This window comes from Scyliorhinus torazame, chromosome 8, assembly GCF_047496885.1.
Source record: "Scyliorhinus torazame isolate Kashiwa2021f chromosome 8, sScyTor2.1, whole genome shotgun sequence".
Classification (NCBI taxonomy): Eukaryota; Metazoa; Chordata; class Chondrichthyes; order Carcharhiniformes; family Scyliorhinidae; genus Scyliorhinus; species Scyliorhinus torazame.
In genome coordinates this window covers 50,647,583-50,935,940 of record NC_092714.1, presented here as the reverse complement: position 1 = coordinate 50,935,940, position 288,358 = coordinate 50,647,583, and the positions used below count along the sequence as shown (strand labels likewise).

General features: G+C 46.7%; 3 protein-coding genes across 6 annotated transcripts; 2 read left to right on the top strand and 1 right to left on the bottom strand.

Moving 5' to 3' along the window:
• Window positions 1-61,635: 61,635 nt before the first annotated feature.
• cep97 (centrosomal protein 97) lies at window positions 61,636-180,233 on the bottom strand. 4 transcript variants are annotated; one of them, XM_072513590.1, is made up of 12 exons: window positions 180,154-180,181; window positions 179,214-179,283; window positions 171,428-171,570; window positions 159,836-159,994; window positions 153,800-153,901; window positions 148,306-148,419; window positions 147,930-148,096; window positions 132,118-132,282; window positions 112,471-112,604; window positions 95,455-96,238; window positions 82,276-82,351; window positions 61,636-66,455 (listed from the first exon to the last, which is right to left on the bottom strand). In XM_072513590.1, the coding sequence occupies exons 3-12, from the start codon at window positions 171,545-171,547 to the stop codon at window positions 65,766-65,768; spliced, it is 2,511 nt and encodes an 836-aa protein (XP_072369691.1). In that variant the 5' UTR covers window positions 171,548-171,570; window positions 179,214-179,283; window positions 180,154-180,181; the 3' UTR covers window positions 61,636-65,765. The 4 variants fall into 4 exon arrangements, with proteins under 4 accessions (XP_072369691.1, XP_072369690.1, XP_072369692.1 ...); XM_072513589.1 differs by lacking the exon at window positions 179,214-179,283 and having other exon boundaries at window positions 180,154-180,233; XM_072513591.1 differs by lacking the exons at window positions 159,836-159,994; window positions 179,214-179,283 and having other exon boundaries at window positions 180,154-180,233.
• A 155-nt stretch (window positions 180,234-180,388) lies between these two features.
• rpl24 (ribosomal protein L24) lies at window positions 180,389-187,662 on the top strand. The gene is made up of 6 exons (XM_072513594.1): window positions 180,389-180,471; window positions 180,600-180,675; window positions 182,730-182,840; window positions 184,273-184,409; window positions 184,667-184,730; window positions 187,538-187,662. The coding sequence occupies exons 1-6, from the start codon at window positions 180,467-180,469 to the stop codon at window positions 187,616-187,618; spliced, it is 474 nt and encodes a 157-aa protein (XP_072369695.1). The 5' UTR covers window positions 180,389-180,466; the 3' UTR covers window positions 187,619-187,662.
• A 12,132-nt stretch (window positions 187,663-199,794) lies between these two features.
• On the top strand, window positions 199,795-246,303 carry zbtb11 (zinc finger and BTB domain containing 11). Its single transcript, XM_072513588.1, has 11 exons — window positions 199,795-200,308; window positions 207,792-208,030; window positions 209,573-209,804; window positions 211,870-212,783; window positions 215,685-215,861; window positions 217,296-217,502; window positions 219,266-219,410; window positions 222,113-222,230; window positions 224,171-224,329; window positions 239,371-239,546; window positions 244,210-246,303. Exons 1-11 carry the CDS (start codon window positions 199,999-200,001, stop codon window positions 244,896-244,898), a joined length of 3,366 nt encoding a protein of 1,121 aa, XP_072369689.1. The 5' UTR covers window positions 199,795-199,998; the 3' UTR covers window positions 244,899-246,303.
• Window positions 246,304-288,358: the final 42,055 nt, after the last annotated feature.

Genomic DNA, 288,358 nt, shown 5'->3' with positions numbered 1-288,358 from the left:
TGGCCAAGACCTTGGCATCTACATTGAGGAGGGAGATTGGTCTGTAGGACCCGCATTGTAGCGGATCCTTTTCCTTCTTTAAAAGAAGCGATATCGTTGCTTCTGACATAGTCGGGGGCAGTTGTCCCCTTTCCTTTGCCTCGTTGAAGGTCCTCGTCAGTAGCGGGGCGAGCAAGTCCAAATATTTTCTGTAAAATTCAACTGGGAATCCGTCCGGTCCCGGGGCCTTTCCCGTCTGCATGTTCCTAATTCCTTTCACCACTTCTTCTACCGTGATCTGTGCTCCCAATCCCATCCTTTCCTGCTCTTCCACCTTGGGAATTTCCAGCCGATCCAAAAACTCCTTCATTCTCTCCCTCCCATCCGGGGGTTGAGCTTCATACAATTTTTTATAAAATGTCTTGAACACTTCATTCACTCTCTCCGCTCCCCGCTCCGTCTCTCCATCTTCGTCTCTCACCCCCCCTATTTCCCTCGCTGCTCCCCTTTTCCTCAATTGGTGTGCCAGCAATCTGCTCGCCTTCTCTCCATATTCATACTGTACACCCTGCGCCTTCCTCCATTGTGCCTCTGCAGTGCCTGTGGTCAGCAAGTCAAATTCCACATGCAGCCTTTGCCTTTCCCTATACAGTCCCTCCTCCGGTGCTTCCGCATACTGTCTGTCCACCCTCAAAAGTTCTTGCAACAACCGCTCCCGTTCCTTACTCTCCTGCTTCCCTTTATGTGTCCTTATTGATATCAGCTCCCCCCTAACCACCGCCTTCAACGCCTCCCAGACCACTCCCACCTGAACCTCCCCATTGTCATTGAGTTCCAAGTACTTTTCAATGCATCCCCTCACCCTTAAGCACACCCCCTCATCCGCCATTAGTCCCATATCCATTCTCCAGGGTGGACGCCCTCTTGTTTCCTCCCCTATCTCCAAGTCTACCCAGTGTGGGGCATGATCCGAAATGGCTATAGCCGTATATTCCGTTCCCCTCACCCTCGGGATCAATGCCCTACCCAACACAAAAAAGTCTATGCGTGAATAGACTTTATGGACATAGGAGAAAAACGAGAACTCCTTACTCCTAGGTCTACTGAATCTCCACGGGTCCACCCCTCCCATCTGCTCCATAAAATCCTTAAGCACCTTGGCTGCTGCCGGCCTCCTACCAGTCCTGGACTTCGACCTATCCAGCCTTGGTTCCAACACCGTGTTAAAGTCTCCCCCCATTATCAGCTTTCCGGTCTCTAGGTCTGGGATGCGTCCTAGCATTCGCCTCATAAAATTGGCATCGTCCCAATTCGGGGCATACACGTTTACCAACACCACCATCTCTCCCTGTAATTTGCCACTCACCATCACGTATCTGCCCCCGTTATCCGCCACTATAGTCTTTGCCTCGAACATTACCCGCTTCCCCACTAATATAGCCACCCCCCTGTTTTTCGCATCCAGCCCCGAATGGAACACCTGCCCTACCCATCCTTTGCGCAACCTAACCTGATCTATCAGTTTCAGGTGCGTTTCCTGTAACATGACCACATCTGCTTTAAGTTTCTTAAGGTGTGCGAGTACTCGTGCCCTCTTTATCGGCCCGTTAAGCCCCCTCACGTTCCACGTGATCTGCCGAGTTGGGGGGCTTCCCACCCCCCCCCCCTTGCCGGTTAGCTATCATCTTTTTCCAGCTTCTCGCCCAGTTCCCACGCGGCTGTATTTCTCCCAGACGGTGCCCCCCCCGCCCATCCTTTCCCGCACCCACTCCCCCCTTTCCCCAGCAGCAGCAACCCAGTAATTCCCCCCTCCCCCCCCCCCCGCTAGACCCCCCGCTAGCGTAATTACTCCCCCCATGTTGCTCCCAGAAGTCAGCAAACTCTGGCTGACCTCGGCTTCCCCCCGTGATCACGGCTCGCCCCGTGCGGTGCCCCCTCCTTCCTGCTTCTCTATTCCCGCCATAATTATCATAGCGCGGGAACCAAGCCCGCGCCTCTCCCTCGGCCCCGCCTCCCATGGCCAACGCCCCATCTCCTCTCCCTCCCCACCTCCCCCCATCACCACCTGTGGGAGAAAGAAAAGTTACCATACCGCAGGATTAATCATACAATCCCTCTTCGCCCCCCCCCCCCCCCCCACTCGTCCCACCACTTTGTCCAAACGTTCATTTTCGTAGTCCAATCATTCCAATTTTTCTTCTACAATAAAAGTCCACGCTTCATCCGCCGTCTCAAAGTAGTGGTGCCTCCCTTGATATGTGACCCACAGTCTTGCCGGTTGCAGCATTCCAAACTTTATCTTTTTTTTGTGAAGTACCGCTTTGGCCCGATTAAAGCTCGCCCTCCTTCTCGCCACCTCCGCACTCCAATCTTGATAGACGCGGATCACCGCGTTCTCCCATTTACTACACCGAGTTTTCTTCGCCCATCTAAGGACCATTTCTCTATCCTTAAAACGGAGAAATCTCACCACTATGGCTCTGGGAGCTTCTCCTGCTCTCGGTCCTCGCACCATAACTCGGTATGCTCCCTCCACCTCCAACGGACCCGTCGGGGCCTCCACTCCCATTAACGAGTGCAGCATCGTGCTCACATATGCCCCGACGTCCGCCCCCTCCACACCTTCAGGAAGGCCAAGAATCCTCAAGTTGTTCCTCCTTGCGTTATTTTCCAGTGCCTCCAACCTCTCCACAGATCGTTTCTGGTGTGCCTCCTGTATCTCCGACTTCACCACCAGGCCCTGTATGTCGTTTTCATTCTCTGCTGCTTTCGCCTTCACGACCCGAAGCTCCTGCTCCTGGGTCTTTTGTTCCTCTTTCAGCCCTTCAATCGCCTGTAATATCGGGGCCAACAACTCTTTCTTCATTTCCTTTTTTATCTCCTCCACGCAGCGTTTCAAAAACTCTTGTTGTTCAGGGCCCCATATGAAACTGCCACCTTCCGACGCCATCTTGGTTTCTGCTTGCCTTCCTTGCCGTTGTTCCAAAGGATCCGCTGCAATCCGGCCACTTTCCTCTCCTTTTTCCATCCGTGTCCAGGGGGAACACCCTTCTGGTTTACCGCACGGTGTTTTCAGCCGTTAAAATTGCCGTTGGGGCTCCTATCAAGAGCCCAAAAGTCCGTTTCACAGGGAGCTGCCGAAACGTGCGACTCAGCTGGTCATCGCCGCACCCGGAAGTCTTTTATTCACTTTCAAAGAGAGATAGCTTTTAGTAGGCTATAAGTGACAATGTAATAGGTTCCAGACAACCAGGTATCTGGATTGTTTAATTTTCCTTCCCTTCATGCTTGAATGCATCCCAAGTACTCTGCTTTGAACCTAACCACAATGTTTATAAACATTTAGCTATTATTGACAGTTTCTGGCAACATCAAAAGCAGTTAAGTGCATTCGCTGAGAAAAAGAGGAGATGAAAGCACTTAACTCCTAAATGTTCTATGATGGGTGGCAGGGTAGCCTGGTGGTTAGCACTGTTGCTTCACAGCACTAGGGACCCGGGTTTGATTCCCGGCTTGGGTCACATTTTCCCGTGTTTGCGTGGGTTTCGCTGCCACAACGCAAAGATATGCAGGGTAGGTGGATTGGCCACACTAAATTGCCCCTTAATTGGAAAAAATGAATTGGGTACTCTAAATATATTTAAAAAAAGGAAAGGTTGGCCATGCTTAAAGTTAATGAGGCACCAGAACTGGTCAGATGAAAAGGTGTTAGAAAGGTTGGCCGAGGGCAGCACGGTGGTGCAATAGTTAGCACTGCTGCCTCACGGCGCCAAGGTCCCAGGTTCGATCCCGGTTCTGGGTCATGTGGGGAGTTTGCACATTTTCCCGTGTTTGCGTGGGTTTCGCTGCCACAACCCAAAGATGTGCAGGGTAGGTGGATTGGCCACACTAAATTGCCCCTTAATTGGAAAAAATGAATTGGGTACTCTAAATATATTTTAAAAAAGGAAAGGTTGGCCATGCTTAAAGTTAATGAGGCACCAAAACTGGTCAGATGAAAATTCCTGAGGGTCATAAGGGTGGAAATTGCAGAAGCAGTACGATCTTCCAATCCTCCTTAGATACGCATGGGCCGAAATTCTCAGTCCGTTCACGGCAGTGGGATTCTCCGGACCTGCCGTAGTGATTGGGTGATTTGGCTGAGCGTCACATTCTCCGCCCTCTCTTGCAGCGGCAGTGAGGCAGACTCGCAACGGAGAAGCCCAGCCATGTTGTGCCAGAGGACTGATGTAATGCAAATGTTAACATCTTTGTTCATAAAAAGTTGTAAAGATAAGCCCAGCAACAACAGTCAATTTAATTAACCTTGGTGGTGGGAAAGCTTTTAGCAATGATAATCTGTGCAAAATAGTGGATTCATAAAGAAAGTCGGCACAGAGATAAGGGCAAAATGAGTGTAACTAACTTGATTGTGGATCGCCCGAAGGCGGATCCTGATGGGTTGGAGAGCAACCTCTCCACCCTGTGCCCTGGCGTGGTGGGGGGACCTGTTGGAATTCTTGACTCTTGAGAAGGTTAAGTTTGAACTGAGGGGAAGGATAGAAGGGTTATCCAATTCATGGGCATTATTCATTATGCACTTTCAAGAACTGGATAACATCGAACATTAGTTGGGGTGGGTGGGTGGGAGGGTTGAGGGGGCGATGGGTGTTAATGGTGGCCATGGGTGATTCCTGATTCCTTTTTGTCATTTGTTTATGTGAACATGCGGGCTAATGTTTGGGGTTTGGTGGGAGGATGGGATCGTTGTTATTGATATGGGGACTCCTAGGATTCTCTGGGAAGCTAGGGAGTAGATTGCTGAGCCTTTGGCTTTGATCTTTAAGTCATCTTTGTCTACAGGAATAGTGCCAGAAGACTGGAGGAAAGCAAATGTTGTCCCCTTGTTCAAGAAGGGGAGTAGAGACAACCTCGGTAACTATAGACCAGTGAGCCTTACTTCTGTTGTGGGCAAAATCTTGGAAAGGTTTATAAGAGATAGGATGTATAATCATCTGGAAAGGAATAATTTGATTAGAGATAGTCAACACGGTTTTGTGAAGGGTAGGTCGTGCCTCACAAACCTTATTGAGTTCTTTGAGAAGGTGACCAAACAGGTGGATGAGGGTAAAGCAGTTGATGTGGTGTATATGGATTTCAGTAAAGCATTTGATAAGGTTCCCCACTGTAGGCTACTGCAGAAAATACGGAGGCATGGGATTCAGGGTGATTTAGCAGTTTGGATCAGAAATTGGCTAGCTGGAAGAAGACAAAGGGTGGTGGTTGATGGGAAATGTTCAGACTGGAGTCCAGTTACTAGTGGTGTACCACAAGGATCTGTTTTGGGGCCACTGCTGTTTGTCATTTTTATAAATGACCTGGAGGTGGGCGTAGAAGGATGGGTGAGTAAATTTGCAGATAATACTAAAGTCGGTGGAGTTGTGGACAGTGCGGAAGGATGTTACAAGTTACAGAGGGACATAGATAAGCTGCAGCGCTGGGCTGAGAGGTGGAAAATGGAGTTTAATGCAGAAAAGTGTGAGGTGATTCATTTTGGAAGGAATAACAGGAAGACAGAGTACTGGGCTAATGGTAAGATTCTTGGCAGTGTGGATGAGCAGAGAGATCTCGGTGTCCATGTACATAAATCCCTGAAAGTTGCCACCCAAGTTGAGAGGGTTGTTAAGAAGGCGTACAGTGTGTTAGCTTTTATTGGTAGAGGGATTGAGTTTCGGAGCCATGAGGTCATGTTGCAGCTGTACAAAACTCTGGTGCGGTCGCATTTGGAGTATTGCGTGCAATTCTGGTCGCCGCATTATTGGAAGGATGTGAAAGCATTGGAAAGGGTGCAGAGAAGATTTACCAGAATGTTGCCTGGTATGGAGGGAAGATCTTATGAGGAAAGGCTGAGGGACTTGAGGCTGTTTTCGTTAGAGAGAAGAAGGTTAAGAGGTGACTTAATTGAGGCATACAAGATGATCAGAGGATTGGATAGGGTGGACAGTGAGAGCCTTTTTCCTCGGATGATGATGTCTAGCACGAGGGGACATAGCTTTAAATTGAGGGGAGATAGGTATAGGACAGATGTCAGAGGTAGGTTCTTTACTCAAAGAGTAGTTAGGGCCTGGAATGCCCTGCCTGCAACAGTAGTGGACTTGCCAACACTAAGGGCATTCAAATGGTCACTGGATAGACATATGGACAATAAGGGAATAGTGTAGATGGGCTTTAGAGTGGTTTCACAGGTCGGCACAACATCGAGGGCCGAAGGGCCTGTACTGCGCTGTAATTTTCTATGTTCTATGATTATTGTTTATTGTTGGTGGGTGTAAATTTGGGAGAAAATGTGAAAAAGGAGGAGATTTAAAAATATTTTTTTTTAAACTAACTTGATTGTGTTTTCATTGAGGTAGCCAAAAGCATTTATAAGGGTAATGTAATTTCCGTAATGTACATCAACTACCAAAAGACATTTGATAATAAGCCAGATCATAGATTTGTCTGCAAAGTTGACAGTCATGGGCTAAACAGAACAGTGGCAGTATGGATAACAAGTTGGCGAAGGGACAGGAAACAGATTGTAGAAGTGAACAGATAAAACAATAAGGAATAGGAACAGGAGGAGGCTTTTCAGTCCCTTGAGCCTGTTCCACCATTCAATAGGATCATAGCTGATCTGACTTTCCTCACAGCCACTTCCCTGCCCCTTCCCCACGGCGCTTGATTCCCTTGCTGGCCCATCATGTCCATGCCAGAGTTTAGAAGGCTACCAATAAACGTACAGGATCCTTGGCTTTATTAATATAGGAGTAGAATACAAAAGGAAAATAAAAAGATATGTGTCATGATATTCAAACACACATCACAACACACACATCATGATAGACAGACCAACAGACCAATTAGCACACATAACACGACAGCCAATCACAGACAAGAGCAGACACAGTATAAGACAAGAAACACGACACCTGCGGGCCAGTCCATCTGGAGACAGGAGAAGGCCAGGACCTCATTAACAAGACACTCACACTGTCACCACGTGCTGAGTACCAAGACAGATGTGTAAATAGCTAGTTGGAATAAAACTGCGTTGTACCAATCGCAACCGTGTTGGTTCGTCTGTACCTCAGAGCACCCAACACCACATTGTACCAGTGAGTAAATCGATACTTACCGGCAAATCTGCCATCCTGAGCCATGGACACCCACAACAAACCGCAGCCGTTGCAAGTCGCTGGGAACCTGGGCACCAATTGGAAGTTCTTCAAGCAGCGATTCGAACTGTTCATGCGAGCCAACGAAAAACAGGGCGCCTCGGGCGAAACAAAGATTGCGATGCTCCTCACTACCGCAGGTCAGCACGCCATCGATGTATACAACTCCTTGGTGTTCGCGGAAGGCGAGAACAAATCCAAATATGACACGGTCCTCCTCAAGCTCGACCAGCACTTCAACGTTGAAGTCAATGAAAGCTTTGAGAGGTATATCTTTCAGCAGCGCCTACAAGGTAAGGATGAGCTCTTTCAGCCCTTCCTGACGCACCTCCGCATACTCGCGCAGTCCTGCGGTTACGGCACCACCTCAGAGTCCATGATCCGGGACCAGATCGCTTTTGGCGTTGCCTCCAGTGGCCTACGCCAGCAGCTTCTAAAAATTAAAGGCCTGACCTTAGCATCTGCAGTGGAAGCCTGTGTCCTGCATGAAAATGCGACCAGCCACTATGCCCAATTTCAGGCGACCGAATCGGCACGGAGGGGGTCCCAAGCGATCGAATCGGCAAGCCAGGCCGCCCACGAGGCCGAACACATCCAGGCAATCGAGTTTCTCCCGGCCCGCGGCCCGGACGAGGGCGGCCGTTTCGCGCGCTTTTTGAGGCCTACAGCGTTTGTGCGCGCCAAAACCAACGGCAACACTGAGGGACCTGCTGCGCAGGCGCGCCCGACGCAAGACTGAACTGCGCATGCGCAGTGGCGTAACAAACGCCGTGACGTCATGACGTGCGGCAACTGTGGAGCTGCACATTTAAAAGGGCAATGTCCTGCAAAAACCCGACAATGCCTACGCTGTGGCAAGATGGGCCACTACGCTGCCTATTGTCGAGCGGCTCAACCTGTGGATCTTCCACATCTCCGACAACCTCGCAGACACGTGCAGACCATCCAGCCTCCACATCACGACATCCAAACCGACAACACAGATGACCAAGACGCCTTCCGGGTTGCGGTCATTGATGTGAACCGGGTCAACACCATCAATCCGGCCGATGAATGGAGTGCCACCCTGACGGTCAACCGATCGCCGATCACTTTCCGCCTGGACACTGGTGCCTCCGCCAACCTCATAGCATGGTCAGCATTCTATGCCATGAAGGTCAGACCACCAATCCAGCCATCCCGGTGCAAGATAGTCGACTACAACGGGAACGTTATCCCGGCCATGGGATCCTGCCAGCTCCAGGTGACACACAAAACACACACGGCCACACTCTCGTTCGAGATAGTTGGCTCAACGAAGGACTCCCTGCTGGGCGCACAGGCATGTAAGGCTCTCCACCTTGTGCAACAAATTCTTTCTCTCTCTCCAGTCGGCACGTCTGACTTCCCGGATGCTGAGTTCAACGCACAGCTCCAATCGCTCCTTGCCCACAACCAGGAGGCATTCAAAGGCATGGGAACACTGCCATACACATACCGAATTCGCCTCAAACCGGACGCCATCCCGGTCGTTCACACACCTCGCAGGGTTCCTGCGCCACTTAAAGACCGCCTCAAGCTGCAGCTGCAGGATCTCCAGGACCAAGGGGTCCTATCCAGGGTCACGGAGCCCACGCCATGGGTCAGCTCCATGGTGTGTGTCAAGAAGCCCTCTGGCGAGCTCCGCATCTGTATAGACCCCAAAGACCTCAATAATAACATCATGCGGGAACATTATCCCATACCCAAACGGGAGGAGATCACCAGTGAAATGGCCCAAGCGAAGATATTCACAAAACTGGATGCTTCTAAAGGATTTTGGCAGATCCAACTGGACCCGTCCAGCCGAAAGCTATGTACCTTCAACACCCCTTTCGGCAGATTCTGCTACAACCGGATGCCATTTGGCATCATCTCGGCATCCGAGGTCTTCCACAGAATCATGGAGCAGATGATGGAAGGCATCGAAGGGGTGCGCGTATATGTGGACGGTGTCATCATCTGGTCCACCACACCGCAGGAGCACATATGTCGCTCCAATGCGTTTTTGCCGGCATACGGGAAAACGGCCTGCGCCTCAACCGAGCCAAGTGCGCCTTTGGCCAGACCGAATTGAAGTTCCTGGGGGACCACATCTCCCGGTCAGGGGTCCGTCCGGATGCAGACAAGGTGAGTGCCATCACAGCCATGCCGCAGCCGGCCGACAAGAAGGCTGTCCTACGATTCCTTGGCGTGGTCAACTTCCTAGGGAACTTCATTCCCAACCTTGCCTCCCACACAACAACTCTGCGCCACTTCGTCAAAAAATCTACAGAGTTCCAGTGGCAACACACACACACCAGCTGGAATGGGAGGAGCTCAAACGCAAACTCACCACGGCACCAGTGTTGGCGTTCTTCGACACGTCTCGTCCCACCAAAATCTCAACTGATGCCAGCCAATCCGGCATTGGAGCAGTGCTCCTGCAGAGGGATGACACGTCGTCATGGGCCCCGGTTGCCTATGCATCGCGGGCCATGACCCCCACAGAGCAGCGCTACGCGCAAATCGAAAAAGAATGCCTGGGCTTGCTAACCGGTTTAGACAAGTTCCACAATTATGTGTATGGTCTTCCACGGTTCACAGTCGAAACTGACCACCGCCCCCTGGTCAGCATAATAAACAAGGACCTGAACGAGATGACCCCTCGCCTCCAGCGCATCCTACTTAAACTCAGGAGGTATGACTTCCAACTGGTCTACACTCCAGGGAAGGACCTCATCGTGGCGGATGCCCTATCCAGAGCAGTGAGCACGCCGCCAGATGCGGAGGGGTTCGTATGTCAGGTCGAGGCACAGGTGGCCTTGACAACGGCAAATCTGCCGGCTGACGACTCCAGTCTGGCCCGCATCCGCCGAGAGACAGCGGCCGACCCCCTTTTACAGCGAGTGATGCGCCACATGACGGGAGGATGGCTCAAAGGGCAGTGCCCGCTGTTCTAGAATGTACGAGATGACCTAGCCATCATTGATGGGATCCTTCTGAAGCTGGACAGGATTGTGATTCCGCACAGCATGCGCCAGCTGGTTCTCGATCAAATACACGAAGGCCACTTGGGGGTCGAGAAGTGCAGACGGAGGGCCCGAGAGGCGGTATACTGGCCGGGCATCAGTGACGATATTGCCAACATGGTGATCAACTGTACAACCTGCCAAAGGTTTCAGCCGGCGCAACCTCCTGAAACGCTTCTGCCCCATGAGCTGGTGACGTCCCCCTGGGCGAAGGTGGGTGTCGACCTATTTCACGCGCTTGGCATGGACTATGTTATCATCATGGACTACTTCTCCAATTACCCAGAAGTCATATGCCTGCACGATCTGACGTCGTCTGCTGTCATCAGGGCCTGCAAAGACACCTTCGCTCGCCACGGCATTCCGATGACTGTCATGTCGGACAATGGGCCCTGTTTTGCCAGCCATGAATGGTCGGACTTTGCAGCCTCGTATGGCTTCACACATGTGACGTCCAGCCCTCTGCATCCCCAGTCCAATGGAAAGGCGGAGAAGGGCGTTCACATCGTCAAGCGGCTCCTCTGCAAGGCTGCTGCTGCCGGATCGGACTTTCACCTCGCACTGCTGGCCTATCGCTCGGCCCCACTAGCCACGGGTCTCTCGCCAGCACAGCTGCTGATGGGTCGCGCCCTCAGAACCACTGTGCCTTCCATCCTGGCACCAACAATAGACCATGCTCCGGTACTGCATAGGATGCAACTGCAGCGCGGTCGCCAGAAGAGATCGTACGACACAAGGGCAACTGATCTTCCCTCCCTGGCCCCTGGAGACAACGTCCGCATTCATCTACCAGACGGTGGCTGGTCAGCACCTGCCGAAGTTCTCCGACGCGTGGCTCCCTGCTCGTTCCTGGTACGCATGCCGGATGGATCCGTGCGTAGGCGCAATCGGCGAGCCCTTCGCCTACTTCCACGCTCGCAACGGAACCGTACACAGACGCCGTGTCCTCCACTGGTTCCTGATAGCGACTTCGTGGAGCTGCCATATACCATGCCCCTCCTGTCGCCGCCCGTGGCCAGGCTCGCACCTCAGCCGGTGGTTCTCGACCCACCCTTGAGGCGGTCAACCCGAAATCGTCGCCCACCTACTAGACTGGACTTATGAGACTGTTCACACATCAAGTTTTAGCAACTACTGTATTGTAACATGTCACTGTTTTATCGTTCCAGGTCTTGTTTGATCAGACCATATTTCAACGTTCTTCTTCTTTTGTTATGGTGCAACCTCGTTAGCATGTCACACCTGACATCGCCCTTGTATATAGTAAAGCCCCATGTACATGCTGTAAATATCACGCACACACACCTTTAGCTGCACTCAGGACACATTCATATTTATAACCACGTAGGCACATAATCTTGTAAAAAAAGGGGGGATGTCATGATATTCAAACACACATCACAACACACACATCATGATAAACAGACCAACAGACCAATTAGCACACATAACACGACAGCCAATCACAGACAAGAGCAGACACAGTATAAGACAAGAAACACGACACCTGCTGGCCAGTCCATCTGGAAACAGGACAAGGCCAGGACCTCATTAACAAGACACTCACACAGTCACCACGTGCTGAGTACCAAGACAGATGTGTAAATAACTAGTTGGAATAAAACTGCATTGTACCAATCGCAACCGTGTTGGTTCATCTGTGCCTCAGAGCACCCAACACCACAATATGCAAAGGCATTATAAATCTCTAGTTATGCCTCAGCTGGAGATTACATTCAGTTTTGGACACTGAACTTTATTCAGGATACCAAAGCGGAAGAGAAACTGCTGAGGAGATTTACTGAAATGGTATCAGGAGTGAGAAACGTGACTTATATTAAGAGACAGGAAGGTGGGGTTGTTCTCCTCCGAGTAGAGATGGCTAAGAGGAGATTTGACAGAGGAATTCCCAATCATGAAGGGTTCAAATAAAGTAAGTAAGAAGAAACTGTTTGCAGTGACAGGGGGAATCAGTAGGCAGAAGGCACAGGCTGAAATAATTGACACCAAACCAGAGGCCCCCAGATGTAGAAATTTGTATTTTGGAAATGGCTAACTTACTAAGTAGCTACTTTGTATTAGATTTCACAGGACAGGATGTCTATGAATTTCCAGATACAAGGAAAAATATGAATAGTTGAATGAGAAGGTCAAAGTTGATTCAGTTGCAAAGTTATTAAGTACTGTAATGACCAAGTATTTTACAGCACAGAAACATATCAAAGGCAGTATTGATGCTCCTCATAAATCTTGATGTGGAGATGCCGGCGTTGGACTGGGGTGAGCACAGTAAGAAGTCTTCTTACTGTGCTCATAAATCTTGGCCCGCCCTTGCCATCGAACCTCATCAACATTCCTTTCTGCCTCTTGGATACGAGCATGGCTGACAAGACCAGCTTGTTTGCCCATTCTTTCTTACCTTTGGGAAGGTGGTGGTGAGCTGCCTTCTTGAACCGCTGTAGTCCATGTGGCGTAGGTAAACCAATAGTGCTGTTAGGGAGGAAGTTCCAGGACTTTGACAGTGAAGGAATGGCGATATAGTTCCAAGTCAGGACTGTGTTCCCAACCATCTGTTGCCCTTGGCCCTTGTTAAAGGTTATGGATTTGGAAGGAGCTTTTGAAGGTTTTGGGCCCAGTATCTAAGGAAGGATGTGCTGGCCTTGGAGTGGGTCTAGAGGAAGTTCTCAAGAATGATCCCAGGAATGAAGGGCTTGTCACACGAGGAGCGGTTGAGGACTCTGGGGCTGTACACGTTGGAGTTTTGAAGGATGAGGGGGGAATGAAACTTACAGAATTCTGAGAGGCCAAGATTGAATGGACATGGAGAGAATGTTTCCACTAGTAGGTGAGACAAGAACCCGAGGGCACAGCCTCAGACTGAAGGGACAATCCTTTAAAACAGAGATGAGGATGAATTTATTCAGCCAGAGGGTGGTGAACCTGTGGAATTCATTGCCGCAGAAGGCTGTGGAGGCCAAGTCACTGAGTGTCATAAAGAGATAGATAGGTTCTTGATTAATAAGGGGATCAGGGGTTATGGGCAGAAGGCAGGATGGGGATGAGAAACATATCAGTCATGATCAAATGGTGGAGCAGACCTGATGGAGCGAATGGCCTAATTCTGTTATTATATCTTATGGGCTTATGGAAAGAGCCTTGGTGAGTTGCTGCAATTTTTCTTGTGGATGGTACACACTGCTGCCACTGTCTGTCAGTGGTGGAAGGTGTTGGTGCCTCTGCTGGCCGCAACTAACAAATGCAGGCAGAATGCTCACTGCATTATAGCTATGTGTTTATTTAAACAGCTACATACGTTTCAAACTCATGTTTTGAGTGAAAATATACTACACCAATGGAGAGAACTTGGCCAGGTTTTCTCTGGAGGTGTGCCTTGTGAACCTTCAAACTCAAATCTGATCGTACGACAGTTGATCCCTGTAGAAATCTCAGTGGTCCCTATTTTATAAGGTTTTGGTTAAACAAAATGTTCAGCTTCTTGACGTCATTCGAACATGTTCTTTGTGTTCCAAAAACAAGGGGTGTTATCAGCGATGCTGTTGTTCTCTGGTTGCATGAAAGTCATTCTGCAAAGAGCTACAGTTTTGTTTGTTTAATGTTAGTCATTGTTCTCTTTTCCCATCATGCCTTATGGCACAATGTTAGCCATTGTCCTCTTTTACCATCAAGCCTTACGGTTAATGTTGGCAATTGTCCTACTCAGCAGCAGCCCCCCCCCCCCCGCTGTTGATCCACTGAATTGAGCGAAGTGGATCGCAAAAAACCTTAGCCAGGCCTCCCCATCAGGCTGACACGAAAGTCCAAGCCGTGTTATAACTAATTATAACTACTTGAAGTAATTACATTAATATATATATATGTATATATTAATTGGTATATAATTTTCCCATCATTCATTCCTGCTTTTGCAAAAACAACTCTATCTCTAATTTATTTTCCCTCTTAACTTTCCAGCGCTTTGATATAATCATAATACAAGTTTGATACAATAAAATAATAAGCATGGCTATTATTACCAAAGGCGATATAATTTGTTTCCATGGGTACAGACGTATATTGTTCCCCAGTTCCAAATATCATCCTGCCAACTAGTTTCTTTAATTTCATTCACATCAGTTTTCATTACACTTACTTCTTGTAACACTTTCTGATATGTCATATGAGCATATTTAAGGCGCTTTTAATATTTCTTAAAGTTTCTGGCAACAGTTGTGTATTTGTCACATATTTTTCCCAATAATCCTAACCTTCAGATTTAATTTCTTCCATTACATCAATTTGCTCTTGTTTTTGTATATGAATACCACCAAACTCAATTTTACCAATTCTTGTTGAAACCTGGGATATTTTAAGTAAAATATGTGTTTCTCAACAGGTTATATTCTGGTACCATACCCAATATCTCCTCAGTCAGCTGGTAACACTCTCCTTTATCCACATGTGCAACCCTTATGATCTTTGCTTCGAGGACCGGAGGGCCTGTACTGTGCTGTAATGTTCTATAAGGGTGTGATTGAGCAGAGCTCTGGCATCCTGAAGATGCAGTTCAGGTTCCTGGACTGCTCTGGAGGGGCCCTCCAGTGTAACGGTAGGAGAATCTCCCACATCGTGGTGTCCTGCTGCGTCATTCGTAGCGACATTCTGGAGGAGGGGATGAACGTCAGGCCTCGTCTGACTAGAAGGATGTTAGGGAGGCCAGGATGGGCAAGGCATGGGGCCCAGGAAGGCACAGAAGGCAGTGCAACATTTGTAACAGGGCCGACACGCAAGGGACAACCTAATCGCCTCCAGGTTCACCGATTAGATGCCCTGGCCAACGGCACGAACATCCCATCCTACCTCCACATCACCTCCCCACCGGCTGACCACCACCTCCCATGACCTCCAGCTCTACACCATGCCCCACTCTCTCCCACTGCAACCCACTCCATGATTCATACCTGCCTCACTACAGGGTGCAGGCCATCGGTTGGCAGTAACAGCAGTCTGGTCCATGGAATGGAGGATGATGATGACCTGCTCTGCGATGAGTTCAGGTGCTCCACATCGTTTGACAACGTCTGATTCCTGCCCATGGTAGCTTATTCCACCGTCCACCTGGGTGATCTCTGCATGCGAGCTGGCCATTCCATCACACGGTCCCACCGAACCCTTGGGGTGGCGGAGGTTGGGGATAGGGTGCGAGGGGTGGGGGCTGGGCGAGAGGGAGGGCAGGGGACGGGGTACCAGGACGATGTGCGGAGTCCGACCTGTGACTTCCTCCATCGCCGCCCATTTTTCCCAACCCCCCCAGCTAGGCCAGTCCAGCCCATCCCTCACACCCTTGTGAAAGAGCATCGAGGCAGGTTGGAACGTTTGTGCACAGGTGTTTATTTTGCAAATAACATGTGAACATTGCTATAAAGGTTTGTGCGCTAGCCCCTAACGCTATCCCCCGGGTTATTCTGTGGGACAGGGGTGTGACAGGAGCAAACTCCTGGGGCTCCTCCAGCCACCTGGCACTAACAGTTCTCGAGGCCTTCTCTCGTCTTGACCAGGGTCTCAATGCTCATGGCCACCTCCCTCTGGGACTGTGCCACATCACTCAGTGAATGTGCCACCGCTCTCTCCGACAGGCACAGGTCAGCCAGTGCCCGAACAATGCCGACGAGCCAGCGCCCGGGCAATGCCGACGACACCCTCAGCCATAATCCATTGTGACTGGGCCAAGCTCTGGAGTGCCGCTGCAATGTCCATGGGCGGAATTCTCCCCCAATGGCGCGATGTCCGCCGACTGGCGCCCAAATCGGCGCCAATCAGACGGGCATCGCGCCGCCCCAAAGGTGCGGAATGCTCCGCATCTTTGGCGGCCTAGCCCCTCAATGTCGGGGCTAGGCCGGCGCCGGAGGGATTTCCGCCCCGCCAGCTGGCGGAAATGGCGTTTGTTGCCCCGCCAGCTGGCGCGGAAATGCGGCGCATACGCGGGAGCGTCAGCGGCCGCTGACAGTTTCCCGACGCATGCGCGGGAGCGTCAGCAGCCGCTGAAAGTTTCCTGCGCATGCGCAGTGGGGAGAGTCTCTTCCGCCTCCACCATGGTGGAGGCCGTGGCGGATGCGGAAGGGAAAGAGTGCCCCCACGGCACAGGCCCGCCCGCGGATCGGTGGGCCCCGATCACGTCCAGGCCATCGTGGGGGCACCCCCCGGGGTCAGATCGCCCCGCGCCCCCCCCAGGACCCCGGAGCACGCCCACGCCGCCTGGTCCCGCCGGTAAATACCAGCATTGATTTACGCCGGCGGGACAGGCAATTTCTGGGCGGGACTTCGGCCCATTTGGGCCGGAAAATTGAGCGGGAGGTCCCGCCAACCGGCGCGGCCCGATTCCCGCCCCCGCCCAATCTCCGGTACCGGAGACTTTGACGGGGGCGGGGGCGGGATTCACGGCGGCCAACGGCCATTCTCCGACCTGGCGGGGAGTCGGAGAATGACGCCTCAGGTGGCTTTGGTACATAGCTGCCTGTGACAGGGCAGCTCTGATCTGTGCCTCGGAAACCACCTGTGCCCCAGGCCTTGCACATCCTGACCCATGGCCAATACATTTGTCCCCAAGGCCTCCACTGTGGATGCCACCCATGCGCTGTTGGCCTGGCTGGCACGCATTGTCAGCACCGCCTCCTGCCCCTGCATACGATTGGAAACCTCCAACTGCACATGCAGGCGCTGGATGGTTGCTGATACCCCTCATATAGTTCCTGGCTCTGTGTCTGCATCTCCTTTATCGATGGGACCGCCCATTCCAGAAGACCTCGACTCGTCTGGATGGTAGCTAGTCTCTGGGGTTGGGCCGCCCTCTGAACATCCGCCCCCTTGGGTTTTCCTGTCTCCAACTGATGTATCACAACACGTGTGTAGTGTGCACCAGATAGTGCCCTGGAGCCTCTTCACTAAAGTGCCCAACTGAGGTGAGTGTCTCTGGGAAGGTGGAGGGTGTTGGAGACAGCTGTGGCGGGAAGTCAGTGTCGCCCCGGACTGGTGCCCTGGGGTGTCTTGGGCTGGCATTTGGGGGTTCTCGACACTGGAATCTTCTTAGTATTGGGGCCAGGGGCGGGAGTCACCAGAAGAGCCCGCATCGTCGCCAGGTGAGTCTGCAACACACAAGACATGACGCATGATTGGATCACGGGCTGGGTGGGTATGGGGGTGGTGAGGGGTAGTGTGGGGGTGGTGTGGAGGTGGTGAGGTGGTGACAAGGGGGTGTCTTTTGGCTGCCTTCTCCTGAGTGTGAGGGAAGACATAAAATGCACAGTGTTAGACAACATAGGGGGTGGGCAGCTGTGGCCTTCATGGCCAGGTGCCCAGGCCATGGCTGTCGGAATTCCGACCCCGGTGAATCGGACATCATTTTTCATTGGAATCGATCGAGTTTCACGTGGTAGTCCATTAATTTCTCCGGGATCGGCACCAATTTAGTTATCGTAGAAATTCACCAATTCAGTCCCGGCGTCAACACTTAGTTTCTGAAATGCAGGATCCCGCCCACAACCGTGCCAAACCGATACCACTCTTGTAGAGTGCAGATTTGCCCTCTTGAAGGCTGCCCACCTACTTGCCAATTCCGCTGCAATGTCCTGATATATGCAGATATTGCTACCTTCCCACCACATGTCCTGGTTATCCATGGCCCACTTTAGGACCCTTTCCCTCGACTGATAGCCATGGAAACAAGTTATCACCGCTCGCGGTGGTTCATTCACCCGTGGCTTTGTCCGGAGTGACCGGTGAACCCGATTCAGCTCAATGGGGGACCCTGATCCTCCTCCCCCATCAACCTCCTAAACATCGACTCAAAATATTCAGTTGACCTCGGACCCTCTACCCCTCAGGTAGCCGCACAATGCTAAGGTTCTGCCGTCTCCACCTATTTTCCAGGTCGTCTACCTTCGCTCTATCTTCCACCCTCTGCAGCTCTGCATCTAGTGAGGCCAACTGTTTGCTGTGTTGTAATAGCGCTTCCTCCGCCCCTTTCACCACCTCACTATGCTGCTGCACTGTCTCCAGCATATTTTCCAGTGCCTTCTTTATCAGCACCAGGGCCTCATCCACCAACTTTCTGAGGGTCTCCATCATTTCCCTCCATCTCTCTAGAATTGCTTGCCAAAATGTTTATCCAATTTGACAGCCATTACCTCTGGCAGCTTGTCTACCGTGATAGGTGTGGCTCCACCCGATGAACTTACCTCCGTCATCTTAGATCCTCCTGAGCTCCGCACCTTGTTCGGCTCCTCTGAAGGATTACTGCTTTCACCTTTCTTAATTATATTCTTTCTTGTGCCTTTACACATCTTATCACCAACGACTCTCAAATGGGACAAGTCTGTCCACAAATTATCCCTGGAAACTGGGTAAAAAGAACCAAAAACCAAAGACTCTAGCGGGAGCTACCTTATGTGTGACCTCCTTTTACATTTTGCCACTGGAAGTCCTCCTGTCAGTTCAATTAATACAAGTTTAATATAGCTATGTGTTTGTTCAAACAGTTACATAAGCTTGATCCCCAGGGTTGAAATCTCAGTAGTTCTGTATTTTATATGGTTTCAGTTAAACAAAACGTTCAGCTTCTAAACATCATTCGAGCCTGTTCTTTATGTTCCAAAAACACGGGGTTCTCTGGTTCCCATGAAAGTCATTCTGCAAAGAACTGCAGTTTTCACTATTTGCTTGTTTAATATTAGTCATTGTCCTCTTTTCCGAGCATTCCTTATGGCACAATGTTAGTCGTTGTCCTCTTTTCCCATCGTGCCTTCCGGTTAATGTTAGCAAATGTCCCACTCAGCAAAGGAGTGAACGGTTAAGGTACGAAGGTGGTTAGATTATGTTTTTATTGGAGATGGTGATTGCATATATTACTTGCCTGAATGTTGTCCAGGTTTTACAGTTTACAGGGCTGGACTTTATTAGTATTTGAGGAGTTACAAACAGTACTGAAAACTGTGTAATCATAGAATTTACAGTGCAGAAGGAGGCCATTCGGCCCATTGAGTCTGCACTAACCCTGGGAAAGAGCACCCTACCTAAGTCCACACTCCATCCTATCCCCATAACCACACCTAACCATCAGTGAGCATTCCCACTTCTAACCTTATGATGGAGAGGGAAGGTCATTAGTGAAGCAGCTAAAAATGGTTGGCCCTGTAGGACCCTGAGGAACCCCTGCAGCAATGCCTGGGGCCAAAATAATTGACCTCTAACAACCAAAACCTCCTTCCTTTGTGCTAGGTATGACTACAACCAGTGGAAAGTTTTCACCTGATTTCCATTAATTTCAATTTCACGAGGGCTCCTTGATGCCTCACTTGATGAAAATGTTGTCTTGATGTCAAAGGCTCTTTTGCTCAGGTTTGAACTATGGATGTTGCAAGGTGGAACCCGAACTGAACATCAGAGAGCAGGTTATTGCTGAGTAAGTGCCATTTGACAGCATTGGCAATTACACCTTCCATCACATGGTTGATGATTGAGAGTCAGCTAATAGGGATAATTGGTTGTATTTGTGGACACGGCATACTGGTGCAATTTCACATGGTTGGATAAGTGCTAACGTTGTAACTTCATGGGAGTACCTTGGCTAGGGGTGCGACTAGTCCTGCAGCACAAGTCTTGAGTACTACAGCTGGGATGTTGTCAGGCCCCATAGTCTTTGCAATATTCAGTGCCTTCAGGCATTTCTTGATATCAAGTGGAATGAACTGAATAGACTCAAATCTGGCATTCGTGGTGGTAGAGACCTCAAGAGAAGGCAGATATTAATGATACATTCAACACTTCTGCTGGTAGCCTTGTTTTTTGCACCCCCATCACTGAAGATAGGGTTGTTTGTGGAGCCTCCTCCTACAGTTTGTTGCTTAATCGTCCCCCATCATTCCGCTCATGTCGCTTCTAATACCTAGCTTAATGCCGGCTCATCCATCGGATTTGATTCTTCTTTGAATTTTCTGTAGTGGCTTGATACAACTGAGTGACTTGCTCAGTAAGTTCAGAGGACATTTAAGGGTCACCACATTGCTGTTGTCTGGAGTCACATATAGGCCAGATCAGGTAAGAATGGCAGATTTCCTTCCCAAAAGGACATTGGTGACCAGGTGGATTTTTTTTTGCAACAATTCAGTTGTTGCATGATCACAATTACTGAGAATAGCCTTTTATCCCTGATTTATTTATTAATTAATTGAATTTACATTCTACCAGATGCCATGGGAGGGTGGAACTCTGGACATTAATCCAGGACATAACCACCATGTTTCCATTCACTTATCCAGCTTCTCCTTCAATCATCTATGCCATTTGCCTCAACTATTAGTTTTGGCAGCATATTCCACATTCTAACCACTCTCTGGGTAAAAAAATCAAGATATTCTGCTGAACTTCCTATTGGGTTTATTAGTGATGAACTTCTATTTATGGTCCTTGGTTCTGTACGCGCCCAAGAGTGGAAATGTCTGCTCAAGTCTACACAATACTTTTCATCATCTTGAAGGCCTCAATCAGGTCATCCCTCAGTCTTCTCTTTTCTAGAGAAAAGAGACCCAGCCTGTGCAATCTTTATCATAGGTATAATTTCTTAATTCTGGTGATGGATTTTCATCTCAGGGGTTGGATAGCAGAAACTAGAACTGATTCCATGTCCTGAACCTAGTCCTGGGAGGAGGCAAACACAAACCTGGAGTTGAAACCGGAGCACCCCCTTAATTAGCATGGTTTCCTGTCCAATTAAAAGTGATAAGTGGGCTCTCGAAGCTGGAGGGCGAATTAGAGGGCATCCATCTTCAGAGGAGTACCCGACAGCTGTACAAGGTCATGAACTGTGAGGTGTTCTCTCAGCCACTTTTTTAAAACTTTAAATTAAAAAATACAAAAACGTAGCTCGTTCACTATTATTGGAAATGGCCGCCTCTACAGGGTGACCTTTGGGTGCACCCTTACCCAGGCAAGCAGACAGGGCCTTCAGACCTGCCTGGAGTGCTGGCACCCAGTCTTCCACTGGGTTACCATCCTGTGGCAGTTGATCTGTGTCACTACTTTCAGTCATTAATGTATCTGTATCCCGATCCTGATTTTTCTTTTATTATTTATGTGTTTGTCGAACATTTATTATTCCTTTTTATGTCCCTTGAGAATTTAATTTCGCATTTCTTCAATGCATTCCCAATTGATCATCAGACTTTATTCCGTAACTCTTCATATTCCCTTTTGATATCCTTTCCTTTGATGTCTACGGTGGATACATTTTCCTTTCATTTAAATTTTATTTAAATTTTCATTAAAAATTACTTCTTTATTCATCCTTGGTGTGTCGTTGCCAACTAGTTTGTTCTTTATTTTAGTGGGATATATCTCTTTAAAACCCGATTAATCATTGTTTTAAATGTTACTCTCAGCTCTTCTATTTTTTCTGTCAGTTAAATTTTGCAGATTATTTTCCCAGATTTCATTCCCATCTCTTCAAAATCAGCTTTTTATCCCAACTTTATTTGACCTCTGTCCTACTTATGTCCTTCTCAATTGTTTTCTTGAACCCTATTGTGTTATGATTGCTATTGCTTAGATGTTCCCCCATCCCCTCATTATATCTTCTAGTTCATTGCCCAGCATTAGATCCAACAGTGCTCGCTGTGTTTTTTTATCCATTCAAGGGATGTGGCCATCACTGTCATTTATTGCCAATCCCTAACTGCCCTTGAGAAGGTGATGGTGATCTGCCTTCTAGAACCACTGCACTCTCTGATATGTAGGTACAGCCACAGTGCTGTTGGGAGGAATTCCAGGATTTTTACCCAGTGAAAGTGAAGGATCGGCGATATATTTTTAAGTCAGTTTGGTGAGTGACTTGGAAGAGAATTTCCAGGTGGTGGTGTTCCTATGCTCTTGTCCTTCAAGATGGCTGTGGTCATGGACTTGGAAGGTGCTGTTTAAAGTAGGGTTTTGCTAAGTGTGGATCATGACCCACAGGTATCAAGAGGCTCACAGAGCGATCGACCTTGGCACTTCCACGGTAGGCCCAATTGTGGGAAAAGCACCCAACGGCCACTACTGGCATTTCTATTGAGAATAGCGGCCGCAGCCACCTTTAGTTAAGAAGGAAATGAGGCTGTGTGTGCAGTCTTCCAGCCAGAAGTAGCAGCAGTGAGCAGATCACACACCTTTCACAGACATTTGATGTCAAGCACTATATGTGCTTTCGCCACAAAATCACGGAGGACAGCTTCTTCCACTTTCTAGCTGCTGGAAGGCAAGGCTGGAAGATGAATCAATTTCTTACAAGTAAGAGATGGCCAAAGGCACAAATAGGCAGTATACCTGCTGGCCAGGGTCTCACACCTGAATCTGCAGGAGAGAGCTGCTTAGGAGAGTCCACAACAGGACAGAGCAGTGTTAGTGTTAACTCTGTACAGAGCTCCAGGGCTTCTGGTGAACAGCCTACAAAGAAGAAACTTTTTAAAAAATGCACAGTGGGCTAAACAGCTGGCTTGTAATGCAGAACAATGCCAGCAGCGCGGGTTCAATTCCCATACTGGCCTCCCCGAACAGGCACCGGAATATGGCGACTAGGGGCTTTTCACAGTAACTTCATTGAAGCCTACTTGTGACAATAAGTGATTATTATTATTATTAATTAAGGCGTAATTTAGCGTGGCCAATCCACCTACCCTGCACATCTTTTGAGTTGTGGGGTAAGACACACACAGACATGGGGAGAATATGCAAACTCCACACAGTCAGTGTCCCAGGGCCGGGATCGAACACAGGTTGTTGGCGCCATGAATAAAGAAGAAACTTAACTGAGGAACAAGGTGTGAAATCCCAAGTTTCTTTACCCGTCAGTCTGGCCTCAATAAAAGTTGAGATGGATTTGCAGTTACAGCATTAGTTATTTTATTTAGCTTGCAAGCTTTCCTCAATTCTCAGGAGCACAAAGCACATCCTGCTTCGTAGACTTCTGGAATCAAGTGAGGCTGTAGAACAAAGGAGTCTGTACTGATACATTCAAATGGCATCAAGTTTCACATACACGATTCCCATAGGTCATCCTATATCCCTCCTGACCTGTGGATATATTCTGATTGGCTCACTTCCAATCCCTTCCTCTGGCCCCTATTACCCAGCATCCTTTTCTCCTCCTTTGGTGGACACACCTCTTCCTTGTTTTGCCATGCGGTCTGAAATCCTTTGTCTGTGAACTCACCAGAATTAGACTGGCCTACCTCTACATTACATTAACTAATATCTCTAAAGTAACTATTTTATATCACATTCGTCAAAGGTAGTATAAAGATGATTTCTTGAGGTATGGTTTTGGCAATTGTGTCAATACAAATAAGGCTGCAAAGCCCAAGAGTGTTATAACTAGGGAAATACTGGCAAATGAGAGAAGTTTCAGATTTATAAAGAGAAATGGTTCGTGAAAAATTTATTTTGAGGTTGAGACCACCGAATCAGTTATAAACTTAGGGCTTATATCAAATGAAAAGCAAATTCTGCTGTTCCTGAAGTATGACAGTGCATTAAAACATGCCAAAACCCATGTGGCTGGCAGCATTCTGGAATAGCAGCTCCCAGGAGTGTCCAGAGCTGTTGCCCTTCACGACGACCTACATGTGCGAGGTTGGATTTTCCTTTCTCACAAAGATGAAAACGGCACAAAGGAACTGGCTGAAGGCTGCACCTGAGATGGGCATTGCCCTCTCCTCTTGTGAACCTGATTGGAGTGAGATTGGGAGGACCAAGCAGGCTCCCCTTTCATATTGCAGGTAAGTGAAGGTGAACTGGGTCGCAAAGGTCGGCAGGCTGGGTCGGAAATATCGGCTGCCATGGGTTGCAAATGTCAGCCAGAGTGGGTCCCGAAAGTTGGCCAGTTGGCAAAAGTGGGTCCCGGGGGAAAAAGTTTGAAAAACACTGGTCTAAGGGATCCTTACACATTGAGTGCTCAAAGACTCGTGGACATTATAAAAACTCTAATCCCTTTATCCCTTTGATGCCTCTTCTTACCACTTTCGGGGCTCGTTTAGCACAGTTGGCTAAATAGCTGGCTTGTAAAGCAGACCAAGTCCAGCAGCACTAGTTCAATTTCCGCTTCAGTCTCCCTGAATAGGCGGCGGAATGTGGCGACTAGGGGCTTTTCACAGTAACTTAATTTGAAGCCTACTTGTGAGAATAAGCGATTAAATAAAAATTAAAAATAATCATGGGTAGTTAAAATTTCTCATGGTTATTATTTCCGAAACGTTACTCATTTTATACATTTATCAACATATTTCTTCCACTACCTCACTTTCACGATTGAGTACAATGCATTATACCGCTATTAGCATAATATATACCTTTTTATCTTTTATACCAATCCATATTGATTCAGTTTCTAACGCTCTTGTTAGTTGTGGCCTAGGCAAATTTACAATGAAACATATTGAGCCTAGGCACGGGGCACCAACCAATGGGGGGGGGGGGGGGGGGGGGGGCACGTCGGCCTGTATCTGTGCATACCAATCAGAGCTGGATAACTCTGCACTTGTTGATAGGCTCGTTGATTTAAAGTAGGAAATTAATGATTTAAGATAGCAAATTTTAAAACTCAACTGGGATAAGTATAGCTGTAAATGAATAATAATTAACACGGAACCTCTTCAGCCGAGTGCAGACTCCATCTAAATGCAAAAGAGTTTGGTGAGTCCAGGTGTTCAATGAGGTTGGGACAAGAGGTTTAAATATTTGTTTCAATATAAACAAACAGGATTAAATTAGGGTGGCAAGCTAGGTTATAGCATACAACTAAATATAATAAATAAAACACAGATATTAACTAGAATAAAAACTATAAATAGATAATTGAGTCATATTTGGAGCTATGAAAACCCAACTAGTTAAATTAAATACAGTGGAGATAACAGAGCAGGTGGCGTGTTGCAGCTGTAGCATGTGGGATTTGGTGACTCCAGTCTGATCCATGGCAACCATGACTGCAACTTGAGGAACCTCAGCTCAGAGTTGATGAGCTGGAGTCTGAGTTTTGGACAATCCAATGCATCAGAGAAGGAGAAAGTTACTTTAAAAAAAACATGTTTATTAAGAAACTTTTCATAATAATCAATACAACCCCAAAACAATCAAACAGAAAAAAGGCAAACCATCACAAACAAACGAAAAAGGAAAACACCACACACCTAATTAACGTAAATACAAACCTAAACCCCTAATAACTGACGGTGGCTAACTCCTTAAAAAAAGGAAATAAATGGTTGCTATCCTACATAGAACCTCTCCACCAAATGCCTGATGGTGAACTTGACCTTCTCAAAATGCAGAAATGACATTAAGTCACCCAGCCAATTAGAGGCACTCGGCAGAGTGAGAGATCTCCACCTAAGCAATATTTGCCTCCAGGCTGTCAATGAGACAACCCACAACCCAAAAATAAGTGCAGGGTTGGTGAATTGGCCACACTAAATTGCCCCTTAATAGGAAAAAAAAGAATTGGGTAGTCTAAAAGTTTTTTTACTGTCACACCACAATTTGAGAAGGTTCCAGAGATAAGCTAGGAAGTTATAGGTCTTTTAGTCAAAATTCAATTGTGGGAAAGAATTGAAAACCCTTCTGCTGGCAGTGTTGGAGGACCTGCCGCCAGGACAAGACACAAGTCCTGCTTCAGCCCATAAAGTCACTTTTTTTATAGTGTTTGAGCTGGGTTATTCAATTCTTCTTTTGGGGACAGTGTGACTGAACATTTGGACAAATACAAGATGATCAGGCAAAATCAACTGGGTTTTTTAAAAGAGTAAGTTATGCCTGATAAGCTTAGTGAACTTTTTAAGAACACAATGAACATGGTACATGGGGACAGTCTGTAGAATCTTATTAATATGGCTTTCCAAAAAGCATCCAATAAGATTCCACATAAGAGAATGTTAACACAAATGAGAGTATATATCAAGTGAGTGGACAACACTACAGATGGAGTTCAGGATTGAAAAGTGTGAGATCACCTATTTTGAAACAATAAACACAATTTCCTAAATGGTGAGAAGCTGGGATCTGTGGCGAAACAGGGCAATTTTGAGATCCATGTACAGAAATCACTAAAAGCTAGTGGACAAGTACAAAAAATAATTTGAAAAGCTCACAGAATGTTGGTCTTTATCTAAAGAGGGTTGGAATATAACGGTTATGCTATAGCTGCGTGGAGACTGGATAGACACCATCTTGAGATCAGTCACCACAACTCAGGAACAAAATTGCCCTTGGAGGAGAAGGCAGTGCAACTTCAACAGAATAATACTGAGGCTAAAAGTGTGAAATTATGAGGACAGGTTGCATGGATTCGTACATAGACGAGTGATATAATTGTGGTGTCTACGGTAATTAAAGGATTTGATCGGTCAATAGAAACTCTTTCCTCTCGTGCATAGTCCAGAAAAAGGGGTCATAAACGTAACCTTAGAGCTAGATTACTCAGGCGTAATGTCAGAAAACACTTCTTCACACAATGGGTAGTGGAAATCTGGAAACCTCCAAAGTGTCAAATTCAAAACTTTCAAGAACTCCAATAGGTCTACTCAATGGCAGATAAAATTAATGGCTTTAGGCAAACAAGTCAACAGGAGGCAGTGGTACTTTGTAACAATGCACTAAAACAAGCAATTGTTGTAACCTCTTAACATCTTGATACTAGTGTATTGAAAACCATCTGTGCCACTTATGTGAAATGTGCAGAACATACGACTAAACCCTTCATACCCCCTTCCTTATCCTGAAAGTGTTCTTTCCCTCATGGCTGAATATCGTCAATTTGACAGGCATTTCATTGTCAAAAACTGTCCCCATCCTTGATTCCGAAACCGGAAACTGCTTCCACATGATGGAAAGCACATACTTCCTCCTTAAAGGGGAATTTGTGTCACAAGACAGGCAATGAAGGACCTCAAAACAAGTCTTCCACTACACATCACCACCCAGCTACTTCAGGACCTCCTGGCAGGAGAAGTAGATGGCTATGTTTACAAAGGGACTGAATTGCGGGTGTTAATTGAAGGGCGTTATCGTACACAGTGGGAAGATGGTCAGATTTTTTTTCAGTAAACTATTTAATTTCTGACAGGATATGTACATAATGATTTACAGAAAAGTGGGGAATGGGTGCATGAAGGAGTAGTGGCATGATTTTAAAATGAGAACTTTAGTAGTTGGGCAGAAGAGCTTGTCCAGGGACAAATGAGCTGCAAATGAACACATTTGCCTTAGGTTTTGGACAGTTGAGTTGCACCCACAGCTATTTTTCAGCTAGAATAATTCAGCAATTCCTTCATGAGGCAAACATAGCAGTGCTTAGACGTTATTGTGGCAGTCATCTGGTCTTTTTTCAGATAGTGAGGGATGGGAGCATTGCATAAGGCAGAAAGAGCATCTTGCCTATTCTCTTCCAATGACTTCCTTGTACCCCCTTACACCTTTTATCCTTACCTCCATTTATGGCTCCCAGTTGAAAACACTCTCCTCTAAGTTACTTACATACATGTTGCCCTTCCCTACAATAACTTCAGCAGCCATCAATTTGCTCAGCTATTCCCCCATTTCAATTTTAATGTCTCTATGCAGCAAACACTTCACTCTTTCCCATTCTGGTAATTGCCCTGGGTGTGGGCTCTTACTTCACTTTCCAGTACACTTTTATGGGAAAAGTGCTTCCTGATTTAACTCCCAAATTTTAATACTATGCTCTCTTGTTCTGGAGTCCCCACTAGGAGAAACAGTTTTTCTGTACTTGTTCCATTCCATTAAATCCATTTAACATTTTTAAAATCTCAATTAGACCACCCCTCAACCTCAATGAAGGTTATACAACATGTCCTCAGAATTTCATTTCTGAAATTCTAGTAACATTCTGGTGAATCTGTACATTACTCCTTCCATTATCCCGTGCCCTAAACTGAATGTCTTGTGCCAGATGAGATCTGGCCAAGACACTGTATAACTGAAACAGGGGTGGGAGTCTCCAGCCGCGTCTGCCCGGCGACTGGAAATTCCTGCCCGACACCAATGGACCTTTACATGGTCCCCGTACTGTCCGTGGCGATCTTGCGGCGGCCAGCCGTTAACCTCCTCACTTCTGTATTCCAACCTCTTGACAGAAAGGCAACATTCCATTAGCGGTTTTGATTATTGTTGTATTCGTGCACTTCTAGTGATTTGTGTACATGGAAGCTAGTATCCCTTTCCTTCTTCACATATGCTAATCTTTCTTTTTTTAAATATATTTTTAGTTTTTCCGATTAAGGGAAATTTAGCATGGCCAATCCACCGACCCTGCGCATCTTTGGGTTGTGGGGGTGAGATCAACGCAAACACTGGGAGAATGTGCAACCTACACACGGACGGTGACCCAGGGCCAGGATTGAACCTGGGTCCTCGGTACTGTGAGGCAGCAGTGCTAACCACTGCGCCACCCCCATTTTCTAATCTTTCACCATTAATAAAATGTGATGATTTCTCTTCCTCAGACCCAAGGTGGATAATCTCCCTGACCCTGAACTCTATTGAAAGGCGTGCCTATATTTAATGAACCCAAAATATGGTATCAAAATATGGATCCTCGGCTGCCTGATTAATATTGCACATGGCCCCCGTCAATGTTTTGCAGAAACCAGAGCCATGAGAGTGCGGGCTGCAGTGACCTTTATTTCAACTGTAAATGCCATACAGCATTTTGGTCCTGGCTGAAAGTCGTTGCAGAGCATGTCACAGAGATGACTAATCGCTTCCTTAGTTAACAGTAGTCACGAGGCGTATAGCTCGCCTGACATTTCCCCAAATGTACGCTTCCTTAGCGTATGACACCAGACAAACTAGTGTCTGTGTTCTTGCGAGCTGACCAGCATCTGTTGTTTCTTTTCCTTACTCTTTCATTCTATGGCCTTGGGTTTTACCAACAGAAAAAAATGATGCTCAAATTCTGAGATAAATTAAAGCCTGGATGGCATCGCTGCCTAGAAGTCCCACTTTACACTGATTTGTTGGGATACTGTGGGTCCCCATACACTTGAAGGAACTGGGTATAGATTTTGGATATTATTTTTGCTCTTATAAATCCATTGGGGAATTATTTTCTTTAAATTTTCCAATTAGGGGGCAATCCACCTACTATGCACATCTGAAATGAAAATGAAATGAAAATCGCTTGTCACAGGTAGGCTTCAAATGAAGTTACTGTGAAAAGCCCCTAGTCGCCACATTCCGGCACCTGTTCGGGGAGGCTGTTACAGGAATTGAACTGTGCTGCTGGCCTGCTTTGGTTTGCTTTAAAAGCCAGCGATTTAGCCCTGTGCTAATTAGCCCCTGATACTGGGGTCGAAAGATGGGACACCAATCTGTCCCTGTACTGAAGAGCTCCTGTGAGCGGAGCTCCTCAGTGCAGGAAATGGCACTAAGTGCAGCCTCGTCGGGGAGTTCCCCGCTAAGGCCCCGAATGAACCAGAGTCTTAGTAGATAATAATAATAATCGCTTGTCACAATGAAGGCTTCAATGAAGTTACTGCGAAAAGCCCCTCGTCGCCACAGCCCGTGCCTGTTCGGGGAGGCCGGTACCAGGAATTGAACCCGCGCTGCTGGCATTGTTCTGCATTGCAAGCCAGCTGTTTAGCCCACGGTGCTAAAGCCGTGGTGTTTCTTGGCACTGAGTATGCCGGGAAACAAGCAGCTAAATGCGCCCGTCCTAGGACTCCAATTGAGTAAGATCGCACCCAATGTGTCAGACAGGGATTTTCAGCTCTCTGAGATAATATTACAAGGCTATAGGGAGACTGAGTTGAGGGAACTCGTGTTTGCCCTGCAGTTGAAGCAATAGTGAATTTAGAGTGTAGGTTTGTGGGTTTCAGGGAGAGATCCAAATTGGGTGAGATGCATCAAGTGAATGCTCAAGAATTTACCGGATGAAAACAATTTGCATGTGTGTCAGTCTCAAGCAAGAGCATTTGCATCAAGAGAGTAGTAACGCTTCACTGGGTTGTGTGTCTATAAAGATATTGTTGGGTAACAGAATATTGAAGAATTCAATCATCTTCTGTTTGCACTGAGGTCTTTCCAACCTTTTTATCTGGAGTAATATAGTTCATTTCTTTTGGTTTAATATTTTCTTAGTGTTAGAAGCTCATCAGCAGACCCCTGTGAATGTGTTCAGTAACTTTCCTCCATGATTCCTAATAAGAACATGAGGGGGCCCGGAGAAATGTCAGTCACCAAAGCAGATATAGGCATCGGGTGAGGAAATGAGACCCCACTGAGGGTTCTCCATGGCACGTGTCAGCCCGCACCACCATACCTCCCTCCCCCGGCCCATAGTCCAATCATATATCCTGTCTTGTGTTTTGCAGGAGTTCCTGGTGACCACAACCACAAGTGGAGAGCAGCGATGATGAGGACACGGACAGCGATGGGAGCCCTGGATCTGTATTCTGTGACACCCCAGAGCTCGAGTCCAGGGAAGACACCAACTTCCCGACACAGCTGTCTCCAACACCCTCCACCATTCCAGAGACACTCACCTTGGTTGGCCACTTTAGGGAAGAGGCTCCAGGGCACTATCTGGTGCGAACCACACACGTGTCGCGGTAGAACAGGTGAAGGTGGGAACCCCTGAGAGGGCGGACGGTTGGAGGGTGGGCCGACTCCAGGGAATAGCTGCCATCCAGATGGGTTTCGAGCTTCTGGATCAATCCCACCGAACAAGAGTCAGGGACTGCATGAGGGGTTGTCGGCAAACATCCAGCGCCTGCAGGAGTCCAATCATGTGCAGGAGCAGGAGGGTGTGCGACCATGCTTGCCACCCAGCCCAACACAATATGGGAGGCATCCATGTGGAGGCCTTGGGGGCAAAGGTTTCAGCCATTGGTTAAGATGTCCAAGGCCTGGGCACTCTGTGCAGGCAGTAGCCGAGGCCCAGGACAAGGCTGTCCTGTCACTGTCAGCCATGTACCAGAGCCACTTGGCCTGTGTTTGGTCGCCCCGGTCCAGTGTGGGGACGTTCCCTAATTAGCCATGGCACCGGTTTCCCGATTTTTAAAAGCACAAGTGAACCTCGCCATCGGTGGAGGCAGTGGATGGCGCAGGGCCCGGAGAATACTGGGTCAGGCCCACTAATGATATGTAAACAGCGTTTACTGTATGTGTGGAGTGGAACGCAGCCGAGTGCAGACTCCATCTAAATGCAAAAGAGTTTGGTGAGTGCAGGTGTTCAATGAGGTTGGGACAAGAGGTTTAAATATTTGTTTAAATATAAACAAACAGGATTAAATTAGGGTGGCAGGCTAGGTTATAGCATATAACTAAATATGATAAATAAAACACAGTTATTAACTAGAATAAACACTATAAATAGATAATTGAGTCATATTTGAAGATATGAAAACCCAACTAGTTAAATTAAATACAGTGGAGATAACAGAGCAGGTGACGTGTTGCAGCTGTAGCATGTGGGATTTGGTGACTCCAGTCTGATCCATGGCAACCATGACTGCAACTTGAGGAACCTCAGCTCAGAGTTGATGAGTTGGAGTCTGAGTTTTGGACAATCCAATGCATCAGAGAAGGAGAAAGTTACTTTAAAAAAAACATGTATATCAAGAAACTTTTCATAATAATCAATACAACCCCAAAACAATCAAACAGAAAAAAGGCAAACCATCACAAACAAACAAAAAAGGAAAACACCACACACCTAATTAACGTAAATACAAACCTAAACCCCTAATAACTGACAGTGGCTAACTCCTTAAAAAAAGGAAATAAATGGTTGCTATCCTACATAGAACCTCTCCACCAAATGCCTGATGGTGAACTTGACCTTCTCAAAATGCAGAAATGACATTAAGTCACCCAGCCAATGAGAGGCACTCGGCAGAGTGAGAGATCTCCACCTAAGCAATATTTGCCTCCAGGCTGTCAATGAGACAACCCACAACCCAAAAATAAGTGCAGGGTTGGTGAATTGGCCACACTAAATTGCCCCTTAATAGGAAAAAAAAGAATTGGGTAGTCTAAAAGTTTTTTTACTGTCACACCACAATTTGAGAAGGTTCCAGAGATAAGCTAGGAAGTTATAGGTCTTTTAGTCAAAATTCAATTGTGGGAAAGAATTGAAAACCCTTCTGCTGGCAGTGTTGGAGGACCTGCCGCCAGGACAAGACACAAGTCCTGCTTCAGCCCATAAAGTCACTTTTTTTATAGTGTTTGAGCTGGGTTATTCAATTCTTCTTTTGGGGACAGTGTGACTGAACATTTGGACAAATACAAGCTGATCAGGCAAAATCAACAGGGTTTTTTAAAAGAGTAAGTTATGCCTGATAAGCTTAGTGAACTTTTTAAGAACGCAATGAACATGGTACATGGGGTCAGTCTGTAGAATCTTATTAATATGGCTTTCCAAAAAGCATCCAATAAGATTCCACATAAGAGAATGTTAACAAAAATGAGAGTATATATCAAGTGAATGGACAACACTGCAGATGGAGTTCAGGATTGAAAAGTGTGAGATCACCTATTTTGAAACAATAAACACAATTTCCTAAATGGTGAGAAGCTGGGATCTGTGGCGAAACAGGGCAATTTTGAGATCCATGTACAGAAATCACTAAAAGCTAGTGGACAAGTACAAAAAATAATTTGAAAAGCTCACAGAATGTTGGTCTTTATCGAAAGAGGGTTGGAATATAACGGTTATGCTATAGCTGCGTGGAGTTCTGGATAGACACCATCTTGAGATCAGTCACCACAACTCAGGAACAAAATTGCCCTTGGAGGAGAAGGCAGTGCAAATTCAACAAAATAATACTGAGGCTAAAAGTGTGAAATTATGAGGACAGGTTGCATGGATTCGTACATAGACGAGTGATATAATTGTGGTGTCTACGGTAATTAAAGGATTTGATCGGTCAATAGAAACTCTTTCCTCTCGTGCATAGTCCAGAAAAAGGGGTCATAAACGTAACCTTAGAGCTAGATTACTCAGGCGTAATGTCAGAAAACACTTCTTCACACAATGGGTAGTGGAAATCTGGAAACCTCCAAAGTGTCAAATTCAAAACTTTCAAGAACTCCAATAGGTCTACTCAATGGCAGATAAAATTAATGGCTTTAGGCAAACAAGTCAACAGGAGGCAGTGGTACTTTGTAACAATGCACTAAAACAAGCAATTGTTGTAACCTCTTAACATCTTGATACTAGTGTATTGAAAACCATCTGTGCCACTTATGTGAAATGTGCAGAACATACGACAAAACCCTTCATACCCCCTTCCTTATCCTGAAAGTGTTCTTTCCCTCATGGCTGAATATCGTCAATTTGACAGGCATTTCATTGTCAAAAACTGTCCCCATCCTTGATTCCGAAACCGGAAACTGCTTCCACATGATGGAATGCACATACTTCCTCCTTAAAGGGGAATTTGTGTCACAAGACAGGCAATGAAGGACCTCAAAACAAGTCTTCCACTACACATCACCACCCAGCTACTTCAGGACCTCCTGGCAGGAGAAGTAGATGGCTATGTTTACAAAGGGACTGAATTGCGGGTGTTAATTGAAGGGCGTTATCGTACACAGTGGGAAGATGGTCAGATTTTTTTTCAGTAAACTATTTAATTTCTGACAGGATATGTACATAATGATTTACAGAAAAGTGGGGAATGGGTGCATGAAGGAGTAGTGGCATGATTTTAAAATGAGAACTTTAGTAGTTGGGCAGAAGAGCTTGTCCAGGGACAAATGAGCTGCAAATGAACACATTTGCCTTAGGTTTTGGACAGTTGAGTTGCACCCACAGCTATTTTTCAGCTAGAATAATTCAGCAATTCCTTCATGAGGCAAACATAGCAGTGCTTAGACGTTATTGTGGCAGTCATCTGGTCTTTTTTCAGATAGTGAGGGATGGGAGCATTGCATAAGGCAGAAAGAGCATCTTGCCTATTCTCTTCCAATGACTTCCTTGTACCACCTTACACCTTTTATCCTTACCTCCATTTATGTCTCCCAGTTGAAAACACTCTCCTCTAAGTTACTTACATACATGTTGCCCTTCCCTACAATAACTTCAGCAGCCATCAATTTGCTCAGCTATTCCCCCATTTCAATTTTAATGTCTCTATGCAGCAAACACTTCACTCTTTCCCATTCTGGTAATTGCCCTGGGTGTGGGCTCTTACTTCACTTTCCAGTACACTTTTATGGGAAAAGTGCTTCCTGATTTAACTCCCAAATTTTAATACTATGCTCTCTTGTTCTGGAGTCCCCCACTAGGAGAAACAGTTTTTCTGTACTTGTTCCATTCCATTAAATCCATTTAACATTTTTAAAATCTCAATTAGACCACCCCTCAACCTCAATGAAGGTTATACAACATGTCCTCAGAATTTCATTTCTGAAATTCTAGTAACATTCTGGTGAATCTGTACATTACTCCTTCCATTATCCCGTGCCCTAAACTGAATGTCTTGTGCCAGATGAGATCTGGCCAAGACACTGTATAACTGAAACAGGGGTGGGAGTCTCCAGCCGCGTCTGCCCGGCGACTGGAAATTCCTGCCCGACACCAATGGACCTTTACATGGTCCCCGTACTGTCCGTGGCGATCTTGCGGCGGCCAGCCGTTAACCTCCTCACTTCTGTATTCCAACCTCTTGACAGAAAGGCAACATTCCATTAGCGGTTTTGATTATTGTTGTATTCGTGCACTTCTAGTGATTTGTGTACATGGAAGCTGGTATCCCTTTCCTTCTTCACATATGCTAATCTTTCTTTTTTTAAATATATTTTTCGTTTTTCCGATTAAGGGAAATTTAGCATGGCCAATCCACCGACCCTGCGCATCTTTGGGTCGTGGGGGTGAGATCAACGCAAACACTGGGAGAATGTGCAACCTCCACACGGACGGTGACCCAGGGCCAGGATTGAACCTGGGTCCTCGGTACCGTGAGGCAGCAGTGCTAACCACTGCGCCACCCCCATTTTCTAATCTTTCACCATTAATAAAATGTGATGATTTCTCTTCCTCAGACCCAAGGTGGATAATCTCCCTGACCCTGAACTCTATTGAAAGGCGTGCCTATATTTAATGAACCCAAAATATGGTATCAAAATATGGATCCTCGGCTGCCTGATTAATATTGCACATGGCCCCCGTCAATGTTTTGCAGAAACCAGAGCCATGAGAGTGCGGGCTGCAGTGACCTTTATTTCAACTGTAAATGCCATACAGCATTTTGGTCCTGGCTGAAAGTCGTTGCAGAGCATGTCACAGAGATGACTAATCGCTTCCTTAGTTAACAGTAGTCATGAGGCGTATAGCTCGCCTGACATTTCCCCAAATGTACGCTTCCTTAGCGTATGACACCAGACAAACTAGTGTCTGTGTTCTTGCGAGCTGACCAGCATCTGTTGTTTCTTTTCCTTACTCTTTCATTCTATGGCCTTGGGTTTTACCAACAGAAAAAAATGATGCTCAAATTCTGAGATAAATTAAAGCCTGGATGGCATCGCTGCCTAGAAGTCCCACTTTACACTGATTTGTTGGGATACTGTGGGTCCCCATACACTTGAAGGAACTGGGTATAGATTTGGGATATTATTTTTGCTCTAATAAATCCATTGGGGAATTATTTTCTTTAAATTTTCCAATTAGGGGGCAATCCACCTACTATGCACATCTGAAATGAAAATGAAATGAAAATCGCTTGTCACAGGTAGGCTTCAAATGAAGTTACTGTGAAAAGCCCCTAGTCGCCACATTCCGGCACCTGTTCGGGGAGGCTGTTACAGGAATTGAACTGTGCTGCTGGCCTGCTTTAAAAGCCAGCGATTTAGCCCTGTGCTAATTAGCCCCTGATACCTGGTCGAAAGATGGGACACCAATCTGTCCCTGTACTGAAGAGCTCCTGTGAGCGGAGCTCCTCAGTGCAGGAAATGGCACTAAGTGCAGCCTCGTCGGGGAGTTCCCCGCTAAGGCCCCGAATGAACCAGAGTCTTAGTAGATAATAATAATAATCGCTTGTCACAATGAAGGCTTCAATGAAGTTACTGCGAAAAGCCCCTCGTCGCCACAGCCCGTGCCTGTTCGGGGAGGCCGGTACCAGGAATTGAACCCGCGCTGCTGGCATTGTTCTGCATTGCAAGCCAGCTGTTTAGCCCACGGTGCTAAACCAGTGGTGTTTCTTGGCACTGCGTATGCCGGGAAACAAGCAGCTAAATGCGCCCGTCCTAGGACTCCAATTGAGTAAGATCGCACCCAATGTGTCAGACAGGGATTTTCAGCTCTCTGAGATAATATTACAAGGCTATTGGGAGACTGAGTTGAGGGAACTCGTGTTTGCCCTGCAGTTGAAGCAATAGTGAATTTAGAGTGTAGGTTTGTGGGTTTCAGGGAGAGATCCAAATTGGGTGAGATGCATCAAGTGAATGCTCAAGAATTTACCGGATGAAAACAATTTGCATGTGTGTCAGTCTCAAGCAAGAGCATTTGCATCAAGAGAGTAGTAACGCTTCACTGGGTTGTGTGTCTATAAAGATATTGTTGGGTAACAGAATATTGAAGAATTCAATCATCTTCTGTTTGCACTGAGGTCTTTCCAACCTTTTTATCTGGAGTAATATAGTTCATTTCTTTTGGTTTAATATTTTCTTAGTGTTAGAAGCTCATCAGCAGACCCCTGTGAATGTGTTCAGTAACTTTCCTCCATGATTCCTAATAAGAACATGAGGGGGCCCGGAGAAATGTCAGTCACCAAAGCAGATATAGGCATCGGGTGAGGAAATGAGACCCCACTGAGGGTTCTCCATGGCACGTGTCAGCCCGCACCACCATACCTCCCTCCCCCGGCCCATAGTCCAATCATATATCCTGTCTTGTGTTTTGCAGGAGTTCCTGGTGACCACAACCACAAGTGGAGAGCAGCGATGATGAGGACACGGACAGCGATGGGAGCCCTGGATCTGTATTCTGTGACACCCCAGAGCTCGAGTCCAGGGAAGACACCAACTTCCCGACACAGCTGTCTCCAACACCCTCCACCAATCCAGAGACACTCACCTTGGTTGGCCACTTTAGGGAAGAGGCTCCAGGGCACTATCTGGTGCGAACCACACACGTGTCGCGGTAGAACAGGTGAAGGTGGGATCCCCTGAGAGGGCGGACGGTTGGAGGGTGGGCCGACTCCAGGGAATAGCTGCCATCCAGATGGGTTTCGAGCTTCTGGATCAATCCCACCGAACAAGAGTCAGGGACTGCATGAGGGGTTGTCGGCAAACATCCAGCGCCTGCAGGAGTCCAATCATGTGCAGGAGCAGGAGGGTGTGCGACCATGCTTGCCACCCAGCCCAACACAATATGGGAGGCATCCATGTGGAGGCCTTGGGGGCAAAGGTTTCAGCCATTGGTTAAGATGTCCAAGGCCTGGGCACTCTGTGCAGGCAGTAGCCGAGGCCCAGGACAAGGCTGTCCTGTCACTGTCAGCCATGTACCAGAGCCACTTGGCCTGTGTTTGGTCGCCCCGGTCCAGTGTGGGGACGTTCCCTAATTAGCCATGGCACCGGTTTCCCGATTTTTAAAAGCACAAGTGAACCTCGCCATCGGTGGAGGCAGTGGATGGCGCAGGGCCCGGAGAATACTGGGTCAGGCCCACTAATGATATGTAAACAGCGTTTACTGTATGTGTGGAGTGGAACGCAGCCGAGTGCAGACTCCATCTAAATGCAAAAGAGTTTGGTGAGTGCAGGTGTTCAATGAGGTTGGGACAAGAGGTTTAAATATTTGTTTAAATATAAACAAACAGGATTAAATTAGGGTGGCAGGCTAGGTTATAGCATATAACTAAATATGATAAATAAAACACAGTTATTAACTAGAATAAACACTATAAATAGATAATTGAGTCATATTTGAAGATATGAAAACCCAACTAGTTAAATTAAATACAGTGGAGATAACAGAGCAGGTGACGTGTTGCAGCTGTAGCATGTGGGATTTGGTGACTCCAGTCTGATCCATGGCAACCATGACTGCAACTTGAGGAACCTCAGCTCAGAGTTGATGAGTTGGAGTCTGAGTTTTGGACAATCCAATGCATCAGAGAAGGAGAAAGTTACTTTAAAAAAAACATGTATATCAAGAAACTTTTCATAATAATCAATACAACCCCAAAACAATCAAACAGAAAAAAGGCAAACCATCACAAACAAACAAAAAAGGAAAACACCACACACCTAATTAACGTAAATACAAACCTAAACCCCTAATAACTGACAGTGGCTAACTCCTTAAAAAAAGGAAATAAATGGTTGCTATCCTACATAGAACCTCTCCACCAAATGCCTGATGGTGAACTTGACCTTCTCAAAATGCAGAAATGACATTAAGTCACCCAGCCAATTAGAGGCACTCGGCAGAGTGAGAGATCTCCACCTAAGCAATATTTGCCTCCAGGCTGTCAATGAGACAACCCACAACCCAAAAATAAGTGCAGGGTTGGTGAATTGGCCACACTAAATTGCCCCTTAATAGGAAAAAAAAAGAATTGGGTAGTCTAAAAGTTTTTTTACTGTCACACCACAATTTGAGAAGGTTCCAGAGATAAGCTAGGAAGTTATAGGTCTTTTAGTCAAAATTCAATTGTGGGAAAGAATTGAAAACCCTTCTGCTGGCAGTGTTGGAGGACCTGCCGCCAGGACAAGACACAAGTCCTGCTTCAGCCCATAAAGTCACTTTTTTTATAGTGTTTGAGCTGGGTTATTCAATTCTTCTTTTGGGGACAGTGTGACTGAACATTTGGACAAATACAAGCTGATCAGGCAAAATCAACAGGGTTTTTTAAAAGAGTAAGTTATGCCTGATAAGCTTAGTGAACTTTTTAAGAACGCAATGAACATGGTACATGGGGACAGTCTGTAGAATCTTATTAATATGGCTTTCCAAAAAGCATCCAATAAGATTCCACATAAGAGAATGTTAACAAAAATGAGAGTATATATCAAGTGAATGGACAACACTGCAGATGGAGTTCAGGATTGAAAAGTGTGAGATCACCTATTTTGAAACAATAATCACAATTTCCTAAATGGTGAGAAGCTGGGATCTGTGGCGAAACAGGGCAATTTTGAGATCCATGTACAGAAATCACTAAAAGCTAGTGGACAAGTACAAAAAATAATTTGAAAAGCTCACAGAATGTTGGTCTTTATCTAAAGAGGGTTGGAATATAACGGCTATGCTATAGCTGCGTGGAGACTGGATAGACACCATCTTGAGATCAGTCACCACAACTCAGGAACAAAATTGCCCTTGGAGGAGAAGGCAGTGCAAATTCAACAGAATAATACTGAGGCTAAAAGTGTGAAATTATGAGGACAGGTTGCATGGATTCGTACATAGACGAGTGATATAATTGTGGTGTCTACGGTAATTAAAGGATTTGATCGGTCAATAGAAACTCTTTCCTCTCGTGCATAGTCCAGAAAAAGGGGTCATAAACGTAACCTTAGAGCTAGATTACTCAGGCGTAATGTCAGAAAACTCTTCTTCACACAATGGGTAGTGGAAATCTGGAAACCTCCAAAGTGTCAAATTCAAAACTTTCAAGAACTCCAATAGGTCTACTCAATGGCAGATAAAATTAATGGCTTTAGGCAAACAAGTCAACAGGAGGCAGTGGTACTTTGTAACAATGCACTAAAACAAGCAATTGTTGTAACCTCTTAACATCTTGATACTAGTGTATTGAAAACCATCTGTGCCACTTATGTGAAATGTGCAGAACATACGACAAAACCCTTCATACCCCCTTCCTTATCCTGAAAGTGTTCTTTCCCTCATGGCTGAATATCGTCAATTTGACAGGCATTTCATTGTCAAAAACTGTCCCCATCCTTGATTCCGAAACCGGAAACTGCTTCCACATGATGGAAAGCACATACTTCCTCCTTAAAGGGGAATTTGTGTCACAAGACAGGCAATGAAGGACCTCAAAACAAGTCTTCCACTACACATCACCACCCAGCTACTTCAGGACCTCCTGGCAGGAGAAGTAGATGGCTATGTTTACAAAGGGACTGAATGGCGGGTGTTAATTGAAGGGCGTTATCGTACACAGTGGGAAGATGGTCAGATTTGTTTTCAGTAAACTATTTAATTTCTGACAGGATATGTACATAATGATTTACAGAAAAGTGGGGAATGGGTGCATGAAGGAGTAGTGGCATGATTTTAAAATGAGAACTTTAGTAGTTGGGCAGAAGAGCTTGTCCAGGGACAAATGAGCTGCAAATGAACACATTTGCCTTAGGTTTTGGACAGTTGAGTTGCACCCACAGCTATTTTTCAGCTAGAATAATTCAGCAATTCCTTCATGAGGCAAACATAGCAGTGCTTAGACGTTATTGTGGCAGTCATCTGGTCTTTTTTCAGATAGTGAGGGATGGGAGCATTGCATAAGGCAGAAAGAGCATCTTGCCTATTCTCTTCCAATGACTTCCTTGTACCCCCTTACACCTTTTATCCTTATCTCCATTTATGTCTCCCAGTTGAAAACACTCTCCTCTAAGTTACTTACGTACATGTTGCCCTTCCCTACAATAACTTCAGCAGCCATCAATTTGCTCAGCTATTCCCCCATTTCAATTTTAATGTCTCTATGCAGCAAACACTTCACTCTTTCCCATTCTGGTAATTGCCCTGGGTGTGGGCTCTTACTTCACTTTCCAGTACACTTTTATGGGAAAAGTGCTTCCTGATTTAACTCCCAAATTTTAATACTATGCTCTCTTGTTCTGGAGTCCCCACTAGGAGAAACAGTTTTTCTGTACTTGTTCCATTCCATTAAATCCATTTAACATTTTTAAAATCTCAATTAGACCACCCCTCAACCTCAATGAAGGTTATACAACATGTCCTCAGAATTTCATTTCTGAAATTCTAGTAACATTCTGGTGAATCTGTACATTACTCCTTCCATTATCCCGTGCCCTAAACTGAATGTCTTGTGCCAGATGAGATCTGGCCAAGACACTGTATAACTGAAACAGGGGTGGGAGTCTCCAGCCGCGTCTGCCCGGCGACTGGAAATTCCTGCCCGACACCAATGGACCTTTACATGGTCCCCGTACTGTCCGTGGCGATCTTGCGGCGGCCAGCCGTTAACCTCCTCACTTCTGTATTCCAACCTCTTGACAGAAAGGCAACATTCCATTAGCGGTTTTGATTATTGTTGTATTCGTGCACTTCTAGTGATTTGTGTACATGGAAGCTGGTATCCCTTTCCTTCTTCACATATGCTAATCTTTCTTTTTTTAAAAGAGCATTTGCATCAAGAGAGTAGTAACGCTTCACTGGATTGTGTGTCTATAAAGATATTGTTGGGTAACAGAATATTGAAGAATTCAATCATCTTCTGTTTGCACTGAGGTCTTTCCAACCTTTTTATCTGGAGTAATATAGTTCATTTTTTTTGGTTTAATATTTTTAGTGTTAGAAGCTCATCAGCAGACCCCTGTGAATGTGTTCAGTAACTTTCCTCCATGATTTCTAAAAAGAACATGAGGGGGCCCGGACAAATGTCAGTCACCGAAGCAGATGTCGGCATCGGGTGAGGAAATGAGACCCCACTGAGGGTTCTCCATGGCACGTGTCACCCCGCACCACCATACCTCCCCTCCCCCGGCCCATGGTCCAATCATATATCCTGTCTTGTGTTTTGCAGGAGTTCCTGGTGACCACAACCACAAGTGGAGAGCAGCGATGACGAGGCCATGGGCAGCGATGGGAGCCCTGGATCTGTATTCTGTGACACCCCAGAGCTCGAGTCCAGGGAAGACACCAACTTCCCGACCCAGCTGTCTCCAACACCCTCCACCATTCCAGAGACACTCACCTTGGTTGGCCACTTTAGGGAAGAGGCTCCAGGGCACTATCTGTTGCGAACCACACACGTGTCGCGGTAGAACATGTGAAGGTGGGAACCCCTGAGAGGGCGGACGGTTGGAGGGTGGGCCGACTCCAGGGAATAGCTGCCATCCAGATGGGTTTCGAGCTTCTGGATCAATCCCATCGAACAAGAGCCAGGGACTGCATGAGGGGTTGTCGGCAAACATCCAGCGCCTGCAGGTGTGAAATCCCAAGTTTCTTTACCCGTCAGTCTGGCCTCAATAAAAGTCGAGATGGATTTGCAGGTACAGCATTAGTTATTTTATTTAGCTTGCAAGCTTTCCTCAATTCTCAGGAGCACAAAGCACATCCTGCTTCGTAGACTTCTGGAATCAAGTGAGGCTATAGAACAAAGGAGTCTGTACTGATACATTCAAATGGCATCAAGTTTCACATACACGATTCCCATAGGTCATCCTATATCCCTCCTGACCTGTTGATATATTCTGATTGGCTCACTTCCAATCCCTTCCTCTGGCCCCTCTTACCCAGCATCCTTTTCTCCTCCTTTGGTGGACACACCTCTTCCTTTGCTTTGCCATGCGGTCTGAAATCCTTTGTCTGTGAACTCACCAGAATTAGACTGGCCTACCTCTACATTACATTAACTAATATCTCTAAAGTAACTATTTTATATCACATTCGTCATTCCCTCCTATTATCATTCCATGATAACCGAACTATCCAATCCATAGCTACGGTTCCTCATCTAAAAAGATCCGTCGCTGCATTTCCAATTCCTGGCTTAGCCCCCCTTCATCTGCTGCACCCTCATAGATTTTAACAGTTAAGATTTTAGGGGTGTTGATCTGTTCCAGTGCACCCCGCATTCTACCCATCACACATTTAAGGATGGCTAGGCCCACAAAGATGCAGCCGATAGCCACCACTAAATACATGGCCATATTTATCAACCAGTCCTTCCAACCTCCAAATCCCCAGTTACCCCAAGAGCCAGGATCCTGCATTCCGTCCAGGTGATCCCGTATGTGATCCATAAATTTAGTGATGTTAGCGGTCAAGTCCTGAACTCCCATAATACACTTGCCCTGTACTATGGCGCATACCCCACCCTCACGGGCCAGAAGATAGTCAAGAGCATACCGGTTCTGCATTGCAAACAACCGTAGCTGAGACAATTCCTTGGTTATTCCCCTGAGGGCTCCCAAGGTTTCATTTCCCAAGATGGTAAGGCCACAAATAAAATAATTCCTATTGCTGACAGCCAAGGAACCCCCCACACCTCCCAGTGTCAAGACGCTCAGAATCCCCCACCCGGCTGAGTGGCCCCGGTTGGGTGCGAGAACCTGAGGTTTATTCCAGTTCTCGCAAAATTCAGCCGAGACTGCTCGTCGTGCTAACTGATTATGCAGCTTCCACGCCGAAGGGCAGGGGACTGTGGTAGGGACTAGAGTCCCAATAGCAATTTGGCGGGGAAATGGGGGTGACAAAACATTGGTCGCTGTGCCATTAAATAAAAAGTAGGATCCTTGTTCCGTGTGCAGGCTAGCATCACAATCAGTATATCGGTTGCATAAGGATCCCCCAGTAGCCCAGTTTATCCAGCTTCGAAACGCCTATTCGGGCCGCCTAGCAATGCGGAAAGCCCTAGTCCCAACAGTGATATGAGAGACATTCGCCCAGCCACAAAGGAGCTGGAGGCCGGCGTTCAATGGAACGCAAGTGGTGTTGTAACAAACGCATTGGCCAGACGCCTGGGTGATATGGCACCTCCTGTCCGTACAGGTGGGGAACAGACATGTTATATTCGTTTCCACCTCTACCAGCAAACAGCCGTATCCTTCACTGCTGAAACAATTCTCGTACGACCGGGAATCCCTATTGGGAGTGAAGTGGCTAGGTATATACGCCCTCCACCGTTGCAGCCTATCATACTGTGAATGGGAATTATCCCGAGGAAGGGGAAGGCAAATAGCCGGTGGTGCTGAACCCGGATCGTAAGGAAGAGTGACTTGCTCGGGCAGTGGCTCAGAATGCTGACAATGAACCACCGTTTGGGGAGTGCCCCAAAGCGGTGAAACAGAAAATAACCTAGACACTGCTGCGGGGTTCGGGTAGCAGACAACCCGTCCGTGGCCATACAAGCGGTGGTAAATCTGGTAGAAGAGGTTCATACTACCCAGGTTTTCCTCAGTTTGGCCTTTAACTAACTTAAGTGTATCTCCCGGTAACCTACGTTCTAGCTGTACTTCCCTTCTCACACGTCCCGTCCTCTCTCTAGTCCCTCTCTCTTTCTCATAGCCTCTTCCTACGCTCTCCTGACGGCCTGATGTTACCTTTATTGCACCAATCTTAACACATCCAAAATCAAATTTACATGTATTCCAAAAACAAGGCAATGTCCATATAATGTTCCCTTCCCATCGCTGGGACCGGTGCAATTGCTTCATGAGTCCTGCATTCTCCTTAACTTTGACGACCTTCCATGAGTCGATACCATGTCCTCGTATATGGGGGCAGCGAAGAACATCACCTTTGCATAGGTGATGTATCCTTGTAGATTGGTTGGGGTTAGAAATGTAGTTAATATTCCCCTTTTCCATGTCCGTCGCCAATAACACTCCAAGCGAAGTGAGGCCAAATATCTCACAGACGGTGCGTAGCCACCCCATCATGCTCCACACCTGTAAAATAGCACTGGAGAAGGGAGGCAGGTTAGTATCCGACCTTTTACAGTAGTGGCGATGGACTCAATTTACAGTGATGAAGGTGGACCCAAGCACTTCGCCCCTCCACTTTAACTGCTGTGGGGGCGGTAAGGAGAACTTGGAAGGGCCCGTCCCATCGCGGCTCCGACCCCTTCCTAGTCCAATTTTTGACCATGACATAACTGCCGGGCTGGACTGAAAGTGAGCTAGGTACTGGGGGCGATGGCTGGTGAGGCACGCGGACCTGGCCATGGAGCTCCTTGAGCACCTGCGTGAGGGCGAGAACATAGGTGGTCATCTCTTCAGTCATATGGTGAAACTGAACCAGTCTGGGAACCTGCAGGCTCCAGGGAGTTCTAAGAGGCCTGCCATAAAGAATCTCGGCAGGAGAGAGCCGGGCTGGTCCCACAGGTGTAACCCGCAGCTGGAAGAGAGCAACGGGGAGCAACTTAAGCCATGTCAGTCCCGTGTCTGCTCTTAATTTAGCCAATTTAGTTTTGAGGGTCTGATTGTGTCTCTCAACCAACCCGGCCGCCTGCGGTCTGTAAGCACAGTGTAACTGCTGGCGTATGCCCAACTGGGAGCAAAACCCCTTGTTAATTTGTCCAATAAAATGAGGCCCATTATCAGAACTTAACTGAGCTGGTATACCGTACCGGGGAATGATTTCCCGCATCAAGACTTTAACCACAGTAGCAGCTTTATTATCGATAGTCGGATACGCCTCGACCCATCTGCTGAACACATCCACAATGACCAAAACATATTTATAACATTGACACCTATCCAACTCAATGTAATCCATTTGGAGCGTCTCAAAGGGACCACTGGGCAACGGGGTTTGCCCCATCCCACAAGGGATACCTTTTCCGGTGTTATATTGCTGACAAATCAAACACCGATTACTGATACTCTGGGCCAACCCCTGCATTTTAGGGTGCCACCAAGTGTCCAGCAACAAATCACTAGTCCCACGAGCCCCACAATGAGTTGCAAAGTGTACACATTCGATGACCCATAAAGCCAGTACATCAAACATACAAGTCTGATGTGCTGGCGTGGTCCATAAAGAGGAAACAGAATCATATGTACAACCTAACCGTTTCCACATTTGTTTATCACTCTCAGGAGCGTCCTCCTTAGACCTTATGACGTCTTGGATGGTTGGCATTGACTTGTCAGAAGCAGACATATTTATAGTAGATCGTTTAGTCTGATTTAACATTTTAGGCACCATCACTTGCTGAATTTGCGCGGCTGTCCGCGCTGCACAATCTGCTCGTTCATTACCAATGTCAACTGGGGTCTTACCATTTGTGTGGGCAGCGCATTTAATAACGGAAATCTGCGCGGGCATAAGGAGGGCCTGCAGTAGGTCATTAACTAAACCCCGGTGGGATATTTCCGTGCCTGCCGGGGTAAGGAATCCCCTATTCTTCCAGAGTTGTCCGAAGTCATGAACTACCCCGAAAGCATATCGGGAGTCAGTGTAAATATTTACCCGACGATCTACCCCAAATATACATGCACGGGTGAGGGCAAAAGGTTCGGCTTGTTGAGCTGAATAAGGGGTCTGGAAAGCTGCCGCTTCTAGAATCAGACCATCCTGTTCTACGATTGCATAACTGGACAATCTCCGGCCAGTGGGGCTTACTAATGCACTGCCATCAACATACATAATCATGTCAGGTTGTTCTAACGGAATATCACTCAGATCGTCCCTTATTGTGGTAGTTTCCTGAATCAAGGCTAAACAGTCGTGACCAGGTGCATCCTCATGGACAGGGGGTCCGCTAAGAAAACAGGCTGGATTGATAGTGGTACAATATTTAAATGTCAGACGTGGATTGTTCAAAAGGTATATCTCATACCTATTCTGATGAGCTGCGGTAAGATGCTGAGTCTGCAGTTGCCCCAATAGTGCGATTACCGAGTCGGAGCTATACACCGTAATATCCTGTTGGAGAGTGATATTGGCAGCAGCCTGCAAACTATTGTATATCGCTGCCAAGATCTGGGTGCAAACAGGGTGGCCCAACGCCACTGGGTCGAGTTTGGAAGAGTAATATGCTACGGGCCGGTGCTTGTCCCCATGTTGCTGGGTGAGTACCGCTGTTGAACATCCTTCCAGAACAGTACAGTATATCTGGAATGGTCGGTCGTACAAGGGCCTCCCGAACGCCGGTGCTTGTAACAAGGCCTGCTTCAGGCAACGGAAGGCCTCAATGCCTCGGTGGTGAGAGTAAAGTTCCCCTCTTCACTAGTGTAAGGCGTCAGCAGCTTTGTATAGACAGCGATGTTTGGTATCCACTGCCGACAATAATTCACCATACCCAGCCAATGACGAACCTCCTTGACTATTGTAGGGGCGGGGAATTGGCATATTGGTTCAATCCTACTGGGTTCGAGACTTCTTTCTGTGGCTGTAAGTAAAACTCCTAAGAACTTAACCTTTCTCTGAGCCACCAAGACCTTTGCTTGTGAGACAACATAACCCAACGAGGATAGGTGGTTCAATAATTGGATCACATCATCCCTATTACTGGGCTCGTCAGGACTTGCCACCAATATGTCATCTACAAACTGCACTAGAGTGGAACCATGCTCCAATGTCAAGGCCTGGAGTTGGGTCTGCAGACATCTGGAGAAGAGTGTAGGTGAGTTGACGAACCCCTGTGGCAGTCGGGCTCAGGTATAATGCTGTCCATTGTAAGTGAAGGCAAACAAATATTGGCTTTCAGTTGCAAGTGGGAGGGCAAAGAAGGCGTGCTGAAGGTCAATTATGGCGAAGACCCGGGCTTGAGCTGGAATTTGAGCCAGTATGTGGGCAGGGTTAGGGACGAGAGCATGTAACGGCTGTACAATGGCATTGATTGAACGTAAATCCTGTACTAATCGGTACTGGTCTGGTTTGGCTGGTTTAGGCACAGTAAGTACGGGGGTGTTACATTCTGATTGGCAAGGGACCAAAATACCCTGTTGCAACAGCTCTTGAATTAATTTGTCTATAGACGGAGCAGCTTGGGATTTCAGGGGGTATTGCCGAATGGAAGGTAGCTTTACATGATCCTTTTTTTTTAAATAATATTTTATTGAAAATTTTTGGTCAACCAACACAGTACATTGTGCATCCTTTACACAACATTGTAACAATACAGATAATAATGACCTTTTTTAAATTTAAACAAAAACAACAACAAATAAATAAATATTAAATAACAAAAAAAAAAAAAAAAAACTAGCCCTAATTGGCAACTGCCTTGTCTCAGGCCACACCCCCCCCCCCCATCCCCCCCCATCCCTCCCCACACACCCCCCCCCCCATCCCCCCCCATCCCTCCCCCCCCCCCCCATCCCTCCCCCCCCCCATCCCTCCCCCCCCCCCAATCCCTCCCCCCCCCCCAATCCCTCCCCCCCCCCCCCCCATCCCTCCCCCCCCCCCCCCCCCATCCCTCCCCCCCCCCCCCATCCCTCCCCCCCCCCATCCCTCCCCCCCCCCCATCCCTCCCCCCCCCCCCCCATCCCTCTCCCCCCCCCCCCCCCCAAGTCCTGGGCCGCTGCTGCTGCCTTCTTTGTTCTCCCCTATCTATCTTTCCGCAAGATATTCGACGAACGGTTGCCACCGCCTAGTAAACCCTTGAGCCGACCCCCTTAGGACGAACTTAATCCACTCTAACTTTATGAACCCCGCCATATCATTTATCCAGGTCTCCACCCCCGGGGGCTTGGCTTCTTTCCACATTAGCAATATTCTGCGCCGGGCTACTAGGGACGCAAAGGCCAAAACATCGGCCTCTTTCGCCTCCTGCACTCCCGGCTCTTGTGCAACCCCAAATATAGCCAACCCCCAGCTTGGTTCGACCCGGACTCCTACTACTTTCGAAAGCACCTTTGTCACCCCCATCCAAAACCCCTGTAGTGCCGGGCATGACCAAAACATATGGGTATGATTCGCTGGGCTTCTCGAGCACCTCGCACACCTATCCTCCACCCCAAAAAATTTACTGAGCCGTGTTCCAGTCATATGTGCCCTGTGTAATACCTTAAACTGAATCAGGCTTAGCCTGGCGCACGAGGACGACGAGTTTACCCTGTTTAGGGCATCTGCCCACATCCCCTCCTCAATCTCCTCCCCTAGCTCTTCTTCCCATTTCCCTTTTAGTTCGTCCATCATAGTCTCCCCTTCGTCTCTCATTTCCCTATATATATCCGACACCTTACCGTCCCCCACCCATTTCTTTGAGATGACTCTGTCCTGCACCTCTTGTGTCGGGAGCTGCGGGAATTCCCTCACCTGCTGCCTCGCAAAAGCCCTCAATTGCATGTACCTGAATGCATTCCCTTGGGGCAACCCATATTTCTCGGTCAGCGCTCCCAGACTCGCAAACTTCCCATCCACAAATAGATCTTTCAATTGCGTTATACCTGCTCTTTGCCACATTCCATATCCCCCATCCATTCCCCCCGGGGCAAACCTATGGTTGTTTCTTATCGGGGACCCCCCCAGTGCTCCGGTCTTTCCCCTATGTCGTCTCCACTGTCCCCAAATCTTCAGTGTAGCTACCACCACCGGACTCGTGGTATAGTTCCTTGGTGAGAACGGCAATGGGGCTGTCACCATAGCCTGCAGGCTGGTCCCCCTACAGGACGCCCTCTCTAATCTCTTCCACGCCGCTCCTTCCTCCTCTCCCATCCACTTACTCACCATTGAAATATTAGCGGCCCAATAATACTCACTTAGGCTCGGTAGTGCCAGCCCCCCCCTATCCCTACTACGCTGTAAGAATCCCTTCCTCACTCTCGGAGTCTTCCCGGCCCAAACAAAACCCATGATACTCTTTTCTATCCTTTTGAAAAAAGCCTTCGTGATCACCACCGGGAGACACTGAAACACAAAAAGGAATCTCGGGAGGACCACCATCTTAACTGCCTGCACCCTCCCTGCCATTGACAATGCTACCATATCCCATCTCTTGAAATCTTCCTCCATCTGTTCCACCAACCGCGTCAAATTTAGCCTGTGCAATGTGCCCCAGTTCTTAGCTATCTGGATCCCCAGATAACGAAAGTCTCTTGTTACCTTCCTCAACGGTAGGTCTTCTATTTCTCTACTCTGCTCCCCTGGATGCACCACAAACAGCTCACTCTTTCCCATGTTCAATTTATACCCTGAAAAATCCCCAAACTCCCCAAGTATCCGCATTATTTCTGGCATCCCCTCCGCTGGATCCGCCACATATAGTAGCAGATCATCCGCATATAAAGATACCCGGTGTTCTTCTCCTCCCCTAAGTATTCCCCTCCATCCCTTGGAACCTCTCAGCGCTATCGCCAGGGGCTCAATCGCCAGTGCAAACAGTAACGGGGACAGAGGACATCCCTGCCTTGTCCCTCTATGGAGCCGAAAATATGCCGATCCCCGTCCATTCGTGACCACACTCGCCACTGGGGCCCTATACAACAGCTGCACCCATCTAACATACCCCTCTCCGAACCCAAATCTCCTCAACACCTCCCACAGATAATCCCACTCCACTCTATCAAATGCTTTCTCGGCATCCATCGCCACTACTATCTCCGTTTCACCCTCTGGTGGGGCCATCATCATTACCCCTAACAACCTCCGTATGTTCGTGTTCAGCTGTCTCCCCTTCACAAACCCAGTTTGGTCCTCATGAACCACCCCCGGGACACATTCCTCTATTCTCATTGCCATTACCTTGGCCAAGACCTTGGCATCTACATTGAGGAGGGAGATTGGTCTGTAGGACCCGCATTGTAGCGGATCCTTTTCCTTCTTTAAAAGAAGCGATATCGTTGCTTCTGACATAGTCGGGGGCAGTTGTCCCCTTTCCTTTGCCTCGTTGAAGGTCCTCGTCAGTAGCGGGGCGAGCAAGTCCAAATATTTTCTGTAAAATTCAACTGGGAATCCGTCCGGTCCCGGGGCCTTTCCCGTCTGCATGTTCCTAATTCCTTTCATCACTTCTTCTACCGTGATCTGTGCTCCCAATCCCATCCTTTCCTGCTCTTCCACCTTGGGAATTTCCAGCCGATCCAAAAACTCCATCATTCTCTCCCTCCCATCCGCGGGTTGAGCTTCATACAATTTTTTATAAAATGTCTTAAACACTTCATTCACTCTCTCCGCTCCCCGCTCCGTCTCTCCATCTTCGTCTCTCACCCCCCCTATTTACCTCGCTGCTCCCCTTTTCCTCAATTGGTGTGCCAGCAATCTGCTCGCCTTCTCTCCATATTCATACTGTACACCCTGCGCCTTCCTCCATTGTGCCTCTGCAGTGCCTGTGGTCGGCAAGTCAAATTCCACATGCAGCCTTTGCCTTTCCCTATACAGTCCCTCCTCCGGTGCTTCCGCATACTGTCTGTCCACCCTCAAAAGTTCTTGCAACAACCGCTCCCATTCCTTACTCTCCTGCTTCCCTTTATGTGTCCTTATTGATATCAGCTCCCCCCTAACCACCGCCTTCAACGCCTCCCAGACCACTCCCACCTGAACCTCCCCATTGTCATTGAGTTCCAAGTACTTTTCAATGCATCCCCTCACCCTTAAGCACACCCCCTCATCCGCCATTAGTCCCATATCCATTCTCCAGGGTGGACGCCCTCTTGTTTCCTCCCCTATCTCCAAGTCTACCCAGTGTGGGGCATGATCCGAAATGGCTATAGCCGTATATTCCGTTCCCCTCACCCTCGGGATCAATGCCCTACCCAACACAAAAAAGTCTATGCGTGAATAGACTTTATGGACATAGGAGAAAAACGAGAACTCCTTACTCCTAGGTCTACTGAATCTCCACGGGTCCACCCCTCCCATCTGCTCCATAAAATCCTTAAGCACCTTGGCTGCTGCCGGCCTCCTACCAGTCCTGGACTTCGACCTATCCAGCCTTGGTTCCAACACCGTGTTAAAGTCTCCCCCCATTATCAGCTTTCCGGTCTCTAGGTCTGGGATGCGTCCTAGCATTCGCCTCATAAAATTGGCATCGTCCCAATTCGGGGCATACACGTTTACCAACACCACCATCTCTCCCTGTAATTTGCCACTCACCATCACGTATCTGCCCCCGTTATCCGCCACTATAGTCTTTGCCTCGAATATTACCCGCTTCCCCACTAATATAGCCACCCCCCTGTTTTTCGCATCCAGCCCCGAATGGAACACCTGCCCTACCCATCCTTTGCGCAACCTAACCTGATCTATCAGTTTCAGGTGCGTTTCCTGTAACATGACCACATCTGCTTTAAGTTTCTTAAGGTGTGCGAGTACTCGTGCCCTCTTTATCGGCCCGTTAAGCCCCCTCACGTTCCACGTGATCAGCCGAGTTGGGGGGCTTCCCACCCCCCCCCCCTTGCCGGTTAGCCATCATCTTTTTCCAGCTTCTCGCCCAGTTCCCACGCGGCTGTATTTCTCCCAGACGGTGCCCCCCTGCCCATCCTTTCCCACACCCACTCCCCCCTTTCCCCAGCAGCAGCAACCCAGTAATTCCCCCCTCCCCCCCCCCCCCCGCTAGCGTAATTACTCCCCCCATGTTGCTCCCAGAAGTCAGCAAACTCTGGCTGACCTCGGCTTCCCCCCGTGATCACGGCTCGCCCCGTGCGGCGCCCCCTCCTTCCTGCTTCTCTATTCCCGCCATAATTATCATAGCGCGGGAACCAAGCCCGCGCCTCTCCCTCGGCCCCGCCTCCCATGGCCAACGCCCCATCTCCTCTCCCTCCCCACCTCCCCCCATCACCACCTGTGGGAGAAAGAAAAGTTACCATACCGCAGGATTAATCATACAATCCCTCTTCGCCCCCCCCCCCCCCCCACTCGTCCCACCACTTTGTCCAAACGTTCATTTTCGTAGTCCAATCATTCCAATTTTTCCTCTACAATAAAAGTCCACGCTTCATCCGCCGTTTCAAAGTAGTGGTGCCTCCCTTGATATGTGACCCACAGTCTTGCCGGTTGCAGCATTCCAAACTTTATCTTTTTTTTGTGAAGTACCGCTTTGGCCCGATTAAAGCTCGCCCTCCTTCTCGCCACCTCCGCACTCCAATCTTGATAGACGCGGATCACCGCGTTCTCCCATTTACTACACCGAGTTTTCTTCGCCCATCTAAGGACCATTTCTCTATCCTTAAAACGGAGAAATCTCACCACTATGGCTCTGGGAGCTTCTCCTGCTCTCGGTCCTCGCACCATAACTCGGTATGCTCCCTCCACCTCCAACGGACCCGTCGGGGCCTCCACTCCCATTAACGAGTGCAGCATCGTGCTCACATATGCCCCGACGTCCGCCCCCTCCACACCTTCAGGAAGGCCAAGAATCCTCAAGTTGTTCCTCCTTGCGTTATTTTCCAGTGCCTCCAACCTCTCCACAGATCGTTTCTGGTGTGCCTCCTGTATCTCCGACTTCACCACCAGGCCCTGTATGTCGTTTTCATTCTCTGCTGCTTTCGCCTTCACGACCCGAAGCTCCTGCTCCTGGGTCTTTTGTTCCTCTTTCAGCCCTTCAATCGCCTGTAATATCGGGGCCAACAACTCTTTCTTCATTTCCTTTTTTATCTCCTCCACGCAGCGTTTCAAAAACTCTTGTTGTTCAGGGCCCCATATGAAACTGCCACCTTCCGACGCCATCTTGGTTTCTGCTTGCCTTCCTTGCCGTTGTTCCAAAGGATCCGCTGCAATCCGGCCACTTTCCTCTCCTTTTTCCATCCGTGTCCAGGGGGAACACCCTTCTGGTTTACCGCACGGTGTTTTCAGCCGTTAAAATTGCCGTTGGGGCTCCTATCAAGAGCCCAAAAGTCCGTTTCACAGGGAGCTGCCGAAACGTGCGACTCAGCTGGTCATCGCCGCACCCGGAAGTCGCTTTACATGATCCTTAATCGTTACCTTAATAGGTGTAACATTTGCCTTTCCCACTTGTGATGGGTATTCCGCCCAGACCGGTGGATTGACATATTCCAAAACATCATGTCCCCAGTGATGCTGCAGTCGAGTGTTAATTGTTTCAGGGACCTCAAAATATTTTATGGCAGTGCAGTCCGGCATGACTTGAAATGCGTACTCTGTTGGATCCGAATGATCCACTGCCCTCCTTACCATTTGCCCCAGATCCCTGGCATGGTACTGGTCGTGGACCTGACGTGTAATATGAGGGCTTACCGAAGCTGACTGTGGCCATAAATGTGGTGATATTGTAACAAAATCGGCTGTACCTTCTTTTCCCGTGACTGTGGCTGTAACCTTGACTGGCCATTCGGTCCCAATTAATGGCCGGTATTCGTCCTCCAACTCCCTGTTTTGTCCAGTTCTGTCATAGGCCAGGGTAACGTGATGCAGTGAATGTTCAATGTCTAACGTCCACCACTGGGGGGTGATAGAAATATAGCACTGTTGTCTCATCCTCCATGATTTAACCGTTACCCCCTCGTCTCCGCACTCTAGCTGTAGCTGGAAGATACACAGTAAATCTCGAGCCAACAAGTTACAGTCCAATCCAGTAGTCACTACAAACTGATGATCTGCAGACTTATTCTCGTAAGTGACTGTCACAGGTTCAGAAATAGGATACTCACACACCTGTCCTTGGAACCCCGACAATTGCTGCGTGTGGTCGGATAGTGGTGGTCGAAGTTCTGATTGCACAGAAGACATGGCTGCTCCAGTGTTGATTACAAATGAGTGATGTTGATCTCCTATCTGCAGAGAGATAATAGGTTCGCTGTCCGATTGGAGAGTCCTTATGACTAAATTAGCTAGTCAATCCTGTGTTGGGAAAGGGTTTGCCTGGGAGAAGTCAGTGTATCTCGTCTGTCCTCCCCTTGGTGGGTACCCCCTCCTTTGGGTCGGATAATCTCCTTCTGCTGCCTGTCTTTTAAAGGGGCATTCCTGTTGCCAGTGATCTGCACGGCCGCAATTAAAACATGCATTGCTCCCTCTATATCTGCCCCGTCCTCTTCTCCCAGTAGACCAATGGCCCCTCAGAGGGGGCGGCGGTTGTAAAGCTGTTGATGCATACGGTGGGCCATAAAAAGGAGCTGAGGGTCCCTTTGGGTGGGTTTGGTATCCTCCCCCTCGCTGATCCACCCACCCAAAGTCACAATATTGGGGCTCCTGCTGGTAAACTACCATTTCTGCCGCTTGTTGAGGTCGCAGATCATCCTTTTTCATTACATACTCAGTCTTAACCTTTGTAACTGAGCCTCCTTCCTCCTTCCAATAAAATCTGACTGCCCTTGCCATCTGGGAAGGGTCATTCTCTGTCCAATTCATGTTATTACATTTCACAGCAGTAGCCACAGAAGGTGGTAGGCAATGCATTAACATAGCACAATATTGAGGGGAATTCTGACCATTTTGATATAGCAAGTCGCCCGACAGCCCACGGTAGATTTCATTAAAACGCTCTAGAAATTCCTCTGGCTCTTCAATCTTCTTAGGTTTTAGGTCTAAGATAACAGAAAGATTTATGGGCTTTTGAAATGTGCTATTCAACGCATTCAGGATCTGTGTCCTTCTATCGTCGTCTAACGCATGGGCTTGCTGAAGTGCGGCGTGGCTAGCATAATTCAAGTGATTAAGATAATTGCGGTACTCTGCTGGGGTTAAAACCTGCTGGACTAGGGCCCAGAGGTCCCTAGAATCAGCTTGATAAATTGAGATGGTAGTTCTCAAGGAATCCACGAAAGCAGCAGGAGATTTTTTTCTATCTGGGATTGTAGCCATAATAGCCATCATCTCACTGGGTGTCCATGGGAAGTAAACGTCTATCGTGGGTTGCGCCCCGGCAGTCACCACGTCCGGGTTTGGTATCTTCCTAATCGGCAACTGTCTCCGAATCTCACCAGGGGGCATTCTAGCTATTTCCTCTGGTTCTTCCAAGACTTCGACGTCTCTCCCTGTCACTAGAGGGAGTTCTTTCTCTTCAAAATCATCTGTTGCAGCTCCCTTTGTTCTCGAACCTTGCGGTTTCTCCTTGGTTTGGAGGGATTTAGGTGGTATGCTTAATTGTTTCTGGTTATGATCAAGCCCTTCTCTCGCTGTCCGAGATCTGGTCCTAGAGCTAACTGGGCTTGCGGAACAGAGCTCCTCTTTCTCTACTGATTGTGAAGATGGTAAATCAGGACCCACACTATCACCCAAAAGGGCTTGAGTTACTGGCATGATTGGAATCTGGGGAGCAGTGACTGGATATAAATTATTATACTCTGGTGGTTCTGGAATTAGTGCAGACAATGTTACAGATGCAGTCGGAACTTTTAGTGACATTTCTAAATTATTGAATTTATCATTTTCTGTCAATTCAAGGCCAGCCATTGAACTACGTAGCTCATCTTTTGTTTGACCCGTGCCTTTCCTGTCTCTACTTGCGCGTTTTTTGAATGCACATTCCTTTTTCAAGATCTGTAATGTTTTTTGGTTACCCTGTTCACTAATTGGAATTCCCACTTTAAGGACATTGTCCTGCCAACTTGATAACATGATCTTATCTCTTTCCTCTTGACAATATTGCCTCCATAATCCAATTAATTCTTTTGCTTTCATACTTTGACTCTTTTTCCAGATGTGTCCCTGGATTTTCTTAATAATCTCTAGGTCTTTGGTGCCCCCTAGTGGCCATTCATCCCCCATTTTACTTCTTAACACTGCTGATATTTTCCTAAAATCCTTTGCTTTATCCGGATACATATCGCATAATATTTGCAGTGGCATGCCTGGATCATTTGTGCTATCCAAGGAATTCCCCATAATCTCAACTAGTCCTCAGAACTGCGTTTTTCACCACTACAGTCCAAGGGTACAATTTTAGCTTAATCAACTATAGATTTAAAACACTCACACATGGAATTGAATCATCTTCAGATTTAAAAACACTTATACTGGACTGAACCTTCACTACTGAAGTCCCATCAGCCCTTAAACACTTATACTGGACTGAACCTTCACTACTGAAGTCTCATCAGCCATAAAAACACTTATACTGGACTGAACCTTCACTACTGAAGTCTCATCAGCCATAAAAACACTTATACTTGGAATTGAATCATCATTTTAGATGTCCCATCAACCCAAAACCTAACCCAAGCCGAATCAACAATATGAAATCCCATCAATTAAATTTCTAATCCCCAGACTGACCTTTGATTTCGTCAAGACGATCTTTCCAGACCAACCGCGAGTGACCAGACTAATCAGACGATAAGAAGAGGGGAAAAATCAATGCGTGGTCATTTTCCAGCTTTTCATTGTGGGCCCTTTTTCCCCATCCTCCTGTTCATAATCAGTCTAATTCTGATTTCGTAGTTGGTCAGAACTGTCTTGAGAAATCCCGGGTTTTCGGCACCAATTGTGAAATCCCAAGTTTCTTTACCCGTCAGTCTGGCCTCAATAAAAGTCGAGATGGATTTGCAGGTACAGCATTAGTTATTTTATTTAGCTTGCAAGCTTTCCTCAATTCTCAGGAGCACAAAGCACATCCTGCTTCGTAGACTTCTGGAATCAAGTGAGGCTGTAGAACAAAGGAGTCTGTACTGATACATTCAAATGGCATCGTTTCACATACACGATTCCCATAGGTCATCCTATATCCCTCCTGACCTGTTGATATATTCTGATTGGCTCACTTCCAATCCCTTCCTCTGGCCCCTATTACCCAGCATCCTTTTCTCCTCCTTTGGTGGACACACCTCTTCCTTTGCATTGCCATGCGGTCTGAAATCCTTTGTCTGTGAACTCACCAGAATTAGACTGGCCTACCTCTACATTACATTAACTAATATCTCTAAAGTAACTATTTTATATCACATTCGTCACAGGAGTCCAATCATGTGCAGGAGCAGGAGGGTGTGCGACCATGCTTGCCACCCAGCCCAACACAATATGGGAGGCATCCATGTGGAGGCCTTGGGGGCAAAGGTTTCAGCCATTGGTTAAGATGTCCAAGGCCTGGGCACTCTGTGCAGGCAGTAGCCGAGGCCCAGGACAAGGCTGTCCTGTCACTGTCAGCCATGTACCAGAGCCACTTGGCCTGTGTCTGGTCGCCCCGGTCCAGTGTGGGGACGTTCCCTAATTAGCCATGGCACCGGTTTCCCGATTTTTAAAAGCACAAGTGAACCTCGCCATCGGTGGAGGCAGTGGATGGCGCAGGGCCCGGAGAATACTGGGTCAGGCCCACTAATGATATGTAAACAGCGTTTACTGTATGTGTGGAGTGGAACGCATTGATGCCACTGTCGAGGCACCGGAGAATCGCGATTTGGCATGAACCCAGTCGATTCTCCACCCAATCGCCTTTCTCGCTTTCGGTCGACCGAAGAGAATCTCGCCCAGGATCTGCCAAGCAAGGTTTCACTCTGGGACCTGACTTGTCCGGTATGAGCATCAACTGAAATTGTGATCAAGTGGGGTCTCTAGCAGAATCAAAAAACCTTGTAGTTAAGTGGAGACTGTGCATCTTTAAATAAATTATGTGAAGATAAATCGCGACTAGGCATAGGCTCAGAACTTGCTGTGAATTATATTACATTTCTTGGGACTCAAAAATAAACACCTGTTCACAAACATTCCAAACTACCGCGGTCCTCCATTCGAGGTGTGCGAGGGATGTGTGCTGGGTGGGGGGAAAGGGGGTGAAACATGTGGGAGGTCAGGCCCCCCAGGACTGTCAGGTGTACCCCCCGGGGCCACCCCCGGAGGCAGCGGAGTACTATTCTGTAACTGTGGTGGATCCATGCGCCATGCGGTGGGCCCTACCCGGTGAGTGATCCATCACAGCTCACCACCCCTATAACCACCACCATCCGGACCCAATCCCCATCCCTGCCTCCCCTGAGTGTCTGTGGGCCCATGTGATGGAATGGCCAGCACGCATGCAGGGATCACCCAGGTGGAATGCAACACTGGGGCGGGAGTCACTCTGTCAAATGATGCGAAGTAGCAGACCTCATCGCACTGCGGATCGTAATCAGCTTCTGTCCATTGGACCAGACCTGTTGATACTGCCAGCCCAGGGCCAACACCCTGTGGTGCAGCTGGTGGGAAGCTCAAAGTGGAGGTGGAAGTGCTGGGGTGGGGGAATGGAGTACAGGGGTGGTTGACATGGTGGGGGGAGGCTGGGATGGGACTGTCGAGCTGGCAATGACCAGGCTTCCTAATCAGCGAATCTGGAGATCAGGTTGTCCCGTGCACGGCGACCCTGGCACACACATCATGAGGCCGTCTGTGCCTACCCGGGCCCCATGCCCTTCACATCCATCCTGGCCCTCTACAACATCCTCCAAATCAGATGAAGCCTGGCATTCTTCCTCCTCCAGCATATCACCCCTCTGCTGCGTGATGTTGTGGAGGACGAAGGCACCGCGATGTGGGAGATCCTCCTGAGGTTATATTGGAGGGCCCCGCCAGAGTGGTCCAGGCACCTGAACTGCATCTTGAGGATGCAGATGCACGCCTGGTCGCTGCGTGGGCGTCGCTATAACAGTTCTCTGCATGGGTGTGGGACCCCTGTATAGGCGTCTTCCACAGCTGATAACCCTGGTTGCCCACGAGCCAACCGCTCACCTGAGGGCGAGCCTCGAAGTTGTCGGGAACCGATGAATGTGCCAGATCGGAAGCACACTGCCTGGATACCGGGCACAGACGTGCACGATGTGCAGCCAGTGGTCACACACCAATTGCTGTGAATTATATTACATTTCTTGGGACTCAAAAATAAACACCTGTTCACAAACATTCCAAACTACCGCGGTCCTCCATTCGAGGTGAGCGAGGGATGTATGCTGGGTGGGGGGAAAGGGGTGAAACATGTGGGAGGTCAGGCCCCCAGGACTGTCGGGTGTACCCCCCGGGGCCGCCCCCGGAGGCAGCGGAGTACCGTTCTGTGACCGTTCATCGAGTGCAAGTTATTCCTATTAATGGAGGGCGCCCCCTCGTGAACGGTGCCCATAGGGAGACATGTGTCCCACCTATCACCCCCTGGACCTCGGGCTTGCAGCGAATCCCGCTGCCCGGGCAATCTGGGCTTGGTGCAGACTGAAGTTGACGTATTATGCCACCCAGTGTAAAGGGCATCCGCGACACTGTGGATGCACCTGTGAACGGACATCTGCGAGATTCAGACAGTCCCCACTTGGCACCTTGAAGAACCCTGTAGCAAAAAGGTTCAAGGCAACTGTCACCTTGATGGGCACTGGCAACGGGTGTCCTATCCCATACCCTATGTTCCAGGTGCATCACCATCGGTGACGCGCTCAGTCTACTTGCTCAGCCATCGGCGACATGCTCAGTCTGGTTGGTCCTCGAATGACAAGCGCTGTGGGTATACAGGAGGCCTGATGCGGCGTTTCCTTCCCACCACCTCCTCGGCCTGTTGGGCGGCTGACTCTCCAGCTTCACCGGCTGGCCCCTGCTTCTTTAGGGCAGGCTCTTGTTCTGCAGGGTCCTCCCCGAGCAGCTCCTGCCCGTGCAGCCTCAGTGCGTCCACAAGGGCCGCCAGGCAGATGCCAACCAATTCTAGTTGGACTCCAAAATCCATTGCCCGCAGGGGGTAAAGGGCAGACAGGTTATCATGGCGAGTACTCCTGTGCCCATCCAGGTCCAACGGGCTACACGGTGGCCCTAGCCTACACTGGCAGCCTCTGCCTCGCATGTCTCCTTTGCCCCCACCCCCCACCCAAATTTAGTAGTGTTAATAAAATTAGTTTAGTTCTTCAAAAAGAGCTTCATGTATCTTTGTAATCACTACGCCTTCCATCCTGGAAATCCCTCACAAAGATCATCACTCTCTGCTCTTCCCCTGCAATGGGGCAGTGCCTTGAATGGATGCACGGAGCGTCAGCACCTGGTAGGCCACTGGTTGCGCCGGACCATGCCCATCCCGTTGATGATTCAGCTGGGGCCTGTGGATCCGAGGGGGTTGGCACTCTGCACATTTACACGCCACAGTGGGCAGTCAGTGGAGTGCACAGCCAGATGGCTGCCTTGCAGGTCGCATCAATGGCGGTCCGTGCCTAGAAACCCCAGACCCAGTGCCCGTATCCTGGTCGCCCCCGCTACTCACGCCGGGCCCGTAGCCAGCAGCACAACCGTCAGGCCACTGTTGTGCCTTTGGAAATTTTTCTTGCCTCCTCTCTCCCTCAGCAGCCCAGCACCTGGTCCCAGTATTGAACAGCGCTCGCCCAAGATCTCCAAGGCGAAAGGGATAGATTCCAATGCCTTGGTTACCTCAGGGAACTACATATTAAATTGACTCCAGCTGTCTCACTCTAATATGCAGATTTGCCAAAAAGTGATCCCGCCCACATTGGGGTGGCTTCACATTGCGATGTCTTGGGAGATTGCGTTAGATCCCGTGAAGCGTGGCAAGCCGGATAAATCCCTGGAGCGGGGTCTCACAACATTTACTGACCACGTTGCTCCACGGCACGCTGCTTTTTGGGCACAGCATGTCCAGTAGATCACGCCTATGGTGTCAGATATGGTGACATATTGCCTCAGCTTTGTACAAACTCAAGTGTCAGTAAATTCCAACACCACTTCAATATCAGATAAAAGGATGCTGAAACACAGTGGCTGGCTATTTAACAGAAAGTTAAAGGCTGTAACTAAATACATTGCTGTTTTCATGTTCAAATGGGCAACAATTCTTAAAATCCTGGCAACACTTTCATCTATTGATTTTAAAGTGGGATTCAGGAGACTACAAAATGGATGGAAATCAATTAAAAGGGAAATTACAAAAGTTCACAAAACCTTTACTCAAAAAGATGCCTGAAAATTTATTTTAATAAGTATTAAAGTATAATACAAAAAAGTACAAAAATGTATTCAAATAAATACAATGTAAACAGTAAACCAGACTCTTCCCCTTCAAATACAGAAATAAAATATTATACTTGAACAAATAAATAGTGGAGCCAATTTTCAGGACAGGTTTTTGGATGAAAAATGTGCTGTCCCTGTCCAAGTTGAGCTGCAACTAAATTTGGTGGGCCAGATGATTATCTTGGCATGATCACACTCTTACATGCATGTTTCCAGATATTGGAATAGAAACAAGAGTAACACTGGGGGCCTAAGCATCAACTGACGCTCTGGTGGCACTCCCACTAGAAAATGGAGAATGCAATGGTTTGGGAGAGATCTGGCACAAGACCACCCATCAGCTTCTGAGTATCTCATTGAAGTGAATATGTTGGTCAGAGGAAGACACAGATTTAAGAGATCTGGGAACAAATACTTGTTCCTGCTTGTACCTATTGAAGGTGCAGACCCTGCTCTGCCTGTTTGCGAATTCCTTGGAACAACAAAGGGGCAGACAGTCAGCAAAAGTCTCTGTCCCATTTTTCATCTTTATGCCAGGATGTTGGTATTTCTTGGGGTCAAAGATCTGGTAAATATGCCCCAGCATCTTTGATATCTCTCCTGAAGCTGCAAATATAGCCACAATTAACTGACCTTCCCAACTGGCACTATGAGGAGACGCAAGTCAGTAACTTCCTGGAGTAAAAGCATTTGTTAAAAAACTTCACCAAACTAGAAAATTATTTAAATTGAAATTCATTAAGAAAGTACATAATTATGATCATAAAGAAAAGGAAATTGCAATACCAGGCACTTTTCTCGAAAGACTTTTCATATCAGCATATCAAACGGAAACAAATTGTGATTTTCAAAGTTAAAACATTATATAAAACCAAAAACTTTAAATCTCTAACGTTCTGATAATTGATAAAGCAGTTTTGGATCAACTGTTGGAAACAACATTGAAATTGCTTACAGTGCTACAAACTCCAATTTTGATAGAGAATAGTTTTTTAGTCTTCACCGACAGTGTGGCATTAGATACCAGGGACAAAGTTCCAACTAGGTACTTCAACTTAATTAACTTTCATCCACAAAATCATTTTGGTTTTGGTCTGAACATTGAGCTCACACCAAAATTAGACCAGGTTATCAGCATGAATAACTAAATTCATCATAACATACAAGTCTGGCAAAGGATCCACTCACTGCAATTTGAAGTTGAATTTCAAAAGAAATCAGGGGAGAAACGAACAATGTGCCATTGTGGATGGCGATAAATTTGATAAAAGCTAATGTTTTGTGTCAACACCAATCATCACAAAACCGTAACTCATTTTTTCTTTCCATCTGATGCAACTTGCATTTGAATTTCAACTTTCAGCATTTGCAATTTTATTTCTACCACATAACAAATGACCTGAGAATTCTTGGGGTGATGGTAGTATTATGCTGCTGATAAAGTCATATATATATATATATATATATGACTTTATGTATATATATGATAGATCTACATGACTCATGCTATAAATCTAATTCTGGGAGCAGTGTATAAAGAAGATTATTTTATAAATTCATAAATTGCTTGTGAATTTTATCAGCTCAAGATTTTGGATTCTTGATCATAGGCTTTGTTATCTGATTTTATTTAAGACAAATGTGATTCCAGTTGACAGTATTGAGAAGGATTCATGTCCCAAAAAAGATTAATATAGCAGTGTCAAATCAGGTTAAATTAGTAAAGTAAATTCATTAAAAAATATATTATCTAACAAAACAAGTGTATTATTGTACAGCTGATAGTCAATAACTTAGAAGGATCAATGGTAATATGATCAATAAAGAAAACCATTCCGAATGATTGCATTTCAAGCACCCACAACAATAAAACAATGTATTGTACATATAAAATATTAAAGGCATTTGTTTAGGTAAAATTTGAAAAAGACAGAAAGCAATCTGGTAGTTAGTTTTTAATTTTACAATGATGAAGAGACAATTGGAATTCATTGATCACATATGTGTGTTCAGTGGGTACTGCGGCACATTTCACTGCAGTATGCACAAATCTGAGGACCGTGTATTTGTTTTGTTTCAGGAATATGCAAATTCGACCCAGATATCAAATCCCTACAGGCAAAAGTAATAACACAATGGAACTTTCATGTGAAAGATTTGAAATTCTTAGTGACATAACACTGTTCATTCCAACTCTTTTCCCATACGGTTATCAATTCTTATATTAGCCCAGAAAATATTTGGGCTCCCAGAGTTTAAATTCACACTTCTGAAGAGATATGCTTCCTTGAACCAACACAAAATAAAAATGAATTTTGCATTGGTTTTATAGAACGTAAGAGTTACCACTACAAATACGTGCACCCAGGTTAGGCCAAAGTTACTGGTCACTTTATACTTAGGATATTATTTCCATTCTTTAAACTGCCATTGGAAAATAAATTTGGTTGAAAAATAAAAAAAATTCTGAGTAAGATTTACATGCATATTTTAGTGCTTAGTTATTTGCCTTAACTTTCAATAAACATTCCTTTACGTCAGGAAGTGTCAAGGATACATGTTTCATGCACTTTATCAATAGCCCTAATAATGCAAACATATATATTTATTTTCTTTAGAGAAAAGGAAACTATAAATCACTCAAATAAAGGATGCAATCTTGCCAGTGTTAGTAATGTTTTCTTCAGTTTTAATCTCTATATCCAAGTTCAATAGCAAATAGACCTATTAGGTCAGATTTGTAGCTTATTCCATGCTACACATCAAAATTTATAGTGAAGCTCAAAAGGAATTGCTCCTAAGCATGTGGCTACACATAACAGGATATAATAGTGATGGGCATAAGCAGGCCATTTTGCTTTTCTTTCTACCATAATTTCACAAAAGTAGTTCTCCAGTAAATTCATTTCCCCCTCCTCTCTGCTGATAGCAGATTCCATTTCACAGGTTCTAGATAACAATAGTCTGCCATGTTTTTTGACAGTGGAAGACATCACAGTGAGTTTGGTTTCATCTTCACCTGCTGCCCACAGACACACAAAGGAAGGATTATGGAATAATGATCAGTAGTAATTTAAATAAAGGAATGCCAAATGTTATTGCAAAGTCCACTACAGCTTTTGTAAGATTAATGGTCATATCTAAGTCTTTCCTGGTCTGCATCTCAAGACCATACTATGTAATGCATCTCGTAAACTTAATTATTGGTTTGAAGGCCCAATACATCTTGCTCTTTCCCAAAGATGGATCTACAAGCTACTCAGCAATACTATAAAATGCACAATCACACACTTTGAGCTGATTTTGGTTTCATATTTAAAACAAAACATCCTACTGGCTACCAAAGCAGATCTCAGATATTGGTTACCTTTTAGAATCCTTGTGACACTCAGAGTGTTTGTCGTAGGGCAAGTTAGAATATTTGTGAAATTATGGTAGTTCACATCTGTCAAAACTACTCGAGTATTATCCTATTTGGTGGAGTTGTGCTCAATCAGTCCGACAAGAGCATCACCTCATTCGCAGAAATAACTAATTGTTGCAATAGTGAGGAATATGTTTTCACCGACAAAAGCTGTGATTAGAGAACAAGATGGCAAACTGATGACATTCAAGATTGCTACTTCAATATGCTTTGCCAGGGTGGGATACAATTTCACACCTATCATACTTCACACGAAAAGTTGATCATCTCAATCATGCCATCCATCATGCTGAGAGGAGGTATGGAGTCACACATGCAGATTGTGAACCAGGATATGGCTCTGAAAGTCCAGAGGGGAAAACCATATTAGACACTAGAGACTGCAAATGATTGCTAGCTGGAACGCTGATGATAAAAATGAAATACAGTAGTAATTGCTAGCATTACATTTAAATCGAATCTTTAAAGAGCTTTTGAAAAGTGTATATTGTCTAATGATAATAATAGCATTTTATTTTTGTGATATTTTTTGCACCATTCAAAACACATTTAGGGTTTAACATTTTGCTTTCACGCAAGTATGCATATTGACAAAAATATTATGAGCTTATTAGCACTGTTCTTAACCCATAACCAATTACAGTTAACTATTTATTTAACAGTGCCTCAGGGACAGCGTCATGTTTTTTTCCTTGCATGTCTATAGAGGCGACAATGTCAGTTTCAATGACACGTTCTTCTGCTTGACAGCGGGCTTCTGGAATCCTGGTACTGCTATCTCCAGACAATTCCACTGAAGCACCAAAGAGGGAAACATCATTGCTGCTGCTGCATTCTGTCCTCTGGCTAAAATTCTCATCATCCTCTGCAGCATCCAACTGCCTTACTGAATTGAGATACTGCAGTATAAGGCTGCTTTCCTGTTCAATGTTGCAGTTTTCTTTATTGCATTGTGTGGGGCTGGAGTCTAGGGCTTCTGGCTCAAGTTTCTTTGTTAGGCACTCGTAGTCTTTGTTCACAATTTCACGGGATACTTCTACAACTGTGCTCGTGCTCCCTGAAGAACTCGGAAGAGAATTCAGGGAAGCTTTGAGACAATTGTGGGTGACGTCTGAAGACTGAAAGCCAGAATCAGGAAATTCTTGCATTGAACATTCCAAGTGAGTATCTTGCCTTGAGGTGGGGCTTAGGTGATTGTTCAAGAGAAATGACTGTGGTGTGTATTCAGATGAATTAATAAACATATGCTGTGGGAGAATGGATTCTTTTGCATCAGAGTGCAATACTACATTTTGCTTCTGGGTCATGCACATCTGCCATTCCTGGAGGCTCTGAACCTGCATCAAAAAGGAAAGAAATAAAAATAAAAAAACTAATTTAAAGACATCGCATCTAAACATCTTATTGAGGTCCATAGGGTGAAATGCATACATATATTTTATGCTCTTAATATTAATTTGTATTCACTTCTCAATGGGTTGAATGTTAACACCAAAGAACGAGTGGGCTGAGTTCAGGCCAGATGTTAACATTTTAAAACCCATCTCTAACCAGTGTGCTGATTCACATAGTGTTACTTTGTGTGTTATACAATTGGACAGGAAGACCAATAGATTATGGATTTGTAAAGACTCACTGCTGTTATATCAGTGTTGCCAGAGTCCACTAGACCGTTAAAAACGGTTGGAGAGGGAATCTCTGGAGATTCTGTGCAATCACTACCATTGTGACTGGAGTGAGAGCGTGTTAACAGACGTGGCCATTGTCGGTGGCAACATATGTCCGAGGACTTCAGATGGATTATGGCAGTTGGTGAATGTGATTCAAGGGTCAAAACAATTGAATGAGAAGTGAGAGATCCTACATTAATATGGCCAGTCGTGACCATAAAGGGCCAAAGAAGTGGCTACAGAGAGACAAATACCTTGTAAAGTAGCCTTTACAGGGACATCTAAAATTGTTAATGTATTAGTTGAACTCTTGTGGCATTGCACATGGGAGTCAACAATCAAGTGTAGTTTTCAGGTGAAATAATGCTTGAGGCTGGAGAATAATTGGATCAGAGCATGTGAATGCAATTCAGACCCCATTTTAAAGTCATTCACTTATTGCTTATTTTTATAATGTTTTTTTGTTTGCTTTAATAATGGAAACTTTCAATGTCAACTTGTCACATAGTAATTACAACCCCCCTTCCTTGTGTAAAAATCTAACAGTAGATGAGCAAAAGACAAATTGGGAAATATAAACTAATTGGCAAATAAAATATTTAATCTTTTACCAGCAGAAAAGAGGATTCAAAATTGACTATCAAGTGAAGGGGATCACGAATGCCAACTTGTCAGGCTCTGAGTTAACACTGTTATGGGCCAGGGTTTAGAGAACCCCAAAGTGTACCATGGAGTTCACCTGACCCACAACTTTTAATAGATTGTGGTATGGGGAGCACACGGCCCACTCTGCAGGTGTGGGACAGCAGAAATGGAAAAGTATTTTTTTTTAAAGCAAAACATTGGGCGGGATTCTCCGAAATGGAGTCAGAGTGTTTGCGCCGTCGTGAACGCCGTCGAGGTTCACGACGGCGTGAAACGACCCCTATCCCGACTGATTCAGGGCCCGATAATGGGCTAGGAGCGGCGCCGCGTCATTTACACGCGGCAGGCCTTGGCGCAAAGGCGGCGCCGCATACATGACGCGGCCGGTGCCGCATAACTGGCGTCACCCGCGCATGCGGGGGTTGGCCGGCGCCAACCCGCGCATGCGTGGTTGCCGTCCTCTCCGAGTCCGCCCCGCAAGAAGATGTCAGACGGATCTTGCGGGGCTGCGGAAGAAAGGAGGTCCTCCTTCAGAGAGGACGGTGGGCACCGATCGCGGGTCAGACCCCATTTGAGGCAGGATCCCCCCCCCCCCCCCCCCAGCGATCCTGCGCTGTTCCCGCCGGCAGCGACCAGGTGTGGACGCCGCCGGGGGGAACCCGCTGTTTTGGGCTTGCCGCTCGGCCCATCTGGGCCTGAGAATAGCAGGGGTGCCGGAGAATCGCCATTTTGGGTGTCTCGGGCGATTCTCCGGCCTGCGCCGCGCGGAACTCGACGGGGCCGTTCTCGCCGCTTGGGAGAATCGCGGGAGGGCTTCGGACCGGCGTCGCGGGAAAATCTGGCGACCCAGGCGATTCTCCCAACCGGCGCGGGAGCGGAGAACCGCGCCCAATGTTTCTTCTATGAACTCAAGTTAACCTTTTTAAAACATAGTGAACATCTTAGCAACCATTAATTCCACACTAATTAATCCTTAATAACTTCCCAAACAACATCCAGAAGACAAAAGAAACACCTTTCAACAGAAGCACATCAGGTTTACATTCACTACTGAGAACATTTATAATTTTGATTTGATTTGATTTATTATTGTCACATGTATTAGTATACAGTGAAAAGTATTGTTTCTTGCATGCTATACAAACAGTGCATACCGTACATAGGGAAGGAAGGAGAGACTGCAGATTATAATGTTACAGTTATAGCAAGGTGTAGAAAAAAGATCAACTTAATACGAGGTAGGTCCATTCAAATGTCTGATGGCAGTAGGGAAGAAGCTGTTCTTGAGTCGGTTGGTACGTGACCTTAAACTATGGTATCTTTTTCCTGACGGAAGAAGGTGGAAGAGAGTATGTCCGGGGTGCGTGGGGTCCTTAATTATGCTGGCTGCCTTTCTGAGACAGTGGGAATTATAGATAGAGTCAATGGATGGGAGGCTGGTTTGCATGATGGACTGGGCTTCATTCACAACCTTTTGTAGTTTCCTGCTGTCTTGGGCAGAACAGGCTCCATACCAAGCTGTGATACAACCAGAAAAAATGCTTTCTATGGTGCATCTGTAGAAGTTGGTGAGGGTCGTAGCTGATATGCCAAATTTCCTTAGTCTTCTGAGAAAGTAGAGTCGTCGGTGGGCTTTCTTAACTATAGTGTCGGCATAGGGGGACCAAGACAGGTGTACAGGTGACCTGTACACCTAAAAACTTGGAAGCTCTCGACCCTTTCTACTTCGTTCCCATTGAGGTAGACAGGGGCATGTCCTCCACTACACTTCCGAATTCACCAAATGATCGAGAGATAGTCTTTGCATGGCAGAGAGAACAGCAGTACACCTGCTTTGTCTGGCTTCAGCTCCAACACTGAAAACAAAACCAAAAAAACAGACACACCCAAGCTTTTCTCAAAGTGAAACTAAAAAGCAGAGCCAGAGCTCAGCTCCACCCACAGTCTGACATCACTGCAGTAACATGAGCAGACAGACATTTCTTAAAGTGACATTCTCATTACACCTCCCCTCCAAGACAAAAAAATAAACCATCAACTTCAAGATGGTTTCATTTTTCACCTTTTCACTATCCTTTAAGAAATGCACACAATAAATATACTTTTTTGTTTTAAAAAACCCACACGCAAACAGGTACAATAATATAGCCCTTTTTTTTTCTTCTTCCTCCAACTGGAATCCTTCTCGATTGACAGTCTCTTTCAACAAGAAGGTCTCTGCACGATCCATCCATTTCTCTACGCCTCGGCATGTCTCTTTAAAGTCAGATACTTTAGTTCAATCTGTTCACAGAGTCCCTTGTAATTCTCCAACACAGGAGCATTGGTTATCACAGCTTTCAGGCAGTCAAATGCCTGTTGAAACTCCGCTGTCCACTGAAATTTGTGACGTTTCTTCAGCAAGTCCATCAGTGGAGCAATCTCGCTACAAAACTTTTGCACAAATGTTCAATCAAATCCACTCATGCCAAGAAATCGCATTATTTCCCTCTGTGATGAAGGTATTGGAAACTCCTCAATAACAGTGGTTTCCCCATCCCTTGTGACTATTCGACCCTGTCCAATTGTATGGCCAAGGAAAGTGACTTGGGCTTTTTCATATTCACTTTTGGCTAGATTTATCAACAAACCCACCTCCTGAAGTCAATTGAATAACTCCATCAGATGTTTTAAATGATCTCTCCATGTCTGGCTGAAAATTACCAGATCGTCGATGTATACCGCACAATTGGGTAATCCTGAAACAACTTTGTTAGTTAACCGTTGAAATGTGGCTGGGGCGTTTTTCATGCCAAATGGCATAACTTTGAATTGGTATATACCACCTGGAGTCACAGAATCTTCGCCCTTTTGGATAAAGCTACCTGCCAGTAACCTTTAACTAAATCCAATTTGGAAATAAAAGCTGATTGTCCCACTTTCTCAATGCAATCCTCCAAACGTGGGATAGGATAAGAGTCAGATCTTGTAACTGCATTAACCTTTCTATAGTCCATGCACAACCGTTAGGTACCGTCTGGTTTTGGTACCATCACTAAGGGTGAGCTCCATTACTGCAACCCACTTCAAATATGCCATTTTTAAACATACTCTCAATCTCTTTGTTAACCTGTGCCAATTTTAACGGGTTAAGCCTATATGGATGTCGTTTGATTGGATCAGCATTTCCCACATTTACATCATGCATAGTCATTTTAGTACATCCCAATTTATCTCTACAAACTTGCCCACGTGATATCAATAACTCTTTTAGGTCAGTCCGTTTTTCCTCTGGAAGGTAACTCAACAATTTATCCCAATTTTTAAAAACCTCCTCATTTTCCAATTTAATTTGAGGTATGTCAAATTCACAGTCACCTGGATTTGGTTCGTCACTTTGAGTTAGAATCATTAAAACCTCCTCCTTTGTCTCTCCTTCCCCTTCAGAGTACCTTTTAAGCATATTCACATGACACACTCGGTGAGTCTTCCTTCTATCTGGTGTTTTTACCACATAATTCACCTCACTTAATTTCCTTTCAATCTGATAAGGTCCACAAAACCTAACTTTTAAAGGTTCGCCTATCACTGGTAACAACACTAAAACTTTATCTCCACGAACTTTGGATTTCTTGTCTGCTACCCATTTCATTACATGTTGTGCAACTTTTAAATGTTGTCTCGCCAATTCACCTGCCCTATTTAATCGTTCCCTAAAATTTGACACTTAATCCAATAATGTAATTTCCGATTGCTCACTCACCAATTTTTTCTTAATCAATTTAAATGGACCTCTTAAGTGATGACCAAAAATTAGTTCAAAAGGACTAAATTTGGGTGACTCATTAGGTGCATCCCTAATTGCAAACATTACAAATGGAATTCCTTTATCCCAATCCTCTGGATAATCTTGACAATAAGCCCTCAATATTAAATGTCTGATGCCACCTTTCTAACACTCCCTGCGATTCTGGATGGTATGCAGTTGATTTAAATTGTTTTATTCCTAAGCTATCCATAACTTCTTTGAATAGCCTTGAGCTAAAATTCCATCCTTAATCCGATAGTATTTCTGTGGGTAGTCCATATCTAGTAAAGAATTTACATAATTCCTCCGCAATCTTTTTAGCTGTAATATTACATACTGGAATGGCGACTGGAAACCTAGTAAACACTCCATTATAGTCAAAAGATATTGATTCCGGATGCGGCGATGACCAGCTGAGTCGCACGTTTCGGCAGCTCCCGGTGAAACAGACTTTTGGGCTCTTGATAGGAGTCCCAACGGCAATTTTGACGGCTAAAAACACTGTGCGGTAAACCAGAAGGGAATCCCCCCTGGATACGGATGAAAAAAGGAGGAGAAAGTGGCCGGATTGCAGTGGATCCTTTAGAACAGCGGCAAGGAAGGCAAGCAAAAACCAAGATGGCGTCAGAAGGTGGCAGTTTAACATGGGGCCCTGAACAACAAGAGTTCTTGAAATGCTGTGTGGAAGAGCTCAAAAAGGAAATGAAGAAAGAGCTGTTGGCCCCGATACTACAGGCGATCGAAGGGCTAAATGAGGAACAAAAGACCCAGGAGCGGGAGCTTCGGGTCGTGAAGGCAAAGGCAGCCGAGAATGAGGATGACATACAGGGCCTGGTGGTGAAGACGGAGACGCATGAGGCACATCAGAAACGATGTGTGGAAAGGTTGGAGGCACTGGAGAACAACGCAAGGAGGAACAACCTGAGGATTCTCGGTCTTCCTGAAGGTGCGGAGGGAGCGGACGTCGGGGCATATGTGAGCACGATGCTGCACTCGTTAATGGGAGCGGAGGCCACGGCGGGTCCGTTGGAGGTGGAGGGAGCATACCGAGTGATGGCGCGAGGACCTAGAGCAGGAGAAATTCCCAGAGCCATAGTGGTGAGATTCCTCCGTTTTAAGGATAGAGAAATGGTCCTTAGATGGGCAAAGAAAACTCGGAGCAGTAAATGGGAGAACGCGGTGATCCGCGTTTATCAAGACTGGAGTGCGGAGGTGGCGAGAAGGAGGGCGAGCTTTAATCGGGCCAAGGCGGTGCTTCATAAAAAGAAGATAAAATTTGGAATGCTGCAACCGGCAAGACTGTGGGTCACATATCGAGGGAGGCACCACTACTTTGAGACGGCGGATGAAGCGTGGACTTTTATTGTGGAAGAAAAACTGGAATGAGCGGGTTATTAAAAAGAACGTTTGAACAAAGTGGTGGGGCGAATGTGGGGGGGCGAAGAGGGGGGTTATAAAGGGGGGAAAGAGGAGTTTTATGTACTAATCCTGTGAGGTGGTAACTTTTCTCTCTTCCACAGGTGGTGATGGGGGGAGGAGGGGAGGTGGAGGAGATGGGGCGTTGGCCATTGGGGGCGGGGCCAAGGGAGAAGCGCGGGCTTGGTTCCCGCGCTATGATAATCATGGCGGGAATAGAGAAGCAGGAAGGAGGGGGCGTCGCACGGTGCGAGCCGAGGTCACGGGGGGAAGCCGAGGTCGGCCAGAGTTTGCTGACTTCTGGGAGCAACATGGGGGGAGTAATTACGCTAGCGGGGGATCTAGCGGGGAGGGTGGAAGAGGGGAATTACTGGGTTGCTGCTGCTGGGGAGAGGGGGGAGCTGGTATGGAAGGGGATGGGCGGGGGGGGGGGGCACCGCCTGGGGGAGATACAGCTGTGTGGGAACCGGGTGAGGAGCTGGAAAAAGGGGATGGCTAATCGACAAGGGGGGGGGGGGGGGGGGGTAGGAAGCCTCCCAACCCGGCTGATCACGTGGAACGTGAGAGGGCTGAACGGGCCGATAAAGAGGGCACGGGTACTCGCACACCTTAAGAAACTTAAGGCAGATGTGGTTATGTTACAGGAAACGCACCTGAAACTGATAGACCAGGTTAGGCTACGCAAAGGATGGGTGGGGCAGGTGTTCCATTCAGGGCTAGATGCGAAAAACAGGGGGGTGGCTATATTAGTGGGGAAGCGGGTAATGTTCGAGGCAAAGACTATAGTGGCGGATAACGGGGGCAGATACGTGATGGTGAGTGGCAAACTACAGGGGGAGACGGTGGTTTTGGTAAACGTATATGCCCCGAACTGGGATGATGCCAATTTTATGAGGCGGATGCTAGGACGCATTCCGGACCTAGAGATGGGAAAGCTGATAATGGGGGGAGATTTTAATACGGTGTTGGAACCAGGGCTGGATAGGTCGAAGTCCAGGACTGGAAGGAGGCCGGCAGCAGCCAAGGTACTTAAAGATTTTATGGAGCAGATGGGAGGTGTAGACCCGTGGAGATTTAGCAGACCTAGGAGTAAGGAGTTCTCGTTTTTCTCCTATGTCCATAAAGTCTACTCGCGAATAGACTTTTTTGTGCTGGGAAGGGCGTTGATCCCGAAGGTGAGGGGAACGGAGTATACGGCTATAGCCATTTCGGATCACGCTCCACACTGGGTAGACTTGGAGATAGGGGAGGAAACAGGAGGGCGCCCACCCTGGAGAATGGACATGGGACTAATGGCAGATGAGGGGGGGGGGGGGGTGTCTAAGGGTGAGGGGGTGCATTGAAAAGTACTTGGAACTCAATGATAATGGGGAGGTCCAGGTGGGAGTGGTCTGGGAGGCGCTGAAGGCGGTGGTTAGAGGGGAGCTGATATCAATAAGGGCACATAAAGGGAAGCAGGAGAGTAAGGAACGGGAGCGGTTGCTGCAAGAACTTTTGAGGGTGGACAGACAATATGCGGAAGCACCGGAGGAGGGACTGTACAGGGAAAGGCAAAGGCTACATGTAGAATTTGACTTGCTGACTACGGGCACTGCAGAGGCACAATGGAGGAAGGCACAGGGTGTACAGTACGAATATGGGGAGAAGGCGAGCAGGTTGCTGGCATACCAATTGAGGAAAAGGGGAGCAGCGAGGGAAATAGGGGGAGTGAGGGATGAGGAAGGAGAGATGGAGCGGGGAGCGGAGAGAGTGAATGGAGTGTTCAAGACATTTTATAAAAAATTATATGAAGCTCAACCCCCGGATGGGAGGGAGAGAATGATGGGCTTCTTGGATCGGCTGGAATTTCCCAAGGTGGAAGAGCAGGAAAGGGTGGGACTGGGAGCACAGATCGAGGTAGAAGAAGTGGTGAAAGGAATTAGGAGCATGCAGGCGGGAAAGGCCCCGGGACCGGATGGATTCCCAGTCGAATTCTACAGAAAATATGTGGACTTGCTCGCCCCGGTATTGACGAGGACCTTTAATGAGGCAAAGGAAAGGGGACAACTGCCCCAGACTATGCCTGAAGCAACGATATCGCTTCTCTTAAAGAAGGAAAAGGACCCGCTACAATGCGGGTCCTATAGACCTATTTCCCTCCTAAATGTAGATGCCAAGATCCTGGCCAAGGTAATGGCAATGAGAATAGAGGAATGTGTCCCGGGGGTGGTCCACGAGGACCAAACTGGGTTTGTGAAGGGGAGACAGCTGAACACGAATATACGGAGGCTGTTAGGGGTAATGATGATGGCCCCACCAGAGGGGGAAACGGAGATAGTAGTGGCGATGGATGCCGAGAAAGCATTTGATAGAGTGGAGTGGGATTATTTGTGGGAGGTGTTGAGGAGATTTGGTTTTGGAGAGGGGTATGTTAGATGGGTGCAGCTGTTGTATAGGGCCCCGATGGCGAGCGTGGTCACGAATGGACGGGGATCTGCATATTTTCGGCTCCATAGAGGGACAAGGCAGGGATGCCCTCTGTCCCCATTATTGTTTGCACTGGCGACTGAGCCCCTGGCAATAGCGTTGAGGGATTCCAAGAAGTGGAGGGGAGTACTTAGAGGAGGAGAAGAACACCGGGTATCTTTGTATGCGGACGATTTGCTACTAAACGTGGCAGACCCGGCGGAGGGGATGCCAGAAATAATGCGGATACTTGGGGAGTTTGGGGATTTTTCAGGGTATCAATTGAACATGGGGAAAAGTGAGTTGTTTGTGGTGCATCCAGGGGAGCAGAGTAGAGAAATAGAAGACCTACCGTTGAGGAAGGTAACAAGGGACTTTCGTTACCTGGGGATCCAGATAGCCAAGAATTGGGGCACATTGCATAGGTTAAATTTAACGCGGTTGGTGGAACAAATGGAGGAGGATTTCAAGAGATGGGATATAGTATCCCTGTCACTGGCAGGAAGGGTGCAGGCGGTTAAGATGGTGGTCCTCCCGAGATTCTTCTTTGTGTTTCAGTGCCTCCCGGTGGTGATCACGAAGGCTTTTTTAAAAAGGATTGAAAAGAGCATCATGGGTTTTGTGTGGGCCGGGAAGACCCCGAGAGTGAGGAAGGGATTCTTACAGCGTAGCAGGGATAGGGGGGGGCTGGCACTACCGAGCCTAAGTGAGTATTATTGGGCCGCTAATATTTCAATGGTGAGTAAGTGGATGGGAGAGGAGGAGGGAGCGGCGTGGAAGAGATTAGAGAGGGCGTCCTGTAGGGGGACTAGCCTACAGGCTATGGTGACAGCCCCATTGCCGTTCTCACCGAGGAACTACACCACAAGCCTGGTGGTGGTGGCTACACTGAAGATTTGGGGACAGTGGCGATGGCATAGGGGAAAGACTGGAGCCTTGGGGGGGTCCCCGAAAAGAAACAACCATAGGTTTGCCCCGGGGGGAATGGATGGGGGATATGGAATGTGGCAAAGAGCAGGAATAACGCAACTGAAAGATCTGTTTGTGGATGGGAAGTTCGCGAGTCTGGGAGCGCTGACCGAGAAATATGGGTTGCCCCAAGGGAATGCATTCAGGTATATGCAACTGAGGGCTTTTGCGAGGCAACAGGTGAGGGAATTCCCGCAGCTCCCGACACAAGAGGTGCAGGACAGAGTGATCTCAAAGACATGGGTGGGGGATGGTAAGGTGTCAGATATATATAGGGAAATGAGGGACGAAGGGGAGACTATGGTAGATGAACTAAAAGGGAAATGGGAAGAAGAGCTGGGGGAGGAGATCGAGGAGGGGCTGTGGGCAGATGCCCTAAGCAGGGTAAACTCGTCGTCCTCGTGTGCCAGGCTAAGCCTGATTCAGTTTAAGGTATTACACAGGGCGCATATGACTGGAGCACGGCTCAGTAAATTTTTTGGGGTGGAGGATAGGTGTGCGAGGTGTTCGAGAAGCCCAGCGAATCATACCCATATGTTTTGGTCATGCCCGGCACTACAGGGGTTTTGGATGGGGGTGACAAAGGTGCTTTCAAAAGTAGTGGGGGTCCGGGTCGAACCAAGCTGGGGGTTGGCTATATTTGGGGTTGCACAAGAGCCGGGAGTGCAGGAGGCGAGAGAGGCCGATGTTTTGGCCTTTGCGTCCCTAGTAGCCCGGCGCAGGATATTGTTAATGTGGAAAGAAGCCAAGCCCCCAGGGGTGGAGACCTGGATAAATGACATGGCAGGGTTTATAAAGCTAGAGCGGATTAAGTTCGTTCTAAGGGGGTCGGCTCAAGGGTTCACCAGGCGGTGGCAACCGTTCGTCAAATACCTCGCAGAAAGATAGATGGAATGGAAAAAAGAAGGCAGCAGCAGCAGCCCAGGATCGGGGGGGGGGGGGGGGGAGGAACCAGAAGGACTCTCAGGGTTGTTAATATATACTGTATAATATGTATAGGTCGTTGCGACAGATAATTATATATTGGACTGTTAAATTATATTTTTGGAGAGTGTTACTTGTGATAAGGGTTAGTTTTCATTTTTGTTATTTATTATTTATTCATTTTTGTTTATAAAATAGGTCATTGTTATTTGTGTTGTTATAATATTGTGTAAAGGATGCACAATGTACTGTGTTGGTTGACCAAAAATTTTCAATAAAATATTTATTAAAAAAAAAAGATATTGATTCCTACTTTTCGTTTTCGGAAGCGGTCCTACGCAATCAATTCGGACCCTTGTAAAAGGTTCCTCAAATGCTGGAATGGGTATTAAGGTCGCTGTGTTTATCACTGCTTGAGGTGTCCCTTGACATGTGTGACATGATTGACAAAATTTAACTACATCTTTATGTAGTCCAGGCCAATAAAAATGTTTTTGGATTTTAGCTTGAGTTTTCCTTATTCCCAAATGACCTCCCACTGGTACATCATGTGCAACTCGCAACACCTCCTTGCTCTACCCTACCGGCAATAATACTTGATGAATGTCTGCCCACTTTTCATCCGCCTGCATAAGTAAAGGTCTCCATTTTCTCATCAAGACATCACTTTTACGGTAATAACACTCTGGTATACATGCAGATTCCTCTTCTCACCATAGTGATGGTACCAATACCAGACGGTACCTAACGGTTGTATGCTTTCTGATACATCCGGTTTATTTCTACATCTTTCTGTTGTAACTCCGCCAATTTTCCTGAACTAAAAATATCCTCCTCATCCTCCACCTGTTCTTGTTCTTTTTCAACCATCTGATCAAAAATAGTTTCTGATAATTGCCCTTCCACTTCATCCTTCACTCTTTGATTTCTCCTCTTGTCTTAACCTGTGACTTTGCAACCTTGTTACTACACAATCCGGAAAAATCTCAGGATATTCGTCCTTCAACACTTCAGTTGTCTGATTTGCCACTGTCTTATCAACCACAGTAGGCATTACTCCCACCTGCGATCCAGCTATATCATTACCCAAGATAAACTGCATTCCTGGACAAGATAGTTTCTCTATTACTCCTACTACCACTTCACCTCTCTTCACTGGACTTTCCAATCTTACCTTATATAATTGACCACTACTCCTCTCACCCTGAATTCCACATAGTACCACCTTTTCTGGCAATTTTCTTCCCAAACTACATAACTCCTCACCTCTTACCATTAAAGATTGACTAGCTCCCGTATCTCTTAAAATTGTGACTTCTTCACCTACACATGAGTAAACTTTACCCACATAAGTAAATTCTTTAAAGAGATCTGGCACCTTATTATCAATAGCCTCTTGATCAGGCTGTACAATCTTTTGCACCTCCTCTGCTTCACTTGGGCTTTCCTTTACCACTTCAACAAACCCCACTGTCTTATCCTGTTTTACCATATCAGCCTTCCCAGTGCTTTTCTTCAACCACCAACACGGTGACTTTACATGGCCTAGTTTATTACAGTGAAAACATTTGAAACTTTTCATTTCTTTTCCACCCTCCTGGATTTCATTTTTAATCTGAGGTACACTCTCCTTATTATCTCCCATCAGATCACCTTTACCTCTACCACTTGAGTATTTCTCATGTCCCCAGTTTCTGTCCCTCACAGGCTGAAACTGATGTTGGAAACCAAGCTTTGATTTATGAACTAATTCATAATCATCTGCCATTTCTGCTGCTACATCAGGAATTGAAATTTTAAACTCCTCCAAAAGTATAATTTCTCTGAGAGCTTCATACGTTTGGTCTATTTTCAAAGCCCTTATCCACCTATCAAAGTTACTCTGTTTGATCCTTTCAAACTCCATGTATGTTTGACCAAATTATTTCCTTAAATTTCTAAACCTTTGTAGGCTTCAGGCACTAGTTCATATGCACCGAAGATGGATTTTTTCACCTCCTCATACGTCCCAGATACCTCCTCCGGTAGTGATGCAAACACTTCACTAGCCCTACCTACCAGCTTTGTTTGAATCAGTAATACCCACATGTCCTGTGGACATTTCATTTGTTTAGCGACCTTCTCAAATGAAATGAAAAAGGCTTCCTTCCATCTCCTTCTCGTCAAACCTTGGACATATTTAAATAGATCCTCACCATGCCTTTGACTATGCTGCTCTTTCTTACTATCCTCATCACTGTCATCCAACTGTACGTTTCCCTTTACGTCCACCAATTTTAACTGACTGTCATGTTTCATGGCCATTTTCTGAAGTTCAAACTCTCTCTCTTTATCTTTTTCCCTGATCTGTATCTCCCTTTCCCTTTCTTTTTGTTCTGCTAGGGCTATTCTTTCTTTTCTCCTTTCTTCGCTCTCCTCTTTTTTACCTCTCTCTCTCGCTCGTATACAAGCTGCTTTAATTCTTTCTCATGTTCCATTTGTTTGATTTGTAACAGAATTTTTGCCATTTCCAATGAGTCAAACTGTATCTCAGGCAACTTTAAATGCTTAGCCACTGCCATAATTACCTCACATCTTGTTGCATTTTGTTAGGTAATGTTAACTGCAATGTTTTTGCCAAATCTAACAGTCTGTTTTTAATCTCTGTCCGTAAGGTACTGCGTGTGACCGTCTCCACCCCCAAAAACGTCAGAGCCACACTCCCTACTTAAACTGGAATACCACACCTGAAAACCAACCACAATATGCTCACCCCTCACTGTCTTTAAGTTCACTAAGCCAATCCAATAGATAGACTTTTACCCCCCTCGAGCCCCCAATTTGTTATGGGCCAGGGTTTGGAGAACCCCAAAGTGTATCATGGAGTTCACCTGACCCACACCTTTTAATAGAGAGTGTGGTATGGGGAGCACACGGCCCACTCTACTGGTGTGGTACAGCAGAAATGGCAAAGTATGTTTTAAAGCTAAACAATGTTTATTCTACGAACTCAAGTTAACCTTTTTAAAATATAGTGAACATCTTAGCAACCATTAATTCAAATACAACCCCCAAGAATACAACACTAAGTAACCTTAATAACTTCTCAAACAACATTCAGAAGACAAAAGAAACACATTTTAACAGAAGCACACCAGGTTTACATTCACTACTGAGAACATTTGTAATTCTGAATTCACCAAATGATCAAGAGATAGTCTTTTCATGGCAGAGAGAACACCTGCTTTGTCTGGCTTCAGCTCCAACACGGAAAACAAAACCAAAAAAACACAGACACACCCAAGCTTTTCTCAAAGTGAAACTAAAAAGCAGAGCCAGAGCTCAGCTCCACCTAAACTCTGACATCACTGTAGTAACATGAGCAGACAGACATTTCTTAAAGTGACATTCTCATGACAACATGCTGAATTGACAGGTGCAGCTTATTGTACAGCTCTCTACACATAAAATTGACTTATTAATGCTGGGTTTAGGTGCTTCGGAGACCAGATCATCAGGGCCCCATTATGCTGAACTGACTGAACAGTAAGGGGCAGAGAGTAATTTTTACAATGCAAAAAAACATTAGCGAGCTGGGTTGGGTGGAAGTGTGAGAGGTGTAGGAGGCAATAAATTATAGAAACACATTGGGCCCTTTGACATCCTCGGACTGGCAATCAGCGTCAGATTCCATGAAATCTTGTCCGTGCCTGTCTCGCTCAGCCTTCCAAAAGGTGAGATCCAAGCAGCGCACCTGACCCTGGTGCCCAGTGTCGCAGTCCAGCAGAGTCGGATTGAAGGATGACACGCCCATCTTTTTTTTACACCACTAGCTTGTATCGGGGTGAGGGAGGAGTCCCCTGGTGAAGTCAGGGTGATGGAGGAGAATTTGGGTGGAGTCCTGAGTAGGAGCCAGACTGGGACTTTACAATGGTTATCTAGGAATTAGAAGAAGGTGTTTTAATTCTTTAAAGTTATTCTGGGTAACTATTTGTGCAGCACAACCAGAACCATCCAAATTTTGAGATTTAAACCACATTTTCAGATGGTTCCGCGTGCAGGACAATTGCCCAAAGGAAGGTTGCACTTCAGGACAATTGCCATGCAAACCCTGACTGTGGAGCTTTCAAGAGGGATTTCCCAGCATATTTTTGAAGTACTCCCTAAATCTGATTTGTGAAGTTCAAAAGTTACATCCCACAATATTTGATTTTAATCAATGATATACTTTCTTATATCAGTATGACTGTTGGCTCAAAAACATAGGCTGTTCCACAGCAAATTGGCAGTGAGATTTTGCAATTGAACGTAGGCTGGAACATTTTTTAAACTGTGAAATGAACATACTATTTGACAATCATTGTTTTTGCAGCTAATATTATGTGGCTTCTATTGAATACTGTCACAGCAACATTTGTAGGTGTAATGGATACTGTGGGTAAACCTTTGGCAGCTTTCTTTTGGGCTTTCCCATCGTCAGAATCTGGCATAGGACTTTTCAATGTAATTTAAAATGGAAAATATGGAAAGGGTGAGTGTCAGTGCAAGAGAGAGCCCAAAGCTCTCTACACATATAAGCCCCTGAGGGGTATAAACTGTAACTACTGAGCCAAACAGTTGGCTGCTAAAGCACAGTTAACGGACACAACCATTTTGGTTCCTCTGCTCTACATGCAACAATAATGATATATTTCTATTGTTGCTTTATGTACCTCCTTGGTGTTCAGAGAAAATAATTACATTTTATTTTAAGATCTCCCAAGCTTCAGTACTGCATAGGTCCTTTCTCAATGAAGCATTAATACTGAATAAGTAATTGTCACCACAGTCCCAGAGGACCATAGGCTGTTCTCCGCTTTGGGAGCTGACTGATGGTGATTTAACCTGAGGGTCACCACACCCTCGGCGAAGGGCAAGGTTGAGAAGGCTGGTACAGGAATTGAACCTGTACTGTTGGCATTGCTCTGCATCACGAACCAGCTGTCCAACCAACTGATTCCTGTACCAGACGGGGTTATACATGAAGGCCCCTCTTCTCAATCTCCCAAAGAAGAGAGCAGCCTATGGTCCTCTGGGAACGTGGTGACATTTCTTTTACTGGATAAGTCAAAATGTTTCCTATTTTGTTGATACTACTTTGATTATTGCTGCTATGAACTCCCTTTCCCATTCTTCACAACTTTGGTGTGATGTACAATATGGCATAGCCTACAATTAGCCTACAATTGCCAATTTTGAAAAACACATACTTGGTAATGGGAATAGACCCACTTACTTCGGCGATAAGCAACTCGTTAGGCCACAAACACAAAGAGAAGTTACCTGATTCCATAAAAACTTTACAGCTTCTTCTTGCACCATCCTTTGAATGCGTTCTTCCTCACATTCTTTCCTCCATCTGAAAAGACCCAAACATAGAACAAAATGAAATGAAGATTAAAATATTTTTTGGAAAGCACCTATTCAAAAGGGAGGGGCTGCATCTCAATAGGACTGGGGCCTGAGGACTTGCGGGAAGGCTCACTGATGGTTGGGGACGATGTAAACTAAATTTTCAGGGGTATGGGCACCAGCATACAGAAGTAGAAGAGAGGAATAAAATGTGTAAGTTAAAATAGTAGGCAGTAAATGAGAAGGGAAAAATTCCATATCAAATCGGAACAGAGCAAGAGGAAATAGTAAGTTTTGGGTTTTCAGGTAGTTTCAGAATAAGTAAAAAAAGTAAAAAAGTCTAAATTAGGGTTACCATGCATGTAAATGTGTGGTAAATAAGATTGGTAAATTACAGGCTCAGTTTGTCATGTGCACAAAATTATATAGTAGCCCTTTTCATCCTCAAGTGAAGGTATCCCTGCAAATATGTAAAGATTTGCAGTTTTAGTCCAAGCAGTAAATTGAAAGGGAACATGGTTGGAGAATCATGTTTTTAACAGAGAAAGTGGGACATCAATGCTGAATATAAAAGTGGGGTTATATGGGCATTTTCGGAATTTTATGGATTATTTTCAACTGCCACACAAATATATTTAAAGCTCAAATGAACCATTGGTTCTACAGTCAGAAATGTAACTTTTCTTGTATCAAGCTTTTGATCTAGGTTTGAATAGTGAAGTGATGGACAGATGCAAGAAACATGCCACTAACTGCTCAGACGACTAGTAAGTAGTTGCACATAAACTCACCAAATACATTGCTCTGGCGATTCTTTTCCCGTGTAACCTGTCTTTGTAGGATTCATTCAGAATTTTACTAGTTACCATCTTATCTAAAAAATCTTTGTGCGTTGTGGGGTGGGGACACATCGAGGGAAAGCAAGTGCAAGCTAGAGGGAGTGTGAGGGTGCGTGCAAGGGCAAGCAGGAAAGCGAGTTTAAGAGAGTACATGCCCAAGCGCGCACCTCAACCCGAGTGTGCCAGCCAGACAGCAAACAAGCACGAGAGAGTGTGCAAGAGAGAGTTTTTCACATTAAAAGTACTTTTCCTCATGTCTCCTTGAGTGATGTTCCCCTTTAAAAAGATCCTGACACATTTTAGAGATACTACCACCTTATTTGGACATTAGACTACTATTCATCTTAATTTTGCTTGACATTTTATTCCTTGGATACAAAACCAGGAATGGAAAATCTGTTTAAATAAACATATTTGATTTTCAATAACAAAACTACTTCTAACCCAGCTGCAGTCGTAAAATGAAAGTGGAAAACCTGCATTAACTTCAAGGCTTGGTTGTCTCAGAATTCTTTTGTTTGAAAACTTGCTAAACCAACAAACTCACATTATCACTCAAATCTCCCTATAGTACAGCAAAATACAAAAGTGCCACAGAACCTAAAGAATGGGATTGCTATAGAACAGTTAAGAGGATAAAAACAGTGGGATTTGTGAAGGGATGACACCCGACATCCAATATTAGATGGCTCCTAAATGTGATAACGATGCTTGCAGAGGGGCGCGAGGTCGAGGTGATGGATGCAGAGAAGGCCTTTGATCAGGTGGAGTGGAGGTACCTGTGGGATGTCCTGGGAAGGTTCGGGTTCGGGCAGTGATTCGTGGATTGGGTCTGGTTGCTATATCAGGCAGCAGTGGAGAATGTAAGGACCTACCGGGTCCGGTCAGAGTATTTTAGTCTGTGCAGGGGGACAAGGCAGGGGTGTTCCCTCTCCCCACTACTGTTTGCGCTGGCCATAGAGCCTTTGGCAATGGCGCTGAGGAAATCGAACATTTGGTGGGGGGATAGTGAGAGGTGGGGTGGAGCATAGGGACTAGCTCTATGCAGACGATTTGCTCCTGTAAATAACAGACCTGTTGGGGGGGATTGCAGAAATTATGGGAATACTGGAGGAATTTGGCCGGTTCTCAGGCTACAAACTAAATGTGAGCAAGAGCGAGGTCTTCATGATTCAGGCAAGGGGGCAGGAAAGGAGACTGAGGGAGATGCCGTTCAAAGTGGTGGGAAGGAATTTTAGGTATCTGGGGATTCAGATGGCAAGGGACTGGGGTCAGCTTCATAAACTAAGTTTGGGCAGGGTGATTGAGCAAATGAAAGGGGACTTCCGCAGGTGGGACGTGCTCCCGCTGTCATTGGCGGGAAGGGTACAGACTGTGAAAATGACAGTCCTCCCGAGATTGCTGTTTGTGTTTCAGTGTCTCCCAATCTTTATCCCCAAGGCATTTCTTAGGAAAATGAACGCAGCAATCTCGGGATTTATATAGGCTGGGAAAGCCCAGAGGGTGAAGAGAGTCCTTCTTGAGCGGGGTCGCAGGGAGGGAGGCTTGGCCCTCCCGAACTTTATTAATTACTACTGGGCAGCTAATAATTTGATGGTTAGGACTTCCGGGTGCGGCGATGACCAGCTGAGTCGCACGTTTCGGCAGCTCCCGGTGGAACGGACATTTGGGCTCTTAATAAGAGCCCCAACGGCAATTTTAACGGCTAAAAGTACTGTGCGGTGAACCAGAAGGGAATCCCCCCTGGATACGGATGAAAAAAGGAGAGGAAGGTGGCCGGATTGCGGTGGATCCTTTAGAGCAGCGGCAAGGAAGGCAAGCAAAAACCAAGATGGCGTCGGAAGGTGGCAGTTTAATATGGGGCCCTGAACAACACGAGTTTTTGAAACGCTGCGTGGAAGAACTCAAAAAGGAAATGAAGAAGGAGCTGTTGGCCCCGATATTGCAGGCGATCGAAGGGCTAAAGGAGGAGAAAAAGACCCAGGAGCGGGAGCTTCGGGTCGTGAAGGCAAAGGCTGCCGAGAATGAGGACGACATACAGGGCCTGGTGGTGAAGACGGAGATGCACGAGGCACACCATAAACGATGTGTGGAAAGGCTGGAGGCGCTGGAGAACAACGCGAGGAGGAACAACCTAAGGATTCTTGGTCTTCCTGAAGGTGCGGAGGGAGCGGACGTCGGGGCATATGTGAGCACGATGCTGCACTCGTTAATGGGAGTGGAGGCCCCGGCGGGTCCGCTGGAGGTGGAGGGAGCATACCGAGTGATGGCGCGAGGACCGAGAGCAGGAGAAATTCCTAGAGCCATAGTGGTGAGATTCCTCCGTTTTAAGGATAGAGAGATGGTCCTTAGATGGGCAAAGAAAACTCGGAGCAGTAAGTGGGAGAACGCGGTGATCCGCGTATACCAAGACTGGAGTGCGGAGGAGGCGAGAAGGAGGGCGAGCTTTAATCGGGCCAAGGCGGTGCTTCACAAAAAGAAGATAAAATTCGGAATGCTGCAACCGGCAAGACTGTGGGTCACATATCAAGGGAGGCACCACTACTTTGAGACGGCGGATGAGGCGTGGACTTTTATCGTGGAAGAAAAATTGGAATGAGCGGGTTATTAAAATAAAGAACGTTTGAAACAAAGTGGTGGGGTGAGTATGGGGGGGCGAAGAGGGGGGGAAAAAGGGGGGGAAAGAGGAGTTTTATGTTATTAATCCTGCGATGTGGTAACTTTTCTCTCTTCCACAGGAGGTGGTGGGGGGAGGAAAGGAGGTGGAGGAGATGGGGCGTTGGCCATTGGGGGCGGGGCCAAGGGGGAAGCACGGGCTCGGTTCCCGCGCTATGATAATTATGGCGGGAATAGAGAAGCAGGAAGGAGGGGGCGTCGCACGGTGCGAGCCGTGGTCACGGGTGGAAGCAGAGGTCAGCCAGAGTTTGCTGACTTCTGGGAGCAACATGGGGGGAGTAATTACGCTAGCGGGGGGTCTAGCGGGGGGGGGTGGGAGGGGGGAATTACTGGGTTGCTGCTGCTGGGGAAAGGGGGGAGTGGGTACAGGAGAGGATGGGCGGGGGGGCACCGCCTGGGGGAGATACAGCTGCGTGGGAACTGGGTGAGAAGCTGGAAAAAGATGATGGCTAACCAGCAAGGGGGGGGGGGGGGGGGGTGGGAAGCCCCCCAACTCGGCTGATCACGTGGAACGTGAGAGGGCTCAACGGGCCGATAAAGAGGGCACGAGTACTCGCACACCTTAAGAAACTTAAAGCAGATGTGGTGATGTTACAGGAAACGCACCTGAAACTGATTGACCAGGTTAGGCTGCGCAAAGGATGGGTGGGGCAGGTGTTCCATTCGGGGCTGGATGCGAAAAACAGGGGGGTGGCCATATTAGTGGGGAAGCGGGTAATGTTCGAGGCAAAGACTATAGTGGCGGATAACGGGGGCAGATACGTGATGGTGAGTGGCAAATTACAGGGAGAGATGGTGGTTTTGGTAAACGTGTATGCCCCGAATTGGGATGATGCCAACTTCATGAGGCGAATGCTAGGACGCATCCCGGACCTAGAGACGGGAAAGCTGATAATGTGGGGAGACTTTAACACGGTGTTGGAACCAAGGCTGGATAGGTCGAAGTCCAGGACTGGTAGGAGGCTGGCAGCAGCCAAGGTGCTTAAGGATTTTATGGTGCAGATGGGAGGTGTGGACCCGTGGAGATTCAGTAGACCTAGGAGTAAGGAGTTCTCGTTTTTCTCCTATGTCCATAAAGTCTATTCGCGCATGGACTTTTTTGTGTTGGGTAGGGCATTGATCCCGAAGGTGAGGGGAACGGAATATACGGCTATAGCCATTTCGGATCATGCCCCACACTGGGTAGACTTGGAGATAGGGGAGGAAACAGGAGGGCGCCCACCCTGGAGAATGGACATGGGACTAATGGCGGATGAGGGGGTGTGCCTAAGGGTGAGGGGATGTATTGAAAAGTACTTGGAACTCAATGACAATGGGGAGGTTCAGGTGGGAGTGGTCTGGGAGGCGTTGAAGGCGGTGGTTAGGGGGGAGTTGATATCAATAAGGGCACATAAAGGGAGGCAGGAGAGTAAGGAACGGGAGCGGTTGCTGCAAGAACTTTTGAGGGTGGACAGACAATATGCGGAAGCACCGGAGGAGGGACTGTACAGGGAAAGGCAAAGGCTGCATGTGGAATTTGACTTGCTGACTACAGGCACTGCAGAGGCACAATGGAGGAAGGCGCAGGGTGTACAGTATGAATATGGGGAGAAGGCGAGCAGATTGCTGGCACACCAATTGAGGAAAAGGGGAGCAGCGAGGGAAATAGGGGGAGTGAGGGATGAGGAAGGAGAGATGGAGCGGGGAGCGGAGAGAGTGAATGAAGTGTTCAAGACATTTTATAAAAAATTGTATGAAGCTCAACCCCCGGATGGGAGGGAGAGAATGATGGATTTTTTGGATCGGTTGGAAATTCCCAAGGTGGAAGAGCAGGAAAGGGTGGGACTGGGAGCACAGATCACGGTAGAAGAAGTGGTGAAAGGAATTAGGAACATGCAGACGGGAAAGGCCCCGGGACCGGACGGATTCCCAGTTGAATTTTACAGAAAATATTTGGACTTGCTCGCCCCGGTACTGACGAGGACCTTTAACGAGGCAAAGGAAAGGGGACAACTGCCCCCGACTATGTCTGAAGCAACGATATCGCTTCTCTTAAAGAAGGAAAAGGATCCGCTACAATGCGGGTCCTACAGACCAATTTCCCTCCTAAATGTGGATGCCAAGGTCCTGGCCAAGGTAATGGCAATGAGAATAGAGGAATGTGTCCCGGGGGTGGTTCACGAGGACCAAACTGAGTTTGTGAAGGGGAGACAGCTGAACACGAATATACGGAGGCTGTTAGGGGTAATGATGATGGCCCCACCAGAGGGGGAAACGGAGATAGTAGTGGCGATGGATGCCGAGAAAGCATTTGATAGAGTGGAATGGGATTATCTGTGGGAGGTGTTGAGGAGATTTGGTTTTGGAGAGGGGTATGTTAGATGGGTGCAGCTGTTGTATAGGGCCCCAGTGGCGAGTGTGGTCACGAATGGACGGGGATCGGCATATTTTCGGCTCCATAGAGGGACAAGGCAGGGATGTCCTCTGTCCCCATTACTGTTTGCACTGGCGATTGAGCCCCTGGCGATAGCGCTGAGAGGTTCCAAGAGATGGAGGGGAATACTTAGGGGAGGAGAAGAACACCGGGTATCTTTATATGCGGATGATCTGTTACTATATGTGGCGGATCCGGCGGAGGGGATGCCAGAAATAATGCGGATACTTGGGGAGTTTGGGGATTTTTCAGGGTATAAATTGAACATGGGGAAGAGTGAGTTGTTTGTGGTGCATCCAGGGGAGCAGAGTAGAGAAATAGAAGATCTACCGTTGAGGAAGGTAACAAGAGACTTTCGTTACCTGGGGATCCAGATAGCTAAGAATTGGGGTACATTGCACAGGCTAAATTTGACGCGGTTGGTGGAACAGATGGAGGAGGATTTCAAGAGATGGGATATGGTAGCACTGTCAATGGCAGGGAGGGTGCAGGCGGTTAAGATGGTGGTCCTCCCGAGATTCCTCTTTGTGTTTCAGTGCCTCCCGGTGGTGATCACGAAGGCTTTTTTTAAAAGGATAGAAAAGAGTATCATGGGTTTTGTTTGGGCCGGGAAGACTCCGAGAGTGAGGAAGGGATTCCTACAGCGTAGTAGGGATAGGGGGGGGCTGGCACTACCGAGCCTAAGTGAGTATTATTGGGCTGCTAATATTTCAATGGTGAGTAAGTGGATGGGAGAGGAGGAGGGAGCGGCGTGGAAGAGATTAGAGAGGGCGTCCTGCAGGGGGACCAGCCTGCAGGCTATGGTGACAGCCCCATTGCCGTTCTCACCGAGGAACTACACCACGAGCCCGGTGGTGGTAGCTACGCTGAAGATTTGGGGACAGTGGAGACGACATAGGGGAAAGACCGGAGCATTGGGGGGGTCCCCGATAAGAAACAACCATAGGTTTGCCCCGGGGGGAATGGATGGGGGATATGGAATGTGGCAAAGAGCAGGAATAAGGCAACTGAAAGATCTATTTGTGGATGGGAAGTTCGCAAGTCTGGGAGCGCTGACCGAGAAATTGGGTTGCCTCAAGGGAATGCATTCAGGTACATGCAATTGAGGGCTTTTGCGAGGCAACAGGTGAGGGAATTCCCGCAGCTCCCGACACAAGAGGTGCAGGACAGAGTCATCTCAAAGAAATGGGTGGGGGATGGTAAGGTGTCGGATATATATAGGGAAATGAGGGACGAAGGGGAGACTATGGTGGACGAACTAAAAGGGAAATGGGAAGAAGAGCTAGGGGAGGAGATCGAGGAGGGGCTGTGGGCAGATGCCCTAAACAGGGTAAACTCGTCGTCCTCGTGCGCCAGGCTAAGCCTGATTCAGTTTAAGGTATTACACAGGGCACATATGACTGGAACACGGCTCAGTAAATTTTTTGGGGTGGAGGATAGGTGTGCGAGGTGCTCGAGAAGCCCAGCGATTCATACCCATATGTTTTCGTCATGCCCGGCACTACAGGGGTTTTGGGTGGGGGTGACAAAGGCGCTTTCAAAAGTAGTAGGAGTCCGGGTCGAACCAAGCTGGGGGTTGGCTATATTTGGGGTTGCACAAGAGCCGGGAGTGCAGGAGGCGAGAGAGGCCGATGTTTTGGCCTTTGCGTCCCTAGTAGCCCGGCGCAGGATATTGCTAATGTGGAAAGAAGCCAAGCCCCCGGGGGTGGAGACCTGGATAAATGATATGGCGGGGTCCATAAAGCTAGAGCGGATTAAGTTCGTCCTAAGGGGGTCGGCTCAAGGGTTCACCAGGCGGTGGCAACCGTTCGTCGAATATCTTGCGGAAAGATAGATGGGGGAAAAAAGAAGGTAGCAGCAGCAGCCTATGACAAGGCAGTTGCCGATTAGGGCTAGTTTTCTTTTTTGTTATTTAATATTTATTTATTTGTTGTTTTTTGTTTATATAAAAAAAAAGGTCATTATTATCTGTATTGTTATAATGTTGTGTAAAGGATGCACAATGTACTGTGTTGGTTGACCAAAAATTTTCAATAAAATATTTATTAAAAAAAAAAAAAGAGACACAGCCGGAGTGAGACATATCCAGGGTGGGAATTTGGAACTTGGTAATTTGGTGCAGTGAGGTAATTCGGTGCAGAGTGGGAGAAGGTGCTTTTTCCCTACTGTTTTGTTCTCTCTCTTTCTTCTGACCTGTAACTTTTAATCTGCAGCGAGAGAACCAGAAAGCATCTGAGACCCTCGGAAGGTAAGTAAGTGATTTTTACTCACTTTTACTACCTTTTCAAATTGTGTGTGTGTGGGGGGGGGGGGGGGGGACTGAAGTGACATCACAGAAAAACTGTGACCTGATTGGCTGGTTGGGAATCTACACTAAATTTAAAAAATTAAGCATTGGTAAACTAATTAAACATAATTACTTAATTATAATTTAGAGGGGTATCTAAGCCAGAGATCAGAGAGTACTGTATTTAGCTTTCACATTTATAGTATAAATCTAGTGCTGGGAAACATATAGTTAACAGTAACTTTTTTAAAAAAACTTTTTAATTTAATTTACTAATTAATTGATGCAATGTCAATTAGAGGGGTACAGCGCTCTGACTGTGAGATGTGGCAGGTCCGGGAGGCTTCCAGCGTCCCGGATGGCTTCATCTGCAGACAGTGCACCCAACTGGAGCTCCTCACAGACCGCATGGTTCGGTTGGAGCAGCAGTTGGATGCACTTAGGAGCATGCAGGTGGCGGAAAGTGTCATAGATAGTAGTTATATAAATGTGGTCACACCCAAGGTGCAGGCAGAGAAATGGGTGACCACCAGAATGGGTAGGCAGTCAGTGCAGGAATCCCGTGGTTGTCCCCCTCTCGAACAGGTATACCCCTTTGGATACTGTCGGGGGGGATAGCCTAGCAGGGGAAAACGGCACCACGGCTGGCTCTGATGTTCAGAAGGGAGGGTCAAAGCGCAGAAGAGCAATAGTCATAGGGGACTCCATAGTCAGCGGCACAGATAGGTGCTTCTGTGGACCTGAAAGAGACTCCAGGATGGTATGTTGCCTCCCTGGTGCCAGGGTCCAGGATGTCTCCGAACGGGCAGCGGGCATCCTGAAGGGGGAGGGCAAACAGGCAGAGGTCGTTGTACATATTGGTACTAACGACATAGGCAGGAAGGGGCATAAGGTCCTGCAGCAGGAGTTCAGGGAGCTAGACAGAAAGTTAAAAGACAGGACCTCTAGGGTTGTAATCTCGGGATTACTCCCTGTGCCACGTGCCAGTGAGGCTAGAAATAGGAAGATAGAGCAGTTAAACATGTGGCTAAACAGCTGGTGTAGGAGGGAGGGTTTCCGTTATCTGGACCACTGGGAGCTCTTCTGGGGCAGGTGTGACTTGTAGAAGAAGGACGGGTTGCATCTAAACTGGAGAGGTATAAATATCCTGGCCGCGAGGTTTGCTAGTGTCACACGGGAGGGTTTAAACTAGTATGGCAGGGGGTGGGCACGGGAGCAATAGGTCAGAAGGTGAGAGCATTGAGGGAGAACTAGGGAATAGGGACAGTATGGCTCTGAGGCAGAGCAGACAGGGAGAAGTTGCTGAACACATCGGGTCTGGTGGCCTGAAGTGCATGTTTTAATGCAAGAAATATTACGGGTAAGGCAGATGAACTTAGAGCTTGGATTAGTACTTGGAACTATGATGTTGTTGCCATTACAGAGACCTGGTTGAGGGAAGGGCAGGATTAGCAGCTAAACGTTCCAGGATTTAGATGTTTCAGGTGGGATAGAGGGGGATGTAAAAGGGGTGGCGGAGTTGCGCTACTGGTTTGGGAGAATATCACAGCTGTACTACGGGAGGACACCTCAGAGGGCAGTGAGGCTATATGGGTAGAGATCAGGAATAAGAAGGGTGCAGTCACAATGTTGGGGGTTTACTACAGGCCTCCCAGCAGCCAGCGGGAGATAGAGGAGCAGTTAGGTAGACAGATTTTGGAAAAGAGTAAAAACAACAGGGTCGTTGTGATGGGAGACTTCAACTTCCCCAATATTGACTGGGACTCACTTAGTGCCAGGGGCTTAGACGGGGCAGAGTTTGTAAGGAGCATCCAAGAGGGCTTCTTAAAACAATATGTAGACAGTCCAACTAGGGAAGGGGTTGTACTGGACCTGGTATTGGGGAATAAGCCCGGCCAAGTGGTAGAAGTTTCAGTAGGGGAGCATTTCGGGAACAGTGACCACAATTCAGTAAGTTTTAAAGTGCTGGTGGACAAGGATAAGAGTGGTCCTAGGGTTAATGTGCTAAATTGGGGGAAGGCTAATTATAACAATATTAGGCGGGAACTGAAGAACCTAGATTGGGGGCGGATGTTTGAGGGTAAATCAACATCTGACATGTGGGAGGCTTTCAAGTGTCAGTTAAAAGGAATTCAGGACCGGCATGTTCCTGTGAGGAAGAAGGATAAATATGGCAATTTTCGGGAACCTTGGATAACGAGAGATATTGTAGGCCTCGTCAAAAAGATAAAGGAGGCATTTGTCAGGGCTAAAAGGCTGGGAACAGACGAAGTCGGTGTGGAATATAAGGAAAGTAGGAAGGAACTTAAGCAAGGAGTCAGGAGGGCTAGAAGGGGTCACGAAAAGTCATTGGCAAATAGGGTTAAGGAAAATCCCAAGGCTTTTTACACGTACATAAAAAGCAAGAGGGTAGCCAGGGAAAGGGTTGGCCCACTGAAGGATAGGCAAGGGAATCTATGTGTGGAGCCAGAGGAAATGGGAGAGGTACGAAATGAATACTTTGCATCAGTATTCACCAAAGTGAAGGAATTGGTGGATGTTGAGTCTGGAGAAGGGTGTGTAGATAGCCTGGGTCACATTGAGATCCAAAAAGATGAGATGTTGGGAGTCTTGAAAAATATTAAGGTAGATAAGTCCCCAGGGCCTGATGGGATCTACTCCAGAATACTGAAGGAGGCTAGAGAGGAAATTGCTGAGGCCTTGACAGAAATCTTTGGATCCTCACTGTCTTCAGGTGATGTCCCGGAGGACTGGAGAATAGGTAATGTTGTTCCTTTGTTTCAGAAGGGTAGCAAGGATAATCCAGGAATTCTTCGAGACAGGATCTACTCCCATTTGGAAGCAAATGGACGTATTAGTGAGAGGTAGCATGGTTTTGTGAAGGGGAGGTCGTGTCTCACTAACTTGGTAGAGTTTTTCAAAGAGGTCACAAAGGTGATTGATGCCGGTAGGGCAGTGGATGTTGTCCATATGGACTTCTGTAAGGCCTTTGACAAGGTCCCTCATGGTAGACCTGTACAAAAGGTGAAGTCACATGGGATCAGGGGTGAGCTGGCAAGGTGGATACAGAACTGGCTAGGTCATAGAAGGCAGAGAGTAGCAATGGAAGGATGCTTTTCTAATTGGAGGGCTGTGACTCGTGGTGTTCCGCAGGGATCAGTGCTGGGATCTTTGCTGTTTGTAGTATATATAAATGAGTCGGAGGAAAATGTAACTGGTCTGATTAGTAAGTTTGCAGACGACACAAAGGTTGGTGGAATTGCGGATAGCGATGAGGACTGTCAGAGGATACAGCAGGATGTAGATTGTTTGGAGGCTTGGGCGGAGAAATGGCAGATGGAGTTTAATCCGGACAAATGTGAGGTAATGCATTTTGGAAGGTCTAATGCAGGTAGGGAATATACAGTGAATGGTAGAACCCTCAAGAGTATTGAAAGTCAGAGAGATTTGGGTGTACAGGTCCACAGGTCACTGAAAGGGGCAACACAGGTGGAGAAGGTAGTCAAGAAGACATACGGCATGCTTGCCTTCATTGGCCGGGGCATTGAGTATAAGAATTGGCAAGTCATGTTGCAGCTGTATAGAACCTTAGTTAGGCCACACTTGGAGTATAGTGTTCAATTCTGGTCGCTACACTACCAGAAGGATGTGGAGGCTTTAGAGAGGGTGCAGAAGAGATTTACCAGAATGTTGCCTGGTATGAAGGGCATTAGCTATGAGGAGCGGTTGAATAAACTCGGTTTGTTCTCACTGGAACGAAGGAGGTTGAGGGGCGACCTGATAGAGGTCTACAAAATTATGAGAGGCTTAGACGTAGTAGCTAGTCAGAGGCTTTTCCCCAGGGTAGAGGGGTCAATTACTAGGGGGCATAGGCTTAAGTGGCGAGGGGCAAGGTTTAGAGTAGATGTACAAGGCAAGTCTTTTTACACAGAGGGTAGGGGTAGCTGGAACTCGCTGGAGGTGGTGGTGGAAGCAGGGACGATAGTGACATTTAAGGGGCATCTTGACAAATACATGAATAGGATGGGAATATCATAGAATAGAATAGAATTTACAGTGCAGAAGGAGGCCATTTGGCCCATCGAGTCTGCACCAGCTCTTGGAAAGAGCACCCTACCCAAGGTCAACACCACCACCCTATCCCCATAACCCAGTAACCTCACCCAACACTAAGGGCAATTTTGGACACTAAGGGCAATTTATCATGGCCAATCCACCTAACCTGCACATCTTTGGACTGTGGGAGGAAACCGGAGCACCCGGAGGAAACCCACGCACACACGGGGAGGACGTGCAGACTCCGCACAGACAGTGACCCAAGCCAGAATCGAACCTGGGACCCTGGAGCTGTGAAGCAATTGTGCTGTCCACAAGGCTACCGAATAGAGGGATACTGACCCAGGAAGTGTAGAAGATTGTAGTTTAGTTGGGCAGCATAGTCGGCATGGGCTTGGAGGGCCGAAGGGCCTGTTCCTGTGCTGTACTTTTCTTTGTTCTTTGTTGATTGAAATTAGGAAATACATCTACATGCAAATAGAGGTAGAAGTTTGGAACTTTCATCTGCAAATGGCAATTTGTGCTAGAGCAATTCCTAGCTTTAAATTTGAATTTGATAGATTTTAATTAAACAAGATATTAAGGGCTAGGGGCAAGGGTGGACTTACGGAATTGCATCACAGATCAGACATGGTCGCTCTGTATAGCTCAAGGGACTAATTGGCCTACTTCTGTTCCTGTGTTCTTTTATTTAGAGACTGGTTGAACAACCAAATATTTTGTTATTAGTCTGGTACTGGACTTTGAATTTTCACTCCCCAATTAGGATGTATTAACTAGAACGCAGTATGAATTCTCAAAAGGATAAGAGAACACTTCCTTTCTCACAAGTATTTCACCTGATTACTTCTTCAGTCAAATATTCTACATGTTCCTGCATCCTACGTAGCCGGATTTCACAACGTATTTCCTTTGCCTTTTGATTCCAGTTCCTGGTGTAGAATCCGCGCCAGTGTGCTTGAATCCGTATGGCTGCTTTATTCATTTCATTCAGAAATTCGGCATCTGGATTAAGTGTCACAGATGTACCATATTTATCTGGTTTTAGGTCTTCTCCCACCATTTTCTGGTTAGTTTCCATTTGTGCCCATTTAGGCAAACTGTTATCCAGCAAACTGTGCTCCTTTGTTAATACAGTTGACCCTGGACTTGTACATGGAGTGAAGCTGACACAAGACTGCACTGGACTTGGTACATGGAACAATTTGCCGCCACTCACTTCTTTACTTTTCTCGCTAGCTTTCCCCCCCCAAGCTTTACATTCTTCGGTTCCTCTTGTAGCCCTCTCAGGTTTTTGGTCATCACTGTCCTCATATTTATCCCCAGTTTCCAAATGCAATGGTGATGTGACATCATCTTCTGGAGCCAGAATATCTCCAGGAAGCCTCAGATCATGGGAAGGTGAGAGAGAGGACATTGCAGTGGTTACAGGCATAAACATAGACTCTGAAGAGAGAAGACTGCAATTCAGTTTGTCTTCATCAGTCTGAACATCCTCCAAGAAGAGCTCACTATGACAATATCCTGCAGTGTGTCCAAGAACTGGTGAGAACGGTTTGGCTGCATGGCACTGGTCTCCATGACCACTCGCTCCAACCCACGAGTTAATTTGAATTACAGGTTCTACAATACAACAAAGAAAAAGGGTTTTTAGCTTTGTAGAATGAAACCACACTATTTTAGTTGTGCCTATGCACAGCAAGGCTGCAAACTCATTCTGTCCCTAAAGGCTGCCTCTAGAACATACTGGTTGTCAATTTACTGCGCACTTAATTGAATCAGCCATATAAATACTTCAGCCTCAAGAGTGTGCTAGAGGGTACAGATTTTGTGGTAAGTAAGTGACCTCCTGATTCCCCAACGCCTGCCCACCGTTTACCTTGCACATGGCAGGAATGCGATTGAATACCACCCACTTACATGAATAAAGAAAAATGGTTACAATATGATACAGAGCATCTCAATTTTATTTCAGTGTACGGACTGGACATTTTATACATAGTTGACTGGATATGTAGTTTCTCAACTTATCTGACCACAATCAAATTCTCTTATTACTTCACTGGGTGGACTGTCAAGGGGTGTTTCATTTATGCCCCAAAACACCCAGTTAAGGAAACACCCTCATTTGGTTTCACACTCACTTACCCAATCAGAGCCAGTGTATTTCCTGCAATGCCTTCTCTTGCTTTACCACTACACTATTAACTCTGGTGTTCCCAAGGAGTTATGCTTGGCCCCTCATATTCATCAGATAAATGGAACTCACAATAGTCCCAGAGGACCATAGGCTGCTGCGAGAGAGTTGACTGGTGGCCATCACACCTCAACGAGGGTCAAGGTTGAGAAGATGGGGCCTTCATGAATAACCTCAGTCAATACGGGAATTGAACACACACAGAACATACAGTGCAGAAGGAGGCCATTCGGCCCATCGAGTCTGCACCGACCCACTTAAGCCCTCACTTCCACCCTATCCCCGTAACCCAATAACCCCTCCCAACCTTTTTGGGCACCTTTTTGAAACCGTGAGATTGGCATCGCTCTGCATCACGAACCAGCCGTCTAGCCAACTGAGTTCATCGACCCCCCTCAGATAAATAATGGCCCTTGAAAAGATCAACCAAAGACATGGGGGTCAGTTTCCATATGTTGACAACACTCAGATCTACCTCTCCATCATCCCTCTCAACCATTCTACTGCCTCTGTATTGTCAGACTGTTTGTCTCGACATCCAATCATGGATGCGCTTTGATTACCTCGAGTTAAATATCAGGAACAGTGAATGAAGCCATCATCTTTGGCCTGTCATAAATTCCGCACCTTGCTATTTATTTTCTATTCTACTCTCCAGCAACTGTCTCTGTTGAACCAGACGGTTCATGATCTGATCAATCCAAAGCTGAGCTTCCATCCTCACATCTTCTCCATCACAAAGACCATCTATTTTCACTCCAGCACCCCCTGCCTCCATCCAGATCAGCCCATCTGCTGCTGAATCCCTTTGGCACCTCCAACCTTGACTATTCCAATGCTCTGCTAGCTCCGACTTCCCATCCTCTACCTTGCAAAACCTTCAGCTACTCCAACAAAAAACTGTTCTCTCAGTATCCTATTCCACTCATGCACAATACATTCTTGCTAATTTATATGGTTCAAATGGGATTGTGCAAAGCAATACAAATTAAGATGAGATCCTAGAGGCATTTATTAAAATAATCACATATGATGATGTAGCTTTGAAGACAATCAAAGCAAGTCTGGGAATTGAACATTCAGGACTTTAATCTTCACATGAACAAGAGCTAGAAAAGGAAAGAAGCAGACCTATTAATTAAAAACATAATTAGAGCTATAGAAACAATAGCTTTTCATTCATGGTGGCACTGCTTATATGGTCTGGGTTGAGGAATGATAGGGTATTATAATTTTATGTAGACAACTGAACAGTAAAAATAAATTAGATATGCAATGTATCGATTAAGAAAACAATCCTGGATGCACTCCAGAAATACCCTCCCATTTTCTTCTTGTAATCTACTTAAAGTCTCCCATTGTCACAGCTGCAATTACTGCAAATCTCTTTAACCTGCCTAGAAACCTCACCCTCAAATTTCTATCACCTCTACATCACATGTTCCCCATTATAATTAGTGTTGGTAGTTCATCAAAATTGTCGTGGGGACCAAAGACAATAGCTTGGTTTTCTCGATGTTTAATTGGAGAAAATTTATTTCACCCTTGTGGATGTCTGATCATTTAGCAATATTGGAAAAGTTGACAGAGGTGATGGTGAGGTAGAGCTGGATGTCATCAGCTTATACGTAGAAACTAACAATACCCGAATTGGCCACGGCAGCGTGTAGATGAGAAATAAGAGAGGTCAAGAATAAATCCTGAATGGGAGTGGGAAGAGAAGTCACCACATCTATGGTTTGTCGGGGTGAGACGCACGCAGGCATGGGGAGAATGTGCAAACTCCACACGGGGAGTGACGCAGGGCCGGGATCAAATCCGAGTCCTTGGCGCAGTGAGGCAACAATATTAATATTTGATATCCAGTCCTACACTTCTTTGAGCCAGGTCTCTGTTTATAGTATTAATGGGCAGCACAGTGGTCAGCACTGTTGTTTCACAGCGCCAGGGTCCCAGGTTCGATTCCCGGCTTGGGTCACTGCCTGTGTGGAGTCTGCACGTTCTCCCATTGTCTGCGTGGGTTTCCTCTGGGTGCTCCGCTTTCTTCCTTTAAGACCCAAAAGACGTGCTAAGTAATTTGGACATTCTGAAATTTCCCTCCCGTATACCCGAACAGGTGCCGGAATGTGACGACTAGGGGCTTTTCACAGTAACTTAATTGCAGTGTTAATGTAAGCCTACTTGTGACAATAAAGATGATTATATCATGATTCCATTTGTTATCCTCTCACTCTGAATTTTCCCTCCGGTTCCCATTCCCATGTCAATTTAGTTTAAACTCTCCCCAACAGCACTCGTAAACCTCCCAGACATTAATCCCAGTCCCGTTAAGGTGCAACCCGTCCTTCATGTACACTTCCCACCAGTCCCAAGACTAGTTCCAATGCCTCAGAAATCTAAAGCCCTCCCTACTTCTCATTTTTTCCAGTCACATGTTGAACTGATACATCTTCCTATTCTTATGATCACGGTCACGTGGCACTGGGAGTAATCCTGAGATTACTGCTCGATGTCTTGCTTTTCAATTTCCTTCTCAACTCCCTAAATTCTGCTTTCAGGAGCTCATCCCTTTCACTACCCGTGCCATTAACCCTAATGTGGACCACAACCTCGGGCTGCTCATCTTCCCCCAAAAGAATGTCCTGCAGCCCCTCTGTAACATCGTTGACCCTCCAGTCCAGAGAGGCAACATACCATCCTGGAGTTATATCTATGGCTGCAGAAACTCCTGTCTGCTCCCCTAACTACGGAATTCCTTGCCACTACAACACATCCACTCTTCCTCTTCCCCTCCTGTGTAGCTGAACCACCCGCGGTGCCATGAACTTGGCTCTTTAGCTACAGTCCTCTAGAACCATTTCACTCACCAGAGCCTGCAGGTAAGGGATTGGCTGGTGACTGGTGTAGCCACCTAAATTGGCCAACTCCCGATTTAAAATGGCGAACGGCAAAGGCTGATGGGAAAGTCAGCCAACACAGACAGAAACCAGCAGGTGCAGATTTGCTGTGTATTTAACTCTGCAAAAGGCCAGACAACATTGATACCAGCAACCATCAGCATAACAATGTAGCAGCCATCTACATACTGATGAGCAATCCCCGGGAACAATAAGTAACATTTGGGACACACAAAGCAAAGCCAGACTCCCCGGCGCCAGCAGGAGCCAACACAAAGGAGGTGAACGGACACCTCAAGACCGCCCATCGATCAGGGAACCGCTCCAGTATTGGAGAAATCGAACCAAGCGATTGGAACAAAGTCCAATCACTTGGGACCAGGTACAGGGTCCGCCTCAAAAGGCGGGAAGCCCCTGGGGACTATAAGAGTTCAGCCCCAAGTTCAAATCGCTCTCTCTCTCTTCGTCCTGCCCGGGTCACCCAGCAACACGAACCAACATTGACCGTGACTGGTGCAGTGACCACTGAAAGAAGTCTTAATTCAACGCTCGCTACGAGATAGGTGCTCCTAGCTACCAATCCGTACCAACTTCGAATCCCGCAGATCCAGAACCCGAACGAAAGGCCATTTGTTTCCCTGACCTGGTGGGCCAGTCCGAAGTTAAGTATAGGCCTGATAGTTATAGAAGTAGCTTAGACGTAGAATTTGTGCATGAGTAGTGATTACGGTGTATAATAAATGTGCTTTGATTTGAATCTTACTAATTGGTGTATTGAGTTATTGATCATTACTTGGACTTGAACCTCGTGGCGGTATCATAAAGATACATGGCGACACGAGAGAAAAGGTAATAAAACAGAGCAATTGAACCAACCGGAAAGTTAGCAACATTATTTGGCGACTCCGCCGGGATCCGATATAGAAGTGACATAAACACTCCGGCAGAACCCAGAATTTGAATTTGAGATCCAATTGGGAACAGAAAACCACAAGCGTTCAAGCAGTTCTGGGTCTCATAATTCGGAAGTGTGTGTATGCATGCGTAACTAACAGGGCGATAAGGTAAAACAACATTTTTTGTTGTGACAAAATTGTCGGGAGTCTGTACTTCGGAAAGTAGCGAAAGCCGTACCCGTATTTACAGCACCGCCTTAATACCCCTGTCCCAAATTTGAAGAGCAGCATTCGGATGGGAAAGATGGCAATGCAGGCAATGCAACGCCTCATGAACCCAGAGGAATTTGCAGTCGCAGCGACCAACAGCAGTAGAGTGGGACAATGTCCCATTTGGGAGGAAGAAATCAGGAAGTACCTCAAAAGGGAAAGGATGGCCCCTTTGGAGCGAATTCTGTGACAACGAGGAATCAGGCCCCCGGAGTATAGGACATACTTGGTGGGAGACCCTGAGCGAGATCGACAAGAAGAGCTTAGGGAAAGCGCGCAAGCCGATGGCAATCGTGTCCTGCTTGGCACAGTTGCGAGGCACAGAGGAGGTCGTTAGGACGCTCCGGAAAGAAGTAGAAGGCATACATCGAATGAGTAAGGTCGATGTAAGCGAGGTAGAAAGAGAGAACTTAGAATTGAGAAGGAAGCAAAAGACGGAGAAGTAGAAGGCATACATCGAATGAGTAAGGTCGATGTAAGCGAGGTAGAAAGAGAGAACTTAGAATTGAGAAGGCAGCAAAAGACGGAGAGGTGGAGGATGCCAAAAGGGCACACCAGTCTTGTCTGGCGCACTTAAGTAGCTTCCAGTCCCAATATGGAAAGGCCTATCAGGACACGCAACGTGCAGTCCTGGAGAAACAGAGAAGCAGGTAGAAGCATTGCAGAGACAGTGTGGTGACCTGAAGGCAGCGTTAAGAGCACTCCATGCTGCCACCACGGAGCAAAGACAAAGCTCACTAGACCACGCAAAATGCCGGAAGCAGATTGCAGAGCTGCAATCTCTGCTTTCAGTTCAAAAAGGATTCCAGGAAACCTTTGGAGCAAAATTAGATGAGGAAGACGGCCCTGATTGGGAAGAATTAAACGAGACAGCGCAGAGATATGTTCAGGGAACATGTGCGCAGGGAAAGCCACAGAAGAGGAAAGCGCCCCAACCCTCCACAGAGCAGATAGTTCAGGCTCCAATGAACCCAGTCCCCACCCACCTCACAGCCACATCGGACAATGCGGAGTTTCTATACTCCACCCCCTTAACAGTGACCCAATTACGGGATGCGTGCGATAAGATCACACCGTTCCTCCCCACCTCAGACCCCCACCATTTCTTTGCCAGAGTAAAGCAGCAGGCGACCATGTACGGCCTGGATGAGCGAGAGCATGTAAAGATCACAGTTTTAAGTTTAGATCCTTCAGCCGAAGCAGCCCTTCCCGACCCACAGAATGTAGGAGGAAGCAGCCTTGCAGAAATGCATACCGCGGTCCAAGACGCGATCGGGTATAACCGGGGAGACCCCGTAGATGGCCTCAACAAATGCAGGCAAAAGAAAGCCGAGCACCCCACAGCGTTTGCTGGACACCTGTGGATCCACTTTGCAGCAGTCTTTGGAGACGTAGACCGTGCCCATTTGTCCCCAGACAAAATGGCCAAATGGACCCGCACCCTTATCTCCCATGCCACAGAAACAGGACAAAAAGTTTGCGCGAATCATGATCCCTCAGAGGAGGCGCATAATGAAAAATGGGTAGTGAAAAGATTGTCCCGCACCTGGGAGCAATCTGTACAAAACAAACCCGCAGTTAAAATTCCCAAAGAAAAGCAGGCCGACGCAGATATACAGGCAGTTACAACACACCAGAACCCCGCATGGGTGAATGAAGGAAAGAACAGCCTCCCACCCAAGTCACAGGAGTGTTACAACTGTGGACAGTTGGGACACTTCGCAAGAGAGTGCAATGCTCCTAGAAAGCCACAGAGAGCCCAGCAAACGGGCACTCTGAGTAAGAAGAAGACAGAGCCCATTCATAGTGTTAGCGCCCGTTCAGATCAGATGGACCTGACCGGAACAGACTGACGGTGTACAGGCTCCCCCAGTTGGGTCTGCGACACCCTTTGGCATAGGTCCGGACAATCGGTAGTTGCAGCGAAAATTCGGGGACAGCCCATCAAATTTCTATGGGACACAGGAGGGTCCCGCACCACAATAAATTCCTCCACCATGTTCCAAAAGGACACGTGGCCCACTACAGCCACTATCACCCTCAGCGGCTTGACAGGCCACTCACAGCAGGGACACATCACAGCCCCTGTACCCATTCAAATCGGCACCATCACCACCAAGCACCCCGTAGTCTTAATCGATCTGCCCCACACAGCAGAACACATTCTGGGAATCGATTTTATGAATTCCGACAACCTATCATTTGATCCAGTCAACCAGTGTGTCTGGAAAATGGCAAAATCGGCAAGACCCCCACAACGCTCAACATAGGAGAATACACGAACAAAATTAGCGCAGTAGGCAAATTTTGGTTCAACCCGCCACGCTTAGCACAGACAAGCAGGTTAGGGCAGTTTTGCAAAAGAACAGGACAGCATTCGCGACCCACAAACACGATTGTGGCTGGATGACTGGCTCCGTACAGATCACAGGACCTGACCCAAGACCCCAAAAACAATATGGATTTCCCCAAGAGGCAGAGGGCGAAATCGCAAGAGTAATCGAAAGCTTATTAGAGCAGGGCGTACTTAGATCAGTAGCCTCCACTAATAATGCCCCGATTTGGCCAGTGAGAAAGCCCGATGGATCATGGCGACTGACCATCGATTACCGGGAACTCAACAAAATCACCCCCGCAGCAGCCCCCACAGTAGCAACAAGTCCCGAGACCATGCTCAAGCAGGGACTCAATTCCCGATTCTTTACGGTTTGGGATGTCAGTAATGGATTCTGGTCCATTCCATTGACAAAGGCATGCCAGTACAAATTTGCCTTCACCTTTAAAAATCAGGAATACACGTGGACATGCTTGCCACAAGGATTCCACAACTCCCCCTCATTTTCCACCGACAGCTGGCAAATGGTTTAAGCCAAATTCTCTCGCCCCGAATGTCTGGTTCAGTATGTAGACGACCTACTACTGCAGACAGACACCAAGGAAGAGCACATCGACCTTCTGTCCGAACTCCTGGAACTCTTACACTCAATTGGTTGTAACGTTAACCCCAAAAAGGCCCAGATTTTGGAAGATAAGGTGATATATTTGGGAACAATTATCACACATGGTAAACGCGAGATCGAGCATAAAAGGATTGACTCGATTGCTAAATTGCCCCTTCCCCAGAACGTTTCAGCCCTCCGGTCGTTTTTAGGACTGGTTGGCTACTGCCGAAACCACATTGGCGGTTTCGCCAGCAAGGCAGCACCCCTCTCAGACCTCCTAAAGAAAGGAGCCCCCTGGGAATGGCTTCCGCAGCATACGGATGCTGTGGATGCGTTGAAGCAATCACTCATAGCAGCCCCCGCACTACAAGTTCCAGACCCGCTTTCCCCTTACGCTAGAGAGGTAGCAAGCACAGACCGCACCCTTTCGGCCGTGCTCCTCCAGGAACGGCACGAACAGTTAAGGCCCGTAGCTTGCGCCTCCAGAATTTTAGATGCTGTGGAGCAGGGATTTTCAGCCTGTGAGAGGCACCTGCTCGCAGTATTTTGGGCAGTTCAGTATTTTTCGTACATTACCGGACTGAACCCCATCACAATCCTCACAGAACACACCCCCACCCAACTTTTACTGGACGGACGACTCAAGGATGGTACAGTCAGTCAAATAAGAGCAGCCAGATGGACCCTTCTTTTGCAGGGACGGGACATCACTGTTAAACGGACAAAGACCCACACTTTTTTAGCCAACAACCTACAGTACCCCGGAACCCCCCATGAATGTGAAATTATCTTTCCACACCACAACACAGGCCCCTTTATTGCGAAAACACCCCCCAGAAAGATAGGTAGTTCAACCCAGAGCCCCCAGCACACAGACACGTGCGAGCCCATAAAGATATATGTGGATGGATCTTCCACAGTATTGGATGGGAAGCGCATAACAGGTTGCGGTACATATGTCGAGGACGCGCAGGGACGGCCCTAGAAGAAATAGCAATAAAACTTCCAGGACACTTAGGCGCGCAGGCAGCAGAGCTTGCGGCCATCGCATATATAGTGGAACACCCAGATTCCTTCCCCAGCCCAGCAGACATATACTCGGACAGCCTCTACGTCTGCAACAGCCTTACGGAATTCCTGCCCCTGTGGAAAGCAAGAGGATTTCTTTCCGCAGACGGAAAACCCCTCCCCTCAGCCCCATTGCTCCATCACATCTTAGAGAGAGCACAGAACAGGACTTTTGGTATAGTCAAAAGTTCGAAGTCACCATCGTTCCTCCCCCCCCTGGAAATGTAAAAGCCGACGCACTGGCCAAAGCAGGTTCCAGGCATGGATATTTTTGGACACCCCCCGAAAGCGCACCAGGGAATACAGTTCAGGTCTCGCAGACTAAGATCGAGGATCTAGTGGAGGCCCAGAAGCAGGACAGCAATCTCAGGGAGATTTTAAAAGGAAACTATCCAGCACCCTACGAGAGATTTAAAAATGCTCTGACCACACATGACGGTGTGGTGTTAAAAGACACCCTTTATGTGGTTCCTGAATAGGACCGGAATCAACTGATTTGTTTATTCCATGACGGTCATGGACATCAGGGAATCGATCCCACTACAGCACATCTCAAGCAGCTTTGTTGGTGGCCGAATTTAAAGGACGATGTAAATCACTAGATCGAGAATTGTCTTATCTGTGCCCAGAATAATCCAGACAGATATGCCAAAAAGGCAGAGCTTAGTCACACCCGACCCGTTAATGGCCCCTGGACTAACCTCCAGATTGATTTTACAGGACCATTGCCCCCTTGCAGGAATGGTTATAAATATGTACTCGTGGCGATAGACACGTTCACAAAATGGGTGGAAGCATCCCCAGCCAGAACTAACACGGCAAAGACCACAGCCAAGATTTTGACCCACCACATCTTTACAAGATGGGGACTCCCCCGCAGCATTGAATCCGACCAAGGTTCCCATTTTACGGGACGTGTCATGCTGAACGTCCTCACGATATTTGGCATCACCCAAAAATTCCGCATATCATACCACCCACAGTCGAGTGGTATTGTGGAGCGCATGAATCGGACCCTAAAATCCACCCTCCGAAAAATGGTCCAGCAAAACAACACCCCCTTGGGACTCAGTCCTCCCTTTTGCGCTGATGTTTTTGCGACATACAGTTTCAACTTCCAAAGGTTACACCCCACACACCCTCATGACCGGACGCCCCACGAAAGGCACAGAATTTTTATTAGGTTTAGACTTGACCAGCCCCGAAGTGACGGCCCTCACACACGAGAAAGCAGGAGAGCAATTAGTGGATAATGTTAAAACGGCTCAGCGAGCAGCCGCAGTGAAATTGGACACAAGGAAAGAAACAGAGCAAGGCTTGTTTTGCCAAGACAGTGCATGCGACTGAGTACAGTGTAGGACAGCAAGTCATGCTCTCCGTATACAACCCCAGCACATTCCTGTCACCAAAGTACTCGGGTCCGTACTCCATTGCAGACAAAGTAAGCCCTTCCGTCTACAAGATAAAGTCACCCAACGGAAAGACTGCGTGGTTCCATATCAACCAGCTGAAGGCATATGGAACACAGTCCAACCACGCACACCACGTCATGCTCGACGCAGCACACCACATCCCGCCCACAGCCAACGTAACCCTACCATCCCCCAACACGTCCAGCCCAGCCACGGACTCAACCTCGACTCCACCCCCGAAATATACACTCCGCCCCGGAACGCCCACAGACTGAAGCAGCAGAGACAACGACTGTGACTCAGATGATAGCCACAGCACGCCTCCCTACTATCCCCATGCAACAGGACCCACACCCAGCGCATCTGACCACGATTCAAATGATCCCTTCATGATCACTTTCCTACACAAACTCCACCACCGACCTACCAATGACGACCCGATTCCGTCCCCACACAACTAGACACCACCTATTGGCACAGAGATAAATTGTTCAGACTCATCCGGAATGACTAGAGCGATCCGAAATCATACCAAGCAGCCCTATCAGCTCTGATACATTCAAGAGTTCGGCATCCGGGAGAAGATGACGACTTTGAGTCTGACTCCCAAAACGAGAACCCCTTTGCGACCCTGTTCGCAAACGATAACTGAGGTATCCAGATGATGTTTTAAAGGAACCATAGCGCCCCTTAGAATTCTCAGTTAAAAAATGTTTGCATAGTAATGGTCAGTGTAGAGGCCATGAAAGAAGTGCTCACCGGGTCAGGGAATGAAAGCAACATAGTTATGTGATCCTTCACGCTTCGTGTTAGGATCACAAGGAGGGTGTATACCCACCTAAATTGGCCAACTCACGATTTAAAATGGCGAACGGCAAAGGCTGATGGGAAAGTCAGCCAACACAGACAGAAACCAGCAGGTGCAGATTTGCTGTGTATTTAACTCTGCAAAAGGCCAGACAACATCGATACCAGCAACCATCAGCATAACAATGTAGCAGCCATCTACAAACTGATGAGCAATCCCCGGGAACAATAAGTAACATTTGGGACACACAAAGCAAAGCCAGACTCCCCGGCGCCAGCAGGAGCCAACACAAAGGAGGTGAACGAACACCCCAAGACCGCCCATCGATCAGGGAACCGCTCCAGTATTGGGGAAATCAAACCACGCGATTGGAACAAAGTCCAATCACTTGGGACCAGGTACAGGGTCCGCCCCGAAAGGCAGGAAGCCCCTGGGGACTATAAGAGGTAAGCCCCAAGTTCAAATCACTCCCTCTCTCTACTCGTCCTGCCCGGGTAACCCAGCAACACGAACCAACATTGACCGTGACCGGCGCAGTGACCACCGAAAGAAGCAAGTCTTAATTCAACGCTCGCTACGAGATAGGCGCTCCTAGCTACCAATCCGTCCCAACTTCGAATCCCGCAGACTCAGAACCCGAACAAAAGGCCATTTGTTCCCCTGACCTGGTGGGCCAGTCCGAAAGTATAGGCCTGTTAGTTATAGAAGTAGTTTAGATGTAGAATTTGTGCATGAGTAGCGATTACTGTGTATAATAAATGTGCTTTGATTTGAATCTTCCTAATCGGTGTATTGCGTTATTGATCATTACTTGGACTTGAACCTCGTGGCGGTATCATAAAAGATACCTGTCGACTCGAGAGCAAAGGTAATAAAACAGAGCAATTGAACCAACCGGAAAGTTAGCAACACTGGTAAGTAGTTTTTCTTTTCTTTTCCCTCAGGTGTTATTGTGTGGGGCGCAGAGATTGCTGAGTGAGTGCTTGCTGAGAAGGGGAGTGAATAACAGGTAAGCTCTTTCTTTCTTTTTCTTTTTTTTTATCTAGAGGGGATGGCAGGGAAGGTAGTGCAATGTTCCTCCTGCAGAATGTTTGAGGTGAGGGACGCCGTCAGTGTACCTGCTGATTTCCTCTGTGGGAAGTGCACCCATCTCCAGCTCCTCAGAAACCGCATTAGGGAACTGGAGCTGGACGAACTTCGGATCATTCGGGAGGCAGAGGTGGTCACAGATAGAAGCTTCAGGGATGTAGTTACTCCGAAGAATAAAGATAGAGGAGTGATGGTGAGAGGGGCTGGGAGGAAGCAGTCAGTACAGTGATCCTCTGTGGTCGTTCCCCTTAGTAACAAGTATACCGCTTTGGATACTGTTGGGGAGGGACGGGGACTTAACAGGGGTAAGCCATGGGATACAGGTCTCTGGCACAGAGTCTGTCCCTGTTGCTCAGAAGGGAAGGGGGGAGAGGAGTAGAGTACTAGTCATTGGAGACTCCATAGTTAGGGGGATAGATAGGAGATTCTGTGGGGACGAGAGAGACTCGCGTTGGTGTGTTGCCTCCCAGATGCCAGGGTGCATGATGTCTCAGATCGTGTTTTCGGGATCCTTAATGGGGAGGGGGAGCAGCCCCAAGTCGTGGTCCGCATAGGTACCAACGACATAGGTAGGAAAAGGGATAGGGATGCAAGGCAGGAATTCAGAAAGCCAGGGTGGAAACTTAGATCAAGGACAAACAGAGTTATTATCTCTGGGTTGTTACCCGTGCCACGTGCTAGCAAGACGAGGAATAGGGAGAGAGAGAGAGGAGTTGAACACATAGCAACAGGGATGGTGCAGGAGGGAGGGTTTCAGATTTCTGGATAATTGCGGCTCATTCTGGGGTCGGTGGGACCTCTACAAATGGGATGGTCTACACCTGGACCAGAGGGGTAACAATATCCTGGAGGGGGGGGGGGGAAGTTTGCTAATGCCCTTCAGGAGGGTTTAAACTAGTTCAGCAGGGGCTTGGGAACCTCAATTGTAGCTCCAGTATACAGGAGGTTGACAGTAGTGAGGTCATAAGTTAAGGTTTCAAAGTTGCAGGAGTGTACCGGCAGGCAGGAAGGTGGTTTAAAGTGTGTCTTCTTCAATGCCAAGAGCATCCAGAATAAGGTGGGTGAACTTGCGGCATGGGTTGGTACCTGGGACTTCAATGTTGTGGCCATTTCGGAGACATGGATAGAGCAGGGACAGGAATGGTTGTTGCAGGTGCCGGGGTTTAGATATTTCAGTAAGCTCAGGGAAAGTGGTAAAAGAGGGGGAGGGGTGGCATTGTTAGTCAAGGACAGTATTGCGGTGGCAGAAAGGACATTTGCTGAGGACTCACCTACTGAGGTAGTATGAGTTGAGGTTAGAAACAGGAAAGGAGAGGTCACCCTGTTAGGGGTTTTCTATAGGCCTCCGAAAAGTTCTAGAGATGTAGAGGAAAGGATTGCATAGATGATTCTGGATAGGAGCGAAAGCAACAGGTTAGTTGTTATGGGGGACTTTAACTTTCCAAATATTGACTGGAAACGCTATAGTTAGAGTACATTAGATGGGTCCGTTTTTGTCCAATGTGTGCAGGAGGGTTTCCTGACACAGTATGTAGATAGGCCAACGAAAGGCGAGGCCATATTGGATTTGGTACTGGGTAATGAACCAGGACAGGTGTTAGATTTGGAAGTAAGTGAGCACTTTGGTGATAGTGACCACAATTTGATTACGTTTACTTTAGTGATGGAAAGGGATAGGTATATACCACAGGGTAAGAGTTATATCTGGGGGAAAGGCAATCATGATGCGATGAGGCAAGACTTGGGATGCATCGGATGGAGATGAAAACTGTAGGGGATGGGCACAATGGAAATGTGGAGCTTGTTCAAGGAACAGCTACTGCCTGTCCTTGATAGGTATGTACCTGTCAGGCAGGGAGGAAGTGGTCGAGCAAGGGAACCGTGGTTTATTAAAGCAGTCAAAACACTTGTCAAGAAGAAGAAGGAGGCTTATGTAACGATGAGACATGAAGGTTCAGTTAGGGCACTCGAGAGTTACAAGTTTGCTAGGAAGGACCTAAAGAGAGAGCTAAGAAGAGCCAGGAGGGGATATGAGAAGTCTTTGGCAAGTAGGATCAAGGATAACCTTAAAGCTTTCTATAGATATGTGAGGAATAAAAGAATGACAAGGGTAAGAGTAGAGCCTACAAGGACAGTAGTGGGAAGTTGTGCGTGGAGTCAGAGGAGATAGGAGAGGTGCTAAATGAATATTTTTTGTCAGTATTCACACAGGAAAAAGACAATGTTGTTGAGGAGAATACTGAATTCAGGCTACTAGACTAGAAGGGCTTGAGGTTCATAAGGAGGAGGTGTTAGCAATTCTGGAAAGTGTGAAAATAGATAAGTCCCTTGAGCCGGATGGGATTTATCCTAGGATTCTCTGGGAAGCTAGGGAGGAGATTGCTGAGCCTTTGGCTTTGATCTTTAAGTCATCTTTGGCTACAGGAATAGTGCCAGAAGACTAGAGGATAGCAAATGTTGTCCCCTTGTTCAAGAAGGAGAGTAGAGACAACCCCGGTAACTATAGACCAGTGAGCCTTACTTCTGTTGTGGGCAAAATCTTGGAAAGGTTTAGATGAGATAGGACGTATAATCATCTGGAAAGGAATAATTTGATTAGAGATAGTCAACACGGTTTTGTGAAGGGTAGGTCGTGCCTCACAAACCTCGAGTTCTTTGAGAAGGTGACCAAACAGGTGGATGAGGGTAAAGCAGATCATGTGGGTGTATATGGATTTCAGTAAAGAGTTTGATAAGGATCCCCACGGTAGGCTACTGCAGAAAATACGGAGGCATGGGATTCAAAGTGATTTAGCAGTTTGTATCAGAAATTGGCTAGCTGGAAGAAGACAAAGGGTGATGGTTGATGGGAAATGTTCAGACTGGAGTCCAGTTATTAGTGGTGTACCACAAGGATTTGTTTTGGGGCCACTGCTGTTTGTCATTTTTATAAATGACCTGGACGAGGGCGTAGAAGAATGGGTGAGTAAATTTGCAGATGACACTAAAGTCGGTGGGGTTGTGGACAGTGCGGAAGGATGTTACAAGTTACAGAGGGACATAGATAAGCTGCAGCGCGGGGCTGAGAGGTGGCAAATGGAGTTTAATGCAGAAAAGTGTGAGGTGATTCATTTTGGAAGGAATAACAGGAAGACAGAGTACTGGGCTAATGGTAAGATTCTTGGCAGTTTGGATGAGCAGAGAGATCTCGGTGTCCATGTACATAGATCCTTGAAAGTTGCCACCCAGGTTGAGACGGTTGTTCAGAAGGCATATGGTGTGTTAGCTTTTATTGGTAGAGGGATTGAGTTTCGGAGCCATGAGGTCATGTTGCAGCTGTACAAAACTCTGGTGCGGCCGCATTTGGAGTATTGCGTGCAATTTTGGTCGCCGCATTATAGGAAGGATGTGGAAGCATTGGAAAGGGTGCAGAGGAGATTTACCAGAATGTTGCCTGGTATGGAGGGAAGATCTTATGAGGAAAGGCTGAAGGACTTGAGGCTGCTTTTGTTAGAGAGAAGAAGGTTAAGAGGTGACTTAATTGAGGCATACAAGATGATCAGAGGATTGGATAGGGTGGACAGTGAGAGCCTTTTTCCTCGGATGGTGATGTCTAGCACGAGGGGACATAACATTAAATTGAGGGGAGATAGATATCGGACAGATATCAGAGGTAGGTTCTTTACTCAGAGAGTAGTAAGTGCCTGGAATGCCCTGTCTGCAACAGTAGTGGACTCGCCAACACTAAGGGCATTCAAATGGTCATTGGATAGACATATGGACGATAAGGGAATAGTGTAGATGGGCTTTAGAGTGGTTTCACAGGTCGGCGCAACATCGAGGGCCGAAGGACCTGCACTGCGCTGTAATGTTCTATGTTCTATGATACCCTGGCAGTCACTATTCCCTCTCTGCTTGTTTACTTCTTAGCTGACCACATCTCTAAAAGTGCTATTCATGACAGATTTGTCTTGCGGATGCACCACAGTGACTACAGCAGCTCTAGACTACCACAACCCAGAGCTCAATTTTTGCACCCAACAGACAGATTGCCACCATATTACATTAAATCCCTCCAAAAGAAAAAAAAAGAATATTTGCATTGAACATTCACAGGTTTAGAAAAAGGCATCAAATGCCACGGACACGTGGGTTATAAAATAATTTAAACACATAAAATCATAAAGATAGCACCTTGGTGCAAATAAAATGGGTCATTCATTCATTCATACTTCAATTGTTTTAGATCATGTTATTTTCAACAATGGTATTTTATAAAGTTCTGGATTCTTCCTACCTTTTAAATTTTTAGTTGGGCAACTTTGAGTTGGGCTGTTACGTTCACTCTGAAATGATAACTCCTGGGTGGGACTTGACAGCGGAATATGGCTGCTGTTCTGTAACTTCTCCATCAGCTCCATTTGGTGAAGCCTAGCAACAAAAGAAAACAAAATTAGCTACCCAAAATCTTGGGATATTGAGCTTTGTAAATTGTTTTCCTTGGAACAAGATGGAGGGAAGATTTCACAGAGGTCCACAGGATTAGGATAGGATTGGATAAGATAGACAAAGAAAGACTGCTCACATTAGTTGATAGTAGAAGGTTTAGGAGACACAGATTTAAATCTTTTGGCAAGAGATGCAGGGGGAATGCAAGGAAGATGCAGGTTAGGTGAATTGACCATGATAAATTGCCCTTAGGTGTCCAAAAAGGTTAGGTGGGGGTCACTGGGTTACAGGGATAGGGTGGAGGCATGTGTTTAAATGGGGTGCTCTTTCCAAGGGCCGGTGCAGACTCGATGGGCCGAATGACCTCCTTCTGCACTGTAAATTCTATGATTCTATGAAAGGCAGTGAGTGGTAATGACCTGGAACTCATTCTGGGGTGGAAGCCGAAATGATCAATGATTTTGAAGGGAAATTGGACAAACACGAAGAAAATAAATCTGTACTATTACAGGGACCAAGGAGTGGAACTGACTGGATTGCTCCATTGAGAGCAGGCATGGACTTGATGGGCCGAATGAGTCATTTATGGCACAAAACAACACCAATGAAAAGCAAGGAATATTTATTCTATTCACAATCCTAAAACTGCATTGATTTCATATTCAGACTTGATAGATTGCATTTGGGAGGACCTGAAAAACTGGTGTCAACTTGTTGCTTGTTGCTCAGAAGGGCAGGGGAGCAGAGCATTAGTCATTGGAGACTCCAGTTAGGCGGATAGATAGGAGATTCTGTGGGAACGAGAGAGACTCGCGGTTGGCGTGTTGCCTCCCAGGTGCCAGGGTCCGCGATGTCTCGGATCGTGTTTTCGGGATCCTTAAGGGGGAGGGGGAGCAGCCCCAAGTCGTGGTCCACATAGGTACCAACGACATAGGTAGGAAAAGGGATAGGGATGCAAGGCAGGAATTCAGAAAGCCAGGGTGGAAACTTAGATCTAGGACAAACAGAGTTATTATCTCTGGGTTATTACCCGTGCCACGTGCTAGCGAGACGAGGAATAGGGAGAGAGAGGAGTTGAACACGTGGCTACAGGGATGGTGCAGGAGGGAGGGTTTCAGATTTCTGGATAATTGGGGCTCATTATCGGATCGGTGGGACTTCTACAACGGGATGGTCTACACCTGGACCAGAGGGATACCAATATCCTGCGGGGGGAAATTTGCTAATGCTCTTCGGGAGGGTTTAAACTAGTTCAGCAGGGGCTTGGGAACCTGAATCGTAGTTCCAGTATACAGGAGGTTGAGAGTAGTGAGGTCATGAGTAAGGTTTCAAAGTTGCAGGAGTGTACCGGCAGGCAGGAAGGTGGTTTAAAGTGTGTCTTCTTCAATGCCATGAGCATCCGGAATAAGGTGGGTGAACTTGCGGCATGGGTTGGTACATGGGACTTCGATGCTGTGGCCATTTCGGAGACATGGCTAGAGCAGGGACAGGAATGGTTGTTGCAGGTGCCGGGGTTTAGATATTTCAGTAAGCTCAGGGAAGGTGGTAAAAGAGGGGGAGGGGTGGCATTGTTGGTCAAGGACAGTATTACGGTGACAGAAAGGACGTTTGATGAGGTCTCGTCGACTGAGGTAGTATGGGCTGAGGTTAGAAACAGGAAAGGAGAGGTCACCCTGTTAGGGGTTTTCTATAGGCCTCCGAAACGTTCCAGAGGTGTAGAGGAAAGGATTGCAAAGATGCTTCTGGATAGGAGCGAAAGCAACAGGGTAGTTGTTATGGGGGACTTTAACTTTCCAAATATTGACTGGAAACGCTCTAGTTCGAGTACTTTAGATGGTTCTGTTTTTGTCCAATGTGTGCAGGAGGGTTTCCTGAAACAGTGTGTAGATAGGCCAATGAGAGGCGAGGCCATTTTGGATTTGGTACTGGGTAATGAACCAGGACAGGTGTTAGATTTGGAGGTAAGTGAGCACTTTGGTGATAGTGACCACAATTCGATTAAGTTTACTTTAGTGATGAAAAGGGATAGGTATATACCGCAGGGTTAGAGTTATATCTGGGGGAAAGGCAATTATGATGCGATGAGGCAAGACTTAGGATGCATCGGATGTAGAGGAAAACTGCAGGGGATGGGCACAATGGAAATGTGGAGCTTGCTCAAGGAACAGCTACTGCGTGTCCTTGATAAGTATGTACCTGTCAGGCAGGGAGGAAGTGGTCGAGCAAGGGAACCGTGGTTTACTAAAGCAGTCAAAACACTTGTCAAGAGGAAGAAGGAGGCTTATGTAATGATGAGACACGAAGGTTCAGTTAGGGCACTCGAGAGTTACATGTTAGCTAGGAAGGACCTAAAGAGAGAGCTAAGAGGAGCCAGGAGGGGACATGAGAAGTCTTTGGCAGGTAGGATCAAGGATAACCCTAAAGCTTTCTATAGATATGTCAGGAATAAAAGAATGACTAGGGTAAGAGTAGGGTAGTCAAGGACAGTAGCGGGAAGTTGGGCGTGGAGTCAGAGGAGATAGGAGAGGTGCTAAATGAATATTTTTCGTCAGTATTCACACAGGAAAAAGATAGTGTTGTCGAGGAGAATACAGAGATTCAGGCTACTAGACTAGAAGGGCTTGAGGTTCATAAGGAGGAGGTGTTAGCAATTCTCGTAAGTGTGAAAATAGATAAGTCCCCTGCGCCGGATGGGATTTATCCTAGGATTCTCTAGGAAGCTAGGGAGGAGATTGCTGAGCCTTTGGCTTTGATCTTTAAGTCATCTTTGGCTACAGGAATAGTGCCAGAAGACTGGAGGATAGCAAATGTTGTCCCCTTGTTCAAGGAGAGTAGAGACAACCCCGGTAACTATAGACCAGTGAGCCTCACTTCTGTTGTGGTCAAAATCTTGGAAAGGTTTATAAGAGATAGGATGTATAATCATCTGGGAAGGAATAATTTGATTAGAGATAGTCAACACGGTTTTGTGAAGGGTAGGCCGTGCCTCAGAAACCTTATTGAGTTCTTTGAGAAGGTGACCAAACAGGTGGAGGAGGGTAAAGCAGTTGATGTGGTGTATATGGATTTCAGTAAAGCGTTTGATAAGGTTCCCCACGGTAGGCTATTGCAGAAAATACAGAGGCATGGGATTCAGGGTGATTTAGCGGTTTGTATCAGAAATTGGCTAGCTGGAAGAAGACAAAGGGTGGTGGTTGATGGGAAATGTTCAGACTGGAGTCGAGTTACTCGTGGTGTACCACAAGGATCTGTTTTGGGGCCACTGCTAGTTGTCATTTTTATAAATGACCTGGAGAAGGGCGTAGAAGGATGGGTGAGTAAATTTGCAGAAGACACTAAAGTCAGTAGAGTTGTGGACAGTGCGGAAGGATGTTACAAGTTACAGAGGGACATAGCAGCGCTGGGCTGAGAGGTGGCAAATGGAGTTTAATGCAGAAAAGTGTGAGGTGATTCATTTTGGAAGGAATAACAGGAAGACAGAGTACTGGGCTAATGGTAAGATTCTTGGCAGTGTGGATGAGCAGAGAGATCTCGGTATCCATGTACATAGATCCCTGAAAGTTGCCACCCAGGTTGAGAGGGTTGTTAAGAAGGCATATGGTGTGTTAGCTTATATTGGTAGAGGGATTGAGTTTCGGAGTCATGAGGTCATGTTGCAGCTGTACAAAACTCTGGTGCGGCTGCATTTGGAGTATTGCGTGCAATTCTGGTCACCGCATTATAGGAAGGATGTGGAAGCATTGGAAAAGGTGCAGAGGAGATTTACCAGAATGTTGCCTGGTACGGAGGGAAGATCTTATGAGGAATGGCTGAGGGACTTGAGGCTGTTTTCGTTAGAGAGAAGAAGGTTAAGAGGTGACTTCATTGAGGCAAACAAGATGATCAGAGGATTGGATAGGGTGGACAGTGAGAGCCTTTTTCCTCGGATGGTGATGTTTAGCACGAGGGGACATAGCTTTAAATTGAGGGGAGATAGCTATAGGACAGATGTCAGAGGTAGGTTCTTTACTCACAGAGTATTAAGGGCATGGAATGCCCGCCTGCAATAGTAGTGGTCTCGCCAACACTAAGGGCATTCAAATGGTCATTGGATAGACATATGGACGATAAGGGAATAGTGTAGATGGGCTTTAGAGTGGTTTCACAGGTCGGCGCAACATCGAGGGCCGAAGGGCCTGTACTGCGCTGTAATGTTCTATGTTCTATGTTCAACAATTTGATACGAATGGACCTCAATATTAAAACCATTTTCCCGACGTCTTAGCTTTCGGGAACTCTCTATCCATGGCATCCAATTGCATAACATTTTGAGGAACATTCTTATTGTAAGGACCATTTAAATTTTAGAGATGTTTACACACCACTGCAGTTACTTACTCTCTCAAGTCTGTAAAATTCTGACCAGCTAATATTAACGTGCTGTAGAACTTTTTCTCGACAGGACTATGCTCGTTACCTCAGTATAAAAGGTCTAAAAAATAGATTAGGGCCACAACATTTTCCAATATTTTACCTCTAGTCACTGGAATAAGCAATAAGCAATGACTGAAATGAAAAGCCACAACTTGATCACACACTTAAGGTGCCCATAAAGCACTTAACACAAGATGGAAACAAATGCAAACTATTGATGGGAAAGAGTTAGCGGAGGTGAATCAAAGGCATTACACAAAAAGGAAGTTTTAAGAATGGTCTCAAAGGGACAGAAAGTTTGCAACACTTTTAAAATAAGTTTCTGAATATGAGGCTAAACTGGAAGATGGTTCTGCCATTCAACGGGGCAAGCAGGTTGGATGTGACAAACAGCAGATTCGCATTTAGGTCTGGAGGAGAATGCACAAGTCGGAGGGATCTATAAATAATTTAATAGCCCAGATTATGCAATCAGTAGCGAAGGAAAAGCAGTGTTTAATAACCATAAATTGCTGTGCGAGAGCTCATTTACATAGTGTTGCTCTCTGCAGCAGACTTGTGGTATATAAGCAGGGTAAGCAACAATGCAGTTCTCCAAACAGATCAATGAATCCTCAAAGACGAGCAGTGTCTAAACTAGGAAGTATGAGTTTGAATATTTAATTCATTGTAAAATCATAAAGCGGGAAATTTAAAGATGGGATTGAGAGATAAAAGACAGAATATGAAAGTAAAGAGAAAATAAATATTGCTTTTCTAAATTTCCAACTCTGAATAATGAAACTTCACACCTTTCAAATAAATTTTTCAATTGCAGAGAAGTTGTTGGGTAGTAAGTAAGATGGCATTAAAAATTTACACGACACATCAGCTTGAACATTTTTGGTGTGTTTAGAGGGTAAGTACCTCAACTTCACAGACTTGCATTGATTTCAATGCTGATTGGTAAGAAAACATGGAGCAAAGCTTCTGGCGAAGCAAAATCAAACTGGATAGCAACTTATGGATTTCTGTATTTAACTGCAGAAGCTGCTGTCCGATTTACTCCCTAATAATAGGAAATACTGATCACCTCACAATTATTCATTGCCATTCATATTCAAATGCTATTGCATAGAGGTTGACATGGTAGGAAAGATAGGAGAGTGGGACTTTGTGCAGAGTGAAATGCAGGCAGTAACATTTTGATACTTGTAATTTAGGTAGACTGGAAATTCGGAGGTTAGTAGGCACAATGATTCACTTCCAGGCTTGGTTGAGCCAATTTAATCTCAGGTAAGCACTTCTGGGGCAGCAAAAAGAAAGCTAAGGATATTGCAGTAATGTAAACACAGTGCTGGAGGCAGATTGGAAATGGAGCTTGAAGTTCAGCAGGAGCTTGAGGGGGTGTGCTGTCAGATTCAGTCTAAGCATGTAGTTGGCTAGGAAGATGGATTCAGGAACTCAGGGGCAGCACGGTAGCCTTGTGGCGGGGCAGCACGGTAGCCTTGTGGATAGCACAGTTGCTTCACAGCTCCGGGGTCCCAGGTTCGATTCCGGCTTGGGTCACTGTCTGTGCGGAGTCTGCACGTCCTCCCAGTGTGTGCGTGGGTTTCCTCCGGGTGCTCCGGTTTCCTCCCACAGTCCAAAGATGTGCAGGTTAGGTGGATTGGCCATGATAAATTGCCCTTAGTGTCCAAAATTGCCCTTAGTGTTGGGTGGGGTTACTGGGTTATGGGGATAGGGTGGAGGTGTTGACTTTGGGTAGGGTGCTCTTTCCAAGAGCCGGTGCAGACTCGATGGGCCGAATGGCCTCCTTCTGCACTGTAAATTCTATGATGATCTAACTCAGTTTAAGGGAAGTACTACCGCCTCAGGCCGCTGAGGACCCGGGTTCGTTCCTGGCCCAGGGTCAAAGTCCATGTGGAGTTTGCACATACTCCCAGTGTGTGTGTGAGTCTCACCCCCACAACCCAAAAGATGTACAGCTAAATTGCCCCTTAATTGTAAAAAGAAAATTAAGTTTGTGTGTTAAGAATTGAATGGAATAACCGTGGTTATGTTCATTTTCAACATGATACGAGATAACCATCACGTTACTAAGAATCGTTGTGGAGAGGTACAGTTGGGTTTCTTCAGCATACATATGGAAACTGATCCAACACCCAAGAATTAAGTTGCGATGGGGGAAGGATGCAAATAAGGAAATGGAGGGAAGCAAAGATAGAAATATGTCAGTGAAGACAGCATAAACAAGCAAGCAAGAGCATTGCAGTTGGACCACAGAGGAAGACGGTTGGCTCCGAGGGTCAGGACAAGATCAAAGGATGCTACTTTGCCAGGTCAATTTGGTCCTATCGGTAGATAGAAGGTTAGGTGATGTTTTGGCACCAGCTGGCTGGTTGACAAATGCGGTCACAAACCTTAGAAAGGAAAGATAATTGACTTCCGGGTGCGGCGATGACCAGCTAAGTCGCACGTTTCGGCAGCTCCCGGTGGAACGGACTTTTGGGCTCTTGATAGGAGCCCCAACGGCAATTTTAACGGCTAAAAACACCGTGCGGTAAACCAGAAGGGAATTCCCCCTGGACACGGGTGGAAAAAGGAGAGGAAAGTGGCCGGATTGCAGCGGATCCTTTGGAACAGCGGCAAGGAAGGCAAGCAAAAACCAAGATGGCGTCGGAAGGCGGCAGTTTCACATGGGGCCCTGAACAACAAGAGTTCTTGAAATGCTGCGTGGAAGAGATAAAAAAGGAAATGAAGAAAGAGCTGTTGGCCCCGATACTACAGGCGATCGAAGGGCTAAAGGAGGAACAAAAGACCCAGGAGCAGGAGCTTCGGGTCGTGAAGGCGAAGGCAGCCGAGAATGAGGACGACATACAGGGCCTGGTGGTGAAGACGGAGATACAGGAGGCACATCAGAAACGATGTGTGGAGAGGTTGGAGGCACTGGAAAACAACGCAAGGAGGAACAACCTGAGGATTCTTGGTCTTCCTGAAGGTGTGGGGGGGGCGGACGTCGGGGCATATGTGAGCACGATGCTGCACTCGTTAATGGGAGCGGAGGCCCCGACGGGTCCGTTGGAGGTGAAGGGAGCATACCGAGTTATGGCGCGAGGACCGAGAGCAGGAGAAACTCCCAGAGCCATAGTGGTGAGATTCCTCCGTTTTAAGGATAGAGAAATGGTCCTTAGATGGGCGAAGAAAACTCGGAGCAGTAAATGGGAGAACGCGGTGATCCGCGTCTATCAAGACTGGAGTGCGGAGGTGGCGAGAAGGAGGGCGAGCTTTAATCGGGCCAAGGCGGTGCTTCATAAAAGGAAGATAAAATTTGGAATGCTGCAACCGGCAAGACTGTGGGTCACATATCAAGGGAGGCACCACTACTTTGAGACGGCGGATGAAGCGTGGACTTTTATTGTAGAAGAAAAACTGGAATGAGTGGATTATTAAAAAGAACGTTTGGACAAAGTGGTGGGGCGAATGTGGGGGGCGAAGAGGGGTTTTATGTTCTAATCCTGCGGTGTGGTAACTTTTCTCTCTCCCACAGGTGGCGATGGGGGGAGGTGGGGAGGGAGAGGAGATGGGGCGTTGGCCATGGGGGGCGGGGCCAAGGGAGAAGCGCGGGCTCGGTTCCCGCGCTATGATAATTATGGCGGGAATAGAGAAGCAGGAAGGAGGGGGCGTCGCACGGTGCGAGCCGTGGTCACGGGGGGAAGCCGAGGTCAGCCAGAGTTTGCTGACTTCTGGGAGCAACATGGGGGGAGTAATTACGATAGCGGGGGGTCTAGCGGGGGGAGTGGGAGGGGGGAATTACTGGGTTGCTGCTGCTGGGGAAAGGGGGGAGCGGGTACGGGAGAGGATGGGCGGGGGGGCACCGCCTGGGGGAGATACAGCTGCGTGGGAACTGGGTGAGAAGCTGGAAAAAGATGATGGCTAATCGGCAAGGGGGGGGGGGTGGGAAGCCCCCCAACTCGGCTGATCACGTGGAACGTGAGAGGGCTGAACGGGCCGATAAAGAGGGCACGGGTACTCGCACACCTTAAGAAACTTAAAGCAGATGTGGTTATGCTACAGGAAACGCACCTGAAACTGATAGACCAGGTTAGGCTGCGCAAAGGATGGGTGGGGCAGGTGTTCCATTCGGGGCTAGATGCGAAAAACAGGGGGGTGGCTATATTAGTGGGGAAGCGGGTAATGTTCGAGGCAAAGACTATAGTGGCGGATAACGGGGGCAGATACGTGATGGTAAGTGGCAAACTACAGGGAGAGACGGTGGTTTTGGTAAACGTGTATGCCCCGAACTGGGATGATGCCAATTTTATGAGGCGGATGCTAGGACGCATTCCGGACCTAGAGACGGGAAAGCTGATAATGGGGGGAGACTTTAATACGGTGTTGGAACCAGGGCTGGATAGGTCGAAGTCCAGGACTGGAAGGAGGCCGGCAGCAGCCAAGGTGCTTAAAGATTTTATGGAGCAGATGGGAGGTGTGGACCCGTGGAGATTCAGTAGACCTAGGAGTAAGGAGTTCTCGTTTTTCTCCTATGTCCATAAAGTCTATTCGCGCATAGACTTTTTTGTGCTGGGTAGGGCATTGATCCCGAAGGTGAGGGGAACGGAGTATACGGCTATAGCCATTTCGGATCACGCCCCACACTGGGTGGACTTGGAGATAGGGGAGGAAACAGGAGGGCGCCCACCCTGGAGAATGGACATGGGACTAATGGCGGATGAGGGGGTGTGTCTAAGGGTGAGGGGATGCATTGAAAAGTACTTGGAACTCAAAGACAATGGGGAGGTCCAGGTGGGAGTGGTCTGGGAGGCGTTGAAGGCGGTGGTTAGGGGGGAGCTGATATCAATAAGGGCACATAAAGGGAAGCAGGAGAGTAAGGAACGGGAGCGGTTGCTGCAAGAACTTTTGAGGGTGGACAGACAATATGCGGAAGCACCGGAGGAGGGATTATACAGGGAAAGGCAAAGGCTGCATGTGGAATTTGACTTGCTGACTACAGGCACTGCAGAGGCACAATGGAGGAAGGCGCAGGGTGTACAGTATGAATATGGGGAGAAGGCGAGCAGATTGCTGGCACACCAATTGAGGAAAAGGGGAGCAGCGAGGGAAATAGGGGGAGTGAGGGACGAGGAAGGAGAGATGGAGCGGGGAGCGGAGAGAGTGAATGAAGTGTTCAAGACATTTTATAAAAAATTATATGAAGCTCAACCCCCGGATGGGAGGGAGAGAATGATGGACTTTTTGGATCGGCTGGAAATTCCCAAGGTGAAAGAGCAGGAAAGGGTGGGACTGGGAGCACAGATCAAGGTAGAGGAAGTGGTGAAAGGAATTAGGAGCATGCAGACGGGAAAGGCCCCGGGGCCGGACGGATTCCCAGTCGAATTCTATAGAAAATATTTGGACTTGCTCGCCCCGGTACTGACGAGGACCTTTAATGAGGCAAAGGAAAGGGGACAACTGCCCCCGACTATGTCTGAAGCAACGATATCGCTTCTCTTAAAGAAGGAAAAGGACCCGCTACAATGCGGGTCCTACAGACCAATTTCCCTCCTAAATGTGGATGCCAAGGTCCTGGCCAAGGTAATGGCAATGAGAATAGTGTCCCGGGGGTGGTTCACGAGGACCAAACTGGGTTTGTGAAGGGGAGACAGCTGAACACGAATATACGGAGGCTGTTAGGGGTAATGATGATGGCCCCACCAGAGGGGGAAACGGAGATAGTAGTGGCGATGGATGCCGAGAAAGCATTTGATAGAGTGGAATGGGATTATTTGTGGGAGGTGTTGAGGAGATTTGGTTTTGGAGAGGGGTACGTTAGATGGGTGCAGCTATTGTATAGGGCCCCAGTGGCGAGTGTGGTCACGAATGGACGGGGATCGGCATATTTTCGGCTCCATGGAGGGACAAGGCAGGGATGCCCTCTGTCCCCATTACTGTTTGCACTGGCGATTGAGCCCCTGGCGATAGCGCTGAGGGGTTCCAAGAAGTGGAGGGGAGTACTTAGGGGGGGAGAAGAACACCGGGTATCTTTGTATGCGGACGATTTGCTACTATATGTGGAGGATCCGGCGGAGGGGATGCCAGAAATAATGCGGATACTTGGGGAGTTTGGGGATTTTTCAGGGTATAAATTGAACATGGGGAAGAGTGAGCTGTTTGTGGTGCATCCAGGGGAGCAGAGTAGAGAAATAGAGGACCTACCGTTGAGGAAGGTAACAAGAGACTTTCGTTACCTGGGGATCCAGATAGCTAAGAATTGGGGCACATTGCACAGGTTAAATTTAACGCGGTTGGTGGAACAGATGGAGGAAGATTTCAAGAGATGGGATATGGTAGCCCTGTCAATGGCAGGGAGGGTGCAGGCGGTTAAGATGGTGGTCCTCCCGAGATTCCTCTTTGTGTTTCAGTGCCTCCCGGTGGTGATCACGAAGGCTTTTTTTTTTTTTTAAAAGGATTGAAAAGATCATGGGTTTTGTCTGGGCCGGGAAGACTCCGAGAGTGAGGAAGGGATTCTTACAGCGTAGTAGGGATAGGGGGGGGCTGGCACTACCGAGCCTAAGTGAGTACTATTGGGCCGCTAATATTTCAATGGTGAGTAAGTGGATGGGAGGAGGAGGAGGGAGCGGCGTGGAAGAGATTAGAGAGGGCGTCCTGTAGGGGGACTAGCCTACAGGCTATGGTGACAGCCCCATTGCCGTTCTCACCGAGGAACTACACCACAAGCCCGGTGGTGGTAGCTACACTGAAGATTTGGGGACAGTGGAGACGGCATAGGGGAAAGACTGGAGCCTTGGGGGGGTCCCCGATAAGAAACAACCATAGGTTTGCCCCGGGGGGAATGGATGGGGGATATGGAATGTGGCAAAGAGCAGGAATAACGCAACTGAAAGATCTATTTGTGGATGGGAAGTTCGCGAGTCTGGGAGCACTGACCGAGAAATATGGGTTGCCCCAAGGGAATGCATTCAGGTATATGCAACTAAGGGCTTTTGCGAGGCAACAGGTGAGGGGATTTCCGCAGCTCCCGACACAAGAGGTGCAGGACAGAGTGATCTCAAAGACATGGGTGGGGGATGGTAAAGTGTCAGATATATATAGGGAAATGAGGGACGAAGGGGAGACTATGGTAGATGAACTAAAAGGGAAATGGGAAGAAGAGCTGGGGGAGGAGATCGAGGAGGGGCTGTGGGCGGATGCCCTAAGTAGGGTAAACTCGTCGTCCTCGTGTGCCAGGCTAAGCCTGATCCAGTTTAAGGTATTACACAGGGCGCATATGACTGGAGCGCGGCTCAGTAAATTTTTTGGGGTGGAGGATAGGTGTGCGAGGTGCTCGAGAAGCCCAGCGAATCATACCCATATGTTTTGGGCATGCCCGGCACTACGGGGGTTTTGGATGGGGGTGACAAAGGTGCTTTCAAAAGTAGTGGGGGTCCGGGTCGAACCAAGCTGGGGGTTGGCTATATTTGGGGTTACACAAGAGCCGGGAGTGCAGGAGGCGAGAGAGGCCGATGTTTTGGCCTTTGCGTCCCTAGTAGCCCGGCGCAGGATATTGCTAATGTGGAAAGAAGCCAAGCCCCCGGGGGTGGAGACCTGGATAAATGACATGGCGGGGTTTATAAAGCTAGAGCGGATTAAGTTCGTCCTAAGGGGGTCGGCTCAAGGGTTCACCAGGCGGTGGCAACCGTTCGTCGAGTACCTTGCGGATAGATAGATGGGGTGAAAAAGAAGGCAGCAGCAGCAGCCCAGGATTTTGGGGGGGGGGGGTGTAACTTGTGACAAGGCAGTTGCCAATTAGGGCTAGTTTTCATTTTTGTTATTTAATATTTATTCATTTTTTGTTTTTTGTTTATATAAAATAGGTCATTGTTATTTGTGCTGTTATAATATTGTGTAAACGATGCACAATGTACTGTGTTGGTTGACCAAAAATTTTCAATAAAATATTTATTTTAAAAAAAAGAAAGGAAAGATAATTTAAAAATGATTTTGTAGTTGCAGAGAAGAGATGGGCAAAGTGACCCTTTGAAGAGCAGAGTGACAGAGCCTGATGAAAAGCTGCCACTGATGATGTGAGCAGATATTTGCCATGGTGAGGTAACTGCTTGGTCAGGAACTGAGCTGGAAGGGGATCGAGGGGACAAGAGATGGGTCCTATGGCAATGAACTTCATAAAGGTGGGTGAGGGAGTATGAGAAATTAGAGTATCATGGGTGACTGAAAATGTTCCAATCAATGCTATGGCTGTAATATTCAGCCAGTTTTGCTTATGATGAATGCAAGAAATTGTCATATTTTATATATTATTTTTCAGTAAGGTTATTAAAACCTGCGTTAAGATGCATGCAGATCGTATGAATGCTAGAGTGGTGATTAAAGTGTCGTAAACGCGAGATAATCGTTGATTTGCAGGTGAAGTGTTCCGCTAATAGATCTTGAGAACCACTTATTTGTTTACAGATTTCTAGCGAATGGGATATTGTTTCGGTTTGAAGGGCTCCTGGCGTGTAGACAATTTATGAGGGGTATTTTGTTCGGTCCTGGCTAAACAAGTCAAGGGACATCTTGTAAGAAGATGCAAAAATAATGCCTTATGCTTTGAATACAGGTGATGTAGTTAAGCAGAGGAGCCAGGTCTGTCTGAAAAGTCAGTTGGTCCAAGAACTCTAATCTGAACCAAGGTGTTTCAGTTTGGTCCGAAAGACTCTCTCTGAAGATTCTGCACAGAGAAAAGCAAGTAAAAATCTGGTTAGTAACCATATATTGTTTTTCTAAATTGGAATACATTGGCGGATTTAGGAAGTAAGTTAAGATTTCTTCTTCTACTTGAGAACTGTTGTAACTGTAAACTGTAAAGCTATTTCGTCGTTGCTAATGTGGTTAATTCTGTGATTAAATTAAAGTTTGTTTTAGCATAAAAGATACCTATTCATCAGTGTTCTCACTCCTGTGATGCAGTAACATTTCCTCAGTATTACAAACTGAAAAAAAGCTGGGTTTTCATCCGGGATCCTAACATGCTTCATAAAACTAAGAAATGGAACATTTTATCATGGATAAATATTTAAAAAACAGAACCCGGGGCAGGACATAGCACAGTGGTTAGAATTGTTGCCTGCGGCGCTGAGGATCTGGGCTCGAATCCCGGCCCTGGGTCTCTGTCCGTGTGGAGTTTGCAGGTTCTCCCAGTGTCTGCGTGGGTTTCACCCCCACAACCCAAAGATGTGCAGGGTAGGTGGATTGCCACGCTAAATTGCCCCTTAATTGGAAAATAAAATAATTGGGTACTCTAAATTTATTAAAAAATTAAAAATAACAGAACTGAATGCCTCCAAACATATTCCACACAAGTGTTTGCAAAATCACACTTGCTCCCATTTTCCGGCACGTTGAAGGGGCAGAACTTTATGTCCCACCCCAAGCAGGGTCTTCCAATCCTGTCAAAGTTAGAGTTTGATGGGCAACACTGTGGCGCAGTGTCTAACACTGCTGTCTCACAGCGCCAAGGATCCAAGTTCGATCCCGGCCCCGGGTCACTGCCCTTGTGGAGTTAGCACATTCTCCCAGTGTCTGCGTGGGTCTCACCCTCAACCCCAAAAAGATGTGCAGGGTAGGTGAAATTGGCCACGCTAAATTGCCCCTTAATTGGGAACAAAATGAATTGGGTACTGTAAATTTATATTTAAAAAAAAGATTCAAGATAGTTACGGAAAAGGACAAGGATGGGTCTGAAAATGGGGAAAAGTCGATTTTAATAAGTTCATATATGATTTGGCCACTGGGAGCAGAAAAGTTTAGGTAAATCTGTGATAGAAAGTTGGATGAATTTAAGGAGGAAATAGGGAGAGTACATGGCCAAAATGCTCCAATCAAGAAAAAGGGTAGGACCAACAAATCCAGTGAACCCTAGTATAGAGAGAGATATTTCCAGCAGTGGATGAAGAGAAAAAGGAAGTGGTAAGACAGTTATTGAGAGCTGAAAACAGCAGAAGCCTTCGAGGAATATAGAATGTACACGAGGGAACTTAAAAAGTAAATGAGAGCAAAAAGGGGATATGAAAGGAGACTGGGAGGTAAAATAAAGGAAAATCCCAAGTTGTTTTACAAGTACGTTAAGCGTAAAAGGATAACTAGAGAAAGAGTAGGGCCCATTAGGACCACAGTGGTAGTTAGTTTGTGGGGCTGGAGGACATGGTTATGATTCTAAATGAACACTTTATGTGTTCACTTGTGAGGAGGAGGATGTGGATATAGAAATACGGGAGAAGGACTGTGATAAAATTAAAGAAATTAACATGGACAGAGGAGGAGGTTCTGAGTGGTCTTGCAGGCTTAAAAATAGGTCATCTCCAGGGCCAGATGAAATGCATCCCAGGCTGTTGAGTGCGGCAAGGGAGGAAATAGCAGGGACGCTGGCAATAATTTCCAATTCCTCTCTGGCCAACGGAGGTGCCAGAGGGCGAGAGGATAGCCAATATGTAACCATATTCAAAAAGAGAGAAAGGGATAAACCAGGAAACTACAGGCCAGTCAGTCTAACATCAGTGGTGGAAAAACTATTGGAAGCAATTCTTAGAGACAGAATTAATCTGCATTTGAAGAGGCAGGGATTTATAAAGAACGGCCAATATGGTTAAGGGGAGACATGTCTGACCAACTTGAATGAATTCTTAGAAGAGGTGACCAGGTATGCAGATGAGGGCAATGCATTTGATGCAGCCTTCTTGAACTGCAGCAAGACTTTTCATAAGGTCCCACATAGGAGATGATAGCAAAGGTCAGAGCCCATGGTGTTCAAGGATATTTGGCAAATTGGATCCAGAATTGGCTGAGTGGCACAGAGCAGAGAGTGATAGTCGATGGGGTGTTTTTCTGCCTGCGTCCACTGGGGTTCCGCAGGGATCGGAGTTGGGGCCCTTGCTGCTTGTGGTTTATATAAATGATTCAGACTTGAACGTAGGAAGATTGCTCAATAAGTTCGCAGATGGTACAAAAATTGCTGGAGTGGTAAATTGTGAGGAGGAAAGCCGTAGATTACGGGAGGATATAGACAGGCTAGTCAGTTCGGTTAATCAGTGGCAAATGGAATTCAATCCGTATAAGTGCGAGGTGATAAACTTAGGCAAGATAAACAAGGCAAGGGAATAAATAAGGCAAAAAAATGGTTGACAAACGGAAGACCCTAGGAAGCACTGAGGATCCGAGGGACCTTGAAACATTGATTAGGCCACAGCTAGATTATTCTGTACAATTCTGGAATCCACATTCTAGAAGGGATGTGATAGCACTGGAAAGGGTGCAGAGATTTCCCAGGATGTTGCTTGGGCTGGAGGGTTTAAGTTATCAAGAGAGATTAGATAGACTTGGGTTATTTCCTTGGAGCACAGAGGTCTGAGGGGGGACATGATTGAGATATATAAAATTATGAGGGGCATAGCTAGAGCGCGATCAACTGGTCGCGTTGCGCTCAAACAGGAGTGCACCCGGCCGGTAGATGATGGGTGAAGCCTCGCGCAGGCTTCCCAGCAGCCAGTACGCCTCGCAAGACCTAGCGAGGCTTCGGGATCAGGATCTCGCCCATAATGGACATGACTAAGCCGCACTCTCCAAGTTGGTTTTAAACAGTTGAGCAAGCTCATCCGGGATCTACCGTCCTCCTCTAGAGAGGCCCCAGCCGGGCACTGTTCAGTACTGGTCTACACAAAACGTGGACTAGGTGCAACGGCACCCGGGGAGGGGTGGGGGTCTGCCAGGTCATCGGAGGCCTCTGGGTGGTCAGGCACAGGGCAGGGTGTCCGCCTGGCCATCCCCCTGGAACATGGGCATCTCGGCATTGCCATCCTGACACTGCCAAGGTGCCCGAGTGGCATTACAAAGCAGACAGGAGCACTGCTGGGGTGCGAGTGCCAGGGTGGCAATGCCAAGGCTCAGGGCCTGAGGGGGCCATGCCCATGAAAGGAGGGTAGAAGGGAGGTTGAAGGGAGGGTGGTGCAGGGCAGGTATGTAGGGGCATCTGAAAGTCTGAGGAGGGTGAAGGGTGGGAGTCCTGGAAGTTGGGGGGGGGGGGGAGGGGGGGGGGGTTCTGGAGGGGGAGCCCTCAGGAACCCCATAGCAAGGTGGCCTCACTTTGGGGGGGGGGGGGGGGGGGGCTAATGCCCATGTGTGTGTGGGGGTGGGGGGGGGGTGGGGGTGGGGGGAAAGAGACATTAGTAGGGTGACGGGTGGGAGCCCTGGAATGGGGGCCCCTCAGGGATGCCATAGTGGGGTGTCCTCACTTGGGGGGGGGGGGGTAATGCCCAAGTTTGTGGAGGGTGGTATTGCCCATGGGTGGAGGGTGTGAGGGACCCTCAAGCTCACAATCGGAGGAGCCGATTTGGCCAGCAAGATCAGCTCCCCAGTGAGGAAATGAAAATAATTCTAAGTGGGGGCCACACTGGTGAGAAACTTCCCAGGGTCTAGAAAAGTGGCCAAGTGTCATTAGATAGCGGTGAGGAACTCGCCGACAAGAAACTCCCAGAAAAAACCTCCACAAATGACATTTAGAAACCTTTCCGTTAAATTGCGCTCATGGAGTAGACAAGAAATGTTTCCCCTGGGTGGTGGTATCAATAACTAGGGGCATAGATTTAGGTAAGGGGCAGGAGGTTTAGAGGGATGGGAGGAAAGGTTTTTTCACCCAGAGGGTGGTGGGAGTCTGGAACTCAGTGCCTGAAAGGATGGTGGAGGTAGAGACCTTCACGACACTTAGTATTTAGATGTGCACTTGCGATGCCACGGCATAGAAGGTTATGGGCCAAGTGCTGGAAAATGGGATTAGAATAGTTAGGCGAATGTCTTTCACCGGCACAGATGCAACGGGCCGAAAGGCCTTTTCTGTAGTGTAAACTTCTGACTCCAGCACAGATGCAATCGGCCAAAGGGCATTTTCTGTGCTGTAGACCTCTATGACTATGACCTTGCCCTTCCAGGGTAATTGGAGGTAGCTGGGCACTTTTTAATATGAAAAAAACTATTGGTTGCCTTGAGCCTAACTGTCCCAAAATACCCTCTCAACTTACTTTTCAGCTTTAACTCTTTCTATTAAGCTTCTGCTCACTGCCACCCACTTGCCATTTCCCTCTCCCAACTCCTTCATTCCTCCTCCTTGTCATTTCCGTTTTCCAACACCCTCACATCATCCTGTTTGCTGCTTTCCTCTCCGTCCCCTCAACGTCCTCCCTACCCTGATGCCTTCACACCCAGAGATTCACCTCTTCCCTCCAGGCCCACTTGGTCTCTCTCTCTCTCACTGCTTCCCACCATCCACTTTCCTCTGCTGAGCCCTTTACACCCTCACTACCTTTCTTGTTCTCTCTCAACCCTCATACTACTTTCCCCTCGCTGCCCCTCTCCTGAGCCTTTCCTTCCATCTCGGGCTAGAAAAAGGGAAGTGGTGACGGGCAAAGCAGTGGTCGATTGAAGAAAACAGATGGAGCATGCAAAGTTACATGGTTCTTACCACACGTACAATAAGCACACCAATGAAAATGGAGGCAACATGACTATTTCCAAGCCACACTAAAATGAAAATGTGCTATTAGAATGGGTTTTAAACAGGTGATACCTGTATTTATGTTTGCACGTGTATGTGCAAATGTATGTGTGCGCTTGTATATATAGATCTGTATATATAGATATTAAACACATACATGATCAATAATGACAGTATATAAAACATCTGGGGGTCACCGTCACCAACAGTCTGTCCTGGTCCACTCACGTTAATGCAACAGTCAAGAAAGCCCAACAACGTCTCTACTTCCTACGGAAGCTAAAGAAATTCAGCATTCTGCATCGACTCTCACAAACGTCTACAGATGTGCCATAGAGAGCATCTTATCCGGCTGCATCACAGCTTAGTATGGCAACTGCTCGGCCCAAGATCACAAGAAACTGCAGAGTGTGGTGAATTCAGCCCAACGGATCACACAAGCTTGCTATCCTCCAATTGATTCTGTCTACACCTCCCGCTGCCTCAGGAAGGCAGACATAGAACATAGAACATTACAGCGCAGTACAGACCCTTCAGCCCTCGATGTTGCGCCGACCTGTGAAACCACTCTAAAGCCCATCTACACTATTCCCTTATCGTCCATATGTCTATCCAATGACCATTAGAATACCCTTAGTGTTGGCGAGTCCACCTCTTAACCTTCTTCTCTCTAACGAAAACAGCCTCAAGTCCCTCAGCCATTCCTCATAAGATCTTCCCTCCGTACCAGGCAACATTCTGGTAAATCTCCTCTGCACCCTTTCCAATGCTTCCACATCCTTCCTATAATGCGGCGACCAGAATTGCACGCAATACTCCAAATGCGGCCGCACCAGAGTTTTGTACAGCTGCAACATAACCTCATGGCTCCGAAACTCAATCCCTCTACCAATAAAAGCTAACACACCATACGCCTTCCTAACAACCCTCTCAACCTGAGTGGCAACTTTCAAGGATCTATGTACATGGACACCGAGATCTCTGCTCATCCACACTGCCAAGAATCTTACCATTAGCCCAGTACTCTGTCTTCCTGTTAGTCCTTCCTTTGACAGCATTGTCAAAGACCCCTCACACCCAAGCTTTGCCCTTTTCCAGACCCTTCCATCAGGCAGAAGATAAGGAGGTCTGAAGACCCACACATCCAGGAAAAGCTTCTTCCCCACAGCTCCTAGACTCATCAAAGACTCTCCTTTGGAATGATCTGTTCCCTGTAAAAACACTATTCACAATGCCTGATTCTGCTCTTGCATTGCTTGTTTGGCCTTTGTTCCGCACTGTAACCAATCACTATTTGTTGATGTACCATTTGTCAATGTACTCTGTCGATTATTCTTTTGTCTACTATGTACGTTCTGTGTACATTCCCTTGGCCGCAGAAAAATACTTTTCACTGTACTTCGGTACATGTGACAATAAATATCAATCAATCAATTAGTAAATTCAGCGTTAACAAAACCCCGTACTAGCAAAAAGAGAAAATGTCAAAGAAAAGTCTTGCCATCCATTTTTTGTATACATATCAATGCAAGAAAATTGTTGCTGGGTTCTTATTTTTACCTTTGTTTATTTAGAATTTTTTCTAGTTTAGCATCCTCTGCAGATTGCAGTGCTGGAGTTGAAGTGAGAGGACAAACCGAGGCCAAATATTGGACGAGTTGCACGTGCTGACCAGGTCGAAATGATCGGCCTTTCCCTTGACTGTAAAGCCACTCTGCTTTGAGACTGAAACAAAACAAAAAGGTTTACAACGTTACACAGTGCATGCATCTGCTGTTAGCCACTCCCAGAGCCCGCCAGCCCTTTAGAAGGTCTCATTGCTGCTTTGCTCAATGGAAGGGCCATGGAAGCCCAAGCACCACAAACCACCAGTGGGCGAGATGGTAATCAAGTCCATTCAGCCCTTGCAGCTAACTGATATTATACTCATAGAATTGGAACCATTTCAGTTTTGGCATGGAGCATTTGTTCCCCTCTTCTGGTGTTTTACAGTGAAAGCAGCTTGTGAAACATCTTCACATAGTATGTTGGCAACAACTTTGTTTGAAGGACCGTAGGATCAAGCCATATGATAAGAAAAAGATAAACGAGCAATGACTTTACTTCTTTTGAAGAGCCTCCATGTATAAAGTATTAAGCTGGTGCTAAAAAACAACAACCCTGTGTTACAGTAATGCACAAAGCAGACAATAAAAATAGTACTGGCAGAAAAGATGTCCATTTTTGGAGCACCTTCACCATAAGGATGGGTTCACAAAGGGAACCCATCACCATTTTCTCAGGGCAAATGAGGATGAGCAATTATTTCTGGGCTTGTCAGTGACACCACATCAAAAAGAATGTCCAGCAGGATAGATAATAGATTCAGAACCCGTTATTTAATGTTTATCTTCACCGGTTTGCCTGTAATATTCTGTAACACTCTCCCTCTTTCTCCAAGAATGCAGAAAAACACATATTTTCAAGCATTTGGTACGATCATACATACTTTTGCTCTACGGTACTTTACTCTGATATAGATATGCAGAAGAATGGCTCCATACATCAATACTCACAAAACCCAACACTGAACCGGACTGTTTGCAACCTTGCTGTCATATCTGAACACAACTTGAGCTTCGATCACATATCTAGTCCAACACTCGGACTACCTTCGTAACATCACCAGACTTCATCCTTGCCTCAAATCATCTGGTGCTGAAACTCCCATTCATGGTCTCGTCCTTCCCTAGCTGTCCTATCTGTATAATCTCCCATAACCTCACAACTCTTCAGATATCTAATTCTAGTCTCCGATTTTAATTGTTCCACCAATGGTAGTCATCCTTTCAGCTGCATTGGCCCCAAACTCTGCAATTCCGTCTACAAACCTTACCAACTCCCTTCCTTCTTTCCTTCAGACACTCCTTAAACCCAACTTCTTTGAGCAAGCTGTTGGCCACATGCTCTAATTTCTCCCAGATGGTTTGGAGTCCAATTTTACTTTGCAATGCTCCTGTGAAGCACCTTGGCATATTTTGTTATCCTAAAGGTGCTAGATAAACAAAAGTTGTCATTGTTCCACGTGATTTATAATTTCTGCTTGCTCCCACAGTAATCTATGTTGCCAGAGATCCCCATAGTAATTCTATGTTTTAATGCCCAAACCTCTCTTATGTTATTCAGGATAATGAATGCAGGTAAGAATTTTCAAAACTGAATCAACACTATGATTTTATGGGCGTGATGTAACGGAAATGTTTCGAAGTGTCATTTGTGGCGGTTTTGCTAGGCTGGGGGTTTCCTGCCGGCAGTTCCTCATCGCTATCTATCCACACGTAGTCACTTTGTTGGGCCCTGGAGAGTTTCACACCAGCTTAGCCCACACGTCAAATTTTTTATCATCTGGGAGCTGAGCTCAAGCCGCCATTTTGAAAGGTTGCCTCGATCTCCTCACCCATGGGCAATGTCACCCCCCCCCCCCCCCCCCCCGTTCCAAGTGAGGAATCCCTGCAGTGGGGTCTCTGGGGGAAATCTTATGGGGGCCCCCCATCTTCCAGGACCTGCACACAACATCACTCCAACCTCTCTTCTTACCTGCTGTCATGTGAGAGTACCTTTAAGAAATGGGTGTTTAAGAAATGTATCTTTAAGAAATGGGTGTTTATCAGTGATGTCAGAGTGTGGGTGGAGCGGGGCTGTCTGTCAGCTTTTTAACTTTCGTTTTAGGCTGTTTGCTGTAGGGTGTATTTTAGTTTAGTTTTCAGAGCTGGATAGCTGCAGTCACAGCCAGAAGGGGTATTAGTCTCTCTCTCTGTAATCTAAAGACTGTAAATCGACCCTTTGGTTTTAAATTCTAATAACTGCCGTCAGTAGTGACTTTAACCTGATGTGCTGCTGTTAAAAGTTCTTTTTTACGTCTTATGGATGTTAAAAGGACAGCTAAGGAGTACTTAGTGTTGTATTCTTTGGGGGTTGTATTTGAATTAATGGTTGCCAAGATGTTCACTGTATGTTTTAAAAAGGTTAACTTGAGTTCATAGAATAAACATTATTTTACTTTAAAAAATACTTTTCTATTTCTGCTGTACCACACCTGTAGAGTGGGCCGTGTGCTCCCCATACAACAATCTATTAACAGTTATGGGTCAGGTGAACTCCATGAAACACTTTGGGGTTCTCTAAACCCTGGCCCATAACACTGCCCTGCACCCGGTCCCCCCCCTCAGCCCCAGCTCTTGGCACTGCCACCCTGACAGTGCCAGGGTGGCAGTGCCAAGGTGTCAGTTGGGCAGTGCCAAGGTGGTCAAGTTCCAGGGGTGGGGGTGGCAGGGAGCCACCCTGCACAGTCCCTGACCAACGTCGGGTCTCCGATGGTGCCCGGCTGAGGACTCCCTGGGGAGACCGTTAGATGCAGGAGACCAGTAGATCCCGGGTGAGTAAGCCTTAGTAGGTTTACGGCCTACTTACGTGAGCGTGGCTTGGTCCCACCCATTAAAAAAAAATCATAATTTACAGGATGTGGATGTCACTGATTAGGCCAGCATTTTCTGCCCTTGTGTTGTTGCCCTTCAGAAGTTGATGGTGAGCTGCCTTCTTGGACCGCTGCAGTCCCTGAGGCGTAGATACCCCACAGTGCTGTTAGGGAGGGAGTTCCTGAATTTTGCCCCAGCAACAGTAAACAGTAAAGGAACGGCGATATATTTCCAAGTCAGGATGGTGAGTGATTTGGAGGGGAACCTCCATGTAGTGGGGTTCCCAGCTATCTGATGCTCTTGGCTGATGGTAGCTGTCGTGGTTTTGGAAGGTGCTGTCTAAGGAACCTTGGAAAATTACTGCAGTGCACCTCGTAGATGGTACACACGGTTGCCACTGTTCATCGGTGGTGGAGGGTTTGAATGTTTGTGGAATGAGGAGCAATCAAGCGGGCTGCTTTGTCCTGGATGGTGTCGAGCTTCTTGAGTGTTGTTGGAGCTGCACTCATCCAGGCAAGTGGAGAGTATACTATTACACTGCTGACTTGTACCTTGTAGATGGTGGACAGGCTTTGGGGGTCCAACCACCACAATCATCTTCCTTTGTGCCAGGTATGACTCCAACCTCATTTTCCCCCTCATTGCCACTGACTCCAGTTTTGCTCGGGCTCCTTGATGGCATACTCGATCAAATGCTGCCTTGATGTCAAGAGCAGTCACTCTCACCTCACTCCTGACCTTCAGCTCTTTTGTCCATGTTTGAACCAAGACTGTAATGAGGTCAGGAGCTGAGTGACCCTGGCGGAACTGAAACCGAGTATCTGTGAGCAGGTTACTTCTGAGTAGGTGCCACTTGATAGCACTGTGGTTGACTCCTTCCATCACTTTGCTGATGATGGAGAGTAGACAGATAGGGTAGTAATTGGCTGGGTTGGATTTGTCCTGTTTTGTGTGTACTGGACACACCTGGGCAATATTCCACATTGCCGGGTAGATTCCAGTGTTGTAGCTGTACTGGAATACCTTGGCTAGGAGTGCGGCAAGTTCTGGAGCACAAGTCTTCAGTACTATTGCCAGAATATTGTCAGAGCCCATAGCCTTTCCAATATAGAATGCCTTCAGCCATTTCTTGATATCACGTGGAGTGAACTGTATTGGCTGAAGACTGACATCTGTGATGTTAGGGACTTCTGGAGGAGACCGAGATGGATCATCCACTCGGCACCTCTGGCCAAAGATTGTTCGGGGAAATTATCTCCTACAGAGCGCATTTGGTGAGGACAGCAAGGGTGGAGCAGCAGAGGCTGATGGACTCCATTCTGCAGGTGGACCACAAAGTACTCGCTTGATCCCATCCCGGAGTTGCTGGCGAGTAGGAAAAACTGCAAGCACAGTTCGAACTATTGTCAACTAACAGGCTGTAAACCAATTGCGACGTTAAGGGGTATGTTTTCAGAATATTAGGAGAAGGCCAGTCGTCTTTTGGCTTACCAGTTGAAACGACAGGTGGCCTCCCGGTTATGGCAAGCAGCTCTATTGCTAGAGCAAACAGGAGTGGGTGCAGTGGACAGCCCTGCCTCATGTCCCTATTCAGAGGGAAATAGAGTTCAGGGCATTCGTATGAACACTGCCAGCTGGAGGCCTTATACAATAGGCAAATCCAAGAAATAAATTTTGTGACTAATGTGGCATTTGAATCTTTTTTACAGTGGTCTCTATAGATCGGAGCCTCTTACGGATGGATCGGTTATGTCTGACTTTTTGGATGGCCTACCCATTCCACCAAGAGGTGAAGAGGAGTGGTGAGCTGGAATCCCCATTACACACTGCTGAAATTTTTTAATGTATTGGATTGATATAATCTGGCAAAGTCCTCAGTTCAGGTGGCTTTCTGGTTGAATTCTATAAGTAGTTCTTTGAGCAGCTTAAGCCTTTAATTCTGAACGTATTCACCGATTCCCTATTCCAGGGATCGCTGCCCTCTACCCTCACTCAGCCTCTATCTCTTTGCTTTTTAAGAGGGACAAAGGCGCAAAGAGTGTGGTCCATACTGTCCTATTTCACTTTTGAATGCAGATACCAAGCTACTTTCCAAGGTGCTGGCACTTCAGCTGGAGCCTTGCCTCCCAAATATAATCTCAGAGGTTCAGACGGGCTTTGTGATGGGTTGGCAATTGACTGCCAATATATACTTCGTCGCCTGTTAAATGCTATCCTTTTCCCCTTCTCAGTGCCCGAACCTTTGGTGATTGTTTCTATGAATACCAAAAAGGGATTTGCTGTATTTATTTGAAATTCTTGAGAAATTCGGTTTTGACCACAAAATTGATTTGTTGGATTTGCCTATTGTATAAGGCCTCCAGCTGCCAGTGTTCATACGAATGCCCTGAACTCTAACTATTTCCCTCTGAATACGGACACGAGGCAGGGCTGTCCACTGCACCCACTCCTGTTTGCTCTAGCAATAGAGCCGCTTGCCATAATGCTGACGTCCTCTATTAGGTGAAGGGGGATTAACAGGGAGGGGCAGAACATTGGGTGTCTCTTTACACGGACGCCATACCTCTCTATATTACGGACCCAGTAGCCTCCATGGAGACACAATGCAGGTGCTTAGCACTTTTAACTCCTTCTCTGGGTTGTGAATGCTTCCTGGTCACGCACACCCACTTCGGAGGACAGTCCAAATGGGGATGTTACCTTTTCGCTTTGCCAAGACAAACTTTCGTTATCTGGGAGTCCGGATGGCCTATAGCTGGGTCTCACTTCATGAATTAAATTACTCTAGTCGGTTTAGTGGCATTAAGGTAGACTTACAGAGGTGAAACACCCTCTCCCTATCCTTATCAGGTAGGGTGCAGACTATTAAAATGAACATGCTCCCAAGACTTTTATTTCTCTTTCAGTGTCTCCCCATTTTTCTCCCCAAATCCTTTTTACTAAGGTCGACAAATTGATATCTTTTTTATTTGGGCAGGTAGGGCTCCCAGAATCCATGGGGTTTTACTCCAAAGCAGCAGACAATCTCTGGCCCTTGCCAATTTTTTGTTTTATTATTGGACAGCCGACATTCAGAAAATATTATCGTGGTTTAGCGATCCCGGTCCATATGGGGACAAATGGGAGCCGCTCCTACACTACCTCTAGTCTTTACTGTACTGTCGCCTTTTTCCCGTTTCCCCTTGAATCAAGTCTCCTCCCTGAGAATTTAGAAGCAGTTTAGGCAACATGTCAAGCTCCTTTCCGTCTTCACTAGCCCCCATATGTAATAATCCCTTTTTCCTACCATTTGGTTTAGACTCAATGTTTAAATTTTGGGAAAGGAAGTGTCTGGAGCTATTGGTTCAGAGGCCTGTTCGTGGAGGGGATGTTTGCTAGTTTTAAGGTGTCAGCTAAGAAATTCCAGCTGCCCAGTTCCAATATTTTTAGGTATTCCTAAATGCGTATTTTTTTTTAATGTAAAGTTTTTCCCACCCCCTTCTCTGACGAAGAAGATTCTGTCCCTGGCTAGACCTGACCGGGGGTGGGGGAGGGGGCGGTCTATTTTGGTCACATCCTTTCTGCTCCTTTCAGTGGTGTGAGAGTGAAATGGGAGGGTGAATTGGGTCCCATTCTTAATGGTGAGGTTTGGAGCCAGGCCCTTCACAATGTCAACTCCACGTCGCTCAGCTGAGTCTGATTCAGTTTAAGGTTTTGCATAGGACGCACTTGACCAGGTCTAGGATGAGCAGGTTCTTCTCTGCGGTTGAGGACAAGTGTGAGCACTGTTCTCGTGGGCCGGCTAAGCATATGTTCTGGTCCTGTCCCAAGTTGATAGGTTTCTGGACTTCTTTCTTTAACACCATGTTAGAGATACTCAGTGTAAATTTGAATCCTGTCCGCTGGTGGTCATATTCAGGGTGTCAGATTCACTGGTGATACTGTCTGGGGTGAAGGTGGATATCCTCGCCTTTGCCTCGTTGATATCCAGGAGGCGAATATTGCTTCGGTGGAGGTCTCCCACTCCACCTAGTGCCTCTGCTTGGCTGGGTGACCTAATGTCATTTCTGCATTTGGAGACGGCCAAGTTCACCATCAGGGATTCAGTGGTGATGTTCTACCTTGCTTTTTTAATAATAATCTTTATTATTGTCTCAAGTAGGCTTACATTAACACTGCAATGAAGTTGCTGTGAAAATTCCCTAGTTGTCATACTCCAGTGCCTGTTCGGGTACACAGAGGGAAGTGTGTGTTTTTGCCTTTTTAAAACTTTCTATTGTTTTGTATTTTCCGGTTTGCTTTTTTTCAGTTTTCTGATTATGAAAAATTTCTTAATGAACATATTTAAAAAAAACAATAGAACACAATACAACACAAAAGTCAAAGAATAAACACATTTTTAAAAAGTCATTTATATAGCACCTTTTATGTTCTAAGGATGCATTGACCAGCCAATTAAATACTTTTGAAGTGCTGTTGCACTGATGGCAAACATTGCACCGGTTTTGGACAGAGCAAACCAGCAAACAGATATAGAATGAATACTAAATAACTCGGTTTTTGATGGTGTTGGATAAGGGGTGGAAAGTTGGCCAGGATAAAAGAAAGCTTGCTGCTCTTCTGCAAATCAACAATGACAACTTATATTTATATAGAGCCTTTGATGTTCTAAAACATCCCAAGGTACTTCATAGCAGCAAAATAAAGTATGGCATCAAACCAAATAAGGAGATATTAGTGTAGATGATCAAAAACTTGGTCAAAGAGGAAGGCTGTAAGGAGTGTCTTAAATTATGAAAAGGAGCAAAGAGACAGAAGTGTAGAGAAAGTACCCCAGACTCTAGGGCCTACAAAGGCATGCCGCTCATGGTGGAGTAATTCTAACTGCAAATGCACAAGAGGCCAGAATTAGAAGAGTGCAGCGCAGATATCTTGAGGACTGTGGGGCTGGAAAAGATAACAGAGATGGAGGGGGCAAGGCCATGAAAGAATTTGAAAACAAAGATGAGAATTTTAACAGCAAGATATTGCTTGAACAGGAGCTAATGTAGTGAATCATAGAATCTACAATGCAGGAGGCCATTTGGCACCGGCCTTTGGAAAGAGCACCCCACTTAAGCCCACGCCTCCACTCTATCCTCGTAACCCAATAACCCCACCCAACCTTTTGGACACTAAGGGGTAATTTAGCATGGTCAATCCACCTAACCTGCAATCTTTTGGACAATGAGAGGAAACCAGAGCACCCGGAGGAAATCCACGCAGACACTGGGAGAAAGTGCAAATTCCACACAGACAGTCACCTGAGGCCGGAATTGAACCCGGGTCCCTAGATTGGTCAGGCAGCAGTGCTAACCACTGTGCCACCCAGTGCATACAGGGACGATACGAGAACAGGATTTGGAACAAGTTGGGCCAAAGGGTTTGTCTCCGTGCCATAGATTGTATGAAGTTAAGACGGGAGTAGTAGAGCTTGTATGACTTGTTTAGAGGGTAGAATGTGGTAGGCCAGCCAGGAGCGCATTGGAATAATTAAATGTAGAGGTAGCAAAGGCGGACTTCCAGGTGCGGCTATGCAGAGCTAGGTCGCATGTTCGGTAGCTCCCGCTTGGAACGGACTTTTGGGCTCTTTACAGGGCCCCCAACGGCAATTGTTCGACATTTCCTGGTGTGGGAAGAAGACTGCAACATTCTCCCGACAGTGTCCCCCAGGAATGGTATGTCTCTTGGTTACCAGACCCGGCAGAAACAGTAAAAGATTTGGCTGTAACTGCAGGATAGACAAAGCCTCTACCAGCAAGCAGGCGGGGGAAGGGCAAGCTTAAAGGCTGCAAGCTGACTTGAGGGCCTTTATTAAAGGTGAATTCTAGCAGCAGAGGGAACAACTGTGAAAAGATCTACCAAGGCCATTGAAGAAGCGGGGACGAGGCTTTCGGTGGCGGCCATGGAGGAGTAGGTCGCGCATTCGGCAGCTCACGTCTGGAATGGACTCTCAGACCTTTTTCAGGAGTTTCCACAGACTTTTTGGGGCAGATTGGTGAAGCGAACACTGCCAAAAGGATTCCCTCTCGAGACTTCCGGTTGCGGCTATGCGGAGCTAAGTCGCACATTCGGCGGCTCCCGCAAAAACGGACTTTTGGGCTCTGTTCAGGGCCCCCAAGGGCACTTTGTCGACGTTTCCCGGTGTGGGAAGGAGTTAATAATAGCTCCTCGTCAGTATATGGCTTTAACTAGGAGCGGGGTGACAAAAAAAGGTGGTGGTGGATCCGAAGAAGGGAAGGAAGGACAAAATAGCGGCGGGCGGAGACCAGGCAGCATGGAGGCAGTGGGCGGAAGAGCAACAGGAGGGTATCCAGCGCTGCCTCAGAGAGATTAAAACAGACCTGCTAGAGCCGATGAAGGCTTCTATTGATAAGCTGCTGGAGACACAGACGGCCCAGGGGGTCGCGATCCGAGAGGCTCAACAAAAGATCTCTGACAATGAGGACGAGATCTTAGGCCTGGCGGTAAAGGTGGAGGCGCTCCACAAGAAATGGCAGGAGCGGTTCGAGGAGATGGAGAATCGGTCGAGGCGGAAGAATCTGCGGATTCTGGGCCTCCCGGAGGGGCCGGTCGTGGGGGCCTATGTGGTCACCATGTTGAACTCGCTGATGGGAGCGGGGTCCTTTCAGGGGCCCCTGGAGCTGGAAGGGGCCCATAGAGTGTTGGCGAGGAGGCCCAAGGCTAACGAGCCTCCGCGGGCGGTGCTGGTGTGGTTCCATCGGTTCGTCGATCGGGAGTGTGTGCTCAGGTGGGCCAAGAAGGAGAGGAGCAGCAGGTGGGAGAACGCGGAGGTTTGGATATACCAGGACTGGAGTGTGGAGGTGGCGAAGAGGAGGGCCGGGTACAATCGAGCGAAGGCGGTGCTGCACAGGTAGGAGGTGAAGTTTAGCATGTTGCAGCCGGCACGACTGTGGGTTACCTACAAGGACCGGCACCATTATTTTGAGTCTCCGGAGGAGGCGTGGGCCTTTGTTCAGGCCGAGAAGCAGGACACAGACTGAGGGTCAGGATGGGCGATTGGGGACTGCGGTGGATATGTTATGCCTAGTTGTTGTTCGGTGGGGGGGGCTTTGCATTGTTTTGGGTTTCTTTTTCTCTGTGTTTTCTCTTTCGGGTTGGGGAGGGTGGATGGGGCGGGTAGGGCACTGTTTTAGTTGGAGGCGGGGCCTGGTAGGTGGAGAGCGCGGGCTTTTTTCCAGTGCAATGGGGGGAGTAAACCAGCTAGGATGGGTCCTAGCAGGGGGGGAAATCGAGGGAATCGAGTTGCTGCTGCTAAGGTCGAGGAGGAGCTGGAGCGAGTGGGGGTCGAGGCGGGTGTATGCCGCTGTGGGGAACGGGCCGGGTGTGGGGTGCGGACGCGTGGCTGGCCGAGGAGGGGACATGGCTAGTCGGCGTGGGAGGGGGGCAGGTAGACCCCTGATCCGGCTGATAACCTGGAATGTAAGGGGACTGAATGGGCTGGTTAAGCGGGCCCGCATGTTCGCGCACCTGAAGGGGCTCAAGGCGGATGTGGTTATGCTCCAGGAGACACACCTGAAGGTGGCAGAGCAGGTAAGACTGAGGAAAGGATGGGTAGGTCAGGTGTTTCACTCGGGGCTAGATGCCAAAATCGAGGGGTGGCGATCTTGGTGGGAAAGAAGGTGTCATTCGAGGCGTCGAGCATTGTGGCAGATAATGGCGGTAGGTACATAATGGTAAGTGGTAAGTTGCAGGGAGAGAGGGTGGTACTGGTCAATGTGTATGCTCCGAACTGGGACAATGCAGGTTTTATGCGGCGTATGTTGGTTCGGATCCCAGACTTGGAAGTGGGGGGCCTGATAATGGGGGGAGACTTTAACACGGTGTTGGATCCGGCACTGGATCGCTCCAGGTCTAGGACGGGTAGGAAGCCGGCGGCAGCTAGAGTGTTGAGGGGATTTATGGACCAAATGGGACGGGTGGACCCTTGGAGATTTGCAAGGCCGGGGGCTAGGGAATTTTCATTCTTCTCACATGTCCAGAAGGCTTATTCTCGAATCGACTTTTTCATTTTGAGTAGGGCGCTGATAGCGAGAGTAGAGGATACCGAGTGTTCGGCAATAGCCATTTCGGACCACGCCCCGCATTGGGTGGACTTGGAGATGGGGGAGGAGAGAGACCAGCGCCCGCTGTGGTGCTTGGAGGTGGGGCTGTTGGCGGACGAGGAGGTGAGCGAGCGGGTCCGAGGAAGTATAGAGAGGTACTTGGAGACCAACGACAACGAGGAGGTCCGAGTGGGGATGGTATGGGAGGCACTGAAGGCGATGGTGAGGGGAGAGCTGATCTCCATTAGGGCCCACAAGGAGCGGAGGGAGAGGGAGAGGCTGGTGGGGGAGATGGTGAGGGTAGGCAGGAGGTATGCGGAAGAGCCTGAGGAAGGATTGTTGAGGAAGAGGCGCAGCCTCCAGGCAGAATTCGACCTGGTGACCACCAGGAGGGCGGAGGTGCAGTGGAGGAAGGCCCAGGGGGCGGTCTACGAGTATGGGGAAAAGGCAAGCCGGATGCTGGCGCATCAGCTTCGGAAGCGGGACGCAGCTAGGGAGATCGGGGGAGTTAAGGACAGGGGAGGGAGCGTGGTGCGGAGTGGGGTTGGCATCAATTGGGTCTTCAGGGACTTCTACGAGGAATTGTACCGATCCGAGCCCCCACGGGAGGAGGGAGGGATGGGCCATTTCCTGGACCAATTGAGGTTTCCAAAGGTGGAAGAGAGATGGTGGCGGGACTGGGGGCCCCGATTGGGCTGGAGGAGCTAATCAAAGGGATAGGAAGCATGCAGGCGGGGAAGGCACCGGGGCCGGACGGTTTCCCGGTCGAGTTCTATAAAAAATATATGGACCTGTTGGGCCTGCTGTTAGTTAGGACCTTTAATGAGGCAAGGGGGGGGGGCTTTACCCCCGACGATGTCCCGGGCACTGATCTCCTTGATCCTGAAGCGGGACAAGGATCCCCTGCAATGTGGTCTTACAGACCGATTTCCTTGCTAAATGTAGATGCCAAGGTGCTGGCGAAGGTCTTAGCCACGAGGATTGAGGATTGTGTGCCGCAGATCATCCATGAAGACCAGACTGGGTTTGTGAAGGGGAGACAGTTGAACGCGAATGTGCGGAGGCTTTTGAACGTTATCATGATGCCGGCGAGGGAGAGGGAGGCGGGGATAGTGGTGGCGATGGACGCTGAGAAAGCCTTCGATGGGGTAGAGTGGGGGTACCTGTGGGAGGTGCTGAAGAGGTTTGGGTTTGGGGAGGGGTTTGTCAGGTGGGTTAGGCTGTTGTATGAGGTCCCAATGGCGAGTGTGGCCACAAATAGGAGGTGGTCCGAGTACTTTCGGTTGCACCGAGGGACGAGACAGGGGTGTTCCCCGTCCTCCCTGCTCTTCGCACTGGCGATTGAACCCCTGGCTATGGCACAGAGAGTTGAGGAACTGGAGGGGGTTGGTGCTGGGTGGGGAGGAGCATAGGGTGTCGCTTTATGCGGTCGACCTGCTGCTGTATGTGGCGGACCTGGTGGGAGGAATGCCAGAGGTAATGAGGATCCTTAGGGAATTTGGGGACTTTTCGGGGTACAAGCTCAATATAGGGAAGAGTGAGCTGTTCGTAGTTCAGCTAGGGGAGGGGGATTGGCGAGCTCCCACTAAAAAGTGGAGAGGAGCTTCAGATATTTGGGGGTCCAGGTGGCCAGGAGCTGGGGGGCCCTGCATAGGCTTAACTTTACAAGGCTGGTGGAGCAAATGGAGGAGGAGTTCAAGAGGTGGGACACGTTGTCGCTGTCCTTGGTGGGTAGGGTGCAGTCAATCAAAATGACGGTGCTCCCAAGGTTTTCGTTCCTGTTCCAGTGCCTCCCAGTGTTATCCCAAAGGCTTTTTTCAGGCGGGTTAACAGGAGTATAATGGGGTTTGTGTGGGCGCGAGGGACTCAGAGGGTGAGAAGGGCGTTCCTGGAGCGGAGTAGAGATAGGGGGGGGGGGGCTGGCGCTGCCCAAACTCTGCGGGTACTACTGGGCCGCCAATGCGACGATGGTGCACAAGTGGGTGATGGGAGGGGCAGGGGGCTGCATGGAAGAGGCTGGAGACTGCATCCTGTGTGGGTACGAGTCTGGGGGCGCTGGCAACGGCGCCGCTGCCGCTCCCTCCAAGGAGGTATACCACGAGCCCGGCGGTGGTGGCGGCCCTCAAAATTTGGGGGCAGCGGAGGCGGCATAGGGGGAAAGTTGGGGCCTCGGCATGGACCCCATTACGGGGTAACCACTGGGGTGGGTGGGAGTGGGGAAGATCTCGGAAACGTACCAGGTGATGCAGGAGGAGGAGGCGGCCTCGGTGGTGGAGTTGAAAGGTAAGTGGGAGGAGGAGTTGGGAGAGGAGATCGAAGAGGGGACGTGGGCAGATGCCCTAGGGAGGGTGAACTCTTCCTCTTCGTGCGCGAGGCTCAGCCTCATACAGTTTAAGGTGCTGCACAGGGCACACATGACCGGGACAAGGATGAGCAGGTTCTTTGGGGGTGGTGAGGACAGGTGTGTTAGGTGCTCAGGGAGCCCAGCAAATCACACCCATATGTTCTGGGCATGCCCACGCTGGAGGAATTTTGGAAGGACGTAGCGAGGACGGTGTCGAGGGTGGTAGGGTCCAGGTTCAGACCAGGCTGGGGGCTCGCAATATTTGGGGTGGCAGAGGAGCCGGGAGTGCAGGAGGCGAAAGAGGCCGGAATTCTGGCCTTTGCGTCCCTGGTAGCCCGGCAAAGAATTCTCCTTCAGCTGAAAGGTGCGAGGCCCCCAAGTGTGGAATCCTGGATCAGCGATATGGCAGGGTTCATTAAATTGGAGAGGGTGAAATCCGCCTTGAGAGGGTCGGTACAAGGTTTCTTTAGGCGGCTGCAACCGTTCTGAGACTTTCTGGCAGAACGATAGACATTGGTCAATGGCAGCAGCAGCTCGGTGGGGGGGGGGGGGGGTTTACTTTATTTTTGTTTATGTTATTTACACTGGAGGGTCTGAGGGGGTGTATACACCTGTTGTGTTAAGTCGGGGTGTTAATGTTAATTTATTATTTAGGTACAGGGGGGGGGGGGGGGGGAAGAGGGGTTTGGGGGGTTGCTTTTTTAGATTGTGTTTTGTACTTAACCCTGTTGGGTTCTTTTTTCTTTCTCATTTTGTTATTGATATTTTATGAAAACCTTTAATAAAAAATTTTTTTTAAAAAAAGAGGTAGCAAAGGCATAGATGAGGGTTTCAACAGATGAGTGGAGACTGGAGCAACATTGGGCAATGTTAGCTTACACCATGAGCTGAAAATCTTAGTGCATGATACAATCACAGCTAAATCTATACAGTGATGTTTCGTAAATGAGTAACTATGGTGTCATTTGGCACATTGCAAACAGTATGCACTGGGGTCTAATTCAGTGATGTCCAAGAAGCTGCATTGAATAATCAGAAATCTTCTTTTGAGGTTGTAGCTGAGTATCTTAATTGATCCAATTATTTTGGGTCAATTTATTACAGCAGGACAATGGAAACAGGTATTGCAGATAACTTGTATAACATAGGAGTCTCTGAAAACTGAGTGCCCATGACAACCATTGGTGTCCAGCCTGCTTATATTTTAGTTTGCAGTTCTGACAAGGGATACACATTCTGTGTCCTAATCAAACAGATGTCAACTGACTTGTGTATTTCCAGTATTTTCTACTTTTGGTTCAGACTGCTAATATTTACAGCTCTTTCTATTTATTTATACGATGAATTTGAAGCAGCTTAAATAAAGAACATCTGTGCATCACCTCCTTGTTATTGTGTTCTCTACCCACAGCACCACGCCCTCCACCTCAGGTATAGGACAGGGAAGCAGGTCCCAAATTCGATCCAGCTCCCAAGACGTCTTGAGTTGCTGTGACAACATGCATGCATGTTGTAGCCTAGAGCAGTGGATAGTGATGACTGAGGCTCCAATTTCTTTCCATCACCTGCCTGACCAGGAGTCTCTCCCGGTCTTACTGCCTGCAACTGACATCTGCTGGAATGATTTAGAAGAATATCAACCAGTTTGGTCATATTATGAATGCACCCTCCTTGACCATCAAGTCCTGGGGTGGGCAAGGCAATATGGTGGTGCAGTGGTTAGCACAGCTGCCTCACAGCGCCGAGGTCCTAGGTTCGATCCCGGCTCTGGGTCACTGTTCATGTAGAGTTTGCACATTCTCCCTGTGTTTGCGCGGGTTTCGCCCCCACAACCCAAAGATGTGCAGGGTAGGTGGATTGGCCACGCTAAATTGCCCCTAAATTGGAAAAAATGAATTGAGCACTCTAAATTTGTGAAAAAAAAGTCCTAGGGTGGGTCTTGAACCTGGAGATTCTGGCTCAGAGACAGGGAAGCTATACACTGCCACCAGACCGCCACAATTTTGATGTGAATACAGCATAACCAAGTACAAAGATGTACATGATGTGCATCTGTGTGGTGCCGTGAATTGGTGTTTAACCACATATCACAATTTTTAATTTGAATCAAATCTAGATTGAAGAAGATCTCTTATACATTGTAAATATTGCTAAGCAAATGGGTTAATCCATTCTCAATTCAGTCTCTAACAAATGGGTGTCTATAACTTCAACATATTTTTAATTCAGCATCAACTGGTTCTCAAAAGCTGCTTATACAGGTGTAGCTGTGGGCTGCTTTGGCAGTAGCAAACCTTAATGCTACATCTAACTACTGAAGTACCAGTGATGGAAAACACTGGTATCATCAGTGGAAAAGTAATATATTACAAGCACAACATTAATGTATGATATATATTCCAGTGAACAAGAATTAACTTAAACCAGAAAAAGGCGTGTCTTGTAAATTTAGCATATAATTCTGCAATAAAAATCCAGATTTTTGTTTACCTCTCCTTCTGTGAGATTACATAACCATCTAGAATCCGCAGAGTTAGACACCAACTGACTATATATGGTCTATAATCAAATCCAGGAAGGGATGGTGTGGCCATCACACATGGATTGTTCATGATTGACAGCTGCTCCAACTCACGAAGAAATCCCACGTAAGAAACCTAATGAAAAACATCTTGCGTGATTTAAGAAATGGTAATGAAGAAAATTCATTACAATATGATGTTCTGCTAGCAAGGAAGAAAGTTTGATTTTAGAATGAAAATATAGAATTAAATTGGTATTTGTACTCCACATTACTGTTACGAATTTACTCTACACCATGAATAATGATAACTTTTATGCATTATTAGAATTAAACACAGCATACCTCATTTAGATCTCGAATCTCATTCTCTGCTAGAGAGAGGATGTTTAAATCTGGTGGCAGGTGACTGGATGCAGACCGGAGTGTGGTGATAGTATTTCCATGCAACAGCAGTATCTATGAAGTGAAAAATATATTAACAAGTCATATTTATCAACATAGCTCTACAACGCAAAAACATTTTGCAAACCAAAAAACATCAGTTTGCGCAGTTCTAATGACATCTCATCATTCACAACTTTAAAAAAATAAGATGTGATAAGGGTTAAAAACATTGCACAGCTCCAAAATAAAAATATAGGACCAGGTACATGGTGAAGTAGCACATCATGTGGTAAAGGTTCAGATTGTGCCTTCATCTTCCACCAGTGACTCAATGAGCAGTTACATAATAAGTATGCTTACATTAACACTGCAATGAAGTCACTGTGAAAAGCCCCTAGTTACCACATTCCAGCACCTGTTCGGGTAATGAGCTGGTACGGGAATTGAACTGCTGGTCTTGTTCTGCATTACAAACCAGCTGTCTAGTCTACTGAGCTAAACCAGCTGGAATCACATGGGAAAGACATTGAAGAAACAGCAAGGCAATGTGGCAAACAAATGTATCTCACTCCTTCATCAGCATCAACAGCTTGTATTTATATAATATCTTTAACATAGAGAATGGTCTACATAATAGACATTAGGTGAGGTAGGGCTTAAGGAGTGTCTTAAAGGATAGATGTAGACAGGTTTGAGGGGTTTATGTACCTAGTGGAGTGGTGCAACGACAACAAGTGGAGTGGTGCAACAACAATCTATCCCTCAATGCCAGCAAAACTAAAGAGCTGGTCATTGACTTCATCCCTGTCAGCATCAACAGAGCCGAGGTGGAGATGGTCAACAGCTTCAAATTCCTTGGAGTGCACTTCACCAAAAATCTGTCCTGGTCCACCCACGTCGATGCTACCACCAAGAAAGCACAACAGCTCCTATACTTCCTCAGGAAACTAAGGAAATTCGGCATGTCCACACTGACTTACCAACTTTTACAGGTGCACCATAGAAAGCATCCTATCTGGCTGCATCACAGCCTGGAATGGCAACTGCTCAGCCCAAGACCGCAAGAAACTTCAGAGAGTCATGAACATAGCCCAGTCCATCACACGAACCTGCCTCCCATCCATTGACTCTATCTACACCTCCCGCTGCCTGGGGAAAGTGCGCAGCATAAACAAAGATCCCTCCCACCCAGTTTACTCACTCTTCCAACTTATTCCATCAGGCAGGAGATACAAAAGTCTGAGAATACGCACGAACAGATTCAAAAACAGCTTCTTCCCCACTGTTACCAGACTCCTAAACGACCCTCTTATGGACTGACCTGATTAATACTACATTCCTTTATGCTTGACCCGATGCCGGTGTCTATGTATTTACTTTGTGGACCTTGTGTTGCCCCTTTATGTATTTTCTTTTTATTTTATTTTATTTTCATGTCCTAAATGATCTGTTTGAGCTGCATGCAGAAAAATATTTTTCACTGTACCTCGGTACACGTGACAATAAACAAATCCAAATCCAAATGTAAGAATTCCGTAGCTTAGCACCTTGGCAATTCAAGACACAGCTGCCAGCGGTGGAGCAATAAAAATTGGTGATGGTCAAGTGGCCAAAATTGGAGTGCAAATTACTGCAGCTGGAAGGAATCGCTAGATTAGAGAGAGGGGAGTAAACCCCACGAATCTTTGGCAATATTTATTGCTCAACCAACATCAATTTGAATGCTGCCTGCAAACTGGTTGTCATGTTTCCCTGCATTATAACAATATAAAGTGGTGATAAATTTCTTTGGGACATGCTGGAATTATGAATGGCACTACAAATGCAACTTCTTTCTTTCATATAGCTTGATTACCTTCCATTTCATGAGTCATAATGAAGAATGCAGGAGTGCAAGCCAGGAGCAGCACCAGGAATATCTAAGATATTGTGTCTCAACCTGGTAATGCTACAATACAGGACTACTTGCATGTCAAGCAGCAGAAACAATGGGCAGAAACAATATGAAATAAACAGGGCTAAGCAATAGCATAACCAACTAGACTCTGCTGTGTTCTAAATCCAGTCTTGAATGGTGGTGGACACTTAACCAAATAACCAAAGAAAAGTCCAAAATATCTTAATCCACGATGAAGGGATGGGGGACGGGAGACCATCTTCAGCCAGAAGTGCCAAGTGGAGGATTCAGAGACCCTCAAGTCTTCAGCCAATTACATTTACTCCATGTGATATCAAGGAATGGCCGTAGGCACTGAATACTGCAAACGCTGTGGGCCCTGTAAACACTCTGGCAGTAGTATTGAAGACTTGTGCCCCAGTATTAGCTACACCCCTAGTCAAACTGAACCAGGACAGCTACAGCAGTGGCAACTAGGTAACGACGTTGAAAATTGTCCCGTTGGTCCTGTCCAGAAAAGGCAGAGCAAATCTAACCAGCCAATGATGGATGGTGCCGTCAACAGTGCTGTCAAGCAGCACTTACTCAGCAATAACCTGCTGACTGATGCTCAGCTTGTTCCATCAGGGTCACTCAGCTCTTGACCTCATCACAGCCTTGGCCCAAACACTTACAAAAAAGCTAAACTCTAAGAGAGTTGACTGCCCTTGACATCAAAGCAGCATTTGACCAAGTGTGGCATCAAGGAACCCTGGCAAAACTGTGGCCAACAGGAATCAGGGAGAAACGTACGCACTGGTTGGAGTCTCATCTTGCACAAGGAAGGTTGTGGTTACTGGAGGCCAATCATCTCAGTCCCAGAATAGCACTGTAGGGGTTTCTCAGGGTAGTGCCTTAAGCCTGACTACCTTCAGTAATGGTCATCAATGACTGTTCCTCCATCATAGGTCAGAAGTGGAAATGCTCATTTATGATTGCACAATGTTTGGTACAGTCAGAAGTGGAGATGCCCACTTATGATTGCACAATGTTTGGTATCACTCACGACTCCTGAGATACTGAAGCAGTCCATATCTGTACGCAGCAAGACCTGGACAATATTCAAGCTTCGGCTTATAAGTGGCAAGCAACATTCACGCCACACAAGTACCAGGCAATGACCATCTCCCTTTGACATTCAATGGCATTACCATGGCTGAATTCCCCACAACATCTTGGGGGTTACCATAGACCAGAAATTGAACTGGACCTACCATATTAACTCTGTGTCCACAAGAGCAGAGTATGCAAATTTTGCTGAGAATAACTCACCTACTGATTCCCCAAAGTCTGTCTACCATCTACAAGACACAAGTAAGGAATGTGGTAGAATCTCTTCACTTATGCAGATAAGTGCAGCTCTAACAACATTCAAGAAGCTTAACACCATCCAGGATGAAACCTGTCAACTTGATTGGCACCCAACCATCACCTTAAACATTCAGTACCCATCCGCCCCCCCGCACCAATGCAGAGAGGCAGCAAAATATACGATATATCAGATGCACTGCAGCAACTCACCAAGGTTCTTTCCTAGCCCACAATCTCTACCACCTTGTAGACAAGGGCAGCAGACACATGGGAACACCACCTCCAAGTTTTTTTTTTGCAAGTTTCCCTCCAAGCCACACACCATCCTGACTAGGAACTGGATTGCTGTTCCTTTACTGTTACTGGATCAAAATCCTGAACTCCCTTAACAGCACTGTGGATGTACTCACATACATGGATTGTAGTGCTTCAAGAAGTTGGCCCACCACCACCGTCTCAAATGCAATTAGGGATGGCAACAAATGCTGACCTGGATACTGACACTCACATCCTATGAAATAATACATCTACCTAATACATAATTTTCCCATGGTGAAATTACAGCCCTACAGTTTTGCTATGCAATGTCTTTGATTTGCCATCACAGGAAGGAAGGTGGAATTTTAGGGCAACCAAAGAACAAAAGGTGGCACCTCCCTGTCCATAGGTAGCAAACTTCAGATTTAGAAGTGACTGTTGTTTTAACAGAAATAGACCACAATTACCTAATTCTTGCTGGTTCAAAAGAAGAAAGGATGGACCTTCATGTTTGATTCAAATGGAAAACAAATAAAGAGACAAGTGTTATGAAAAAGGTATAAATCTAGGAAAAGGTGAATGTGATAGTTCAGCACTAAATATGTATGAATACAGACACTTTGATCTGTCTTATGACTGCAACAAGGCCTTGTGATAAATAGTACAAGAGCAAAAAGCTGAAGAACACTGACATGGTTTGTGCCTCTGCTTACAGTTAATGTCTTTTGGGTAAAGTTATCAGTATTGTCCAAAAACAAAGTTATTTTCTACATTAACTATGTCTCATAGAAACACAGAACATTCCAGGACTAAGTTGGCTTTTGGCTGGATTGGTGTCTACTCGCCACAATCGAACCAGTCTAATCTCATTTTCCTCCATGCTTTTCAATATTTTTCTTATTTAAGGAACAATCTAAAAGAAAAACTGCAAGTCTGCTCGACAACAAAGAAATCAATTTTTCAACCATCTTAAACAACCTTAAATTTGTGTCATCATTACCAACACACCCACACTAAAAACATTATATTCAGTGGTCAGCCAATCGTGTGGGCATAAGCCTTTTAGACACAGGGAAACATCCCTGCTCCTCCTGGACCACAGATTATCTGGAAATAAACTTTTCTTATGGATCTGACCCTTCCTCCATTAAAACTTGAAGCAGGTGGGTTGAGATGGTGTTAAAGAATTCTACAACTTTTGCCAGCATTTGGGAACTAAAACACATCCCCCTCCCAAGGTGTGCTGCTAAATATTATGTCTAATCAAATATGAAATCATGCATGGCTCATTTACAATTTGTGACGCATGGGACTAACCAATTGCTTCAACACCGATGACCACCTCTGCCTTCTTGGGCAGGAGTGGAAATAAGCAGATCACTGAAGAAGCAGCCAGGATTATTCATCACATCTTGAATAACCCAACTCAAAGGACGGCACGGTGACACAGTAGTTAGCACTGCTGCCTCACAGCGCCAGGGACCCGGATTCATTTCCGACCTTGGGTGACTATCTGTGTGGAGTTTTCACTTCCTCCCCGTATCTGCGTGGGTTTTTTCCAGGTGCTCCGGTTTCCTCCAACAGTCCAAAGATGTGCGGGTTAGGACGATTAGCCATGCTAAATTGCCCTTTAGTGTTCAAAAGGTTAGGTGGGTTTACGGAGTTACAGGGATAGGGTGAGGGCATGGGCCTAGGAAGGGTGCTCTTTCAGAGTGTTGGTGCAAACTCGATGGGCCAAATGGCCTCCATCTGCACTGTAGGGATTCTTAGAAACAGGCAGTAACCCAAGGTGGCTACCTTGCCATATTTTTTATGGTTGGGAAAATGTGGTTCATATGAAGTGACAAAGAGAAAAATCAAAAGTAAAGTTAAAATGGAGTTTAAATAGAAAGTATTCTATAGCATGCTGAATAAATATTTTTCTTAAGCATGGTATACATATCTTACCTGCAGGAACAGTAGCTTTGATAGGTCACCCATCAGGGAAATGTTGTTGTCTGACAAATCTAAATGTCGAAGTGCCAAGCAGCTATTAACTGGTTCCATGATCTGTTAAAAGCAAAAATCACATACCAGATTGCAGAGAAAAATCATGAATAATGACCAAGATCCGCTTGAACATCCATGTAATGTTATGCAATGTGTGTTTTTCCTGAAGAGAAGAATACACTCAACATAAATCTGGTTCATTAAACTGAATGGCCAATCTTAGATAAGCTTGTCCTGCTGATACACAGTGGTTTACTTCCCTATACTTCTAAATGCCATCTGAAGATAGAAGATTATGCTTAGTGCCTGTAACAACCCTCAAGAAACTCCACACCATTCAGACAAAGAAGCCTGCTTGATGGGCACCCCATCCACCATCTTAAACATTCACTCCCTTCACCACCTACACACAGTGGCAGCAGCGTGTACCGTCTACAAGATGCACTGCAGCAACTCACCAAAGCCCCTTCAATATCGCGGTTCTGGGTCACTGTCCGTGTGGAGTTTGCACATTCTCCCAGTGTTTGCGTGGATTTCACCTTCCAAACCCATGACCTCCACCAACAAGGACAAGGGCAGCAAGGGAAGCAGATGCATGGGGACACCACCACCCTCGGAGGAGCACACAATCCTGACTTCGAACTATATTGCTGTTCCTTCTGTGTCAACATCCTGCAACTTCCTTCCTGTGAGTGGATTGCAGCAGTTCAAGGTGGCGGCTCATCTCAAGTGCAATTAGCGATGAGCAACAAATGCTGGTCATGCCAATGACATTCACGTGCCATAGTAAATAAGAGGAATATAACTTAAATATTTCACATTATTCTTTTTTAAACTTAGAGTACCCAATTCATTTTTTCCAATTAAGGGGCAATTTAGCGTGGTCAATCCACCTACCCTGCACATCTTTGGGTGGTGCAGGCGAAATCCACGCAAACACGGGGAGAACGTGCAAACTCCACACGGACAGTGACCCAGAACAGGGATCAAACCTGGAACCTCGGCACCATGAGGCAGCAATGCTAACCACGGCACCACCGTGCTGCTCCAATATTTCACATTATAATGGATTTTTCTTTAGCCAAATGAGAATCCCAGCTAAGTTCCATGCATGAAACCATTAAATATAACAGATGATAACTGCATTTGCAAGAGAATGGAGAAACAAGTGCCTTCATTCTACCAGCAATGGACAAAAAGATGATAATTTTGCAGCAATCTGGCAGTTGCACTGGAAGAAATTGTAAGTTGTTGACCTGAGTTGAAGGACATTGCTGAATGTAGATAAAAATCCTTAGCAGAAAAGTAGATAGGATGAATTATGAGGTCACTGATAGAGAACAAGAACATTGGAAATAGGTCACAGTTAATGGAAAACAGCTATAAACTACAGTATATGTAGAACAATTTGAGGAAACTAAATAGTCAGGTTCAGGACTTTGAAACCAAAATCATGTTAATGATTTGCCAAAGAACACACTGGCATTTCTTTCAAAGTTTTAGATAGTCAATGTAATAAACAATGATGCAAAGTTCATAAAAAGACACATAATATAGGAAACAAAATCACCAGTGGAGGATCAATACCAAATGCGGAGTTTGGCACATAGTGATAATGACACTAGCCTAGTAATCCAGAGGCTCTGACTAATGTTCTGGAGTCATGGGTTCAAATCCTAGCATATTCTTTATTAGTGTCACAAACAGGCTTACATTAACACTGCAATGAGGTTACTGTGGATATCCCCTAGTTGCCACACTCTGGCGTCTGTTCGGGTACACTGAAGGAGAATTCAGAATGTCCAATTCACCTAACAAGCACGTCTTTCGGGACTTGTGGGAGGAAACCGGAGCACCCGGAGGAAACCCACGCAGACACGGGGAGAACATGCAGACTCCCCATAGACAATGAGTCAAACCCAGGTCCCTGGCGCTGTGAAGCAACCACTGTGCTACTGTGCCGCCCAGGGCAGCTGGTGGAATTTAAATTCAATTCATATATTCTGGAATTTAAAGCTAATGGCGATCTTGAAACTATTACCAATTGTTGAGAAAACTCATCTGGTTCACTAAAGTCCTTTAGGGAAGGAATCTGCCATCCTTACTGGTCTGTCCGACATATGATTCCAGACCCAGAGTAATGTACTTTGTTAAATACCTTCTGCCAAGGCCTAGGAAGCCACTCAGTTCAAGGGCAATTAGAAATGGCCTTGCCGGCGATGCCGACTTTCCATGAAATAATAAATTTAAGACAAAAAAAACATATTGGCAGTCATGGATTCATCCAGAACTGAAAAGTGATAACAGCATATTCCACAGCTTAGTTCTATGCAAGAGCAATAAAGCAGTAGTTTGAAGGGCAGGTGAAAGAGGTAGAAACATTAACAATTTTTTGAAGCAAAAGATTGAAGAGGTGACTAAAATTCAAGGAAGTACATCTTAAACATGGTGGGATGCTACACAACTTAATTAGATCATTTAGCCCCTTAAGTCCATTCCATCATATGAGAACATAGCTAATCTTCAATCAACCTCCATATAATCTACATTGTTTCATACCCCTTAGTTCCTATGCTGAACAAATCTCAGATTTAAAATTAACAATTGATCGAGCATCAAATACTGTTAGTGAAACAGAGTTCCAAACTTCAACTATCACAATGGTTAGGACTGAATATCCCCTAGTTGCCACACTCCGCCGTCTGTTCGGGTACGCTGAAGGAGAATTCAGAATGTTCAATTCATCTAACAAGCACGTCTTTCGGGACTTGTGGGAGGACACCGGAGCACCCGGAGGAAACCCACGCAGACATGGGGAGATCGCCATTAGCTTTAAATTCACAGAGCCAGGGACCCAGGTTTTATTCCGGCTTGGGTCACTGACTGTGCGGAGTCGGCATGTTCTCCCAGTGTCTGCGTTGGTTTCCTCCGGGCGCTCTGGTTTCCTCCCACAAGTCCTGAAAGGCGTGCTTGTTAGGATAACTGGACATTCTGAATTCTCCCTCAGTGTACCCAAACAGGCACTGGAGTGTGGTGACTAGGGGATTTTCACAGTAACTTTATTGCAGTGTTAATGTAAGCCTACTTGTGGCACTAATAAAGATTATTATCTGTGAAGAAACGTTGCCTAATGTGAATCCTGAAAGGTCTGACTCTAACTTTTAGACTATGCCTCCTTGGTCTAGATTTCCCGAACAGCAAAAGTAGTCTTATCCCCCTCCTCATCTACCCACTTGTCCTCCTTAATGTCATGAAAACTGATCAAATCTCCCCGTAACCTGCTAAACCAGGGAATATAACCCTACATTGTGTAATCTCTCCTTGTTGTTTAACCCTTGAAGTCCAATATCATCTTTCCAAGGTCAATATTCCTCAGGGATAGGTACCAAGAACTGTTCATGGTATTCCAGGAGTGGCCTAACAAGGGCTTTGTATAGCTGAACTATCTGTGTCATCAACAAATTTGGATGTGTGTCTTTTTGTCCCATTATCTAAGTCATTAATGAATACCTTACATAGTTGAGACTCTAACACAGATTCTTGCAGGACACCAGCCATATTCTGTCAATTAGAGTATCTGCCCATTATTCTGCTCTCCGTCACCTTCCCCCACGCTCAATTCCCTAACCAGGTCAACATTCTATCTTCAATTCCATGAGCTTCAACTTTATCTAACAGAGATAGTTTATCAAATGCCTTCTGGAAGTCCACAAAAATAACATCCATGGACTTCCTCTCCCCACTACTTTAGTCACCTCTTCAAAATAATCAATTAGAATTGTCAGGTATGACCTATCCTTTACAAATATTTGCTGCCGGTATAGTAGTTGGCACTACTGCCTCATGGCGCCAAGGACCTGGGTTCGATCGTGGCCCCGGGTCACTGTCCATGTGGAGTTTGAACATTCGCCCCTTGTTTGCGCGGGTCTCACCCACATAACCCAAAGATGTGCAGGCTAGGTGGATTGACCGTGCTAAATTGCCCCTTAATTGAAAAAAAAAAAAAAGAATTGGGTACTCTAACTTTATTTTATTTTTTTTTAAATATTTACTGGCTTTTTCTGATCACAAAATAAATTCCAGTGTGCAGTCGCCCTATCTTTAATTACAGACAATTTCCGGACATGATGTTAGGCTAACGGATCAATAATTTCTTGCCTCCCCACTCTCATCTTTCTTAAGTAGTGAAATGACATGCATATTGTTTCAATCTGAAGGAACTACAAGGAAATCTCATTATAATGTAGAAAGCAGAGGATTATTAAGTCAGATGTGATAAATATGATGTCAGTCACAATGACCAGAAGATTGTTTAGAGATAAAGTCAGGAACAAAAGAGATCCAAAAATGTTATTTATTTTTCTTCAGGTGAGCTAGCAATTGTACCATCAAAAGGCAAAAGAAGTTGAAAAGAGTATTCACAGAAGCTATGCGCGGATTCCTCCGGGCGCTCCAGCTTCCTCTCACGAGTCCCGAAAGATGTGCTGTTAGGTGAATTGGACATTCTGAATTCTCCATCAGTGTACCCGAACAGGCGCCGGAGTGCGGCGACTAGGGGATTTTCACAGTAACTTCATTGCAGTGTTAATGTAAGCCTTCTTGGGACACTAATAAAGATTATGAGAAATGGCTTTAGCAAGAAACCAGAAACAATGGTTAATGCAGTTTCCTTCTAACGTCCAAAGATGTGCATGGTAGGTGGATTGGCCATGCTTATTGCCCATTGGTGTCCAAAATAAAAAGGTTGTGTGGTTACAGGGATAAGGTGGGTGTGTGGGCTTAAGTAGGGTGCTCTTTCCAAGGGCCGGTGCAGACTCGATGGGCCAAATGGACTCCTTCTGGACTGTAAATGCTATGATTCTATGAATAGGGCCCCTCGGCGACTAGGGGCTTTTCACAGTAACTTCATACTTCATAAAATCATAGAATTTACAGTGCAGAAGGAGGCTATTCGGCACATCGAGTCTGCACCAGCCCCTACAAAGAGCACCCTACTCAAACCCACGTATCTACCCTATCCCCGTAACCCAGTAACCCCCACTTAACCTTTTTTTGGACACTAAGGGCAATTTAGCATGGCCAATCCACTTGACCCGCACATCTTTGGACTGTGGGAGGAAACCGGAGCACCCGGAGGAAACCCACGCAGACACGGGGAGAACATGCAGACTCACAGGCAGTGACCCAGCGGGGAATCGAACCTGGGACCCTGGAGCTGAGAAGCAACTGTGCTAACCACTATGCTACTTGTGACAATAAAAGGTTATTATTATTATTATTGTTGTTCTTAATACAAACATACATGGTAGGTCTCGATTTTATGAAGTCAAGTCAAACGATGTGATTGGTCAACATTTGCTAAATAATCTTCAGTGTGCCAAGAATTATGCTGAGAACCAATTTAAGATAGTCAGTCAGACTCACAGTGGCACATTTGTGTGCACTGGAAGCTACATATATTAATACACAGGGTCCTGTTCTTTGCAGATCGGAAGAACATCTATCTACATTCTGCCTGTTTCAGCTAAACAAAATAAGTGACAGCCATTGACGGATTCATTCCCCTTAACCAATCAGGATCAAACTGCCTGGTTTAAATTTTAACCAATTCTTGGCAGTTATCAGTCAGTCACCCTCAACTGGTGCATTTGCCATGGAAATGCCTCTACCAATCAGAATTCATTTGCCATCTAATCAGCATTCCCTTCTCATACAGTATTAATTGTTGCTTTCCCTTTAAGTGTCCTGATGAGTACAAAACGAAACGTTTCAGCATGTCTCTTTTTTCAGCAATACTCAAGTTCTCTTCTACCAACTGAAGAAGATTGAGAACTAAATAAATTGTAGATCATGTAAATTAATTTCATACAACTATTTATTTGGCATTCAAAAATATATCCTCTTAAGTTATGACACTGCAAAAATGAATACTTCAAAAGAAAACCAATGTGATTGGGTGTCGGGAGTTCAGATTTAATTAAGCAAACACAATACCTTGATATTGTTTCCAGCTAAATTGAGCCATTCTAGATGAACCAAGTCCTTGAGACCTTCCACATTTCCAATACTGTTGTTAGGCAAGTTTAAAACTCGCAAATTGACAAGTTTTGCTACACCTATCATCCGTACTAGACGATTGCTGGCTACAGATAACTGCAAGGGGTACAAAAAAAAGATTGAATTAAATACATTATAATAAAATTCATGCAGGCTTTTTTCTTAATTTTACCAATTAGTTTTAATTTCAAATATTGCACTCAAATAAAAGTCAATTTGTTTGGAAAGCAAATTTTCTACTCAAGAGTCAATTTCTCTAGATGGTAGGCATAGTAAGGGGACAATGCTTTTTGATCTGCGTGCAAAGCTGTTAAGTGTGAATGGGACAATATTCATAGAAGAGTTGTTCTTAAATCTTTATCTACCATTCAGTTTGTTTGGGCTATTTTTTTAAATCATATTTGGACCTAGAAGTCTGAAAAGGATGGGCTGTTGAGCGTACTGAAAATAATAGCTTCATTTAGGCAGACTATTTACATGTTGAAAAACCTCCCCAATGTGCAATGCAGAAATGTAAATTGACACCAAGTCTAATCTGTAAATAATACAAGAAAAGGCAAATGCTTTGTTAAAGAGGTAGGATTTCAGAATGGTTTTACTGATCACACAGAGTGTGCAATCGCCTTATCTTTAATTACCTGATAACGTGTTAGGCTAACTGGTAAATAATTTCCTTCTTTTTCCCTCTCATCTTTCTTAAACAGTGAAGTGAAATGCACATTGTTCCAATCTGAAGGAACCACTAAGGAAATTTTATTACAATGTAGAAAGCAGAGGAGTATTTAATCAGACGTGGTAAATGTGACGTCAGTCACAATGACCAGGATGATGGAATGGAAGAAGACTGTTTGCAGAGATAATTAAAATTAAAGTCAGCAACTAAAGTAGAGGAACAGAGAACTTACAGGAGTAAATTCCACAACTTAAGGTCATTGATAGTGGGGTGATTGTGGGACATGTAGAAGAGTTCAAAGTTGGAAAAATGAAAAATTCTGAGTTGAATGACTAAGTAGGTTATGGAGATGGGGAGTGGTGAAGAACCATAAATGAATTAAAAATATAGGACTGAGAATTTCATACTGGAGGACTGGAAGCCAATGCAAATCAGCAAGCAATAAAGACTTAAGTCTTTAACCTGCACTTCAGCAGGTTGAGATGCAGGTAGCAGAGTTATGAGTAAGGTAAAGTTTATGAAGAATGGAGCGTGAAGGTTGGCCCAGAAATAATTTGAAGTCATATAGGGAGATAACAAAGGCAGGGATGAGGTTTTCAGCAGCAGATTGATTGGGTCAATGATGCAGATGCATTGAGACAATGATGGAGATTGCAATAGTTTCTGTAATGGAGGACATGGATTACAAGCTCCACTTAGGGTTAAAAGAGCCCACGGTTGTAGTCAAAATGGCATAAAAACAGACAGACCACCCAGCAACCAGAAATGACAATGGCACACCCTAGCCTGCAAAGTCCTCCTTACTAACATCTGGGGGCCTGTGCCAAAATTGGGAGAGCTGTATCACAGATAAGTCGAGCAACAACCTGATATATTCAAACTCTTAAAATTATACCTTGTAGCCAATGTCCCAGGCACTACCATCACTATCTCGGAGTAGTTCCTGTTCCATCAGCAGGACAAAACCAGCATAGGCAGCATGCCACAGTGGTATGCAGTAGGGAGGTAGGTGCCCTGGGAGTCCTTGACTCCATGCTCCAAGAAGTTGCATGGCATCCAGTCAAACAAGGGCAAGGAAATATCCTGATCAGCACTTATCACTCTCCCTCAGCTGATGAATTAGAACTCCATGTTGACCCACACTTGGAAGAAGCAGTAAGGGTGGTAATGTCAGAATGTACACCCTAGGTGGGATCTTCAATATCCATTACCAAGGATGGTTTGGTAGCACCACTACTGACAAAAGCCCACATATCTGCCAGACTGGGTCTGCAGCAGGGGATGAGGTAACAGACAGTAAGTAAGGGGTTATGTTTAAGATTTAGTTTTAGTTTAGTTTACACAGAGTATATAAATTGATTAACCTAATTATTCTGTTTAGACTTTAACCAATAGAGGACTTCTGTATTTCAGGAGAATTGAATACAAATGTATGGCGGTTATGGTACTAGTGAGACAACATCTGGAATACTGTGTACAGTATTGGTCACCTTATTTAAGGAAGAATGTAAATGCACTGGAAGCAGTCAGAGAAGGTTTACCAGACTAATCCCTGAAATGATGGGTTGACTTATGAGGAAAGGTTAGACAGGTAGGCTTGAATCTGCTGGAGTTTAGTAAAGTAAGAGGCAACTTGATTGAAACATGTAAGATTCTGAGGGATCTTGTCAGCGTGGATGCGGAGAGGATGTTTCATCTTGGAGAATCTAGAACTCAAGGCCACTGTTTAAAAATAAGGGGGCGGCACATGGCATAGTGGTTAGCACTGCTGCCTACAGCGCTGAGGACCTGGGTTCGAATCCCGGCCCAGGTCACTGTCCATGTGGAGTTTGCACATTCTTCCCCTGTCTGCATGGGTTTCACTCCCACAACCCAAAGATGTGCAGGTTAGGTGGATTGGCCACGCTAAATTGCCCCTTAATTGGAAAAAAAATTGGGTACTCTAAATTTATTTATTTAAAAAAAAATTTTAAATAAAATATAAGGGGTCGCTCATTTAAAACGATGAGCAAAATGTTTTTACTCAAAGAGTCTGCTTCCACCACCTTTTCAGGAAGCGAGAGTCTGAATATTTTTAAGGCAGAGGTGGATAGATTCTTGGCAAGCAAGGGGCAAACAGGTCATCGAGGATTGGCAGAATGAAGATTTGCGGTTACTATCAGCTAAGCCATGATCTTTTAAATGGTGGATCAGGCTTGAGGAACTGAATGGTCTACTCCTGCTTCTTGTTCATAGGTTTGTATTTAGTATCATGTGACTGTTTGGTTTAATTTGACAAAGAAATGCACAGTGGGATTTTAAACAGCATAAAGGTAACACGCTAATGAGTTAATTACATATCAACTGCTGGAGAGGCCCCTGTTTGTACTTATTTCCATTTCACAGAGCCACATTGTGAGAACTTGCAACCATGATGAGTGCAAAAATATTAAGTCTACTGTATTAGATGTATTTGGTGCAGTAAGGGTTAAAAGTCTGGGTTAAGGGCAGTAGGGTGGCGCAGTGTTAGCACTGCTGTCTCATGGCGCTGAGGTCCCAGGTTTGATCCCGGCTCTGGGTCACTGTCCGTATGGAGTTTGCACATTCGCCCCCTGTTTGCGTGGGTTTCACCCCCACAACCCAAAGATGTGCAGGGTAGGCGGATTGGCTGCACTAAATTGCCCCTTAATTGGAAAAATGAATTGGGTATTCTAAATTTATATTTTTAAAAAGTCTGGGTTAATATGTGACTGCTACAGTAATATTTTTTTAAATCCTGGTTTGAAAGTCAGCAGGCTTTGAGACTACAAAAGGATCATTAAAGCATCGTAAAGTAAGGGCCAATGGAAGGTTCCCTGGGGATAAGATAATTTAGAGACATGGGGCTGGACTCTCTGCTTTTGGGACTATGTCCTCACACCGCCGTGAAATCTGTGGTCTTTTATGCCAGGAACACAGGCGTCAAAAGGCTAGAGATTCACAGCTTTGCAGGGGGCTAGCAGGCAGCTGTCGTGGAGCTCGCAGCTCCAGCTGCCGATATGGCCCCCCTCAAGCGCACGGCGGCGGCCTCCACTAGCCACGCTGTGGTCCATGGCGGACCGTGACCTGGACCACCAAAATAGTGCCCCACATTGGCCGCTTGCCCGATCCGGACGGTGCGCACACACAGCTCCCAGCTCCCCGTTCCCCTGCCCTCCGATCGGCCCGCCCCCGACTGTGGCAGCCACGGACTGAGTCCGCAGCCGCCTCGCGTGTTTCCCGAACGGCAGGACCACATTGGAAACACACCGACGGGAATTTGGCCGGTTGGGGACGGAGAATTACGGGGTGGGGGTGGGCCTCAGGCAGTGGATACTTGACACGGCGTTTTTCGTGGGGGGGGGGGGGGGGGGGCGGAAAATCCAGCCCATTGTGTTTAGCTGATGTAGTTAATGGGAGCATTCAGATGCTGAAGCAGTCAGGTGTTGAGTTTCAGATTGGAGTTTGATTCAAGATTGGGATGTGAACAGACCAGCAGTTTCTCTCAAAACAGTTAAAGATTTGCCTGTGAACAAGCCAGGAGCCCCCCCCCCCCCCACACACACACACACACACACACACACACACATCCTTATTGAAATCTGGTGTTATCAGCAGAGTAAAGTTAGAAGAGATTCATTATTTGGAAAGGGAGAAAAAAATGACAACAGCTATCTATGTTCTACATTAAGTTAGTGTTGTACAAAAAAGCTATTACATTTGGTTCAATGTATTTATTCTTTGTATTAGAGTTACTTTTGCAACGGTGTGTCATTAGTTTTATGATTGCATAATCGTTTTAGACTTTTATCACTCAAGACTATGTAGCAAGAATATCTATTAACTGAATGTATAAGAAGACTGTACTACCTTACAGCTTAAACACTGATTTACTGCTGTGCGCTTAAGTAGGGAGTCGGTTGGTTGGACGGCTGGTTCATAATGCGGAGAGATGCCAACAGCAAGGGTTCAATTCCCATACCGGCTGAGGTTAATCATGAAGGACCTGCCTTCTGAACCTTGTCCCTCACCCCTCAGTTAAATCACCAGCCAGCTCTCTCTCAAAGGGGAGAACAGCCTAGGGTCCTCTGAAACTGTGGCTATATTTACAACTTTTAAGTACTACCTATTTAGAATTAGGCTATTTGCCCATCGAGTCTGCTCCACCATTCAATCGTGGCTGATCTCACCCTGGCCTTATCCACTGTCCTGCCCATCCTCCATTGCTCTTCAATCCATTACTAATTAAAAATCTGTCTAACTGCTCCTTAATTTTACTAACTGTCCGAGAATGCACCGCACTCTGGGGTAGCGAATTCCACAGATTCACAACCCTTTGGGAGAAGTAGCTTCTCCTCAACTCAGTTTTAAATTTGCTACCTCTTATCCAAAAGTTTCAAAAGAACATATTAATATTGAGTAAGTGGATTTGGATATTAAACATCCCCCAAGAACTTACAAAACCTACCACACCTTGTCCTCACCACGCTACCGGTCATACATGCTTTTGTCCATGACACTATAGGTAGGTAGGTGTGACCACTGCACAGTCCTCGTCAAGACAAAATATTGTCTTCACACTGATCATAGTACCATTATGATAAATAGGATAGATACAAAACAGATATAGCAGCTCAAAAATGGATATACATTGAGGTGCAGTGGGCTATCAGCAGCAGCAGAATTGTATTCTATCAAGGGCTGTAAGCTCAAGGTCCAGCATATCTTTCCTTCGACTTTACAATATTCTAAGTAATCAAGTCTGGTTCATAGACAAAAAAGTGCAAGAGGGCATGCCATGAACAGCCTTGTATCAATTCAGTTCAATTTTCATTTCTGGTAACATCACTCATTTATTAAAAAATTACACGTTAATGAATAAGCAGAAGAAATAAGACTACTCAATAACAGAGGTTTACTTTGAATATGTATTAAAATAACTATTCCAATGCATTAAAATAATCAACCAGTAAATCCACCCCTAACCACAAATCCTCTTCCATACATCAAACTCCTGCTACAAGTTCTTAAAGGGAAGAGCACAAACAAATTCGGGAACCGATTTGTCCTGCATCCGAGGGGTTGTAGTCTTTTCCCAGAACACAACAGGCAGTAATACTGAAACAAGTTATAAAATTCTGACAGCAGACTTCATCTAGAAGGATCCACTTATCAAATGCCTTCCCTGCTTGGTTCAACAATCTCAGCACCGTTGAAGGGTCTGCTTTCCTAGCAGACCTGTCTGCCAGGCGAGACATCCAAAAAGGCTAACATTCTCAACTGCAGCGATGTGGAAGTTTCATGGTTGTAGAATCTACTCCAAAAGATTTTAATTTTCTGCATTCATATAATTATGCATGTCCCTTGGCCAAATGATCTATTATACACAGTTCCTCCAATTCAATTTATCTACTCTACACTGACACCTAGAGCTGGTAACTATTTCAGTGTCCACATCATAAATTTTCACAGGAATAAGATCACAAAATTTACTTTTTCTATAACTAGTTAATTTGTCTTGTTTTTGTTTAGTTTAAGAGAATTGCTATTGCACCATTTTACAAACTTCCCCACCGAGTCCCTGGGCTTTACTTTATTATCCCTGATGAGAGTCACAAATACAGCATGATCAGCACACTTCAGGATCATTTCATTGTTCAATCTGATCAACAATCATTTGTATTGAGGATGAAATGTGACAGACATCGCAGTTGAGGAGATCCAGTATTCGTTAACATTGGCGCGAAGTAAATCCCAGAAACTAACACCCATTGGGTCCTGTTGGAAAGGAAATCACGGATTCAAGTCTCACAGTAGGAGTGACATCAAGGTTTTTCAATCATCTTGCATGGTATTAAACGTTGAAGAGAAATCAACAAAGATAGCACAAGCATAGTTGCCTAATCTATCCGCGTGTTAATGAATCAGATGGATCAAGGTCAGAACAACATCATCCACTGAATTATTCAGATAAGCAGGTTGCAACTTCTTAGCAGCCGAAACGTTTTGGCTGATTTCTAACAGCAAAGAACTCTATGCATGTCAAGCGTTTTCTGAAAGAACAGAGCAAAAGGAACTGCCAACTGAAGAACACATTCCTTAAGAATTTTCTGCTGATCGGAACTTTGCCACATGCTTTCCGTGGATTCATAAGCTTAAATTGCTTCTCTACCTCCCATTTGTTGATAATAACTTGAGATCCTTCTATTTCAAAAAGAGACTACTGCAGAATCACGTCAATAGAATTCATCATTTCCAAACCTGCTAAAAAATCCATTCACTTCATCTACAAGAGGCTTTGCAGATTCCTGAGAATCCTATGCTTTGAAAAGACATTCAATCCTACTAAAATGTCAACTCAACTAAGACGACATTAGGCCTGAATTGAAAGAGACCGAGTTGTAATGTTCTTGTCGGATAGCCTGATTTATATTACAAGAACACTTGTAGCTAAAGCTATAAATTTATTCACATTAACTGTGGGTAAACTATATACAAAACAGATGAATAACAGTAAGACCAAGCACAAGCAACATCTCTCCAGCTTCCTCCAGGCAGTCTAAGGGGTCAGCTGACTAACATTCACTTGTATACTAGTGAGACTCCTAGTGGTCAGTCGGTGGATTACAACATCGCATGATATCACTACATCCCCTTTCCTTTGAAGGAATAAATAAATATATTATCAGTATATTTACATGTCATATGAGCCTATGAGTCTAACAGTATTTTTTTTTATTTTTAAAACTGGTATATGTATATATTTATTTCACTCCCCTGTGTCCTGTCTCCAACTGGAATATATCAGCAAGGCCTCCAGTTATTAAGTAATGACTGCTCCTATTATTTATTCTTCACGCTGTAGCCCTCTCCAGTACAATAGAATCACAGTTGGAATTGAAATCAACCCCCACCCATAGGCAGATCATGCGAGTTTAAGCAGAGCCTGCTGGTCGTAGATGTAGATTCATTCTCATCCTTGGCAGCTGTGCTTCCCCCAACCCCAGCAAGCTCTGCACTCACTACCCCTCAGCCCCAGCAAAGTCAAACACACACCCCCCCTCCCCAGCCAGCCTTGCACTCACCACCCCTCTGCCCCAGCAAAGCCACACATTCGCCATCGCCCTATCCCGGTTCTGGTGAAACCTGCTTTCCCCAGCACCAACCCAAATCTTATGATGGTGTCACACCACCCAGCCTTACACTTGCCCAAGCAGCTCCATTCATCTCCACCATCTAAAAATCACAGTCCTGCTTCAAAAGCACCACCTCCCACAAAGAGAAAAGATAAAACAATTTGATTAAACATAAAAACTTGACAAATTAAGAAAAGCTGACGTCTAAAAGCTAAAACAAGGAGCAGAAAGGCTGGTTCCTGTGATGTAGCGCCACCTTGTGGGATCTTCTGGTGAAGCGATGACACAAAAATACTTGCATGCCAAACAGCGAAAGCAGCATGCATAGACAGAACTAAGCCAGTGTTTTTCAAACTTTTTTTCCCGGAATCCATTTTTAACCAATCAGCCAACCTTTGGGACACACCATTTTCACTTACCTTTAATGCGACAGGTGAGCCTGTTTGGTCCTAATTATCTCACCTGCTTTGTCATTCAACGTCATATTTCTGCTAAGGACCTCCGCTAATTATTTAAGTTGTCGCTGCATTCTTTGAAAAAACATTTGTCCTCGAACTCGCCATGCATAGTCTTCAAATGCCTTTAAAGGTTTGAGGGGTTTAAACTCTCATTTGCCACCTAACCAGATTTTGAATGAACAGGTTCTTCCCGGAGGTGGAGGATAAATGAGAACGGTGCCAGGGAGGCCTGGCCAACCACGCCCACATGTTCTGAGCCTACCTCAGACTACTCGGGTTCTGGACAGCCTTCTTCGAAGCAATATCCAAAGTTGTGGGGGTGAGGGTGGAGGTCTGCCCAAGAGTGGCAATCTTCGGGGTGTTGGACCAGCCAGAACTGCATATGGGGAAGAGGGCCAATGCCCTTGCTTCCTTAGCGCACACCAAAGAATCCTGCTCAGCTGATGATCAGCAGCACCACCCACAGCTGCAGACTGGCTGGCAGACCTGTCGGAATTTCGCCACCTGGAGATCAAATACACCAACTGAGGGTCAGACGAGGAAGTGTGAGGGCTACTCATCAGCCTGTTCCAAGACCTGTTCAAAGCCAATAGTGATTAGGAAGAAGGGGGAGGGGGAACCAATGAGCACAGACAAGATTGCACTGAACAGATAGGAACAAGGGAGGAGGGGACGGCAAGGAAGGAACCCAGGGAAGGATCAGGAAGGGACAAGGGAAAAGAGCAAAGGGGGGGGGGGGTGCAGAGAGCCCCTTCCAGCGAAGCAATAGGGGTAACAGCAACAATCATAAAATTAAAGAGTATAACAATACAACATCCATGACGGAAGAAGGTGCCAAGTCGGAGCCCGACTATCAACAAGGGGAGCAAGTAAAGGAGGAGGCCCAATGAAAGGGGTACATGGAAATTGTACATAAGAAACGTCTTATTCTGTAAATAGTGTGTTCTATATGTCGAATTGTTAAATTGTTAAAATTGGAAAATTCAAAGAAAAACATATTTTTAAAATAAACTCTCATATGCCCGTACTTCCCTGCGTATAACACATATGGGCTTTGCATCCTGATTTGGCACAATTAACAAAGCCATACTTCAAGAAATCATATTTGTACTGCTTTATTCTCAATTTCCGTTTTTTCTTTGTTTACAACAATCCACCTTCAGTTCTTCACAATTCTGTTGCCATGCTTGCTCGCAGCAAGAAAATTGAGGAATCTCTTCTGCATAATGTCACGCCAAAAGCACAAACATACAGCACGTGACGTCAGTGTACATCCCAGGTGCGTGACCTGCCCTCTGCCACCGTTTCTGGCCGGAAGACTCCATCGTTCCATTAAAAAGCCGTTCACAGCCAGCAGTTGGGTGCTTCTCCCATGATCGGGAATGCTGCGATCGATTGCTCCATGACCTTCCCGCAACCCACCTGCACTTCGCGCCAGCAGTTTGAAAAACCCTGAGCTAAGCAATCCTACAACACCACAATCAGATCAAAGATCTGCAGTCTTTAAACATCCAATCATGAATGGTGGTGGACAATTAAACAATTAACAGGAGGTGAGACTCACAAATATCCCCAATTGCGAGGCTCCCCCACCCATCAGTGCGAAAGAGGTTGATGCATTTGCAACATCTTTCGCCAAAACAATTAAGTTAAGGATCTATTGCGTACTCCTCCCAAGATCTCCAGCATCACAAGCTGCCAGTCTTCGACAATTCAATTCACTCCACATGATATTGGCTGAATGCAAGGGATACCCCAAATACTCTGCGCTCTGACAACATCCTGGCAATAGTACTGAGGGATTGTGGTCCAGAACTAGCCACACTCTTGACCACATACAGCTAGAACACTGGCATCTACTCAACAATATGGAAAATTGCCCAGATATAAGCTGTTCACAAAAAGGACAAATCGAACACGGCCAATTACCCCCCATCAGCCTACTCTCAATGATTAGGAAAGTAATGGAAGGAATCGTCACTAGTGCCATCAAACGACACTCACTTAGCAATAACCTGCTCACTGATGCTCAGTTTTGAATCTGCCACGGTCACTCTTCTCCTCTCCCATTTACAGCCTTGGTTCAAAGAGCTGCACTAAGAGGTGAGGGGTGGATCTGCCTCGACACTTTAGCAGCATTTGACTGTGGGTGGCATCAAGGAGCGCTGACAAAATTGAAGTCAATGGGAATCGGGGGGAAACTCTCCACTGGTTGGAGTGGTACCTAGCACAAAGGAAGATGACCAATCATCTTAGTACTGGGAAGTCAATGCAGAAGCTCCTCAGAGTAGTGTCCTAGGCTCAACCAGAAGTGGAGATGTTCGCAGATGATTGCACAAGAACCCTTTATATGCAAACAAATAGGAATATGTTCAAATCTTGTGCCTTTTTTGAATTGCCCAGAGGCCTACTCAGCCTATACTTCACTGCTGCTTTCGCCATGACAAGGCCTCAGCCAATCAGAGTTGGCTTGCCAATCAAATAGCATCCCTTTTCTCTGTAGTAAAACTTGTTCTGATCGTTGGAAATTTGGCATTTTTGCATTTGTCCTAATGGGTGCAAGATGAAAAACTTCTCAACTTGTCTCTCGATTTAGTAATATTCAAGTTCTATACTACCAAGTGACCATTTTGCTTATTGTGCTACTTCTGTAAATTTTACTCCATTAAACTCCGCTCCATAATGCAACCCAGCACATGGGTACATTTTCAACCCAAGTGTAAAAGGGAAGAAAATGGGATGAATAAAACACCAGAAAGTGACACAGGTATTACAGTCAATTTAGGATACATACATGCTCTACCAAGATATATTTCTGTTCATACCTGTTGCTGCAAGCTATTATCATCATACCTCGACTCCAATTTTAACTGAATACAACTAAAGCAAGATATTGACCTGGAACAGGTCCAAGAAAAAACTCTGGATTACATTTTTGATGGAAAGTGAATGCAAACGGACTTTGTAAAACTGCATTTCTGCTGTAGCTCCTTGATCATATCAAAGCAACTTGCACCTAACTTTACAAGGAACTGTGAAAATTGTACAGCTACGTCCCCAATTAGGTCTGCTGAACAAATGAGCAAAATACAAAAGTAAAAGTGTTGCACAATGCAGTCCACATAAAATTTTACTTTCCATTCATCCATAACAGTGGCTCTGAAGCAGAGAGGATAGTCTGAGAATTGAGCACCATGACAAAATCCTTCCAAGCCCATGGTGATGTCCTTTAAAATCTGAAGTTTTAAGAAATGGTACCACGTACTTGTACTAAATCACTGCAATTCTCCACACTTTCCAATTTAGTCAGCTGGTTCTTGTCCAGAATCAAAGTAATCATATTTGTCACACACAGAGAAACTGTGTCCATATGCAGCAATCCCATCCCTGATAAATCGACTACTCGACCTGAAAAATGAAAATAAAATCAAAATTAACATGTTACTCAGTTTCTGCAGACATTTCATTCTCTGTGCGCTGAACTTTCTTATCAGTGCTCAACTGTGAATATTCACATCATAACAAAATGTAGGATATCCTGTATTACTGTTATAACCTGCCTACTTACCATTGGCTGGGGACTAATGACTATCCCACAATCCTGTGGGAGTATGAGCTTCCCCAATGAGGGGGGCGGAGAAACCACTAGTAAACTCCCAGTATAAATAAGCTGGCCAGTTCAGGAACCAGCAGGAAGGAGTATGTAGCAAGGGAAGTTACTGCTACTGTTATGTATATATGTTATAGTAAATAAATGTTATTACTTTGTATCCTTAAAACTCGTGCTGGATTCTTCGTGGCCCTTACAAAAATTACAAAAGTCCAAACATAGAATTATACAAAACCATACAATATGTGAGGTGCTCTAAAAGTTTTGTTCTCTCTCTTTCTTCGGGCCTAATTTTGGGAGCCGTTCAGAGGAGAAGGAGCAGTCTCTGTGAATATAAAAACCTAACGGTAACTTCCTGTTTTCCAGTTTTTCCCCCCAAAAGTGACGTCAGAGGGAAGCTGTGATCTGATTCGTTGATAGCAAATCTGCCCCAAATTTTTAAAAAACACTGCTAAACTCGTAAACTTAAATTAAACGAATTAATTAATTAGTGATGGCTGGTCAGGTGATGTGCTTGAGCTGCTTGATGTGGGAGCTGGCAGATCCCATTGAGTGCTGCAGCGATCACATCTGCAGTAAGTGTTGGCTGCTCGAAGAGCTCCGGCTCAGAGTTGATGAGATGGAGTCTGAGCTTCAAACACTGAGGCACATCCGGGAGGGGGAGACTTACCTGGACACTGTGTTTCAGGAGGCAGTCACACCTGTCAGAGTAAGTAGTTTAAATCCTGCCAGTGGCCAGGGACAGCAGGGTGTGACTGCAAGTCAGGAAGGTAAAGGGAACCAGCAGGCAGGAACTCAGGAGCCTCAGCCCTTGACCCTGTCCAACAGGTATGAGGCACTTTCTCCCTGTGTGGATGGCGAACAGGGCTGCAGGAAGGATGAGTCAGCTGACCAAGGCACCATGTTCAGCAGGCCATTCAAGGGGAGGGAGTAAATAGGCAAGTTGTAGTTGTTGGGGATTCTATTATCAGGGGGATAGATAGTATCCTTTGTGAGCAGGATAAAGAGTCCCGCATGGTATGTTGCCTGCCCGGTGCTAGGGTGCGGGACATCTCTGACCGGCTTGAAAGGATACTGGAGAGGGAGGGGGAGGATCCAGTTGTTGTGGTCCATGTCGGTACCAACAACATAGGCAAGTCTAGGAAAGAGGACCTGGTTAGAGATTATAAAGAGCTAGGGTTCAAATTAAAAAACAGGTCCTCAAGGGTCATAATCTCCGGATTACTGCCTGAGCCACGTGCAAATTGGCACAGGGAGGCAAGAATAAGGGAAGTTAACATGTGGCTGAAAGAGTAGTGTTGGAAAGAGGGGTTCCTTTTCATGGGACACTGGCATCAGTTTTGGGACAGGGGGGACCTATACCGTTGGGATGGTCTCCACCTGAACCGAGCTGGGACCAGTGTTCTGGCGAAAAGAGTAAATAGGGTGGTCAATAGGACTTTAAACTAGAGATTGCGGGGGGGGAAGGGAAAGTCAGGGAACCAAGAGGTGAAGTAATCAGTGGGAAGGGTAGCTTCTTAGAAATACAAAAAAGCATGAAGAGACAGAACTCAGGAGAGGTTACGATAGTCCCCATCCCACAAAATATGACACAGTGTATGGAACGGCTCAGTAAACCAAGGTCCACCACACTAAGAAAACAAAAAGGGACGGTCAATAGAGAATTAAAGGTGCTATATTTAAATGCGCGCAGTGTACGGAACAAGGTAGATGAGCTTGTGGCCCAGATTGTGACTGGCAGGTATGATGTGGTAGGCATCACAGAGACGTGGTTGCAGGGGGTTCAGGACTGGCATTTAAACATCCAGGGATTCACAATCTATCGAAAAGACAGAGAGATGAGCAGAGGGGGCGGGGTTGCCTTGTTAATTAGGAATGAAATTAAATCAATAGCACTAAACGACATAGGGTCAGATGATGTGGAGTCTGTGTGGGTAGAGTTGAGGAACCACAAAGGCAAAAAAACCATAATGGGAGTTATGTACCGGCCTCCTAACAGTGGTCAGGACCAGGGCACAAAATGCACCACGAAATAGAAAGTGCATGTCAGAAAGGCAAGGTCACAGTGATCATGGGGGACTTCAATATGCAGGTGGACTGGGTAAATAATGCTGCCAGTGGACCCAAGGAAAGGGAATTCATTGAATGTTTACAGGAGGGCTTTTTGGAACAGCCTGTGATGGAACCCACGAGGGAACAGGCCATTCTGGACTTAGTGTTATGTAATGAGCCAGACTTGATTAAAAGATCTTAAAGTAAGGGAACACTTAGGAGGCAGTGATCATAATATGGTAGAATTCAATCTCCAATTTGAAAGAAAGAAGGTAGAATCAGATGTAAAGGTGTTACAGTTAAATAAAGGTAACTACAGGGACATGAGGGAGGAATTGACGAAAATCGACTGGGAGCCTAGTGGGAAAGACAGTAGAACAGCAATGGCAGGAGTTTCTGGGAGTAATTGAGGACACAGTACAGAGGTTCATCCCAAAGAAAAGAAAGGTTATCAGAGGGGGGATTAGGCAGCCATGGCTGACAAAGGAAGTTAGGGAATGCATCAAAGCAAAAGAGAAAGCCTATAAATGTGGCAAAGAGTAGTGGGAAGTCAGAAGATTGGGAAGGCTACAAAAACAAACAGAGGATAACAAAGAGAGAAATAAGGAAAGAGAGGATCAATTATGAAGGTAAGCTAGCCAGTAATATTAGGAATGATAGTAAAAGTTTCTTTAAATACATTAAAAACAAACGGGAGGCAAAAGTTGCCATTGGGCCGCTCCAAAATGACGCTGGTAATCTAGTGATGGGAGACAAGGAAATAGCTGAGGAACTAAATAAGTACTAAATAATATCCCAACAATTCCGGAGAGTCAGGGGGCAGAGTTGAATATTGTAGCCATCACAAAGGAGAAAGTGCTAGAGAAACTAAGAGGTCTAAAAATTGATAAATCTCCGGCCCAGATGGGCTACATCCTAGAGTTCTAAAGGAGATAGCTGAAGAAATAGTGGAGGCGTTAGTTATGATCTTTCAAAAGTCACTGGAGTCAGGGAAAGTCCCAGAGGATTGGAAAATCGCTGTTGTAACCCCCCTGTTCAAGAAGGGAACAAGGAAAAAGATGGAAAATTATAGGCCAATTAGCCTAACCTCGGTTGTTGGCAAGATTCTAGAATCCATTGTTAAGGATGAGATTTCTAAATTCTTGGAAGTGCAGGGTCGGATTAGGACAAGTCAGCATGGATTTAGTAAGGGGAGGTCATGCCTGACAAACCTGTTAGAGTTCTTTGAAGAGATAACAAATAGGCTAGACCAAGGAGAGCCAATGGATGTTATCTATCTTGACTTCCAAAAGGCCTTTGATAAGGTGCCTCACGGGAGACTGCTGAGTAAAATAAGGGCCCATGGTATTCGAGGCAAGGTACTAACATGGATTGACGATTGGCTGTCAGGCAGAAGGCAGAGAGTTGGGATAAAAGGTTCTTTTTCGGAATGGCAACCGGTGACGAGTGGTGTCCCGCAGGATTCAGTGTTGGGGCCACAGCTGTTCTCTTTATATATTAACGATCTAGATGACGGGACTGGGGGCATTCTGGCTAAGTTTGCCGATGATACAAAGATAGGTGGAGGGGCAGGTAGTATGGAGGAGGTGGGGAGGCTGCAGAAAGATTTAGACAGTTTAGGAGAGTGGTCCAAGAAATGGCTGATGAAATTCAACATGGGCAAGTGCGAGGTCTTGCACTTTGGAAAAAAGAATAGAGTCGTGGACTATTTTCTAAACGGTGACAAACTTCATAATGCTGAAGTGCAAAGGGACTTGGGAGTCCTAGTCCAGGATTCTCTAAAGGTAAACTTGCAGGTTGAGTCCGTAATTAAAAAAGCAAATGCAATGTTGTCATTCATCTCAAGAGGCTTGGAACATAAAAGCAGGGATGTACTTCTGAAGCTTTATAAAGCATTAGTTAGGCCCCATTTAGAATACTGTGAGCAATTTTGGGCCCCACACCTCAGGAAGGACATACTGGCACTGGAGCGGGTCCAGCGGAGATTCACACGGATGATCCCAGGAATGGTAGGCCTAACATACGATGAACGTCTGAGGATCCTGGGATTATATTCATTGGAGTTTAGGAGGTTGAGGGGAGATCTAATAGAAATTTACAAGATAATGAATGGCTTAGATAGGGTGGATGTAGGGAAGTTGTTTCCATTAGCAGGGGAGACTAGGACCCGGGGGCACAGCCTTAGAATAAAAGGGAGTCACTTTAGAACAGAGATGAGGAGAAATTTCTTCAGCCAGAGAGTGGTGGGTCTGTGGAATTCATTGCCACAGAGGGCGGTGGAGGCCGGGACGTTGAGTGTCTTTAAGACAGAAGTTGATAAATTCTTGATTTCTCGAGGAATTAAGGGCTATGGAGAGAGAGTGGGTAAATGGAGTTGAAATCAGCCATGATTGAATGGTGGAGTGGACTCGATGGGCCGAATGGCCTTACTTCCGCTCCTAGGTCTTATGGTCTTAAAAGTAGCACCATTTCCAATACTTTTTCCGCAAATTATTAAAATACGCAGAGTCAGTAACTTATACAACAAAACAGCATAATTTGTACACCGTTGCATTCTGTTGCCCAGTAAGAGTATGTAGATTCATTTCTAAAACTCCCCATGAGAATTACAAAGTCAGGGAGAGCGATCAGGAGACGGACAACTATTTTGGAGACATAATCCAGAAGCTGACAGAACTTGTGCAAAATAAGGTTGTGTATGACAGAGACAATGAAGTAAGAAAGCATTAAAGAAAATATGTTATTAATGCTACATGTATATACCAAGTTTGTGAGCGTTGCTCACAGGACAACTGAATTTCTAGTCCTTAGGACCTTCATTTTCCAAGCTCTGCATAATTTATATAACCTGGATCTATTACATTTTGGTCAAAGATAGTTGGCCTCATATTTAGAAATAAGACCTTAAGTGATCTAGATTGAAAGATAAACATTGGCCAGGATGTCAACAGAAATCTCTACTCTTCTTTGGTGACATGTCAACCTCTATTTAGTGGTAGCACTCTTACTTCTGAATCAGATCACAGGTTTGAACATTTAACTCCAGCACTTGTACAGCCTGGCATTGCTGGAGATGCTATCCTTCAGATGAGACAATAAGCTGACAAAGTCTCTCGTGGGAGAGACTTGAACCGTTTTAAACCAAGGTGTCTCCCATTTAAACAGAAGTTGAACAGGAATTTATTCTCTAGAGGGTCGTTCATAGAATCGTAGAATCCTACAGTGCAAAAGGAGAGCATTTGGTCCATTGAGTCTGCATCGACCCTCTGAAAGAATATTCCACCCAAGCTTACTTCCCCGCCCTATCGCAATAACCCCTTGACCCAACGTACACAGTTAGTGATTGGATTTCTCTTCCCCAGGTATCAATGGAGGCTGGATCATTGAATATATTCAAGGCTAGTTGATAGATTTTTGATCGACAAGACCAATATCACACCAGACTTGTCATGCTCTTTTGAAAGATGGAGCAAGACTTAAGGGCTAAATGGCCTGCTCCTATTTCTGATGTTCACGTGAATCTGTTAAAATCTGATTTCTTGCTATATCCCAGGAAGCATTCTGCCTCAAGCAACACTGCCAGAAACAGATCTCATTCATCTCATTGCTGATGGCAGAGTTTTAGTGCCTAATTTGGTGGGTATTGTTTGCCAACATTATACAATTGACTACTTGAAAAGCATTTCACTGGCTGTAAAGCACACTTGATTGTCCCCAGACACGGTTCGATTCCCGTAACAGCCTCCCCTAACAGGCGCCGGAATGTGGCGACTAGGGGCTTTTCACAGTAACTTCATTTGAAGCCTACTTGTGACAATAAGCGATTTTCATTTTCATTTCATTTCAAATGCAAATTACTGTGTTAATGGTGACTATGGGCGATTCCTGATTCCTTTTTTTCATTTGTTTATGTGAACATGCGGGCTAATGTTTGGGGTTTGGTGGGAGGATGGGTTCGTTGTTATTGATATGGGGATTGACATGTTCATTCCTGATTATTGTTTATTGTTGGTGGCTGTAAATTTGGGAGAAAATGTGAAAAAGGAGAATAAAAATATTTTCCCCAAAAAACAGCCCTTTAACTTGATATCTACTTCTAATGACGTAAATGTTTCTTTCCAATTCACTTATTTTTTTACAATAAAGAAAGGTAACTCATTTTAGACATAATTACAATACTTAAGACCAAGGCCCATTGTGCAGTTCAAAGTCAGAAATATAAAGACGAACATTTAAAAAGAAAACGGGAAATCACGGTAAATAGCTGATGCTAAACTGTCTATTTAGTTTTGGTGTCAATATTTGAGGCAGATGTACTTGTATTGGAGGCAGCACAACAAAGATTTGTGAGCTTAGTTCATGGGATGATAGAGTTGGGCAATGAAGGGAGATTGAGTAAATTGGGATTTCACGCTTGGGAGTTGAGTGGAACGAGAGATGATCTCACAAAACATACTAGAATCTGAACGGACTTGATAGGGTAGACAGAAATTGTTTCCTCTGGCTGAGGAATCTAAAACACAAGGACACAATCTCAGGATAAGGGGGCTGAAATCAAAAGAAGCTTCTTCAGCCAAAGAGTGATAAATCTACGCCAGGTTGTGATGGGTGTTCCATCAGCGAATATATTATTGGCAGCACAGTAGCTAGCACTATTGTTTCACAGCGCCAGGGACCCAGGTTCGATTCCCAGCTTGGGTCACTGTCTGTGCAGAGTCTGCATGTTCTCCCAATGTCTGCGTGGGTTTCCTCTGGGTGCTCCGGTTTCCTCCCACAAGTCCCGAAAGACATGCTGTTAGGTGAATTGGACATTCTGAATTCTCCTTCAGTGTACTCGAACAGGCAACGGAGCAGTGGTGACTAGGGGATTTTCACAATAACTTCATTGCAGTGTTAATGTAAGCCGACTTGTGACACTAATGAAGATTATTAGTCGTTAAAGTGAGATAGACAGATTTTTGATCTCTCAGGGAATTGAGGGATATACAGAAGTGAAGCTGAGGCGGATTACATTAAATAGCAAAGCAAGCACAACAGGCCATATGGTCTCATCCAGCTCCTATTTCTTATGTTCTTCTGACTGTTAAAAACACATCATTTGTTACCCAAGGAGTACTGTGTGGGTTTCCTTCGGGTGCTCCGATTTCCTCCCACAGTCCAAAGATGTGACATCACTTACACAATAAGTATCTAAATGGGAAGGGCAAAGGAATTTCAGTAACTTCATTGCAGTGTTAATGTAAGCCTACTTGTGACAAAGATTATTTGGGAGTACAAATAAACAAATCAGTAAAAGTAGTAATAGGGGTTAAGGTCATGACAAATCAAGCACTAAGATTTATCGCTAGAGGATAGAGGGTAAAGCTGTTATAGTAAGCTTATATCAAACCTTAGTTAGATCAAATCTGGAGCATTGCATTCAATTTCTGGTCATCCCTCTGTAAAAAGATAGAGAGACACTGGAGAGTGCAAAAAGATTTACAAGGGTGTTACCAGAAATACCAGGGTTTTTTTTGTTCCTCTTAAAAAGACAGCTGAGAGGTGACCTAATAGGGATGTTTAAAAATATGAAAGATGTTGATGGGAGTAAAAACGGAGAGAACGTTTCCACTCGTGGGGAACAGCAAAACTACAGCCCATCATCGATATGTGATAACCACCAAGAAGTCAAATAGGGAATTCTGAAGAAACTTTTTGATGCATAGAGTAGAGAATGTGGAAGTCGCTATCACAAGGGTGGCTGAAGTAATAATACAGACACCTTTAAAGGGAAGTTAGATAAATGAGAGATAGATGGTTATTCGGACAGAATTAGACGAGAATGGACTGAAAAAAGGTTCGAGTGGAACATATATAACGTGAGCTGCTTGGGCCAAATGGTCGGTTTCTGTGGTGTGTATACTACATAAGTTTCAGTTGGATGAAAAGAAAATCAAAGCACTAATTTGAAAACACCGAAAGTTACTCGACTGCCGCTTCTAAAACAAAAAACAGAGACCCCCTAGGATAGCGCAACATTGGAGGCAAGGGACGGGGTTTAGGAGAGCAAAGGGGTATTTTGGAGGAGTATTGTGCGCTGGTTGGTCTGGGAATTGTAGTTATAAAGCGGTGACGGTTCACCTTCAGCCGCGCGGCGGTAGGACAGGCGCACAACTACAACCTCCAGACTGCAGCAGCAATGGGAGCAGCCGCGGCCAGGATCACCCTTGCCAGACTGCTGCTGCTCGGAGGGGGAAAGAGAACACAACAGCCACTCCGCGCAAACAGCTGCGCGCCGGTGGAAGCAGACAATTAAACGGTGCCGCCTGGTTTCCCACATAAACACCTACTTTGGGCCGGTTTAACTGTCATGTCGGCAGCCTCCTCCTTCTCCGCCGCCATCACGCAGCAACTTCCCGCGTGCTCAACGCCAAGCAACCGCTCCCGTCGCTGATTGGCCGACGGAAACCGCTGCCGTTTCAGTTAACAAAAAACATATTGGTTTAATTCTTGCTCCATAAAGCAGTCAGATTTGCTTTTCTAGCCGCTGTTTGTTTTTGGGGAGCTTTTTTTTTCTTTTTGTTTCCCCCCTCCCTCCGTTGACGTACGGGCCTTACCCACAATCCTCCGCCTTTTCCCCCCCGCGCCATCTTCGCTGTCAGGATGAAGTGAGTTTTATCTTCGATTCAATCCCTCACCATCTGCTTGTTCTGTCCCTTAAATCACTCCATCCGCGGTTGAATTATGATGCTGCCAAGTGAAAACATCTTTGATGACTGGTGATTTGTTTTTCCAGGGTCGAGCTGTGCAGTTTCAGTGGGTATAAAATATACCCGGGTCACGGGAAGCGCTATGCCAGAATTGATGGGAAGGTAAGGGAAACAAACTCCCAAGTGGCGCCGTCGTAAATACGTGGATTTTTACACTGATTGCATAGTTTGGCCTATGTTATGGTATTACGATGCATGCAGTATTTAAATCCCTTCTTGATTCGTCTGATAAAGTTCTAACCATCTTGGGAGAGTTCTCAGAAAGTCATTTGAGAGGGCTTATGTTGCTGATTTATTCTTACAAGTTTTTTATGTTAGGTGGAGATTAAGGTTGGATTGGCACAGGAAGTTATCTAAATGTAAAGGCTCTTACGGCTAACCAATTAAATACACTATCTGTATGATGTTATACTGGTGAACGATCCCATGTTTAAAAGAGAGACTTGCATTTTGTCATCCACTGCCTCCATGTCTCAGGACATTCTACAGTCAATTGTAGCCACTAATGTAATGTAGGAAAAGATGACGGGCAACAAGCTCCCACAAACAGCATTGTAATAATAATCTTTATTATTGTCACAAGTAGGCTTACATTAACACGGCAATGAATTTAGTGTGACATTCACCTTGTCGCCACACTCTGGCACCTGTTCGGGGACACGGAGAATTCAGAATGTCCAATTCACCTAACAAGCACGTCTTTCGGGACTTGTGGGAGGAAACCCATGCAGTCATGGGGAGAACGTGCAGACTTCGCACAGATCATGACCCAAGTGGGAATCGAACCTGGGACCCTAATGCTGTGAAGCAACAGTGCTAACCACTGTGTTTTAGTGCTGCTAATTGAGGTATAAAATTGCCCAGGACACAGTTTAACACCCTGTTCCCTTCCAAGTTGTGTCATAGGATCTTTTTTGTCCATAAGAGAGGGCAGACATAATATCTCAACAAGTTTTCATTTATTTAGCATCTTTAACATAAAATTATCCAGGCCACTTCAGAGGCATTGTAAAATATGCTGAGCCATGTGGAGATATTGGGGCAGAGAACAAAAGTTGGGTCAACTATAAGCAGTGTCTTAAGGGAGGAAAGTGGGGCAGTGCAGTGGAGATATTTAGGGAGATAATTTGAGCCTGGGCAACTGTCAGCTATGGCGGAACATTTAAAATCTAGGGTGGTCAAGATCAAAATTAGAGGTGCAAATATCTTGGGAGAATATTATAGAGACTTGGAATGGAATACAAGAATGAGAAGTTTTAAATCTATGCGTTGTTTAAACGGTAGCTAGTGTAGGTTAACGAGTGCAGGGATGATGAGTGAATGGCACTTGAAATGAAATGAAAATCGCTTATTGTCACAAGTAGGCTTCAAATGAAGTTACTGTGAAAAGCCCCTAGTCACCACATTCCGGCGCCTGTTCGGGGGGGCTGGTACGGGAATTGAACCGTGCTGCTGGCCTGCCTTGGTCTGCTTTCGATTTAGCCCTGTGCTATACCAGCCCCTCCTGAGCTATTCCAGCCCCTTGGTGTGAGTTAGGACACACATAACTTTCGATGTCCAAGTTTCTCAGCCGAGTTTTGGATGACCGGTATGTTGAGTGTAGAATCTCATCCAAAAGATGCAAACAGTATTGGACTGGACGGTCTAGATTTTTGTGTTCAAGTTTCTGGAATAGGGTTTGAAATCATAACATGCTGATTTAAGAGGCAAGGTGGACGTGTTGAGCCATGGTTGAAATTTGGTTGGTGTCTATCATGTTAGTTCAGACGATTGGCGACAGCATCCAGAGTAGAAAGAGGAAAATCATCAAGTTTGCCAGACATCATCAGTTGCTGAACTGTGGGTAAATATTTGGCAAAAGAAATGTATTGGTTGTGATTGCAGTTTTCAGGGTCGTGTAAAGACGGGGCAGCTGGGACTTGTAGAACTGACCCTGGCAAAAGTTGTGACTTGGTGAAGGAACGGTTATGATTAACTATCGTTGATTTGAGCTTCAATACTATTGTGTCAGTGAGGTGCATTTCAATGTAATTTAAGATTAAAGTTTGTTTGATTTCACACCAAGAATAAGGCCATTGCTGGAAAAAGCTAACAGCACAGCAGGCTGGTACTAGGTAAGATCTGCAACTTGTTGCTAATTGTGTTCATTTTTGCAGGTTTTCCAGTTTCTGAACTCAAAATGCGAGTCAGCCTTCCTCTCCAAGAGAAACCCTCGACAGATCAACTGGACTGTCTTGTACAGGCGCAAGCACAAAAAAGGACAGTCTGTAAGTGAGATGCTTAGAAATATAAATCTGTCTCTCTGGTTGTTTGGCTAAGTATTGTTCTTTGTCAGGTACACTTTTATTCTGCTGGTAAGATGAAAATGTTACTTTAAAGCCACTGGGAAATTCTCAACTAAAAGTACTCTTGGGTCATTGCATTTAGTTTATGGCCAGGGAGCTTTGCAAATTGGGTTGTGTTCACTGGCTTTAAACATCAGCTGCAAAAATCAGAATTTTTAGGCTTTAAAAGTGGTACTTGTTCTTGCTGTTTTTAGTTTCATTATAACTGATTATCTCTAACGTGATCTAGTAGTTGATTGGGCTTTAGTTGTTTTTGATATGTATTAGAGTAATGAATTTAATAGCCTTAATGGGGAGAGTTTGCTGTCTCCTGGCGAGCAGGAATAATTACATGAACTTGCTGTACATTTTTTTCAAAGGGTCTAGAATGTTTCTTTTGGTCGTCTTCTGTTATTCGGTTATGCTTCATTTGGTTTGATGAGAAAAGCATTTGAGTTCTCAAGCTCATTTTCCAAATCTGCATTTTGGGAACATTCCAATTTGAATTGACATGAAAGGGCCTACCGAAACATTTAAAATAACTTTCGATACCCAAGTTTCTCAGACCCATCTTTCCAGTTGTTAAAGCTTTTTGCAGAGTGCCTGACAAAAGCATGTTAATAAATGTATAATCTAAAATTATTGCATTTTTCCCCCTTCTGATATTGTTTTGCAGTTTCCCAAGAATGAAAAGAATCAGCAGACTTTTAAACTGACTTCTTGCAGTAGTTTTTAGTCTCTGGTGCTGTACCGTTTTGCATTTTTCTTTCCTCAAATAATGCTCCATTGCATAACTGTTCCTAAGTATATGAATCTTCGAACCATAGAATTCCTGCAGTGCGGAAGGAGGACCTTTGGCCTATCCAGTCTGCACCTACCCTTTGAAAGAACACCAATTCCCCTGCCCTTTCTCTGTCACCCCACCAAACCTTTAGGACACTAAGGGCAATTTAGCATGACCAATATAACTAACCTGCACATCTTTGGATTGTGGTAGGAAACCAGAGCACCTGGAGGAAACCCAAGCAGGCACTGGGAGAACGTGCAAACTCTACACAGACGTCAACCCAAGGCTGTAATTGAACCCAGGTCCCTGGCGCTGTGAGGCAGGTGTGCTAACCACTGCTTGTGTTTTAGGTGGTTGCTAGGGTTAAAGTGGGGACCTGGAATATATGCAAGTATTTTGACTAGAATCGTGCAGTTTCAGAAATACAAGCCTCCGATAACGCATTCCATCTGTTGTCAGTGTTTTAGGCTACAGTCATGTTTAATTAGAACAGAGTCCACTCAATTAAATTTGAAATTGAGCTGAAAGCAGCTTAACACAATTGGATTTATTTATTATTAACTCATCACTTTTTTTTCCTCCAATCAGGAAGAGATTCAGAAAAAGCGCTCCCGTCGTGCAGTGAAGTTCCAGCGGGCTATTACTGGTGCTTCTCTTGCTGAGCTTATGGCCAAGAGGAATCAGAAGCCTGAGGTGCGCAAGGCTCAACGTGAACAAGCAATCAGGTGAGAACTGGTCTTGTTTGAGGTGGTAACCAAGTAGTTGTCTGTTGTAAGTTTATTGGTTGCTTGCACTATAGTATATGCAATTTAAAACTTTTGTATGGCCAAGGAATGTGCATTTTTCTTAGTTGACAAGTTATCTTCAGCTTCAATATATTGTAACGTTCAAGTGATTTCATTCAGTTTTATCTTGTGAGAATTAGTATTTTTCAAGTACTAGTAATGGGAGAAAAGTTGCTCAACTCTCTTCTGATCCACAGGGCTGCCAAGGAGGCTAAGAAGGCCAAAGCAGCAACAAAGAAAGTCAGTGCGGCTACAGCTAAGGTAGTGAAACAGATGCAACTCTTTGTATTATTGTTCTGATTATTGGAATTTCGTTATTTTTGAATAAAGACATTCAAAACAAATGTAATAAATATGAAGTATCTAAATTGTAAAGTCTGAAAATTGGTGTTAATAAGCAAAATATAGACTATGGCTTGTATTAAATTGTGTAACATAGCCATTTCCCCACTACAAACTGGCTTTAAACTAGTGGATTTAATTGAGATAAAGTGGGAAGATAATCCATGATTTCAAATTGATATATTTTTTAATAAATTTAGAATACCCAGATGTTTTTTTTTCCCAATTAAGGGGCAATTTAGCTATGCAAATCCACCTACCCGGCACATCTTTTTGGGTTGTGGAGGTGGAACTCACAGACACTGTGAGAATGTCCGTGCTGCCCTCATATATTGACATTTATATCTGGTATTACTGCAGTTTCTTCCTGTAAATAACAATTGAGCTGTTAATGAATGAGGTCTATGAAAAAGAACCAGTATCGCCACATGGATCCTTTTGGGTGCAGTTAGACCATGATCTCGATAGTCAAGGAACATTTTCTACAATGTGGATTTTAAACATCTTTAAAATTAAGGCTACAGTACCATGAAAGGGGGCAGTATGTGTTCTTGGGGGTTGTGGTGTTGGCTTTGGCTGAAAGATAAAATTGCTGCACGTGGCATAAGTGGAGTGTTCAAATTAAAATTGAGCAGTGTTTTAAGTTAGCTGCTCGAAGTCTAGTTCTAATTCTATATTGCATGACATGGGAAGAAATCAAAAATTATAGACATTAGATAGAAATGGAGAAGAAAAGGCAGCACGGTAGCTCAGTGGTTGGCACTGCATGCCTCACGGCACTGAGGTCCCAGGTTCAATCCGGCTCTGGGTCACTGTCCGTGTGGAGTTTGCACATTCTCCCCATGTTTGCGTGGGTTTCGTCCCACAACCCAAAGATGTGCAGGTTAGGTGGATTGGACAGACTAAGTTGCCCCTTAATTGGAAAATATTAATTGGGTACTCTAAATTTTTAAGAAAATAAAAGAAATGGGGGACGAAAAAATAGGATTACATTTGAGCAGTGCCAGAAGGCTGGTGGTCAGCTAATGATCGGTCTCTTTTTTTTTTAATATATGAATTACAAGTCCAGGCAACTAGAGACAAATTAGCTTAATGGCGATGGTAGGAAAGATGCCCAAGCATGTAATAAAGTAATCAGCATTAATTTAGAAAGGGAAGATTAAACTTGATTAAAGAAGTAACAGGTAGGTAAGAAGGATGCCATAGACACTATTGAATTTGGAGTGGAATGCTTGCTTACCAGGAGGAGTGCTGCTCCAAAAGCACTGGAACTCAACATCGTACAGGACAAACCATACCGCTTGATCGGCACTGTCAACTGCCTTAATCATTTCACTCCCAGCGCACAGTAGCACGTGTGCCATCTATAAGATGCGGTACAGCAACTTTCGAAGCCACTTTTCAAACCCGTAACCTCCACCACCTAGGAAAAATGCATGGGATTACCAGCGCCTCAAAGCAATGCACCATCCTGGTTTGGAACTGTATCACCATTCCTTCACAGTCATTGGTTTAAAATCATGGAATTCCCTGCTGAATAGTAATGTGGGTGTACATTGCAATTAAGGGCATTTGGGGATGGCAACAAATGCTATTGATACTAGTGAATTAATAAAAAGCCGGGTGGTGCAGTGGTTAGCACTGCTGCCTCCGCACCGAGGACCCAGGATCACTGTCCGTGTGGACTTTGCACATTCTTCCCGTGTCTGCATTGGTCTCACCCCCACAACCCAAAGATGTGCTGGGTATGTGGATTGGCCACGCTAAATTGACCCTTAATTGGTGATGGGGGAATTGGGCACTTTTAAAGTCATGAGCTAATTAGCAGAATGAATAGCAATCTGACTAAGTATAAATCATTGATCAGGGTTAACGCTCGTGGTGTTCCACAAGACGGAGGATAAGAACAAAAATATAGGAAGTCATTGATATACTCGCAATATGTGCATATAATTGGCAAATTACCTTCAATATAAATTTAATACTGAGTATTTTGGTAGGAGGCCATCTACTCTTGGTCTGAAAATACGTGCCTAAATGGGAACATGAAGGATGGAGATGCAAAAATTGCAATGTAGCAAAGCAGGTTATTAAGTTCTGAAACACCATTGTGGCTCATTTCTAGAGCGGTACAGTTGAAAAGCAAAGAAATTAGATTAAATTTGTGTAGACCGGCTTAATTGGCCATGATACTGTGAAAGGTTCTGATCTCTACATTGAAAATAAGGCAACAGAAGTCCAAAAAAGATATACTAGAATGGTGCCTGAATTTCGATGTTCTACCTATCTGGAAAGATTGAACAGGTTTTTTTTTTCTCTATAGAAAAGGGAAGCCTGAGGGATGACCTGATGGTGATCCTTAAGATTATGAAAGGGTTTGATAGGGTAGGCAAAAAATATCTTTCACCTGTGAGACGAGAAGTAGGAGCCATAAATATGTAATTATTAATATTTCCTGTAATCAATTCACAAGATGCTTCATTGCCCATGGAACTCTGCCATAATGTGTGGTTGAGGCATTATAGTATAGCTGCAATTACGGAGAGGTTAGATAAGCACATCAGAGGTTTAAAAAAAAGGGATTACGTTAATGTGGTCAGTTGAAGGTTGGAGGTGTCTTGCGTAGAGCCGAATGGTCAGTTTGTGCTGTAAATGCTTTGAAATTTAGAAATCTGTATGTTTAATAACTCTTCCATGATTTTCATTTGGTGTTTTTGTATTTCTAGGCTGCTCAGAAGACAGCACCCAAACAGAAGTTTGCTAAGCCAATGAAGTCTCAGGCTCCACGTGTTGGTGGAAAACGCTAAATAGCATTAACTGTTGATGTAAAATAAAACCTGAACAAAATTCAGTGATTGATATGTCTTTTTTTATGCCCGTTCTACTTAATCTCACTTCATGGGACAATTCTTCAATCTGTGTTGCACCCTTTCAAAGGCAAGTAAGGAATGGAGACAAACTATACAAAACTCTGTGTCCTCTCACCAAAGGTGAGCAGCGAGGATCTTTTATTCATGTACTCCAAACCCCTTGCAAGAAAGGGACGTCAAGGTGGCACAGTGGTTAGACTGCTGCCTCACAGCTCATGGGACCTGGGTTCAATTCCGGCCTTAGGTGACTATCTGTGTGGAGTTTGCACTTTCCCCCTGTGTCTGCGTGGTTTTCCTCCGGGGCTCCGATTTCCTCCCACAGTTCAAAGATGTGCAGGTTAGGTGGATTGGCCATGATAAAAACTGTCCCTTAATGCCCAAAAGGAGTGGGATTTATGGAGAGGAGGTGTGGACCTAAGTAAAATGCTCATTCCCAGGCCGGTGCAGACTCAATGGGCCAAATGGCCTCCTTCTGCACTCTTGGGATTCTATAACCATTTTCCTTCTGAAATGTTGTACCTGATTGTTAACTTTTATGTACAAGGAACCTCAAAGCCCTCAACACCATTTAATAATTTTTCACAATTTTAAAATATACTTCCTACCAAAATGAATAATCTCACATTTTCTCATAATGCTCTATCTAAAAACCTCTTGCCCACTCACGTAACCATCTATATCTCTTTCCAGCCCCTGAATGTCCTCTGGACATTCTTACCTAGCTTTGTATTTCCAGCAAATTTGAATACATTACAGTCTCTTCATCTAATAAAATTAATATAGATTGTAAATTGCTGAGGCGCAGCATCTCACTAGTTGCTGCCTTCCAACCTGCTCTGTTGCCTGTCATGCCACACATCCTCTTATCAATGTGAATATATAACCCCACTGCCATGGGCCTTTATTTTGTGCAATCTTTTAATGTGACCTTATCAAATGCCTTTCAAAAAAGGTATTCTACAGCCACTGGTTTCCCCTTTGTCTATCCTGCCAATTATATTCTCAAACACAATTTCATTTCTTGATCACAAAAACCTATTGACTAATATTTTCATGATTTTCTCAGTGACCCCTTACCATTTCCTTATTATTGGAGTTCAGCATTTTCCCTATGTCAGACTAGCTGGCCTGTAATTCCGTTTCCCCTCCTTACATTTCCAATCCACTGGGACCATTCCAGAAGAATTTGGAAGATCCCAACTAGTGCATCTGCGATCTCTCCACCCAGCTCTTTTAAAATGTAAGTCATTGGACCCAGAGTATTTGGCTTATTAATGCCATTAGTTTCTCCAGTGTTTTTTGAACTAATTATTTCTGTTCCTCATTTTCAGAAGATTTTTGCATCCTCATAATTTCAGGTAGCTTTTATGACTTCTAAAGCTGTGCAGGTTAGGTAGATTGGCGCAGGGTTACAGGGATACGGTGGGGGAGTGGGCCTAGGTAGAGTGCTCCTTTGGAGGGTCGGTGGGCCGAATGACCTCTACGGGGATTCTATGTATTACTATGGTGACAGATCCAAAATTGTTATTTAACATCTATTATTTCCTTATTCCCCATTATAATTTCTGAATCTAAGGGGCCAATGTTTACTTGCACTCGTTACATATTTGTGGAAGTTATTTTTATATTTCTTCCTTGTTTACTCTTGAATTCTATTTTCTCCATTTTATGAAGTTTTGCTGGTACCTAAAACACTCCCAAGGGCAGCACGGTGGCATTGTTGCCTCACGGCACCGAGGTCCCAGGTTCGATCCCGGCTCTGGGTCACTGTCCATGTGGAGTTTGCACATTCTCCCCGTGTTTGCGTGGGTTTTGCCCCCACAGCCCAAAGATGTGCAGGCTAGGTGGATTGGCTGTGCTAAATTGCCCCTTAATTGGAAAAAAGGAATTGGGCACACTAAATTTATTTTAAAATACTCCCAAGCCTCGGGCTTACTACTCTCTTTAGCAATATTGCAAGCCACTTTTGATGTAATCTTTGTAACTTCTTTAATTAGCTACAGATGGATCACATTTCCCATGGGAGTTTTTAATCTCAATGGAATGTATATTCATTGAGACCATCATACCTCGTAATCTAATTTCCCAGTCTACCTCAGCCAACTTTCCTCATCCCTATATAATTGATTTTATTTAAGTTTAATACTCTTAAGGACGGCGCTGAGGACCCAGGTATACTCTAGTTTCAAATTTGTGTACATCACTCTTGAATTCAATGATCACTATTTCCCAGAGGACTCCTTACAATGAGGTGACTAATTAATCCTATCACATTACACAAAACAAGATCTAAAAAAGCTTCTCCCTGGTTGATTCCATTGTGTATTCTTCAGGAAATTACTTTAACTGTATTTCATTAACTCGTCCTCCAAACTATTTTCCCTGATTTGTTTTGCCCAATCTATATGAAGATTAAAATTGGAGTAGTAAATTCAAGAAAGTGTGTAAGGATAGTCCAACTACAGCCTGTTAGTGTGGTATCAGTAATGGATGAGATTTTGGGATCCATAATCACATTTGAGTTCAGGAGAGTCAGTGCTATGTTTGTCATGATATTCAAACACACACATCATGATAGACACACCAACAGACAAATCAGAACACACAACACCACAACCAATGACAGAAAGATATAAAAGCACAGACACGACCCCTGGTGGTCAGTAAGAGCTGCAGAGGAGAACCAGGACACAGCTATTGCCAAAGACACTCAGGGAGACAGCACGTGCAGAGTATCCAGAACGAACTGTATTATAAGAGTTATAATAAAATAGAGTTGTACTGCATACAACTGTGTTGGCTCATCTGTGCACCAGAGCACCCAACACCACATGGTACAGGAGTGGATCGATACCTGCCGGCATACCTCAGTGTACAGAGACAACCAGCAGTGCCCAGGCATGATGTACAAGCTCCCGGTTCCGCAGGCGCTCCAGTGCGACGGCGACCTCCACGAAAACTGGCGGCGATTCCGGCAAATGTTCGAGTTGTTCCTGGCGGCAGCTGAACTCAAGGACCTGGATGATAAGGAAAAAATTGAATTTCTCCTCACCGTCGCTGGTGCAAGGGCAAGAGCAATGTTCAGAAGGTTCAGGTTCTTCAGGAGGCAGCAAAGGCACGATTACCAGGCAGTCATGGGCAAATTCGCCAAGTACTGTGAAGAATACGCAATCCAATGGGGACTTAAAGGTAAGAAAAGCTGCAGTACTCACCTCGTGGCTGGGATCCCGGAGCCCGAAATCCCGGGCCTGAGAAAAGGCTGGGTCGAGGTCGGCGGCCATCTTGCTAAAGGTATAACGCTAGCACAGTTGCGCGAGAAGTGCGCAGAACCGGAAGTTTCGTTTGCGCATGCGCGAGATGCTGCGCATGCGCAGTCAAGAAAACGGCCATCGGTAAAGGAACAGCGATCTGAGCATGCGCAGTCGCTTCCTACGTGCTACATACCGAGCGTCAGGATGTCAGAGGCCCAAGACTGGATCAATTTAAAAAGGAAATGTCCCAAATCCAATTTAAAAGGGAAACGTCCCAAATCAAAAAAACAAAAATCTGTTAAAGCTGTAAAACAACCTTCCTTCACCTGGAATGACAGCACAGTGCCGCAAATTGACCCAGGAGATGAATTTAACCTCCGAAGAACCCTCCGACAAGCAGTTACCTACGCACAAGCCGATGATTCCGACCTTGAATACTTCGATGACTATTTTTACAGTGTTTCCGGACCTCGCGAGCCCAATGATAGCTCCGTGGTCCTATATGACTATGACTCGGACGAACCTTTCGTGTTGCACATTGGCGGCCCCCACATTGAACCCGACGCAGATGCGGATTCATTTTTCGGATTTGAGGATCTTCAATCCAGCAGATATGACGTTCCAACTTATCAGTACCGGATGATGCTGCAGCCTGACATTAACAGACAGGGAGCGGTGCAAGCACACGGAGAGTGCCCTGCTGCCACACAGAGCGTGGTCCACGTCCCGCTCAACGTTCCCGACTCTATGAAAGAATACATGCAAGACTCCAGAGTGCAGTCCTCGCATGAACCAGAAGTGACTCCAGTGTCACAAGCTTCCACAGCAAGCTCGTGGACAGACTCCACAATTGCAGAAATGCAAGACTCCAGAGCGCAGTCCTTGCACGAACAAGAAGTGACTCCAGTGTCACAAGCCTCCACAGAGAGCTCGTGGACAGCCTCCACGATAGAAGCAACGCAAGACTCCAGAGCGCAGTCCTTGCACGAACAAGAAGTGACTCCAGTGTCACAAGCCTCCACAGAGAGCTCGTGGACGGACTCCACGATGGAAGGAACGCAAGACTCCAGAGCGCAGTCCTTGCTGGAACAAGACCATGAGGGTCTAGCAACCTCTCCTGACCAACCAGCGGCAGACGATGTAAGTCTGCCATGCTCCCGTGAACAGCAAGAAGGCTATAACAGCCTACCATGCTCCACTACACAGCAGCATGACCATGACGGTCTCTCATGCTACAATAAAGGGCACAGCGCTGAAGACTGTTCAAGCCCAACTGAAGACAAGCCAAAGGAATCGCCTCGTCCAAGCCCGAAGAAAAAAGGTTTATGCGCTGACCTTCAGGATCATTGTAGCCGAACAGAGATTAATAATGCTGCACGGCCACAGAAGGATGCTGAGGATTTGCTAACGAAATTAATTGAATGTTTAACTTGCAAGGAGCAGACTGAGAATTGCCAGTGTTTTAGTACGGATCGAAAAAATGGACAAGACATTGATCCTCAGGTAATGGAAATAACACAACCTGAATCATATCTACAGCAGGGACAAATGTCTCCCTTCAACACAATGCCGCAAAATCCCAACTTCGGAGACCAGCAGTTAGTCAGTAATGACTCTTCAAACCTGGAGGGGAACATTAATTGCATTGAACCTATACACACTCCACTGATTATTGAGCAGAACATTGGAGCAAGAATCCTGAGGACACCGACATCGAGTAGCCAGATAACGAATTTAAAACCCACAGCAGTTTCAAGTGAACCAAGTGTGCTTTCCACTAATGGTGAAGATGCAGATAAGGTCGACCCGATTGTCCATTGTACCACACTAACCCCAGTGATTAAGCAGTTATGTATGGGGAGTATAATGTGGGCAATTGAGAACAGTAAAAGAGAGACCGTGACCATGCCAGTCCCAGCAAAATCAGACCCAGAGACCATGAAGGCATGTACATTAAACAAAGTTACATATGAGGTACCTGAGAAGAAAAGTGAAACGGAATGTTCTTTGGAAAATGGTACAATGTCGATAGAAACAGTGGATCCTATATTCGAGACCATACATATGGGAGAATTTGGGGGTAATAAACAAGGTTCTGCAATGTCTGGGGGAAGATTTAAAGTTCCAAAGAAGAAAAGCCCAAATGAAGGACAATGGCAAGACAATGACAGTCCACCGACATGGTGTGCACCACCACATGAAAACTCTGACAATTTACCCAACCCTAGTGAACAGCAAGCTGCTAATGACGATCTATCCACGGGATGTGAGACGAGTGACGACAGCATCCCACTTCCCATGCAAAAGGTGCAAGGTGACAGACCTCGCCTAGTGCGTACCGAGGCACTCAACGATCACGGTGGGACCACTGACGACTGCGGTGGCGGCGCACCGCTTCCACCCTCGATGGCTCGAGCCTCTCCACTGGTTGGTGCATTCCTGCATGTTCCGACTCCAGAAGTGCAGCTTCAGGGAATCTCGGCTGCCTCCAGTGAACCTGTTGGGACTCCGGACGGGGGGCATCGGCGGAAGGCAGACCGGACTCCAGATGGGGAGCAGCCAAGCGCCGACTCTGATTTGCGCACGCCAGACCTTGCTCCGGACGGGCGGTGTCGCGGCCTCGGTGATGGCACGCTCAGGGTGACGGCAGATGCCACGGCGACAGGGAATGGATCGCGTGGCAGTCCCACTGGGTCGGCAGTGGCAACCAGCACCGGCGGTCCAAGATGGACACACCAATTCGCGCCATCGCCAGACGTTGATGCGAGCAACAATTCTCTCTCCAAGGCGACATGCTTCGACGTTTCTCTGCGGAGTCGCCCTTCCGGCACAGCAGAAGGCCGGAACCAGCGTACACGGTCTTGGCCAACTTCCACATCTGGCACAGTCATCGCCTTGCATGATATTAGTGATGGTGCTACTTCGATGGCAACGACCCATCGGCTACAAGATGCCGTCCACCACAAACATAAAAAGAAAACAGACTCCACCTTGTTCCTGGCATGCAGGGCGGATGGATTGGTGCGTAGGCGCAATCAGCGGGCTTTGTGCCGCCTTCCACGCTCGCAACTGCACCGTACGCACACGCCGGATCCTCCACTGGTTCCCAAGGATGACTTCGTGGAGATGCCACGGATCATGCCCCTTCCATCGCCACCAGAACCAAACCACAGCCAGGGCACCACTAACAAAGATGTTGAATGTTATATTTGCAAGAATGAAAAAAACCAAGCACTGCATGAAGTACAACAAATGGTAAAGTAGAGACTTCGGCAACAGCATCACCTCCAACAGTCCAAGGTGAACCAGTGTGACCCCAAATCTCCACAGCTGAACCGGCTTGAGGACCAGCCCATTCTTGAGGCGGTCACCCATTAGACTGGACTTATAACGCTGTTAATACGTTCAAAAAGTCAAACACTTCTGTATTATAACCTGTTGTTGTTTATTGTTCCAGATATCGTCTGACCGGACCAATGTTCAAGTTTTTTTTTTCTCTCGCATCCAAGTTTTGTTATGGTACAACCTTGTTAGTGTGACGCACCCGACATCGCCCCATGTAAATAGTTACGTCATAAACACACGCTGTACACAACACAAACGCACACTCTTAGATGCACTCACGACACAATTATATTTATAACCACGTAGGCACTTGTCTTTGTAAAAAGGGGGGATGTCATGATATTCAAACACACACATCATGATAGACACACCAACAGACAAATCAGAACACACAACACCACAACCAATGACAGAAAGATATAAAAGCACAGACACGACCCCTGGTGGTCAGTAAGAGCTGCAGAGGAGAACCAGGACACAGCTATTGCCAAAGACACTCAGGGAGACAGCACGTGCAGAGTATCCAGAACGAACTGTATTATAAGAGTTATAATAAAATAGAGTTGTACCACATACAACTGTGTTGGCTCATCTGTGCACCAGAGCACCCAACACCACAATGTTGATTATTGAATGTTTTGTTGAAGTAATAGAAATGGGTAATGAAGAAAATGCTGTGGATTTCTATGGGTTTTATATATTAGATTAAAAATTGGCTTACTGACAAAGCAGTGGATAGTGGTAAATGGTTGTTGTTCAGAGTAAGGTGGTAATGTGGTCTTCCCCCAAGTGCTAGGATCGCTGCTTTTTTGTCAATCTTTGAAGGTGGTGGGACATTCAGTAGTTAGCAAAGCAGATGGGATCTTCAGCGTCGGAAATCAAAGCATTGAGTCCTAAAGCTTTGCATCCGTTCCTGGTCATTGCACTTTTGGAAAGATAAAAGACCATAAGATATAGGAGCAGAATTAGGCCATTTGGCCCATAGAGTCTGTTCTGCCATTCAATCATGGCTGATATTCTCCTGCTTCGCCACATAAACACTGATCCCCTTATTAATCAAGAACCTATCTATCTCTGTCTTAAAGACACTCAGGTTTTGGCTTCCGCAGCCTTCTGTGGCAATGAGTTCTGCAGATTCACCACCTTCTGGCTGAAGAATTTCTCCATTTCCGTTTTAAAGGATTGTCCCTTCAGTCTGATACTGGCTCGGGTTTTTCCGACCAGTAGAAACATCCTCTCTGCGTCCACTCGATCCAGATCTCTCCGTATCCTGCTTAGTTTCAATGAGATCCCCCACCCCCCGGTTCCGTCCCGTCCTTCTAAACTCTCAACGAGTACGGACCCAGAGCCTTCAGCCGCTCCTCGTATGACAAGCTCTTTGTTCCAGGGATCATTCGTGTGAACCTACTTTGGACTGTTTCCAAGGCCAGAACATCCGTCCTTACAGGGCCCACAATTGCTCACAATACTCCAAATAGGGTCTGACCAGAGCCTTGTACAGCCTCAGAAGTACATCCCCGCTCTTGTATTCTAGCCCTCTCGACATGAATGCTAACATTGCATTTGCCTTCCTAACTGGAACGAGTACTCATAAGTCCCTTTGTGCTTCTGATTTCCTAAGCCTTTTCCCATTTAGAAATTAGTCTGTACCTCCATTCTTCCTACCAAAGTGCATAACCTCACTTTTCCACAATATATTCCATCTGCCACTTCTTTGCCCACTCTCCTAACCTGTCCAAATCCTTCTGTAGAGCTCCCTCCCCTACCGCTTACTCAATACTACCCGTCCCTCTGCGTATCTTGGTATCATCTGCAAACTTGGCAACCATGCAATAAAGGTTCTTGAGAGGGTGGGTGCACAGGAAATTTACCCAAATGCGCCCGAGGATGAGGGGTTTTAGTAACAAGGTTAGGATGAAAAAGTTGGGGTTCTTTTCCTTGGAACAAAGGATTTGAATTAAAGGTAAAATTGATAGAGTTGTACGACATTGTGATGAGTTTAGATGAGGAACACTGGAAAGCTTCCCATCAGCTGCTGGTACAAGGCCGGCCGGTGGTGGGGGGGGGGCTGGAGAGACAGATTTAAGATTTTGTGCAAGAGATGTGGAGGGGAAGGTATTTTGTTTGCACAGCGAATGGTAATGACCTGAAAAATACTGCACAAAGCTTCTGCCTTTTGGCTAAGATGAGCGTGAGGTCAGATGTAATTCCTTGATCTGGTATGTCTCTTGGGACCATGAATTGGATTTAATTTGAATTGGTTTCTGGAGCGGACGAGTAGCTGGATTAGGGGTTTGCCCCTGTCCCCACATTCAGCTCTGGCTTTGTAACTGATAAAGTAATCAATGATTTTCGAATGGACACTTTAAACTTCTGATCTGTAATTGACTGATTTAAAATGATTACTGCATTGCCTTTGTTACAAGCTTGTCATTTCTTGAATAATATAGCTACTCTGGAGAAGCCGATGAACAAACCCCCAGCATTTTCTGCCCCTTGTCATTTCTTATCTCTATCCATATTGATGGTTCTTCCTGCTCTTCTGAGCCAAGATCCTCCTCACTACTGTCCTTATGTCATTCTTTATTATCAGATTTCCCACCCCTGCTTTTCCATTTTATATGAAATATCTTGGAATATTTATTTCCCAACCATAGCATACAACCATGCCTCTGCACTGGCTACAATTGTGCTTCCAAAACTTATCCCCAATGTGAAACTATATCAATGCCTCTTCAGAGGTTAACTTCCTCTCCTGAGCAAGGGGATGGGGAGAGTTTAGCTTGCGAGAATTATTAAAACTGCAGGGTTTTTAAAAAAGAAAAAGACATCTACCTTTCCACAGGCTTTTTGCAGCAGCAAACAAGCCTAAGATCTGTCCCTTTGGCCATGTCGAGTAATAGGAAAAAAAAGATTTTAAAGGGGCCTCGCACCTGTTAGTGCTCAGTCCAAGCTCCAAAGCAGCAATGACTGCCTTGGAACTCATGACACCAAATCATATTGCGGGGTGGGGGTCACGATCCACAGTTCGGGAAAGCCTGGGCAATTAGTTCAAGCTTTTACGCTTCATATATTCAATTAACACCCTATCGCCCTAGTTTATCAATTCACCAGGACACTAATCCCAGTTCAGTTTAAATGGAACCTGCCCCAAAGTAACAGTTCCATCACTCAGCGCCAGTGTCCCTTGAATTGAAGTCCACATTTAATATTTATTAGTGTCACAAGTAGGTTTACATTAATATTGCAATGAAGTTACTGTGAAAATCCCCTAGTCGCCACAATGACGCCTGTTCGGGAACACTGAGGAAGAATTCAGCATTACCAATTCATCTAACAAGCGCATCTTTCCGGACTTGTGGGAGGAAACCCATGCAGACACGGTGAGAACGTGTAGACTCCGCAGAGACAGTGACCCAAGCTGGGAATCAAACCCAGGTCCCTGGCGCTATGAAGCAAAAGTGCGAATCACTGTGCTACCGACGTTTCCACACAATTCTTTGTGCCACACATTCAACTATAATCTATTTGACCCAATGCAAATTTGCACATTGCCACGGTGACCATATTTTCTTCTCGCATCTGCGCCATTACCTATGGTGTGCCCCAAAGGTTTATCTTTGGTCGACTCCCATTTCTCATCTACATGTTCATCTTGACGCTATCTGAAAGTACAATGTCAGATTCCACACTGCCTCACTACCACTGTTTCAAGTGTCATGATGCTGGCTTAAAATTCCCTCCAATTTTTTTTTAAATTCGTTCATGGGATGTGGGCATCTGGACCAGCATTTATTGCCCATCCCTGAGGGCATTTATGAGTCAGCTATGGATCTGGAGTCACTTATAGGCCAAACCAGGTAATCACAACAAATTTCCTTCCCGAAAGGGCATTAGTGAACCAAGTGGGTTTTTCCGACAATGGTTTTCATGGTCACCATTTAGACTTTTAATTCCAGACTTATTGAATTCAAATTTCACCATCTGCCATGGCGGGATTCAAAGCTGGGTCCCCAGAGCATAGCTCTGGGTCTCTGGATTACTAGTCCAGTGACAATACCACTAAGCCACTGCCTCCCCAATTAAGTATTGAGAAAACTCAAACCATTGATTTTGGTTCCTACAACAAACCCCAGTCCCTGGCCTCAATAACAGCTCTTCCTCCCCTCGGCCAAGTGTCTTCGGCTGAACAAGTCTCTTTGCATCCTTTTTTAACTTGAGCCAAGGTTCTGAAGCTCTATGCTCCATCACCAAGACTCCCTACCTCCACTTCAGAAATGCTACCCATTTGCTGCTGAAACCTTAATCCATGTTTTGCTACTTCCAAACTTGACTATTCCAATGCTATCCTTGCAGGGATCACATCATCCACTCTCTTACCTAAACTCATTTAAAGACTTGTTGCCCCTGTCCTGGTTCACACAAAGTTCTGCTCAACACCCCTGCTCTCAAGATCTATACTGGTTCCCCTGGAAATTTTGAATACTCACCCTTGAGGCCAAGCCCCACCGTAGTCTCACCTCACCCCACTTCAAACTTCCTTAACTGCACAACCCTCCAGAATCCAGCATTCCCACAAATTTATCCCTATATTTCCTTAATCTTTCTAAACATTGGAATTCCTTCTCTAAACTTCTCCAGCTGTCTGCTCTCCTTTCAAATGCTTCTTAAACCTATCTCTTTAACCATCTGGCCTTATATCTCCTTTAGCGACTTTGTGCCAAATTTTGTTTGAAAGCACTCCTGTGAAGCACCTCGGGATGCTTTACAATGTGAAAGGGGCTATATAAATGCAAATTGTTGTTTTGACAAATGACCATCATCCTGAAAACGTAATTGTATTTTTCTCCTCATCGAAGCTGTCTGATCTGCCATTTGTTTCCAGCAGGAAACTATTTGTTCCACAGAATCTGCACCGGCCCCCTTCGAAGAGCAACCCATGGAGTCCCACTCTCCCTACAATCTTTATCCTTCACGTATCACAGAATACAGCGCAGAAGAGGCCCTTATCCAATCACTTTTAAAGGCTGCAATACAACACTTTACAGCACCAGGGACCCAAGTTCAATTTCAGTCTTGGGTCACTGTCTGTGCATAGCTTGCACTTTCTCCCAGTGTCTGCGTGGGTTTCCTCCAGGTGCCCCGGTTTCCTCCCACTGGTCAAAGATGTACAGGTTAGGTGGACTGGCCATGATGAATTGACCCTTAGTGTCATAAAGGGTAGGTGGGGTTATGGAAATGGGGCGGGGGTAGGGGCAGACTCGATGGGCCGAATGGCTTCCTTTTGCAATTTTAATCCAGTTTATCCCTCCCCTATTGAGGGGATAACGAAGGAGGCGCTTCTTGGGGCAGAATTCCCCCTCCAAGAATCACAGAGACTGAGCACGTCCACAAGGACCTGCCAGCCAAGCCACTGGGGATGAAGGCGATTGTGGCTCGCCGGGGGGGGCTGGGTGACAGAGCAAGTACAGCCGGTTCGGAGAGGGGGGAGGTCACGGCCCGCTGATGTCATCTCCGGTTGTGCAGCAGCCATTTTGTCAATCCGAGGAAACCTTTCCCGCTCCCTCCGTCCGAAAGCGGCCCACCTACAATAAAAAATAAATAAAAGCAATACTGGAACGAGCTTTGCGTCAAAAATCTTTCCGCTCTCATTTTCTTTTCCTTTTAGTCTTCCGACCGTCCCAACGAGGCCTCGGCTGCAGCCACAGCGGGGGCTGTGACATGTCGAGCGAGGAGAGTTACAAAGCTATCATCCGCTACCTGACCAACGAGAAGGAACCTTATGCGCCGGGGACCGAGGGAAACGTCAAGAGGAAGATCCGCAAGGCCGCCGCCTGCTACGTGGTGCGGCGGGGGACCCTGTACTACCAGAAGAAGCGCAAGGACCGCGACGAGTTCGATGAGCTCGAGGTGGTGCTGGAGGCCAAGACCCGGCGGGATCTGATCGCCTCCTTCCACCAGAGCGCCGAGGGCTTCCACTTCACCCGGGAGCAGACCTGGAGGAACATCTCTCAGAGCTACTGGTGGCGAGGTGAGGCGAGGCCGGCACCATGCACGCACACACTCCCTAAGCGGGGGGCAGTGGGGAAGTTGCAGCCAGGACACTAGGGGCGGGGAGAGCAGACCGAGAACAGGCACCATTAATCAACTGACAGGCCGGATAATTAATGCGCAAGTCCGGCCGCACACGCAGCTCCCTCAACACAGCCGCTGTCGGGAACTGCAACCCCATCCCCCCCAAAAAAATCCTTTTGTTTTTGCCCCACGTCCTTCATCAGGATTAAAGATAAACTGTAAGTCGCCGCTTTGCGTGATACTCAAATGTACAGCCGGCATTTTGATTATGTAACACTCACCTCTTTCCCCCACCCATTGTGTTTTTGTACAAAACTGCAGCCGTCTTGATTTAGGTGGAAATTGTTTTAATAAATTAGAGCCAGTCTTGTATGTTGGTAGTTTATATAATTAGATGGCAATTTTCATTCCTCCTGATTTAACTTGTTTTGATATAACTTTTTAAATATGATTATGATCTGTCTAGTCCTTTTAATTTGCTCCACATCTATTGTTGCTTTTTAACGCTGATACTTATGGAAAAATGCTTATGAGCTTGCTTGGAACAGATCACTAGGTGAAAACAATCTAAGGTCCACCTAGTTAGTCAACTACCATCGCGTATTGACATAATGCAATAATAATTCAGCTATTGACCGTTCCAGGATTATCCTAGAATGCAGAAGGTAACCTCAGATTTCTTTTCTCTACTTTGAACCTTCTTAAATCTCTTCCTAAACTCTCTTCCCCTTCAACAACTAACAGTAACAGGAAACCATAATAGTAAACGTTTTTTCGGACTGGAGGAAGGTATTGAATTCCCCATTGATCAGTAGGTGTAGAATCACTGTTTTTCTTGATCTATATTGATGACCTAGACTTAGGTGTGCAAGGCATAATTTCAAAATTTACAGATGATGCAGAACTTGTATGTATTGTGACACTTCTCTGTGACCAGGATCGAGAAGGTTGTGCTGGTGCTTGGGTTCAGGTGTCGTGGTCCACATAGGTACCAACAACATTGGTAGAACGAGAATAGAGGTTCTCCTGAAGGAATATGAGCAGCTAGGGTCTAAATTAAAAAACAGAACCAAAAAGGTAATAATCTCTGGATTACTACCTGGGCCACAAGCTAATTAGCACGGGGTCAATAAGATTAAAGAGGTAAATGCGTGGCTCAAAGGTTGGTGTGGGAGAAATGGGTTTGAAGTCATGGGACATTGACACCAGTACTGCTCCCCAGTTCCGATGGGACGGTCTTTACCTGAATCAAGCTGGGACCAGAGACCTGGCGAATCTTATAACTAAGGCTGTAAGGGGGGGGGGGGGGGGGGGTTCAGTTGTATGGAACATTAGAAAGCCAAAGTTAAAGGAAAAGGTGAGAGTGCAGGTCAATGATGAGGACTTTAAACAAGTTAAAGGGGCCGAGGGCTCAGGAGAGGCTAATAAAGTTACCAGAACACGTAATAGAGCCGAGAGTATAGAAAGCAGCAGGAACCCAACTTCAGGCACAGCAAAAAAGGGACAGCTATGAGAAGACTGGGTGATCAACGGACAACTGAGGGTGGTGTACCTAATTGCACGCAGTATACAAAACAATGTAAATGAGCTTGTTGCGCCCATTGAAATTAGTGGGTATAATGTTGTGGGCATCACAGCGACATAGCTACAAGGGGATTGAGGCAGGGATCTAAATATCTAAGGATATGTGTCCTGTCAAAAGAATGGATAGAGGGGGCGGGGTTGAAATTTTTAGTAAGAAATGAAGTTAAATCGCTAGCAAGAAGCGATTTAGAGTTGGAAGGTGTAGAATCTGTGTGGGTAGAGTTGAGGAATCGTAAAGTAAAAAGGGCTCTGATGGGAGTTACGTACAGGCTCCCTAGCAGTGGTCAGGATGTGGGGAGAAAATAAATCAGGAGATAAAAAAGGCATATAAGAAAGGCAATATTACAATAACCATGGGGGACTTAAATATGCAGATGGACTGGGAAAATCAGGTTGGTAGCAGATCCCAACAGAAGGAATTTGTGGACTGTCTACAAGATGATTATTTGTAGCAGTTTATGGTAGAGCCCACTAGGGAACAAGCAATTCTGGATTTGAGATGTGTGATGAGGCGGACTTGAGTAGGGAATTTAAGGTGAAGGAACCCTTAGGGGGCAGTGACCTTAATATGATAGAATTCACCCTGAAGCTTGAGAGGGAGAAGCTGGAATCAGATGTAATGGTATTACAATTGAATAAAGGTAACTACAAAAACATGAGGGAGGAGCTGGCCAGAGTTGATTGGAAGGGGAGACGAGCAGGAAAGACAGTGGAACAGCAATGACCGGAGTTTTGGGGAGTTATTCGGAGGCACACAACAAGTCATCCCAAGGAGGAAACATGCTAAGGGGAGAACCAGGTATCCATGGCTGACAAGGGAAGTCAAGGACAGCATAAAAGCAAAGGAAAACGCATACAATGTGGAGGATTAGTGGGTAGCCAGAGGATTGGGAAGCCTTTCAAAGCGAGCAAAGCAGAACTAAAAAAGCAATAAAGGGGGAGAAGATGAAACATGAGTGCAAGCTAGCTAGTAATATAAAAGAAGGCTGCAAATGTTTTTTTTCAGATATATAAAAGGTAAGAGAGAGGCAAGGATGGAAATGGACCACTGGAAAATGAGGCTGGAGAAGTAGTAATAGGGAACAAACAAACGGCAGAGGTACTTTGCATCTATCTTCACAGTGGAAGACACCAGTGGGATACCAGAACTTCATGAGAATCAGGGAGCAGAGGTGAGTGAAGTGGCCATCACTAAGGAGAAGGTGCTGGGCAAACTAAATGGTCTGAAGCTGGATAAATTGCCCGGACTGGATGGACTACACCCCAGGGTCCTGAAGGGAGTAGCTGAGGAGATTGTGGAGGCATTGGTGGTGATCTTTGAGAAATCACTGGAGGCAGGCAGAGTCCCAGAGGATTGGAAAATGGCTAATGTAACACCACTGTTTAAGAAGGGACGGAGACAGAAGACAGGAAATTATAGGCCGGTTAGCCTGACTTTGGTTATTAGTAAGATTTTAGAGTCTATTCCGGGCTACTCCTAGGGGCAGGGGTGCAGTTTGAGCGCGTTCTGGGGCTCCTTACCGCTTCCAGTCCTGGAGGCCCGCTCTCGTCTCGACCAGGGTCGCAATGCTCGCTGCCATGGAGGACACGACTGTGACCCATGGCTGATATCTTCACTCCCAAGGTCTCCACCACGGGCACCACCCATGCTGTGTTGGCCTGGGTGGCACGCATTGACAGCACCGCCTCCTTCCTGCAAGCGGTTGGACTCCTCCAATGGATGGTTGCAGACACCCCCTCATGTAGTCCCTGGCTCTGCTCTTGCATCTCCAGCGTTGATGGGACCGCCGTTTCCAGAAGCCCGAGACCCAAATGAACAGCAACTAGTCCCTGCCGCCCTCTGACCATTCGCCCCCTCGGGGATTTCCACCTCCACCTGATGTACCGCAGCATGTGTATGGCGTGCACCAGATAGTGCCCCAGGAGCCTCTTCACTAACACGCCCAACTGAGGTGAATGTTTCTGCAATGGTGGAAGGTGTTGGACAGTCAGTGATGTCCCCGGCTGTGTCCTCCGGGGTGTCCCGGGCTGCAACTGGGGGCTCGCGACATCAGCAGGTTCCACCTCGTCGTTGGGGATGGCAATTAGGCCCACCTCATCACCAGATGATCCTGAAAAGCATAAGACAAGATGTATGGTTATATCTGGCGGGCCTCCTCTGGTCTCTCTCTCTGCAGTTGTGGGCCGCCTTCTCCCATGAGGCAGATAATGCACAGTGTGAGACACTTGGATGCTGGCAGCACAGGGGGTCCGTGGCTGGTGACCTGGCTGCAGGGTCCCTGGCCAGCGGCATGGTTGTTGGGGTGGGGTGTGGGCAGCCTGCTGGTGGATGGGGAGCGATCGTCCGGGGGGTTGGGGGGGGGGTTGATGCCAGGGACATGGTTGTGGCCCACCCTGGCTGGCCTGGGGGTGTTGCCCTCCCATGCCCGGTCGGCCTGGTGGGACCACATGGGGGGTTGCTATGGGTATAGGACGCAAGTGGTGCCAGCGGCGCTGATCTGGTTACTCACCCTAGCTGCCCTGAGGAGGTTGTGCAGCTTCCTGCGACAGTGCTGGCCAATCCTGGCGGTGGGGTACATGGCCTCTGCCACCTGCACCCAGGCAAGGTTGGCATCCGTGGGTGGCCGTCGCCTTCCCATCCCAGGGAACAAGATGCCTGGCTCTCTCTCGTGGAATCCAGCAGGGTCTCAAGCGCTGCATCAGCGAAACGGGGTACCGCTCTTCGGGGTGCCATCTTGTTGGCTGGAATGAGTGTGTGTCGGGAGTGGAGTGCTTATATGCGGCTGCAGCTTGTCAGCCTCTCTAGTGCCGTTTCGACCCCGGTGAATCAGATGGCATGTATTGGAATTGCACTAGGTCCACGTGGCGCCGGTGATAGCCAATTAATGGGTCCTGAATTACTGCAGGACTGGCACCACTTTTGTCAACGTAGAACACTCGTGATTCAGTCCCGGCGTCATCACTCAAACGGAGAATTTCAACAATTGTCTTTCATCCTGTTCCAACTTTGTTATGTAACCAAATTTTTAAAAATCATTTATGGGATGTGGGCTTCACTTGGGAGCCCAACATTTATTGCCCATCCTTAGTTGGCCTTCAGAAGGTGGTGGTGAGCTGCTTTCTTGAAGCGCTGCATTCCCTGAGATGTAGGTACACCCACCGTGCTGTTAGGTAGGGAGTTCCAGGGTTTTGAACCAGCAACAGTGAAGGAACGGCGATATATTTCCAAGTCGGGATGGCGAGTGGGAAATTCCAGATGGTGGTGTTCCCAGGTATCTGCTGCTCTTATCCTTCTTAAAGGTAGTGGTCATAGGTTTGGAAGGTGCTGCCTAAGGAACTTTGATGAATTACTGCAGTGGACCTTGTAGATGGTACACACTGCTGCTCCTGCTTGTCAGTGACAAATGTCTTTGGCTGAACCATATTGATCATGACCTTGGTGGCATATGACCACATATTCACGCCATCACTAAAACAGCCTATTTCCATCTCTGTAATATTACCCAGCTCAATCCTGCCACAGTTTGTTTACTGACCCTGTAATTCATGCATTTAACTCCTCTAGACTTGACTATTCCAATGCACTGTTGTTTCCCCTCGCATATACTACTATCAATAAATGTGAAGCATGCAAGACACATCTGTCTGTGTCCTAACCTACCAAGTCCAATGTATCCATCATACCTTTGCTCACTGTTCTACATGGTTCCCAGTTATATAATGCTTTACTTTTAAAATTCTCATCCTTGTTTTCAAATCCCTCTATGGCCACACCCCTCCCTATCTTTGTAACTTCTCGCACAATCCTCAGATTGAATCATAGAATCCCTACAGTACAGAGAGTGGCCATTTGGCCCATTGAGTCTGCATCAACCCTCCCAAAGAGCACCTATCTTAGCCCATGTCCCCAGTAACCCCACCTAACCTTTTGGACACCAAGGGATAATTTTGCATGACCAATCCATCTAACCTGTACGTCTTTGGATTGTGGGAGGAAACCAGAGCACCCAGAGGAAACCCACACAGACATGCAGCGAACATAAAAATTCCAGACAGACAGTGACCCAAGGCTGAAATTGAGCCTGGGCCCCTGGCTATGTGCTAATATAAGTACTTCTCTATTTTCATATCCTCTATTTTGTACTCTTGACCATCTCTACTTTTCATCACTGCACCATCGGTGATCATGTCTTCAGCAGTTAAGGCGCCAAGCTCTGGGGTTCCCTCTGTAAATGTACTCATCCATCTTTCTTCCTTTAAGGTACTCCTTAAAACCTACCTGTGACCAAGGCCATCTGCCTTACATGGCTTGGCATCAAAACTTTCATTATAACACTGATATGAAGTGTCTTCGGATGTTTCTTGCATTAAAAGCTCTTTAGAAATACCAATCACATCTCTCAAACTCTATCAATTAGTTCATAACAGATACAGACAGACATGAATTGAAACTCATATTAATGGAAGCTTTGGAGGCCATAACTTCGGTAACCTGTTTCTACGAAGGTTTTTACATTCATCACATGTTATGTTTCAAATTTCTCATACTACTGCCTAAAATATTTCCTGAAAGTTGTAGAGGAGGAGAGGGCAACAGAAGTAGTCTTCCAACTGGATATTTATGTTGCATTCAGATCAGTACTGTCAACCATAACCAAACTTTGTCAGTTTTTGAGGAGGAAACTGCATAACAGTGATAAGGTGTCCCTTTTGTAAGTTGAAAAGGGTCCATCATGGTCAGCTCAATTTCAGCAGATTGTGGAGTGGCATTGACGGCATTAGTCTTGCAATGGTAGAAAAATGCATTTTTACAATACTGTTTTTTATTTCTGAACAGTAGGTTGCCCAGGTTCACTTGATGTATATAAGTTTGATATACAAGAGATTTAAGAAAATCATTCCACAGGGTCATGTAGTGGCTGGAAGCTTGAATTTGTTGTGACAGTTGACATAGCGACTAGTTTAGCATTTCTGACATAGCTAATTACAAAAAGTATGCCTAAAATCAGGATGAGGTCAGAAGGTTTGTGGACAGGAACTGCATGCCCTAAAAACTACTTGTATGTGGGCATTTCCAATCTCTTTGTTGGCTGTCCGGAGGAGACGGTGAGCAAAAATTATTTTCCAGGGAGCAGGAAACAATTGTGACATAGTTCAACTTTTGTTGCTTATGCTCAGTTTCTAATAACATCCCCAGAAGCACCAGAATGAATATTCTTTCCCATATTTTGATCAAGGTACAGCAAATTAGAGAAGGGACTGTTATATCATGAACAAAGCAGAATTTCATTGAGTAAAGGATTCACTTAGATGATATTTTAAGTTTAAATGTTTCATCCAAGGGCATTGTAAACTCTTGAAGTGTGACATATACAGAATATTGTATGGTGTGTTTATTTTTTTGGTGTTTTGTGATTTGAAAGGACCTACAGAAAAGCATGTGGGAGATGAGATAGAAAAAATAATATTTTGTACAATTGTGATTAGGTTATTAAAGTGGCACCAACCCTACACAGTTTTTTTTTCAATGTAAAATATTTGAAATCTGGTTTGGATTTCAGTTTTCCACTCGATAAGGAAAACTACACAGAAAATATCTCATTCTATTCATGATAGTGGGTTTTGGAAAATATTTTTTTAAAGTGCAATTTAGTACTTTTTAAAACTTGGTTCAAACTGAGTTAAGTTTGCCTTTCAAAGACTAATTGTCAGTGAATCATAAATGTTAAATTTTATGGTCCCAACTTTGCATTTATTTCCTCTGCACTTTAGGTTTTTTTCATGGAATTGGGAGAACTGACTCTGTGCACCTGCAAATCTTCTATATTTCTGATGACATTTTGTTTTATTTTCAGGTATTTTTAAGCAAGTGAAAGACTATATCCGAGAATGTATTCCATGCAAGGAGAAAGTCGATCGAAACAAGTCGGTGTCTGCCGATACAATGGAAATCCTGGAGCAGCTGGGAATAGATACCCCGATGCTGGAGGATAGCAATGAAACTGATGATGAATTGAGTAATTCTGAGGGAAGATCCAATGTTCCTCCACGACCTACCAAGAAAAAAAACGTCCCAAAGCAAGAATTGGTATTTGTAAGTAATATTTTGTTCTAACCCGTAGATTGATCTGTTAAAAGTTTCCTTTAGGAAAGGGTAGAGGCAAAATAGCTCCATACCTGCCCAATACAAAGTAAAGTAACAAACTGTTAATGAGAGGAAAAAATGTGTTATGTTCACTTTGAATCATTTACAATGACAACCACGGAGAACCTAACCCAATTTGTTAACTAAAAATGGGAGCTGTAAAAATACCTTTGAGAAACGACACATGTAGAGTTTTTCCTTTGACCCCAACTTCCATCCTCTCTCTTTTCCTAGTATGATCAGACAAAGTCCATCATGGTTTTATGAAAGAGAAATAGTGCTTGACAAGTTTATTAGAGATTTTTGAAGATGTAACTAGTAGAATAGATAAAGGGGTACCAGTAGATGTGATATCAGAAAGAATTCTATTACGGTAGCACAAGTGGATAGCACTGTGGCTTCACGGTGCCAGGGTCCCAGGTTCGATTCCCCGCTGGGTCACTTTCTGTGCGGAGTCTGCGCGTTCTCCCCGTGTCTGCATGGGTTTCCTCCGGGTGCTCCGGTTTCCTCCCACAGTCCAAAGACGTGCAGGTTAGGTGGATTTGCCATGATAAATTGCCCGTAATGACCAAAAAGGTTAGATGGGGTTATGGGGTAGGGTGGAAGTGAGGGCTTAAGTGGGTCTGTGCAGACTCGATGGGCCGAATGGCCTCCTTCTGCATGTATGTTCTATGTACGTGCCACACAATGCAAGTTGAATTAGAAAAAAAATGTTCACCAGTAAAGTTCATTTGTTTGAAGTGTAATATAGTAAATAATATAAAGCATTTGCAATCAAGATAACTTAATAGAGGAAACATTCTGTTGACTGACTATTCTTTTTTTAAAATAAATTTAGAGGACCCAACTAATTTTTTCCAATTAAGGAGCAATTTAGCTTGGCCAATTCACCTACTCTGAACATCTTTGGGTTGTGGGGGCGCAGACACGGGGAGAATGTGCAAACACCACGGACAGTGACCCAGAGCCGGGATCGAACCTGGGACCTCGGCGCAGTGAGGCAGAAGGGCTAACCCACTGCGCCGCCATGATGCCCAGACTGATTATTCTTGAGCTGTTAAACATTTATTTTGACAATGCCTATGTATGGCATGCTCAATATGTCATGATATCAGCATACCTATGCCTTTCTCCCTCATGTACTTATCTTGTATCCCCAAAGCTACATCCATGCTACTTCCTTCAAACGCTCCACGTTGTAGCACATTCCACACTCTGAGTAAAGAAACTTCCCAAGTTATTTACTGGATCTGTAGTGACAGGAGTATATTTATCATCCCCAGATTTGCACTCCTTTATAAGTGGAAACATATTCTCTATATCTGCCCTATCAAAACCATTAATTTTAAAGATCTCTAAGGGAGCTAGATGGATAACAGTAGAAGGTATTTTGTGGTTCTTCAATTAGTTGATAACTACTCAGTTATTAATTGACTTAAATTATTTTAGCACATTTTGAAATATACAAATACTGTAAATCAATTTATTCAGGTGGATAGCAAAGGCCTTGTGAAGCAGGAATCTGAAAAGCACTGTCAATTAGTGTTAGAGCAATTGAACGTTCAGAGGCTACTCAACCAGTTCTGTGATGTCACACTCCTGATTGAGGGAGAGGAGTACAAAGCACACAAGTCCATTCTGGCAGCAAGCAGCGAATATTTTCGAGAACTCTTCATTGAAAAGGGGGCAGTCTCCAGTCATGAAGCTGTTGTCGATCTTTCAGGTATGGAATAATTAAATAATTTTGTAGGTGATCATTATGGCTATGAATTGTAGTAATTATTATCGGTACAACGGTAAGTGGTTTCACGTTTGCTAAGGATTGAGGGTTTATTCTTGCTGAGTAGAATGTGCATGCTTTGTTCCATCAGAAGTACTAGACTATTAAATCCTATTTTGCCATGGTCAATATTAATTAAAGCATGTTAATTCTGATGGATTTAATGAAGCCAGTGACAGAATGTAATTAAGATATGTTTGTTTTTCTTTTCTTTCACTCTGACACTGCTCTCTCTTCTTTGACCTATCTTTGTTACCTTCAAGACCTGAAGGCATTAACATCCCCACATGACCCAGCTGGAGTCCAATTCCACAGGGGCTGATGATCTTGATAGCTCCAATGACAGCTCAGTTATTTAATTATAAACTGAACCATCCTCTGCTACCTGCCGCCAAGTCAGAGATGATAGACTCCCTATTATTAATCAATTTTATATCTAATATATTTAGCTTTTCTTTCTTATAGAACATAGAACATAGAAAAATACAGCACAGAACAGGCCCTTCGGCCCACGATGTTGTGCCGAACATGTGTCCTAGATTAATCATAGATTATCATTGAATTTACAGTGCAGAAGGAGGCCATTCAGCCCATTGAGTCTGCACCGGCTCTTGGAAAGAGCACCCTACCCAAAGTCAACATCCTGAATTGAATGGGGTTCTTTCTGATAGCTTATGTACAACTTATTTTTTCCCCATTGGTGAATTTTGCTCATCAATTCTGTTGTCATCAGGCTTCAAATATACTGCAGTGGAAGTTCCTTAGTTGGTCCTACAAGACCTGAAAGAACTTGGTGATCACTTTGATTTTAAAAATGAATGCAAATAGTTTGAAGTTCATCATCCTCCCCCTTTTGTTCACATTTACATTTCAGTGACAAATGGTAATAATTATCGGAAATGAGGTGCGAGGGAAGTAATGAAGTTCATTTAATATTCTTTTAATCTTGCAGTTTAATTGCAGAAATGCTGTAGTTGCAATTTGAATTATATCCTGCTTTATTTCTGTATTACAATCTGTTTAGTCATCTTGGTGCATGCACACTATATGGTCAAGAGGCCAGGCAATTCAGTCCCAGATATCACCAGCAATGTGTTGAAGCAGCCCCATAAAATGTGAAAGGTGCTGTATTCTCATTTTTTCCCCTTTTCATGGTGACATGTTTGATTCTTGGTCAGTGATTCCTGCAGTGACAGAACTGAAATTGATATTTTGAAATCAAACCAGCATTTCATGTTGGTGCTTGAACACAATAAGCTGCCATCTATTTGGAATTGGTATATTCATAATTATTTTCACTTTGGCATGATGGGTTCCATGTTATTATTTCATTTTATATCAAAAAAAATTAGCTTTTCTTTCTTAAGTGGGCAGCACCGCGAAGCAGTGGGTAGCACTGCTGCCTCACGGCACCTAGGTCCCAGGTTCGATCCCGGCTCTGGGTCACTGTCTGTGTGGAGTTTGCACATTCGCCCCGTGTTTGCGTGGGTTTCGCCCCCACAACCCAAACATGTGCAGGGTAGGTGGATTGGCCACCCTGAATTGCCCCTTAATTGGAAAAAATTCTTAACATTTTGAATTGAATGATAATAGATTTGATAACTTGCTTATGTGAAATGAAATGAAAATCACTTATTGTCACAAGTAGGCTTCAATGAAGTTACTGTGAAAAGCCCCTAGTCGCCACATTCCGGCGCCTGTTCGGGGAGGCTGTTACGGGAATTGAACCGTGCTGCTGGCCTGCCTCGGTCTGCTTTCAAAGCCAGCGATTTAGCCCTGTGCTAAACAGCCCCAGTGTAACTAGGGCTAATATGTGTAACTATTTTCTCCTCTGATGGACTCCTCTTTAATTTTGTTGTCGTCAGGTTTTCACATTTGACTTTTCGCATACTGCAGTGAGCCTACCTCAGATTTGCCTCCCAAAAGCTGAAAGAATCTGATGATCAGTCTAATTAAAAAAATTAATTGAGATGTTATGTAAAATACTGCACTTTTAATTCCCTTCTAGGGTTTAATAAGACAAGTTTTCTGCCCTTGTTGGAATTTGCCTACACATCTGTGTTGGCATTTGATTTCTGCCACATGGCTGATGTTGCCACACTGGCACGACACCTATTGATGCATGAGGTTCTGGAGATATGCGAGCATGTACACAAGCAACTGGAAGAAAGGAAAATTACAGTGTACCAAAAAGGAGATGTGAAAACTCTTAATTCTAGAGTCAACACCCCAGATGCGGAGATGCCTATGGATGTTAATACTTTGGAACATCAGGAGCCTGAAACTAATGAAAATGTTGCGGATGGCTCCATAACCATGGTACTTCAGAAGTCTGTAAAAATTCCTGTACCCGCTGAAGCCCCTCCATCCAGTATGGAAGATGAGACCCGAAATGAAGCAGTAGTGCATGAATCAGAAGAGACACCGGCAGCTGAAGAACTGACAGTTCAGCCAAGTCAAGATAGTCTGGAGTGTCCTGCAGAAGGCAATAATGATGAAAACAGCCAGGCTAATGACAAAACTGAACCCGTGGAGTCCACTATAAGTGTGCCAGATCTGGAAAGCACAGAGACTAATGCCAAGGAAGTGACAGAAACTCCCACTGATGATGTACAGCTGGACACACCTGTTGTTAATGGGAATGAGAATGAAAATCAAGTCAAAGAGGAGTCTGTGGACACCCTGAATAGCAATGTGTCAGATGTGCCAAAACGAAAGCGTGGTAGGCCACCAAAACTGCACGACAAACAGAAAATTCCGAAAGTTGCTGTTGCTTCTTCTTCCAAATGCCTCTTAGATGATACTTACAAAAGCAGGTTACGACAACGTACACTGGCTGAAGGTGGATACATTCGATTGCACAAAGGTACTGAGAAGAAGCTGAGGGCCAGGAAAACTAACCTGAAATCTGCAACACAACAGGTATGAAATTTTAAACTGTGGACTATTAAGGAAGTTTTGGGTAATGGGTATTTTGCAGATATAATAATCCAAGTCTATTATCATGTTTACTTAATGTTTGTAGTTTACTACATACACTCCTTGTCTGATTTTTGCAGAATATTGGGTTAAGCAATATTAAGACCCTGAATACAAAGCTTCAGGAAGCCCTCAGTTGTGGTTGCATTCCTGAAAATTGTGACTTTAGGTGAATCCTGGGTTCCCATCGGAAATAATACTGAAGCAAGAATTAGGTTCCTTTGATTATGCTAGGCAAGAAATGTCCAGTGTAGATGTTGATCTATCTATCGTTCAGCACAGTGCATTCCTAATTAGAATAATTTGCACAATAAAATAAATCACTGAATATAACAGAAATGCTATATGCATTCAAATTAGATAACACTGAATCACCAAACAAGCCAGGAGTAGCTCAGCATCTGTGCCTCACCCCCCACCGCACTCCTCAACCTCCACTCAACTTTTGCTTACTTTTGTCTCTCCCTATCCCTCTCTCTCTCTCCCCCCCCCCCCCCTCTCTCTACCTCTCTCTCACTCTCTTTTTCTCTCCCCCTCTCTCTCTCTCCCCCTCTCTCTCACCCCCTCTCACTCTCTCCTCCCCTCTCTCTCTCTACCTCTGCCACTTTCTGTCTGCCCAGAGTCTGGTCCCCTTTCTGACTGTCTACAGGGACACCTTACCAAGCCCCAACTCTGGGTTACTCATATTTAATCACCTGATCAGTGGCTGGCAGCGTCCCGACACTGCCTTGCGTTCCTATTCCTGGATGTCAGACCTCACACTCTCCCCGCAGCCTGGGCCTGACTGCAGCAGCGGCTCCAGCAACAGAATGTAGCAGCAACTGAGCCAGTGGGGGCCAGGGCCAAGATGCAAACCACATAAAACTGAAAATGGTGAAGCAAATTGATTTTTAAAAGATTCTACAATGAAAAACATTAAAGCAAAATGATTTTACATGGAGCGACTTAGCAATAATTTTCTCTATAATTAGAAATGGTTGGGGTTTATTTGCATTGTGAATGGCTCAAAATGATCAAGAATACGGCTGCTACCAGAGATCTGTTGTCTTTGTGTGTCACGCTCATCTGTCTTGCGCCAGTGTCGCACAACCACTGTGACTTGTCTACAACCACTCTGCGAGGTCCAACTAAGCCATAGTCAACTTCTCTTTCTGCTGCCCTCCACTTTGCCCTTTATGAGCGAGCTCTAGATTTTCAGCTCTGATTAAATGGCCAATATAATGACATTTTCTTTTATTTTGGAAGAATTATTTTTCTTCTTGCAATTTCAATAAAGTGAGCTGTTATCTAAAACAAATAAAAAAGATGGTTTCTCCATCAGTGCTTCACTGAGTACTTGAGCCACAGGGACATACTAAGTTTACTGATAGTGAGTGGGTGTCACAATTGGCTTGACCTATCTTGACCGAAACAAGATTTTTGCAGCTGATCCAGTTCCTTAGGCAATGTTAAACTTGGGGGTTATAAAAGAAAAATAGAAACAATATAAGTGTTTTACAGAGGGAGTGTTGTACCCCCTTCAACCTGGGAGGCCAGTGACTGAAATGCATATTCAGGGATTGATTGAAAGGGCAGAGGAAAACTTGTGCTCTGGGCCTATTTACTTGTCAACATTTTTTTAACCTTTTGTTTTAACGAGTTGATCAGTCTCTCAGCAGTCAAAGATAGGTTTCAAAAATAGGCTCTGTTAAGAGATTATTTAACAAGGTTTGCGCTCCGCTTTAATAGACCCAGTATGATTTTTTTTCAAAGGCAGTGAAACTACTGAAGCACTGTGCGGCTTTTTGACAGCTTTTGGGCTGATAATAATGTGCATAATATTCCTTTGAGCAAGAGAAATTATTTAACGTCAAGGATATGTGAAGTATGAAACATACTTTATGTATAAGTTCCAGTATAGATTGACTTGTGGGGAAACACTTTTTCCATTTTGGTTGAAATGAGAATGTAGTGTGCTTGATTCTGTGACAACTCTCTAGCCCTGAGTCAAAAACTTGTAGGTTGAAGCCATCCACCTGGACTTAGCACATAATCTTGGCTGACATTTTAATAGTACTGAAGGAGTGCAGTATTATCACAGGTTCTGTCTTTCAGGAGGCATTAAACTACCTATGATGTTTAGAAAAATCCGATGATGCTATTTGAAAAAGAGAAAAGTGTTCTGGAAATTATCTGAGGTTGTGTCAGACTGTTCACAGACACAATGAGCTTTGAACCACATCCATGCTGTCACTTAGACTGCCTGTTCCAACCTCGATTATATCTCCCTGTCTCCACCCCAACTCTTCTTGTCTACTACTGAAACCCTCATCCATGTCTTTGTTACCTCCAGACCTGATTATTCCTGGCTTGTCTCCCACATCTCCTGGGTGAAATTCCTGACTGACTGGATGGGAGTGTGGGTGGGGCCAAGTGTGAGTCTGACTTACGCTAGATTGCCCTTTCCTCACTCACTCTCACCGCCACACACCAACACATATGCACGCACTCGCACCCACATACACTGACCCTCCAACATTCTGACAATTTTTTTATTGCTTACTCTTTTTTTAGCACAGCAATTTATTGCTATGACATTGCTTTAAACTGTAAATTCATTTCATTCTTTTAGCAAACGTTATCTTTCTGAAATGTGTTCATCTTTCCAAAATATGCTCGTTCGCCCTTTAGTAAGAAAAACATGCAAATGTGGCCCCCTGAGCGAAAAGGTGTTGGACAATCCTGATGTGTCATCACAAAATTGAACCGTACGGTGCTCTGAAAGCCTATAAAATGAGCTGAGTTTGCATTACTTAAGCCTTGTACTTCTTAACCCACTAACATGTGAAAGTATTTCTTCCCCAGGTTGCCCAGAAATTGGTGAAGAGAGGTAGAAAGATGCAACCAAAACGAACAGCCATAGAGGGAGATGATGTAGAGATGGAGCATAAATGTAATGAGTGTGGAAAGACCTTCCCAAAACGTTACACCTTGATGATGCATATCATGACCCACAACAGAACCAAAGAATTTAAATGTCCGGTAAGAATTCTGAGGAATAAAAAAAAATCTAATTCAATAATTATTCTAGTATTGCCTGTGTCGCTGATGGAACCAATTATTTTGGTTCTGTGTAGTTTCTGTAAACGTCCACAGAATCCAAATTTTAGACTCAGCAAAATTACTTGTGTAATAATTTTACTGTCTTCATTCCAATAAAGCTGCTCATTTGCTACTGTACATTATTGTTACCTGCAATAAAGGTGTTTTTTTGCACCTATTAGTGAATGACTGTCCTGATACTTCAGATCTGTAGTAAGGATGGCGAGGAAGAACAAGACATATCGGATTTTTTCCAAAATCGGTGAATTATTTTATTTATGGCTTCAAAATTAAATCTTTAGGCATTATATGGTACTGCTCCATATAGATCTACATCTAATTTGTACTGAGTTAATTCATGATAATTCATAATAATTTTATGAGGGGCATAGACAGAGTGGATAGTCAGAGGCTTTTCCCCAGGGTAGAGGGGTCAATTACTAGGGGGCATAGGTTTAAGGTGAGAGGGGCAAGGTTTAGAGTAGATGTACGAGGCAAGTTTTTTACGCAGAGGGTAGTGGGTGCCTGGAACTCACTACCGGAGGAGGTAGTGGAAGCAGGGACGATAGGGACATTTAAGGGGCATCTTGACAAATATATGAATAGGATGGGAATAGAAGGATACGGACCCAGGAAGTGTAGAAGATTGTAGTTTAGTCGGGCAGTATGGTCGGCACGGGCTTGGAGGGCCGAAGGGCCTGTTCCTGTGCTGTACATTTCTTTGTTCTTGTTCTTTGTTCATCCTAACTCCATTGTGCATGTATGAAATGAAAATCGCTTATTGTCACAAGTAGGCTTCAAATGAAGTTACTATGAAAAGCCCTTAGTCGCCACATTCCGGCGCTTGTTTGGGGAGGCTGGTACGGGAATTGAACCGTGCTGCTGGCCTGCCTTGGTCTGCTAACATCTATGATTGAGCTTGTCTCTGAAACTTCCTATGATGCAACAACACACATTCTGGATGTCCACAAATAACGAATGGCTTCTTGAGCTAGGTATCAAATGGCAACTGATGCCTCTGGAGATGTACTGCATTACTGAAAGGAGGAAGTATTGGCAGAAGAAAACAAACTTTTTGAATTTCCAAGTCAGGGGCAATTTAGCATGACCAATCCATCCACCCTGCACATCTTTGGGTTGTGGGGGTGAGACCCACGCAAACACAGGGAGAATGTGCAAACTTCACACGGACCGTGACCAGGATCGAACCCGGGTCTTTGGCGCTGTAAGGCAGCAGTGCTAACCACTGCACCACCCTAGAAGAAAACAACCTTGGCAATTAAAATTCATGCAATCTTTGAAGTTTGCATTCCTGTGTCAAGACTTTTTCTACTATGACAGCAATCTTAGTTAACTATTTCCCTATTGCTTTAGCTCTGTGAGAAGGAATTCCTCTATAAAGCGTCACTCCTTTCTCATCTTCTACGGCACAAACGGAACAATGAGCAAATAGATGAGAGTCCTGGAGGAAGGACAAAGCGACAGTTCATCTGTGATATCTGCGGAAAAACATTGCCCAAGCCATATAATCTACGACTTCATATGCTTAAACACACAGGTGTCAAGCCACATGTGTGCAAGGTGAGAATCTATTATGATAGATTTCAGTTCATATTTTAAAGAGAACTTCAGTAATAGTGCCGAGAGATATTTTCCTATGTTTAAAAAATACTATATAAATGTACATTGTTGTAGTGATGAAGGAATTGAGTGAAACATAAAGCTAGGACCAGCAGTATTTTTTACATTATAGACACTTGACATGCTCAGTGTACAGAGGGATCTGGGTTTCCTGGTACATGAATCACAGTAAATTAGTATGCAGGTATTGCAAGTGATTAGGAAGACAAATGGAATGTTGTTGTTTATTGTAAGAGGAATGTAATATTGAAATAGGGATGCTTTGCTACAGTTAGGAGAGACTAGAACTAGTGGACACCAAATAAAAATAAGGGATCCCCATTTAAGGTAGAGATGAGAATCTTTCCTTTGAGAGCCATGAACCTTTGGTATCCTCTTCCCCAGAGAATGTTGGTAGCAGGGTCAATGAGTTTATAAGGCATAGTAGATAAATTCTTAACTAAGTTGGAGTTGTAGGTTATGGGGGTAGGTGGAATGTGAAGTTGAGGCCACAATCAGACCAGCCATGATCTTATTGAATGCTGGAGCAGACTCGAGAGGCTGAATGGCCTACCGCCGCTTCTAAATCGTATCAACATAAAATGTGGTGTAAAATTGTTCAGTTTCTTCAAATTAATACAATCAACCCAATGTTCCAAGAGTTATAGCTTCCATCTTTAAACAAATCATTAAGTCTCCAAGCTTGATTTCAGGTCTGTACTGGTTAGCTGGTTTCCGCTGTGGAACTGGTAGTGATGCTTTAGTTGTCCACTGCACTATTATGTCAACAAAGAGAAAATTGGCAGAATTCCCTCTTATTTCTGTACAGTGACGAATGCAGAAACTGTTTGAGGACTGGAACAGGTTTGACTTGTGTTTGAATAATGGCACAGTTTGCGATTCAATAGACTATAAGATATAGGAGCAGAATTAGGCCATTTGGCCCATCAAGTCTGCTCTGCCATTCAATCACGGCTGATATATTTTTCATCCCCATTTTACTGCCTTCTCCCCATAAGCTCTTCTGCGGCAATGAGTTCCACAGATTCACCACGCTCCTGGCTAAATAAATTCCTCCTCCCCAGTTTTAAAGGATCGTTTCTTCAGTATGAGGCTGTGTCCTCTAGTTCTAGTCTTTCCTACCAGTGGAAACATCTTTTCCACGTCCACCCTATCTCAGCCTCTCAGTATTCTATAAGTTTCAATGAGATCCCGATCCCCCCCCCCCATCCATCTAAACTCCATCGAGTACAGACCAGGAGTCCTCAACCGCTCCTCATGTGGCAAGCCTTCATTCCAGGGCTCATTCTTGTGAACGTCCTCTGGACCCTTTCCAAGACCAGCACATCCTTCCTTGGATACGGGGCCCAAAACGGGCCAATATTCCAAAGGGGTCTGAGCAAAGCCTTGTATAGCCTCAGAAGTACATCCCTTCTCTTGTATTCTAGCCCTCTCGAAATGAATGCTAACCTTGCATTTGCCTTCCTAACTGCCAACTGAACCTGCATGTAAACCTTAAGGGAATCCTGAATGAAGACTCCTTAGTCCCTTTGTGCTTCAGATTTCCGAAGCCTTTCCCCAGTTAGAAAATAGTGTGTGCCTTTATTCTTCCTACCAGCGAGAGAGTCAACACATTCGTCGCAGGATTGGATGACTTTAGATTGTTATAATATAAAACAGAAAGAATGTTCCAGTGTTTTAACTTCATTTTCTCCATTTTTTAGATATGTGGAAAGACGTTTGGCTATAAACATAGTTTAAGACTGCACATGGCTCATCATGAGGGTAAAAGGGAATTCAGTTGTGAAGTATGTGAAAAATCATTTGCTACAAAACGTAGTCTTCAGGAACACAATAGTGTTCACACAGGTAAGAAAATAAAGGTGTGTCAGAAAACATAGTTGATAGTCCATGGTTGATGGGGTGGGCAGCACGGTGGTGCAGTCGTTAGCACTGCTGCCTCATGTCGCCGAAAACCCGTGTTCGATTCCGGCCCCGGGTCACTGTCCGTGTGGAATTTGCACATTCTCCCCGTGTCTGTGTGGGTCTCACCCCCCACAACCCGAAAGGTTGTGCAGAGCAGGTGAAATTGGCCACTCTAAATTGCCCCTTAATTGGAAAAAAAAAGAATTGGGTATTCTAAATTTTAAAAATAAATAAATAAATAAAAAAGATAGTTGATGGGAAATGTGTGACTTCCTTATTTCTGCTCCAGTATAATTTCTGCAATAACAGTCAGATGTCAAAACTAGAAACATTTATGGCACAGAAGGGAGCCATTTGGGACAGAGATATGGAATTCCTTTCTTAAACCTCTCTTCCTTTCTTTTAAGAAGTTCCTTAAAACCTACCTATCACACCAAGCTGTTGGCCATCTGACCTAGTATCCACTTCTGTGGCTGTGTCAGGTTTTGTTTAATACTATTCCTGTGAAGCAACATTTTTAATGCGTTGAAGGCACTCTATAAATATATGCTGCTGGTGATGTTGACCGGTAGTGTATTATCCTTCACAAACTTTAGCTAGCTTTCAATGGAGTTGATTCCACCATTCAGCTCTGTGGAAGGGTGGTTTCCCTTCCCATCCTTGCATAATTGCCTTTCAAGTTATTCAGAGATCCACTCTTGGCCCCTCCTCTTGCTCTTTGTTGCCCTTGACAACAGCTTCCTGAGACAGGTGGTCAGCTTTATTAAGTCACTTATGCAAACTGTACTTCATGAACTCTCCCTTGCTTGTCCTGTGTTGAATGTGTCATCCATGGCCTAAAAGGTGGATTTTAAGGAGATGTTGCAGGAGGAGAGAGAAGGAGGTGGAAAGGTTTTCAGATTGGAAAGACCCAAATCAAAGCCTTTGTTCCATGTAAAAATTTGGATTTTGATTTGTTTGTTGTAACATGTACTGAGATACAGTGAAAAGTATTTTCCTGCGTACTGCTCAAACAGATCATTTAGTACATGAAAAGAAAATACATAATAGGGCAACACCAGGTACACAATGTAAATACATAGACACAGGCATCGGGTGAAGCAGATAGGAGTGTAGTATTAATCAGATCAGAGGGTTGTTTGGGACTCTCTTAACAGTGGGGAAGAAGCTGTTTTCGAATCTGTTCATGCAAGCACTCAGACCTTTGTATCTCCTGCCCGATGGAAGAAGTTGAAAGAGTGAGTAAGCCGGGTGGGAGGGGTCTTTGATTATGCTGCCCGCTTTCCCCAGGCAGCGGGAGGTGTAGATTGAGTCAATGGTTGTGAGGCGGGTTTGTGTGATGGACTAGGCGGTGTTCACGACTCTCTGAAGTTACTTGCAGTCTTGGGCTGAGCAGTTGCCATACCAGGCTGTGATGCAGCCAGATAGGATGCTTTCTATGGTGCACCTGTAAAAGTTGGTAAGAGTTAATTCCACACTCTTCACCATTCACTCTCTCCCTTTCCGTGGCAACTGTCTCAGATGAAACCAGATATTTTGCAACCACAATCTGAATTTTCAACCTTATTTCCTCTCCATCACAAGGATTTCCTACTTCTGTCTGCTTCTATCCTGGCATCCATAGCTTGATATTCTTATTTTCCGCTTTTGGGACATTTCCTTTAAGGCACTGCAGAAATGGAGGATGGAAAACTTTGGATAAAATGTACTTACCCTTTCCTTTCCTTTCTATTTAATTGCTTTCCCTCGAAACTGCAAGGTGTATCACAGCATCTGATCTAAATATGTTAAGTATTGGTGCGATTTTATGGTCACGCTGTGCCTGAAAGGCAATTCGCCACGGCGCAGCGTGGCCAATCGAAGCTGGGAGGCCCTGCTGCCGGGATCTACCTGGCATGCAATGCCTCGAGAGATCATGTTGCAATGTAAATTCTGCCCACTGTGGACAGGATCACCTTTTAGCAAATCTGCATATTAAAGCGAGACAGCTAATCTCCCTTTAATGTACAGATTCCCGAGGTACCCGAGCCATGGGATCAATCTCTCTCACCGCAGAGACCTCGGGTACTGGTCTCCACAAACGGGAGGGCACTCGCCTGGGTCTCTCAGAGGATCGGGGGGCCCCGGGTGCATGCTCTTTGGGCAGGGTGGTAGCCTGGCACTGCCACCTTGGCACTGCCAAGGTGCCCAAGTGGTACTGCTAGCTGACAGGGCCACTGCCAAGGTGCCAGGCTGGCCTGGGGTGCCCTGCATGGGCGTGTGGGGGGTGCCGGGAACCTCCCATTGTGCATTGGAGCTGAGGGAGGGGCCGCTTCAGGGGTTCCAGAGATCGGGATGCCATTGAAAAATGGCGTCCCGATTTCTCACTACACTGAAGAGTTCCAGCGAACAGAGCTCCTCAGTACACAAAATATGGTTGTGTGCGGCCTCAGCTGTGCGTTCCCCGCCAAGGTCCCCTATCTAACGCGAGTGTCGTTTTATAGCGTTGTGCTTCTTGGTCCTGTGTGCGCTGGGAAACAAGTAGCTAAACACGCTCATTGTGGGACTTTGTTTCCATTGGTTAAATCATGTCATAGTATTTGTACAGTTGTGTTCAAAAGGCATTCATTAAATTTTGCTTGGGATGTTGATATTAATTGTTTCAGGTGAATCTAAGTACCTCTGCTCAACTTGTGGAAAATGTTTCAAGCGGGCCTCTGGTCTTAGCAAGCACTTAAAGAGACATTTGCCAAAGCCTGAAGTCAGAAGCTTTCAATGCACTCAGTAAGTTGGCAGAATTAGTTGATTTTATATTTATGTCTTGTGACCAATAGAAGGTATAGTAGCAAAACAATTAACATGTAGAGATTCCACATTGACGAAGATAAGATGCCTGAGGACTAGAATGTAGAAGACTTGGCATGGATACTCACTATATGATATTTACAATTTGAAGTAAATTCTTCAAAACCATCTTGTACAATAAGGATGTATTGGGCTTCATTCTAAATTATGGCTGACCACAATCACCACCCACTTGCAACTTCCATTACTTTACAAGGTTATGTAGTGTGGCTATTTATTTATCTAGGATAATTTCTACAGGACCATTCTTTGTCTTCATGCCATGTGATAATTTGGCAGAGCAATTGCTAATTTCCCATTTAAAGAAACTGTCCGTTTTCATTCTGTTGATTTCAGTGGAATGAAAATTTTACAGGTTCTATAAAGAGTAGAGGATCTGCTCCTCCAAATTACCATCCAAGAGGTACAGACAGAAAAGGATTCCCAGGGCAGCACGGCGGCGCAGTGGTTAGCACTGCTGCCTCACGGCGCCAAGGTCCCAGATTCGATCCCGGCCCCGGGTCACTGTCCATGTGGAGTTTGCATATTCTCCCCGTGTTTGCGTGGGTTTCACCCCCACAACCCAAAGATGTGCAGGGTAGGTGATTTGGTTATGCCAAATTGCCCCTTAATAGGAAAAAATGAATTGGGTACTCTAAATTTATTTTAAAAAAGAAAAGGATTCCTGCAAGTCTGTGGAGGTGAACATTTCCTGCAAAATGATAGGTCAGATTTCATTGTTTCACTGGAAATTAAACGGGGATAATCCAATTTTAGATTGAGATGTTTTGAATGTTAAAAATTCCAATTTAAGTGCACCTTCACTAGAGTTCTTGAACTCCTTCATTTATGGTTAATGATTTCTATTGTTTTTGCTTCTGTGAATTGGGGTAGAGGAGCTGAAGGGAAAATGGAAAGAGGAGCTGGGGGAAGAGATTGAGGAGGGGCTGTGGGCAGATGCCCTAAGCAGGGTAAATTCCTCGTCCTCATGTGCCAGGCTTAGCCTGATTCAATTTAAGGTTCTACACAGGGCGCATATGACGGGAGCAAGATTGCGCAGGTTTTTTGGGGTGGAGGATAGGTGTGGGAGGTGCTCGGGAAGCTCGGCGAACCACACCCACATGTTCTGGTCATGTCCGGCACTGTATGAGTTCTGGGAGGGTGTGGCAAGAGTGGTCTCAAAGTTGGTGGGGGTCCGGGTCAAACCAAGCTGGGGGTTAACTATATTTGGGGTTGCAGAAGAGCCGGGAGTGCAGGAGGCGAAAGAGGCCGACGTTCTGGCCTTTGCGTCCCTAGTAGCCCGGCGTAGGATTCTACTTATGTGGAAAGAAGCGAAGCCCCCGGGCTTGGAGGCCTGGATAAACGACATGGCAGGGTTCATCAGACTGGAGCGAATAAAATATGTGTTAAGAGGATCGGCTCGGGTTCACCAGGCGGTTGCAACCGTTCCTTGACTATCTCGCGGAACGATAATGGGAAAACAGAAAGGACAGCAGCAGCAACCCGTGGGGGGGGGGGGGGAGGGGGTATTATCCTGTGTTTTTGTTTTTTGCCAGTTGTTGATATTTGATATTTGCTTTTTGTCTATCTCTTTTTTTCATTTGTTGGTAGTTTAAGATATTATTTAAATAATGTTTAATGCATATTCCTTTATTATGTTGTAAAAAACGGAAATTCTCTATTTGAAAAATGTCAATAAAATATATTTTTTTTAAAAATGAATTGGATGCACTAAATGTATTCTAAAAAGTTGAAATATTTTGTAAAATTACTAGAATTAAGTTTTCATACTATCAGGTTAATACTGTCTACTGTCAGTGTTAATAGATATAAAACTTGAAAGGAAATGCCTTCTAACAAGTTATCTTTGTTTTCTTCAGATGTGAACGAAGTTTTTATGAAGCACGGGACCTGCAGCAGCACTTGTACAAGCACCTCGGGGTGAAACCATTTCAGTGCCAGATCTGTGGAAAGTGCTACAGCTGGAAGAAAGACTGGTATTCTCATGTGAAAGCGCATTCTGTTACAGAGCCATATAAGTGAGTACAGTTATTCATGCCCAGAAAAAATATTTTTAATGTGATAAGTAAGTTCCATCACAGAAACTCCCGTTTAAAATCATGGTACATTAAAGTGATAAATAAATTGTGAGTTGGTTTGATTGTCAAAAGAATACTTTAAAGCATGTTCATTATTTCATCTGAGAAGTCACAAATGTTTGGATTGCTAGCTGGAAGAGTAGTTTATACTTTTTCCAGTTTTCTGTCCTACTCTTCTGAACTCTTGATTCATGGTGAGATTTGCGTTTGCCAAGGATGCTGGGGCCAACTTTTGCACTGCAGGTACAGTGTCTGAAATCCAGCTTTCCAAAAACTGGACATTTGTTCATTATTATATGAGTAAAATAACTGACTAGCTTGTTCGGCTCGGTGCTGTATTGGCACGATTTATTTGTTTTTGCATCTGTCTTTTCCCGTGTGACCCTTGACCCAACCTACCCAAACCACCTGACCTGAAAACTAGTAAGATCCAAAATCTGGCACAGACTCTGTTCCGAGGTTGCCAATTTTGTGACACTGCCTGTATCACTATTGCTATTGTTGAGATCACCTAACCTGGATCCTCCCTCACCTTGTAAAGTTTAATAACACATCATGATTGAATTCACCTACTAATCATTTGTAGGGAATTGAACAGTGTGTTAATTAAAATTTACTTTAAACATAATTCTTACAATTGAATTCAAGGAAAAGGATTTTGATATTCAACAATTCTCAAGTCATCCTACATTATTTACGTGATGCAGCCATTAAAAATGACGTTCCCATCGATTCAGCCTGTTACTTGAATTTATTTTTAATTTGAATGCTAGTCTGTTTTTTTGCAACCAAAATACAGCTGCTATTTCTAGCAATGCAGTACTTCTTTGTACATTCTACTCCTGCTTCTGTCAAGTCATTTGGAGACTATTGGGACAAGCAACCTTTTCTTTGGAAAACCGAAATGATCTTCAATGAAAAGTTGTTGAAATCAGTTTAGATTCTAGTTGTCCTGTAGCATGCCCATTCAACTTCCTACAAACATGAATTAACTGCTGGATTTAATTTAACTTTCAATTTGGCACACATTTAAGAAGATTTTTTTCCTAAATTAAAAAAGGATTGCAAAAGAGGGCAGCAATATGCTTTCTCCATCCTTTTGTATATAGCAATAGCATTGTGCGTCCATACAGCAGGTATAGCACAGCTTGCATTCTTGTTTTCCTTGATCACAATTTTGATTCTATTATTCAGGTCATCAAACTAATTTTCAATTCATAAAATGATACAATTTACAGTGCAGAAGGAGGCCATTCAGCCCTCGGAAAGAGCACCGTACTTAAGCCCACGCCTCCACCCTATCCCAGTAACCCCACCTAACCTTTGTTTTTGGACACTAAGGGCAATTTAGCATGGCCAATCCACCTAACCTGCACATCTTTGGACTGTGGGAGGAAACTGGAGCACCCGGAGGAAACCCATGCAGTCAAGGGGAGAATGTGCAGGCTCTGCACAGACAGCGATCCAAGCTGGGAATCGAACCCGGGACCCTGGAGTGTGAAGCAACAGTGCTAACCACTGTACTACCGTACCGCCAAATATTGCCAAACAATATTCATGCATCTGCTAGGGCAGAGATGCTGGTGCTCTTCTTTATATTTGTCCTGGATTTGACAGACTGAGAAAATCAATCCAATTTCACCATCAACCCAGAAGCCACATGGGGTTGCTGGGAGAATTTCTTCTGCTTATTTAGTCAGTAAAGTATGATCTGGGTGAGAACTTTACCTGCTACTAATGGAAGGAAATTTTGTGGTAACCATTGCAGATAACGTCAAGGTGGCACAGTAGTAATGTCACTGGACTGGCAATCCAGAGACCCAGGCTAATACTGTAAGGACATGGCTCCAAATCCCATCAGAGCTATCAAAGGAAGAAATCTGGAATATGAGCACGGTAGCACAAGTGATTAGCACTGTGGCTTCACAGCGCCAGAGTCACAGGTTCGATTCCCTGCTGGGTCACTGTCTGTGCGGAGTCTGCACATTCTCCCCATGTCTGCGTGGGTTTCCTCCGGGAGCTCCGGTTTCCTCCCACAGTCCAAAGACGTGCGGGTTAGGTGGATTGGCCATGGTAAATTACCCTTAGTGACCAAAAGAGGTTAGGAGGGGTTACTGGGTTACGGTTGAAGCGAGGGCTTAAGTGGGTCGGTACAGACTCGATGGGCCGAATGGCCTCCTTCTGCACTGTATGTTCTATGTCTATCTATAAAGCTATTCTTGGTAAAAGTGAGCCATGTCGATTGTTGTAAAAAAAAAAAAAATCCATCTGGTTTACTAATGCACTTAAGGGAACGACATCTGCTATCCTTACTTGTCTGGCCTACATGTGACTCCAGGCCCATTGCAATGTGGGTGCCTCTTAAATATCTTTTGAAATGGCCTAGCAAGCCAATCAGTTATATCAAACCGCTGTAAAGCCTAAGAGGAATGAAATCGGATGGACCACACACATCAATCTAGGAGCCATAAATAGCAATGACACACTCAGCCCTATCGACACTGCAAAGTTCTCCTTACTAACATTTGGGGACTTTTGCCAAAATAGGGAGAGCTGTCCCATAGACTAGTCAAGCGTGACATTGTCTGTAAGCCATGATGTGTAGATGCCGGCGTAGGACTGGGGTGGGCACAGTAAGAAGTCTTACTTGCCAGGTTAAAATCCAACAGGCTTGTTTCGAATCACTAGCTTTTGGAGCACAGCATATTCGTGCAAAAGATAAGGTTTAAACATTCATAATAATCTTAAGTCAGATGCCGGGTGAATGATCCATCTTCCCAGAATCATAGTTGCCGGTCTTCAACCTATTTGATTCACTCCAGATGATATCAAAAAATGGCTGAAGTCATTGGATACCGCAACAGCTATGGGCTCTGACAATATTCCGGCAATAGTATTGAGGATTTGTGCTTCAGGACTTGCCACGCCCCTAGCCAAGCTGTTCCAGTACAGCTACAACTCTGACATCTACCCAACAATGTGAAAAGCTGCCCAGGTATGTCCTGTACACAAAAACCAGGACAGATCCAAACCAGCCAATTACTGCCCATCAGTTTACTTGATCATCAGTGAAGTGATGGAATGGGTCTTGTGGTAGCATGGCCCCTTTAAGGGAGCAGGCTTCATGGACCACATGACTGGCTCGGGACCATTCACACATGGGCGTGCAAATCCCAGCCAATGGGGAGTTTGTGCGGCCTGGGAGCAGGATCCCAGGCAGTGCGGACAAGGGAGCTGAAGTGTAAAAACCTGTTATACAGTGTTACATACCTATTATCTAACTGCCTTTAGCATTTCATCCATAAACCCCTTTGTTTATTACTGGAAGCCTCCAGTGTATGTCTCAGGTCACCACAGTCAGCAACAATGCACTCAAGTTGCACTTGCTTAGCAATAACCTGCTCACTAATTTAACAATCTTTATTATCACATTAACACTGCAATGAAGTTACTATGAAAAGCCCCTAGTCGCCACACTCCGACGCCTGTTTGGGTACACAGAGGGAAAATTCAGAATGTCCAAATGACCTAATAGTACATCTTTCGGGACTCCGTGCAGACAGCGACCCAAGTCGGGAATTGAGCCTGGGACCCTGGTGCTGTGAAGCAACGGTGCTATCCATTGTGCTACCATGCTCAGTTTCGGTCCACCAGGGCTACTCAGCTGACTCATTGCAGCCTTGGTTCCAATGTGAACAAAAGAACTGAACTCCAAAAGTGAGGTGAGAGTGACTGCCCTTGGTATCAAGGCCGCATTTGACCAAGTGTGGCAGCAAAAAGCCCGAGCAAAACTGGACTGATTGGGGATCGGGGGGGAAACTCTGCTGGTTGGACTCATACTGAGCACAAAGAAGATTGGTGTGGTTGTTGGAGGTCAGTTATCACAGCTCCAGGACATCACTACAGGAGTTCCTCAGAAGAATATCCTAGGCCCAACCATCCTCAGCAATGACTTTCCTTCCACCATGAGGTCAGCAGTGGGCATGCTGATGACTGCACAATATTCAGCACATTCACAACTCCTCAGACACTGAAGCAGTCCATGTCCAAATGCAGCAAAACTGGACAATGTCCAAGCTTGGACTGAGAAGTGGCAAGTAACGTTTGTAATAGGCAATGAGAATCTATCCATTGTCCCCTTGACATTTAGTGGTATTACCATCACTGAAGCCCCCAATATCAACATACTGAGGGTTACCATTGACCAGAAACTCAACCAGACTAGCCATACAAATACTTTAGCTACAAGAGCAGGTCAGAGGCTAGACATTTTGCGGCGTGTAATTCATCTCCTGACGCCTCAAAGCCTGTCCACAATCTAAAAGGCACAAGTCAGAAGTGTGATGCAATACTCTCTCCTTGCCTGGATGAGTGCAGCGCCAACAACACTCAAGAACCTCAACACCATCCAGCACAAACATCCAAACCACATTCATTCACTCCCTCCACCACCAATAACAGTGGCAGCACTGTGTATCATCTACAAGAGACAGCACCTTCCAAACCCACAACCAATACCATCTGAGAGGACAAGGGCAGCAGACTCATGGGAGCACCATCACCTGCAAGACCCCTCCAAGCCACTCGCAATCATAACTTGGAAATTTATTGCCATTCCTTCACTCTTGCTGGGTCCAATTCCTGGAACACCCTTCCTCACAGCACTTGTGGCTGTACCAGCACCACATGGACTGCAATGGTTCAAGAAGATGGTTCACCACTATCTTCTCAAGGGCAAGTAGGGGTGGACAATAAATGCTGGGTTAGCCAGCGATGCTCAAATCCTGTGAGATTAAAAAGAAACCTTTACACTTGTGGAGGTGCTCAGTGCTGCCATCTTTAGAATCTTGAGGCACAGTTCCCTCTCCACAACACCATGCATATAGACCTGTGCAGGGCTGCCTTCTGGCCTTTACATATGTTGGGTTTCAGCAGTGTTGTGTTGGGTGAGGTGGAAAGCTAATCTTGCAGAGGTAGTTGCGATATATCACTTAGTGCATCAGCGGGCACTGCAGAGTGACAGTTGAGGGCTTGGTTGAAATGGCTAGCCCAGCATTCCAGGATTTCTGCCAACAATATTATTCCATCTTGGTTCACAATGAGGACATGCCACTTTCCATTTGCAGCCTTTTGTTTGTCATTGAAGTGCTTCATGCCCTTTGGATTAGGGATGGTTGCAGCATCTCAACATTCATGTTCACCAGTCCTCCTTCATTAAGTAAAGCTTAGTTCGAGCTTGCTGCTTTAATCGTTGTGGTGCAGTATTCGGCATCAAACAACTCATTATTGCAGGAGAAGTGAGGAGCCTGCACAGAGGCAAGAAGCTATTTGATTGTTTTTCATCGTTATCATCAAACGTTTTACATTTAATAAAACTAAGTACTGCTGCGAAGATGCTGAATACAACTTTCCCTGGAGTTTAACTGCGTGCTACTTGTAGGTGAAACTTGATAACTCACTTCATTTTAGTACTTTCTCAAGCCTATTTGTTAGCTCAACACAACTGTGGTTGTTCTCAACTGTATGCATGTTCTTCCGCATACTGTTTGTTGCAGTACTGCTAGGGTATTCAAGCAGTGTGGCAGGGGAATGTATAATTTGTACAACACTAAAGGCATCTTCAACTTTTATTGACTCCATGAAAAAAACCGAATACAGATAGCCAATGTCACATGCTTGTTTGTTAATTTTGTATTATTCAGCTACAATTGAGGACATTCATCTGAAATATTTCTTTGTTCTTTACTGGTGAGCCTGACGTCAGTGGTAGGGAAGCTGCTGGAGAAGATACTGAGGGATAGGATCTATTCCCATTTGGAAGAAAATGGGCTTATCAGTGATAGGCAACATGGTTTTGTGCAGGGAAGGTCATGTCTTACCAACTTAATAGAATTCTTTGAGGAAGTGACAAAGTTGATTGATGAGGGAAGGGCTGTAGATGTCATATACATGGACTTCAGTAAGGCGTTTGATAAGGTTCCCCATGGTAGGCTGATGGAGAAAGTGAAGTCTTATGGGGTCCAGGGTGTACTAGCTAGATGGATAAAGAACTGGCTGGGCAACAGGAGCAGAGAGTAGTAGTGGAAGGGAGTTTCTCAAAATGGAGAACTGTGACCAGTGGTGTTCCACAGGGATCCGTGTTGGGACCACTGTTGTTTGTGATATACATAAATGACCTGGAGAAAGGTATAGGTGGTCTGATTAGCAAGTTTGCAGATGACACGAAGATTGGTGGAGTAGCAGATAGTGAAGGGGACTGTCCGAGAATACAACAGAATATAGATAGATTGGAGAGTTGGGCGGAGAAATGGCAGATAGAGTTCAATCCGGGCAAATGCAAGGTGATGCATTTTGGAAGATCCAATTCAAGAGCAAACTATACGGTAAATGAAAAAGCCCTGGTGAAAATTGATGTACAGAGAGATCTGGGTGTTCCGGTCCATTGTACCCTGAAGGTGGCTGCGCAGTTCGATAGAGTGGTCAAGAAGGCATACGGCATGCTTTCCTTCATCGGAAGGGGTATTGAGTACAAGAGTTGGCAGGTCATGTTACAGTTGTATAAGACTTTGGTTCGGCCACATTTGGAATACTGCGTACAGTTCTGGTCGCCACATTCCAAAAGGATGTGGATGCTTTGGAGAAGGTGCAGAGGAGGTTCACCAGAATGTTGCCTGGTATGGAGGGTGCTAGCTATGAAGAGAGGTTGAGTAGATGAGGATTATTTTCATTAGAAAGACGGAGGTTGAGTGGGGACCTCATTGAGGTCTACAAAATTATGAGAGGTATAGACAGGGTGGATAGCAAGAAGCTTTTTCCCAGAGTGGGGGACTCAATTACTAGGGTCACGAGTTCAAGGTGAGAGGGGAAAAGTTTAAGGGAGATATGCATGGAAAGTTCTTTATGCAGAGGGTGGTGGGTGCCTGGAACGCATTGCCGGCGGAAGTGGTAGAGGCGGGCACGATAGCAACATTTAAGATGTATCTAGACAGATACATGAATGGGCAGGAAGCAGAGGGATACAGATCCTTAGAAAATAGGCGACAGTTTTAGATAGAGGATCTGGATCGGTGCAGGCTTGGAGGTCCGAAGGGCCTGTTCCTGTGCTGTAATTTTTATTTGTTCTTTGTTATCTGACCACATGGCTCAGATAGCATGATATCTGGCCCTATAATGAGCTTTAAAAAGTCTGAGCTCCTCGTCCATTGTATACTTGGGTCATGCATTCACATCTGCTCTGGTTATGATCAGTAGCAAACCACTTCATGTCAGGGGGAAAATCGGCTAATTGGGTGGTGTTCCCTCCCAAAACTGAAGATGGCATCTCTCACAGGATTGGCAGAGCCAACTGCCTTTGGTGAACCCAGTTGGAGTCTGGCAGGGATGAAAGGGTAGTTTGTGAACAAACGTCAGAACATACTAAGAAATTGTTCTCACCACATTACTTTATGATTGGGAGTCATGGAACTGCTACTGCTTTCTCATCAAGTGACTTTTTTTTTTTAAATAATATTTTATTGAAAATTTTTGGTCAACCAACACAGTACATTGTGCATCCTTTACACAACATTATAACAATACAGATAATAATGACCTTTTTTATTTAAACAAGAACAAAAGAAAACAACAACAAATAAATAAATATTAAATAACAAAAAATAAAAACTAGCCCTAATTGGTAACTGCCTTGTCTCAGGCCACGCCCCCCCCCCCCCCCCCCCCCACCCCCCACACCCCAAGTCCTGGGCTGCTGCTGCTGCCTTCTTTGTTCTCCCCTATCTATCTTTCCGCAAGATATTCGACGAACGGTTGCCACCGCCTAGTAAACCCTTGAGCCGACCCCCTTAGGACGAACTTAATCCGCTCTAACTTTATGAACCCCGCCATATCATTTATCCAGGTCTCCACCCCCGGGGGCTTGGCTTCTTTCCACATTAGCAATATTCTGCGCCGGGCTACTAGGGACGCAAAGGCCAAAACATCGGCCTCTCTCGCCTCCTGCACTCCCGGCTCTTGTGCAACCCCAAATATAGCCAACCCCCAGCTTGGTTCGACCTGGACTCCTACTACTTTCGAAAGCACCTTTGTCACCCCCATCCAAAACCCCCGTAGTGCCGGGCATGACCAAAACATATGGGTATGATTCGCTGGGCTTCTCGAGCACCTCGCACACCTATCCTCCACCCCAAAAAATTTACTGAGCCGTGTTCCAGTCATATGTGCCCTGTGTAATACCTTAAACTGAATCAGGCTTAGCCTGGCGCACGAGGACGACGCGTTTACCCTGTTTAGGGCATCTGCCCACATCCCCTCCTCAATCTCCTCCCCTAGCTCTTCTTCCCATTTCCCTTTTAGTTCGTCCATCATAGTCTCCCCTTCGTCTCTCATTTCCCTATATATATCCGACACCTTACCGTCCCCCACCCATTTCTTTGAGATGACTCTGTCCTGCACCTCTTGTGTCGGGAGCTGCGGGAATTCCCTCACCTGCTGCCTCGCAAAAGCCCTCAATTGCATGTACCTGAATGCATTCCCTTGGGGCAACCCATATTTCTCGGTCAGCGCTCCCAGACTCGCAAACTTCCCATCCACAAATAGATCTTTCAATTGCGTTATACCTGCTCTTTGCCACATTCCATATCCCCCATCCATTCCCCCCGGGGCAAACCTATGGTTGTTTCTTATCGGGGACCCCCCCAGTGCTCCGGTCTTTCCCCTATGTCGTCTCCACTGTCCCCAAATCTTCAGTGTAGCTACCACCACCGGACTCGTGGTATAGTTCCTTGGTGAGAACGGCAATGGGGCTGTCACCATAGCCTGCAGGCTGGTCCCCCTACAGGACGCCCTCTCTAATCTCTTCCACGCCGCTCCTTCCTCCTCTCCCATCCACTTACTCACCATTGAAATATTAGCGGCCCAATAATACTCACTTAGGCTCGGTAGTGCCAGCCCCCCCCTATCCCTACTACGCTGTAAGAATCCCTTCCTCACTCTCGGAGTCTTCCCGGCCCAAACAAAACCCATAATACTCTTTTCTATCCTTTTGAAAAAAGCCTTCGTGATCACCACCGGGAGACACTGAAACACAAAAAGGAATCTCGGGAGGACCACCATCTTAACTGCCTGCACCCTCCCTGCCATTGACAATGCTACCATGTCCCATCTCTTGAAATCTTCCTCCATCTGTTCCACCAACCGCGTCAAATTTAGCCTGTGCAATGTGCCCCAATTCTTAGCTATCTGGATCCCCAGGTAACGAAAGTCTCTTGTTACCTTCCTCAACGGTAGGTCTTCTATTTCTCTACTCTGCTCCCCTGGATGCACCACAAACAGCTCACTCTTTCCCATGTTCAATTTATACCCTGAAAAATCCCCAAACTCCCCAAGTATCCGCATTATTTCTGGCATCCCCTCCGCTGGATCCGCCACATATAGTAGCAGATCATCCGCATATAAAGATACCCGGTGTTCTTCTCCTCCCCTAAGTATTCCCCTCCATCCCTTGGAACCTCTCAGCGCTATCGCCAGGGGCTCAATCGCCAGTGCAAACAGTAATGGGGACAGAGGACATCCCTGCCTTGTCCCTCTATGGAGCCGGAAATATGCCGATCCCCGTCCATTCGTGACCACACTCGCCACTGGGGCCCTATACAACAGCTGCACCCATCTAACATACCCCTCTCCGAACCCAAATCTCCTCAACACCTCCCACAGATAATCCCACTCCACTCTATCAAATGCTTTCTCGGCATCCATCGCCACTACTATCTCCGATTCACCCTCTGGTGGGGCCATCATCATTACCCCTAACAACCTCCGTATGTTCGTGTTCAGCTGTCTCCCCTTCACAAACCCAGTTTGGTCCTCATGAACCACCCCCGGGACACATTCCTCTATTCTCATTGCCATTACCTTGGCCAAGACCTTGGCATCTACATTGAGGAGGGAGATTGGTCTGTAGGACCCGCATTGTAGCGGATCCTTTTCCTTCTTTAAAAGAAGCGATATCGTTGCTTCTGACATAGTCGGGGGCAGTTGTCCCCTTTCCTTTGCCTCGTTGAAGGTCCTCGTCAGTAGCGGGGCGAGCAAGTCCAAATATTTTCTGTAAAATTCAACTGGGAATCCGTCCGGTCCCGGGGCCTTTCCCGTCTGCATGTTCCTAATTCCTTTCACCACTTCTTCTACCGTGATCTGTGCTCCCAATCCCCAATTTCATCCTTTCCTGCTCTTCCACCTTGGGAATTTCCAGCCGATCCAAAAACTCCATCATTCTCTCCCTCCCATCCGGGGGTTGAGCTTCATACAATTTTTTATAAAATGTCTTAAACACTTCATTCACTCTCTCCGCTCCCCGCTCCGTCTCTCCATCTTCGTCTCTCACCCCCCCTATTTCCCTCGCTGCTCCCCTTTTCCTCAATTGGTGTGCCAGCAATCTGCTCGCCTTCTCTCCATATTCATACTGTACACCCTGCGCCTTCCTCCATTGTGCCTCTGCAGTGCCTGTGGTCAGCAAGTCAAATTCCACATGCAGCCTTTGCCTTTCCCTATACAGTCCCTCCTCCGGTGCTTCCGCATACTGTCTGTCCACCCTCAAAAGTTCTTGCAACAACCGCTTCCGTTCCTTACTCTCCTGCTTCCCTTTATGTGTCCTTATTGATATCAGCTCCCCCCTAACCACCGCCTTCAACGCCTCCCAGACCACTCCCACCTGAACCTCCCCATTGTCATTGAGTTCCAAGTACTTTTCAATGCATCCCCTCACCCTTAAGCACACCCCCTCATCCGCCATTAGTCCCATATCCATTCTCCAGGGTGGACGCCCTCTTGTTTCCTCCCCTATCTCCAAGTCTACCCAGTGTGGGGCATGATCCGAAATGGCTATAGCCGTATATTCCGTTCCCCTCACCCTCGGGATCAATGCCCTACCCAACACAAAAAAGTCTATGCGTGAATAGACTTTATGGACATAGGAGAAAAACGAGAACTCCTTACTCCTAGGTCTACTGAATCTCCACGGGTCCACCCCTCCCATCTGCTCCATAAAATCCTTAAGCACCTTGGCTGCTGCCGGCCTCCTACCAGTCCTGGACTTCGACCTATCCAGCCTTGGTTCCAACACCGTGTTAAAGTCTCCCCCCCATTATCAGCTTTCCGGTCTCTAGGTCTGGGATGCGTCCTAGCATTCGCCTCATAAAATTGGCATCGTCCCAATTCGGGGCATACACGTTTACCAACACCACCATCTCTCCCTGTAATTTGCCACTCACCATCACGTATCTGCCCCCGTTATCCGCCACTATAGTCTTTGCCTCGAACATTACCCGCTTCCCCACTAATATAGCCACCCCCCTGTTTTTCGCATCCAGCCCCGAATGGAACACCTGCCCTACCCATCCTTTGCGCAACCTAACCTGATCTATCAGTTTCAGGTGCGTTTCCTGTAACATGACCACATCTGCTTTAAGTTTCTTAAGGTGTGCGAGTACTCGTGCCCTCTTTATCGGCCCGTTAAGCCCCCTCACGTTCCACGTGATCAGCCGAGTTGGGGGGCTTCCCACCCCCCCCCCCTTGCCGGTTAGCCATCATCTTTTTCCAGCTTCTCGCCCAGTTCCCACGCGGCTGTATTTCTCCCAGACGGTGCCCCCCCGCCCATCCTTTCCCGCACCCACTCCCCCCTTTCCCCAGCAGCAGCAACCCAGTAATTCCCCCCTCCCCCCCGCTCGACCCCCCGCTAGCGTAATTACTCCCCCCATGTTGCTCCCAGAAGTCAGCAAACTCTGGCTGACCTCGGCTTCCCCCCGTGATCACGGCTCGCCCCGTGCGGCGCCCCCTCCTTCCTGCTTCTCTATTCCCGCCATAATTATCATAGCGCGGGAACCAAGCCCGCGCCTCTCCCTCGGCCCCGCCTCCCATGGCCAACGCCCCATCTCCTCTCCCTCCCCACCTCCCCCCATCACCACCTGTGGGAGAAAGAAAAGTTACCATACCGCAGGATTAATCATACAATCCCTCTTCGCCCCCCCCCCCCCCCCCCCCACTCGTCCCACCACTTTGTCCAAACGTTCATTTTCGTAGTCCAATCATTCCAATTTTTCTTCTACAATAAAAGTCCACGCTTCATCCGCCGTCTCAAAGTAGTGGTGCCTCCCTTGATATGTGACCCACAGTCTTGCCGGTTGCAGCATTCCAAACTTTATCTTTTTTTTGTGAAGTACCGCTTTGGCCCGATTAAAGCTCGCCCTCCTTCTCGCCACCTCCGCACTCCAATCTTGATAGACGCGGATCACCGCGTTCTCCCATTTACTACACCGAGTTTTCTTCGCCCATCTAAGGACCATTTCTCTATCCTTAAAACGGAGAAATCTCACCACTATGGCTCTGGGAGCTTCTCCTGCTCTCGGTCCTCGCACCATAACTCGGTATGCTCCCTCCACCTCCAACGGACCCGTCGGGGCCTCCACTCCCATTAACGAGTGCAGCATCGTGCTCACATATGCCCCGACGTCCGCCCCCTCCACACCTTCAGGAAGGCCAAGAATCCTCAAGTTGTTCCTCCTTGCGTTATTTTCCAGTGCCTCCAACCTCTCCACAGATCGTTTCTGGTGTGCCTCCTGTATCTCCGACTTCACCACCAGGCCCTGTATGTCGTTTTCATTCTCTGCTGCTTTCGCCTTCACGACCCGAAGCTCCTGCTCCTGGGTCTTTTGTTCCTCTTTCAGCCCTTCAATCGCCTGTAATATCGGGGCCAACAACTCTTTCTTCATTTCCTTTTTTATCTCCTCCACGCAGCGTTTCAAAAACTCTTGTTGTTCAGGGCCCCATATGAAACTGCCACCTTCCGACGCCATCTTGGTTTCTGCTTGCCTTCCTTGCCGTTGTTCCAAAGGATCCGCTGCAATCCGGCCACTTTCCTCTCCTTTTTCCATCCGTGTCCAGGGGGAACACCCTTCTGGTTTACCGCACGGTGTTTTCAGCCGTTAAAATTGCTGTTGGGGCTCCTATCAAGAGCCCAAAAGTCCGTTTCACAGGGAGCTGCCGAAACGTGCGACTCAGCTGGTCATCGCCGCACCCGGAAGCCCTCATCAAGTGACTTGACTACTTTTGCTTGTCCTCACTATGGAAGTTTCAAGCGGCATTCAAATGCTGGAACTGGAAATGAAGCAAAATCAAAAAGATCCAGTTGCATGCCTGATTATAGAATTCCCAAAGTTGTGTTCTATCGTGAGCTGCAGTCCACATCACACCAGAGAAGGGCAAATGAAATGAAAATTGCTTAATGCCACAAGTAGGCTTCCAGTGAAGTTACTGTGAAACGCCCCTAGTCGCCACATTCCGGCGCCTGTTCGGGGAATTGCTATAAAAGCAAATTAGCTTGCCAAACTCAAAATATAATGTCTAACCTTAGTAGTAATTACGTGATTGGACCGCACTTGCTGAACAGTCCTGAATGTGCTAAGAATTGCACTAACAACCAATTTAAGATTTTTGGTGAGGCTTGCAATGTGGCTCAACGCTTGCTAGAAGCTGCACATATTCATACACATGGACATGTCCTCTGCAGGCACTAATTCGTAAAATATTTAATGTTTTTAATTAATGACTGTATGATTATATATTATATTGGCGGTGAAGCCAAAGACAAGTTTCCACTTTTGCGTGGGCAATAAAGTTCTATTTTATTCTATGATCAGGCATTGCACCTTTTTGAATTAAACAAAAGTGTGGAGGGCAAAGTCCTCTGGTGCATTCTCCATGGCAATGCCTCAAAAAGTCAGAATTGACTTGCCAACCAATCAGCACCTCTTTCCGTGCAATATAAATTGTTGCTCCCTTTGAAATTTGACCATTTGTATCTGTCCTGATGAGTGCAAGATGAAAAGCTTCACCAGCATGTCTCGCAATTCTTGAATTTGAATTTGAGGTTGTGAATTTGCAAAATCTGGAGTGCAATGCAGTTCATTTATTTATCTCATCTGGCTGTCATTGCTGTACACATGACTATATCTGTGCATCCAGAACTGGACTTTTCTTTCAGTGCACCTGTATGAAGCAAAACTCATCCATCAATTGAACAGGGAACCAATTCAACATAGTTTATACTGGGGCGGCAAGATGGCACCGTGGTTAGCACTGCTGCCTCATGACGCTGAGGTCTCTGGTTCGTTCCCAGACCGGGTCACTGTCCATGTGGAGTTTGCATATTCTCCCCTTGTCTGCGTGGTCCCACCCCCACAACTCAAAGATGTGCAGGGTGGATGGATTGGCCATGCTAAATTGCCCCTTAATGAGGGGGGAAAAATGAATTGGATTTTTAAAAAATGTTTTAATAAAAAAACATAGTGTATACTGCTCTTAGAACATAGAACATACAGTGCAGAAGGAGGCCATTCAGCCCATCAAGTCTGCACCGACCCACTTAAGCCCTCACTTCCACCCTATCCCCGTAACCCAATAACCCCTCCTAACCTTTTTTGTTCACTTAAGGACAATTTATCATGGCCAATCCCCTAACCTGCACGTCTTTGGACTGTGGGACGAAACCGGAGCACCCGGAGGAAACCCACGGAGACACGGGGATAACGTGCAGACTCCGCACAGACAGTGACCCAGCGGGGAATCGAACCTGGGACCCTGGTGTTGTGAAGCCACAGTGCTATCCACTTGTGCTGCCCGAGACAAATATGAGACAAATCTATAGATTCAATCTCTGCATCAGAATACCATTTGTATTAGGTCAATATGACTGTTGCACTTTTTGCTGATTAATCATAGTTATCTTTCTCATTTGTATCAATGGGAAATGTGATTGAATTAATATCACTTGAGGTCCTTAGCAACTGTCCAAGCAATTATTCTATTTCTTCCTGTTTATTGAAGATCGAATGCAGCGGTTTCAATGTGGTTGTCTTCTAAATATAAATTGTGGCTTGCTTCAGTATGACAAAGGAAACAGTATATCCAATGTTGTTGTTTTCTACTTTCAGATGTAATGTCTGTGGAAAGGAATTCTTTGAGAAAGCTCTTTTCAGGCGACATGTAAAGAAAGCCACTCATGGCAAGAAAGGCAGAGCAAAGCAGATGCTGGACCGTACCTGTGAACACTGTGGGAAGAAGTTTTCACAACTTAGAGAGTACAGGAGGCATATGAACAATCATCAGGGTAAGTATTAAGTTTCACTTTGATTTAATGATTTTTTTAAATATTGATTTAAAACCTTGCCTTTCGGGCTCATATAGATTGTCAAATTCGTAACATTTAAGGTGGTTTGCAGATGCTGCAGTGGTGGAAGAATTGAAATTCTGTGACGTGACGCAATACCTGATCAAAAACCTTGAGTGTGTCGGAAAATGATCCATTTTATGCATTCCCCTTTCATCTTCATGTACTATTCTGCTCGAAGGGGGCTTGGGGGCCTGAAGAGTGGGGACCCCCAGGAACTCCATAACGGGGTGTACTCACTTGGGGGGGGGGGGGGGTAGTGTCCATGTGTGTGGGGGTGACATTACCTATGGATGGGGGTTGTGGGGCCCACAAGGTCACTTAGGGATCGGGGCACTCTTTCAAAATGGCGGCCCGATCTCCTCAGCTCTGTGTTAAAAAAATTCCACATGTGAGCTAAACCGGTGAGAAACTCCCCAGGGCCGAAAAAGGTGACTAAGTGTCATTGAATAGCGGTGGGGAACTCACCGGCAGGGAAACTCCCTGAAAAACCCACCACAAATTAACTTAAGAGATTTTTGGGGGAGAATTGCGTCCATGGTCACCTTGTTGACTCTGCAGTGGTTGGGGACGTTTTAAACTAATATGTCAGGGGGTGGGAACCTATGTAAGGAGTCAGAAAAGGAGGGAGCAAGGACAAAAACGAAAGATGCATGTGGGAAGGAAATATCTGTGATCATGGGTGATTTTAATTGGCACGGCAGCACAGTGGTTAGCACTGTTGCTTCAGAGCGGCAGGGTCCCAGGTTCGATTCCCGCTTGGGTCACTGTCTGTGCGGAGTCTGCACGTTCTTCCCGTATCTGTGTGGGTTTCCTCCCACAGGTCCCGAAAGAAGTGCTTGTTAGGTGAATTGGACATTCTGAATTCTCCCTCAGTGTACCTGAACAGGCGCCGGAGTGCGGCAACTAGGGGATTTTCACAGTAACTTCATTGCAGTGTTAATGTAAGCTTACTTGTGACAATAATAAAGTTTAGTATTGAGCAAATCAAATTAGCCGCAGTAATGTAGAGGAGGAATTCCTGGAGTGTATATGGGATGGTTTTCCTGACCAAGATGTGGAGGAACCAACTAGAGAGCAGGACATCTTAGATTGGATACTGTGTAATGAGAAGGGAATCATTACCAATCTAGCTGTGCAAGACCCTTTGGGGATGAGCGACCATTACATGATGGATTTTTTTATCAAGGCGGAGAGTGAAGTAGTTGATTCGGAGATTAGGGTGCTGAATCTTAATAAAGGAAACTAAGAAGATATGAGGCGTGAGTCGGCCTTGATAGATTGGGGAGAGCTACTGAAAGGGGTGATCGTGGATAGATAAGTGGGCCAATCCATGGCTTACAAAGGAAATTAGAAATCGTATACAATCCAAGGAAGAAGCATACAGATTAGCCAAGAAAAATAATAGTCTTGAGTATTGGGAGCAGTTTAGAATTCAGCAAAAAATACCAAGGGATTGATTAAGAAGGGGAAAATACGGTAAGAAAGTAAGCTTGCAGGGAAGACTGACTCTAAGAGTTTCTTTTAAAAAAAAAAAAAATGTATTAAGGCAGTTGCATTCTGATTTTAACAAAATAAGCAAGGATACACCAAACAAACACAAAACCCAGCTAACATGGCTTACATAAACAACAATCCCCCAATCACAATTCCCCACCAACCTTCCCCCACTGTACCCAACTCCCCATGCCTCCTCTTTTACTTATACCCACCCCCGGGCGAATTTAATGTTTTCGAGCGGGAGAAACCCAGCAATGTCACTGACCATTTCAGGAGCTCCGAGTCCCTCCATGTCAATAAAATCCTTCTCCGGGCTACCAGGGAGGCAAAAGCCAACCCCCTGGACTCCCAGGTATTCTGACACACCAAAAACCAGCACCTCCGGAATCGGAACCACCCTTGCCTTCAGTACCTCCGACATGTCGTCGGCAAACCACTGTCAGAATCCCCTAAGCTTCAGGCATTCCCAACAAATATGGACATGATTCACAGGCCCACCCACACACCGCCCACACCTATCTTCCAACCCTTCAAAGAACCTGCTCAACTGTTACACAGTCATGTGCATCCTGTGGACCACCATAAATTGTATTAGACAAGCTTGGTACACTACGAGGATGCATTGACTCGCCTCAAGACGTCCCCCCATAACCCAGCATCCAATTCCCAATCCAACTCTTCCTTCCACTTCACCTCCCCATCAGGGCTTCCTCCCATTCCATCAGCTCCTTATAAATCTCCGATACCTTCCCATCCCCCACTCCCGTTTTCAACACCACCTTATCTTGTAGCCCCTGGAGTGGTAGGTGCGGGAAAGTTGATACCTGCCTCCACACAAAGTCCCTCACCTGCAACTAGCGGAGCCCATTCCCACCAGGCAGCTCAAACTCCTCCAACTCTCCCAAACACGGAAAGCCGCTGTCAATAAACAAGTCCCCAAACCGCTTGATCCCCTGCATTCCCGAAACGCCCCCCACCTCGTCTCAATGCAGGCGATCCCCGCCTTTATTGGGTCCACCACCCTAGCCAGGTCCTCCAAATTCTCCTTCCTCTGCTGTGTGAACGTCTTGTTCAAGAAGCCCACCAGCTGTTCCGTCGACTACTGAGCGGGTAGGATCGGTCCCTGACCCTCCACCACCTTCTCCTGTATCGCAGGCATCACTCCAGCTATTATCAACTGTTCCCTTTTTCGGCCACTTCTGGGCCACGAACCCATCCACCAGTGGGACACTCTCCCTCCACCGCTCCTGCACCTTTTCTACTCAAAAGATCCACCCGTGAGCTGGGGAAAAGGTCTAAAAATTCCACCACGAGCGGGAGCCACCAAATGTGCGACCACTCACACGATGGCCGCCACTGGAAGTCGACACTAAGAGTTTCTATAAGAACGTGAAGAGAAAAAGATTGGTGAAGACGAATGTAGGTCCCCTACAGACAGATACAGGGGAATGTATAATAGGGGACAAAGAAATGGCTGAGCAACTGAATACATACTTTGGTTCTGTCTTCAAAAAAAAGGACCCAAATCAGATACTAGAAATGTTAGAGAATGCAAGATTTAGTGCGAGGAAAGAATTGAGGGAGATCAATATTAGTAGAGAAATGGAGCTGGGAAAATTGATGGGATTGAAGGCTGATAAATCCATTCCCCGGGCCTGATAATCTGCATCCCAAAGTACTAAAGGAAGTGGTTCTAGAAATGGTGGATGCATTGGTGGTCATCTTCCAGGATTCTATAGACTCTGGAGCAGTCCTTGCAGATTGGCAGGTAGCTAATGTCATTCCAATATTCAAAAAGGGAGGCAGAGAGAAACAGGGAATTATAGAGCAGTAAACCTAACGTCGGTAGTGGGGAAAATTCTCAAATCCATTTTCAAGGACTTTATAGCGGAGCATATAGAAAACGGTGGCAGGATCAGACCAAATCAGCATGGATTTATGAAGGTAAAATCATGTTTGACAAATCTATTGGAATTCTTTGAAAATGTAACTCGTAGAGTTGACATGGTGGAGCCAGTCGATGTGGTACATTTGAACTTTCAAAAAGCGTTTGACAAAGTCCCACATAAGAGACTATCATGCAAGATTAAAGCGCATGGGATTAGGGGAAGTGTATTGAGATGGATAGAAAACTGGTTGGCAGAAAGGAAACAAAGAGTGGGAATTAACGGGTCCTTTTCAAATTGGCAGTCACTAGTGGGGTGCCACAGGGATCGGTGCTGGGACCCAGCTATTCACAATATATATTAATGATTTGGACGTGGGAACAAAATGTAACATCTCAAAGTTTGCAGATGATACCAAGTTGGGTGGGAGGGTGAATTGTGATGAGGATGCAGAGATCCTTCAGCATGATCTGGACAGGTTGGGTGAGTGGGAAAATCAATGGCAGATGCAGTATAGATTATCATAGAATTTACAGTGCAGAAGGAGGCCATTCAGCCCATCGAGTCTGCACCGGCTCTTGGAAAGAGCAACACCAAGGTCAACACCTCCACCCTATCCCCATAACCCAGTAACCCCACCCAACACTAAGGGCAATTTTGGACACTAAGGGCAATTTTATCATGGCCAATCCACCTAACCTGCACATCTTTGGACTGTGGGAGGAAACCGGAGCACCCGGAGGAAACCCACGCACACACGGGGAGGATGTGCAGACTCCGCACAGACAGTGACCCAAGCCGGAATCGAACCTGGGACCCTGGAGCTGTGAAGCAATTGTGCTATCCACAATGCTACCGTGCTGCCAGTTTGGTTGGTATAATTTGGTTGCATGTGAGGTTATTCACTTTGGAAGCAAAATCAGAATGATTCACCTGAGGAAGAAGCAGTGCTCCGAAAGCTAGTGATTTGAAACAAACCTGTTGGACTTTAACCTGGTGTTGTAAGATTTTTTACTATTAAGAAAACCAGGTAGACAAATTTGCAATAGCAACCCACAAAGTCAAGACCCTTTAGCATTCAAAATTTAAAAACTGTACCTCGGTTGATGAGACAGCTTCAAAGCTGTCACAACCTTGATGGACAAAATGTAAGTTATGAAGTATATATTTTTTAAATGCTATTTGTGTTTGCTTAAATCATTTCTCTTTTTATTTAGGAGTGAAGCCATTTGAGTGCTTGACCTGCGGTGTAGCCTGGGCTGATGCACGCTCTCTCAAGCGGCATGTGCGAACACACACAGGAGAACGGCCTTATGTTTGTCCACTATGCAATGATGCCTACATCGATGCTCGTAGCTTGCGCAAGCATATGACTAAGTATCACAAAGAGAATGTTCCTGGCAAAATAATGCTAGAGAAAGACACACTTCAGTTTCATAATCAGGGAACTCAGGTAGAGCACGCAATCAGAATCTTAGCTGCTGATATGAAAGATGAACTGGACAAATCAGATTTAATTGGTGAAGAAATTGAGACCGTCATAGTGTCTGGAGAAACAGTGGAGGCTGTTGAGACAGTGGAGGCGGTTGAGGCGGTGGAGGCTGTTGAGGCGGTGGAGGCTGTTGAGGCTGTTGAGGCTGTTGAGGCGGTGGAGGCTGTTGAGGCGGTGGAAGCTGTTGAGGCAGTGGAGGCTGTTGAGGGGGTGGAAGCAGTTACTTCTGTAGAATCCATTGAAGCTGTAGGAGTTGAAAGCCAAGATGAGGCACTGCCCACATTAACGGACCATGGAATTATGCAGGTGGTCAATTATGTACTGTTTCACCAGCAAGGACAGAAACTTACTGAAATTGGTGAGACTGTGGAAGTTGAGGTTGCCCATACTGGCGAGGGTGAAGAAAATGCATAAGAAAACTGACCTACTAATCATTGAGAATGTGCACATTGCCCAGCATTGGGTAAGATGGAAATGTATTTGTGTTAAAGCATTCTTGCAGGCAAATAACTAGTAATGGTTCTGTAGTGGTCGGAACAAAATAACTGGCAGTCTTTTACAAGTATAGGTTGGTCTCTTCACTGAATAATATTCAAAGTGAATAATATTCAAAGTGAACACAGGGGAGAGATTTGAGTTACGAATCTGAAAGTATTTCGAACTTACTAATCTTTGTATGAGAGGTAATGAGCTTATAGCATCCTACCGTAAACCATATACTTTCACCCATTTGGGGAGAAATTGCAACATTTTTTTCTTTCCTTATTTCAAGCAGTGGCAGTTTGCAAACAAATTACTTCAATGGAAACAGTCTTCTATCAGTACTTTATGTTGGAGATCAGCTTTTGTCGATTGCAATATGTAAGAGTACATTTTTTTAAAAAACAGTGCGCAGATTTATGGGTGGAAACTGGTCCAATTCTGATATGATCTTCGTGGAAAGAATGGACTGGCGATCTAACCTGTGAACATGGCTCTCCACTGGGAGCATGGGAATGTGGCTAAATATATGGACACAAAATCCTTCTGTAAGGAATCAACAAAACATGGAATGAGTGAGGAAAGGAAATTTAATAAGCACAATATTTCTTTGAAGAAGTGGGAAATAAAATCTGAATTTCCAAGTTCAAAATAAGTTTAACTTGGGGGCCTTGTTAGGGTTACTGAAGTTTTTGGTAAGTATTTCTTCAGTTTATTGCTTTGAGAGTACTGAGGATTCTGTTATTATTAACCGCCGTCAAATCAATAAAGCGAGAAATCTCCAAGTGCTGTCGTCATTTTTACATATTGCCAGCTGTACTAAAGTGATTTTGAGAAAGCTCAGCTTGAGTATGTTTGAAAGCACCCAAATGTTCTGTACATTCTTTTATGATATTCTGAAAACTTAAGTTAAGAGAAACATTTTGTAAACCTGGAAACACTAATCCCAGGTTGTAAGGAAATGTTTGCATTTCTGTCAAATAGGAGGCCTTCACTGGGCATATGAATCTGAAATGTAATTTATGTAAATAAATGTGCATACAAAATAGGTTTATACATTTATTGATTTATGCATGTCTATACCTTCATAGTCCAGTCACTTCTGTTAATCATACTATGTATGTATGTATGTGTGACTTAAAAAATAAGAGTATTTGCAAAGGGCGCACATGTAAATTAGAGCACTGAAAGAGTGCTGGCTGTTTCCGGGTGCATTCCAGAAGTTTATTAGGTGAAAAAGATTAAAGTGCAATCAAGAGCTTTTTTGTTTTGGTTTGTAAAATATCTGTCTTGTCTGGCTGTAAGCTTTCATGCAGAATTATTAAATTACAAGAAGAAACTATGCAGTCTCATTACTGAACTTTGCATCAGACAATACTTTTCCTTTTTATATAATGCAGTAAAACTGGAATTGTTGCTTTGCAGTCAGTAAAAGCATTGGTTACCAAGATTGTTGAATAATGTAAGTTGCTTTTTATTTTTGGACGAGCGAATAAGATTTCCCCGTATTGTATTAAATTTATCCAGAAAGTGGGGGGGGGGGGAAGGAATGACATTGTTTGATAACACAGCTCATGAAACCAGAGCCTGTTCTGTACTCAAAATTTAGGGTATATAGTCAGAGTGGTCCAAAATTAGGCAAAGAATTGAGTAAGGTGATGTGCGGATTTGCCTTTGCTTCACATTACACCAACAGCTCTGATCAGGGCAGCATAGTGGCGCAGTAGTTAACATTGCTGCCTCACAGCGCCGAGGACCTGGGTTTGATCCCAGCCCTGGGTCACTGTTCATGTGGTCTCACCCCACAACCCAAAAAGAAGTGCAGGGTAGGTGAATTGGCCACACTAAATTGCTCCTTAATAGGAAAAAAAAATTTGGGTATTTAAAGAAAATTGAAAAACACAGTTCTGAGCAGCATGGAACCACCACAATATGATGGCTGAAGAACATTCTTCAGCGTTCGGCCCTGCCTTCTGGGTGCAAGTTTCATACAAGGTAGTTGGACTATTCGTCCGTGAGCTGTACGTGGATTTACCTTTTATGGTGATTTTAAAGCTGACATTTCTCAAATTGTGCAAGCAGTAAGTGTCTAGCAATCCTATTACTTTATAAATGTGAATTACAAAAGTTTGTCTGATTTGCCCTGCTCCTCCACAACTTTCGCTACACCAGTATTTAGACAAAATATTTGGCATTAAAGTTTGCGAAGTTAGGGCAATTACCACCAAACACACCAGAGAAAATTCAGGCTGGTGTAAGTGAACTTGTAAGTGAACTTTTAATAGTAGGATAAGTCTTAAAGATTGCAAAACAACCTCTTTGGCCCAGTAAAACCAAATATCTTAATGTCTAATTCCTGTGGAATTAAATTTGAATTTTTAAAAAGTTTGACATGGCACAGCGGCTAGCACTGCTGCCTCACAACGCCAGGGACCCGGGTTCGATTCCGACCTCGGGTGACCATGATATTTACCCCTCGTGTCTGTGTAGGTTTCCTCTGGGTACTCTGCAAGGTTGCTGTGAAGAAACCATCATCTGGAACAAAGATTCTTCTCTTCACTTATGATTTTTACCCATTTCCACCCCTCTGTGTTTGTCTGTCTTGTGTGTGTGTGTATATAGAGGGCGGGGGGCAAGTTGAAGTGGCTATTAGGTATTAGCTTGTCGTTAACCAGTTGTATTTACTGCATATTTCAATATAGTTCTTGTTAGGAATAAACAATAAGTTATATTTACATTTACAAACTTGGTGACTGATTATTGGGCAGCCAAGGGCCAAAGACTGGGTATTTTTATAAGAATTATTGATTAATTCACTTCTGTTGCGACTCCAGGATACATGGGACTGGAATTGACTGAGCACTAGCCTAGGGTGCCGTACCAATACAATTCAATAAGACAGTCTCAGATGGACATCTATTCCTTTCAGGTTCTATTCAACGTTCTGGAACCTGGCTACTTGAGACTTTGAAAGTGTCCTCATTACCTTCAGTAGGTGGTTCTTCCTGGGAGGTTATTCCAATGTCTGTAACTATAGGTTGGAAAGTCCTCAGAAACAATCTGAACTCTGTATTTTTCTGTCCCTAAGTATCACTGTCTAGAATTTCCAACGGTACAACTTCTGAGAAGTCTCAGTGTTTTCACTTTGTGAAGCTCGTAGTTGATCAGCATGACGTCACCAAATTCTTTCCTCCTCTGTCTGTACGGTGTATGAAATTGGATCTGTCTTTGCTAGGATCATTGCAGGTAGCTATTTCTCATTGGTGGTATGATGGTATAGCTTCTAGCTAGCACTTGATCTCCCTGGTTGAAATATCGCTTTTTAGAGTTTTGCTCCCTTCGAGCAATTTGTGCTTCTTAAGACATCCGGTGGAGTTAAACCAAACTGAGTTAGCAGTTTCTTTCTGAACAACAGCATTGCTGGTGAACTCTTGTGTTGTTGCATGTACAGTGTTCCGTAAGACATTAGAAATTTGTTCATCTTGCCAATGTCCCCATGTCCTTCAATGCTTTGATAGGATGTTTCAAGGATTGAAAAAAAAATGCTCAGCCAATCCATTTGTTGCAGGATGATAAGGAGCTGATTTGATATCATAGAATTTACAGTGCAGAAGGATGCCATTCGGCCCATCGAGTCTGCACCGGCTCTTGGAAAGAGCACCCTACCCACGGTCAACACCACCACCCTATCCCCATAACCCAGTAACCCCACCCGACACTAAGGGCAATTTATCATGGCCAATCCACCTAACCTGCACATCTTTGGACTGGGAGAAAACCGGAGCACCCGGAGGAAACCCACGCAGACACGGGGAGGATGTGCAGACTCCGCACAGACAGTGACCCAAGCCGGAATCGAATGAGCTGTGAAGCAATTATACTATCCACAAGGCTACCGTGCTGCCCTGATATGCCCTGACACCAACGATATGGTGTATACGTTCCGGTGATGGGGATGTGCTGAGTGGTCGCACATCAGGTGGCTCCCACCATAAGAGAAAAAAATAGGCGCTTTTGACCGAATTTAGCCTGCAAAATCAGACTTAAACATCCCCTCACCCTCAACATTAGCACGGAAGACAAATGTCAGGAAACTGGTAGTACCGTGGCGCAGTGGTTAGCATTGCTGACTCATGGTGCCGAGGTCCTAAGTTCGATCCCGACTGAGTCACAAACCGTGTGGAATTTGGACATTCTCCCCGTGTTTGCGTGGGTTTCGCCCCCACATCACAAAAGATGTGCAAGGCAGGTGGATTGGACACACTAAATTGCGCGTTAATTGGAAAAAATTAATTAGATACTTTAAATGTATTTTTTTTAAATGCCAGGAAACAGCAGTTCGAGAGGCCGCAGGGACACCAGGAATTGCAACAAAGGACAGGAGAGTCAAGCAAGCGGCTCGCCGGACCCACGAATGAGGGGTCCCTGGCCTCCCCTGAGATAGGGAGATCAACGACCCGGAAAACAAGCTTCCCCCCCCCACCCTCACAACCCCGCCAGGTGATGGGTGACGTTTCTAACCAGGGAACTAAATGTGATGAAGGACAACATCAAGGCTGAGAAAAAGGCGACAGTCAAGGTAGCGGAGGTGCTAGCTGCTATGCAGAAGACACTCCAAGGCATAGGGAAGAAGCTGGAAGCACAATACGTAAGCTGCAGAAGGTGTCAGTGGATCAGGGCAACTGAATCGTCTCCCTGGATGCAGAGATCAAGAGGTTGGTGGGGACCCATGGGAGCCTGAAAGGGAAGGGTCGAGGACCAGGAGAATCTGTTGAGGTGGCAGAACATTCAAATAGTGGCCCTGCCAGAGGGAATTGAGGGTAGGGACCGAACCGACTACGTGACCCAAATGCTGATCAACCTGGTTGAGAGGGAACAGCATCCCCAAACCACCAGAAATCAAATGGACTCACAGGTCACAAGTAGGCTTCAATAAAGTTACTGTGAAAAGCCCCTAATCGCCACATTCCGGCGCCTGTTTGGGGAGGCTGGTACGGGTGAGGGCAACAGAGTGTAGGAGAAGGTGAGGAAATGGAAGGGACACCAGAGTGGGCATAGGGCAGGGTCAGATCGACCCTGCGAGGGGGGCCAACACACTAGCAGGAAAACTAGTGCCAGGAAGTAAGAGAGGGGGCCGGGGCGCAACTTCCATTGGGGAGAGAGCATCTGACGGAGGGGGGGGGGGGGGGCATAACGGCAGGGGGTAGACAGAAGAGGGAGGGTAGGGTGGGCAGGCGGGCTGAAGGGGGAATCAAAACCACAGGGAGAACAAAATGATAAGGGGGAGAGGCCAGGGCTCTAGTCTGGCTCAGCAGGTTAATATCAGTAACATGGAAAAAGAGGGCACAGTAAGAAACCACTTTGGAGGGTTCCTGGGGAAACCCCGGAGTGCAGGGGCTCACCCTCAGGACATACACACAGTTGGTGGCCATGTTGGCTGGTCCCTGGGCAAAAGGAAACCTCAGAGCCAAGGATCTGGCCTCATGGTGAGAATAGTGACCGCGGCCATTGTGGATGGCCCCCTAACCAAGGGAAACCCTGGATTGCAGGGACATGAATGAAATGAAAATCGCTTATTGTCATGAGTAGGCATCAATTAAGTTACTGTGAAAAGCCCCTAGTCACCACATTCCGGCACCTGTTCGGGGAGGCTGGTACGGGAATTGAACCGTGCTGCTGGCCTGCCTTGGTCTGCTTTAAAAGCCAGCGATGGTTGATCCCGCAGGAGGAAGGAATTTAAAACCCCCATCAGGATAGTCGCCTAATATGTCAGGGGACTTAATAGTCCAATGAAAAGATCCAAAGTCTTTGCCTATCTGCAAGGTATGAAAGCTGACATAGTCTTCCTCCAAGATACACACTGGAGGGAGAAGGACCAACAGCGGGTAAAGAAGGACTGTGTGGAACAGACCTACCATTCCTGCTACGGGACAAGGGATAGGTGGGGTACCCATATTGATAAGTAAGAGGATGGTGTTTACTGCGGCGAGGACGGTTATGGACCAAAGGCAGCAGTACATCATGCTCAGCTGTGTCCTAGATGGCCACCAGTAGTCCTGGTGAACATGTGCGCGCCCAACTGGGACACAGAATTTATAAAAAAGACCAAGGCAGGAGTAGGCCATTTGGCCCTTCGAGCCTGCACCACCATTCAACATGATCATGGCTGATCATGCAAATTCAGTGTCCCACTCCCGCTTTCTCCCCATACTCCTTAATCTCTTTAACCCCAAGGGCCACGTCCAGCTCCCTCTTGAATATATCCAAAAAACTGGCCCCAGCTGCTTTCTGTGGTAGAGAATTCCACAAGTTCACAACCCTGAGAGAAGAAGTTCTTTCTCATCTCGGTTTTGAATGGCTTACCCCATATTCTTAGGCTATGACCTCTAGTTCTGGACGTCCTTATCATCGGGAACATTCTTCCCGCATCTAGCCTGTCCACTCCCATCAGGATTTTAGGTTTTTATGAGATCCCCTCTCCTTCGCCAAAACTCCAGTGAGTACAAGCCCAGTCGAACCAGTCTTTCTTCATATGTCGGTCCTGCCACCCTGGGAATTAGTCTGGTGAATGTTCGCTGGACACCCTCAATAGCAAGAAAGCCCTTCTTCAAACTAGGAGACCAAAACTGCACAAAATACTCAAGTTGTGGCTTCAACAAGGCCCCGTATAACTGCAGCAAGACATCCCTACTCCTATACTCAAATCCTCTCACGAGGAAAGCTAGCATGCCATTAGCTTTCCTCACTGCCTGCTGTACCTGCACACCAACCTTCAGTGGCTGTTCCACCATGACACCCAGGTCTCTTTGCACTTCCCCTTTTCCTAAACTGTCACCATTCAGATAACCTGCCTTCCTCACATTTACCCACAATATATTGTATTTGCCCACTCAGCCCGCCTGCCCAAGTCACCCTGCAGCCTCTTTGCACCCTCCTCACAGCACACACTGCCACCCAGCTTAGTGTAGTCTGCAAATTTGGAGATATTGAATGCAATTCCTTCATCCAAATCATTAATGTATGTTATGGGGTCCCAGCACTGAACCCTGCAGTACCCTACTAATCACTGCCTGCCATTCTGAAAAGGACCCCTTTATCCCCTCTCTCTGCTTCCTGCCTGCTAACCAGTTCTCTATCCACGTCAATACATTGCCCACAATACCACAAGCTTTAATTTTGCTCACTAATCTCTTGTGTTGGACCTTGTCAAAGGCCTTTTGAAAGTCCAGATACACAACATCCACTGGTTTACCCTTGCCCACTCTACTGGTCACATCCTTAAAAAAGTCCAGAAGGTTTGTCAAGCATGATTTCCCTTTAGTGAATCCATGCTGACTTGGACCGATCCTGTCCCAATTTTCCAAATGCTCAGTTATTTCATCCTGAATAATTGACTCCAGTATTTTCCCCACCACCGATGTCAGGCTAACCGGTCTATATTTCCCCATTTTCTTTCTCCCTCCTTTTTTAAAAAGTGGGGTTACATTAGCTATCCTCCAATCCATTGGAACTCTTCCAGAGTCTATAGAATGCTGGAAAATGATCACCAATGTGTCCACTATTTATAGGGCCACTTCCTTAATTACTCTGGGATGCAGAGCATCAGGCGCTGGGGACACTGGGGTTGAATGCCATCAGTTTCTCCAATACAATTTCCTGACTAATAAAGATTTCCTTCAGTTCCTCCTTCATGCTTGACCCTCTGTGCCCTAGTATTTATGGACGGTTACTTATGTGCTCCTTGGTCCAAAGATCCAAAGTAATTGTTCAACTGGTCTGCCATCTTTTTGTTACCCACTATGAATTAGCCTGATTCTAACTGTAAGAGACCTACATTTGTCTTCACCGGTCTTTTTCTCTTCACATATATATAGAGGCATTTGCAGTCAGTTTTTATGTTTTCTGCAAGCTTACTTTCATATTCTATTTTTCCCTTTCGAGTTAAACCCTTTGACCTCCTCTGCTGAATTTTTGATTTCTCCCAGTCCTCAGGCTGGCTAATTTTTCTGGCCAATTTATATGCCACCTCTTTGGCTTCAACACTATCCCCGATTTCCCTGGATAAAAGCAAATTACTGCAGATGCTGGAATCTGAAACCAAAAGAGAAAATGCTGGAAAATCTCAGCAGGTCTGGCAGCATCTGTAGGGGGAGGAAAGAGCTAACGTTTCAAGTCCAGATGTCCCTTTTTCAAAGCTAAAAGACATAGAAAGTGGGAGATATTTATACTGTGGGGTGAGGGAATGAATGATGAGTCATAGCCACAGAAACCAAGGGAAAAGGGTGCTAATGGCAGTCCCCAGAGAGAATAAAAGGTGTGAAAGGCCAAACAGCAGAGGAACGAAAATCAGAGGGTAAGTCGTGACAGATGGCGGGGGGGCGGGGGGGAGGAGGGGGGCGCAAAGGGGAGAAAAGGTAAGGAGAGGGGGGGGGAGAAGAAAGACAAGAAATAAATAAAAGGTAAAAGACAGTTCAAATTAAATGGAAGGAAAACAAAGGGGCTGAGGTGGGGTAGAGTTAAGCATCTGAAGCTCTGAAGTTGAGACCGGAAGATTGTTGCGTGCTAACCGGAAGATGAGACACTGTTTCTCCAGTTTGCGTTGAGCTTCACTGGAACATTGCAGCAGGCCAGGAACAGACATGTGGGCATGGGAGTAGGGTCTTGTGTTAAAATGGCAAGCAACGGGATGGTCAGGGTCCTGAATGCACACCGATTGAAGATGCTCAGCAAAGCGAACACCCAGTCTACGTTTGGTCTCTCCGATATCGAGGAGACCACATTGGGAGCAGCGAATGCAGTAGACCAAATTGAAAGAGGTGCAAGTGAAACGCTGCTTAACCTGGAATGAGTGTTTTGGGCCTGGGATGTTAAGCATGGACGAGGTAAAGAGGTGGGTGTTACACCTTCTGCGATTGCATGGGAAGGTGCCATGGGTGATGGGAGCGGTACTGGGTATGGTGGAGGGGTGGACTAGATTATTGCAGAGGGAACGGTCTCAGGGAGTGAAGAGAGATGTGTTTGGTGGTGGCATCACGCTGGTGTTGGCAAAAATGGCGGAGGATTATGCTTTCCATACGGAGGCTGGTGGGGTGATATGTGAGAACGAGGGGGACGCTATCCTTGTTCTCTTGTTCCTGATTTCCCTTGTTAGTCATTGTTTTTTTTTTTAAATAATTTTTATTCAAATTTTCACAAAATATCAACAACAAAATACAGAAAGAAAAGAACACCCCCCCCCCCCCCACCCCCACCCCCGTATACATAAATAATAAATTAACAGCCTTCATCAACACATAAGCAAATATACACGCCCACTCAAGAAAAACAACCCCCCCCCCCCGGGTTGCTGCTGCTGCTGACCATCTTCTAACGTTCTGCCAGGAAGTCTAGGAACGGTTGCCACCGCCTGAAGAACCCTTGCACCAATCCCCTTAAGGCGAATTTCACCCTCCAATTTAATGAACCCCGCCATATCGTTGATCCAGGATTCCGCGCTTGGGGGCCTCGCATCCTTCCACTGAGGAAGAATCCTTCGCCGGGCTACCAGGGACGCAAAGGCCAGAATACCGGCCTCTTTCGTCTCCTGCACTCCCGGCTCCTCTGCCACCCCAAATATTGCGAGTCACCAGCCCGGCTTGACCCTGGAACCTACCACCCTCGACACCTTCCTCGCTACACCCTTTCAAAAGTCCTCCAGCGGTGGACACGCCCAGAACATGTGGGTGTGGTTTGCTGGGCTCCCTGAGCACCTAACACACCTGTCCTCGCACACAAAGAACCGGCTTATCCTTGCTCCGGTCATGTGAGCCTTATGCAGCACCTTAAATTGTATGAGGCTGAGCCTCGCGCAAGAGGAAGAAGAGTTCACCCTCCCCAGGGCATCCGCCCACATCCCCTCATTAATCTCCTCACCCAACTCCTCCTCCCACTTACCCTTTAGCTCCTCCACCGAGGCCTCCTCCTCCTGCATCACCTGATACGGTGCCGAGATCTTCCCCTCTCCAACCCACACTCCCGACAGCACCCTGTCCTGGACCCTGCGTGGCGGCAACAGTGGGAACTCCACCACCTGCCGCCGAACAAACGCCCTTACCTGCATATATCTGAAGGTGTTCCCCGGGGGGAGCCCGAACTTCTCCTCTAGCTCATCCAGGCTCGCGAACTTCCCGTCCACAAACAGGTCCCTCGTCCTTCTAATACCTGCCCTGTGCCAGCTCAGGAACCCTCCGTCCATCCTCCCCGGGACAAACCGATGGTTCCCCCGAATCGGGGACCACACCAAGGTCCCCACCTCCCCCCTGTGACGTCTCCATTGCCCCCAAATTTTGAGGGTAGCCGCCACCACCGGGCTCGTGGTATACCGCCCCATCCCCCTCCATCACCCACTTACGCACCATCGCCACGTTGGCGGCCCAATAATACCCACAGAGGTTAGGCAGCGCCAACTCCCCCCTATCACTGCACCGCTCCAGGAACACCCTTCTCATCCTCAGGGTCTTCTGCGCCCACACAAACCCCATAATGCTCCTATTAACCCGCCTGAAGAAGGCCTTAGGGATCAGGATGGGGAGGCACTGGAACAGGAACAAAAATCTCGGGAGCACCGTCATTTTAACTGACTGCACCCTACCCACCAGGGAGAGTGGCAGCACGTCCCACCTCTTAAACTCCTCCTCCATTTGCTCCACCAGTCTCGTGAAGTTAAACTTATGCAGCCCCCCAGGTACCTGAAACTCCTCTCCGCCCTGTTTAGTGGGAGCTCACCAATCCCCCTCTCCTGGTCCCCTGGGTGAACAACGAACAACTCGCTCTTCCCCATATTGAGCTTATACTGTTGCTAACTTTTGGTTGGTTCAATTGGCTCTGTTTTATAACCTTTGCTCTCGATTCGCCAGGTATCTTTATGATACCGCCACGAGGTTCAAGTTCAAGTAATGATCAATAACTCAATACACCAATTAGTAAGGTTCAAATCAAAGCACATTTATTTACACACAGTCAAATCTACTCATGCATAAACTCTACTTCTAAGCTACTTCTACAACTAACAGGCCTATACTTAGCTTCGGACTGGCCCACCAAGTCAGGGGAACAAATGGCCTTTCGTTTGGGTTCTGAGTCTGCGGGATTCAAAAGCTGATATGGACTGGTAGCTAGGAGCGCCTATCTCGTTGCGAGCGTTGACCTGTGACTTACAGTCTTTTGGCGGCAGCTGAACAGGTCACTGTCAAGGGTTGGTTCGCGTTGCTGAGTGACCCTGTCAAGAAGGACGATTTGAACTTGGGGGCTTCACTTTATAGTCCCCAGGGGCTTCCCGCCTTTCAGGGCGGACCCCGTACCTGGTTTCAAGTGATTGGACTGCGTTCCAATCGCTTGGTTCGATTTCTCCAATACTAGAGCGGTTCCCTGATCGATGGGCGTTCTTGAGGTGTCCGTTAACCTCTTTTGTGTTGGCTCCTGCTGGTGCCGAGGAGTCTGGCTTGGCCTTGTTTATCTCAAATGTTTCGATTGTTCCCGGGGATCGCTCATTAGTATGTAGATGGCTGCTACATTATTATGCAGATGGTTGCTGGTATCGATGCTGTCTGGGCTTTTGCAGAGTTTAATACACAGTAAACTTGCACCTGCTAGTTTCTGCCTGTGTTGACTGAATTTCCCTTCAGCCTTTGCTGTTCTCCATTTTACATCAAGAGTTGCCAACCCAGGTGGCTACACACCCTCCTTGTGATCCTAACGCAAAGTGTGAAGGATCACATAACTGCGTTGTTCTTCATTCCCTGACCCGGCAAGCACTCTTCTATGGCCTCTACACTGACCATAACTATGCAAAAAAATTTTAACTGACAATTCTGAGGGGCGCTTTGTCAAACAGGGACATGCATTACAAAATAAGAAAATCGGTACCTCTAACTATCCTTAATAAACTACACTCACTCAAACATTCAATCGTACTAACTTCCTAAACAATACACACAAAATCATAGCAGCATTATACACATTTGACCTGGCTTGGCAGTCAAGCTCAGGATTGTACAATTGCTCAAGAAACATTTCTTTATTCACAAAAAAAACCGCAAACGAATGTTCTTTATTGTAGATCGCGGGGGTCGGGGGTCTGGTCATATCCGAAAATAGGGGATCTTATCCTATATACCGGGGTGCGAACGCGGTAGACTCTCCTTCTCCATTTCCTCAGACGAATAGTCTGCACGATGCAGCAGAGTATCGTCAATACTAGTAGGGATTCTATCAAGTAGGACAGGGAGTACCAGGTTATAAACCTGTCACACCAAGATGGTGTGTTGTCGCTTGTGACTGGGCTCTGGGTACTCTGGGGAAGTGAATCATTGACGGCTGGGGGGGTGGTTGAGGTCACGGTGTTCGCGCGCAACCAAATGTCCATTAAGGTGATGGGCAACACGGAGGATGTCCTCATGGTTCTTCTTCTCTCTTTTCTCTTCTCTTCTCTTCTCTGGTCCTGGTGCTTCTGGAGTTCTGTGGGATCAAGCATAGTGTCTATTACTATCTTGGTTTAATATCTCGTATGATAGCCTGTCTGTCCTTTAGTGCCAATTACTCCCTTTATAATTGGTCACTATGTGTGACTCCCTCATTTTTTTTTCTTCAAAAGCCGAATTTCAGGACAAGACACACTTAAAAATACTGAACCAGTGCGAGCCGTCTCGCAGACTGTGCGATTTACCATCCAAATGTTTGAGGATGTAAATAGCAGAGGGTTGGCAACCTAAGGGTTACCTAAAAACAAATCAAAACTTTTTGAACAAAACTTGCCGAAATGAGGTGCGTATGGGCCGCGATGGATAAGATTTGGGTGGACGGCGACCAATGCCGTGTGTGCTCTACCCGAGCGTAGCTGACCAGAGGGGGGTTCCAAGGCAGGGTGAGTCCCAATGCCGTTTCTCCACTGCCTGAGCAACCGACCAGAACGGGCAAGAAATGTAGTCATCGTGGGGGGTTGCCGTATTGGTTTTACCTTCGAACCAGAAGGGAAGTTACGAACGGGGGTCTGTGTTTCAGTCGACAGATGAGTTCCTCTGAACTGGCGTCTGGGACATTAACAAGTCTCTGCGGACAAACTAGTTTCTCTGACCTAGCGTCCGGACAAACTGGTTTCTCTGACTGCCAGTGGGCGTCGGAAGGGTGGTGGCGTGGGGCCGTGGAAAAAAAATTCCGGTCTAACATACAACATTTAACAATACTAGTACAAACAACATTAAACGTGCTGCAGGTTCCATCAGAAAGCGCACCGTTTTCTTCCAAGCAGTTCCTTTTAAAACATAATCTGGACACCTCAGTTATCGGTTGCGAACAGTGTCTCAAAGGGGTTCTCGTTTTGGGAGTCAGACTCAAAGTCGTCATCTTCTCCCGGATGCCAAACTCTCGAGTGCATCAGGGCTGATAGGGCTGCATGGTGTGATTTGGGATCGCTCTAGTCATTCCAGACGAGTCTGTATGAATTATCTCGGTGCCAAAAGGTGATGTCTAGTTCTGTGGGGACGGAATCGGGGTCGTCATTGTAGGTCGGTGGTCGGTGGTGGGGTTTGTTTATGAAAGTGATCGTGAAGGGATCACTCAAATCGTGGTCAGATTTGCTGGGTGTGGGTCCTGTTGCGTGGGGATAGTAGGGAGGCGTGCTGTGGCTATTGTCTGTGTCACAGTCGCTGCTGCTGCTGTCTGTGGGCGTTCCAGGGCGGAGTCTATAGTTCGGGGGTGGAGTCGGGGTTGAGTCCGTGGCTGGGCTGGACGTGTTGGGGGAGGGTAGGGTTACGCTGGCTGTGGGCAGGGCGTGGTCTGATGTGTCGAGCATGACGTGGTGTTCTTGGTTAGACTGTGTTCCAATTGCCTTAAGCTGGTTGATATGAATCCACGCAGTCTTTCTATACGGAGAGCATGACTTGCTGTCCTACACTGAACTCAGTTGCATGCACTGTCTTATCGAAACAGGCCTTGCTCTGTTTCTTTCTTGTGCCCAATTGTACTGCGGCTGCTAGCTGAGCCGTTTTAACATTCGCCACTAATTGTTATACTGCTTTCTCGTGTGTGAGGGCCGTCACTTCGGGGCTGGTCAAATCTAATCCTAATAAAAATTCTGTGCCTTTCATGGGGCATCCGGTCATGAGGGTGCGTGGGGTGTAACCTGCAGAAATTGAAACTGTATTTCGCAAAAACTTCAGCGCAAAAGGGAGGACTGAATCCCAAGTGGTGTTGTTTTGCTGGACCATTTTTCTGAGGGTGGAATTTAGGGTCCGATTCATGCGCTCCACGATACCACATGACTGGGGGTGGTATGCTATGTGGAATTTTTGGGTAATGTCAAATATCGTGAGGACGTTCTTCATGACACGTCCCGTAAAATGGGAACCTTGGTCGGATTCAATGCTGCGGGGGAGTCCCCATCTCGTCAATATGTGGTGGGTTAAAATCCTTTACAGAGTCCCGGTGGCGAGTGTAGTGACGAACCGGCGGAGGTCGGAGTACTTTTGGCTGTACCGAGGAACGAGGCAGGGATGCCCCCTGTCCCACCTGTTGTCTGCATTGGCGATCAAACCCTTGGCCATGTCATTGAGGGAGTCTAATAAATGGAGGGGGGTGGTCCGAGGGGGAGAAGAGCATCGGCTGTCGCGATATGTGGATGACCTGTTGTTGTACGTGGCGGATCCAATGGAGGGGATGGTGGAGGTCATGCAGACTCTAAGGGAGTTTGGGGAGATTTCGGGCTATAAGCTCAATGTAGGGAAGAGTGAGCTCTTTGTATTACAGGCAGGGGACCAAGAAAGAGGGATAGGGGACCTACCGCTGAGGAGGGCGGAGGGGCGTTTTCGGTATCTGGGGATCCAGATAGCCAGGAGTTGGGGGGCCCTACATAAACTGAATCTGACGAGGTTGGTGGAGCAAATGGAGGAGGACTTCAAAAGATGGGACATGTTACCGCTCTCGCTGGCGGGTAGAGTGCAGTCGGTCAAAATGGTGGTCCTCCCGAGGTTTCTGTTTGTGTTTCAGTGCCTTCCCATCGTGATCACCAAGGCCTTTTTCAAGAGAGTAGGCAGGAGTATAATGGGGTTTGTGTGGGAGAATAGGACCCCGAGGGTAAGGAGAGGGTTCCTGGAACAAAGTAGGGACCGAGGAGGGTTGGCGCTGCCAAACCTAGGGAGCTATTACTGGGCAGCAAATGTGGCGATGATCCGCAAGTGGGTGATGGAGGGAGAGGGGGCGGCATGGAAGAGGATGGAGATGGCGTGCTCTAAAGGAACGAGCCTGGGGGCATTGGTGACGGCACTGCTGCCGCTCTCGCCAACAAGGTACACCACGAGCCCGGTGGTGGCGGCAACGCTAAGGGCCAGTGGAGACGGCATAGGGGTGCAATGGGAGCCTCGGTGTGGTCCCCGAACTGGGACAACCACCGGTTTGTCCCGGGGAGGATGGACGGGGGGTTCCAGAGCTGGCATTGGGCGGGGATTAGAAGAATGGGGGACCTGTTCATTGACGGGACGTTTGCGAGCCTAGTGGCACTGGAGGAGAAGTTTGAGTTACCCCCGGGAAATGCCTTTAGATATATGCAGGTGAGGGCATTTGTGAGGCGACAGGTCAGGGAATTCCCGTTGCTCCCGGCACAAGAAATTCAAGACAGGGTGATCTCGGGTGTATGGGTCGGGGAGGGCAAGGTGTCGGCAATACACCAGGAGATGAAAGAAGAGGGGGAAGCGCTGGTAGAAGAGTTGAAGAGTAAATGGGAGGAGGTGCTGGGGGAGGAGATCGAGGAAGGTCTGTGGGCTGATGCCCGAGGTAGGGTTAATTCCTCCTCCTCATGTGCCAGGCTCAGCCTGATACAATTTAAGGTGGTTCACAGAGCTCACCTGACGGGGGCGAGGTTGAGAAGGTTCTTTGGGGTAGAGGACAGATCTGGGAGGTGCTCAGGGAGCCCGACGAACCATGTCCATATGTTTTGGTCATGCCCGGCACTGGAGGGGTTCTGGAGAGGAGTGGCGGGAGCAATATCTCAGGTGGTGAAAGTCCGGGTCAAGCCAAGCTGGGGGCTAGCAATATTTGGAGTAGTGGACGAGCCGTGAGTGCAGGAGGCGAAAGAGGCCGACATTCTGGCCTTTGCGTCCCTAGTAGCCCGGCGAAGGATCTTGCTAATGTGGAAGGAGGCGAAGCCCCCTAGCGTGGAGGCCTGGATAAACGACATGGCTGGGTTCATAAAGCTGGAGAGGATTAAGTTTGCCTTGAGAGGGTCTGCGCAGGGGTTCTACAGACGGTGGCAACCGTTCCTAGACTATCTCGCGGAGCGTTAGAGGAAGGTCGGTCAGCAGCAGCATCAACCCAGGGGGGTAGGGGGACGTCTTGGGAGGGGGGGAGGAGGGGGGGAATGGGGGATTGCTTGGGGGGGGGTGGATGAGCAAAAGATGACATGAAGGGTTGGGGAAACTGGCACGTGCGGGAGACAGCCAGTGTATAAACCTATGTAAATATACCATTTTGCCATGTATACATCTTGCTCAGTGCGATTTCATGCTATTTTGTTACGGGGGGGGGGGGGGGGGGGTTATTGTTTGTAAGGGAGAAAAATTGTGTTAAAAAACTTTAATAAATATATATATTTTTTTTAAAGTGTCCTGGAAGTTTTATTGCTATTTCTTCTAGGGCGCGTCCCTGCACGTCCTCGACGTAAATGCCGCATCCTGTTATGCGCTTCCCTTCTAATATTGTGGAAGATCCATCCACATATATCCTAATGGGTTCGCACGTGTCTGTGTGCTTGGGTTCTGGGTTGAACTACCTATCTTTCTGGGGGGTGTTTTAGCAATAAAGGGGCCTGTGGTGTGGAGAGATAATTTCACATTCATGGGGGGTTCCGGGGTACTGTAGGTTGTCGGCTAAAAAAATGTGGGCCTTGGTCCTTTTAACAGTGATGTCCCGTCGCTGCAAAAGAAGGGTCCACCTGGCTGCTCTTATCTAACTAACTGTACCGTCCTTGAGTAGTCCGTCCAGTAAAAGTTGGGTGGGGGTGTGTTCAGTGAGGATTGTGATGGGGCTTAGTCCGGTTATGTAAGAAAAATACTGTACTGCCCAAAAAACTGCGAGCAGGTGCCTTTCACAGGCCGAAAATCCCTGCTCCACAGCATCTAAAACTCTGGAGGCGCAAGCCACGGGCCTTAACTGTTCGTGCCGTTCCTGGAGGAGCACGGCGGAAAGGGTGCGGGCTGTGCTTGCTACCTCTATAGCGTAAGGGGAAATCTGGTCTGGGACTTGTAGTGCGGGGGCTGCAATGAGTGCTCTTTTCAACGAGTCCACAGCATCCGTATGCTGCGGAAGCCATTCCCAGGGGGCTCCTTTCTTTAGGAGGTCTGAGAGGGGTGCTGCCTTGCTGGCGAAACCGTCAATGTGGTTTCGACAGTAGCCAACCAGTCCTAAAAATGAAATGTTCTGGGGAAGGGGCAATTTAGCAAACGAGTCAATCCTTTTATGCTCGATCTCGTGTTTACCATGTGTGATAATTGTACCCAAATATATCACCTTGTTTTCCAAAATCTGGGCCTTTTTGGAGTTGACTGTACAACCAATTTTCTGTAGGAGTTCCAGGAGTTCGGACAGAAGCTCAATGTGCTCTTCCTTGGTGTCTGTCTGCAGTAGTAGGTCATCTACGTACTGGACCAGACATTCGGGGCAAGAACATTTGGCTAAACCATTTGCCAGCTGTCGGTGGAAAATGGAGGGGGAGTTGTGGAATCCTTGTGGCAGGCATGTCCACGTGTACTGTTGGTTTTTAAAGGTGAAGGCAAATTTGTACTGGCACGCCTTTACCAATGGAATGGACCAGAATCCATTACTGATATCCAAAACCGTAAAGTATCGGGAATTGAGTCCCTGCTTGAGCATGGTCTCGGGACTTGTGGCTACCGTGGGGGCTGCTGCGGGGGTGATTTTGTTGAGTTCCCGGTAATCGATGGTCAGTCGCCACGATCCATAGGGCTTTCTCACTGGCCAAATCGGGGCATTATTAGTGGAGGCTACTGATCTAAGTACACCCTGCTCTAATAAGCTGTCGATTACCTTTGAGATTTCTCCCTCTGCCTCTTGGGGACATTCATATTGCTTTTGGGGTCTAGGGTCAGGTCCTGTGATTTGTACTGAACCAGTCATCCGGCCACAGTCGTGTTTGTGGGTCGCGAATGCTGTCCTGTTCTTTTGTAACACTGCCCTAACCTGCTTGTCCGTGCTAATCGTAGTGGGGTCATACCAAAATTCGTCTACTGCGCTAATTTTGTTTGCATATTCTCCTATGGTGAGCGTTGCAGGGGCTCTTGCGGATTTTGCCATTTTCCAGACACATTGGTTGACTGGATCAAAGGATAGGTTGTGGTGATTCATAAAGTCTATGCCTAAAATGTGTTCTGCTGTGAGGGGTAGATCGACTAAAACTATGGGGTGCCTGGTGGTGATGTTGCCGATTTGAATGGGTACAGGGGCTGTGATTGGGTACAGGGGCTGTGATGTGTCCCTGCTGTGAGTGGCCTGTAAAACCGCTGAGGGTGATGGTGGCTGTAGTGGGCCACGTGTCCTTTTGGAACATGGTGGAGGAATTTATTGTGGTGCGGGACCCTCCTGTGTCCCAGAGAAACTCGATGGGCTGTCCCCGTATTTTTGCTGCAACTACCGGTCGTCCAGACCTATCCCAAAGGGTATCGCAGACCCAACTGGGGAAACCCGAACACCGTCAATCTGTTCCGTTCAGGTCCGTCTGATCTGAATGGGTGCTCACTCTATGTATGGGCTCTGTCTTATTCTTATTGAGGGTGCCTGCCTGCTGGGCTCTCTGTGGCTTTCGTGGGGCATTGCACTCTCTTGCAAAGTGTCCTAAATGTCCACAGTTGTAACACTCCTGTGACTTTTGTGGGGGGCTGTTCTTACCTTCATTTACCCATGCGGGGTTCTGGTGTGTTTTAACTGTGTGTATGTCTGCTTCTGCCTGCTGTTTTTCGGGATTTTTAACTGCGGGTTTGTTTTGTACAGATTGCTCCCAGGTGCGGGACAATCGTTTTACGACCCATTTCTCATTATGAGCCTCCTCTGAGGGATCATAATTGGCACAAGCTTTTTGTCCTGTTTCTGTGGCATGGGAGATAAGGGTGCGGGTCCATTTGGCCATGTTGTCTGGGGACAAATGGGCACGATCTAAGTCTCCGAAAACTGCTGCGAAATGGATCCACAGGCGTCCAGCAAACGCTGTGGGGTGCTCGGTTTTCTTTTTCCTGCATTTTTTGAGGCCATCTACGGGGTCACCCCGGTTATACCCGATTGGATTGGATTGGATTGGATTGGATTTGTTTATTGTCACGTGTACCAAGGTACAGTGAAAAGTATTTTTCTGTGAGCAGCTCAACAGATCATTAAGTACATGAGAAGAAAAGGGAATAAAAGAAAATACATAATAGGGCAACACAACATATACAATGTAACGACATAAGCACTGGCATCGGATGAAGCATACAGGGTGTAGTGTTAATGAGGTCAGTCCATAAGAGGGTCATTTAGGAGTCTGGTGACAGTGGGGAAGAAGCTGTTTTTGCGTCTAGGATCTAGGATCGCGTCTAGGATCGCGGTATGCATTTCTGCAAGGGTGTCTCCTCCTACATTCTGTGGGTCGGGAAGGGCTGCTACGACCGAAGGGTCCAAACTCAAAACTGTGAGCTTTACATGCTCTCACTCGTCCAGGCCGTACGTGGTAGCCTGCTGCTTTACTATGGCAAAGAAGTGGTGGGGGTCTGAGGTGGGGAGGAACGGTTTGATTTTATCGCATGCGTCCCGTAATTGGGTCACTGTTAAGGGGGTGGTGTACAGAAATTCCATATCGTCCGATGTGGCTGTGTGGTGGGTGGTTACTGGGTTCATTGGAGCCTGAACTATCTGCTCTGTGGGGGGTTGGGACGCTTTTCTCTTCTGGGGCTTTCCCTGCGCACATGTTCCCTGAACATATCTCTGCGCTATCTCATTTAACTCTTCCCAATCAGGGCCGTCTTCCTCATCTAGCTGGGATCCAAAGGTTTCCTGAAATCCTTTTTGAACTGAAAGCAGAGATTGCAGTTCTGCAATCTGCTTCCGACACTTTGCGTGGTCTAATGAGCTTTGTCTTTGCTCCGTGGTGGCAGCATGGAGTGCTCTTAACGCTGCCTTCAGGTCACTACACTGCCTCTGCCATGCCTCTACCTGCTTCTCGGTTTCCTCTTGTACCAGGACTGCACGTTGTGTGTGCTGATAGGCCTTTTCGTACTGGGACTGGAAGCTGCTTAAGTGCGCCAGACAAGACTGGTGTGCACACTTGGCATCATCCACCTCTCCGTCTTTTGCTGCCAACTTCCTCCTTAACTCTAGGTTCTCTCGTTCTACCTCACTGACATCGACCTTGCTCATTCGATGTATGCCTTCTATCTCTTTGCGGAGCGTCCTAACGACCTCTTCTGTGCCTCGCAATTGTGCCAAGCAGGACACGATTGCCATCGGCTAGCGAGCTTTTCCTAAGCTCTTCTTGTGAATCTCGCTCAGGTTCTCCCACCAAGTATGTCCTATACTCCCGGGACCTGTTTCCTCATTGTTACAGAATTCACTCCAAAGGGGCCATCCTTTCCCTTTGAGGTACTTCCTGATTTCTTCTTCCCAAATGAAACATTGTCCTACTCTACTGCTGCTGGTCGCTGCGACCACAAATTCTTCTGGGTTCATGAGGCGTTGCATTGCCTGCATTGCCATCTTTCCTCTCTAAATACTCTTTTAAAATTTGGAACAAGGGGTATTAAGGCGGTGCTGTAATTACTGGTACGGCTTTCGCTATTTTCCGGAATACAAACTCCCGACAGTTTTGTCGCAACAAAAAATCTATCAGTATTACCTTATAGCCCTGTTAGTTACGCATGCATTTAACACACTTCCGAATTATGAGGATTGAGCAGAACTGCTTGAACGCTTGTGGTTTTCTGTTCCCAATTGGATCTCTAATCAAATTTTCTGGTTCTCCCGGAGTGATTAAGCCACTTCTGGATCGGGTCCCGCCAGATGTCGCCAGTAATATGTTGCTAACTTTTGGTTGGTTCAATTGGCTCTGTTTTATAACCTTTGCTCTCGAGTCGCCAGGTATCTTTATGATACCGCCACGAGGTTCAAGTTCAAGTAATGATCAATAACTCAATACACCAATTAGTAAGATTCAAATCAAAGCACATTTATTTACACACAGTCAAATCTACTCATGCATAAACTCTACTTCTAAGCTACTTCTACAACTAACAGGCCTATACTTAGCTTCGGACTGGCCCACCAGGTCAGGGGAACAAATAGCCTTTCGTTCGGGTTCTGAGTCTGCGGGATTCAAAAGCTGGTATGGACTGGTAGCTAGGAGCGCCTATCTCGTAGCAAGCGTTGACTTGAGACTTACGGTCTTTTGGCGGCAGCTGAACAGGTCACTGTCAAGGGTTGGTTCGCGTTGCTGAGTGACCCTGTCAAGAAGGACGATTTGAACTTGGGGGCTTCACTTTATAGTCCCCAGTGGCTTCCCGCCTTTCGGGGCGGATCCCGTACCTGGTTCCAAGTGATTGGACTTCGTTCCAATCGCTTGGTTCGATTTCTCCAATACTGGAGCGGTTCCCTAATCGATAGGCGGTCTTGAGGTGTCCGTTAACCTCTTTTGTGTTGGCTCCTGCTGGCGCCGAAGAGTCTGGCTTGGCCTTGTTTATCTCAAATGTTTCGATTGTTCCCGGGGATCGCTCATTAGTATGTAGATGGCTGCTACAGTATTATGCAGATGGTTGCTGGTATCGATGCTGTCTGGGCTTTTGCAGAGTTTAATACACAGTAAACCTGCACCTGCTAGTTTCTGCCTGTGTTGGCTGAATTTCCCTTCAGCCTTTGCTGTTTTCCATTTTACGTCGGGAGTTGGCCAACCCAGGTGGCTACACAACCCAGAGAAATCCCCAAACTCCCTGAGAATCCTCATCACCTCCGGCATTCCCCCCACCGGGTCTGCCACATATAACAGCAAATCGTCCGCATAGAGCGACACCCGATGATCCCCCCCACCCCGCACCATCCCCCTCCAATTCCTCGACTCCCTCAATGCCATTGCCAGGGGCTCAATCACCAGCGCAAAGAGCAGGGGGGACAGGGGACACCCCTGCCTCGTCCCCCGGTGTAACCAAAAATACTCTGACCTCGTTCTGTTCATGGCCACACTCGCCAACAGGGCCTCATATAGCAACTTAACCCACCTGACAAACCCCTCCCCAAACCCGAACCTTTTCAGCACCTCCCACAGGTACCCCAACTCTACCCTATCAAAGGCCTTCTCTGCATCCATCGCCGCCACTATCTCCGCCTCCCCTTCCGGCATCATTATAACATTCAAGAGCCTCCGTACATTCGTATTCAGCTGTCTCCCTTTCATGAACCCCGTCTGATCCTCGTGAATGACCTGCGGCACACAGTCCTCTATCCTCGTTGCTAAAATCTTCGCCAACAACTTTGCATCTACATTTAGGAGTGAGATCGGCCTGTATGACTCACATTGTAGGGGATCCTTGTCCCGCTTCAGGATCAAGGGCATCAGCGCCCGAGACATCGTCGGGGGCAAAGCCCTTCCTTCCCTTGCCTCGTTAAAGGTCCTTACCAACAGAGGGCCCAGCAGGTCCGCATACTTCGTATAAAATTCGACCGGGAACCCATCTGGCCCCGGTGCCTTCCCCGCCTGCATGCTTCCTATCCCTTTGACCAACTCCTCCAACCCAACCAATGCCCCCAGCCCCGTCACCTGCCCCTCCTCCACCCTCAGGAATCTCAACCGGTCCAGAAAGCGACCCATCCCTCCCTCCTCCAGTGGGGGCTTGGACCGATACAGTTCCTCGCAGAAGTCCCTGAAGACCCCATTGATACCCACCCCACTTCGCACCATGCTCCCTGCCCCATCCTTAACTCCCCCGATCTCTCTAGCTGCCTCTCGCTTCCGAAGCTGGTGCTCCAGCATCTGGCTCGCCTTTTCTCCATATTCATATACCGCCCCCTGCGCCATCCTCCACTGCGCCTCCGCCTTCCTGGTGGTCAACAGATCGAATTTGGCCTGGAGGCTACGCCGCTCCTTAAGCAATCCATCCTCCGGGACCTCCGCGTACCTCCTGTCCACCATCACCATCTCCCCCACCAGCCTCTCCCTCTCTCTCTTCTCCCTCCTCTCCTTATGGGCCCTAATGGAGATCAGCTCTTCCCTGACCACCGCCTTCAGCGCCTCCCAGACCACCCCCACTTGGACCTCCCCATTGTCATTAGCCTCCAGGTACCTCCCTATGCACCCTCGACCCGCCTGCTCACCTCCTCGTCTGCCAGCATCCCCACCTCTAAGCGCCACAGCTGGCGCTAGTCCCTCTCCTCCCCCAGCTCGAGGTCTACCCAATGCGGAGCGTGATCGGAAATGGCTATCGCCGAGTACTCAGTATCTTCCACTCTTGGAATCAGCGCCCTACTCATGACAAAGAAGTCAATCCGAGAATAGGCCTTGTGGACATGGGAGAAGAATGAGAATCCCCTGGTCCCTGGCCTCGCAAACCTCCATGGGTCCACCCCTCCCATGAACCCTGAGGGGGGTCCATGAACCCCCTCAGCACCTTGGCCACCGCCGGCCTCCTACCCGTCCTAGACCTGGAGCGATCTAGTGCCGGGTCCAGCACCGTATTGAAATCCCCCCCCCATTATCAGGCCCCCTGTCTCCAGGTCCGGAATCCGGCCCATCATACGCCGCATGAACCCCGCATCGTCCCAATTCGGGGCGTATACATTGACCAACACCACCCTCTCCCCTGCAGCTTGCCAGTTACCATCACATACCTACCACCATTGTCTGCCACGATGCTCGATGCCTCGAACGACACTCTCTTCCCCACCAAGATCGCCACCCCCGATTCTTTGCATCCAACCCCGAGTGAAACACCTGCCCTACCCACCCCTTTCTCAACCTTACCTGATCCGCCACCCTCAGGTGCGTCTCCTGAAGCATGGCCGCATCTGCCTTCAGCCCCTTCAGGTGCGCGAACACCCGGGCCCGTTTGACCAGCCCGTTCAGTCCCATTACGTTCCAGGTTATCAGCCGGATCAGGGGGCTACCCGCCCCCCCCCTCCCCTGCCGACTAGCCATGTCCCCTCCTAGGCCAGCCACGTGCCCGCCCCCCCGCACGGCCCGTTCCCCACAGCGGCAGACCCCCGCTCCGACCTCCTCTACCGACTCCAGTTCCCCCTTGGCCATTCCAGCAGCAACCTGGTTCCCCCCCACCCCCCCAACTAGGTCCCCCCCTAGCTGCATTGCTCCCCCCATTGCACTCCCGTAAGTCAGCCGACTCCTGCTGACCCCGGCCACTCCCGCCACTCCCTCGACGCCTCCCAGTGTGGAATTCCCCTCCCCCCCATTGCCCACCAGCAGGCTCTCCCCCTCCCCCTTCCACTCCCAGCGTGGGGAAAAAAAACGCGCTTCCCAGCTCCGGCCCCGCCCCCTTCAGCCCTTAGCGCGGGAAAAAGCCCGTGCTTTCCACTCGCCTGGCCCCACCTCCTCTGGCGCAGCTCCCTTTTCAGGCCCGGTCCCCTTGCCCCCAACCCAGGCCTCACCCCCCCCCCACGGGGCCCCATGCCCCCTGCCGGCCATCAACCCCCCAAGCCGTTTACCTGCCCCCCTCCTTGAGCCCACCCGGCAGACCCAACCAAGACAGTGCCCAACCAACCCCCGAAAAACAAAGAACCAACAATGAACAAAGAACCCCCCCCTCAAAATACAACACAGCAACCCCCAACCATCCCTTCACCGCTGCCCCCCGCCCCTGACCCTCAGTCCAAGTCCAATTTTTCAGCCTGGACAAAGGACCACGTCTCCTCCGGGGACTCAAAATAATGATGTCGGTCCTTATAGGTGACCCACAGACGCGCCGGCTGCAACATGCTGAACTTCACCCCCTCCTGTGCAGCACCGCCTTCACCCGATTGTACCCGGCCCTCTTCTTCGCCACCTCCGCGCTCCAATCTTGGTAGATCCGGACCTCCGCGTTCTCCCACCTGCTGCTCCGCTCCTTCTTGGCCCACCTTAGCACGCACTCCCGATCAGCAAACCGGTGGAACCGCATCAGCACCGCCCGTGGCGGTTCATTGGGCTTGGGCCTCCTCGCCAGTACTCGGTGGGCCCCCTCCAACTCCAGGGGCCCCTGGAAGGACCCCGCTCCCATCAGCGAATTCAGCATGGTGACCACGTAGGCCCCCACGTCCGAGCCCTCCAATCCCTCCGGGAGGCCCAGGATCCGCAGATTCTTCCGCCTCGACCGGTTCTCCATCTCCTCGAACCCCTCCTGCCATTTTTTATGGAGCGCCTCGTACGCCTCCACCTTCACCGCTCGGCCTAGGATCTCATCTTCGTTCTCAGAGACCTTTTGCCAGACCTCCCAGATCGCCGCCCCTTGGGCCGTCTGGGTCTCCAGCAGCTTATTGATTGACGCCTTCAGCAGCTCCAGCAAATCCGCTTTCAGCTCCCTAAAGCAGCGCTGAAGAAACTCCTGCTGCTCCTGCGCCCACTACATCCACGCTGCCTGGTCTCCACCCACCGCCATCTTGGTCTTCCTCCCTCGCTCCTTCTTTTGCTTCACTGTCACTTTCAGGTCGCCCCACTCCTGGTCCAAGCCATACACTATTGGGGAATGTTGCTATCTTCTTCCCACACCGGGAAACGTCGAGCAAGCGCCGTTACGGGCTCTAAAAAGAGCCCAAAAGTCAGTTTCTAGCGGGATCTCCGAACGTGTGACTTAGCTCTGCATAGCCGCAACCGGAAGTCGAGAGCTTGTTAGCCATGGTTGAACCACCTTCCCCATCTTACTCTTACGCCAGACAGAGATGTACAATTGTTAAAGTTCATCAATGTGTTCTTTAGATGGCTGCCTTTGCCTATCCAACGTCAACCCCTTAAGTATCTTTTGCCAGCTTATCCTAGCCAATGCATGTCTCATACCATCAAAGTTAGCTTTCTTTAAGTTCAGGACCTTAGTCTCAGACCTAACTGTGTCACTCCCCATCTTTTTTTTTCCTTTTAAAAAAAAAACTTAGATTATCCAATTAAACTTTTCCAATTAAGGGGCAATTTAGCGTGGCCAATTAACCTATGCACATCTTTTGGTTTGTGGGGGTGAAACCCACGCAAACGCGGGGAGAATGTGCAAACTCCACACGGACAGTGACCCAGAGCTGGGACGAACCTAGGATCTCGGCGCCATGAGGTAGTAGCACTAACCACTGCGCCACCATGCTGCCCTGTCACTCTCCATCTTAATGAAGAATTCTACCATATTATGGTCATTCTTACCTAAAGGATTTTGCACCATAATGTTGCTAATTAATCCTCTTTCCTTGCACAATACCCAGTCTAGGATGGCTTGCTCTCTAGTGGTTCCTAGTTGGTTCCTTGACATATTGGTTGAGAAAACCATCCCTTATACATTCCAGGAAATCCTCCCCCATCGCATTGCTACCAGTTTGATTAGCCCGATTAATATGCAGATTGAAATCAACCATAATAACTGCTGTACCCTTACTGCACCCATCTCCCTAATTTCCTGTTTGATGCCATCTCCAACCTCATAACTACTGTTAGGTGGTCTATACACAACTCCCACTAATGATTTTTGCCTTTTGGTGTTCTGCAGCTCCACCCATACAGATTCCACATCGTCCAAGATTATGTCCTTCCTTACTATTGCATGAATCTCCTCTTTAACCAGAAACGCTACCCCACTTCTCTTTCCTTTCCTTCTATCTTAGCTGAATATTGAATATCCCTGGATGTTGAATTCCCATATTTGGTTTAATTCCTAACTCCCTACATTCAGCTTGAAGAACCTCACCCTATTTTTACCTATATTGTTGGTGTCTCTGGCTCCCTCCACCTTCAGAATACCGTGCAGCCACTCCGAGACATCCTTGTCCCTTGTACCAGGGAGGCAACACATCATCCTCATTTGCAGATGTAGAAACGCTTATCTATTCCCCTTACAATTGAATCCCCTATCACCACAGCTCTGCCACTCTTTTTCCTGCTCTCCTGTGCAGCAGAGCCAGCCACAGTGCCGTGAACCTGGCTGCTGCCGTCTTCCCCTGGTGAGCCATCTCCCCCAACAGTATCCAAAATGGTTTATCTGTTTTGGAGGGAGATGACCGCAGGGGGCCCCTGCACTGCCTTCCTACTCTTCCTCTGTCTGGTGGTCACTCATTCCCTATCTTCCTCAGTAACTTTTATCTGCAGTGTCACCAATGTACTGACCATGCTATCCAAGATTTTCTCCGCATCATGGATGCTCCGAAGTGAACCTGCAGCTCCAGAGTCATTACGTAGTCTGACAGTAGCTGCAGTTGGACACACTTCCTGCATGTGAAGGTGTGAGGAACACTGGAAGGGTCCCTGAATTCCCACATCGCACAGGAGGAGCATGACATTGGTCTAGGATCTCCTAACCTGACTTAACCCTTAAGTTAACTTCACAACTACTCCAAAAGAGAATAAGAGAAAAGAATATAAAAATAAAAATAAAAACTACTTACCAGTCACCAACCAATCAATTACCTGCAGGCCATTATATCCTTCTTTACCCTTGCTTGTCCTCCTCACAATGCCTTTATTTTTGGTTAGAGGAGGAGGGTGGGAGGGAAACGCTAATGTAGTGTTTCGAGCGAAACTGCTCCTTGACACCAATTCTTAAGCCTGGAAAACCACATTAGTGTTTCTCTCCCTCCCTCCTCCTCTCACCAGCTGAGAAAGCAGGCAGCTGTGAGGAAATAGCTCAGGTAAAGACAGAGGCAGGCTGGTAGCCAAACCAAAAAAAGTCAACAAAGCATTTGTGGCCTTCTACTGGGGACTGTAGGTATGGTGAAGGCGGCATTGCTAATGGCGCCAAGGAAATACACGGAGAGTCTGGTGGTGCAGTCCACAGTAAAGGTCAGGAACCAGCTGAGAAGGCATTTCAGGATAGAAGGGATTTTGGTGCTGCGACGCTGTGTGAAAAATCACGGTTTCGAGCCGGGGTGGGGGGATAGATGGTATGTATAGGAAGTGGAGAGAAGTGGGTCTGGTTAAGGTGTGGGATCTGTACCTGGAAGAGGGGTTTGCCACTATAGAGGAACTGAAGGAGAGGGTAGAGCCCCCGAGAGGAAGTGAGTTTAGATATCTGCAGGTAAGAGACTTTGCGTGGAAGGTTTGGAAAGAGTTTCCCAGGTTGCCGAGATACACCTTGTTGGAGCGATTGCTGCTTCCGGGTGTGGAAGGGGAGAGTGGCAGACGATTGTGAGAAGTGTGGGCGGGGGCCAGCGAATCAAGCACATATGTTCTGGGACTGCGAAAAGTTGGAGAGATTCTGGGCGGGAGTGTCCGCGGCGCTAACAAGGATAGTCGGGGAGAAGGTTGAGCCCGGACCCTTTGGTGGCGATATTTGGGATATCGGTGAAGCCGGAGCTGATGGAGGGGAGGAAGGCCAACAATGCGGCCTTCGCTTCTCTGATTACCTGGCAAAGAATTCTGTTGGCGTGGCGGTCAGCAACACCTCCGGGGGTGGCGGCCTGGCTGGGGGACTTATATGACTTTCTTCGGCTGGAAAAGATCAAATACGAATCAAGGGGTTCAGCGGAGGGCTTCGAGGTAAGGGGGGGATGTTTGTGTCCGTGTTTGACGAGCTGCTCATCGCAGTGGGCTGGGGGGGTGGGGGGGGGTGAAAAAGGGACAATATTTGTACAAACTGTACAGTTGCGTGCTCGGGAGTTTGCTCCCCGAATGGTTGATGTTTTGTAACCTTTTATATAAGTTTGGAATAAAATACACTTTTTTAAAAAGAGTATGATATCTAAATTTTATTGCATCCCATTCAGCTCACTTAGAATTTGATACATGGAACTTTGAATAAGAGCAAGAGCAGATGTTATTCCAAAAGGAAGTCTTCTGTAATGAAACAGACATTTCTGCATCACAATGGTGAGTAACGTCTGTGATTCTGCAGCCACATTCATATCCAGATATGCCTGTGAAAGATCAACTTTACTAAACTTCTGTCCTCCAGAAAGTCCAGCAAACAATTCCAGCAGAAGTGTATAATGATCTTGCACAATACTGGGTTAATAGTTGTTTTAACATTTCCAAATAAAGGTAAGGTAAAGTCGCCATAGTTCCAGATGACCATCGGCAGCTTTCCCCTTTGAGGTGATTTAACCTGAGGATTTAACCACACCTCAGGCAAGGGGCAAGGTTGAGAAGGTGGGCCTTCATGAGTAATCTCCATATATTCTCATTGAACCATCACATTTCAATACAGGAACTATTGGTGTTGCCCAATCACTTGTAATTGGTTCAATGACTCCTGTCGGGACTTGTTTTTCTAGTTCTTTTTCAACTTTTCATCGTATGGTAATGTTCTAGCTTTGAGATATTTTGGTGTACTATTTGGCTTAATTTTTAAGTGCACCTCAACTCCAGTCATAGAGCCTAGTGAATCCTTGAATGCCTTCTCACACTTCACGAGAAGTAGGGGCAGCACTGTGGTGCAGTGGTCAGCACTGCTGCCTCACGGCACCGAGGATCTGGGTTCGTTCCGGCCTTGGCTCACTATCTGTGTGGAGTTTGAACATTCTCCCCGTATCTGCATGAGTCTCACCCCCACATCCCAAAGATATGCAGCATAGGTGGATTGGCCACACTAAATTGCCCCTTAATTGGGAGGAAAAAGAATTGGGTACTCTAAAAAAAATGTTTAATAAATCATGAGAAGTTGTTGTAAGATGCTCTTTGAATCTACTGGTTGATTTGTTATTTCCCATTGAGTCTAATCTTTGTCAACCGTGATCTACCAAATAAAACAGGAAAATTTCCATGGACTTGAAGAAGCAACTTCAGCATCTGTTCATTTGCTTCGACTTTCACCAGAATCCCTCTTTCTAAATGTACAACCTCTTCAGTGTATGTCCTTGGTATTGTGTTCCGTGGTTCCCCCAATGGTAAAAACACATACAGAACATGAATGTGTTTAACTAAAACGATTATTTATTGTTAACTGGGAAGATAACTAACAGATCTATGTACAAAGTTATTGAAGTCTCCAGGGAGCTACTCTAAGTGCGGCTGTCCTACAATCCGTGCTACCACCAACTGCCGAGTTGCGTCAGTCACGTGATGCATATCTGGCGACACCCACTGGCAGGACGTCATATCCATGATGACATACATGGATAAATGGCTTTATACATTTGTACAGTTCAATACAGATATGCATGTACGCATATCACCACACTTAGGATCACATTTGATAGTTTTAAAGGCAGATGTTTCAACTTTTGATTATAAATTGCCTCAGGTGGCGACTTCCGGTGGCGGCCATGGAGGAGTAGGTCGCACACTTGATAACTCCCGCTTGTGACGGACGTTTGGACATTTTTCTCCCGTTTTTTCCCCGGATTTTATGGGATAAATCGGTGAAGAGTGAGACAGTGAGAAGAAATCCCCCCCCCCCCCCAGTGTATGGAGAATTGGACCAGAAGTGGCCGTGTGAGAAGACAAAGTCCTATAAGGAAGACGCGAGCAGAGCTGGTAACGCGGGAAAGCATGGAGGGGAGCAAGAGCCGCGGGGAGACGGCACAATGGTCGACAGAGCAACTGGTGAAGTTTTTCGAAGATTGCTTCGCCAAGCTGAAGAAGGACACGCTGGAACTGATTAAAGCTTCGATGGATCAAGTTGTGCAGAATCAAGAGACCCACGGAAGAGCGATCCAGGAGGTGGAGAAAAAGGTGTCCGAGCACGAGGAATACGACCGCCAGAAAAGAATGCAGGAGAAGCTGGAAGACCTGGAGAACAGGTCCAGGAGGCAGAATCTTAGAATTGTCGGCCTCCCTTAAGGCAGTGAGGGATCGGATGCGAGGGCTTATGTGCTGGACATGTTGGAGAAGTTGATGGGGGCTGAGGCGTTCCCTCGGTCCCTGGAAGTGGATAGAGCGGACAGAGCCCTCGCGAAGAAGCCCCGAGCGAACGTGCCGCCGAGGGCAATGGTGGTACGCTTTCACCGATTCCTGGACAAGAAACATGTTCTGCGGTGGGCCAAGAAGGAATGGAGCAATCCACTTCCGGTTGCGGCTATGCGGAGCTAAGCCGCACATTCGGTGGCTTCCACAGAAACGGACCTTTGGGCTCTTTTCAGGGCCCCCAACGCCACTTTTTCAATGTTTCCCGGTGTGGGAAGTAGTCTACAACAGCTCCCCGTCAGTATATGGCTTCAACTAGGAGCGGGTCGACAAAAAAGGTGGTGGTGGACCTGAAGAAGAAAGGGAAGAAGGACAAAATGGCGGCGGGCGGAGACCAGGCAGCGTGGATGCAGTGGGCGGAAGAGCAGCAGGAGAGTATCCAGTGTTGCTTCAGAGAGATTAAAACAGACCTGCTAGAGCCGATGAAGGCGTCTATTGATAAGCTGCTGGAGACACAGACGGCCCAGGGAGTGGCGATCCGCGAGGCTCGACAAAAGATCTCTGACAATGACGACGAGATCTTAGGCCTGGCGGTAAAGGTGGAGGCGCACGAGGCGCTCCACAAGAAATGGCAGTTGCGGTTCGAGGAGATGGAGAATCGGTCGAGGCGGAAGAATCTGCGGATTCTGGGCCTCCCGGAGGGGCTGGAGGGGCCGGACGTGGGGGCCTATGTGGTCACCATGTTGAACTCACTGATGGGAGCGGGGTCCTTCCAGGTGCCCCTGGAGCTGTTAAGATGGTGACGGTAGACAGGAGGTATGCGGAGGAGCCCGAGGAAGGATTGTTGAGGAAGAGGCGTAGCCTCCAGGCCGAATTCGACCTGGTGACCACCAGGAAGGCGGAGGTGCAGCGGAGGAAGGCCCAGGGGGCGATTTACGAGTATGGGGAAAAGGCAAACCGGATGCTGGCGCATCAGCTTCAGAAGCGGGACGCAGCTAGGGAGATCGGGGGAGTTAAGGACAGGGGGGGGGAGTGTGGTGCGGAGTGGAGCTGGCACCAATGGGGTCTTCGGGCACTTCTACGAGGAATTGTACCGATCCGAGCCCCCACGGGAGGAGGGAGGGATGGGCCGTTTCCTGGGCCAATTGAGGTTTCCAAAGGTGGAAGAGGGACTGGTGGCGGGACTGGGGGCCCCGATTGGGCTGGAGGAGCTGATCAAAACGATAGGAAGCATGCAGGTGGGGAAGGCACCAGGCCGGACGGTTTCCCGGTCGAATTCTATAAAAAATATATGGACCTGTTGGACCCGCTGTTAGTTAGAACCTTCAATGAGGCAAGGGAGTGGGGGGGGCTTTGTCCCCAACAATGTCCCGGGCACTGATCTCCTTGATCCTGAAGCGGGACAAGGATCCCCTGCAGTGTGGGTCTTACAGACCGATTTCCTTGCTAAATGTAGATGCCAAGGTGCTGGCGAAGGTCTTAGCCACGAGGACTGAGGATTGTGTGCTGCAGATCATCCATGAAGACCAGACGGGGTTTGTGAAGGTGAGGCAGTTGAACGCGAATGTGCGGAGGCTTTTGAACGTTATCATGATGCCGGCGAGGGAGGGGGAGGCGGAGATAGTGGTGGCGATGGACGCTGAGAAAGCCTTCGATAGGGTAGAGTGGGGTACCTGTGGGAGGTGCTGAAGAGGTTTGGGTTTGGGGAGGGGTTTGTCAGGTGGGTTAGGCTGTTGTATGAGGTCCCGATGGCGAGTGTGGCCACAAACAGGAGGAGGTCCGAGTACTTTCGGTTGCACCGAGGGACGAGACAGGGGTGTCCCTATCACCCCTGCTCTTCGCACTGGCGATTGAACCCCTGGCTATGGCACTGAGGGAGTCCAGGAACTGGAGGGGATTGGTGCGTGGTGGGGAGGAGCATAGGGTGTCACTTTATGCGGACGACCTGCTGCTGTATGTGCCGGACCCGGTGGGAGGAATGCCGGAGTTAATGAGGATTCTTAGGGAATTCGGGGACTTTTCAGGGTACAAGCTCAACATGGGGAAGAACGAGCTGTTCGTAGTTCATCCAGGGGACCGGGAGAGGGGGATTGGTGAGCTCCCACTAAAAAAGGTGGCGAGGAGCTTCAGGTATCTGGGGGTCCAGGTGGCCAGGAGCTGGGGGGCCCTGCATAGGCTTAATTTTACAAGGCTGGTGGAGCAAATGGAGGAGGAGTTCAAGAGGTGGGACGCGTTGCCGCTGTCCCTGGCGGGTAGGGTGCAGTCAATCAAAATGACGGTGCTCCCAAGGTTTTTGTTCCTGTTCCAGTGCCTCCCCGTGTTTATCCCTTAGGCTTTTTTCAGGCGGGTTAACAGGAGTATAATGGGGTTTGTGTGGGCGCGAGGGACTCCGAGGGTGAGAAGGGTGTTCCTGGAGCGGAGTCGAGATAGGGGGGGACTGGCGCTGCCTAACCTCTGTGGATACTATTGGGCCGCCAATGCGACGATGGTGCGCAAGTGGGTGATGGAGGGGGAGGGGGCCGCATGGAAGAGGCTGGAGACGGCATCTTGTGTGGGTACGAGTCTGGTGGCGCTGGCAACGGCGCCGCTGCCGCTCCCTCCAAGGAGGTATACCATGAGGCCGGTGGTGGTGGCTGCCCTCAAAATTTGGGGGCAGTGGAGGCGGCACAGGGGGGAAGTGGGGGCCTCGGCGGGGACTCCATTACAGGGGAACCACCGCTTCGCCCCAGGATGAACAGGTGGAGGGTTTGTGGGGTGGCACACGGCAGGGGTACGAAAGTTGGGGAACCTGTTTGTGGACGGGAAGTTCGCGAGCCTGGGTGAGCTGGAGGAGAAGTACGGGCTCCCCCCGGGGAACACCTACAGGTACTTACAGGTAAGGGCGTTTGCCAGACGGCAGGTGGCGGAAATCCCACGGCTACGGCCACACACAGTACAGGACAGGGTGCTCTCGGGGGGTTGGGTGGGAGTGGGGAAGATCTCAGAAACTTACCAGGTGATGCAGGAGGAGGAGGAGGCCTCGGTGGTGGAGGTAAAAGGTAAGTGGGAGGAGGAGTTGGGAGAGGAAATTGAGGAAGGGACGTGGGCAGACGCCCTGGGGAGGGTGAACTCTTCCTCATCGTGCGCGAGGCTCAGCCTCATACAGTTCAAGGTGCTGCACAGGGCACACATGACTGGGACAAGGATGAGTCAGTTTTTTGGGTGTGTTAGGTGCTCAGGGAGCCCAGCAAACCACACCCATATGTTCTGGGCATGCCCAGCGCTGGAGGAATTTTGGAAGGGCGTAGCGAGGACGGTGTCAAGGGTGGTAGGATCCAGGGTCAAGCCGAGCTGGGGGCTCACAATATTTGGGGTGGCAGAGGAGCCGGGAGTGCAGGAGGCGAAAGAGGCCGGAACTCTGGCCTTTGCGTTCCTGGTAGCCCGGCGAAGGATTCTTCTTCAGTGGAAGGATGCGAGGCCCCCAAGCGTGGAATCCTGGAACAACGATATGGCGGGGTTTATTAAGTTGGAGAGGGTGAAACTCGCCTTGAGATGGTCGGTACAAGGGTTCTTTAGGTGGTGACAACCGTTCTTAGACTTCCTTGCAGAGCGGTAGACATTGGTCAATGGCAGCAGCAACTCGGGGGGGGGGGGGTCACTTTATTTTTTTGTTTTTGTTATTTACACTGGAGTGTCTGAGGGGGTGTATATACTTATTGTATTAAGTCGGGGTGTTAATGTTAATTTATTATTTATGTACACGGGGGGAGGGGGGTGTGGAGGGTTGCTTTTCTGGACTGTGTTTTGTACTTAACCCTGTTGGGTTTCTTTTTCATTTTGTTATTGATATTTTATGAAAACCTTTAATAAAAATTATTTTTTAAAAAAAAGAAGAAATGGAGCAGCAAGTGGGAGAATTGTGAGCTGCGCATTTATCAGGACCTTGGCTAAGAGGCGAGCTGAGTTTAATCGGGCAAAAACAGCCCTCTTTAAGAAGGGGTGAAGTTCGGGGTGTTGTACCCAGCCCGTCTGTGGGTCACACATGAGGATCGGGACTTCTACTTCGAAACACCAGATGAAGTATGGACTTGTATGAATATAGAAGGAACATACAGTGCAGAAGGAGGCCATTCGGCCCATCGGGTCTGCACCGACCCACTTAATCATGGCCAATCCACCTACCCTGCACGTCTTTGGACTGTGGGAGGAAACCGGAGCACCCGGAGGAAACCCAGGCAGACACGGGGAGAACGTGCAGACTCCGCACAGACAGAGACCCAAGCCGGGAATCGAACCTGGGACCCTGGAGCTGTGGAGCAACTGGGCTAACCACTTGTGCTACCGTGCTGCCCATGCCCGTGCTGCTGGTTTTATTAAAGAAAAAAGGCTGGAGGCAAACTAAAAGAGACTGAAGCCTTGGAGAGTACTGTGGTGGCGATTTGTTGTGCTGGGCTGTATAAGTATAAGTAGTGCTATGTGTAATAAGGGGCTGTTGTGATGGCTAAAAGTTAACTTTGTCTTGCAGGAAGCAGGTTAGAGGGGGGGTGGTCTTTGGGTGTTTTTTTTCTAAAGTGGCTGTTTCTTCTGACGTTTGTTCACTGCGGAATTTGATGCTTTTAGTATGTTTGGCCAAGTGGGGGGAGAGATCACTGGGGAGACAGAACGCTTGGTGCCATGGGCGGGCGCTACCAAGTCAGCATGGGTCAGCACAGTGGGGGGCGAGCAAGTGTTAAGCTGGTGCTTGACATGGGGGGGGTTGGGTTTCTAGTGCTGTTGTTAGGGGGGAGGGGGAGGGGGGGAGCTGCTTTGCTGACAGGGGAGGAATTGTTACAAGGGGACAAATGGGAGGTCGGGAACGGCAAATGCCCGACGGGGGGCTCGAGGAGGCATAGGGCGCGAGCTAGAGGCTGGCCTAAAATAGGTGATGGCTAGTTTACGGGGGCGGGGGGGGGGGGTGATTACATGGAACGTCAGAGAGTTGAATGGGCCGGTCAAGGGGGCTCGCGTGAGACTTCCGGTGGCAGCTATGAAGGAGTCGCACATTTGGTGGCTCCCGCTCTGGTCGGACTTTTGGACCTTTCTCCCGGACATTTTGCTGGTTTTAAACGGTGAATTCGAAGGCTGAGGCAATTGGGCACCGTTTCCACGTATCGGTACATGGAGAAAAGAACCAGAAGTGCACGAAAAGGCAGAAATAGAACGAAAGGCAAGAGCTGTGCTGAAGCTGCAGCAGGAGACAGCATGGCCGAGGACCCCTGGTGTGTCGGCCCAGCGATCAACGGAGCAGCTGATGCAGGTCATCCAGGACGGTTTTGCCAAGCAGAAACGGGACTGCTGGACCCGATTAAAGAGTCGGCTGATCGGCTGGAGCACAGATTAGACGCCCAGGATCGGGAGATCCAGAAGGTTGAGAAGGCGCTGGCTGAGCAGGAGGAGCATCAAACTGCGGTGGAGCTGGAGGTGGGGATGCTGCGGGACCAGCAGAAAAGGCTTCTGGAGAAGGTGGAGGACCTGGAGAATAGGTCCCGTCGGCAGAACTTAAGAATTGTCGGGCTCCCGGAGGGGTCTGAGGGAGCGGATGCTGGGGCATACGTAGCGGGTATATTCGAAAAGCTGCATTATCCCGACCCTTGGAGGTGGACAGGGTGTATAGAGCGCTTGCGAGGAAGCCGCGAACGGGGGACCCTCCGAGGGCAATGGTGGTGAGATTCCACAGGTTCCTGGACAAGGAATGTATTCTTCAGTGGGCCAAGCGAACGCGGAGCTGTAAGTGGGACAACAGTATCCTGCGGGTGTACCAGGACCCGAGTGTGGAGGTGGCCAGGAACAGGGCAGGCTTCAACCAAGCTAAGTCAATCTTCTTCAAGAAACAGGTGAAGTTTGAACTGCTGTATACGGCTCGTCTCTGGGTCACATACGAGGACCAGCATCATTATTTTGAGTCGCCTGAAGATGCGCTGGACTTATCTAAAAGAAAAGGACTGGTGGGAGGCTGAGAACTCTCGAACTTTGAGGCAACTTGTTGGCCTATATTGGGCCCTTTTTTCTTTTTTAAACTGGTTTTGTCTCCTCTTATTGTTTCGTTTCTGTTTTTAAGCTCTGTTTAAGGGGGGGTGGAAAGTCTATTTTTCGTTTTCGGGTTCTCTTTTCGGTGGATGTTGGCAATGTCTTTTTCGTTGATGTGCACTTTTATGGGGTGGAGACGCGCTTGTTTGAGTTTGGGTGGGTGGTGTTATTTTTGCTGCTGGGTGTTTGTGTGGGGATTGTTAGATGAGGGAATTTGTTTGTACGAGTGGGGGGCGGGGGGGAGCGAGGGAACAATAGGTGGGAGACTTTTTGGTGCCGGGGGCGGGTGCCACCAAGCTAGTTGGATGAGCTAGCTCACGGAAGCGCAGTGGGGCGTGCGCTTTGTTTAGTTTACTAGATGGGTTAGGTTTTAGAGTAGTGTTGCTGGGGGGGGGGGGGGGGGGGTGGTTCTGCTGACGAGGGAGGGACTTCGGTGGAGAGACAGTGAGGAGGTCGTTGGCGGGGGCCGCCGGGGGGCGTGCCGGAGGAGGTGTGGCACAGGGGCTGGAGGCTGGAGAGAAAGAGGATGGCTGACAGAGGAGGGGGGCACTTTGCCCCCCAACTAGGCTGATCACCTGGAATGTTCAAGGGCTAAATGGGCCGGTTAAGAGGGCACAGGTGTTCGCGCACTGAGGGGATTTAAGGACGTGGCAATGCTGCAGGAGATGCACCTTAGAGTAGTTCACCAGGTTAGCTTGAGGAAAGGCTGTGTCAGTCAGGTCTTCCACTCGGGGCTGGACACAAAGACTAGAGGGGTTGCGATCTTGATTAATAAACGGGTGACATTTGAGGTGGGTAGAATAGTTTCGGACGTGGGAGGTCGATATATGATGGTTAGTGGTAAGCTGCAGGGGATGAAGGTAGTGCTGGTTAACGTATATCCGCCAAATTGGGATGACGTGGAATTCATAAAGAGGATGTTGGGGAAGATACTCGCACAAGCTGATCATGGGAGGGGACTTTAATACAGTTATTGATCCCGGCCTGGATCGGTCATGCTCGAAAACGGGCAGGGGTACCAGCAATTGCAAAGGGTTCATGGAGCAGATGGGGGGGGGGGGGTGAATCCATGGAGATTTAGGCAGCCGAGGGTGAAGAGTTTTCTTTCTACCCCCACGTACATAAGGTATACTCTCGGATCGATTTCTTTGTTTTGGGTAGGGCCTTGCTGGCAGGGGTGGTGGACACGGGGTATTCGGCGATTACGATCTCGGACCATGCTCCACACTGGGTTGACCTGCAGGTTAGTACGGATAGCAATCAGCGCCCGCAATGGAGGTTGGATGTAGGGCTCTTGGCGGATGAAGTGGTGTGCGAGAGGCTGAGGAAATGCATAGAGAATTGCCTGCAGGTAAATGATACGGGGGAGGTCTCAGCAGCGGTGGTCTGGGAAGCCCTGAAGGCAGTGGTGAGAGGGGAGCTGATCTCAATCCGGGCTCACACGGACAGGATAGACAGGGCAGAGATGGACCGACTGGTAAAAGAGAATTCTACAAGTCGACAGGAGGTACGCGGAGACTCCTGAGGCAGGGCTTTTAAGGGAACGGCGGGGGCTACAGGCGGAGTTTGGCATGTTAACCACAGGGAGGGCAGTGGAACAGCTCAGAAAGGCGAGGGGGGCGATCTACGAGCATGGGGAGAAGGCCAGCAGGATGCTTGCACAGCAGCTCAGAAAGATGGAGGCAGCTAGGGAAATAGGGAAAGTTATTGACGGGGATGGGAACTTAGTGGGGGGATTTCGGGATTTTTACAGCAGGTTGTACAAGTCGGAACCCCTTGCGAGGCCGGAGAGGATGAGGCACTTCCTGGAGGAGCTGACTTTCCCGAAGGTGTACGGGGAGCTGGTAGTAGGGCTAGGGGCCCCGATCGGGTTGGAAGAGATAGTGGAGGGCTTGAAGGCCATACAGTCGGGTAAGGCCCGGGACCGGATGGGTACCCAGTTAGTTCTATAAAACGCTCTCCGGGATATTGGGATCGGTGCTGATGAAGGTGTTTAACGAGGCAAGGGAAAAAGGGTTCTGCCCCAGACGATGTCACAGGCCACGATTTCGCTTATCCTGAAATGGGACAAAGACCCGGAGCTATGTGGGTCTTACAGGCCGATTTCCCTGTTGAACGTAGATGCCAAACTGTTGGCCAAAATTTTGTCCTCCAGGATTGAGGATTGTGTTCCGGATGTTATTGTGGAGTGTCAGATGGAGTTTGTTAAGGGCAGGCAACTGGTGGCCAATGTAAGAAGGCTGTTAAACGTGATCATGATGCCCCCGGAGAGTAGGGAGGTGGAGGTCGTGGTCGCGATGGATGCGGAGAAAGTTTTTGACCGGGTTGAGTGGGATTATTTATGGGAGGTTCTGGAGTGGTTCAGATTTGGGAGAGGCTTTATTGACTGGGTCAGGTTGCTGTACCAGGCTCCTGTGACAGGGATGCCCCCTCTCCCCGCTGCTATATAGCCACTGGCAATTGCTCTGATGGCCTCGAGGGGCTGGATGGTCCGGGCGGGGGGGGTTGTTGGAGCACAGAGTCTCGCTGTATGCGGACGACCTGCTTTTGTATGTTTCGGATCCAGTGGAGGGGATGAAAGAAAATATGGGAATTTGGGGGGAATTCGGCTGGGTTTCGGGGTCAAAGCTTAATATGTGGAAGAGCGAGATGTTTGTGGTCCAGGCGAGGGGTCAGGAGAGGCGACTGGGGGATCTGCCGTTTAGATTGGTAGGGGACAGTTTCAGGTACCTAAATATCCAGCTGGCGAGGGATTAGGATCGGCTACATCAATTGAACTTGGTCCGAAGGAGCATTTCCGGAGATGGGATGCGCTCCCGTTGTCTCTGGCGGGCAGAGTTCAAACGGTGAAAATGACGGTCCTCCCGAGACTCCTATTTGTTTACCAATGTCTCCCCATCTTCATCCCGCGGTCCTTTTTTAAGCGGGTCAATAAAGTTATAGCGGGCTTTGTATGGGGGGGCAGGTCCCCGCGAGTGAGGAGGGTAATGCTGGAGCGGAGTCGGGGAGGGAGGGCTGGTGCTGCCGAGCTTTAGTAATTATTACTGGGCGGCTAACATAGCCATGATTAGGAAGTGGCTGGTGGGAGGGGGGGGTCGGCATGGGTGCGTATGGAGGCGGCTTCTTGCAGGGGAACAAGTCTGGGGGTGCTGGTAACTGTGCCTCTGCCGTTCCTGCCGGCGCGGTACTCCACCAGCCTCGTGGTGGTGGGGGCCTTGAGAGTCTGGGGGCAATGGAGGAGACATGTGGGAGCATTGGTCTGGTCCCCAATCTGCGATAATCACCGGTTTGTCCCGGGGAGGATGGACGGGGGGGTTCCGAATTTGGTGGAGAGCGGGGATTGAGAGGATGGGGGACTTGTTTATAGAGGGGAGCTTTCCGAGTATGAGGGCGCTGGAGGAGACGTTTGCATTGGCGGGGGGGGGAACGAATTTCAATATCTGCAGGCGCGGGACTTTCTGCGTAGGCAGGTACCAACCTTCCCACTCCTGCCGCTAAGGGGGATTCAGGATAGGGTGGTTTCTAGAGGAAGGATAGGAGAGGGGAGCGTTTCGGACATATATAAGTAGCTTATGGGATCAGAGGAGACGCAGACCGACGAGCTGAAGCGAAAGTGGGAGGAGGAGCTGGGGGGAGAGATAGAGGATGGTCTTTGGGCAGATGCGTTGAGCAGAGTCAACGCGACCGCAACATGTGCCAGGCTCAGCCTGATTCAATTCAAGGTCGTTCACCGGGCCCACATGACAGTGGCCCCGATGAGCAGATTCATTGGGGTGGAGGATAGGAGCGCAAAATGTGCGGGAGGACCAGCGAACCATCTCCACGTGTTCTGGGTATGTCCAAAGCTGAGGGGATTTTGGCAGGGTTTTGCTGACGTCATGTCCAAGGTACTAAATACAAGGGTGGCATTGAGTCCAGAGGTGGTGATTTTTGGGGTATCGCAGGAATTGGGAATCCAGGAGGAGAAAGAGGCAGATGTTCTGGCCTTTGCTTCCCTGGTAGCCCAGAGACGGATACTATTAGCATGGGAGGAACTCAAGGCCCCCGAAGTCGGAGACCTGGCTATCGGACATGGCTGGCTTTCGCCATGAGAGGATCATTGTTATGGTTCGCCCGGAGGTGGCAACCATTCATCGACTTCTTCGCAGAGAATTAACCGTCAGCAGAAACGGGGGGGGGGGGGGGGGGGGTAGGTTAGCGTAGATTAAGGGGTTAAGTAATGGTGGGACCTGTGGGAGAGGGAAGTGGTATTTGCACTATGTTTATATTTTTATGTACATTGTTTATATTGCTGCTGTTACAATGCCAAAAAATACCTCAATAAAATGTTTCTTTTTTAAAAAAAGGGCTCCCGTGTTTGCGCATTTGAGGGGGCTGAAGGCGGACGTGGCAATGCTACAAGAGACACACCTAAAAGTTATAGACCAGACGAGATTGAGAAAGGGGTGGGTTGGCCAAGTATTCCACTCAGGGCTGGACTCAAAGACCAGGGGAGTAGCGATCTTCATCAATAAACGAGTGGCATTCGAGGCAGGGAGAATCGTGTCAGACAAGGGGGGTAGATACATAATGGTGAGTGGGAAGCTGGAGGGGGCGCGGGTGGTACTCGTGAACATATATGCTCCGAATTGGGACGATGTGGAATTTGAGGCGGGTTAAGTAAGATCCCAGATTTAGAGTCACAGAACCTGATTATGGGAGGAGATTTTAACACAGTCATTGATCCGGAATTGGACCGCTCAAAATACAGGACAGGTGGAGGCCGGTCGTAGCAAAGGAATTGAAGGGGTTTATGGAACAGATGGGGGGAGTAGACCCATGGAGGTTTGCACGGCCAAGGGCAAAGAAGTTTTCTTTTTTCTCACATGTCCACAAGGTATACTCTCGCATCGACTTTTTTGTTCTGAGCAGGGCGCTAATACCGGAGGTGGTGGATACTGAGTACTCAGCAATTGCAGTGTCGGATCATGCCCCGCATGGGGTGGATCTACGGGTTAGTGTGGAGAGAGAGCAATGCCCACTGTGGAGACTGGATGTGAGGTTGTTAACGGACGAAGTGATCTGTGGGCCGGTTAACAAGTCCATCCAGAACTACCTGGAAACAAATGATACGGGGGAGGTCTCCGCAGCGACGGTCTGGGAAGCTTTGAAGGCAGTGCTCAGAGGGGAATTAATCTCGATACGGGCCCACTGGAATGGGCGGAATGGGCTGAGAGGGATAGGTTAGTGGAGGAGATACTTCAGGTGGACAGGAGATACTCGGAGATCCCGGATGCAGGGCTACTGAGGGAGCGGCGGAGGCTACAGGCGGAATTTGGGCTGTTGACCACAGGGAAAGTGGTGGAACAGTTGAGGAAGGCAAGGGGGGCAATTTAGGAGTGCGGGGAAAAGGCAAGCAGAATGTTAGCGCACCAGCTCAGGAAAAGAGAGGCGGCCAGGGAGATAGGGAAAGTAAAGAGTAGAGGTGGGAATACTGTCCTGGACCCAGTGGGGGTGAATGAGGTGTTTAATGACTTTTACAGTAAATTATATGAGTCAGAACCCTCGGCTGGGGTGGAGGGGTTGAGGCAGTTTTTGGATCAGTTGAGGTTTCCAAGGGTAGATGAGGATCTGGTGGAAGGGCTGGGAGCCCCAATTGAGATTGAGGAAATAATCGAGGGGCTGGAGGGCATGCAGTCGGGCAAGGCCCCGGGGCCGGCGGCTATCCGGTGGAATTCTATGAGACGTTTTCAGAGATATTGAGCCCACTGCTGGTGAGGACATTTAATGAAGCACGAGAGAAGGGAATCCTCCCCCCAACAATGTTGCAGGCCTCGATTTAATTGATCCTGAAACGCGAGAAGGATTCGAAGCAATGCGGGTCATACAGGCTAATTTCGAAACAGGGACTTCCGGTTGCGGCGATGCACTGCTAAGCCGCACGTTTCGGCAGCTCTCGCTCTAACGGACTTTTGGGCTCTTTTTGGGAGCCCCAACGGAAATCTTTTCGGACCAAACCCAGTGTGGGGTGACGAAGTAAGGAGTCCCCCCTAGTGTGTATGGAAAAGATCGGTGGTAGTGGCCAGATTGCGAAGGATCCTCTGGAGCAGCGGCAGGGTAGAGAAGGAAGAAGCAAGATGGCGACGGATGGAGCCCAGACGACATGGGGGCCGGATCAGCAGGAATTCCTTAGACGGTGTGTGGAGGAATTAAAGAAGGAGGTGCTGGCGCTGATGTTGTTGGCAATCGAAGGGCTAAAAGAAACGCAAAAGGCCCAGGCGATAGAGCTCCGTGGGGTGAAGGAGAAGACAGCTGCGAATGAGGATGAGATTCTGGGCCTAGCGGTAAAAATGGAGAC

Bases quoted from the DNA above. Each gene is read 5' to 3' on its own strand.
- cep97 (XM_072513589.1), bottom strand. From the start codon at position 180,205: ATGGCGGCGGAGAAGGAGGAGGCTGCCGACATGACAGTTAAACCGGCC. The intron at 148,097-148,305 runs GTATGCTGTGTT...GTTTTTCATTAG, and splicing joins AGATTCGAGATCTAAATGAG to GTTTCTTACGTGGGATTTCT. The intron at 96,239-112,470 runs GTAGGAAGAATC...GTTGTATTGTAG, and splicing joins CCCAACTAAAAATTTAAAAG to AACCTGTAATTCAAATTAAC.
- zbtb11 (XM_072513588.1), top strand. From the start codon at position 199,999: ATGTCGAGCGAGGAGAGTTACAAAGCTATCATCCGCTACCTGACCAAC. The intron at 200,309-207,791 runs GTGAGGCGAGGC...TTTTATTTTCAG, and splicing joins TCAGAGCTACTGGTGGCGAG to GTATTTTTAAGCAAGTGAAA. The intron at 224,330-239,370 runs GTGAGTACAGTT...TTCTACTTTCAG, and splicing joins TCTGTTACAGAGCCATATAA to ATGTAATGTCTGTGGAAAGG.
- rpl24 (XM_072513594.1), top strand. The intron at 184,410-184,666 runs GTGAGAACTGGT...TCTGATCCACAG, and splicing joins CAACGTGAACAAGCAATCAG to GGCTGCCAAGGAGGCTAAGA. The intron at 184,731-187,537 runs GTAGTGAAACAG...TTGTATTTCTAG, and splicing joins TCAGTGCGGCTACAGCTAAG to GCTGCTCAGAAGACAGCACC.